This window comes from Clarias gariepinus, chromosome 4 (genome assembly GCF_024256425.1).
Source record: "Clarias gariepinus isolate MV-2021 ecotype Netherlands chromosome 4, CGAR_prim_01v2, whole genome shotgun sequence".
NCBI classification, from domain to species: Eukaryota; Metazoa; Chordata; class Actinopteri; order Siluriformes; family Clariidae; genus Clarias; species Clarias gariepinus.
This window is the reverse complement of record NC_071103.1, coordinates 4620594-4897500: the sequence shown is the minus strand read 5'-3', so window position 1 is coordinate 4897500 and position 276907 is coordinate 4620594. Positions and strand designations below refer to the sequence as shown.

Below are 276907 nucleotides of genomic sequence, written 5' to 3'. Positions count from 1 at the left end.
ACTGAAATGGAAAAGTAAAGCCTAGCCTGGGAAGTCCGAAGGGCAGAGCAGACGGGAGTGGGCGGAGCCACACAGGTTTTTTTTTTTTTTGTCTGTTTGCGTGTGTGTGTGTGCTTTTAGAATAAATGTAACTCTCAACAATATATAAACTAACACCTGATTCTTGTCTCTAGGCCCGAATACAAGGACGCACACACAAAACACACAACAATTTCATTGCTGTTCATGTGAACAACAATTTCAGCGATTGCGGCGATAAACAACACAAAACAGGTATATGTTTGTGGTGTCTATGTATGTGTGTGTGTTTATATGTGAAAGAACATACACACAATTTAAGGAGAACATTTTCCTGGAGCAGCGTTCCACACCCAACCACCTTGTGTGTTTTGAAAGTAAACACAGAAACAACACGTCTATTCAGAGGAAATGGGGAGGGAAAGGAGAGAGAGAGAGAGAGTGTGTGTGTGTGTGTGTGTGTGTGTGTGTGTGTGTGTGTGTGTGTGTGTGAGAGAGAGAGAGAGAGAGAAGTCGGAAGTAAGGGGGGGAAAGTAAACTTGTAGTAAAGGTGCAGCTCTGTTCAAACCATCGTTCCACTATATTTATGACCATGCTGGTGAGTCCACCAGCCCCGCCCCCGCCCCCCTCCCGCCACAAGCCAAACACACACACGCGTGCTAGTCCATAAACAGAACAGAAACTTGGGATTAATGATTCAGACACTCAAGATGGACAAAATAGGAATCTTTTTTTATTTTTTTGAGGAAAAGGTTAAAATGTTGTAAGGATGGCTGACTGATAGTTTTCTCCAGACGTATTTGCATTAGAAAAGTTTCTCGCATTCGAGAGTCGAGTTCGACACCTTTCTTAAGTTATTTTCAATCAGGTTTTGATAAAATCACCTTTCCTTAATTAACACATCCACAATTTTTCTCTGGTAAAAGCATCTAGACCTCTGCCTTTAAACAACCCCGCCCCACACACACACACAAAAAAAAAATAGGGATTGAAATTACAGACCAAAAACACTATTTTTCATTGCCCTTAAATGCAAATTTTAAAACGAGTAATAATGATGATCAATTTTTTGATCCATGCCCATAAGCATATCAGGCAAATACTCTTACTGGGATGAGTGGCTAGCTCTACACCTTATTGTATCTGAGCAGTTGAGGATGAACCTTTGGGGCTCGAACTGGGGACCCGGCGACACACAGCATTCCAACACCTTAACCACCATTCTTATTAGCAGAAGTTCACAAAATAACACGTGATCCACCTTAACCACCTCTGTTATTTTACACTTTATATATATATATATATATATATATATATATATATAATTTTTTTTTATCTATATTGCGCTTATATAGAGCTACTTATACGAACGTAAAAGAAGCCAAAAAAAATAACTCAAGGGCATGAAATACAGTATTAATGTGTTTGCGGATGGAGCCTATTTTAGGACACCTTTATTTAGCTGCATTATGAAGACAATTTCAGTGTTAACACCTCATTACTCTTGCATATGTCAAATCTAAAAAACAAAGCAAAAAAAAGCACTGAATAAAAGTAGCATGTTTAAATGTGAATTGTCAATATTGGTAAATATTCAATAAATAAACCTAGCATATTTAAACGTGGATCATCACACTACATAAATATTTAAGCTAGCTGTTTTTTTCCAAGCTTTAGCGGATGAAAGAACCAGTTTGTTATTTATTGTTAGTATTGCGGCTTACTTGTTGCATTTTTTTATTTTTTCCGAAATGTCCTTTGGCTTTGGAAACGTGTTGTGAAAACTGAGACTGTACAAAATAAGAAGGTTAACGCGAGTGAAACGGCTGTGGGCGTTAAGTGATACGTGGTAACAGGATTTTCTGTTTCTGCCAACAAAGCACGAAAGAAAAAACAAAACAAAACCGCAAGACGGAGATGAAATGTCATTTACAACGCAAAGCATTCTTCAGGAACGTAAATGCAGCTGAGCAGACAGAAACGTGACTCAACGGAATGAACAAATGAATCGCTTTTCTAACTGCCATGTCCTTCACCTCGGAGAGGGAGATATTTATAGACATACGTACGAGCTGATGTGTTAATTCTTCTTAACTCATGTGGTAGGACTGAGTCACTGTTGATGTATGACACGCACCGGCAGGTGGCACTGATACCACAGTGGAATTTCTCCAAAACAAATAAGATAAGAAGTGAAAGATTGTGTGTTTTTTGGAGGTGGAATGCGACGAACACGAGGCTTATTTGAGTCAGGATATGCATTATACTGTAAGCTTGAAAAATCCTATCCTAGTAACTTTTAAACCCTAAATGCATGGTATTGATGATTTAAAGCCCAGCAGGCAGAGAAGCACAAAGTCATTAAACCTAACACGGCCCTGTCTTCACTTTCCTAAATAACGAACACTAGGAATAAAAGAGCTGGGCATGCGGTATAAGATTTTATTGATGCAAAGCTTTAACTGCTGAAAGATTTTGTGCCCCGGTGCACTCTGTTTTCAAAACCTGTCCAAAAACTGAAGCCGGTGTCTCGGCTGTATCACATATTTACATTCTAAAGAAAAAAAATATATATATATATATCTTAATAAAACATTAAGACTGAGATTTTTCTCTGATCAGCTTCCTTAGGCAAGCTGGAGAATGAATTCCCAAGATAAAACTCAACAGAAAATGCGCAGGAATGTCAGATATTCTGAGCGCCGAGCGTAATAACAGATGTGTCTGTCCAATACAAACAGAGAGAATGAGAGAAGAATGGAGAAAGATTGGTAGTGAGGATGAATGACGGAGTGAGTATACCCACAATTTGTGTGTGGCTTACCTCATCGTATTCCTCGGCCACCCCGTTGGCATCCCCTGAAGTGAGCTGTAGCTTGTAGAGATCTGGGTCAGATCCTGAGCAAAAGATGCAAAGAGAGAGAGAAAGATAGAGAAAGAGGAAATTTAGTAAAGGTAATCACTCAACATGTCTATATTCACAGCTATATGTTTTTCTTGCTTCACTTATCTGTCTATCTAAGTATCTATGTAAAAAATTCTGGAGCCCTGTATAAAACATTACAATACACCAAAACATAACTCCCTACTATGTACCTAAACACTTAATGTATGTACGCACAGTCCACTCCAAAAAATACTGGAACATGTGGAACACGATTCTTTTCAAAGGTAAAGTGTGCAGGTTCATTATTTGTTGTTTTTTTTGTTGTTGTTGTTTTTTTACTTTACAGCAGTGATTCCGTTAGTATGCGCTCACGCAAGTGTGACTAGCGATGTTCCTTGCTAATTTTCCTGATAAAACAGTCTCTCCGTTAATGTGGTGTGTGTGTGTGTGCACGCACATTACACACACATACACACACACACACATCGCCTGCATGCACAAACGGAAACACTTCTGTCAGGATTTATTTTAACTTTTTTTTAAGGTAAAGTGCAGGTTAATTTGTTTTATTTTTACATTATATTTTGTATTAATTATGTTTATGTATTTATTTTTTGGGCTGTAGAACGAATAATTTGAGTTTCCATTATTTCTTATGGGAAAATTTAATTTGGTTTACGAGTGTTTTGGAACACTGGGCAATGCTCATAATCCAAGGTTCCACTGCATAAAAAAGAAGACAGAAATATTAAATGATTTAGTAAAATTTTAGCCTTCTGTATATATTTACTAGATAAATTATTAATCTACTTATTTTCCCTTATCTTCTATGATACCTCTTAATTAAATAAAATCCACGTTAAAAAATTACCCAGCAATATTCATGGTTGTAACTTTCACAAGAGTCAAGATTCATTTTTCCAGTTCGTTTTTTTTCTTTAGCATGTAATAAGGCGGTGATCCCTTTAATTAGTGTCACTGTTCAGTAAGAGTGGAACTCCGTGCTTACAGAGACAGCAGATGACGGACTGAGTAATTCTGACAGTTAACAAGGACACTGCTTGTTACTCATTCTGTCCAAGTCATCAACTCTCAAAAAAGTGGAGCAGTGGATAGCTTGTCACTGTGACAGGGAATGGTGTCTTTTATTACACACACCACACACACACACACACACACACTAGGTTTGATTAAAAAAGCCCCCAGCGAGTTCAGATTGAGTTAGAACTCGTAAGAGACGTGATATCTGTTCTGATGATGTACTTAAGCAGAGTAGTGTACGGGCCGAGCTGCAGCCTCAGCTTTACTGATGTTAAGTAAGAAAATACAGTTGTGATGAAACAGTGTGAAACAATGCATCAAGCTTCAGGACAAAAAAAATAGCTGGGCAATCTTTTTGTTTATATCTCTGTCTGTCTGTCTGGATGAAAATGTCCATATACCTACCCTCTTACCTACCTCTCTGTCTATGTGTCTGTTTATGTACCTATCGGCATGTCTGACTATTGACTTTCCAGTCTGTCTGCTTACGCGTCTGTTTGAGTGTCTATGTTCTGTCTATGTTTCTGTCTGTCGGTTTCTGTGTATCTACCCACCCTTCTACCTAAGGCAATGTCTATCAGAAATTCAAGGCATCTGATAACGTTACTGTATTTCTACATATCGCAACATATATCGCAAATATATTGCAAAGATAGTGCAATGTCAGTTTTTTCCAATACTGTGCAGCCTACTATGGAACTCGGTTCTTTTCCTGTGTGCATGTTTTGTGTGTGTGTGTGTGTATGTGTGTGTGTGTATACATGTGTACCTCCATTGCTGATGGCTGTGATGCCTCTGTGAAAATCCTCAAAGCTGATGACTCCCAGGCCACTCGGGTCGAGAAAGCGAGTCAGGTCCTTCACCTGAAACACACACAAGCGCAGATACAAAATGTTTGGAACACATCACGCTTCCTCTTAACAGACTAGAAACTTTGAATATTATAAACACTAAAAATAAACTGTCCTTACACCCCAACACAGACTGCATCATGTAGCAATAAATGAACCTGCTGGTGTTTGCATTTATACACATTCATTTAGTTAAATTCAAAAGTGTCCTCCTCCACACACACACACTAATATATATATATATATATATATATATATATATATATATACACAAAGTACACACAATTTATATATAAACAGACACGCACACACTCTCTCCCTCTCGCGTTTAACTTAAGCTGTTCTGTGCTGAGTAGATACAATCAGGTTATCCTGTAGCCTAGCAACAAGAGATCAGGTTTCCAGGGAGACAGAGTGGGGTTTCAGAGTCAGGACAGTCCACACACACACACACACACACAGATAAAAGAGCTCGGAATCCAGCACAGCGGCATTTCAAACACTGCAGCAATGGTGTGTGTGTGATGGAAAAGTTTTGACCCCGTCTCCAGAGACGGAAGTGTGTGGTGTTTAATTATGCAGCAAGGGAACGCTGTAAGAAAACACACAAGCACACACACACGCACGCACGGAATACACTCAAGTCTGAATGAAAGCATGGTGCAAAACATCACACTCTGGAGTAAAGAATGTTTCGAGTTGTCAAATTACTAGAACTCTGACTTTGACCTCAATTAGTGTCATTGATACTTTGGCCAAAAATGTCAATTAAATATGGAAACACACACACACACACACACACACACACACACAGAACAGTGCTAGTTCTCAAATATATATCTATCCTAAGGTTCAATTAAACAAGCAAGTAATAAAAATTTCATTAATATAAAGTTTCATAAAGTTTCATTTTTGATTGAAGACTCGCGTATTGGGGACATGAAGTGCTGACCAATCAGAACAGAGTTAGATCTGAAAAAGCGTTAACCTGGTCATAAGATTTAATTGTTTGGTGCGTTTATCACCGATTCTGGTTAAAATACAAATTATTCAACAAATTACTTTGTAAAAAGTGCACAGAAGACTCATTTGTGACGTCGAACTGCAATATCGCTACAAGTCAATGATTAAGCAATAAAACATGGGGCATAGCAAAAGAGTTTCTTAAAGTAATTTAAATAGAAATTTAAATATATTTTATTCTTTAATATTTGATTATATTGCAATATTAAATACACAGGATGATTCATTTGAAAGAGGCCCCAAATATTCTGTAATAACTCTAAGATGAAGCAATCTTAGTAAATTAACGTACAGCGTGCTCCTCAGTATGTGGAGCTTTAAACACACCTGGATGCCCCCGAGTCAGATTAATAACGAAAGCGCCTGGCAGCCATAATGCTTCATGATCATGGAGTGTTGTGTCGAAACGTGTCCGGTAGAAAACACATATATTAGTATACTATGTGTATAGTGTATTTATTTTTTGGTGCAGATTGTTTCATTATAACGACAGTTAAGCCCAATCCCAATTCTATTTTATACCCCTTCCCCTACCCCTCGCCCCTTGAAACGAAGTGGAAAAGGGGAAGGGTTAAAAAATTTCCCCTAAAAAATGGGACACCACTACAACACTGTTATATGTCATCATACGTATCCGTTCATTTACATGTACACATACAGTATGGCCGTAAGCAAAACAAACAATGCGTTATCAAATGCTCGGCAAACTGCCGTGCTACTGAACTTTTATATTTGTTTGTAGCATGCAGTAAAGTGTATATGACATAAAAATATATTTTTGTAATATCGCGCAATCTGTGCTATCCGCTAGCAAACTTTAGCAATTTTTTTGCAAACGTTTCTTTACAGAACACCACCACAAACACAAACACGAGACTAAAGGTAATATACATATAACGAAAACTTGTCATAAAAATCCTTATTAATGGCAAAAATTACTTAGATTTATGGGTCTGCTTGCTCGAGTGAGCAGCCATGTTAAAAAATTTTGCTTAGCCCTTTGTTTGAAGTGAGGTCCCGAAAAATCTTCGTTTGGAGGGCTATCTGGCCCTTCCCCTTACCCCTACCCCTCCAACCAAAAGAGAAATGACACACCCCTACCCCTTCACGTGAAAGCGCCAAACGGAGGGGTAGGGCTAAGTGTAGGGGTAAGGGGTAGAATTGGAATTGGGCTTTATTGTAGAATATTAGGGGCCTCTTTCCAGTGAATCACCAAGTGTATTGAACTATCTACCTACAAACACATACACACATTTTTGTTAAACTGTCGTTATGGGTACCACCAACTTACAATTACTAATGCAGCTAATCAGTGCTACATCTACAGTTCATAAATGCTAAACCTAACCTTAGCCTGAATAAATGAAAAATTTTCAAGGTTAAAAAAGCTGTAAAAAAAAAAAAAAAAACTAGGAACAAACAGGAAGCAGTTTTCTTTCCAAAAGGTCCCCACAAAGTTAAAACAGTTATATATTCCTAATATATATCATACCATATGACCCACGCTTCACACACACACAAAAGGCTGCGTTTTCATGCTGACCATATCTACACTTCTCTATCCTCTGGTCATGAAAAGTGAGAGAGAAAATTGAAAAGATATTTCTCAGGTGTGACATTTCAGAAGCGAGAGGAAAGTATGCAAGCTGGAGCAATAGCTCTGGGCAACTATGTGTGTGTCATTTCCTGTTTGTTGGTCGGAAAGATTTACCACCACAGACCACAGCAACAAAAGAAAAATGAGACAACAAAACAAAGGGTGTTAACTTGAGTTATAAGTTTAACTAGTGAATTTGTGTTTGGTTGTACCAATATCTTTGATCATCCTATTTTATTAGCAAACAAATTTAGTGCAAATGTTAACAATTCTTAACTGAGTGTTTGAGCAATATAACAAGAAACACATTAAACCCTGATATCTTGATGTCATAAACAATGAGCTAATCAGCTAAATCGATCACACTGCTTTTCACACTTGAATTCATAAGCTAATTCGTAAGGAATAGTTAATCTATAAAACAGCATTGTTTTCAATCCTTCACACGTTCTATCCTGTACCTCATGTTAACTTCCTGGTAGGGATTTGCATACAGAGCAAAATGGAAATGAGAGGAAACGGCCGGTTTTGCATTGGTACGTTGTTTAAGTGATGGTGCACTCCCCTGTTTATGCTCAGTTGCCTGTTAAGATTTGGTTTTTTTTCATTTTTTTTATCCCCTCTGTACTGAACCTTTCCAAAACTGTAGGCGGTTCTCTGATAATGGCAACAAGCAGAGATGGAGAAGAAAGGAACACATGGTCCAACAATACAGGAGTCCAGAAATCTGTCACAATTAGTAGTCCATCCTTGCATTTGTTTTGCTTTCTGTTAGTTTGTGTTCACAGAGTTTACTTGCCAGGAAAGGAAATTTACCCTCACCGCTTTTAACAGAACAAAATTTAGGATTTGGAGTGACTCTTTCATCTCAGGTACAATTTGTACAGTTTTGTAAGGAAAAAGTAACTAAGTCTTACGGAGCCTCCTGCAGAACTACATGCAGTTCTTCTGAGGATTTTGACTGTTGCACCTGCTTCTTTTTCTTTGCAAAACCCAGCAGCTTTCATTTAGTTTTTTGTCTAAAAAGTGGTTGCTTATATGACATGCTGCATACAAATATTTGGTGTGGTAAAACACAGGTGTTTGAACAATCAGAAAAAGTTATTGTACTGACTCTATATTTGAATAATTAAAAAAATCTAATCGTTTTAAAAAAACAAAAAAGCTTTAACTTTTTTTGAGCTTTGCACAGTACTGTACATCTGACCAATTGTGGGTTAAGGGCCTCGCTCAAGAGTCCAAAAATGACTTTTGGTCTGGGGTTTGAACCCCGACCTTATGATTAGTTGTACATTTACATTACGGCACTTGGCAGACGCCTTTATTCAGAGCTTATTTTCTTTATCTTATTATACATGTGAGGAGTTGAGGGTTAAGGGCCTTGCTTAAGGGCCCAACAGTATCGATGCGGTGATTGCGGGGCTTGAATCTGGGACCTTCTGAGCGTTAGGCTATTGCCTTAACCACTGAGCTACCCCTGTATGACGTCTTTAAAAAATTTATGTTCTTCCATTTAAACAAGCTTGTTTAAGGAATAAAAATAAATAATAGTTATAAAAGACTGCTATTAGACTGTAAACCTTAAAGCCCACTTGTAAGACTAGAGTTACAAGAAAACAAAAAAAAGTCCAGACCTGCTAGAAAGTACAGACAGATTCGCTGACGCACAAAATCATCGCTTTATAGCGTTTAAAGCAATCAATTGAGGGTTAGGAGGCATTCTGTGTACAAGTCGGACTGTAAAGTGCAGTGTTTAATGTGTTACTGTTAACGTGTTAATGTTAAAACTGATCATCCTGCAGTCATGTGTTCTTTACAACCTGCACTATAGAGCAGGAACCAGCATCAGCGGATTTAACACACTTCTTCAGAGACTTGCTTTTGCACGCATAAGCAGAATGTGTGTGTGAATGATGTATTAGAATACGAATAATGTGAGGTAACTCAAAAAATGTACTTGCATAGTATTTTGCTCATTGGATTGGGTTAAGGGTCTTCTCCAATAACCCAATTGATAGGGCAGCACGATTTAAACTTGCAACCTTCTGATAAATGGTTCAAAGCCGTACCACTGGGTCACCAATTTCACATACCTAATGTGTTACTGAGCTTTAGTTGCACTGATTATTTAGTCCTGCTATTTTGGTTCAACCTGCGAAACAAGACAGTGCTGGAGGCCAAACTGAGGTTATACTGAAACCCCAAACAATGAAGAACAACATATCCACACCTCGCTCCAAGCTCTCCATTCACTCTCGGCCTCGCTCATTCCGCCAATCTAATCTTTACTATGTTCACATCAGCGTTTTCAGTTGACCAAAAAAAAAAAAACCTGCCAGACTTCCTGTACCAAATCCTCCCGTCGATCCAATTCAAAAACACACAAAAACAAAAGTTGGACAGCACTCTGAGAGCTGGGAGGATATTTAAAGCTACATAAAATACATTTAAGCTGTATTTGTAACAGCTCTGAGAAGAAAACATTCAGATGCAATAAATCCAAAGTAGTAAAAAATTATACTAATAAAAATAAAACTCAGCTGTTGAGCTTGTGAGAGGCTTGATGATTAACGCGGTCAACGAGTCGAATCAGCTGTTACAGGTAGCGTCATAAAGTTAGAGACTGCTGGACAAGAGGTTTTCAGTTTGGAATAAAAAAAAAAAGTGCAATGTTAACAAAAAAAAAAAAGCCATAAAATCAAACACGCACCAATACCAAATAGATGTATTAGCCTGGCAAAAAAGTCATCAGCATGTCAAGCACGTTAATACAGACTAACAGAAGGAGGACTCGCCAAGACATCAACAAGTCCTTGATCAACGTGCCTGGCTAGATATTTTCACGTTTCACCACGAGATAGCCAAAAGAGTTACACAGGGTATATCCAAATATACATGGTTAAGACGCGGTGTTATACAATCTGTTTATTGGAACTCAAGGGTGCAATCATTGTGTTCCAGCACAATGATGCCTTGTAAACAAAGGGAGCTCTATGAGGTTGTAGCAGAAGAATTTGCGTGACTTTCTGATCATGACCTTCTGACCTTTTCTCTGGTATTAATTGGTTTAACTCGCTAGCTAACATGGTACATCTTAATTTTGTTGTGTGAATCAACCAGGTTTGCTTATGATGTCTGAATAACTGGATTGCGCTAGATGTAGGAACTAAAGTAGATTTAGGATTTGTCTATGCTTGGGACTTGACCAAAGTGAAGAATTCAAGCCTGACCTAACGCTGAGGTTATAGGCATTAAGACTAAGACTCATGAATGACTTGGGGGGGCAAAAAAAAAAAAACACTTTCTCAGCTCCAAGTGAGCCACATTCTACAATTTATCAAACCCCTATAAATCTGTCCTGAACTGCTGCAAAGAGAACACCAGGACAAATTACGTCCTTCTTCTGGACACCTCTATTACTAAGGCTAATGTTTCGACTGGAGGACGGGTTAGGTTAGATGTTTGGACGCAGCATCAGTTCATATAGAAAACGATCTTGTAACACTACCCACCAGATGATACTGATATCTGCAGTTGAAACAACTGATTCTCTATGAAGAGCTGCCATGTTTGCATTTGTTTGTTTGCCTAAATCGACATGGTGTAATGTTCTAAATGATAGATATGTAGCAATGTTGTAAATATGAAGGACATGAAAGAAGATATGTAAATATATTATTATTATATCTATCAAACTAGCACCAAACGGCTTCTGGGAAAGAAACTGAAGTGGCACTGATATACACACAGGGGCTAACAAGGCTTAATAATCCAAGCAACTAATTAACACAGTGTATAAGTAACAATTAACAATCGAGGTCAAGGAACAGTGAAACTAAATACATGTGTGTGTGTGTGTGTGTGTGTAAGAGAGAGACAAAAAGAGACAGAGAACCAGTGAAAGAACCAATGATTTGATACTTTAAGCGAGTAAATAATAAATTAGATCTTCTTTAGTGTCTCTGACCTCAGGTTTCATCGGACGTGTATTGTGACGGGAGGAAACGAAAAAAAGCCAAAACACAAAACAACCTTTCTATATGAAACCTTTCACAGGCTGGAAATTAGTTAACCAAAACAGTCCTCCCGTTGTGCTGCATTAGCATAAAACTTAAATCAGATGGCATGTGTGGGAGTGAGAGGAACTGCTGTTCCAACCTTTTTACTTTGTGTTTGTTTAAGAAAAACCACACACTCACGCTTGCTGGCTTTTCTAATCTGTTTAACCCAAAGCCCTTTAAGTTTATCTAAAGATACAAAGACACCATTTAAACCGAACAGTACAGAACGTACCTTGGAGGACAATAATGCAGGCTTTTTCATGTGCAAATATTTATATGCCTTACCTGCTCGACTCCATACGCTGTAGCAAACTCCATAAATTCCTCGATGCGCACGAACCCGTCTCCATCCTGATCGAGAGCTTGAAAAACAGCCCGCAGTGCCGACCCTTCCTCCTCCTGCGGCCCGGGTGCTGGAAGCGCACCTGCACCTACACTCCCGTCCTGAATCGTATCTGCGCTCACACATAACTCCAGAGGCATTTCGGCATCGTCAAGACCGTCAGGAAAAATGACGTTGTCCTCCATCAGAGGTGGACATGTTTCTCTGCAGGGAGACTCATCAGTAAGCGAGTTCAGTTGTGGCTCTGCTACCTGAGACAGGTCTGCTTGGTCAGGTAGATTGGTTTCCTCGTCTACCCTCACATCAGGTGACGACCCGAGTGTTGATGTCGCCTCTCCCCTTTCCTGCTCCAGTGCCATGCCCACTTGGCTTACTGGACTATCTGCACCTGAGAGGAGGGTGGAGTCTAAAATGCCAGAAACACTCTCAAAAGCTTCTTTCACCTCCCGTATACACATGACTTCAGCTTTTGGGCTTCCTGGGGCAGATAATGTTGCACTCACGCTGCCATCAAATGTTTCAATCAGAGTGTGTTTTTCCTGAAGTTCATCATTAATGTCACTTCGAGGTACTGATTTTTTAGATATATAGTTATGGGCACCTAAGCAATGGTTCTCTGAGTCATCCTGCGTGTTTGGCTGCTGGTTAATCCCAGCCATACAGTCATTTGAGTTCTGGCAGTGTTGAGCTGTACCGTTCACTGACGTGTGAACAGATGCCACCTCCTGAACGTGCGCATCCACAGCAGCTTGAGTATGTGTAATTTTCTCTAATATGTCCACATTGGACAAGTTGATTGTCTGTTCTTTGCTTGTTTCCTCTAAAAGATCATGTTCTAATAAGTAGTGTGTTTGGAATTCAGAGTCAAGTGAGGTTGTTTCCATCTTTGCATTTCCATCAAGGTTTAAACAAACCAAAGGAGAAATCAGAGTTAATTCTTCTTCCAAGGCGGTAAGTGTATCTGTTATAATCTGTTGCTCAGAGGCAAGTGGTTTTGGGTTATGGGTGTCACTAGAATGAAAGTCGGATATTACGGAATGGTCTAAGTTTACGGAATGGTCTAATTCACTTGATGTTTTAGATGAAGTGTAAGTACAATGTACTGTGGCACTCTCAGAACCATGCGTATTCACAGGAAGCTCATCGTTACTGTATGAAGGCAAGACGTCAGGAGAAAGTGCGTTGTTAGAGGTGAATGTGGACTCTACTGGTGCCATTTGCTCAAATTCGAATGTGGGTGATGACAACAAAACTGCTGCACTGAAATCATATTTAAGCTCCCGCACCTCAGAGTCATTAGGTGTTACGTCGCTCTTCACTACGTCTTTCATTTCTACACTCATTTCATAATCACATGAAGGAGGACCATTGGTCGCTATTGACTTTGGTGCTGTCCCAGGGTTGACCTCAGAGTCTGATCCTGCAAAAGTTCTTTCTTGTACAGATGGTTTCCTCGATGCTGACATTCCCGAAGGTGACTGTGGCCTGGACAAAACCTCAGGCATTTCATTAGATATCGTGTTATTAATTAATGGTATATCACTCTCCTGTTCTAAAAACAATCCTGTGATTGTAGTCTCTGCTGTCTGGAGGATATCATCACATGGTTGTACAGGTAACTCCAAAAACAGCGTTGGTATGAATGCATCTGAGATGTCAGGGTGGGAAACCAAACATTGTGATGAGGAAGACAAATCGTTGATAAGGGGCAAAGTTATAAAATTACTGGATGCAGTCCTAGTTGAGCTTTCCTCAGCAACATCCGTCAATTTCTCTGGTGTGGTTTGTGAGGAGGTCAAATCTGTTGTCCAGTGTGAGGCTGGACTCTCACTAGTCCTATGATCAGCCAGGGTTTCCGAGAGTGTCTGGTCCAGCAAGGGGTCCAGCGGAAGCTGGCCTATGAGGCCATCTAAAGGGCACTCGGAATTAATCTCTACTACGGGTCCCAAAACGTCCACAGCCTGCATAGAGGTGCAAGTGTGTGTAGGACTGGGTGCAGTAGAATTAAAACTGATGAGATCTGGTGTGTCCACATCATGTGACGTTTCACCGCAGTCCCCTTCAGCCAGTTGCTCTTGAACAGACTGCTGTTTATCCCATGACGGAATGACACAGTCGGAACCTCGCTCCCATGGATACGCCTGATCTAATCCAGAATACCGAGACGCCCGGAATAATTCATCCAGATTCAAAGAGTTGTCCTGAAATATCTCATCAAAGCTCAGAGAGACAATACCACCATCTCGCCTGTGATGTCTCTCAGCGTTTTCGTGGCCTCCATCAGTGGCGGCAGCTTCGTCGTCATTATCCAAAAGAAGAAACCCGAGCGAATTCTGATCAGATTCCCAGTCGGAATGACCTCGTGGGCTGGAGAGAACCTGCTCCATTTAGGAGCGCCGTTCCTCTCCGGCAGCGTCGATGCTCCAGGAGGTATCCTTTTTTTTATAAAACTCCTTTTTTTATAATAATGTTTGAAATTGCGAGTTAACTGGCGTCCGCTGCAGAAATGCGGCTGAGCGCCATGGGCAAGTGTGTTTGAAGGTAAATAATTAACCGCCTCAGCTTAACTCCAGGATAGCGACTGTGTTTGTTTCACTACAGTATCGCCAAGTTTTAGCTCGGGTTCATTTATTTATTCAGGCATGAAAGGTTGCTCTGTTTCATGTTTTTTTTCCCCCTTCAATTCTAACTTTAATAACGTCCCCTGATCCACGATGCAGTCTAAAAATTATAAAATAGCATCACATTGACTTTTCTGTTTTGGAATAAATGGAAATCTTTTTGATAAACCTTTTGATAAAAGAAATGAAATGAACGAATGATATTTAACATTTACTTGTGGTTAGTTCTCACCTGAGTGACTTAGTTGAACATTAGTTAGTTTTAAAAATGTAAACGTATCTAACACTGTAAAGCAACATGATATCCGTCTAGACGACATGAAGTATACTCTATGTGTTTAATATCTCCTCAGGTTTAACTAGAGATAATGAATTACACAACTGTTACACAAACTCACACCTACATCTGGTTCTTCTCACAGCTGCCTAAAACCACCTAGAAGAAAAACAAAACATAACTGCTGTTAATAACCTTGAACGGCATTTTAAGACCTAAATAATTATGATTTTCATACTATTTAGGTCTGCCTGATGGTTTTCACCCACCATTACAACATCACATCTCATTCCCAGTCAGAATAGCACCTAGCTTCTAGTGGCCTAAAATCATTCCTCTGTCGATTTTTTTACTTCATAATACCTCATAATATGCTTTCATATGAAACATTAGACGGATTTACGCGCTTATCTACAGCTTTGTGAGAAACATAAATCCGTAAAGTACAGAGATTTAAGGATTTAAAGTGCTAACGCTGAGGAAGGCTAACTGGTTAGCTGAGGACGCTAGCTAACAGCATCCCTTCCTCCCTGACAGAAAAAAAAAATGAAACAAGAACACAGCACACACGGAGAAATTAATCTTAACTTAAGACAAAAAAAATATTTTAAATATATATCAATAAAAATGTCGGCAGATGTTTTATTTTCCTCCGGGCCAGATGCGCGAGAAGCCGTGCGCGCGCAGAGTACGTTAATCCACCTGTGCTGATGCTAGCACGGTTAGCATGTATAAATGTCGAACCAAATCCCGTTATTCCTTCATATTCAACTCGTTTTCTCAGAAATTCCACGATATTCCCAGACAAATCCTCATTTCATATTTTTTAATACAAAAAAGTCTTTGAGCGTCCATATCCGCAAAAGAAATCAGTATTTTATTTTCGTTTCAAATAAGAAAACAGTCCTGTCGTTTTCCACCAAGGATTGATAGCAACTCGCATCAGCAGCAATAACACACACTCTCACACACTCACAAGCCGCAACAGACACCAACGCAAGCACTCGCGCATGCGTAGAAGCGCCCCCTGCAGTCCGCCGGTACCAACCGCAAGGCGCCGAGCATCTTTTTTTTTCTAATCAGCGTTTCTCTGCGCATTGCTGCTGCTGCTGCTGCTGATGATGATGATGATGATTTATCACTTCAGAAACATTATATCGAATGAAACAACCAACATGTATGATTATGTTAAACATTTTAACATCACCCCTCCTTCGTCTTTCAGTTATAATAATGAACCGGACCACGGGCCGAATCCCAAATCACTCCCTGACACCTACAGGAGTGCACACTTTACCAGGTGTGGATCTGTGGGTACTGGGGGCTACACACATTACATAGTGGGCCAGCGTGTCCAGAACCAGAGCTGTTCCGGATTCAACCCATGTCTTGAATTATTTAAAGGGGTAGATCAGTGAAAAGGGGCAGATTTATACACACACATGCCTCTGGCTGTAGAATTCATTTTTAATTAACTTACACAATATGCTTACAATAACTTTACAACAATATGAAGACAGCGTGGGCAGATGTATGCGGACATGCATCATCACGCAAGATCACGACGTCCTCGTCCTTTAGCTCTTCAATAAGTGCCTCACTGTAACGAGCACTGTTGATTGTCCAACCTTTTTCCCGATAATGTCCCAATACTGGCCCTTGAGAATCCTAGAAAACTGTAAACATTGATGAATATTTCCAGTGATGGTTGACTTTTGAAAATTTTCTTCTATCTTCAATTGAGGATGGTTCCGCTCCATACGCTTTCAGAAACTTTAGTTTTTGGTTTGCAAATATCCAAACGCTTCTGTTTGTGCTCTTCTGTTAGTTGTTTCAGCACCAGGTACACCCTCAGACCACAAAAATAAGAAAACACTGCACGTTGCTCTTCTTTCATGCAGATTACAAGTTAAGCGTCCATTTTTACTCACACTGCAGTTACAAACAAAAAACAGATGTAACATGTTCACACCTGCACAGCAGTGACTGGGGACACAGTAGCCTTGAACGGAAAGCACTGATAAGACAGTGTGGCCAACAAAGTGTGAATAATTTTTGACATCCCCTTATCATATATATATATATACTGTATATGACGGGGTACGACCCCTTGTCCCTGCAGGTGGAACCCTCAGCGTTGCCTTTGTGTCTACTTTCCAAATACTGGTATTTGGAAATACCAGTTGGCCTACAACATATCTGAACAGTAGAATAAAACCAAGCTCTTGCGTGGAAACCCCCGGCCCTGGAGGATATGAGTGCTAACCACTAAGCCACCACGAGTGTACAGTACCTTTTTAAAGGTACTCTACGTGCAAGTGAAACATGCACATTGAAGGGTACCATGATATCATGGATAACATGCTTTGCCACCTCACTGCTCCAGGGTGTATGGTGTAATTCTTGGGATTCTTACATTCTGTGTGGAGAACACCTAACACACTGTTTACACATCCTTACAATCATGTTAATCACTTGCCATCATGGCAACAAAGTGACCTTTGCTCTTAGACATAGAATGTTTTTATGTCTCCCTTTTTTGTTGCTATTATTGCTTAATCTTTACTGTTTTACTAATTTAATACTTTGTAAAAAAAAAAAAAAAAAAGGAAAAAGAAAAAGAGCCTTTGCGCCCTCTAGTGGCGATATCAAAATAGTACAGACAAACAAGGCACCATGAAGTAGCAAGAATTCTGTTTTATTATGGAAATCTCGTCAGTAGAACTAGAATAGAGAACATCCAATTTAACTTCATATTTTTAAACGTTATAATAACAATGTTAAATCAACAGTGGGATTCAAGGGAAAAGAACCAAAGAATTCTCTCTCTCTCTTATATGTATTTGTTACAGTGGTATAAACAAAGCCTAACCTTTCCTGGAATGTTAGGATAAGATGATAATAAATGGGTTATATGGGTGGAAATTATAGTAATTATATTTTTATGCAGCTCCAGTGAATATCAGTGTTCTATTACTTAAGTGTCTTTTTCTTGAATAAATCTTCAGGATAAATCTTTAGAAATCTTTATTTCACTTCTCCAGTCATTAACTCCAGTCATTATTTCACAGACCAGTGTCAAGCCTACCACATGATACATACTGATGAAAACAGTTGAGCGTGTGCGGTATCTTACATTATCTACTGTAGTTTAGTGATTAGAATCTACGTGAGTGTTTTTGTCGCCTCCCAGATCAGGGTTATTATTTGTCTCTCCTTTTCTCTTGTGACCAAAGATCTAAAAAAACAAAGACAAAAAAAATGAGAGCTATTAAAAGGGGAAAAAGACAGGTCAAACAAAATGCCTGTCAGCATGAGTGAAGGTGATGCCTGTAGACCGATCAGTCTTGATAAAGTAGGAGGCGTGGGTTATGCACCTGTTGGTAGGCGAGGTTTCTATGCATGTCAGTCCCAGTAGAGAAAGAGGCGTGGCCGGTGTGCAAAACAAGTACCTGTCAGGGAAGTAGAAGTGGCCACTATGCTACTCAGTCCCAGTAAAGGAGGAGGTGTGGTCTCTGTTCACATCAGTCCCCGTAAACGTTCAGTAAAGTAGGCGTGGCTATTGTATATATCAGTCCCAGTAAAAAGATGGAGAAGGGGCCTGTGTTCTTATTGTCAGAATAATACAATTGAAACGTTCACAAATTTGGCCAATTTCTTCTGCAAATTGAAATATTAGAATACATATTAATTTCATTAGTACTTAGTTAATCAAAATGCGCATAATGTCAGATGAGATCATTTCAAATCATACTTGTTTGCATCGAATTAATAATTTGTGTATGCATAGTGGATTTTGGTAAATTATACATAATGGTTGGTAAAGTATGTGTGTTATTGAAAGTGAAAAGCAAAGAGAAGAGCAGCACCACACCCAGCATGTAATCAGTCAATCAAGTAAATTAGTCCAATTTAGCCAGCGCTCGTATTTGCTTACAATTAATTTCACACAGTAGCTTTGCCCACTGCAATTTTCACACTCACTAAAGACACACACACAAACACACACACACACACACACACACCTGTGTGCAGTGCTGCCCCTCAGAGTTTAGCAGAGCGAGATGAGTGTATACCCAGCAGGCGCTCCACATCATTGGCCGAGGTAAGCCACGCCCCTCCGTCAGCCACCACGGTGGCACCGGTGACATATGACGCCGCGCGGCTCGCTAGAAAAAGAACAGCATGCGCCATTTCCGTTTTATTTCCCGCCCTCTGCAGAGGGATAGTCCGGAAAATTCCTGCGCTTTCCGCCTGCGAGCCGCCTGAACCAGAATGAAAGAGAGCAAAACATAAACAGGAAGGAACGAATCATCTAAAAATAGTCCTGAAACTCACGATGTCAAAACACAAACTCGTACCAAGCCTGCGGTAACCCTCAGTGCCTGAGATCGGACCCGGGGCCACGGTGTTCACCCTCACGCCGCTGGGACCCCACTCTACTGCCAAGTGTTTCGTCATGGCATCTACACACATACACGTTTATGGTACTTATTATTCAATTCATGTGCAAAAGTTTGAGGAGATGAAGCAAACCACAATATGGAGCAAAGAAAAATATTTATATCACATTCAGAAAGTGATGTTAGGTGTGGTGATAAAGTGACATCTGTGACACTAATGCCTAGTTTCATCGACCACTCTCAGGTAGCTTGTTTTGCCCAAAGAAAAGACTGGTTAAACAGATAATGTGGGACTCTGTCATCACCTGAAAACTGGTCAGGCCACGCCCACAAACAAATGCTCACCGTTGGCAGCTTTAGCCGACCCAGCATGCACCTGGAGCGCTTGACCTTTGTATCCGAGCGTGGCCGAGATGTTTACTATGGAGCCACCGTGATCCTAACACATATGTGCACAAAAAACCCACACAAAGTCAAGAAGTGGTTTTCTTTACTGCGGAATTATGCATTATAATAATAAACATAAGATAAAATAATATAATATAATTATGCGTTTATTACTTTGAACCATTTTTCATAGACAACTTTGCTGGTGTTAAACGTCCCCATAGTGTCAATCTCCATAACCGTCTTAAAAGCGTTAAAGGACAGAGCCGAGGCAGGACACAGGAAGTTCCCCGCCGCGTCTGTACAGGCACAGACAGACAGAGGAGAATCTGTAGCTGTGGAATCTGACTTTTTAGACTATAAAAGCTACGTTTACATGGACGATGTTTCTTCAATCTGATTAAAGGCATTCTGATTAGAGAGGAATAGTCACATGGCCGTGTACGTGCATAAAGCATTTAATCAAAACAGAACATTTGTGACATGCGCAAAGTGGTGCTGTCCAATGTGATGCATTTAATCTGCCGCAAATATAACAGAGGATTATATAACTCTGAAGGATTCAAATCTTTTCCAATAAATCCCGCTTGCTTAGTAGTCATCTGTGATTGGTTAGATGCTTTACAAGATTTTGTAAGTATCATGATTTTTATACGTCTCCTGATTTGATATTACATTTTCCCAGATTTTGTTACAATTTTTAAAATGTTTAATGAGTAACTAAATGTAGCCTGTTTTGGCAAAAAAATCTAAATTTAACTGAGCAGCACATATCCCGCCATCCTCTATCCTCTGTCACCTGCCATAATTATTAGTTCTTAACAAATAATAATATATATATTATATAAAAATAATAATAATAATAAGCAAAAAATTTACTCCTATTGCACGGGATAAAAAATAGTAGAGAACGCCACATGAAGTGCACCAAAGTCTTAAAACTCAACTTCACAATGAGCACCAGTTGCGGGCACGCGGGCACACGCGGCATCTAACGCACACGTTATTGGTCTTTCGGCTGCTCCTGGTTTGAGTGTGTGTAATGAGTGTGTGAGGCTAAGTCGCTCACAGAGTTTGGAGAAAAAGGCAGATCTGAGCATTTTTGCACTCTGGACAAAATCGTTTTTATCTGAGGCTGATCAGCTGATCACCGGTTACGGCCAATCAAACTGAAAACCAGCCAATTAAATCACTATCTAATCGACCGGTTCATCTTTTATAAATGTAAAAATTGTTTTAACAAAATATATTTTGTGTGGCGATACGTGAGTCACCACACAAAAGAATCGCGATTCATAACTCAGTCTATTTTTTTCTCTCATCTCTATTTACTACATGGGAAATGCGAGCCAATCAGTGCTCCTGATTAAGTTATTATTAGCAGAATATATATATATATATTTTTTTTTATAAATTTAGTCTTGTCCAATTCTTTTTTCCCCGATTTTCTCCCCAATCCAGTCGTGACCAATTACTCCCCGTCACTAGGGGGCTCCCACACACATCAAGGCTACTACAACCACTCATTCGGGAGGACGAAAGCTATCCCGTGTTTCCTCCGAACCACGTGACGCGAGCCGACCGCATCTTTTTCGAACTGCTCGCTCACGCACCGTTAGGGGCGGAGTAACACACTCAGAGGAAAGCGCTAGCCCCTCCTTCCGTGTGCGCGAGCTCACAGACGCCCCTGATTGGCTGTAGCGCCGTGATTAATGTGGGAGCACAAGTACCTCTCACCCCCCCCCCCCCCCGAGAGAGCTCGGACAATCAGCTCTCTCTGTGCCTCCGGCTGTGAGAGGAAAACAGCATCACCCGGGGTTCGAACCAGCGATCTCCGGATGATAGGGCGAGCACTTTACCACTGCGCCACTCGGAGGCCCTCATTAGCAGAATATTAAGGTCCATGTAAACACGCTTTATATAAAACAGTACAATTACAAAAGGAGACTTTCAGAATTTCTTTACACTGTGGCTAGACATGAATACATCATCGTCATGGTCACAACTTGTGTATCTAACAGCTTGCTCATGCTTATTTCAGCACATACGCTAGAGGCATACAAGAATCCATACACCGAAGAACCCAACGTACTATTGATGAGAATATCGACGCGTCCAAACTCTTTTAGCGTCTCGTCTACGGCGTTAGAGATGGTGTCTGGCTGACGCACGTCCACCTGCAGGGGCAGGCAGTGTCGTCCTGTCGCGCTGGTCAGCTTCTTAGCCGCCTAGAAAAACACCCAAATTAAATGACAATGACACATGATGTTTGTCGCTTGTAATGTCGTGCCTTAGAACAGTCGGTACCTCAGTGAGCTTCTCCAGGTTCCTGCTGGCAATCACCGTGTCACAGCCGTGCCTGAAAGACATGTGCCTTATCTGTTGGTTGAATATTAATTAAAGACAACAGAGGAGGTGGAACAGAAGGTGACACCCTGCTGAGGTTTGAGTGAGTTTGGTCACCTGAGAAACAGTGTGTAGTGAAACAAGCAGTACCTCATTAGGACCTCAGCGATACGGAAGCCGATGCCGGAACCGCCACCTGTTACGAAGGCCACTTGATCCCTGCAAAACAATATTCATTTATATGGAGATCAAAGATAGGGAGCAATTTATGCTGTGTAATAACCTGACACTTGACCTGAGAAGGAGGACATCAGGGGTATGGGGCGAAGAAAGAGGAGGAAGAACAAGAACTGATGAGAAAGAAAAAGGAATAAGAAATAATAGATAAGGAGAGATACAGGATATGAATGAGGAGTAAGGGATAAGGATTAAGCAAAAAGGATAAGGGACAATGAATATACAGTGAAGAATAATATTTAAGGATTGGGAAGTAAGTAAAGAGGAATAAGGTATAATGAGTTGTAAATTAGAGATGCAGCATCAGAAATACGGAGTTATAAGGAATACGGGATAAGCGATAATAAACAAATAATAAAGAATGATAAAATATTAAGTATAGACTAAAGAATTATCAGGAATATGGAATAAAGTACAGTGGGGCAAAAAAGTATTTAGTCAGCCACCAATTGTGCAACTTCTCCCACTTAAGAAGATGAGAGAGGCCTGTGTGGGCGCGAAAAGGTATTCAGTCGGCCACCTAACCAACTCCCTCCAAAGATTTTTTATGGGGTTGAGATCTGGAGACTGGTTAGGCCACTCCAGGACCTTGAAATGCTTCCTACAAAGCCACTCCCTCGTTGCCCGGGTGGTGTGTTTGGGATTATTGTCATGCTGAAAGACCCAGCCAGGTTTTATCTTTAATGCCCCTGCTGATGGAAGGAGGGTGTCTCTCAAAATCTCATGATACATGGCTCCATTCATTCTTTCCTGTACACAGATCAGTCGTCCTGGTCTCTTTGCAGAAAAACAGCCCCAAAGCATGATGTTTCCACCCCCATGCTTCACAGTGGGTGGTGTTTTTTGGATGCAACTCAGCATTCTTCCTCCTCCAAACACAACAAGTTAAGTTTTTACCAAAAAGTTATATTTTGGTTTTATCTGACCATATGACATTCTTCCAGTTCTCTTCTGGATCATCCAAATGCTTACTAGCAAACTTTAGACGGGCCTGGACATGTACTGGCTTAAGCAGGGGGACACGTCTGGCACTGCAGAATGAGTCCCTGGTGGCGCAGTGTGTTACCGATGGTAGCCTTTATTACTTTGGTCCCAGCTCTCTGCAGGTCATTCACTAGGTCCCCCCGTGTGGTTCTGGGATTTTTGCTCACAGTTCTTGTGATCTTGACCCCACGGGGTGAGATCTTGCGTGAAACCCCAGATCGAGGGAGATTATCAGTGGTCTTGTATGTCTTCTATTTTCTAAAAGTTGCCCCCACAGTTGAGCAAGGCCTCTCTCATCAGGCCTCTCTCATCTTTTTAAGTGGGAGAACTTGCACAATTAGTGGCTGACCAAATACTTTTTTGCCCCACTGTATAAGAGAATAAGGAAAAATAAAGCATAAGGAGAAAGTAAGAATGCAGGAACCTGAACAACAATGTAAAATGAATAAACAAGAAGCGTCAAATGATACGGGATGAAAGACAAGGAATGGGAAAAACTAATTTTTAATAAAAAATTATTTTAATGAATAAATAAATAACAAGGAATAAAAAATTATTAATCAGGATTACTGTGTGCAGATTAAGAAATAATCGTGGATATGGAAAAAGATGATAAAAAATGAACAAGGAATTTGGTATTTGGAAAAGTAAATAAAAAAACAGGGGCTAAAGAATTAAGAATAATAAGCAAAAAATAAGGGACTGGGAATCAGGAATAAGGTATACTGAAAAAGATATATGGAATAATGATTATAAAGTAAAGGCGTGGACAGACTAACAAGAAGTGGGTAAAGAGGAATAATAAATGATTATCAGGAATAATAAATGAAAAAAAATGAAGTAGGAGTAAAGAATAAAAGATAAAAAAGAGGGGAATAATAAGGCATGATTAATAAGCAATAATAATTAAGGACTAAGTAACATGGGGTAAGAAGTGGGAATGAGATATGAAAATACAGAATAAGGGATAAGGATTGAGCAGTGAGGGGTCATAAATAATAATTATATAACGAAAAAGAAAAAAAAAGAGGAATCAGGAATAATGAATCAGGAATTATGAATGAGGAATAATAAAGGTGGAATAAGAGAGAGGGGATAAGAAATGAAGCATGCACATGAAGAAATGATGAGTAAATATTAGGATATAATGGAAGATTTATTAGGAATACTAGATAAAGAAGAAGGGAGAAAGATGAAGCAGTGCGGATAATAAGTTACCGCATAAAGGATAAAGAATAATGAATGAGGATGTGAAACAATATGGAAAAAAGAAGTAAGGAATAAAAGAAATAATGATAATAAGTAAGGACTATGCTGCACTAGTGATCTGTGTGTGTATGTGTGTGTGTGTGTGTGTGTGTGCATGGAGTTTGCATGTTCTCTCCATGCTTGGTAGGTTTCCTCCAGGTACTCCGGTTTCCTCCCACAGTCCAAAGACATGCAGATTAGGCTAACTGACGTCCCCAAATTGCCCTTATAGTGTGAATGAAGGTGTGAGTGTGTGTGCCATGCTCCAGGGTGTACCCCGTCTCGTGCTCTAAGTCTCCTGGGATAGGTTCCAGGCCCCCGCGACCCAGTACACAGGATTAAGCGGTACAGACGATGAGTGAGTGAGTGAATGCGGAGTGAGAAGGAAGTGAGAAGCAGGAATAAGGGAAGCCGTGTGCGGAACGGCGGCGACTCCAGGGTCGAGGGTTCGATTCCCGCCTCAGGTCTGTGAATGTGTCGAGTTCGCACAGAACAGAGACATGCAGAGTTGGCTATGGATATGCCAAAATATGCAGAAAGGAAAATATAGATTTAATAAGGAACATAGAGTGGACTATAGGGACTGAAAAATTAGAAAAGGTGATTAAAAAAGGAATAAGAGGGGGGGGAGGAATAATAAGTAAGGGAATAAAGGAACACGTTGTAAGTGCTGGTGTGTGTGTGTGTGTTTTTTTACTTGAGCAGGTCCTGGCAGTAGATGTGTGTGTATGAGCTGAGACACTCATCCGTGTGCACGTCCTCCGGAGCTTCCGCCATTCTCTCAGACTACACGATAAAAAAAATATAGATATATATCAACACAAACAAACGTTTATTTAAGTAAATGTGTGTTTTATTCTAACGTGAGTAACAGAACAGAGAGACTGAGCGCAGAAGGAAGCCGTTAGTGTTTAAGCAGAAAGTGCAGTTCAGAATCACACTGGAACTTTACCTGAGGTTTAAAAACACCGACAGCGCGTGCACCAGAACAAAAGGGTTAAACAAATCACACTTGGCGCAAATTATACAACAAAACACACACACACACACTACAATAAAAACAACAACACGACCGAGTTACGGTCTACACCGGACCTTGGACCGACCCGCGGGTGACGTGTTGTTCTCGCGGTGCATGATGGGACTCGTAGTCTGTACTCTGTGGAGCTTCTGTCTCAGTTCATTTTTTTTTAAAGCATTTAATAAGCAGCTTAAAAAGTTATAAAAAAGAGCTAAGCAAAAAGGACATAAATACTGTTTTCAATTTATACTTTTAATACACAAAAAGCACAAATGGTTTGTAAAAAGACTTTTATTTTTGATATTACACTGTCGTTACTTGTGCGACCTCCGAAAATGATAAACTGTTTAAACGATAAATCAATCAGTCGTAGCAGCGATTTCCAGGTCCATAATGTGTACCGTCCTCTTTAAAGTCATGTTGCCTGGGTTGTCATGGTAACAACAGGCTCGGAGGGGCATGCACCAGTCTGCTCAGGCAGAGTTTGCGTTACAGTCCCCGGAGAAGGAGAAGAGGTTGGGACTGAAACAGAGGTCTCTAAACCAACTAAAGACGCGCTGATGTCCCAGAGTTTGACTGCCACTTCCTGGTCCAGAGCTTGAGAAGCGGGCTCTTTTTCTTTTATGACGTCATAGTAACGCCCGCTGACGTTCGCCAGCTCTTCGGCGACGGCCAGGTACACGCTGGGCTGGGCACCGAGCTCGGGCGACTTTATCAGCAGGTAGAAGACTGGACCTTGAGTAAAAAAACAAGAGGGAAAAAAACACATTCTAGCATTTTTTCTTACAAAGTAAAGGTCAAAAGATGTTGATTCATTTACTTTAACTTACTAAGTACAGAGCTGGAGAACATGGACTGGTGCATGCCTGTGTGTCTGCCCAGATCTGTGGCGACGACTCCAGGGTGCACAGCGTTTACCGTCACCCCAGTACCTAGAACACACACAAACATTATAATTCCTACTAGATCAAATAGACCAGGGTTTTCCTGATCACACTCCTTACACCGTAAGAAGATACCTGCAACAACACACAGTCCTTCTCTCTCTCTTTTAAACACACACACACACACATATATACACACTGACCGTCGAGTCTGCGTGCGAGCTCTCGTGTGAACAGGACGATGGCGAGTTTGCTCTGACAATATGCCTTCTTCGTGTTAAACTTCTTTCTGTCCCAGTTCAGGTCCTCAAAGTCGATCTCACCAACGATGTGCGCTAAAGACGACAGGTTGATCACTCTACTGGGGACGGAGTCTCGCAGCTTATCCAGCAGCAGATTTGTCAAGAGGAAATGTCCTAGAAACAGTGAGACGGACCTTTATCGGTATTGCACGCATATTGTACCATTTCAATGTTTTACTGCAGCTAAGAGTCTCATCACCGTACTGTGCCTGAAGTCTTCTTTAAATGTCAATCACTTTTACAACTTTGTTAATGAGAAATTTAATCGTTTGACTTGAACACCTTTCATATGCGATCTTTAATTTATTTTATCCCACTATACATCTGAGCAGTTGAGTGTTAAGGTGTGCTATCAAAAGAGATCAGACCGCTGTGTTAGAGGTGAGTCTAATTTCTCATCACTGAGTTGCTGCTGCGCCGTACTGAAATGCAACGGCTATTCGATCACAGCAGCACTGAACTCAACGTAATCCTCAGACTCCTTTGATGCTACGTTCTCACCCAGGTAGTTGACTCCGAGCTGCATATCAAATCCATCTTCTGTCTTCCCGGGAGGACACCTCATCACCGCAGCGTTATTGATCAGAACGTCCACTCTTTCCTCTTCTAACGGAAAAAAAAACCCCACACTTATATACAGAGAGATACAGAGATCTCCACAAACATTTAATAATAAACAATAAATACTTTTTAAAACTGCGGAAATAACCACCTATTTATCATCGCCATCTTTACAGTTATCATGAGACTGATTGTTCACTGGCTAATTAACTGTGTGTGTGTTTGTTTGTGTGGGTGTGTTCTACCCTGGTTGATCCTCTTAGCAAAGCTCCGTATGGATTTTATCGAAGCCAGGTCGATGTGCCTGGCGTAAACATGAGGGTTCAGGGTGCAACCTCGGATCTCACGTGCTGCTTCTTCACACTTCTCCATGTCCCGACATCCCATAATAATCCGTCCTCCTGCACAAGGATATGAGTTTTTTTTCATATGCAAATTGCTGTGATGACACATGGATTATGGAAATTAGTTTATGATCTCACCCAGTGACATTCAAGAGCCATTGATTAAGCCTTTTTTTTTTTTTTTTTAAAGAGAGAGCCTGCAATAGACGGTAATGTGAGAGAGTAGAAGGCAATGATAAGATTATTTTAAAATGTGTGTGTGTGTGGGTTTGGGGGGAGGGGCCGTTAATGTTGTTTTTGAGAAAGAATTAATTGGAAAGTAGCATTTACAGGTGGAGGTGATGAAGCTTACAGAACTTCAACTAGATGGTGAGTGGTACTGAAATGTAAACGTGTCGAGAAGAAAAAGTGCGTGGAAATGTCGGATTAAGCAACAAAGTAGAAGAACAACCCTACTGGATTCCAACCAACATTAACCAACAAAAAAGAAAATGAAAAAGAAGAAAAAGGTCCAGTTCCTGCATAGGGAGAGGGTCAGAACCGGGTCGTACCTCTTCGGGCCAGCTCTCGGGCCGTCTCTTTTCCGATCCCGGTGTTGGCCCCGGTTATAACTACTGTCTTTCCAGGGATCCTGGCTTTACTTGGGCAGGGGCCTCCTGTCAAATGGTTCCTGCAGGAGGGAGGAAGACGCTGTGAAATAAACTTTACAAAGCAAATGAAATTCCAAATGGTTTCCTATTACACAGCTAGAGCACTACATATGATTATAAAATGACAGTATATATATTTTAGCCTTATTTAAATCTGAACTCCCGTGTAACTCCTAAAAGTTTCTCCAAACAAGATCCAAGCCACCACAGTGGTTTAGTGTGTCTTTCCCTACACACTACATACTACACGCCCCATAATATTATTGAGACTCAGCCACAGCTAGCAAACCAGCCGGCTAATTTAGCAGCACTTACTTTAGCAACACAGCACAGCCAAAAACAGTCCCGAATACAGACGCAGGGAGGATATACCTACTCATTGTAATAGCTTATACCAAAATAAATACTCAGGAGAGAAAAAACACTAAACCATATTAGCTAAAGACATCACCAAGGTGACTAGCATGACACCTTGAACCTTCAAGTGTTCGTTATTTTGCTTCCTACCCGTATTATTTCAAAGTCCCGCCTTCTCATTCATGATTTGTTAGAAATTATAACGAAGAGATTGAGGGCGTTGGAAAACCAACCAATCATAGGACAAGAGGACGGATTTGTCGAATACGGGTGGGACAAAAAGCAAAGCAGGTCAATATGGAAAACAACGCCTCCTGTAAAACAGAAGGAAATATTGGAATTTTTTTTGTTGTTGTTGTTGGTTTGTTTAAAAAAATAAAATACTTAAATTTTCTATCTGTAAAACTTTCTGGCTGTAATTCCTAGATTTTGCTGATACCATCAATAATTTTTAGAGTTACCTGGATTAAAAGATGTCCATATTTTATAGCCAGATTGTATAGTATACATTTATACTGTTAGTATTTGTTATTTTATTTTATTTCCCCTATTTTTATTTTATTTTACTTTATTCTGATTCTTAATTTTTAACTTTGTACTATCCACTTGCTGCCGTGGCAAAACTAATTTCCCACTTGTGGGACTAATAAAGGTTTATCTTATCTTATCTTAAAATGTATCTTACACAGTGTAATTTCTTATGGTTTTTACATTCCAAATAATATATTTAACATGACAGGTCCTTTGTTTTAAAATGTAATTATCTCCCTGGTTTCCTCCTGCTGCTCCGGTTTCCTCCCACAATCTAAAGACATGCGGATTAGGTTAACTTGCGTTCCCAGATTGGCCATGACTATTAGCCTCCAGGGTCCTAATTGGACTACACAGATTCCTGGATGGAAATTACCAATTAATTTATCCACATTTCACCAGCAGTGTCTTCTTTCCTGGAAACTATATCTGTTTCTCTCCCAGATGGTATTACCATAACATATCTAGTGATGGGTCGTTCATGAACGATTCGTTCGTTTTGACTCAGATGAACGAGTAGTCTCGGAGAGTGATTCGTTTCTTTTCTTTTAGGCGCGCATGCGCAAAACATAGCAAAACCTCCGTATGTTATACAGTATAAAGGAAACAGAATTGAACGATTCTCAGCAATGAGTCTTCAAGTCTCGAGTCGTTCCTTCTTTTGTCACGTCACTCCCATAGACGCTATGCAGTGCAATAGATTTAAAAGAACGAACGACTCAGATTGGAAGATATAAGAGGTGAGCTGCTCATTCTGTTTATTATAAAATGTCCTTAGTTGCACTGTAATATTTTCATAACTGGAACTATAGCCAAAATTTGTGTATGTAGACGTATTGGGGGTATTTTTGATTGAAAATGCAACATTTTAATTTATTTCTGATTAAATTTCCGAAATGACTCAAAAAAAAAAAAATCCCACGGAGGAAACCCACCAAACACAGGGAAAACATACTCCATGTAACAGAAATGAGGTAGGAATCAAATCCGGACCCTAGAGGTGCACCATGCTGCCCCATTAGTATTAAAGACATAATTTTTTATTATAATTTTTTTTTTAAATAAACCCCTCAAACATATAGTTATTTATTTTGTTTAAGATGAAAAGATTTAAAAAGACGAAACTTTTTGTCTTTTTCACTATTTATTATGGAAATGAAGTTTTTAAGTTGTTAATACCTCCTCCAACGTGTCTATCTCATAGCTATCCTCTCGTGTCCTTTTCCTTTACTCTCACACTTGTATTTCTCTATTGTACTGTTTTAAGTTATTACAATGGGAAAATAGGAGAAAATATAAAATGCTTTAATAAATGAAAAAAAAATCTAAATATACACAAAAAGTACAAACTTTTTATAAACAGTTAGTTGAAATTTGATAGTCATTTATATTCTAGTGGGAATGTTTAGATGGTGTGAAAACCTCTCTTCTCTCTCTCTCTAGACTTTCACATATTTCAGATTCATTACACACAACTGAAGTAGTTCAAGCCTTTTAATTGTTTTAATATTGATGATTTTGGCATACAGCTCATGAAAACCCAAAATTCCTATCTGAAAAAATTAGCATATTTCATCCGACCAATAAAAGAAAAGTGTTTTTAATACAAAAAAAGTCAACCTTCAAATAATTATGTTCAGTTATGCACTTAATACTTGGTCGTGAATCCTTTTGCAGAAATGACTGCTTCAATGCGGCGTGGCATGGAGGCAATCAGCCTGTGGCACTGCTGAGGTGTTATGGAGGCCCAGGATGCTTCGATAGCGGCCTTAAGCTTATTCAGAGTGCTGGGTCTTGCGTCTCTCAACTTTCTCTTCACAATATCCCACAGATTCTCTATGGGGTTCAGGTCAGGAGAGTTGGCAGGCCAACTGAGCACAGTAATACCATGGTCAGTAAACCATTTACCAGTGGTTTTGGCACTGTGAGCAGGTGCCAGGTCATGCTGAAAAATGAAATCTTCATCTCCATAAAGCTTTTCAGCAGATGGAAGCATGAAGTGCTCCAAAATCTCCTGATAGCTAGCTGCATTGACCCTGCCTTGATAAAACACAGTGGACCAACACCAGCAGCTGACATGGCACCTCAGACCATCACTGACTGTGGGTACTTGACACTTTGACATTTCCCTCTCCCCAGTCTTCCTCCAGACTCTGGCACCTTGATTTCCAAATGACATGCAAAAGTTGCTTTCATCCGAAAAAAGTACTTTGGACCACTGAGCAACAGTCCAGTGCTGCTTCTCTGTAGCCCAGGTCAGGCGCTTCTGCCGCTGTTTCTGGTTCAAAAGTGGCTTGACCTGGGGAATGCGGCACCTGTAGCCCATTTCCTGCACACGCCTGTACACGGTGGCTCTGGATGTTTCTACTCCAGACTCAGTCCACTGCTTCCGCAGGTCCCCCAAGGTCTGGAATCGGTCCTTCTTCACAATCTTCCTCAGGGTCCAGTCACCTCTTCTCGTTGTGCAGCGTTTTCTGCCACACTTTTCCCACAGACTTCTTACTGAGGTGCCTTGATACAGCACTCTGGGAACAGCCTATTCGTTCAGAAATTTCTTTCTGTGTCTTACCCTCTTGCTTGAGGGTGTCAATGATGGCCTTCTGGACAGCAGTCAGGTCGGCAGTCTTACCCATGATTGCGGTTTTGAGTAATGAACCAGGCTGGGAGTTTTTAAAAGCCTCAGGAATCTTTTGCAGGTGTTTAGAGTTAATTAGTTGATTTAGATGATTAGGTTAATAGCTCGTTTAGAGAACCTTTTTATGATATGCTAATTTTTTGAGATAGGAATTTTGGGTTTTCATGAGCTGTATGCAAAAATCATCAATATTAAAATAATTAAAAGGTTTGAACTACTTCAGGTGTGTGTAATGAATCTAAAATATATGAAAGTCTAATGTTTATCTGTACATTACAGAAAATAATGAACTTTATCACAGTATGCTATTTTTTGGAGAAGGACCTGTATATATATACATACACACACACACACACACACACACACTACTCACAATAAGTTTGGAATATTGTAAGAGACTTAGTGGATGTCATACATGCGGTGTTTGTTTCACTTTAGACATTTTTGGGATAGGGAGGCAATTGTATTGGGGTGATTGACACACACACCTCATTTAGTGTATTCCATGTAATGGTCTCGTTGTGTACAGGTGTGTCTTATATTGGGGCCAATCCCAAAAGACAACCTTTGTCAATGTGCCATCGATTTCAACATTTTGTGGGTATAAAAAGCTGGTATTGTCAGCAAGTTCATCATTCAAACAGCCATGAACACACGACGTCACTTAACGGACGAGCGGCGCCACCTGGCCATGGCGCGCCTTCGGGTCGGTGGCAGGCGGTCAGATGTCGCTCGTGAACTTTGTGTGTCTCAAAATGTCATCAGCAAACTTGCATTAAGACACAGAACCATATCAGAATCCACAATAACAGGGGCTATGCCTGTTATTGTCTGAATTTTGGGGTAATAAATATTAAACTAATGAAAATGGTGTTTCTTCTCATACATTATTAGTAATATCAAAGGAAACTTTTATTTATTTCATTCAAATTCAGAGCAAATAGGAAAAGCACTCATGTCAATAACTATATGCCTAACTTATTGTGAGTAGTGTGTATGTTTTTATATATATATATATATATATATATACTGTACACACACAGTACTGTGCAAAAGTCCATATTATATGCTGTACCAATTATGTTATATATGCTTATCATGTCTGCATAATTATGTACAAAATCATTTAGTATTTCCATATATAACTTAAAAATTAATAAATACATAACATTACAGGAGAATATATGCATGGCTGTAAAGAAAAAAATATAGTAAAGGACAAAAAACTAAAAACCTAATGTAAAAACATTTCTACATAAAGGAAACTTCTATAAAGAGCAATAAAGAGTAATAAAATAAACAGTCAATATTTGGAGTGAAAACTCATTGCTCACAATCAGGAGTTTTATAAGTTAACATATTAGGTTTTACTAAGCATGCTGGAGAATACAAGTTCTTCTGGTAACTTTGTCACACGCGCTCCTTTCTATTTTTATGCAAATCCCATAATTTACTTGTACCATATTTCTTTCTTTACAGCCATGCATATATTCTCCTATAATCTTATTTTGTATTTGTATTGTATTATGTACTGAATATGGAAGTACCGTATAATTTTGTACATAATTATGCAGACATGATAAATATTAGAAAATAATAATAATAATAAGTTACTTCCTCTTGGATGAGCTGCAGGGGTTTTTATTAAATTAATCATTTTATTAAATGATTAAATGATATTTGTTGCATAAAAAATTAACATGAGAATGAGTACACAGAAATGTTTAACAGCACAATTATTACAAATAAATGCAAAATCTAAAGTCTTTATTTAAAAAGGCATTTTTCTGTCATACATATTTACAAGCTCATGTGTTTTCTGTCCACTTCCTCAGTCCATCATACTGAAAGATATCAGGCGTATTGAAGAGGAGCACATTTTGGAGGATGATGAAAGGATTCTGTCCTTTTTTTTCCCCTCAGCATGCTCAAGAGAGAATCTGAATGACTTCTCTAGCACGCTGTGTCTTCTTCTGTGCGTCTGTAGTCCCGCCTTCCTCTTCTCCCCCTGGGCCTGCCCCAAATCGGACCAAAGCCTCCGCTTTCTGCACCGTGAGATCCCGAGCCATACCCCGCAGCCCTTCCAGGTACGATAAGAGAATGGAGAAATGAGCGTCTGGCACCTGAGACAAAAAGAAAGAGAAAATGTGAAACACGGAGGCGTGGTCTGTGTGCATCATTTTCAGTGAAGGGTATCAGTTACTGGTGAAGAATGCATGGCTTGTGTATCAATCACAGTATAGGATGTGAGGCTTTTATACATCAATATCAGGTGAAGAAAGATGGTATTTTTTTTTTACGTCAGTCCCAGTGAAGGAGGCGTGGCCTCTGTGTGTCAGGCTTAGGTGAATTTTTCGTGACCATCATAGTTGTTGAAAAATAAATCGGACTCATCGTACCTTCTCGCTGTCGTACATATGCTGCAGGAGCCACACTTGCCTCGTCTTCTGAAACTTCCACTCATCTCGCTTCTCGGACCAGCTAAACACACACACACACACACACGAATTATATCAAATCAGAAACACTATCACCCATGTAAGGATACATTATGTGTATACACACACACGCGTGTGTGTGTTTCTCACCAAGTCAGATACTCCAACGCCTGCGTCTGCGCGATGTAGCTTTTGCTGTCCTCCTTCTCAGACTTCTCTTTTTCTTTTTGCTTTTTTTTCTCCTCCTTTTTCAGAATCTTCTTCAGCTTCCTCTCCAGCACTCGTCTTTCCTCCGGACTCAGCTCCTCCTCATTCTCATCCGCATCCTCATCCTCTACGCCTTCCTCCTCATTTATTTCATCCTTCTCGGGTATTACAGGTGGCTTGAATTAAGAGAACAATAATATGTGATGTTAATGAAGGCTCCAGTGATTAGACGCGGGTATAAATAAGGACGCTCTACTGTCGTACTGAACCTTGTTTTTGTGTCTCTTTTTCTTCTTGCCATTAAGCTCTTCATTCTCACGATCAGTTGACTCTGCAGTGTCTACGTAGACAGATTTCTCCTTTTTCGTCTTCTTCTTCACCTCTGTAACAACTTCAGAAACCTCAGATTTCTGCAAATGAGAAACATTCACGTTATTGGAGCAGTTTGAAAGCTCTGACTGGGAAGCTGAGAGTGAGCAGCATGGACGCTTGTCTTCATTTAAAAAAAAAAGAAGAAGAAGAAGAAGCAGCTGTGTTCATAGGTTAATGATCGTTTTTTCTTAATGGAGGGATGCTATATCTACAGCAGTGTCTAAGAGGTTTCCTCCAGACTGATAAACTTACTGAGAATACACACCTATTATTTCTATTTCGCTTCAGGATTTCCTTCTCATGATGTCTCAGGGAGTTTTTCAGTAATAATAATAATAGTACAATAATATATATGTACATATACATACGTACATATGCATAAATATACATTTAAGCGCACACACCTCTGTCTTTTTTCTCTTCATTTTCTTGGCGGGTTTAAAATCCACAGCAGGTCTAGTTTTCCAAATTCTTGTCTTTCAGGACAAGAGGATAATTCTGTTTAAACACACAATACACTCAGTCAGATATGTACAACATTTCAGATGAAATTGTGAGTCATGTTATATGTGCTAAGATCACAGATCAACTTACGATTAAAGAATAATTTTACAATACATGGCAGAAAAATGTAGGGTTGTGACTTTAAACACAGATTATTTTAATCAGTCCCAATGGATAGGGCATGAGAAAACCTTTTCCGTAATATAAATTGTTAAAACATAAAACAAAATATATTCAGTGGTATACAGCGTTGTGCTTACTTTCTTTACAGTCAGGCAAATATTCTCCTGCGATGTTATTTACCTATTAATTGTCAAGTTATGTTTTGAAATAGTGAATAATTTTTTTTTTACATAAGAATGCAGTCATATACAGATAAGATGGTGCCCAAGACTTTTGCACAGTACTGTAGATGTGTTGCTTTAGTGCATACAGTAAATAATCTATAGCCTTTTGCATCAGCAGAAACCAGAAAAGAGTTTCATAGCTTCGCAAATTATCTCATCGCAAGTCCAACCTTACACTTGACAGGACTGGAAATGCTGTAAATGTCACATATATGTTGATGTTGACACTTTTTAAGTTGAGAAGAGTAAGGTTTTATAATATAATAAGAATATGATTCTATAATAATACTCATCCTGACTCCTTATGTGGGAAGACTTCCTATAGCCTGTATCCAGACGAAACAGCTTGTGTCTTCCAGAAAACGTGAATGTATTTTCAATTGTCTGTCTGTCTCAGAGTCTCTCTATGACTTACATGTTAATGACTGGTTCTTTTGATGTATAGGATGTAATAGACACAGGGCACCTGGCCAAAAGCTTAAATATTCTCTTGTGGCTGATAATACATTTGTCCATCTCTTCTGATTGTCCGGGCCTGGCCGGTAAGTATAGCAAATTGTGGTGAACACAACAAACAATAATTATACTTTTAAGTCGTCCTATAACATACGCATTTGGACACTCTTCTTCTTAAACCTAACAAGGAGGCTTATCAAAATATTTAAAATGAAAAAAATCCACATGGACCAAGAACCTGACCATGTAAAAACCAGACAAAAAAAAAAATAAAATAATGATGTGCAAAAACAATTTTGCCATAAACCTATTTAGCCAAAATCATCAGAACATGTACAAAACCTTTAAACCTGGATCAGAAAGAATCACCTCAGGCTTAAAAATAGCAGATTACAACCTAAATGAGTTTTAAACTGCGATGCTGTACCACAAGTCTGTCCTCTGGGGCCATACTTCATTTCTGTATTTCTTAATTATGAATGCAGTTTATCCTGTTGTGAATAATGAACTATAACTAATAGTGCATAAGGTGCAAGGTAAACATTTCTGATATTCATCCTGTACTTTTACTAATTTACATTCATAATCTAAGTCATAACCTTATAAACCATACACTTATAGCAAGTCAACAAGAAATCAATAGACTAAAACATTAAAAGCCCTAAACAATTTTAATTGATTAACGAAAATTGGAATTAAAACTGGCATTTAATTACAATTAAAACGATATGATCCTGTGTTTAAGGCTGTTTACATTACCCTGCGCGTGCTCCTCGTGCGGCAGCGTGTCCGGACGTTTCTACGGTTACACACAGCCGCGGATTCTGATTGGTTGCCGTTACTTCCGTATCATTTTAGAGAGTTGACGAATTTTATTATACATTTTATTATCGTCACTGCAAACATCATCGCGCGCTATTAGTTATATTTATTAGTATTAATCTTGTTTTATAATTCAAAATAATAATAATAAAATTAAACGGGAACGCTAGTGTTAGACAGTTCTCTCCGGACGCATTTTAGAGTGGCACAGCATGTGTTTGTTGCCCGGTCACCTGCTCAATGTGAAAGAGAGAGACAGACAGAGACATGTCCACATCAGGACGGTGTGTGTTTAAGCACCTACTGCACTATTCTTTAAGTCCTGGACTGTTCAAATCGGATGTTGTGAGGTGAGTGAAGCTTTAATTAGTAATCTAATCATTGACATAGCTTTTATATTAAAAAAAAAAAATGATAAAGATTTAGCTCAGTAAGATCACTGCATCCCAAATGCCTTTCAGTAGTGATGGTGAGGTGAAGGTGGTGAACTCTCTTTTCAGCCAAGAGTTTCACCAAACGGTTCATTTCATGAAGCTTCATTTAAGAACTCATTATACTGACCTCTAGTGGACAAACTATGTGTAGCAAATATATGCGCAAGCAGTACAGTTAATAAATATAGACATGCAGCTGCAGTAATGTTGCACTCATCAGTGACAATCGTGTGTGTGTGTGTGTGTGTGTGTGTGTGTGAGAGAGAGAAAGAGAGAGAGAGAGAGGGAGAAAATTCACTGTTCAATGGAAATCTTTATGCACATAACCAGCATCTCCAAACAGTTAAAAATTAAGTGAAGAACGAGAACACATTCGGCCAAAACATATTGTTGGTGCTAAAAAGTGTCTGATCTCTTGAAAAAGTGAATTTTTAGGTAGGATTATATAACACCATTTTTCATAGTAAATAACGCTTCTTATCTCCCGATCCATGCCTCGTTTTTTGTAAACATACCTACACTATTATATTTTTATCAGATAAAAAGAAATACAGTACAATGTCCTTTTATGTCTGTATTTTTTCGTAACATTTTTAAATTCAAATCTTTAACGATCTTAACTGTCATTCAGATTAAACTTGGTCAATTTAGATTTCACATGAGAAGCCATGAATTTGACATGGTTACGGACACTACAGTTGTTGTTGGTGGTGTTTTTTTTTTTTAATATTGAATTTTGTACAGAATGCATTTAGCAACGGTTTTACAGGTCATATGCTACTAGAAGCTTACACCAATTTTATTGTCAATATGAATAAAGAAATATGAATAACCAGCATTTTAAAAGATTATTGTTTAAAGCGAGACAATATAACACTGAAAAAAAATGGCCATTTTGCAGCACATATAAAATAATACCTTTAAAACGCTAAAAGTTAGCAACTTAAAATTTTGGGGGAAGCAAGATTGGTCTCTTCCATATTCCATAAACCTCAGAAGAAGGTTTTTTGGCATACACACATTTTCTGTATTATATTTATAACTTTAAAAAAAAAAGCCTATAATCAGCACCAATACTGTTGTATTGGCCAAAAGGAAAAGTGAAGAGCAAATACAGAAGCTAATGTTGTTTTCCTTCTGTATTTTCAATGGATTGTTAGATGTATTCATGTTTAGATTTATAATTATAATTCTGAACATGAATACATCTAACAATCCATCGTTTGGAGTCTTTGAACAGAATCTATAAATTCACTAGTCGGTGTTCAGGATTCAAAACACAAATCAGTAATTAAAACCTCCAACAATGATGATAAGGGAAGGAAAAGAGAAATAAAAAACTATATACAATAATGCTAGAGAGTGTGTGTGTGTGTGCATTTTTTTTGTGCATTTTCCTTCGTCGTGTCTTGGAAAAGAGTAAATGTAAAGTACAGATTTGTCTGCCTGGATCATTCTACAAAAATAGTGAAAGTGCTGTCACTTAGTTGATGCCAAAATCATTTAAATGAACATTTATAAATGTCACTTTTATCATACATGGCAGTGAGACTTGTCATCTAAACATTTCAGGAGATTTTTATCACCAAAATTCCACCTTTGCTGTAAAAGGCTCTTCCACAATAAACCTCTTTGCACACTGATGATGATGATGATGATGATGATGAGTTTATTCTTTCCTCCCCCTCAGGCCATGCGCTACACGATCTTTGTCTCTCACGTCACACCTCTGCGCCAAATCTCGTGACGCTCCAGGCAGCGGTGATGGCGAGGAGAGCGTCTCTCAGCCCATCAAGTTCTCTACGAGTAAAGCCAGCCACCGGACATGGAAGGTGGAGCGCTCGATGGGCAGCAGGTTTCAGCGGCCGTGGTGGCAGGTCCTGCCCCTCAGCGTCCTCACTGTCGGCTTCCTGCTCTGGTGCGTCTTCCGGCAGGAGTCTGACATCGACCGCACTCTGGAGAAACAGCTGTATGAACATTTACCCGGGTTACTGAGCACGGACGAGGAGGAGGCCGAGGAACTCGAGAAAGAACCTGATGGTGGTTCGAAGTGAACACGAGTTAATATTATGTGGACGTTTATTTTATACATGTTATGATTGTATTGTCATTGCTTTAGCATCTCGGTCATGAGATTGTGGAACCTGTCTTACACCAATACACCATTTTTTATATTGGCTGAATGTTGCAACTCCCAGTGTAACACGGTGCAAGCTACATGTCTTCATCACACACTCACCAAAAACTGCCATGCTGTTCAGTATGTGGTTTCTGACACTGTATGAATTTATAGAAATAAACAAATGGACCTTACAGAGCAAAAAGAAACGTCAAGTCATGTGCTAACAATGGTGTGAACTTTTAAAGATGTACCTTTTGAGATAGGAATAGTTCTGATAATAATTCCGTTATGTTTATTTAAAATTTAGTTACGGAACTGAGTTCCAGTATTGGGTTTAATAGACGTTCCACAAAATTGTATGTAAATATAAATAGCTAGAAAAAAAAGTGGTGTTTGTTCCCGCCTCTGTGTGTTCTCCCCGTGCTGGGTGGGTAACCTCCGTGTACTTGGGTTTCATCCTAAAGTTTACCCAGATTAGGCTGACGTTTCCAAGTTGAGGGTGTGTGTGTGTGTGTGTGTGTGTGTGCGCATCCTCCATACCTCCTGTGACCCTGTACAAGATAAGTGCTATAGGTAATAAGTGAATGAGTAAGTGGTGTTTGTTAATATATGTAAGATTAAAAGGATTGCCAATCTGCATGGTGTAAAAGCAATGAAGCACTGTCGGGTCATGCTGGTATTAGAAAATAATCAACGTCTGAGATGTTACGGTATCGCCCCTTCGCATAAAGGATTATTCCGTACGTACAGTGTGGTATATTTGTACTATAACTTCAGTCATCACTTAGTTTTCGGCAAGTGAGAACACGACCACCGAGCCACCAATGGCCCCGTGTAACGATGGGTTAATAATATATAAAATATTTATACAGACTGAAAAGAAATTGAGGTAACTCGTCATTTTAATACGTCCACGTCATAAACACTACCTGGATCAAAAGTATGGATTCATACACAAAAATGATTTTAAAAAGCGATCGTTCCACAAGACGTGCAAATTTTTGTAATAAATTTTGACTTGATAAACGAGTGAGTCTTGATTTACGATCATCGAGTATCATGTAACACATGCGCTTCTTGTTTTGACCGAGGCGCCACGTGATCACAACTGAGGCCTAGAGAGAGCTGATTGGCCTTAGTGTTGTACTTAGTGCTCCCACATTAATAACGGCTCTACCGCCAATCAGGGGTGTCTGTGAGCTCACGCAACCTGAAGGAGAGGATAGCGCTGTCCTGAGTGTGTTACGCGGCCTCCTAACGAGTGAGTGAGCAGTTGCGAAAAAATGCGGTCGGCTGGTGTCTCATGGTTTGGAGGAAACTATTCGGCGGATAGTCTTCAGCCCTCCTGACTGAGCGGTAGTGGTGGCCTTAATGTGGAAGCCCCCTATTGATCGGGAAGAATTAAACACGACTAAATTAGGGAGAAAATCTAGGAAAAAAAAAAAAAATACATCCTCTGAATCTGACACAATAGTCTGCAACACTGATGCCCCGCAGGGATCGGTCCTGGCTCCGTTCATCTTTACTGTGGACTTCGTGGACTGAAACTGCCTCCAAATAAGAACTGGTGGTGGACTTCCACAGGCACAAACACATCTATCACCAGTGAACATTCAGGGAAAGTACATTGAAAGAGTGGACTGGAGCACTGCTGAAGACCTTTTTGGACTCTGGTTTCCTCAGCCATCTTCTATAAAGTGGTTTGCTGCTGCAGCAGCGTCTCTACTGCAGACAGGAAGAGACTGGACAATCTGATGAAGACAGCGCAGTTCTGGGGATTCCCCTGGACACTGTATAGGAGGAGGCAGATGGTAGCTAAGCCGTCATCATTGCTGGAGAATGACCCTCACACCATGTACAAAACTGTTTCATCTCTGAGCAGCTCCTTCAGTGACAGACTGCTACAACCTAAGTGTGTGAAGGAGCAATAACAAAGGTCTTTTCTCCCTGCTGCTATTAGACTGTACAGTACAATCACAACTGCTCCCAGTGAACCACTCACTGCACAGTCATTAGTACCGTGATATACTTTGGTGCACTATACTGTTGTTACAATATAGTTATATCCTAAATATAGCTACATTACCTCATGATATAGTTACAATATCTTACATTTTTGTGCAAAAGTAACTGCAACATCTGGGGTAATTTAATTGAAGGTTTAATTACTGTAAATATTCAATGTTTATTTCTGTAGTATTTAAACATGGTACTACTTTGTTTGCACCTTGTTCTTTGCTGCTGTAACAGAACGTTTCCCACTGTGGAACATATAAAAGGTCTCTTATACATCTTATGAAGTAACTAAACCAAGTTACTTGGGGAACAAAACATCAAAATTTTGGTCCATGGCCAGAGAACCCCCGACCTTAATTCCATATTAGGATGAGGTTTTAATCAGGATGTGGCCCACGAGTTGATCAACAGGTATGCCAGGGTGAATTCCAGGTCTTTAAAAAAAAAAAAAAAAAAAACTGCAAATATTGACTAACATCTGATAAAAAGAACCAAAAACAAAGATGACTTCATGAAAATTAATTTGTCACTCAACCTGGTAATTGCTGTACATAGTTTAACTAACATATTGGGAAATTGTTCTACTTGTTGCTGTATCAGGAGGAAAATAGGGAACAATCTAGACCAGCAGTGGATCCGACAGCACCAGGTATGCAAGCATGATTAGGATGAGCCACATGTCATCCTCTTTAAAGGTAAAAACTGCATGTCAGAACATTCTTACCGAAATTTACATTCATCACATTTTAACTAACATCCACCACAATCAAGTGGACTTAAGGTTGAGTAAATAAAATTATTGCGTGTATATACACATTCAAAAAAAATTGTAGTTTGTCAACAAAAAAAAAAATAATAATAAAATCTCATCTTTAAACCTTAGTGAACCAGCTGTTTGACCTGCAGGAACTTAATGTGGCTAAGTTTGCACAAGGACAAACACACAATGAGGTAGTGGAAAGTTTATTTACAACCAGATGGCCACAATGAAGGAAGAGAAAGAAAAGGAAAAAAAAAAGCTACGGGGAGGAAAAAAAAAAAAAGAAAAGAAAAAGAAAAAAAAAAAAAGCACACATCCTAATAAATCACTATGTAGCATGCATACTAGAGCGCACAGGTAGAGGTATACTAAAGTCTAAAATACAAACTTTAAAACCCTGAGAGGAGCTCCCGGAATGTTCTGACACCACCCCCTACTGCAACGCCCAAGAATTACAAGACCACCCCTCCCCTACGATCACTACTTTTATATTTAAAAAAAAAAAAAAAAAAAAAAAAAAACACCACACAAATAGAACAGTACAAAATTAAGCTTAAAAACTAGAACAAGCATGTAGTCGAGTGTAAGAACCCTGCCCTACCCTCCCACCCTCCCCCAAAAAAACAAACATTAAAAAAAATACACAAACAGAACAATTTTAAGCACGCTCGCCACGGATTCTCCGGGCCAGCTGGATGTCTTTGGGCATGATGGTGACACGCTTGGCGTGGATCGCACACAGGTTTGTGTCCTCAAAAAGACCCACCAGGTATGCCTCGCTTGCCTCCTGTAAGGAAAAGAGAATGTTTGCCAAGTCAAAAAAAAAAGTTAGCTGTTAAAAAATTGCCACATCTTTGTAAAAAAAGGTAGAGAGGATGCACATCAAGATTACTGGTTAGCATCTCAAAACAGCAAGTGATTTTAAGTAAGGATTTATAGTTCAGATCAAACTGTTTTGTTTAACCTACATGGCCACCATGAATATTTACAGACGATTATATAATCTGGTCAAATGCTGATCTGTGATGTGATCAAATTACTTGACCACATGTACATTACCATTTCACATCCATGTCCAAATGCATACAAAGTAAGGGGGAGGGGGGGAGAAATAAAAAAGTTATTACTCCGGAACTGACCTGCAGAGCTCCGATGGCAGCACTCTGGAACCGGAGATCCGTTTTGAAGTCCTGGGCGATTTCCCTCACCAGGCGCTGGAAGGGCAGCTTGCGGATCAGCAGCTCGGTGGACTTCTGGTACCGACGGATCTCTCGCAGAGCCACAGTACCAGGACTGGAGAAACATGAATCAGTTGTAAGAATCAACACTTTAGCACATACACAAACCATCCTTGGGCTGATTAGTTAAATCAGGAAGCCACAAGCTTTGAGGCTTACCGGTATCTGTGAGGCTTCTTCACTCCACCAGTAGAGGGCGCACTTTTACGGGCAGCTTTGGTGGCCAGCTGCTTCCTTGGGGCTTTGCCTCCGGTGGATTTACGTGCGGTCTGCTTGGTACGTGCCATTGCACTTGTACAGTTTTCCTCTCAACTGTATACACAAGAAAGTTCATAATTATACACCTCACTTTATATATAAAAAAAAAAAGGAACAGCTTTTACATAAACTCTGACATCGATCGAGACAATCATTTTATTTTAACAGGGGACATCATGACAATTATATATACATATATACACATACATAGAGCTCTGTTTTAGATTCAAAATAAACCCGCGTTTTCCGTTCCTTCATCTGCATCCAATAAACCCCGCCCAAAAAACAGCACGAACCAAGTGAACTGACAGCTGAACTAACCAATCAAAGCGCTAGATTCAGAATCAGGCAACCAATCAGAGTTAAGAAGGCGTGCGCTAGGGAATACTACTAGATGAAGAGTGTGAAAGTAGCGCGCGCGCGATGTGTAATAACGGATCATTTCCCCCCCTCGTGTTTAACGTAATGGTTTTATAATCTGCTTAAGACACTTGACAGTGCCAATAATTCTAAATAAATCGATCATAAAACACAACGTTTAATTTTTTTTTAAGTGTACATGGTCATTTCGGTAAAATAAGATTAAAATCCACCGTGGCCACCATTACGCGATGTTCAGCACACACGTCTGTAACCAACATGGCGTCTACTCATAACAACTACAGCCGCCTTCCTTTGTTCAATTTAAAAGAAGCGGTAAAAAAAACCCGCCAACCAAAAAAACCTCACTCACATTCAGTAGTAACTGAATTAGATTTAATGAATAAAGATTAAAAACGTCTAATAAGTGACCTATACCGTCTAATAAGTGACGCAAACACTCAACCTAAATCGGCTTGTTGCTAGCGCCGTCTCGCGCAGCCAAATCCCCGCTCAGAAACACCGCCGCTTCTCCACAACAATCCCAATCTGTAGTGCTGAAACCATCTGTAACAACGATCCAGAATATTCAAATTTTCCCTTCAAAACGCAAAGTTCAACATGAGCGCTTCACCTTCACGAAAACAGCTTAAAACATGACTTACATGTATGTTTCAAAACCACGGTCGACCCAAAACACGGAACGTCGCTTAGGAAAGCAATTGTGTCCACCCCCCCTTATTTATAGTACTAAATGACGTAATGCGGAGCACGCTCCGCCTCCCAGCTCTCTGATTGGACAGATCTGAACGATTGCTGCGCAGAATACCGAATCAAATGAGTTCAGTGTCTAAATCGACTTTACCTGAGTAAACGAGTCGCGGCCAGATGTGTGTGGTTCATTTTCTTTTCTTGTCACCTGTCCAGAAGCAAAAAGAGTCACTCAGGTTGTGAATCATAAACTCATGTTCTAATCTTTTCATCACCATTACTTTTCAGTCTTGTGTAATTTCCTGAAATCTGCCGAAATTCCTAAAAATAATAATGATTAAAATGTGATCAGGATTTCGGTTCAAAGAATACTAAAAACAAATGTTGTATTTATTTATTTAAAATCTGGTTATTTAATTTCAGCATTGAGTTCCTTCATATGTATTCAAATAAAAGAAAGGTTTTGTCTGTACACTGGTCAGAACTCACTTTTTCAATTATATATTGGAGGACAAAACCAGTCTCTGAAAAATATTTTGTATGTCTGTTGAGCCAGATTTGTCAAAGCATCACGCAAAACTATTACTAGAAGGGAAGTTATGAGCGGTTATGTGCCAGATTATGTGCCCCACCCCAATTTAGTGCTTTTGCCTTCAAGGTGGGCGTGGCTACACATCACTACGCGTCACTCAATAGAGCTAACCAATGCCATAGTTTACTGTGAAAACTGAACCTGCAAAGATGAATGGACAGATCAATGTTGCTTTATTTTTCTTGCGGAAAGTTTAAAACTAGTTTGTCTCATATGTTTTTAAAACCATAGCGCTAGAGATATCTGCCCGAAGTTTAACCTGCACCACACGTGAAATGAAAATGTTGAGTAAAAGTGATGTTATAAATGTCATGTGCCGGATTTACTTTAAATTAACTTTACTTGCCTGCACCAATAGATATTAATTACAAAAGCTGAACTGATTATTTTTTACTGGGATTAGTTAATATTTTTAGCACTGAAGTGGTATAAGTGAATTTTAATGTGCTGGAGTCGTTTTAATACAAAAACTTAATCTTTATCCGATTTATTTTTCCCTCATCTGTGACTCGCTCTCCGATTACTGCACAGGGAATGTATTTGGCTGACGACAGAAAAAAATTCAACTTTGCGTAAACAAGAAGTAAGATACTCAACCTTACAAATTTTTTTCTTTGTGTTAATAAATTAGAGAGTTCTTTGACATACAGAAAGACAGGCAGACATTTACGTAGGCTTTAACCTGAAATATTAATATAAATAATATCACTAATTACATTGAAGCAGATTAGCTTGTTTTTAGATTTAACCTTTTAAGTCTTTCTACAAACGTTTTTCCCTTCAACAACGTGCACTAACGCTAGTCTCCTTTATAACATTGGAACCATTTGAGCTGAACACGCGTTTCCGCACGAACAGCGAATATTGCGGCACCATCTTCACCATGAGTAGCTATTACAGTATTTTCTACAAATAATTTAGTTTTACTTAACCAATCTGTCTAATTGATGTGTTATTTTAAAAGATTATATGTACGTTATGCATTTAACCATATATAATGAAACATGGTTTGTTTAAATTATACACACACGTGAAACAGATACAACAATACGCAAGTTAAGATGAGCCCGAGTGCCAAACGGCTTTATGTTTACTTTCTAGGTGCACTACATAGGGTCTGACGTCACGATGTTAAACGGTTCCTTTAGTGTACTCTGAGTGGCAAAGGGAGTGATTTGGGACCCGACAAGGGGTTCGCGCTTGCTTGGTATTTCGAATGCATCAAGGTTCCCTGCATGGTACGTTGGCTTTTTACAGTGAATTTAGGAGAGATAAATAATAAAAATTATGATTTGTAATGAAAGGAGAGTAGAATAAATGAAATAAAAAAGTTAAGTTCAATTGATACAATAGACGACGGATGAGAGGTAAATAAAATAGTAAAATCAAGATTCCTTTTTTCTGGATGTTGAATGTAATAAGCTTTTCACTGAGGGAAGAGACACTTATGTCTGAGACATACAATTCAGAAGTATTCAGACTGCTCTCTTTAAAAAAAGACTGTTTTTAAAAGAGAGAGACATTTGAAAGATTAGCTTGGACGAGAGACAGACAGTTCAGTCTCATTCGCACAGGTGAGGGAGTTCCTGGAGAGACAGACAGAGTTTACTGAGAATTAAAAGACAGCTCAGACCTAATTATATACACAAATGCTCTTGTATATACCTTTTTATATATGTTTGTTTTTGTTTGTGTGACAGCGATGCAGCACAGTGGTACTCCAGCTCCGTTTCACTGGCAGCGCAGCGACAACTCATTTGCCTTTAACTTCTCTCCAGATCCCACGCCTGTCTCGTCCCAGGGCGTCATGAACCCTAATGAGGCACCCACAGGACAAGCCACGGATTTAGAAGTTGGCTCGGGTTTTGCTTTCAACTTCCAGATCCCTGTGAAAACGGAGCGGGAGAGTGACCCGGGACCTGACACAGGGAAATCAGCAAAGAGCGAAGTGGCTCGGGATTTGGGGGAGAGTGCGGATTTAAAACCTAAAGCCAAGAACAAAAAGAAAAAGAAACCAGCAGCAGGTGGAGGAGAGAAAGCTGTACAGGAGAAGGGGAGTAATCTAAGAGAAGAAGCGCCCAAGCAGGAGAAAACTGAACTGGTCAGTGAGAGAGAGAGAGACACTTTCTGATTCACCCTCTCAGATTCAAAGCTAATCCTTAAAAATAATAAAGTTGTTTTTTTTTAAGTACTGGTAAGTCCAGGCCACTTTTGCACAAACGTATGTATGGGGTGTTTGTGTGTGTGTCAGACTCCAGAGGAGCAGCTGAGGCGAGAGCTGGACTGGTGTATTGAGCAGCTGGAATTGGGACTGAGGATGCAAAAATCTTCCACCAAACAAAGCAAGTCTTTCTTATACACACACACACACTTACATTCACATTACTAATTCGCTTCTAGACAGCCTAAACAGCTCTGTGTGTGTGTGTGAAATAGAAGAGGAAGCCTGCCGTGCTTTAAAGACTCTGCGCAGCTCCAAAGCACCAATGGTGAAGAAGAGGCAGGTGATGAGAGCTGTGTCTGGAGATTACCGCAAAAAGATGGAACAGGAAAGAGAGAGACAGTTCAAACTCATCCATTCAGGTGAGAGACGTAACGTTCAGACCCTTTCACTCTTTGTGAGACAGACTGGTCTGTCTCATTTGCTCAGGTAAAAGACAGCTCTGTGAGAGGCTAAAAGATAGTTAAAACTCCTTCTCCTAGATGCAACACTGTGTTTTTAACTGTTGCTCTGTAATGGGTTTCTGTAGCGATGTCCTCAGCGAAGGTGACTCAAGTGTCAGAGCCTCGCTGTAAAGCAGTGTACCACCGGCGTTCCGAGCCTCACACACCTCCAGCACACAGCACAGCCTCGACCGAGGTGTCACTTCCTACTCAGCAGTCAGGAGGGGACGGGGACGGGGTCGGGGACAGATTTGTGTTCAAACCATCAGGAGGAGAGTTTCGCTTCAACTTCAGCATCTGATCATTGTCTCTGAGGGGAGAAAACCCAAACACACACACACTGTGTGACTGTACAAAGGAGTATTTTTTATAACATGAGGTGGACATTGTTCAATAAAGTTTCAATAAAAATCCTGTTGCTGTTCTGCTGTCTCGTTAACAATGTCTCCCTATGATGTCGGAGTGACGCACAACCACTAACTTCACCTCAAAATTGTTTTAATCTGTAAATCCGACTAATGACGGCACATGTTACAAACACACACAGTCCAGTTAATTACAGTACATCATAACATCCAAATATTTCTATCTATCTCTCTCTCTCTCTCTCTCTCTCTCTCTCTATATATATATATATATATATATATATATATATATATACCCACACAGGGTGGGTGAAAAGTAGCTAGGTATTAAAAAAATTGGTAATAAAGTTTATCTTTCTAATACAAACTTATTTAAAAAAATTGTACATGTACTTTAGGAAAATGAAAGCAAATCTTTAAATTTCAACGTAGGCACTTCTTGCATCATTCCCCGAGCCTGTGGTCATCAGCTTTGCATGACAATTTTTTAATCATCTCCGTTATTCAAGATCCTGTCACGTAAAAAAAAGGTCTCAAAACACAGCATCAAAACATCATTACTGCTTCGGTGGCCAAGATGGGGTTGAAGTGGGGTGGGGTGGGGTGGGGTGTAGGGGAGACCTACTCAATATTAGGCGGGTGGTCATAATGTTATGCCTTATTATTGTATATCAAATTCAAATTTTATTAGTCTCATACACGGTACGACATGCAGTGAAATCCTTAAATGACCACCTGTGACTTTAAAAATGTAAAAACAGTTAACAAGAAACAAATAGAACAAAATATAAAAAATATATAATATATATATACAATGAGAAAAAAAAATATAAAGATGATTTTAAATGGAAATAAGTGGAAATTCCCAGGAAGTGTGTAGATGTCTATGGTCCATAAATGTCCATAATCTGCAATGTCCATAAGTGTCCGGGGGTATGTGCAACTGTGCAGTGTGCAAAAATGCAGGGAGGATTAGTCCTGCATATTTCTAAAAAATATTAATCAGTGTTTTATACAGAATTATTATTATTTTGTTGTTGTTGTTGTTGTTGTTTAACCATGCAAACGTGCAGCGCGTGCGGATTAGCGTCACCATGGCGATTTGGGTGTCTAATTATCCATTTCATTTTTGAATCTCATTTCATTTTTTTCAGCTTCGTAACACACTCGTTTTATACAATAACATCCTTCCACACTGTTAATTTTACATTACATTATAAAAATAGACAACAAAAACATTTTATCCCGTTTAACATCATTTTCGACTGATTCAGTTACTTCACACGCTCATGGGATTTGTAGTCTTCACTTCCTCGTGAAAACGCTTACAACGACACAAGGGGGAGCCTTAAAGGACTACATTTCCCATGATTTATTTTGTATCGTTGTTTTTTAAGTAGACGCTCTTCGCTGGATCACTGTAGTAAGTACGGGTAGTTATTTTCTAGTTAACGCGGTTTAGTAATAATTTAAAACAACTCTCTTATAACTGCAGACTCGTTTGCTGACTTAATCTAGTTGAATTCCACATCACCAAGGTGGCATCCTTATTGCATATGGCCTTAATATAGTCAGATACTGTAGATAGATAGGAATGAGACTAAGCCTCATCATTAACAGACAGTCAGGTCGGAATTTAAGGACTGCACATTACGGTGCATTAATTAGGTGATGTATTGCATAATAAGACTATTCTGTTCTAATGTACATGATGATTGTATGGACAGGTGGATATTTAACTGTACATACTGTGCACCAAGGTATGGATTAATAATGAGTTAAATAAAAATGAAAATACATGTGCAGCTTCAGGGTCCATGTTCGATTCTTGCATGGAGTTTGCATGTTCTCTCCGTGTTTGGTGGGTTTCCTCCAGGTGCTCCGGTTTCCTCCCACAGTCCAGAGACATACTGTACAGATTAGGTTTATTGATGTTCTGAAATCGCTGGTAGTGTGTATGTGCGTTGACTCGGCGATAGATTGGCACAATGTGCAGGGTGTACCCCACTTTATGCTTCATGCCAACCACTATGCCACCGTTCTGCCTATATTTCGTTCATCCCTTTATTTTAATTAATATATCGGTACCTCAGCATAAAAGTGTATTCCGTTCCAAAGGTGAGTTCTTCAGGCGAAATTTTGTATTCTGTAACGCAAAATAATGTAAAATGCAGATAATCTGTTACAGCCACCGAAAAATATGACCAATATTACCAATTTTCAACACTATAATCATGTTTTTGCGTATGAAAACAATCAAAATATTTAGAAAAGATATGTAAATAAAGTAAAATATGAAATAAATAGACATTAAACCTCACTTAATAAACCTTAATTTATGATTCCTCTAGGCACCAGCTGCTTTAAAAACCAAACTGAAAGTGGCTCTGTTTTCTTCTTGCACAAAATGCAAAACATGTACAACTCTCTTGGCTTGGCTTTCCAGGTTTTGAACGACTCCTGGACATGCGCCACTTAATGCAACACGCAATGTAGGTGTAAGCCAGCTTCCGGTTCAGTTGCTCGTATGACGGGGCAAAATTTTCTTCTTTTAAAATTTCATTTCTTAAGGCTAAAACTCTTAAGGCAGGGTGTTCGTATCCTGGGTTATCACTGTATTATAACTGATCCATACCGAGTGATCATAGGGTTTATCACTGCAGTCAGGTGGCTTATCTAAGAGACTGTATGTAGATTAAGGTGCGTTAATGGGATCTTCACTGATTAACAGTATGGTTATTAATTAAAGAAAAAATTTTTTCCTTGTTTATAGTGATGATGTCCCTCACACTGACACAGAGCAGAATTACTGTAAAATCTAATGATAGTTGACAGAAAAAAGAAAAGATTTCCTGGACACACACACTCTTGCTGAAAATGTGCCGTTGCTTAGCCAATATGTTATGGAGGGGTGTGAGGTGTGACTTTAAACAGTTTGTGTATTAGGGATGGAAATCACCAGTCACCGCCTGGTACAATATTATCACAATACTTAGGTGATGATTCGATTAATATTGCGATTCTGTAATTATCACGGTTTTATAAATATCCTGATTCGATTCGATTTTTTCACAACTGAACTGAACAGTCATAAATTTAAATGTCGCCCTTCCTTATAATGTTAGTTCCTTACTTACACAACCCAGTATCTCATTTAAACAATACAAACTAACTTAAACTTGAGTTTAACCAATTAAATTAAACAAAAAGTCACATTGTTACTAAGTAGCACCAATCTCTCGCCATAATTGTTATTTCTAAATGAAGTTAGCAAATAATTCGCTCCTATCACACAGGATGCCAGCGTATAACTTGTTTAAATAGCGCTACCTGCAGGATCATAAAGATATGATGACGTTTCACCTCCTCTAATGTTTTCAAAGTCTTGAGCATGTGTTAAGCAGTTGTGGCGATAGTAAAGGGCACCTCCATGTTACTGGACAAGGTGAAAGACGTGCGCGGGGGTGGTGATGGGGCCAGCGTGGGGGTTTGGGTGTAAAGATGTGCCTTGCTATTGTTAGTCACTGAGGAGGTGTGAGAGCGAAGCAGGGGTGAAGACTGTAAGGACTATTAGGGAGGGAAGGTGTGATATTTGAGGGGGTGGATGAGGGAGCAGATGAGAATCCTTTACTAAACCAGTTGAAGGAAAGGTTCAGCTCATGGTTGAACCGCTCAGGTGATATTCTTCATACCATACCACACATCCCTCATATTGTGTGCCTGGAGCTCATACTCCAGCTTCCTCCTGTATGAATCTTTGTATTCCCCCGGAGTCGCTTTCAGTTCCTTCTGCAATCTGTTCAGTTCCTGGTAAACAACACTTTTAGATCACAGGGCTTGTTGTTCTGGAGACTCACTGGTCTCCCCATGACACTCACACAGTGCATTCAAAACAGCCCTGTAGTGTCTCATTAGCTTCCTGTGTCCACCTCTGTACGTTTCTTGTGCTCACAGGCTGCTGCAGGATGATGGGTGTGTAGGTGGAGGTGAGAAGTATGTTGTGGTCTGAAGTAGGGGTAGGTCACTGGATGTGTATGCATTCTTCACGTTTACATAAAATGGATCCAAAGTTTTATTTACTCAGGTCAGACAGTTAAAGAAAGAGGAGCATAATGAAGTAACGGAGTGACACACACAGGACATTAGAAGTATCCGTAGTCTATGTGAAAAATTCAGACCAGAGAGAGTGTAAAAAATAAACAAAACACCATGATGGACTGCAACAGGCAGCCACTAGTTCGGCACCATCTTGGTTTCCCTACATAGTTAACCAATGAAAAAGTGAATCAATCGACATTAACAGCTATGGCAGCACAAATGCATCTCGAACATTAGAATACCATGGGAAATTGATTTAGTAATTGATATTTCCACTATCTTGTAGCTCATGAAAATTATATATCCAGTATCTCAAAATATTAGAATATTTCATTTTAAGTTTACTGTTCATACAGTATAAATACTGTATATCCCTCAGTCTCAGGTCAGTAACCGGAACCATAATCATGGGGAAGACTGCTGACTTGACATCCAATCAGAAGACGATCATCGACACCCTTCACAAGGAGGGTAAGCCCCAAAAGGTCATCGCTATAAAGGCATGCTGCTCACAAAGCGCTGTATCGAGGCATATTCGTGGAAAGATGACTGGAAGGGAAAAATGTGGTAGGAAAAGATGCACAAGTAACATAGATGACCGCAGCCTCAAGAAGATTGTCATGCAAAGCCAATATAAGAACTTGTTAGAGTTTCACAAGGAGTGGAGTGAGGCTGGAGTCAAGGCATCAAGAGCCACCACGTACAGACGTCTTCAGGAAATGGGCTACGCTTATTGCATTCCCAGTACAGAGGAGTTGAGTGAAAATATTGAACTTAAAGTTAAGAACAAAAAGAAAGTAGAAGCAGATGAAGGAGAGGAAGCTGTACAGGAGAATGTGAATCATCCAGGAGAAGAAGCAGCGGTCAAGGAGGAGAGCATTGAACTGGTCAGTGAGAAAAATTACTCTTAGACTTAGACACTAATCCTTAAAAAACGCTGAAACTTTTTAAAGACCACTTTCTTTGCACAAACTGTATATAAGGTGTGTGTGTATGTGTGTGTCAGACTTCGGAACAGCACCTAAGTCAAGAGCTGGACTGGTGTATTGAGCAGCTTCAACTGCGAATTAAAGTTCAAAAATCCTCCGCCAAGCAAAGCAAGTCTCTCTCTCACACACACTCACTGACCTCCACATTACTAACCTGCCTCTAAACAGCCCTCACAACTCTCTCTCTCTTTGTGTGTGTGTGTCTAATAGGAAAGGAAGCCTGTCGTGCTCTTAAGACTCTGCGCAGCTCTAAAGCACCGATGGAGAAGAAGAGGCAAGTGATGAGAGCCGTGTCTGAAGATTACTACAAAAAGATGGCGGAGGAAAAAGAGACACAGGTCTGTAATGTGTTTCGCTAGCAATGTCCTCCGAGTGGCGCAGTGCTAAAGTGCTCGACCTATCATCCGGTGATCGCGAGTTTAATTCCCGGCAGATGCTGTAACCTCCCGCAGCCGGAGGTCTAGAGAGAGCTGATTGGCCGAGCTCTCTCAGAGGGGAGGGACGAGAGGGGGCAGATAGCGCTGTCCTTCGAGTGTGTTACGCCTCCCCATTGGTGTCTTGACACATGATAGTCTTTGGCCCTCACGACTGAGTGGTAGTAGCCTTAATGTGGGAGCCCAATAGACGGGGAGGAATTCGACATGAGAAAATCTGGGGGGAAAAAAAAGCAATGTGCTCAGCCAATGTACTCAGAGTGTTAGTTGTAGAGCAGTGTACCACCAACAAGCTGAGCCTCACGCACCTTCAGCAGGCAACCTGTCAAGCAGACCTCTGAATCAAAGCCTTTGATCGCCATCTATGAGGGTGGATTTTTATAAAATGAGTGGGACATTTTTCAATCAGTGTTCAATAAATATAATATCTCACTGTTAGTGGAGAGCAACACTAAGGCTGGTTACACACTACACGGCTTTCACAATCCTAAAAGAATCTGAAAAGACGTATACACTAACCGATTGGCTTCAAAGCCGGTGTCAAAAATCATACACCTAAAGACCGTGCCAGATGAGGGATCGTAGGGTACACAAATTGTCATGCCAGCTGAGGCCAACTGAACACACCAAAACATCATCTCTTAACCACATTTTTCATGAGAGCAAGAGTTTGTTCTCAGTTTTGAATTTTGTACAAAATCCCGCCTAAAGTCACGTAGCCTTGCAAGAAGGAACACTGCGAGCATTTATATTTGCACTGGTGTGTTTGTGTCTGTCAATCTGCAATTCATTTACAGTAACACTAATTTTAAAGCAAGTCATCTATTAGGCCTAATGGTTTATTCGCCATTGCTTGTAGTACACCACAAAATTCTCTTCAGAGTGGCAAACAAATTCAGCAAAGCAGCACTAAAACCTCACCACCGAATAGCATCGTGGCAGTGTAATTTCAGAGCGACACAGACACACCTGCGCACAAGTTTAAATGCTCACGAAGTCTTATGCTTGTGTCAAGTCTATGGTGTACGTCTCATGTAGCTGTGTAAACTGTTGTGCACCTCCTCAAAAATATAACTACACATCATGGTGAGGCAGGTCACAACAACCAGATAGCATTTACAGCTCCTCTACACCATTTCTGTCCTGAAGTTAAAAGTTAAATAAATTTGGACCAAATCGAGGAACGATTAACTGAAGCCATTTATAAATATGTAAGGTTACGTTTGTACGCTTCATCATTAATACACTGACAGATGCAAACAAATTCTTGGCGAGAGAGAGGCCATCTCTTCCAACATCATTTCTCTTTTCTCCATTGCAGTAATTTTAGTAAAGGAACTGTTGTGCAAGTTCTATTAGCTCCACCTCCAACAAGATCATGATGTCGCTCCTAAAGCTTTGTGCGATCCCGACCAAACCTACCGTACGGGTGTGTCTGACTCATCCTGGTGACCCACTTTTGGTTGGAGATCTCGTCAGATGGAGACCTTGTGTGTTGGCAGTCACTCAATAGTTCAGGACTGAAATTCCCAAATAGTTTTCCTCCAATAATGGAAGAGGATGTAATTATAAGTGGTAATTATAATTTATACATATCTACTCCATTTTCCATTGTTTCCTGTTGTCAATTCTGTTTTGTGGCAATGCCCACTGTTTAAAGTGCTATTTGAATAAAATTTAATTGAATCATTTTCGTCTGCCTAAGAGCTGTCATGAGGAGGAAAATGTATGAACCGAAAGCATGGATTACTTAATTTATGCTCTAGGTTTAATACTAATAATAACTGTGCGCATGGATTATTAAATGGTGCATAATGTACATTGTTCATCTTTCTGTCAGTCCTTTTCTCTCTCTTTTAAACAAAGGGATTTGTTTGATTTATTACAGGTTTAGTTTGTATTTGGAACTGAGATATTGGACGACTGAGGCTGAGTTTGCAGGACGGAGGACGACTGAGGATGGGGTGGTGTGGAAGAATGGCTGCCAATGTGCTTCAGTAAATTTGCCAGAGTTAACACAGTCAATGAACAATGGCAGCAGTGAAAGTGGGATTTTGCCAGACATTTCAAACTGCATTTTATGATGATGAAATCTAAAATAAAAACAAAACAAAAACAATAGTCATTACTATATATTTGTAGATAATTGCCTATACTAAACTTAATTTGTCTTTCACTCTGGCCTGTGGACAGTCAAATAACAAGCAAATTTATTTGCGATTAAATGAAAGGTCCTTGATCAATGAAGTAGGGCTGCACCAATCATCGGCCAATATAATGCCTTAAAATAAAACAAACACTCCATTACAAATTCAGACATACATAATCATGCACAGAGCATTACTGCCAGGTTTGGTACCATAGTAAACAAACTAAAGTGACAAAAACAAAATTGTTTAACTCACCATCATGGTGCACTGCCAACTGGAAATGGTTTTTTATTTGGTAGTACACCAACTGTGGCATACTAGTGTATGGGCAGAAAGGGCAATTGGTGCAGCAGTCTTTTAAATACTGCTCACACTGCCCTTTGCTTAACACTGTTTTATGCATGTTTGCGAAAAAAATGGATCTTAAAAGAGCCCTTGGGTTATGTAAACAAAACAGAGAGAATTGAGGGGTAGTGTAGTATCTTTTCTTTGTCTTTCGGCTGTTCCCTTTCAGGGGTCGCCACAGCGAATCATTTGCCTCCATCTAACCCTATCCTCTGCATCCTCTTCTCTTACACCAACTAACTTCATGTCCTCTCTCACTGCATCCATAAATCTCCTCTTTGGTCTTCTCTAGACCTCCTGCCTGGCTGTTCCAACCTCAGCATCCTTCTACTGATATACTCACAATCTTTCCTCTGAACATGTCCAAACCACCTCAATCTGGCCTCTCTGACTGTATCTCCAAAACATCTAACGTTAGTTGTCCCTCTGATAAACTCATTCTTGATCCTATCCATCCTTGTCACTCCCAAAATGAACCTCAACATCTTCAGCTCTGCTACCTCCAACTCTGCCCCCTGTCTTTTCTTCAGCGCCACTGTCTCTAAGCCGTAGAGCATTGCTGGTCTCACCACTGTCCTGTACACCTTTCCTTTAATTCTCGCTGATACTCTTTTATCGCACAACACACCTGACACTTTTCTCCACCCATTCCAACCTGCCTGAACCCGCCTCTTCACCTCCTTTGAACACTCTCCGTTGCTCTGTACCGTTGACCCTAAGTACTTAAAATCCTTCACCTTCTTTACCTCTGCTCCCTGTAGCCTCACCGATCCTCCTGGGACACATGTATTCCGTCTTGCTGCGGCTAACCTTCATTCCTCTGCTTTCCAGAGCATACCTCCACCTCTCCAAATTTTCCTCCACCTGTTCCCTGCTCTCGCTACAGAGCACAATGTCATCTGCAAACATCATAGTCCATGGGGACTCCTGTCTTACCTCATCTGTCATCCTGTCCATCACCAGAGCAAACAAAAAGGGGCTTAGAGCCGATCCTTGATGCAGACCCACCTCCACCTTGAACTCTTCTGTCACACCTACAGCACATCTTACCACTGTCTTACAGCTCTCATACATGTCCTGCACCACTCTAACATACTTCTCTGCCACTCCAGACCTTCTCATACAATATCACAGCTCCTCTCTTGGCACCCTGTCATACACTTTCTCTAAATCTAAAAAGACACAATACAACTCCCTGTTACCTTCTCTGTACTTCTCCGCCAGCATCCTCAAAGCAAATACTGCATCTGATGTACTCTTTCTAGGCATAAAACCATATTGCTGCTCACAAATGCTCACCTCTGCCCTTAACCTAGCTTACACTACTCTTTCCCACAGCTTCATTGTCTGGCTCATTAGCTTTATACCTCTATAATTGCCACAGCTTTGCACATCTCCCTTGTTCTTAAAAATTGGCACCAATACACTTCTCCTCCATTCCTCTGGAATCCTCTCACTCTTTAAGATCTTGTTAAACAAACTTGTCAGAAACTCTACTGCCACCTCCCCTAAGCACTTCCAAGAAAGTGAGAACTTTCAAAGTGGACTATGAAAACAGAACTTTTAAAGATGTATGGACAGATTAATATATATTAATTCTTCCTGCTGGAAGTTTAAAGCCAGTTTGTCTCATATGTTCCGAAACCATGGCGCTAATAAAAAGCAGCAATGTAAAGTCACTAAAAAATAAAACCCTGGTCATTAAAGCAAACATATCCGCAGGACTCCGAGGTGAGGTCATGTAAAATACCCAAACTGAGAGCCCAGTAATATGCGTGAAATGACCACCCCCTCTTCACACACACACTATAAAAATACTAATACAACAAAATTTCATTATGCAAAACTGACTGGACAGAATTAAATTAAACTTTTGCAGTACTTAGAGATCTGCCAGAAGTTTAACTTGCACAATAAGTGGCGATGTTATGAACAGTTATGTGCCAGATTTAATAATCTACTTTAAAATAGGATACTAATAAGCTCCTTGCTCAATGTAAACAAACACCTGAATCATTGGATATTAATTAAAAAAGCTAAACTGAATAGTTTTACTCAGATTAGTTCACATTTTCAAGTGTTTATTAGTTCAAGTGGTCTAAGGTAATTTTAACGTGCTAGACTTCGTTATCCAATCTATTTTTTTTTTCGATTTTTTTATTATCTAGGATTCACTTTCCTATTACAGAACAGGGAGTGTATTGACGAAAGATACTCATCCCTCCTAAGATACTCAACCTTACAAGATTTGATTTCTTTGTATTTTTCGTTTAGGCAGAGTGTTTTACCGTACAAAAAGACAGACAGACATGTACGTGGGCTTCAATCTGAAATAATAATAATAATAATATCACTGATTACATTAAAGCTGATCAGATTATTGTTTCGATTTAACCTTTAAACTCTTTCTACAAACTGTTTAACCGTCAACGACGGGCACTTCCGCTAGTAATGACTAACGGATAAATGTGGAACACATTACAGTTTATTAAATACATTTTAATCATCGTTTTTACACAGATTTATTCTATTTTTGTTGTGAAGAACTGTAATTATGCACCGCTATCTGATCGTGTCGCGCGTGCAGTTTAGCGTTGCCATGGCAATATAGCGTAACGCTCTATAAATTATCTATTCCATTTTTAAGAAATAGTTTTTCCAGTAAAAAAACAAAACAAAATTTAAACAATAAAACAGTGTACCACTTGGGTAAAATAATTTAATAATTGAAGCACCGTTTTATTCTGATTCAAGTAGGTCACGACTGCACTTGTAGGGATTTGTAGTCTTCTTATGCTTTCGCAATCTCTTACAAAGGCACAAGTGAGGCCTTGAAAAGACTACAATTCCCAGGATTCCTGTCTAACAGAGGCGTTTCTCTCCCTGTGTTGTTACGAAGATCATCAGCAGCTGGCGAAGTTGTGTTCAGATCAGCAAATGCTCGCGCTGTAATTTAATTAAGTACACGTTTTTTTTGGTTAAATTTGTTTTAAAACTCTTTCGAAATATACGGTGAGTTTAAATCAAATTATTTGTCCTCTCATTCCCGAGTTCGCCCGATAAAACACCAGACTCGCTTGCTAAATTAGTGTAGCTAAGGCTATTAACAAACAAACACTTACCGTTTTATTTATAAAACCGACAAAAACTGTTTAAACATTTATTCTTATTATTAACATCAATGACACGCCAGGAATTTCCAAACGTCTAGCGTTAAATATCCTTGGAACGTCGTTCCAGATCAGTTAGATTGCGTCACAAATCAATACGCACATCATATATAAGTGCACTACATAGGGAGCAAACGTGTGTGTTTTAACAGCTGAGGAAGTGCACTAGGCGTGAACAGGAGACCCGCATAACGGAATCCTAAGGTAAATCGAGTCATTGATTTGATACTAATGAGTCGAATCTTTATTTAATTGAAGTATTAACAGATACAAGAAGGTGGGGTTTGTCATCAAAAACAATGTCAAAGATACACAAATACAGGATGCACTTTTTTTTTTAAAGAGAAGAAAAAAGAAAAAAGGTACAAACTCTTACTGGAAGCCTTGGTATTAAATCTGTAAAACTGTTTAATTTTTCATTTGGGATTTACGTACGATTTTTGGAAATGCATAAATTTCCATATTTATTTTAGTTTCAGACATTAAATATTCATGGACATTACTGTTTTGCTGGTGGAAATGCCTTCGAGTATTATGATAAGATTTTTTTGGTAATTTATTTTTAAAAAGTGATATTTCAGCTTTTTTTGTTTTCATTTTAATGACTACTATCTTGTAGTTCATAAAAAATTATATATCCAGTATCTCAAAATATTAGAATATTTTATTTTAAGTTTACTGTTCATACAGTATAATTACTGTGTACCCCCCAGTCTAGGTCAGTAACCACAACCACAATCATGGGGAAGACTGCTGACTTAACGGTAGATCAGAAGACAATCATCGACACCCTCCACAAGGAGGGTAAGCCCCAGAAGTACATCGCTAAAAAGGCATGCTGCTCGCAGAGTGCTGTATCGAAGCATATTCGTGGAAAGATGACTGGAAGGGAAAAATGTGGTAGGAAAAGATGCACAAGTAACAAAGATGACCGCAGCCTCGAGAAGATTGTCATGCAAAGCCGATATAAGAACTTGTTAGAGCTTCACAAGGAGTGGAGTGAGGCTGGAGTCAAGGCATCAAGAGCCACCACGTACAGACGTCTTCAGGAAATGGGCTACGCTTATTGCATTCCCAGTACAGAGGAGTTGAGTGAAGATATAAAACTTAAAGTTGAGAACATAAAGAAAGTAGAAGCAGATGAAGGAGAGGAAGCTGTACAGGAGAATGTGAATCATCCAGGAGAAGAAGCAGCGGTCAAGGAGGAGAGCATTGAACTGGTCAGTGAGAAATGCCAGTTACTTTCAGACTTTAAGCTAATCCTTAAAAAAACACTGAAACTTTATTATGGACCACTCTCTTTGCACAAAACGTATATAAGGTGTGTGTGTGTGTGTGTGTCAGTCTCCAGAGCAGCACCAGAGTCAAGAGCTGGACTGGTGTGTTGAGCAGCTTCAACTGCGAATGAAAGTTCAAAAAAACTCCACGAAGCAAAGCAAGTCTCTCTCTATCTCTCTCTCTCTCTCACACACGCGCGCGCACACACACACACACACACACACTACTAATCTGCCTCTAAACAGCCTACCCTACTCTCTTTCTCTCTCTCTTTGTGTGTGTTTGTAATAGGAAAGGAAGCCTGTCGTGCTCTAAAGACTCTGCGCAGCTCTAAAGCACCGATGGAGAAGAAGAGGCAAGTGATGAGAGCCGTGTCTGAAGATTACTACAAAAAGATGGAGGAGGAAAAAGAGAAACAGGACAAACTCATCCATTTAGGTAAGACACAGACGGCTCTCTGAGAGAAAGACAGTTCAGACGCAACAGAGTGTAATTAACTGTAGCTTTGTAATGTGTTTTCCTAGCGATATCCTCAGCGAAGGTACTGAGAGTGTTAGTGCCTTGTTGTAGAGCAGTCTACAACCAACAAGCTAAGCCTCACGCACCTCCAGCACGCAGCACAGACACGGACAAGGCGTCACTTCCTGTCAAGCTGACAGACGGGGATGCCATCGGTAACAGACCCTTTGCTTCAACTTCAACGTCTGATTGTTGTTTATAAGGGGAAAAACGCAACAGATATGCTGTGTGACTGTATAAAGGTGGAGTTTAAAGATGAATGAACATGAACCAAACAGACAGATGTGACTCATCCTGGTGATCCCATCGCAAGGAGGCCCTGTTTGGTCTGCGTGTGAGAACGGTTCCAATTGATCATGAAGATGGTCCTTGATTCAGCTGATGCGGACAGCTGTTAAACACATTGCATGAGTTTTGGGATGCTTTAAATGTGTTTAATATTCACTGGATATTCAAAGTTTCTAATGTCAGTAAAAACAAATTTAATTTTAAAAAGTCTGAAGATGTTTATTTTACATTTTAATGTAAAATGTAATATAACAGTGTTTCTTAAAGGAAAAAGTACAGGAAAAAAAAACATGTTTATTGTTTTGTTTTAGAGAATATAACGTTAATAAAGTTTAGGAAGTTCTCTCTCCACCAGCAAGTGGGGAAGAGACTAATCACAGTGGTACAAAAACCTCACCGCCATCTAGCGGTTCGGCTGTGTAATTGCAGAGCGACACAGACATGACATGCTTTTTATTCATGTAAAGCCGTGCCAAAAGTTTTACGAAACCCCAACAGATTACCGAAGAGTGAGTGTATTTGGCTGATAAAGAAAGAAGCACAGAACCTTACAAAAAGTATGTCTTTGTATTAAGTTAGGCACAGAGTTCTTCCGTACAGAAAGACAGGCAGACAACCTGAAATAATAGTATCACTGATTACATTAAAGATGATCAGATTATATTTGGATTAAGACCTTTTAACTCATTCTACAAAGTATTTTTCCCGTGTAAAACTGACTAATGCATGATGTTACGAGCACACATTCCTGTTTAGTTGAAGTTAAATAATATATTTTCCCTAAATACAAATTTATGTTTGCTGTGAAGAACTGTAATCATGCACAGCCCTCTCTGAACGTGTCGCGCGTGCGGTTTAGCGTTGCCATGGCAATGAGGCGTGAGGCGCTATAAAATGACATTTAAAAATTACATTTTTAGTAGGGTTTTTTGTTGTTGTAAAAATTAATAAATAAATAAAGATAAACAATTAGTTAAACTAAGTGGCGAATAACTTTATCATTAAACAATTTCAATAAAAACATTTTACTGAAGCATCTTTTTTTATTCTGATTCACGTAGGTCACGAATGCAGCGCGCACAGCGCACTCATGGGATTTGTAGTCTTCTTATCTGTGTGTATACTCTTACAAAGGCACAAGCGATGCCTTGAAAAGACTACAATTCCCAGGATGCTGTCTAACAGAGGCGTTTCTCTCCGTGTTGTTACGAAGATCATCAGCACCCGGCGGAGTTGTGTGTTCAGCTCAGCAAAGGCTCGCGCTGTCGTTTTGTTAAGTACAAGAAGTTATTTTATGGTTAAATTTGTTTTCAAACTCTTTCGAAATATACGGTAGGTTTAAATTAAACTATTCTCTCTCATTCCCGAGTCCGCCCGATAAAACTGCAGACTCGCTTGCTAACTTAGTGTAGCTAAGGCTATTAACAAACAAACGCTTACAGTTTTATTTATAAAACCGAGAAAAATGCTAAGAATTGTATTTTATATTATTAATAGCAAGGACACGCCAGGAATTTCCAATCGTTTAGCGTTAATTGTCTTTAAAACCGTCATTCCAGACCCCTAAGGTGGCGTCCCAAATACATATGCACTTCTTGTTTAAGTACACTACGTATAGAGCGAGCCTGTGTGCTGCAACAGCTGAGGTAGTACACTTGGTGTGGATTGCACACAGGACCCGCGCATAACGGGATTTTAAAGTTGATTCAAATGAGTCGAATCTTTAATGAATCTTTTTATTATTTGTACTTTTTTTATTTATTATATTAAATGACTAATGAATGAAGATTTTACGAACACCCACAATTCAGTTCATTAAATAAATTATTAATATATATATATATATATATATAAAGTTAAGCCTTTATTTGTCACACATACTGTACATTACTGCACAGTGAAATTCTTTATTCTTCACATATCCCTGCTTCTTGTTAGTAGGCAGGGGTCAGAGCGCAGGGTCAGCCATTCTTACGGCGCCCCTGGAGCAGACAGGGTTAAGGGCCTTGCTCAAGGGCCCAACAGCGGCAACCTGGCGGAGCTGGGGCTCGAACCGCAGATCTTCCGATCCGTAACTTAGAGCCTTAACACACTGAGCCACCACATATATATATATATATATATATATATATATATATACACACACACACACACACACACACACACACACACACACACACACACACAGACAGAGCTCTATAAATTTTTTGTTGTGATGAACTGTAATTATGCACAGCCATCTGAAGTGTCGCGCGTGCTGTTTAGCGTTGCCTGTCAATGTGGCATGAGGGCTATAAAATGATCAATTTCGTTTATTAGTCTTTTTTAAATCTCAGAAAATGTTAAATGTAAAAGACTACATGTAAACGAAAAAATTGTCCTGCAACACTTTGTTTGAAAATTACAGGCACTACAGGAAAACTCCTCAATAAAACAAGTAGTCGTCCCCTACTTATAAATGAGTCCCGTTTCTGGGAGCACGTTCGTAAGTCGAATACGTTTGTGAGTCTGACAAAGTGAGTCTTACACCCCTGTCTCACCTACGCGGAATCAGCACGGTTTTGCACAGTGGCTGTAAGAATGGTTTATTGCGATTCACCGCAAGTTTGTGCAGTTTTGGCGTAGTGATTACGTTTCCCACCTTTCTGTGTGAAAAATTAAACGTTTAATTTTTTTGGTGGTCCTCATGGACACTTGCAGACTCTGTGGAACCCCGTTTAAAGGGAGCCCAGGAAGACAACACTACATTGCACAAAAGAAGAGCAGCGTGCAGTGATTCATGATTTGTGCAAATGGGTACATTTTCATCTGTCAGACGCTCTTATCCAGAGCGACTTAAAAAAAAGTGCTTTGAAGTTTCCGTCACTGGATAGATACTTACACTGGGTTACTAAGTTACTGACTAAGTGCCATCAGTCAAACATAGTTGGAAATGTTTTTTTTTTTTTTTTTTTTGGAAATGGGTGAGTGGGATTAGTCCAAGTATTGAAGAAACAACACAAAGAGCATTAGCAGAAGTGTTCAGATATCTGTAAAAGAAATTTGGAGCAATACTCAAAGGAAGGTGAAAGTTTTTAAAAAAAGAATTATTACATTCTCAACTGCAGACCAAGAAAAAGTTTAAATCCACCCGTGCTTACAGTTTCCTGGGATTCTCAAGGGTCAGTATTGAAATATTATTAGGAAAAAGGTTCAACAATCAACAGTGCTCATTATGATAAGATGCTTATTGAAGAGCTGAAGGACTGCGCTGTGATATCACGTGACGACGCAGATCCACACACTTCTGCCCACGCTGTCGACTTCGTTTTGAGGTGTTAAAGCTTCCTACTTATAATCGCTTCATCAGACTTTTACCTGGACTTGGTTCCCTGAAAGCAGCTTAATCATTCTGCTGATGAAGAAGTGAAGACAGCGGTGCATTCGTGGCTCGCAGTTTAGAATAAAAAAATTTTAAATGAGGGAATACGAATGCTTGTTGACAGATGGCCAAAATGTTTTGAAAAATATAAAAAATTATATTTTTGTCTTTTGTAATAGTTTAAAACATTTAAAATAAATTCTACAGCAGGAGTGCTGATACCTTTTGACTAAACCTCATATGTTGTTTATGGTTTGGTTCTAGCCATCGTGTATTACAAGTTTTACGAATGTGTGCCAGGAGGCACAGCGATATGACGTGTTTAAAACAGACAAAGGGTTTTTCAGTGGAGTCCACATGCACTGTGTGGAGAAATTGCGGTTGCTGTAGGTGAAGAGCGAGGCCTGATATTTTCTTTTTTGTTTGTTCTCTTATTTTTAAAGATCTGTATTTAAGATTGTATATAAAAAAAAACCTTTTTCTATTTAATCTCCAGCCTAGTGGAGGATGTCAGAACTTAGCGATGAAGCGAGCGAGTCGGATCAGCTGGGCTCGAGTCTGTCTGTGTGGCTGGCCGACAGTGGGAGTGGCCTGGAGGAGCTTGACGTGCCACTGGACCTCCATACGGCTTGCTCTATCGGCCAGTACGACGTGGTGGCGGAGTCCATTCGCAGGTAAGCCTTGTTGTTATTATTATTATTATTATTATTATTATAAATTCTATCCTATGGGTGTAATAATGTTTGTGCTTGGATTGAAATTTTTTCTAAGACGTAAATCTTGGTACATGATGTTATCCATCTTTCTCTCCAGAGGTAAAGTAGACGTGAACGGAAGGAACCTCGGCGGCTGGACGCCCCTCATGTACGCGTCGTATATCGGTCACGACAATGTCGTTAACCTGCTTCTGGAATCTGGGGTTTGCGTGAACGCTAGCACAACAAAGGGGCTAACCCCGCTGATGCTAGCTGCGAGCTGCGGAAATGAGAGCATTGCTTACTTCCTCCTCCAGGTAGTCTTTAGTGGATTTACACAGTAACCATCTTTACAAAGTCTTAAGTTTTTCAAGCTTCTGATTGGCTGTAACCATCTCTCTATCCATCTGTAAAGCAAGGGGCGGAGCTCGAGCGTAAAGACGGACGCGGTTGGACAGCCCTCCTGCACAGCACGAGCACCGGACACCAACAGATGGTCAAGTTTCTCCTGGACAACAATGCAAACGCCAACATCAAGTAATATAGAGAGACACACAAATCTCAAACACAAAGCTTAGCATGACCTTTGACCTTTACCCTTTTTAAAAAAAAATTTTTTAGAGAGCCCGTGTTTGGGTTCACCCCACTGATGGAAGCTGCAGCATCAGGCCATGAGATCATTGTCCAGTACCTTCTTGACCATGTGAGTGTCTGTGTGTGTGTGGCTGCATATTCAGGTTTCAGTAGCATCCTCTGAATACTTGTGCCTACGTGTGTATGTGTCGTGTCAGGATGCACGAGTGGAGGAGAGGAACTTCAAAGGCGAGACGGCGAGAGTTTTAGCCATGATGTACGGCCACACCAAGATCGCCAGCCTAATAGACATGCACTGCCTGAGGGCAAAAACAGGTCAAACACCCCTCTAAGGTTTAAGATCTACATTTTGCGAGCATCACGACCGACGTAACGAAGTGTTGCTCTTTTTTTCAGGCGTGTACGAGGAGCTGAGCTCATCGGAGGAAGACAGCGCAGCGCCGAGAGCCAGGTCAAGCCGCAGCAGAACCAGAGGCCCGAGCATACACGACGGCCCACAGGCCATAGCTCGCTTTAGAGTCACCCCCAAACATGGTACACACACACACACACACACCTCAGACACAAGACCCAGGCTGTAACCATTTCTTGGCTCAGAGAGAACTAATTTCAGCGTTCCTTATTATGCCTAGATGTATTATCAAAAATTCCACAAATTATTATTTTAGAAAGAATATCCATCTCTCCATCTAAAAATGTTAATTCTGTTGGATCCGCAGATCCACAGTTGGCTCCACCCGGGTACATGACGTTCCGAGACGTGGGCGAACAAAACGAGGGCATCTGCAACCGCGACGTCACGTCCCCCATTAACGAACTGGATGGCCAGAGCAACAGCAGTCGAGGTAGATCTCTAAATCTAAACCAAGAAGGTTACTGGTGTATACTGTAGATCAGGGCTCCTCTGCGTTCACATTACATCTCTTTTGTGAGGAGGGTGTCACGATCCAAATGTGCAAAGAGATAAGTGTGTCCAGTTACAGACCACAACTTTTTGTGCAGGTTTAGGCAGCTGATGAAGTCAGTGAAAATGGAGACACACATCAAGCGCACTCACGTTAGAGAACGTCACCATCCTGACGCTCATGCGGTTTCCATGCACGTCCATACATTTTTTTGTAATTTTTTTTTACAAATGCCGCAAGAGCACCGCAAGTCATGTGACAAGAACCAACTGCATTCCATCTGTCTTCCTGGATCAGCAGTTTTCTTTGTGCTTGAAGTATCGGAAGCACCCAAGCACATTGCCCCCCCACCCACGTCCACAAACAAATTTAGCACTAGAGCTATTTTCGGTGCTGGAAATCCAATTGCAATTTCGTCATAGAGAGCGCTGGTCAAGGTTGCTTAGCAATGGCAGACACCACACCGTTTTGGAATTGATATAATGTTCTTTTTCCACACGTTTTCAGACGTTTTGTTGTCCTTTTAGGTCAGTTTGTTTAATGGGTTTATTCCAGCATCAGAGCAAATATACTTTGCTTATTTAGTTTGTTTCGGCATGAAAATCACACAATGAAGATTTTTCTCTCATGAATCTTTTTTTTTTTTTTCCTAAAACACCTGGGACCATATTTGTTTACTTTTTTTTTTGTTTTACTTTTTGCGTCTTAAGCCCTATTCGGACGGGACTAGTTTTCCAAATGACGTTTGAATGAGTTTGAATTTTTTGTGGGCGTTGCACAAGATCACATGTCCACATCTATAACCATTATTGGTAAGCAAACTTGAATACCGGCGTGCTAGAGATAGTACGGTAGTTCACGTTGATTAAAACACAAAAGAAAACGCGTTTTGGAAAAAAAAAAAAAACGGTAATCACAGACATTCGCATTCGGACGGGATTAGATTTCTCAGAGAACCTCCGAGTTTGCTGAAAAACAGTAGGTAATTTGCTTTGGAATTTTTTCAGAGGTCATGTGAGCGAAAGACAGACATGGCAGATTCGGACGGGATAAAAATCACAAAATACGTCTGTGAAACAGGAATTTCTCTAACGACCCCCTGTAAAACTAGTCCCGTCTGAATCGGGCTTTAGAGTAGGATATCACTCGTAAGTGGTCAAAAAAGTCTCAGAGTGAAGCAGTTTTGGTCCCAGTTTTAGTAGAGCTATTAAACGAAGAACGAATAAACGAAGAGCTATTTCTCAGCATTCTTAAAATAAGAAATCACTCCTACATTAAATCTCCCACTAAAATGGAGGAGAGCTCCAGAGGTGTCCTAACCGATAAGGAGTAGTGAGGAAATAGCGTTCAGTAGAGACGTTTTAGTAACATTGAGTGACACGGAGCTTAAAAAAAGATACGTTTTGACAAAAATTTTATACTTTTTTTTTTTTTTTTGCATACGATATGTCCCTAGTTTTTTAACGAACATTCCGTATGCTGTCTCCGCAGGTGACTGATACTGTACAGGTTTTTAGTAACAGAGAAGATGCAGCTTTGAAAAAGTGACGCAGCGAACAATGTCAAAAATAATAAATCAAATTTTGCTCTTACAACACTGCATATCGTGCAGGTTAATAAAAGTTCCCACCACGCAGCGTGGACTCATGGAAAAACAAGCTGGATTCATGGAATTTTTAATCATCCATGGCACACACATTAAAATAATCATATTTATGTATATACATTCTATATATTTATATTAAATTCTTTTTTTTGGTGAAATTAAACCAAAATTAAAACGGTGTATCCCCATTTTTCACACTTCTCAGCTGCACGTACAGCAAACTGACCTTCACAAATTGCCGTCCACTCTGTTTTTATCCTTAGCCGTACTCCTCGCTGAAGAAAGGAAGTAAGAAGCTTCTTAAACAACTTTTATGTCCTACTCTGAGATAGGAATATTTTCAGACCACTAAGCGCAATTCCTAGGAGTGATTCTGAGACACTTACATACAGGCCCTAATTTTAAAAGTTGGAGCTGTTTGGGATCACAAGCAACAATTTTTTAGGTAAGCAGTATCATTACTGAACTTCCAGCAGCTTAACACACATGATGTCGTTATATTATTCCTGCTATCTGTTATGACCCAAATGAGGATGGGTTCCCTGTTGAGTCTGGTTCCTCTCACTGTTTCTTCCTACTGACGTCACACCCTTGGCTTGCTCATCAGGGACAATCTCATTATTACTAAACTCATTTTTTCTCACTCATACACACTTCCATATCTTTTTTTTTCATTTTGTGAAGCTGCTTTGAGACAATGACCATTGTTAAAAGCGCTATATAAATAAAGTTGAATTGAATTACTTTTACCTTTTTTTTTTTTTTTTTTTGTAATTTGCCTGTATTTTGAATCTGACACTTGAGTTGTTTTGGTTTAAGCAGCTGATTGAAGTAAAACAGTGGCATTGAATCTGTTTTGTCTCGGTCCTTCTTAAACATGCCTGTACACTGCTTGTAAATTATAAGCAAGTTCATATGATAAAGGTTATTTGCTAATCACTGATCGCTCCGGCCCTTTGACCTTGAGTAAAAATCAGATGTGGATATCTGAATATAACGTTTGAGAAGCTCTCTGGTAGATTTTATGGTGCGTTTTTTACGTCCAGATCGATGGATTGTAAAAGTGAGTGTGGTAATAAGAGATAATGTAGTTCTGTGTGGGTGGACGAATTATTGACTGTGTGTGTGTGTGTGTGTGTGTGTGTGTAGACGAGCTGTTCTTTGACAACGACATGCCCACGATACGGAGCAGCAGCAGCAGCAGCGAAGGTCTGCCCCGACTCCTCGGCCTCAGCAGGGAAGCGTCGCTCGAGAGCAACGAGGTAACCACGGCAACAAACCCCACCCACATCAGCGTCACACCCTGCACCTGGGTACATACACGCAAAGACTAATACATGATTAAAACCCCTTTCAATTTTCTCTCCAAGGACTCGGACCAGGCAAAGAGAAGCTGCCCCCGACGACCCAACAAGCCCCATCACTCCAAGGGCAAGAGTCGTCATAGTAACAGTGACTCTGCTGGGAATTTTGGGATAGCTCCTACATCCGGACCTACCCCTTCTTACACAGGTCCCAAGGTAAATATACGGGTGTTTTTTTTTTTTTTTTTAAGTATTCAAAACTTAGCATACATGTTTGTGTGTGTGTGTGTGTGTGTGTGTGTCAGGACCTGGCGGAATTCCTGGAGCAGATAGGCTTTAGCAAGTATCTCCCATTGCTAGAGGAGCAGGATATCGACCTGAGAATCTTCCTCACGCTGACCGAGAACGATCTCAAAGAAGTGGGCATCACGTGAGTCACTGACCACACTTTCTCTCCACACACACACACACACACACACACACACAGAGATGCTTCTATACCTAAAACCTTCTGTTTTAACTTCCCTTCAGGTTGTTTGGCCCCAAGAGAAAGATGACATCAGCGATAGCCCGTTGGCATAGCAACGCCCGGCCACCGAGTGACGCGTTAGAGCAGGCGTACGCTGACAAACTCGAGGCTGAGATGCAGGAGATGGCTATTCAGCTGCATAAGGTGGCCAGTGCTACAGTATAACTCTTATATTTAATCAGTGTAATAAGCTTTTTAAGTTTTTTTTTTGTGTGTGTGTACCCAGCGCTGTGTCGAGGTGGAGTCTCTACAGGGCCAGGTCTCCCAGGAGAAGGAGCTGCGCACCGTCATGGAGGGCTGCCTGATGGAGGAGAAGATGGCATGGAGGGGCGTGCAGGCGGAGCTACGTGAAAGCGTCAAGCAAATCCATGCCCTGAACAGCACGCTACACACGCTGCGGAACACACACACGCAACTCACACAGGCTATGGGGAAAGGTCAGCATGCTACATCGCTCTCATTCACACACCCAGCCCTTATTTAGCACTTTTGAATCCATCAGTTACTCAACCGTCCTTAAACTAGCACCTCATTACGGTCATTACTGTTATTCACCCCACAAAAGCCAATTGCTTTGTTAGGGCGACACTTTGCCGCTATTACAGCTGCAAGTCTCTTGGGGTATGTCTCAATTAGCTTAGCAGATCCACCCACTGGGATTTTCCCCCTGTTCTACTATACAAAATCCACTCCAGCTCTTTCAAGTCAGCTGGGTTGTGTTGGTCTACAGCAATCTGTATCAGTTCTGAAAAGTTATGACGCAGGCTCTCGGTAGGATTTAGGTCTGGGATCGTATTTATGAAGCGTCTCAAAGTAGGAAAATCGCTCCTACGTGGCCAAACATTCTGGGCCTACTTTTAGAAGTAGGAGTAAGAGCTATTTATCAAAATTCCTGAAATAGGAAATCACTTCTACCTTCACCAAAACTTAGGAGAGCTCCAGAGGTCTCCTAACTGTGTAGAAGTAGCGAGGAAAGGGTGTTTGTGCAAAGGAGAAACATTTTAGTAACGTTCATAACAGGCAAGTTTGGACAAAAATTGAATATTTTTTGTGATGGATCGCGTGCGGTATGTAACTGGTCCATTAATGAACATTCCGTATGCTGCCTCCGGGGGCGAGCGTTGCTTTACGTTTTTTTTTAGTAACACTGAACATGCAGCTTTAAAAACAGTTATGATTTGGGGTTGACACAGACGACGATGTCAGAAATAATAAATAAAATTTTGCTCTGGATCTCCATGGCACACACACACTAAAACAATCGTCCTGACACACAGACGAGGAGGTTTATGTGAACCAAAAACATTATTACAGCATGAAAACTCAAGTGGTCATGGATACAACATGATGAGTGATTTAATATAAACTGTACATACACAATTATATTTAAATATAATTACATTTTATTTATATATACACAGTATCTACATTTAATAATTTGTTTAAATAGCACTTCATTACTGCATTAACATGTCGTATTCCTCGGTGGGTTGTGTGGCAAACTGACAGGTTTTATGCTTTTAATACTTTCGTAAATTTTCGTCCAGTCCGTTTTTATCTCTAGAGGTAAGAATAGGGCAGAATTTTTTTTCTTAATTTATTTCTTTACGTTTAACTCTCCCCACCGCAAGCAAAACGCTCTCATCCTCTTTCCAGTTTGGGTTTCATTTAAAAATGATTTGGACCAGATGATGACAGTCCTACTATATACTGTAGGAGCTTTAAACTGTTGTGATAGGAACAGTCCGGTTAGGATAACGTCATGCAGCGAGTCCACACATCTCAAAGTGTTGGCTATATGCATAAAGCTTTCACACAACTGCTGCTGATTTTACCATTTCGCTTTTCCATCGTTTAAAACTACTCAGTGCCGTAAAAAATCATGTGACGCGCTTTCCTAGGAGCAGTCCTACTCCGGCTAAAAGTAAAAGTAGGAAGCTTCATAAACAACTTATGTCCTACTCTAAACTACATCCTATATTAACTTTCCTGGGAGTCATTCTGAGACGCTTAGTAGATACGGGACTAGGGCAAGTCATTTAAATGTTTTTCTTTAAACTACTCCAGTGTAGCTTTAGCAGTATGTTTAGGGACATTATCTAAAAAAAAAAAAAAAAGACAAATCCAACCTTTAATTTAAGTAAAATTATTTAGTGGAGAAAAAAAATCCCACATTAAGATTTTTTTTTTCTTTTTTTTTTTTACATGAAATCATATGTGCTAGAATTATTGGCACCCCTTATGTTAATACTTTGTACAACCCTCTTTTGCCAACAAAACAGCACTTTATCTCCTCCTATAACATTTCACAAAACTGGAAAATATAAATGGGGATCTTTAACCATTCCTCTTTTGCAAAGTCTTGGGTCCTCTCTTATGCCCTCTTGTCTTCCTCTCACCCCACAGGTTTTCAACTGGGTTGAGGTCTGGGGATTGAGATGGCCGTGAGAGGAGCTTGATTTTGCATCTGCTGAACCATTTTTGTTTAGATTTTGCCACGTTTTGGGTCATTATCCTGCTGAAAGACCCAGTGATGACCCATTTTCAGCTTTCTAACAGACTTAAGAAAAAAAGTCACCATGACTTTATATATATATATATATATATATATATATATATATTTTTTTTTTTTTTTTTATTATTATTATTATTATTTTTTACTTATAAAAGGTTAAATTTTTCTACAATCTGTCAGTGTGAGATTATGCTTCTGCAAAAAAAATAAAATAAATTATTGTTAAAACAAGAACACATCTGAACTAGAAATGCTAATAATTGTGTTGAGTGCTGTAATTATAGAACTACTGAACCAAATATTATTTAGCAAAGGGGATGAATACTTATGCACCTCCGGATTTTTCTTTGCTCGTCTTTATTATTGTTTGTGACGAATAAAAAAATATTTCAATGTCTTAAGAGTGTCAGGTTCAAACCCCTAAGCCCCACCCCCACCCCCCCAAAAAACTGTTTAATTCCAGATTTTAAAAAGCAGCGACATGGGACAGACTCCAAAAAGGAGTGAATAGTTTTGCAAGGCACTTTTATATTCGCAAATTTAAACTAGCATTATCTCGCTCTCTCTCTCTCCGCCTTCCCTGCTCTAGATGGCGCAATGCACTCTGAGATGCTCTCCAAGATGGAGTCGTGTGAGGAGAAACTAGGTATGGATAAATGTTCGGGTCAAAGAATAAATAATGTAGTAGAGGATAAAAAGTACATGATATTATTTAATTGCAACATTTAAATTGTGTGTGTGTGTGTTTGTAGGTGACAGCCTAAAATCACTCTGCCAGAGTCTACAGCATCTCTGTGCTCCAGAGAAAAGCTCCAACAGCTGGCAGGGAGAATCTTAGCACCTGCATGTGAGTCTCTCTCTTTTACACACACACACACCCCAACAAACAAAAAATGTAAAAATGTGAATGCAAAAATTCCAAGCTTGGTTTATTAAACCTGTAGTGTGTGTGTGTGTTATAGCTTTTTAATTTATTCTGACAAAATACATTTATTTATGCAGTTTCCCCCCACCCCAACAGTAACTGTAGAGTTTCACTGACGGAGGGTGAACACACCACCCTGAACACGCGAACACGCCGACCTGCCTGAGCTGACCGAGGAATGGAGAGAAGAGAGGGACAAGAAAAAAAAAAGAGAGAAATGCTGAAAAACGATCAGTCAGGAAAGAGCCACGAGTTAAGCAGGGCAGTAAATCGACAAGCAGGCGACTCACGTCTGCGCTCGACTGACCCGACGGTGTGTAACGCAGAAATAAAGATGAAGACAATCAAGTCTGTACACACGGAGAGAATGCAAAAAAGTGGAAAACATTCCTCATACGTGACAGAAGAGCAGACTCAAGCACACTGTACTACAAATCAAACCTCGGAGAGCAAACAACGTGTAGGAGATAGTTACCAGGGTGAGCGCCGCGGAGGCGCTGGACTACATTACCCATCAGTCACTTACATGTCCTTTATCACGTGCACCTGGTTTGCGTTTGTTCCTCATTAGTCTGAGTATTTAAAAGATGGTTTGGTCTTTGTCTTGCATCTGTTATATTCCCAAGTTCATGTTTCTAATTAATGTTCTTAATTAATGGAGTTTTGCTTAATTGGTATTTCACCAATGTTGTTGATTAAAGATGAGTTTGCAACTGCGTCCTGTCCATGTGTCTCATTTGTGACAGCTGAGCGCCATGAATGACAGAACTTGTATCGTTCATCTCAGGTTTCTAAGCAACCAGCCGAGTGTTAAAACCTGATACAACTGCAACCTCAGACAACACATACATCTACGTAACTCAGTACGTAAGTAAAATCTAACATTTATTTAACGTCCCAAATATTACCGCAGTATACACTGTTTGATTTGCACAATTCCGTTGAACACAAGAGTGTCTTTTCTTTGACTCAGCTCTTTTAAACCCTCTCGCTGAACCCAGTTCACTCAGCAGCTGAAAATGGCTAGACATGAGAGACCGAGGGAGAGAGACCTTTTGCCTTCTCCTTAATCGCTTGCAGAATGTAAAGCACACCCTGATGAGCCCTCTGTCCAACATAAAACAGGACGTTTTGGCAGCGAAAAACTTGAAGCTACTCTTTTCAAATTGCTCGTCCAGCACCACAGTCTCCATCTGGAGTCCTTCGAAAGATAAAAACGTCCTCAGAGAGTAACAGCTAGCGCTAACCTTTGTTGCAGATTGTGCATTTTTAAAGCTGGCACAATTATTAAAGCAATCATTAAATTTATCTTTTTTTTTATCATGCTAAAGAAACGAGGCTGGTTTTCACAAGGACAGGTCATACTAGTCATTCAATTTGGACACAAAGGGAGGAAGGTTAGTGCATGTCCTTGGTACTGGCCGCAGTACTTAGGGGGTACTAAGGGGGTCTTTCCACTGATTAGTCACAGTTTGTGTCATTTTGTGAGTTATGGAGTTATGTGCGAGTTCTACAAAACAGACGCGGTTATTTCCCTGGTGGTCTAGTGCCTAGGGTTCAGCGCTATCGCCAGGTTTGAGCTCCGCTTGTTAAGGCTAATCAGAAGGTTGGCGGTTCAAAACCCACCTCTAACAACCTGTCGATGTTAGGCACTTGAGCCTGTCTGCTAAAGAAGGGATGACCCATATTATGGCTGACCCTGCGCTCTAAACCCGGCTTCCTTAACTAAGATTTTTTTTCCCCTTTATTTTACCAAAATCCCATTGAGATCCACATCTCTTTTACCGGGGAGTCCTGGGCAAGATGGCAGCACATTAAGTTTCACATAAAACATTTTTGAAAAGATACATAAAACCTAAAACACACACACATCCACTAAAACTATACAAACATATAGTACATCTTTCCTTCACATAAAACTCGATTTTTTGAAAATTCGAAAAAGAGATTTGAGAATATTTAGAGAGGGAAGTACGTCTAATGTCGAAGTGTTCTGCATTTCGTTCCATAAACTAGACGCAAGAAAAGAGAGACATTTTTCTGTATGTTCATTTTTTTGTACATAGATTTGCATGCATATAGATCACATCACCATAATCCAGCACAGATAAACAACTCTGAAACCCCAATTTAGGTCTAAGCTTTTTTTAAAAGATGTTCAGTATGAACGTTAAAACCCATCCTTTCATCAAGCCATATGCCTAAGTATTTATTTAGCTGTCTACTCTTTCTATATAGTCTCCTCCTAATGTTAAAATAGGTGGGACAACTACTTTTAGTTGTGCTTTACGTAATTGTACTTTAATATTATCAGAAGAAAAGAATTTCACTCTGCTGTAATGTACTGTATATGTGGCAAATAAAGGGTTAACCCAACTGTTACCACATGATTGGCACTTAACAACACAGAATTATTGTGCCTTTTAGTTCAGTTTGGCCGCTGAAAACTCTGTGTGATGAAAACTCCTGGCGTGTGCTTGTTGATTTAGAAATTAACTAATATCCTATTCGCACGGGATTAGTATTAACTGGGGAGCTCGTGTGATTTTAAGTTTCGTGTGCCGCATACACACAGGATAAGCGAAGCCTGCAAATTTACTCAATTTTACTGACTTATCTCCTGGATATGATGTTTTTTGTACAAATATGTATGTTTGTATTTATATTACATTTCATACAAATAAAGATCCATATTCGCGTTTTTTCTCTTTCTGCACTCTGTATTGTTCTATAGTGATATGACCCAGCACCCAAAATACTTTCAGAACACTCCAACGCAGCCTCTATTCTATGCGAAATATGGATAAAGAGGCGCACAGGAAACAAAATGTAAATATAGAAAAAAATATTTACGACCTCTCCAAATGCTGGCCAAATTACAGACATGCTGATCCTCACAGGACTAATAACGGTCAAAGACCTCAGTGTTCAGCGAAATATCGTAGATCATTTGCGGGGGAATTTTTCACTTTACAAATTACCAGATATGGCTGATTTGCACAGGATTAAAATCACGGACAACCTCCGCCATTGTTACAAATCACACAAGGTCCTTAGGTAATACTACAATACATGACAATCATAAAATGAGCGTGGTGTGATTATTTATTTATTTCTTGCAGCGCTTGATTTGATATATTTTGATAGTGGAGCTGTGGATTGCGAGTAACTTGGTTTGTAACCGTTTTGCTAAACAAGCAAAGTTGAAAAAAAAAAAAAATCAACTTAATAAATGAGTGAGGGCTTGATATACGAGTATTACACATGCGCTTTGCCTGCTGAGTGTTACGTGATTGTGATGGTGGGTAACCGTCTCCCAGGCTCAGTGCACGTGTGTCACTCGGATAGTCAACATCCGTGTGCGCACGTGTACTGTTTATTATAACATTGTTACTATGTGTGTGTGTGCGCGAGTAAGGCAAAAGCAAGTGTCATCACAGAGGCTCCTTAAAGATGTTCCCTGACAGAGCAGTGTTTCCATTAGCGTGTGTGTGTGTGTGTGTGTGTGTGTGTGTGTGTGTGTGTGTGAAAGTCGTCCCACACAGTGGCCCCATCCTCCTCTCATCTTATTTCAGCTTCACACACAAATACACATATACACTAACAGAAACAGTGCAGGATTCTTTTCAAAGGTAAAGTTCAAGTAATTTTGTTTTATTTTTACTTTACAGTTTGTCTAAATCATTTTTATATGACTATTTCTGTATTTGTTTGACAACGTTTCATCAATCCTTATCTGAAAATTCAAATCAGTCCATTACGTGACTGGAACACCAGACTCGAGCCTCTTTCTGCTTTTATTGTATCTTTTTAAGGCTTATACACTGACGTGATGAACGTGCTGTACAGTGTCGTGTTGTTGCATCAACATCAGAGGCTCTGAAGAGTCATAAACCGTCCTCGATCTCACATCCCGCTTCATGAATTCCACTTGTGCTCGGATTTACAGTGGTTTCTGCGTACAGCTCATAGACGAGAGTGGGCACGGCCTGCATGTCGAACTTATATCAAGACGGAAAGAGAAGGAACGCAGTTTTATTGCTGCAGGCTGTGTTTCATTAACAACAGAAATGATGGAGTTAAGACTATTTACAACTCAGATCTATATTTGATTTGACAATGCAGCATTTTAAAGTTTCAAGTGTAACAAAAGTGCTTCTGTTGAAGAGCGGAATCTTACAGAGATACATTCCGTGGCTGGTTTTCGGTCTTTGTTTGTGTGTGTGTGGTTGAGAGAGAGTCTTATTCATTGTCCGTAGCAGCACTTTCATTAATTCACACACACGCACCACACACACATACTCAAATATACATTTTAGAATGTCAGCATGTGTTTGTGTGTGTCAGGCATATTCACACAGGTGTCCACACCCGGCAGGACAGTGATTGGAGCTCTTGAGCCACTCCATGACGTGCTCCAGATGTCCGCCGTGGCTGCAGCCCTGACACCACACGAACAGACCTTTCACAACGTGGTGACACACCGCGCACACACTCGCACACTGGTGGCACCTGCAGAACAAAAATAAACACAAGAGGAGAGAGAGAGAGAGAGAGAGAGAGAGAGAGAGGACAAAAAGTTGAGGAGGCGTGGCCAGGAAAGCCGGCTGCAACATGATTGGCTGACTGGAGGATATCTGCATGTGTTCCAATGAAGTGCATATCTCTCAAACTATTAGTGTGTGTGTGTGTGTGAGATGAGAGCATACCGGTCACATATCCAGCCCTTGTTGCTCATGGGTCGTTTGCAGTTGCTGCAGTTGATGTGCAGTGTGGTGGATGCCTGGTTCAGACAGGTGATGGCGCCGCACGTGCTCAGTTTAATCACCTCGTTGCTGACGTTCCACAGCTCGAACCTCTGCAGCAGGTCGATGTAGGACATGTACCAGTGTTCCTGTGAGACACACACACACACTCTGATTACACATCTACGTCTAACTCGTTCGCCCTAGATGAACGAAACGGAAAGGTTTAAAAGTAAAACCTGTGTGAGCTCGTCGATCTCCTTGCGGATTCGTTCCCCGAGCACGATGAGGGCAGAGACGGCCATCTGGACATCACCCTGCTCGGCGTAGTAGGCCAGCGTGGCCTTGACGATGGCGTTGAAGAAGCCGTGAGGCAGGCGTGGCTGGAAAAGCAGCTGAGACACCGAGATCAGGCTGAAAGACTCCATGGGAGTCAGGCACACGCTCTCCGTCTCGCCCCCGCTCGCCTGTGGGGACTCGGCGTTCTCGGCCAGCAGCTCGGGCGCCGTGGCGTGCTCCACGATCTCGTGCCGCAGCGGGAATGCTTCCTGGGGCAGGGAAAACTCCGCCTCCTCTGCTGCAAAGAAAGCGAGAAGGCGGTAATCCTTATACCAAACCCAGATTGAAAAAGCTGTAAGGTTCGAGTGGTTATAAGATTTAATTGCGCTCGTGTTTTTGTGTATCTGACCTGCCTGATTGTCATGCTCCATGCTGTACAGATCGTCGTCGTCCAGCTCGGCCTCTCCGAACAGGTACTCGGCCTGACCGTCACTGCCCTCCGTCTCTTCGTTTTCTGGAAGGTGAGTGCACCGAGTATAGAGGTTTGTTAAACTAAATGATACGCCTTCAAGCTTTGGACAATATTTATCACCTAAACCGTAACTTTAAGATCAACCTACATCAATTTATGCTGACTTAAACTGCGTGGTCTCAAAAAAAAAAAAAAGGAAAAAATGTATTCAATCAATCATTTTGGATTTTTTTACACCGCCAATTCATGTGTGAAAATGACTCCACATTTTAAAATTTAGTACATTCAGGTGGTCAGCTGACTTAATTTTATTTCCAACAGTAACGTTGCTGAGTCTCGACCTGAGCAACTGAAGCAACCCCAGATTATAACACTGTCTCCAGAGGCTTGTACAGTGGACACTGTGCATGATGAGTTCATCACTTCATGCGCTTCCCTTCTTACCCTGACACGCCAATCACTCAATCTGGAGTAGGTTCAATTTGAACTCATCAGAGCACATGACCTTTTTCCACTGCTCCAAAATCCAGTCTTTAAGCTCCCTAGCAAACTGAAACCTTTTTTTTTTGACAAGTCTTATGTTTTCTTATGGACAGACAGCTGTTTTGTCCTAATCCTGCAAGTTCTCATTTATTACTATGCAACTTCACCATGTGTTCAAGTTGTTTTTTCGCACAAAGCTGACGGTTCAGCACTATCCTTCCAGGTTTTGATATTGTGTTGATGGGATTTTAACCTAGTTTCAGTCATTTCTTTTATCAACCAAGTTCTTTGCTTGATACAGCCATATAATTTGAAAAACCCTTCTAAAAAGGTGACCTTTTTTTGGCCAGGCAGTGTAGTTTGTAATTCTTGCAGGTCAGTTTTTTGCACTAGATGTGGTTGCGTGCCACAAAAGGGAATAAAGTCTCACTGTCAGTGAAAAGAAATGTGTGAAAAGTGAAAAATGAATAAGTAAATCATAGATAAAACTGGTGAATAAATGGCATATGTAAATGTAACATGTAATGTAAAAAGTTAAACTTAATGCATTCTTGTAACCCAAAGCACTCGTGTATATATATAAGTGAATTTTCCCATAAGAAATTATAGAAACTCAGATGATTCGTTCCACAAACCAAAAATATTTATATAAAAATTATTAATAGAAAATATAAAAGTATAAATAAAAAACAAATTAACCTGCACTTTACCTTTGAATATATTCATGGCTGGTGTGAGTGAGTCAAGAGAAGAAGAAGAAGGAGGGGCTACTTTCTCTCTCACACACACACACACACACACACTAATGTAATCACTGCTCTCTGCTAAAATCTTTTTTCTTTTTTTTTGTGCGACTTTAATAGTGAACCCCTTTAATGTCACTTGTTTCTGCCTCCTTTTGAGGTTTGTGCGGAAATGTGACATTGCAACAGATTGATCTCCCGCACTGCTACAGCCTTTTAAAACCTTTCTTTCCCTCACAAGAGCCACTGTTACAGTACGGTAACTGAAGAACACACTTCAGTAAACATTATACCATGGTGACTATACCAGTGACGCACGCGCACTGAGACTGAGCATGCGAGACGACTACCCACAATCCCAGAGAGAGAGAGAGAGAGAGAGAGAGAGAGAGCGTATGAGAGAGAGAAGAACCAACGGCTCAGTTGTGATCATGTGACGCTGGGTGGACAAAGCATATACGTACTACTCGTATTGCAAAACCTTGCTCGTTTATTGAGTTAAAATTTATTAGAAAATTTAGCTTATCTTGCAAAGCACTTCCAGACCAAGTTACTCACAATCCAAGTTTTTACTGTATAAGTATAAGGAAATTTTTCAGTGTGGACCGTTTTAAACACTGTTGTCAGATGTGTGTGTGTCTCACCATCGTTATTGAGGTTAGTCTCCAGGTTGTGCAGGTTGTCCTGTCTATTCTCTTTGTTTCTCTCGTTTAAAGCAGCACTCATATCCTTCAAACTGAAACTTAAAACAAAATCACGTCACACATGCCATCACGTTTACTCCAACGCCCTAAAATGGCTGTTGACCAGCACAAGTCCACCCGTACCTGTTCATGAGGGGTGCATTTCCCATTTTGCTCATATTGTGATTGGCTGGAGGTGTTGGGTGACCCGGGTCAGAATACATTATCCGCAGCATGGTCCATGTGGTTGACACCTAGACATGAACACAAGTGTTAACGTGTAACATACAGTGATGTTAGACAGCCGTCAGAGACGCCACGTCAAGTCTGCGCACCTGAGGTCTGTTGAGCTCTTTGGCGACCTTGGCATTGTGGTCACAGAGCTCGGCGAAGGGTCTCCCGCTCAGCTGGTACCTGCGCGCCGTCTCGATGAACCAGTCCATCCTGGATCCGCCATCCGGATCGCACTCGAAAACGCTGAGCACGCTGGAGACCTGTGCGAAGCGCTCCATCACGTCATGCTTCTTGAAGAAGAAGATGGGGTAGCGGCGGTCTCCGCCCGGGCACGGCTTGAGCCCACCCTCGGCCGCCATCAGGCTCTCCTTGGCGGCAAAGGCGAGGTCTCCGAACAGGCCGAAGCTGAGGCCTTCGGGGTTGGCGCGCACCTCCGGGCGACTGGCGTCGTTAAACATGTGCTGGTACAGAGTGCTGTCCTTGGAGCCGGAGAGCAGGACGTCAGGGTCGTGCTGGTTGCGCCACACGATGCCCGTGGCAACATCCTTGTGCTCCTCGAAGGTGGCGAAAGGGATGTAGGGCCGACGCACGTCCCAGACGTAGATGTTATGGTCCACCATCATGGAGCATGTGGCGAGATGCCAGCGACGCTCTGGACGCCACTTGACCCGCGCCACCGACGCGATGGTCTGGACGCAGTAGATCTCTTTGGCACGGTTGGTCGTCATGTCCCACACTTTTACCATCTTGTCACGACCACCTGTCGCTAGCCACCCTCTGGAAAGAGATGGAGAGAGAGAGAGAGAGCGCGAGAGAGAGAGAGAGGGGAAGACCTTAACATTAACAGACAAATGCAACATAAACATGCAGAGTTTCAGAATTAATACTAAAACACAATACAAATATTATAAAAAATACTACAATTTATGGCAGGATTTTTATCAGCAAACCTACCTGTCCTCAGGATGCCAGTCACAGCAGAACACCGGGCCTGTGTGTGCAGTGAACATCCTCTCATAGCGGTCAGGTCTGCGGATGTCCCACAGCTGCACATTCCCGTTCTCGAATGACGCGGCAAACGTGAAAAAGTCCTTTGTGCTGAACTGCACGTCTCGGACACTCTCCGACTGACCTGAGCGCGCACGAACAAACACGATTAATTACTGTTTCTCATACCGGTCACACTGAAGTAGGGCTGAAACGATTCCTTGAGTAAATCGAGTATATCGATTACAAAAAATGATTGAGGCAAAATCAAAAAACAAATTAATCTTTGTTTCTCTTATATGTTTTACATTGCTGTTTAATTAAGCAAAAGTACATTTTATTAATTTCTTGATTAATCAATTACATTTTTGGATAATTTTGATAGCTACAGCCCTACACTGTTCTGATTTTTGTGAACCTTTATCTGTCCCTCTGTCTATACATATTCATACTCTTCGTTTACCGGAGAAGGTGCTGACGCTTTCCTTCTTGCGCAGATCGAAATACTTCATGAAGCCGTCCTGAGAGCCGGAGAGCAGCATGTGCGCCTCACTGGGATGGAAACACACTTTGTTGACGGTGCGTTTGTGCTCGGCGAAAAGGTGCTCCTGTTTGTTACGGCACGGCCGCGACAGGTTCCAAGTCACCACCGCGCCGTTAGTGGCCGCCGTAGCCAAGAGGCTGTCGTCGGCCTGGTGCCACATGACGTCAGCGCAGCTGAAGTTCAGCGACGGCTTGCGACCCACGCGCAGGTTCAGACGCTCCACGAAGCCTTCCTCTTCAATCGCAAAGATCTTGAAGATGTTGCGCCCAGCCACCACCACCTGTAAAAAGGAGAGGGCGGGAAAGCACGGATCAGCACAATACTATATACTGGACTTTTAATGACACAGAATTTTAGCTGTGGTCAGAGGCGTGGCCACTGTGTCTGTCAGTCCGAATATGATAGGTATGGCCTCTGTGTCTATCGGTCCCACTGTCGTAGGCGTGGCCTCTATGTCAGTCCCACTGTCGTAGGCGTGGCCTCTATATCTGTCAGTCCCACTGTTAGAGGCGTGACCTCTGTGTGCATCAGTCCAAATGTTGAAGGTGTGGCCTTTATTTCTGTCAGTCTCAATATTGTATGCGTGGCCTCTGTATCTGTCAGTCCCAATAATGTAGGCGTGGCCTCTATATCGATCAGTCCCACTGGAAGGCAAAACAGTTAACAAGCTAGCAACTGTTTTACTAGTAACAGTTAGTAAGTAAGGAAGAGGAAAGAAATGTCCAAACCTGCGTGGCATCCCGGCACACACTGATGGCGTTGGCTGGAGCATCCAGAAGGCAGAACATTGTTCTGCCACTGATGGTCCCAACAGACGTCATCTTTTCCATCTCAGCCTGAAAGAGAGACAAAGAGAACATCAAGAGTGATACCAGAGGTCTTGCTAAAGGTACTTTTGACTTTGGACATGTGTGTTTGAGCAGATTTAAGGAAAAGGTCATGGTCATATCCTGAATCATGTGTGTTAGATCAGAAAGTTTTACTAGAATATGTTGAATAAAACCATATGCGAAAAAAAGTTTTTGCAGTCCTGAGTTATTCACTGTTACACACTTACGTTTCAGGCTAAAAGCCGCTCCACAGTGAGAAACAACAGCTCAGTTCCCGTCTTAAGCTTCGTCTTCTTTTTCGGCTCCTTCTTCACCCCAACACATGGGCATCCTTGTGTGGTGGTGGCACTACTCACATTAACAGGTCTGTAGCTCAGAACATAAGTAAGGAATCACAGGATCGTTTATCAGAGCTGGTAATTTGTGTGGTGAGACTTTGTCATCAAACGACGTGGCGCCATCACATGGCACAAAGTCTCACTGCAGCCATCACCTCTTACGGGATAACATTTCTGAGACAAAAGACATGACAAATGTAAGGAATAAATCAAATAATCAACAACGATGTGCATTAGTGTTAGAACCAATACACATTTGTGTGAGATGTGAAGTATAATAAATTCAAACAATAATATAATCCTTGAAGTAGTAAATATCATCTAAGGTGAAGTTGAACTGAAGACGAATCAACGGCTTTTGACCAATCAGTATCGAGAATTCGACAGCACTGGGATGCAACATGATACAATAAACATTTATTTACAAAATGTTTAAATAATATTTTATTATATTTCATGCACATCGTTTCAAAAAAGCTGATAAAAATAACAAAAAATAAAAACAGTATTAGATATGGGGGAAAAATTGATTCTATTATGAATATTTTTTTCATGTGGCAATTCGGGTAAAAAATTTTAATAATAGAGATAAATCGGTCGATCGGCTGGTTTTTAGATTGACTGCCCGTGACCGGTGATCAGTTAATCAGCCTTGGATATAAACAATTCTGTACTGAAAGCAGACGCTTCTGACTGACGCAACAGAAACACATTGCGAGATAAAATTCTCGGATCTGCCTTTTTCTCCAAACTCTGTGAGTGAATTGGACTCAAACACACACTTCACACCAGTCTCAAAACACCATGAGACACACATTTGCATTTTCATCCCGTGTGGTAAGAGTGAATTACTTATGAATAAGTGAAAAACTTATTTGTAAGTTTGTTTTAGAAAGAATCATTATGGCGGAGGACAGAGACACGCGCTGCTCAGTTAATTCAACTCTTGTATTTGAAGTTAGTTTGCATTGTTTAAATGCTGCGCTTGGTTTTCAAGTGAGAAAAATATTGTTATAAGGAATTACATTCAGTTACCCACTAAAGGTTTAAGATTGTAACAAAACCGGGTGGAGATGTAATATCGCATAGTGATATTTTTACTTTTATTGTCATTTTAATCGAATCAACACAGAGGTATCGTGATAATATCGTATCGCGTGCTCCCTGGTGATTCACATCATGACTACTTACTGCTGTTCTCACACAAGCCGCAGTTACGATTATAACATTTTTAAATAACGTATCTGATTGGTCCACCGTCAACAAAACGCACCAATCATCACGCGGCTCTCAGTCAACGTTTAACGGTCTGTAATCAATTATTTTCCCCCGTTAGGCGTTAATTAGCTAACAAGCTAACAGCAAAACAAAACCAAAAGTTAGCACACGGCTAAGTGTGGCTGTGAGAACAAACCACCGCGTTGTTTTTGGTCTTTCGAAAACAAGAATATCCGTATTTTTTCCACACAGTTTTAATGATTTGTAAGCGAGGGAAGTTTAATAACTCGAACTAATACTGACCTTTTCAAAACAAACGTGAAGCAGTGTAAAGGCAGAACTGACTCTGGGAAGAGCACGCGGACACGGACATGCCAAAATAAAGGACCGAGACAAATATTATTATAAATAATAATAAAAATATATATTAGTATTAGTGGTGGTGTTCGCGCAAGGTTTTAAAATATATTTTTTTAATTATTATTATTTTTTAAAAAAGAAAGAAAAGAAAACGAGAGGGCACCGGAAGTGTATCCACGGTAGCAGTCTTCAACTTCCGCGTTTGAAAACCTCATGCACTGAGACACTGATCCGGGACCTGCTTTAAACTTTTGCTCTACTTCAGTGAAGAGGTGAAGCACTTTCATGCAATAAGTTTTTACCTGCACAGCATTTATATTCTTTTTTTTATGCACCTTAAAGTGTGAAAAAAGTGTTAATTAAGAGTGTTAAGAATGATCTGACATTGTCACACTAAATTATTTGATTTAACTTTGCATGATAACTTTGAGTGATGCTTCAGTCTTTTCGTCCGTCCTTCTCTCTGGACTTCCTATCTTTATTCCCTGTTCAAGTACACTATGTGAACAAAAGTATTTGGCTAAACCTGTTAGTTATTGAATTCAGGTGTTTCAATCAGGCTCCTTATCCCCAGTGAAGTGCAATCCTAAAGCTTCAGCATACCAAAACATCTTGGACAATGTTATGCATCTTTGCAACTTTATAGCAACAGTTTGTTGAAGGCCCTTTTCTATTCCAACGTGACCATGTCCCAGTGCATAGAGCAAGGACTATAAATTTATGGTTTAATGAGTTTGGTGCGGAAGAACTTGACTGGCCCTAACACAGAGCCCTGACCTCAACCCCATCAAGCACCTTTATGATGAAATGGAAGAGATTGTGAGCCAGACCTTCTCGTCCAACATCAGTGCCTGACCTCATAAACGCTCTACAGAATGATTGGGAATGAATTTCCACAAAAACACTCCAAAATCTTGTGGACAGCCTTCCAAGAAAAGTGAAAGCTGTTATAGCTGCAAAAGGGTTACAGAGATATTGAAGTATATGTATTTAAATACAATTTCATTGCAGGTTTGGACAAATACTTTTGTCCATATAGTGAAGATCAGCTTCCAAAGCTTGACATTTAATGCAAATACTGCTGTCTGATCGTAAAGTTTGATTCTTGCAAGCTGCACCTGGTCCCTATAAATGCATTAAAGCATCAAAACTTAGCTGCTGCTTCTCTGAACTCTTGCTCATTAGCTATAATAATTAGTTTACATGCAGATTTCTGTAAATCTGATTTATCGTTAAAAGTGCCTTACAAACAGAATGCAGTTAAATATCAGTGAACTGTATTCCCTTTTTTTCCTCAGTCTGTCAGCATGTCCGGAGGAGAACGTCTGTTCCACTCCGAGGACCCGGCCGTATGGAGAGGCATTTATGCGAAATACTGGGTTGTGGTGGAAGCAAAGACAGCTGGGAAAAAGGGATCAGGGAAACTATTAGAACTAGAGAAGTGGTAACTGATAACTAAACTACATCATTACCCAAAAGCCTTCTTATAAACCATGCATACATATACTGTAAATATATAGAAAAAAATACAATATAGTAATGCTTTATCAAACACATGACATAATTCAGGTATCAGGATGAGCTCCCGGCGGCCATTTTAGCTCGGACAGAGCGTTCTTTGACCCAACCTGAACTGGTCAAACTCATGGAGTGGAAATTAACTGTAAGTACACCTTGAAAACCAAACTCGTATTCATTTACTTTCTAACAGATAAAAATTTAAAGAACTTATTCTGCAAGACAAAACCAAAAAAACTTTAAAACAGTTTTTGCAAAAGTGCACCTAAAAAACTTGTGTAAAATTTTGTTCTTCTGGTCAAGGCAATTGTGATATTTATTTATTATTTTTCCTCCACCCTTTTAATCCCTTACATTACACAGTGAGGTCAATAAGTATTTGATCACCCTGTGATCTTGCAAGTTCTCTTACTTAGAAATCATGGAGGGGTCTACAATTTTCAGCATAGGTGCATTTCCCCTGTGAGAGACAAAAATATCCGGAAATCACATTGTATGATTTTTTTAACCATTTATTCGTGAATTACTGTGTCAAAAAAGTATTTGATCACTTGAGTAAAAACATTTGACTATTTGATAAAGAAGCCTTTATTACAAATTACAGAGGTCAAACTGTTCCTGTAGTTCCTCACCAGGTTTGCACACACTGCAATCTGTCAGGTTTCGGGGCTGTCGCTGAGCAACACGAAATTTCAGCTCCCTACAAAGATTTTCTATTGGATTTAGGTCTGGAGACTGGCTAGGCCACTCCAGAATCTTGATAATCTTCTTACGGAGCCACTCCTTGGTTTTCCTGGCTGTGTGCTTTGGGTCATTGTCATGTTGGAAGACCCAGCCACGACCCATCTTTAATGCTCTGACCAAGGAAAGGAGATTTTTGCCCAATATGTCACAATAAAAGGCCCCGTTCATCCTCTCCTTAATACAGTGCAGTCGTCCTGTCCCCTGTGCAGAAAAACACCCCCAGAGCATGATGCTTCCAGCCCCATGCGTGACTGTAAGTATGGTATTATTGGGTTATACTTATCATTCTTCTTCCTCCAAACACGGCGAATAGAGTTAAGACCAAAAAGTTCTACTTCGGTCTCATCTGACCACAGGACTTTCTCCCATGACTCCTTCAGATGGGCCTGAACCTGGATTTGAACGTGAGGTCTTAGTGTATAACTGATAGTAGGCTTGGAAACGATGGTCCCAGCTCTCTTCACGGCATTGACCAGCTCCTCCCGTGTAGTTCTGGGCTGATTCTTCACCATTCTTAGCATCATTGATACCCCACGAGAAGAGATCTTCCGTGGGGCCCCAGTCCGCGGGATATTGACAGTCATCATTAACCTCTTCCATTTTCTGACAATTGCTCCAACAGTTGTTCGTTTTTTACCAAGCTGCTTGGCATTTGTCCTGTAGCCCCTTCCAGCTTTGTGAAGGTTTACAATTTTGTCTCTTGTGTCTTTTGACAGCTCTTTGGTTTTGCCCTTGTTGCTACTTAGACTTTGGCTGATTGTGGGGTGCACAGGTGTCTTTATGACCGCTAACGACCTCAAACAGGTGCTACTAATTTAGAATCATGAGCAGAGTGTAGCTGGACTATTTAAAAGCAAAATAACAGGTCTTTGAGGGTCAGAAATTTGGCTGATAAGCAAGTGATCAAATACTTATTTGACACAGTAATTCACAATTAAATTGTTATTCATACAATGTGATTTCCGGATTTTTCTTTTTAGATTCTGTCTCTCACTGTGAAAATGCACCTACGCTGAGAATTGTAGACCCTTCCATGATTTATAAGTAAAAGAACTTGCAAAATCACAGAGTGATTAAATACTTTTTGACCTTACTGTATCTCACTCACTCATCATCTATGCCACTTTATCCTGTAATCAGGGTCACGGGGCAGACTTAGGGCACAAGGCAGGGTACACTCTGGACAGGGTGCCAATCCATCTCAGGGCATACACACACTACGGGCAATTTGGGAATGCCAATTAGCCTAACCTGCATATCTTTGGACTGTGGGAGGAAACCCACCAAGCACGGGGAGAACATGCAAACTCCATGCACACAGAGATGGTAATCGAGCCTGGCCAGGAATCAAACCTGGACCTTGGAGGTACAAGGCGACAGTGCTAATCACTAGACCACCGTGCTCTTACATTATATCTATAACATAATATTATATTGGTTCGTATGTTTAATATGTATCTGCCATGAAATAGCCTGTAATATGGCAATAAACCCAAATACAAACAAACAAAACAAATAAAATAGCTTCTATTGAACAAAACAAGACACTATTTTCTTCTTAGTACATATTTTTGTATCCGTGACTTTTTTCAGGGTTTAAATGTGAGTGTTTGTGTATAAAGGAAGTGGTCTAGATGTTGGTGAACTTAGGGCACTTTCACACTAGGCTCGATTGATTAGTAAAACAACTGTACCCCATTCACACTTCCCCACTGGCTGGCATTCACATTAGCTGCGCTCCATTCCAAAGTGTACTTCACAGAGTGCTCCCTACTCCCTCATCCGTTTGCAGGGAATGTCGGTAAATGCAACTTCCCTCGACAAAACTCCACTATTCGGAACACTCTGCAAAGTTGTTGCTGCTGTTGTGAAAATTTCACATTACGGACATTAAATTAAATACTTATTGAAACAAAAACTGTTACCCTTATAAAACATACTATAGAATCATGTTTAAATTGTAAATAAAGTATTGATTAATAATAATAATAATAATAATTGATTCAAGATGTACAGGGTTTTAATTTTTTTTACAGATTCTTAGCCTATACAGTGGAACCTCGGATTACGAGTAAGGCGGTTCACGAGTGTTCCGCAAGACGAGCAAAGATTTTTAATCATTTTCAACTTGAAAAACGAGCATGGTCTTGGTTTAAGAGCACCGAGTATTATGTATCACGCATGCACTTCTTGTTTTGACGCCGAGCGTCACATGATCACAACTGAGCCAACGTTTTTTCTCTCTTTCGCGCTGCGGAATTGTAGGTTATCGTCTCCCCTGCTGGGTCTTAGTGCTCGTCTCTTACTGTTTACTATAACACTGTGACCATGTGTGAAAATCAAATCAGCCTGTCGTTTTTCATTTTACCTTTGAAAAGAATTGCGACAGAGCAGTTTCTGTGTAAGGCTGAGTGTGAGTGTGTTTGTGTGGGAAGCCGAGAGGAGGAGGGGGTGGTAGGGGGCTGTAAAGGTGTGTGTGTGTGTGCGCGTAATTTGACACCGAGCTCCTTCACTTACAAAAACAACACACACACACTCTCTCGCCTTTACACACCCCCTCCTCCTCTTGGCTTTCCACACACAGCGCCAGACACACACTCTGCTCTGTCGCGATTCTTTTCAAAAGTAATGTGCCGGTTCATTTATTTTAAATTTTTTTACTTTACAGCAGTGATTCCGTTAATATGCGCTCACTGGAGTCCGACTAGCGTTTTGTTAATGTGTGTGTGTAATGTGCATGGACATTAACGGAGTGACTGTTTTATCTAAAAAATTTGCAGGGAACATCGCTAGTCACACTTACGTGAGCGCATACTAACGAAATCACTGCTGTAAAGTAAAAAAAAACAAAAAAAAACAAATGAACCGGCACATAATCGCGACAGAGCAGAGTTTTTGTGTAAAGCAGACACGCGCACACACACACACACAGCGTCTGCGTGCACAAATGAAAACACTTATCTGTCGGGATTAATTTGTTTTATCTTTACCTCATATTTTGTATTAATAATTTTTTGTGCTGTAGAACGAATAATTTAAGTTTCCATTATTTCTTATGGGAAAATTAAATTTGGTTTACAAGTGTTTTGTAATACGAGCCCGCTTCCGGAACGAATTATGAGGTTTCACTGTATAATACTAAGGATTTCTTGATTAAATTAAATGTAAATTTTTGTGTCCTTTTAATATGATGTCATCCTTGATAATAGTAATAAATATATAAATCCTTTATCAAGCTAAATTTTTTATCGAGCTCCAGCGAGATGCAGACTTTTTCATTTCCTTTTCCGGTGAAGTGAAGAACTGTTGTTCACTACTTCCCTACATAGTTCGCAGTTCCCTTTGAACTGAACATTTTTGCTCCCTGCGGTTTTGGAATCACATTTAACATGGCCGAACTCCCTGTGAAGTATACTTTGCAGGGTACTTCGGGCCGATCGAAACGCACCTATTATTATTTTTCTCTGTACCTGGATACACATCCGTATTTTCACCCTCCAATAGAGCAGGTGGCAGTTTGCACCTTGTTGGTTTGCGAGCCACCATTAAACACAAAGAGAAGAAGAGTCAATCTTTAACCCATGCCTAATATTATATTAGTGATATTTTGAAAAAAAAAAAAAAGCTGTTAAGAACAACAATCTTGTGTGCCTTCCAACTTTATCAGCTATGGACAAATTGTCTAATTCCCTGTTCAGGTACGATTGGCTTCCATATCTGATTTGATCCATGCCCGAATATGCCATATAATTCCCGAGACCACTTTTTCCAGCGGACCCGGGCTCAGTTACCAAGCAAAGAATAATTGTTTTTACACTGATCAAAATTAAGTGTCCTTGGAATTGATCCCGGGGCCGTAATGTGAAAACATCCTTAAAGAAGATCCTTTAAAAAAAGTCAACTTAAGCACACATGCGCAACTCAAATCTAATAGGAGCAACTTTTCCTTACACAAACAATGACGCAACTATAAATACAGCCCAAAGTGACTTTTCCTCTGTCACTCTTTCACAGAGGGGGAAGTTCCGTCCCCGGCTCAAGCAGCTGATTGGCTCCAACAGCGAGGAGGCGGTGCTTCGTTGCACTAAGAAGGCCTTCGCTCTCCTGCCTGACGTCCAATCGGCAATCGCAGAACTGAGCACGCTTAAAGGGCTTGGACCTGCGACAGCATCAGGCAAGTATGCAAAGGTAGACTATGAAACAAAATGATCCCAATATAAAATTTATCCTTTGATTTTTCTTCATTGTTCTCTTGTAGCTGTTTTAGCAGCAGGAGCTCCTGAAGAAGTCGCCTTCATGGCTGATGAGGTTGTAGAAAGCATCGCCGAGCTGAGACCTGTTCGATACACGGCTAAGCACTTCTCTCTCTTTTTGGAAAAAATACTGCAGAAAACACACCACCTCAACAAAGGTAATGTGTTAATATCAGTAATGAATACTTAATAGAGGTTTTATCAAATGTGACTCCTATGGTGCTTTTCATCACTATGTCCTCTTGGAGAATCTGAATAGATGTTTATAGATATTAATTCTTGTCTCTCAGCGGACACTCAGCGTGATTGGACCCCTCATAAGGTGGAGTTGTGCTTATGGGCGTGTGCTATAGCCAGTAAGATTCAGCCAACCCTGCTGGAGGAGTTTCCCCTGAGTTACAGCACCAACACAGAGACCCAATCGGATCCCAAAGTGGACGAGACCCAAAAGCGGCCATCTAAGAGACGCAAAACAGACTAGTGTAATGCATCGAAGCTCAATGCTTTAAATAAGATGCTGCATGACAGATAATAATTCTAAACTACCTAACTTGTTAAACTGCTCTTTTTTAAACAAGCAATTAAAAATGACCTTTAAATGTGAAGCTCGGAATCTAGGCATCAATATTATCAAAATTAGTGTCCCTAAAATACAGGGCGGTAAAAACATATTTAATTCTGTTCCAGCTGAAGATCCAGCAGAATTTCATTATCACATAAATGTGCTTTATGTTAATGTGATATGACTTCAGGCTCACTCTGTCTGACTCTAGAAATTAAATAATACATCCATCTTTTTTTTTTCACCTATAATTTGCATATCTGTAATTGACTATGATTTAGTTCGAGGGGTGTTCAAGTCAAACCAAGACTTGCTCGTTTTCCAAATCAAAATTTATTAAAAATCTTTGCTCGTCTTGCAGAACACTCGAAAACAGCGTTACTCGTAATCCGAGGTTTTACAGTAGTTTACCCTATAGTCAGCATAAAGTAGAAGCTAAAGCCAATATTACATTTGTGAATTACCCGATTGGATAACAGGTTGTATTTGAAAAAATCTCAGGTTTAGTAGGCATGTTTGTGCAGATTTGTTTCCTTAAATTTTGTATTAAAATAATTACATTGTTCTATTAGTTTAATAATGGCCTGTTCTTACCTGTGTCTCTCATCAATAATTTCATTCCCCTCATGTTTCACAAGAAGTGCCTATCTCTACGTACCATTTAAGAGAAAGCTGAGAACATTAACAGATTGCAGCTATCTACAGAGATTGCTTACTAGCTTGGATGTAGTCCAGCTTAGCAGGCTGGTTTACATTAGTGTCACTTACTTAATATGCAGTGTGTCAATATTTAGTTGTTTAATTTCTAGCAAAATATTACTTTGTCACCCATCATGGACACAAAGTACTGCTAAAGAGTACGTAGGTGCAGATGCATAATCGTATTAGCTACAAAATCCTATTAGCTAACCTCCTTGCTGATGTACTAAATAAGCTTCCTAATTTCTAGCTGCTCAGACTAGCTGATGTGGGTAATTGGGCTTAATGGGTTAAAATGAGTTTCGAAAAATTGTAGACTGGTTCTGGATGGTCAGGCTGACTAGACTCCTTGGTCAGGATGATTCTAGCTAAGCTGGCTAGTTGGGTTTGAAGGTTTAAGATGGGATAAATTAGGATTTATACCTCACCATACCTCACCAAGGAGTAGAATGTGTGTTTGCAATGTACAGCTGTCGTTTTCTCAGCACACAGATTCAGTTCACAGCTTGTTTTTTTTTTTATTCCTCACAGCTGGAAAATGAAAGCAGATACAATGAAAAACGGTACAAAGGAAGGAAAAAATGAACAGAAAAAAAACAGCAATAGAAAATGCCTCAGCTTCAGACATTTAAAAAGTACATCATGTAAATCATAATGAATTTCATATAAACTACATATATATATATATATATTTATATACATCTCTTTTCATCTTTAATCCCACTGGAATAAAATAGACGCTTAGCAATCCTTTTTTTTTTTTTTCGTTCCAAAGCTTCAGTCTGTAAACTGTTGTTTTTTTTTTTAATTCGTTGAAACGAGTCGTCGTTTCTTGGCACCATTTGGAAGTTGTTTGAAATACAAATTGGCGTATGGACTACAGGTAAGATGGCAGCACAGAGAGGAGCAGAGTGATGAGCTCATAGCAACATGCATCTTTGTAATCAACAACTACAGCAGCGCCAACGGCATCAGTCCGTTTGGGAGATCTGGCTCAGACAAACAACGGCAGTTACTGGTTGTGGTGTGATGTAGATGAAGCTTCCGGATAAAACGGAGGCCTGAATGTTGCGTCCCAGAATTCCACAGGAGACAGCAGTACAGTTGAGACTCCATTAAAGATTGATGTGTTAATATGCACCCTTGTCAACTTCTACTCTCGATTTGAAAAACACTTCGGAACTAGTAGGTATAACATCCTGCTGCGTAGCTGATGTGCTAGTTCCATGTAGAACTCTTAACGAGCTCCTGCTTTCACAAGAATGGACATGGTGAAGTTTTATTAGTGTTCATAAATATGCTATTAAATATTGGGGCAGATATTCCTGGTGTTATCTATTTAGGGAAGTGTTTGAGTAAGATAGCTTTCTATTAACTGTTAGCTACATTTAGTTACGAAAATACCAACTACAACGAAAATACACATTCGACTTTGGCAGAAATGTTGCTGATATTTACCTTAAAAAAGCTTGCTAACGTGCCCTTACGCTAGTTAGCTAGTCTCCTATGTTGTAGACCACAAAATAAAGCACGTACATTTCACAAACCTTTCACAGAAGTCTGGAAATGTAGCATTTGAATAATTGTATGTATAATAAAATAAAGTGTAAAGCTAAATAAAGTAACAAAGTTACAGATCATATTTGTTTAGAGTAATGGCATTTTGTCAGGCTTTCTGTCTCACTAGTTAGCCTGTAAGCTATCAGATTATTAGCTAGTCATGGCTTTTGATTTTATTTTTTTACTGACTCTTCCATTTGTGTTGCTATATTTTTGTTAACCAAACAACATTTAGATTTAGTTTTTTCTCCTAAGTTCTAATAAGATCTAATATTAAACAAATGTGTTGATTATTATAAGGATCCTCTGTCTTCTAAATGGGTTCTCACTGATAAAGAAATCCTCTGTTGTACAGTTCCACATAAAAAAAATTGAGGATATTCCCAGTGGGATAAACTGATAAATCTTTATAGGCTTCACCATTACTTATAATAGTGTTGACCCTGTTATTAAAATCATATACATTTTATTGCTCCTGATTACCTTTAGAAACAGTATTGGTTGGTATTTTTAGGGAAATCAGATTTCCATTCTTGGGTCTGCTCCTGATGTTTATAGCCATGCTGCTTCAAACTTCAGTTGTGCTGACTCAGCTGTAACATTAATGCATGATTCCTGGGTTTTAAGGGGGAAGAATACCTGGGAAAGTCAACAAGGGCATGTTAAAAATGATACTGGAATGCACTCCTGATTTTGTCTTTTTTTTGCCTCTTGTATCATCTTTCCTAAACCTTTTTCTAACACCTCTCAGCGCAAGGAAAAATTGCAAAGGGGAGATGATAAGTGGGAGTTAAACCAGTATTGGAACACAGGGTTCGACTGACAGTACTTTACAGCCTCTAACACAGACACTTACACACCTTTCCTTAAGAAATAAGGAACAGTCTGACATAACAGTCTGATGTGCTACTCTGATTTCTCTCAGAACTAATTAACACATCTTTTTTTTTTTTAAATATACTGTTTTTATAGTATTTACCACCTTCATCTTCTTCCTTACCTTTTTGCAGTTAATCATGCTCCCACTTCCCGGTCCTTCTTCGTCCCTCATTTCCCAATCTTTCACTTTCGTCTTCCTTATGGGCCTTTCATGCACTCTGATGAAGATTCATGATCCTTTTACCTCCTAACTCTCCACACAGCACCCTACAATAAATTCACAGCCACACAGTGTTCCAACTACACACTCCAACTCCAGCAATAAGCAGATCAACAGATCAGATAGAAGCCTCGGGTTTGGTGTCTCCAGGGCTTTGATAAACAGGAAATCAATTGCAATGAATATTGAGCCCAGCTTGTTGAAATTGAGAGCATTTTGGGGTCAGAATTGGCTAGGTGGTCTATCACCAAGGAGAAATTCAACCTGATACTTAAATGCTAAGCTTGCTTACGGGTGTAAAGAAAAATAATGGTAAGATAAACATATGGCCAAATATCACACTTCACATTTACCACAGGCCTTAACATTTTGTGTGCTTTTTAGGAAATGGTGTTTGTTATTATCATGGCCTACTATAATTCTAGGGTTGTCCTTTCCGACATCAATAATGGGTCACTGGTCATCAAAAAGGGTCAGGGGTAGCTTAGTGGTTAAGGCATAGAACTATGGTTCATAAGGTCCTAGGTTTAAACCCCATGACAACCAAGTTGCCACTTTTGGGCCCTTGAGCAAGGGCCTTAATTCTCAACCGCTCAGATGTGTATGAGATAAAAATTTAAGTCACTCTGGATAAGGATATCTGCCAAATGCTGTAATGTAACTGTCTTCCCAGACATCAGTGATAGTCCTATTTGCCATCAATATTGCCTCCATTGAAGAGTGGTCCTCCCATTAATCAAGAGTGGTCACCCCTTACATTAAGTCTCATCCTCCCTTAAATCAAGAGAAGTCATCCTTTAAATCAAGAGAGGTCATCCATAGCATCAAAGCTTATCCTCCCTTAAATTAATAGTAGTCCTTCCTTAAATCAAGGAAGGTTCTCCCTTAAATCACAGGTGGTCCTGCCTTAAATGAAGGGAGGCCCTCCATAACATCAAGGCACATCCTCCTTAAATCAAAAGTTTATGACTGGTCCTTTCTAAAATCAAGACTCATCCTCCATTAACTCATGAGTGGTCCTCCCTCAAATCAAGAAGGGTCCAAATCAATAGATCTCCTCTCTGAAATGTCAGATGGTCCTCTCTTAAATTAAGAGAGGTCCTCCCTTAAATTTTAAGTGGTCCTTCCATAAATCAAAGGTGCTCATCCCTTAAATCAGAGTATTTCTCCTTTTCCCCTTCCATGTTTGTGCTCACTGTAGTGTTGTCCCAAATCAACCTCCGGTATTTCAACTTGGCTAGCAACTTTCCCTTACACAGAGAATAGTGAAGATGACTTAAGGCCTTTTCTTTAAACACAGCCAGATCAACCAATGTTCATTGCAATTGACCCTTTGTGTCGTCCACAAGGACCCTGACAATAATGTGAGTGTGAGGTGCTGTGTTGTTTTCAAGCACATCTCGCATCATCATCACGCAGCTCGACGCACAGAAGCCGCTAGCATAGAACGGTGACTGGAATAAATAGCGGTACAAATACTGTAGAAGTATACAACTTATGGCACAAATGTTCACAACAACACACACCTGCAACGTTGTCGTGCTTTTCAAAAAGGTCAACATCCCCCCTACCACCCAACCCTTCCCTGGTCCTGCGCCTGTCTCATATAACAACCCCACAACCCCCCAACCCCCCAACCCCCACTCCACAGCAAAGTTAACAACGTAAACAAAAATAAAGGTATTCAATAGTGTTGAATATACAATTTGACATTAGCAGCTTAGCGAATGGTAACTTGGCACTGCAGAATTGAGTACTTTGTAGTGTAAGGCCTTTAGAAATCCTCACACAGATGAGATTTCCTGATATCTGGCAACCTTAGAGTGAAAAATGCCCATGTAGGGTCTGTCCCAAACGCTAGCATTCTGACTTTAACATCAGCCATAAAACAAAATAAAACAAAACAAATAAACAAACGAAAACGCAGGAAAACCAAATTAATTTTCCCAAGCTTTGCAGTTGCCACAACGTTTTTCTCAGTAGTGGCATGAAGACTTGTGTAAACCATTTACAGATAACGGTGTTCTGTCAGGCTTTAGCTAAGGGGGGGGATTTATGAAGCTTGAGTTCTGTTTCGCTAGTCAACCACGAGCTAGCAGACTGTTAGCCAGCTACAACAACTGTATCTTTTCATTTTTAGGGACCATTCATTGTTCTGAGGTATTTTTGTGTAGTAAACAATGTCTATTGTTATGTTTTCTCAACAGTGGTAACTAGCAAACTCTAGCGTCTGGGACTTCACCTCAATGTTTTTGAAGGCAGAACACTGGTTCGGGAGAATGTTCTCATAATTGCAGGTGGCTATGAAAAATTATATATTTTGGGGTATTTTTTTTTTTTACTTACAGTATGATTTCAGTTAAAGACCCCTCTGAATGTTATGATATACTTGCCATCAGTTGCCTTAACACTGACTTTAAAATGAGAAGACACCTTGATAATGGCTACCATCGCGATTGCCTGACAGTTACCAAGGCAACGGTTACCAAGCGATTCACAAAGGCTGAAATCAAGGACTTTACCCTCTGAGCTTATGAAGTGTGAAGGATGTTAAAGGGCAAGAGCTGCACAAGAAAGGCTGGGCTTTAGATTGTGTGTGTGTGTGTGTGTGTGTGTGTGTCAGGAATTATTTTAAACTGCATTTCCATTCAGCTTCCCAAAGACACTGAACAACAGACAGTGTATCAGCAATAAAAATAAAAATGCACCATTTTAAAATCATGAAATAAAATAATGCAAAATAAAACATTTAAAATGTAAAGAAAATGTGGACGTATTTCGAAACCTGGCAATGAAAACTGGGCAAAAATAAAACAAAGTTCATTCATATCCCCTCCTGGCTTTAAAATTGGTCAAGTGGGAGTGTGTAAATATAGAGTCTAAGTAGTAACACCTTAGGAAAAGTCCTGAAATGAAAATCACTGTAAGAATTTCCAATCTTCCTGTTCGGACCATCCGTCCACTGTTGGTCAAAAAGGGCTGGAGCTGTAACAAAAAAGGGGAGGCCATCGAGATATCCAGTTTTTGAAGGTTGTGTGGCCTTCTGCAGCCAGAGTGAGAAAACAGTCGGGGGCGTGTCATCAGGGGGGAGGCGGAATCTGGACTCCCAGCAGCTCGTAAGCGAAGATGTTCCAGAAGATGGCGAAGAGTAGAAAGGTAACAAAGGAAAAGACGAGGACCCACCATGAGCACTGCTTGTGCAACGACTCCTCGTAGCTGCGCAGGATGAGCAGGCCCATGCTGATACCCACCACGGCACCCGACAGATGGGCCATGAAGCTCGGCTGCGGCCCTGACGACGGCAGCGGCGGCGAGAAGCGCAGCCACACGGCTCGGCCCACTTCTGAACTCACTACAGCAGAGAAAGTGAATTTATTAGTTATTAGTTAATTCCTTATTTTTTTTTATACAATCAGTGAGGCTTGTGCACATCACCTGTAAGAAAAATGGATAATAGAGTTCCGGAGGTTTCCTGAATAAAGCTTCTATCAACTTCATAGCCAAGACGTCAGTGACACTTGGGTGTAACCATATTTGTACAATGTCCTGCGGGCAGTTGGTTCTCTTTAAGACATGATTACATATTTTGTGGGGGAAAAAATGTCAGCTTAAATAAGTTTAATACAACTATATGTTGTTCCGGCACCAGCCTAGTTTTTCAGTTTTATTTTTGTGAAATAAGTCCTTCAAAATAAGTAAATGAATAAAATAAAATACACAGCGTGTCATGTGGCGGCTAAGTGGATCTCCAGGGTCCTGATTCCATTCCCTCCTCATCTCTGTGTTTGTGTAGGGATTAGCATGTTCTCCCTGTGTTTGGTGTGTTTCCTCCATGCGCTCCGGTGTTCTCCCACAATTCAAAGACATGCAGATTGTGCTGATTAGCATTTACAAATTGCCAATTGCGCGTGTGTGTGTGTGTGTCCAGCGATGGATTAGCACCCCATCCAGGGTGTAGTCTGCCTCGTGCCCCAAGTCTCCTGGGCTAGGCTCCAGATCCCAAAGACCTTGTTCACAAGATAAAATGGTGGCTAGAATATAGTTTCAACTGAAAACTTTTCCCTGACTTTTACTGTTGTAAAGTACTGGCACTCTATACTTCTTCAATGAATAGGAAATGAATATCTTGTCTTTAAATAATAAAAGCACACAAAATTACAATAATTAAATACACAATCATACAACAGTTAGTTCAGACTGAGCAATCTGATTGGACGAGAGGCATTCAACGAGTGGTGATAATAGACAGGAAAAATCCTGGGTTGTTTAACTATATGTATTACTTCACGTCACAGGTGTTCTAACAATCAGTAACTACACTAACTGTCAGTCACAGCATGGGTAAAAGTAGTCAGTACGTTCCACAGTACTGAGGAGAGAGCAGCTGCCTGCCAATACCAACATTTAAAACCAGTCACAGAAGCTTTTTCACCAGAAAAAACACATGACAGCGTTATGCCAGGGTTAGGGTTACATTTAAAATGTTGTTTTCTTAATAATTGCTTTCTAAGTCATTCTGAATCCCCTCTGAACCATCAGTGTTCTTTTATTTACTGCCACACTGGCTTCTAACACAAGGCTGAATCCCAGATAGCTCTCCAACCCCTGATCAAGGGCTCTCCTTGGTGTGTGGAACAAGGGATTTTACACCCTTGCACACTTGCTTTATCATTCATTTAACGATATTTGGGATTCAACCCGAACCTAGAAGTTAACGGAGCTGATATTTTAATAACTAGAAATATAAAAAAAACTTACAAGATTTACAGAACTGCTCACCACCTCCATGATTTATACATAGTACCGGTAAAAATCTAAAACCATTTTCACCGGTTAATTACACTGGTTAATTACAGTTACAGATTTGCGTCTTGTGGTTAGTTAATTCCGCCAGTCATTAAGGGATATGTGTTGTTAGAGCAATATTACTGGTTAAATAAACAAAAAATTATAATCTGCTGATAAAAAATACTGTTTGTGGAACCGTTGTATAAAAGCAACATCACACTCGAGGTTGTGCTGAATATTAGCATGGCTTTGATGGCTTTGGCACTACGGCTGCACCCTCGGACATACAACCACATCACAAACATGCTGATATTCATCACAACAGCAGTCCCTTTTGAGTGATATTGCTTAATAAATGTCCAAAGACAGAAACCATAATGAACTCTTTATTAACCAATAAAGAACCTAAAGAAGCATGGCAGTGGCTACGTCATGCTGTGGTGCTGCTTCTGTTCAGCAGGGACCAGGACCGTAGGTGGATCCATATACAGAGTTATTTTACAGAAAAATCTGCAGGGCTTCCAGCACAATAATGACTCAAAAGCACGAATCCAAGTGAACTAAGTCAACTAAGAAACAGAGTCAGGGCTCTCAAAACAAGATGTATTGTAGAGTTGCGACACTCTTTTCTTATAGACACAGACATACGCTATATGTACAATAGTGTTTGGCTAAACCAGCAATGACATTTTATCCAAATACATATTCTTCAATATGGAGTCAGTCCCCCTTTTGCAGCTACAACAGCTTCCACTCTTCATGGAAGGCCACAACTTTTTGGAGTGTTTCTGTGGGAATTCGTGCCCATTCATTCTGTAGAGCATTTATAAGGTCAGGCACTGATGTTGGGCGAGAAGGCCTGGCTCGCAATCTCCATTCCAGTTCATTCCAAAGGTGCGTGATGGTGTTAAGGTCAGGGGTCTGTGTTAGGGCCGGTGAAGTTCTTCCACACTGACCTTATCAAACCATGTCTTTAAAGTCCTTGCTTTGTGCACTGGGGCTCAGTCATATTAAAATAGAAAAACTGTTGCCACAAAGTTGCATAGAAGCATAACATTGTCCAAGATATCCAAACAAAAGATATCCAAAAAAATTTGTTAGCCAAACAAAAGGTTCTTAAGTATTATTTAAATCATTTCTATAGTTTTTGTCTAATTTTTAATTGGTTGCTCGATCACATTAAAGGTGGATATATTTAGTATAAAAAAAGATTTATACAAAAAACCCCACAATTTTAACAGGAGTGTGTTGATATTTGTCGTACAAGATGTGGTGTCAGTACTCAAAACACTTCCCACATAAGCTCATGATAACAGAGAGAGAGAGATAAAGGAGACAGAAAAAGTTGATTCCAGAGGATGCGCTATTGTAAAAGCTAATTATAAGCTACTAAAGTATGTAATTACTCCCATGACAGTACTATTAAGGCATTATAATCTTTCATTAAGGATCAATACCGATCATTATATCAATCCTTACATGTCTTTATGCAATAAATAATACAGACCTGTGAAAACTGTCAGAACTGTCAGAACACATTTCAACTAATCAGATTTAAAAAGGACAGAACAGCGCTGTTGTATAATACACCACGGCCTAGCGAATGACTGGCAGGGAACGCCGAGGACATCCGGGACACGTCTCCACTGTGTAGAAATACGGATACTGGCGGCACACGGTGACCTCTGACTCACGATAACTCGAGCTGAAAAAGTGCTACGGCTTGTAATCTCCACTGGAATCTGCTGAGAGGGTTAGAGGATATCTGATGGACCGAAAGTAGCATTTTTAATCTGTACCGATTCAACGTTTTTGGGGTCAGGGAAACAGGAGAGGGGGGGAAATCCTCCTGCTCCAGTGGAGGATATGCAGACAGCAGGGGGGAGATAAATAAAAATAAAAAGAAAGATAATCCCATTCAAGGGCACAATGGTGGTGGGCACAAGGGGGAGTTTTCTGTGGTTATAATTAGCACACGCTTCAAATGCTGTAGTTGCATCCGCAGGTTGGTGTGAGGGATGTGATTACCATACAGTAGGTGCAACGTCACGCCTTTACTGTCTCCCTTTAAGTCACACTGTTTCTGGAATTCAGCAACAATTTTGCTAAACACACAAACATCTTTTCTGTTCTTACGAAAACAAATATAAATCCATAATGATGAACCGATCCTTACATCTTGTAACTTTTTCCTAAAATTTATTTCACATGAAATATCCAGTAAGTGACACTTACTGCAAACCAGCGCCAGGATCATCCGCAGTAACTTGTACGGACACTTCATCCCAGCCCAGTTCTGAAACACACACACACACACACACACACACACACACTTTATTAAGGAAAGTGCACACCCATCCATGTGTTTGTGTATAAAAATTGATGCCGAGATAAAAAGCTATTTATGATTCATGATGGAATAAAATAAATACACACACACACACACACTAAGCATATGGGACTAAAGTGACTCACTCTGCTACACTCTCCAGCCTTATTTGGCACAATAAGTGTTACATTTTAATTACCAAGCACACACACACACACACACCGTTGTGTATTGTGCTTTTCATCCGCGCTGCTCACACCTGGTCCTAGATCAATGTCTTGTTATGTCCCATTGTGTATTTATCCATCCCGAACACTTGAAATCTAAATCCTTTGTCTTGTGGGTTTTAGCTATCTTGTCTAATTTAATCCCATTATTCTTCAGTCCCCTCGTTTTCTCTGCTTGTTTCTTGGTGAAATAGCTGCGGAGTCTGTAGTGTAGCTCTGGCTCGGATCTGTGATGTAATATTGACTGAAGACTGTCCTATACAGTAGTTCTTACCCAAGCATGCTCAGGTCTGCAATGTAGCGCTGACTCAATTCTGTCATATAGCTTTGACTTAAGTCTCCAATGTAGCGCTGACTCAAGTCTGTAGCGCTGATTTAAATCATATACTGTAGCTCTGACTCGAGTCTATCATATAGCTCTGACTCAAGCCTGTCATCTACTGTAGCTCTGACTAGAGGCTATCACACAGCATTGACTCAAGTCTGTCATATATCACTGACTCAAGTATCCAATGTCGCACTGACTCAAGTCTCCAATGTAACACTGACTCAAATCTATTATATACTGTAGCTCTGACTCAAGTTTGTCATATAGCTCTCACTCAAGTCTGCAATGTAGTGCAGCCTCACTTGTGTTATACAGCCCTGACTCAAGTCTGTCATATAGCACTGACTCAAGTCTGTCATGTAGCACTGACTCAAGTCTGTCATATACAGTAGCACTGACTCAAGTCTGTCATTTAGCACTGACTCAAATCTGTCATATACAGTAGCACTGACTCAAGTCTGTCATATAGCACTGACTCAAATCTGTCATATAGCACTGACTCAAGTCTATCATATACTGTAGCTCTGACTCGAGTCTGTGATTCAGTTCTAGACAGACTAGAATCTGTCGAATACTTTGGACTCAAGTCTCTTATATACCTCTAGCTCAAATCTGAACTATGCGGAGCTTTGACTAGAGTCTTTGATTTAACTCTGTCTGAAGTCTGTCAAGCCTATCAAAGTTGCACACTTTTATTGGTCTGCCTTTTGCTTTGATTACGACAGTGTGGCAGGGTTTTTGATAAGCTTGTGCAATGACACAACATTTATTTCCATCCAGAGTCGCATTAATTTCTTTCCAAGATTTTGTATTGATTATGGCAGTGTCGAATCACTGCATCAAGTCTTTTCCAGCACACCTCTAAGATTCTTAATAGCGGTAAGGTCTGGACTTATCTTGGCATTGTCATCTTGGAACATGACATTGTCATCATGGATCAGAGCACATAACATTGCTGAGCCTGGACCTCACCAACAGAAGCAACCCCAGATCTTATTACTGCCCCCACAGGCTTAGGCACAAGGGCGCATGACTCTAGAACAGGGTAAATCTGGACTCATCAGACCACGTGACCTTTTCCAAACACTCCACATGCCATTCTTTATGCTCCCTAGCAAATTAAAGACCTTTTTCTGAGTAGACTCACTAAAATGTGGTTACACAACTGTTTGGTCCCAATCCCTCGAGTTGTCTTCCCAAAGTGCTTGCGCTTACTTTCAATACTAAACTGTGAGCTCTATTGTTTCTTTGTTTTTGTTTTTTTAAAGTATTTGATTTCACTAAGCATTTAGGTGATTTCCTATCATGCTAATTCAGGATGTTTTTTCTTTCTTGAAGCGATCCAATTTGATATCTTTTGTAATATCTTTGCCACGGCCATGGGATATGTCTTCTGGCATAGAAATGAGAAGCTGCTCACTGCATCAGTTAGGGTTACATGACTTGTTGCAGCTGAACCATATTAATCACTGCAGGAACTATTTGCTTATTTAAATCCAGGTGGTGACTTTGTTTTTTGGTCGGGCAGTGTAGTTCTAACTCATATTCATGATATAGCTCTGACTCGAGTCTTTTATGTATTTCTGAGTCCAGCCCGTGATATAGCTCCAAGTTGTGTCTGAGATATATGGAGTTCAAATTTGCACTATAGCTCTTAGTTGAGTCAGTGCTAGTTGTTTGGCTTCATCATCTTATTTCTTTCTTCCCCATGTTTTTGCTTCGGGTGTTTTATTGTTTGTGACCTCAGCCCGTCTGTAAGATGGATATGAGCTGCCGGTACGGCGATATTGCTACGGATTATAGCCATGACTCTTGAATGAGCCTTAATATTTCTGCTGTTTCTGTGAACTTGGCACTCCATGTGATCGCAGAAGAATGAAGGAATTAATATTTGATTTGCCGGATTGATTTTTTTTAATAAACACAAAGTCGATCCATTAGAATATTGTAAAAAAAAAAATTGAGACAAAGGAAGGAAAGCAGGCAGGAGCTAAAGTGTGTCACAAAGTGTGTCCCCGGTATTGTGTGTGTAAGTGTTGGAGAGGTGACAGAGTCATTTGGTCTCCAGGGAAACGGGTTGAAAGCAAACAAAATGCACCTATTTCGTCCCTCTTTCTCTCTCTCTCTCTCTTTTCTCTCGCTCTCTTATTCATTCAGTGATATACGCCATAGTTGGTACAGCGGCTAGGCTTGGTTACCATGACGACATTGGCGAGATGGGCAGAGCAGAGTGCGTAGACTCCTCCAGAACCACCGACCACTGGAGCACGCATATCGGTAATGGACACGGTGAGAGATCCTGCAGTAAGAGAGAGGAACAGAGGGAGAGAGATCATGAAAAAAATAAAAGAAAGAATAAAAAAGGGTGACAAAGATAGAGAAGTAAGAAAGCGATATTGGGAAAGATAGGGAGTGTTTATGTGTGTGTGTAATGTCAGAATAGCTGAAGTATTTTACTCTCCGCCCTATAATTCGAACAACCCATGCAACCAAAGCTGATCAACCGTTACCATGGCAACAAATACCTCCATTATTGAACAGTGAGCATGATTCTGATGCCTTCAGTACATTAATGCAGATTTTTAGCCATGATCAGAGATCTCACGAAACATCAACTGCACGCCCAGATGTGGGGCAGAACACACACACTCACATGTTCCTTTCATCCATTCTCATCAAAAGTGCATCAGAATATCAGCACGTGCCGATAAAATGTTCAATCTGTCTTTATCAGCCGAGCTTCTCTCTCGCTCTCACTTTTCTTCCTTACACCCCGTGTCTTCTTCCTTTTTTCCCCTCACTCTCTCTGTCCCTGCGTTGTCAGTGTAACATTCTTTACTGGTATGATTATGTACGAAACCAAAATGAGTAGATTCTTTTTCATTACTGTAGCAAGAGGTCGAAGAAGCAGAAATATTGGCACCTCACGACAGGTGAAAAAGCAATCTCAGTAAATAACTGTGTACAAAAATACATAATCATCAGCAGTGATAATTACATATTGACCTAGAATGCACTCTGTACACACTCTGTGTGTGTGTATGTGTGTGTGTGCGTGCATGTGTGTGACAGATTGTCTATAACCACCATGCTGTGTTGTGCTGTGCTGCAGATGCAGGGCTCAGCGCTGACACTCTCTCCGTCCTTCTGTCTCTCCTCTATCTGTGTCTCTATCTGACTCTACATCTCTATCACCTGCGTCTTGTTCCTCTTCCCCTCCTCGGAGGGGGCACTTAGCGCTGAGATTAGTGTGTAAACGGTTTTGTATTGTTTGGACGAGTGTGTGTTTGTGTGTTTATTGAGTTGAAGATGACCTTGTCTGCAGCTCGATTATGGATTCACTGTACTCTCTCTGATTTCAACACACACACGCACACGTACACACTCCCCGTACTCATTCATTGCAGCAGCACATGCCAGTGTTTATGTGTGTGTGTGTGGGTGTGTATGTGTGTGTGTGTATTGGGAGACAGTGAACATTATTGACTGTCTCGGTGATCTATGGGGCATAAATATGATGCTGAATTTAGTCAAACTGCAGCCACAGCACAACCAACACACACACACAAGCACACACTCTCTCTCTCTCTTACACACACTTGTGAGTTCATACTCATATTAATCAAAAATACATACACACACACTTACCTGCCACCACTCCTGCCATATAAAGAAGGCTGATTCTTAGAATTCCATGCACCATCTCTAGAGGAACGCCGATCATCAACTGGAGTAAAGCGTTAAAGCCCAGCTGCTCCAACCTGCATGCACACACACACACACACACACACACACACACAAAGAGCACATGCCGATTCATAGCAAGATTCAGGCTAATAATCGTACAAATACGGTATATGTGCAGGCATGGACTAATCATAACTCATTAACTAGCCCTCCTGATGAGTGAGTGGTCCGATGTGCTGAACACCATTAGCGCTCTTTTACGCTAAATCAGCCGAACCGTCCTCAGCGTTGATCCTCCTAGACCCCTTTGTAGCTTCAAAACATTTATGCACGGGCTCAGCACAGCGGCAGTGGCGCGCTCTCATTACACATCAGCACAATATAGACTCTTCACTGGCGTCCCTCAAGGATCAGTACTTAGGTCTTAAAAGATTTACTGCTGTACTGGAAATTACATAGCTTTTTAACTAGTTTTAACTAGTTTAACTACTCAATAAGCACTTTGTAGGACACAGGGGGCACAGCAAAAAGTGCTGCATCTTTTCCCAGTTCCTGATGCCCAGTTATGAGTTTCCTCTAGGTTCTTTGCTTTCTTCTTACTTACCACATAAACACACTGTGCTAATGGGCAGATACACTGACCCATTCAGGGACTTCCTTAGGCCCTGGGCCCTGGAGCAGCCATGACTGATAATGACTGGAGGAATGCATTACTCTTTATTTTTGGTTATGTATTTATTTCTATCCTTATTACTTGCAGTGCCTGAGCTTGTTGGTATTTATAGACTTGGGCAGAGCTGTGTTAGCATATGGATATTTTTTTTCCAAGTAGGGAACAGAGCACAGAGCCAACTATTTTCTTCTTCTTCTTTTAGCTGCTTGCATTATGGGTTGTAATAGAGGATTGACAGATACTCAATGTGGCACAGAGTCTAGACCGCATCCCACTCTTGAGGCAGCCGTTCTGAACTGGGACCAGTGCTAAGAGTGCACTAAAATGTAAAACCTCTAGTGGCTGTGGTAGTAGAATAGACCATTGACCAACAATGGGGAAAGTCTATTAAGCTAAGCCTTAATTTGTCACATGAATGAGGGTAAGTCAAAAAAAACATCAGCAATCTGGCTGTAAAATTTTGTAAAACTACTGTAGAAATCTATTTTGAGATAATATTCTTATTTTTTTGATGCCCTTTGTCTATCTGTCAACCAGCTTTTGTATTGCCTCATCAAAAAACGTTTTAGGCTGAGCTGCGAGCCATAAATGGCTTTCCTGTCTTTACTTCTTCTAAACAGGAGAAATTCCGATGGAGCAAGATCGAGACTATAAGGAGGAGGCTTTAATACCGAGTGTCGACAGTGTGGGCAGAAATGTGCGGACGTACATCGCCCTTGGATAGCAGTCCTCTTCAGCTTCACCTCTTCAATAAGCGTCTCACTGTAACAAGCACTGTTAATTGTAAAACCCTTTTTCTGATTATGTACCAATACTGGGCCTCGAGAATCCCAGAAAACTGATTAATAAATATTTAGTAATTTTCCAGCTGATGGTTGACTTATTTTTGCCCCTAATTCTCCCTAATTTTATTCGTGTCCAATTCCTCCACTTCACTAGGAGGCTCCCACATTAGCACTACTACTACCACTCAGTCAGGAGGGCCGAAGGATATCACATGTTTCCTCCGAACTACATGACCAGTCGACCGCATCTTTTCTAACTGCTCGTTCACGCACCATTGGGGCTCCTTCCGCTTGTGTGACCTTAAAGACGCTCCTGATTGGCTGAAGAGCAGAGATTAATGTGGGAGCACTAAGTACCTCTCATCCCTCCCTCTGAGAGAGCTCGGCCAATCAGCTCTCTTTAGACCTCCAGCTGCGAGAGGTTACAGCATCACCCGGGAATCAAATTCGTGATCTCCAGATGATACTGATGGTTAACTTTTTCTCAGTCTGCGATTGAGGATGATACTGTTCCATACTCACAGTTCCATACTCCATACTCATTTAAGTTCCATACTCTGCCGTTTACTCTCAGGCTCATAGTGATGAATCCATGTCTCATCGATAAATTCTCTTTAAGTAGCTTTCACGCTTTCTTCATCATAGTATCCGTGCACATGTTATTTGCTGATATACAAACGCTCCTGTGTGTTGGTTTAGAACCTGGTACACCCTGTAGACCACAAAAAACAAATGACTGCACGCTGCTCTTCTTTTGTGAAAATCACAAGCGGGGTAACTGATTTAACACATTCACACCTGAACAGCAGTGACTGGGGAGACAGTGCTGATAAGACAGCGCGGCCAACAGACGTTTCAATCTAACCGGAGTGTGAATCATTTTTGACTGACCAGCTCTTATTACTGCGCAGTGAAATTATTTTCTTTGCACATTCCAGTTGGTTAGGAAGTTGGGGTCAGAGTACAGGGTCAGCCATGATAGGGGGCGACTTGAACTAACGGGGTTTAGGGCCTTGCTCAAGCGCCTGGCTTTGTAGAGCTGGCGTTTGAACTGCCAAACTTCTTCTCAGTAACCTAGAGCCTCAATCCTCCGAGCAGCTACTAAAATATTTCCATCAGATAATGTGGAGACCAGAATCTGACATTGGAAAAAATTGTACGTTTTGCGTATTAGTTCAAGTAAAAGTCTGCGGTGCATTGAGCAGTATGATTAAGCAAAAGAGTAGCCAGCTACAGGTACATCATTAAGGCACAATGAAAATCCAGCAAGTTTAATAGTATTTGATTTGTTTGATAAAACGCTTGTCATTGCCTCAAATCCACTGGGAAATCCTGAGAAAAAAAAAAAAAAACCTAAACAAGCCAGGAAGGTTGGCAAATGGTTCCAGATACCCAGGATTTAGATTTGTCAGAAAGAACTCAGGACGTCTCATCCATACCGTTCGAGCACGAGGCGGGAGAGTACAGATATCAATGTCCGTGTAGAAATGTGCATTCCTGATCCAAATCCAAATTGGCAACCATGCTAGACTAGTCTGTGCGCACACTTTGTTTAAAACTGTTCCACCAGGGTTTAAATCTCCATCTGTGTGTTTGCATGGTTGTGTTCCAACTCTGCTGGCTCGAATTGGGCTGTGTGTGTGTGTGTGTGTGTATGTAAAAGGGTGTGCAATACACTACTAGTGAGAATAAAGTCAGAGAATTCCTTCTTGGTCTCCTGTAGGATCCTATTTCTCTGTAATTTACACCATGCTGCGGTTTTCTGTAATGATCCTTATATAAAATATGAATTCATAATAAATCACACGAAACACGTTGTTGACGTTGCTGGGATTAAAACACAGGCACAAGGGTTGCAAAAGAGTAATCAGTAATGGCGCTGTGACAACAGGGTAGAAATAATTTAAGGTGTGACATGCAGAGGTAGAAGGTAAGTAAGTACTTTTACTTCTTTACTTTATATTTTTTAAATGTAGTTTTCATGCATCTATACTTTACTTGAGTAGTTTCACTGCTGGTTACTTTTTACTTTTCATTCCATTACATTCAACAACAAATATCTGTACTTTCTACTTCACTACATTTGTTCATGGTGTTTCGTTACACGACGACGGTGGTGTGTAGATTTTGAAGCAGTAATATTGCCAGCTGACTGGTAGACTATTAGATGTCTGTGAATCGCACAATCGTCTGGCAGGTGTTTGAAATTAGCAGACAATAACGACACAGCATGTTCACAGTCGGGAAGTTGGAGAATCATTTGCGTGTTAAGATTAAATGTGCGATTTAAGATAAAGTTAATATTTTTGATACTTCAGTACATTTATAGGTAAATAATTTTGGACTTTTACTCAAGTACAAATGTAAAGGGAGGACTTCTACTTTTACCTAGTAGATCATTACTTTTACTCAAGTGCACAATTTGTTTGTTATGATTTGGTCACCACTGATGACACGCACAGGTGGAACAGGAGAACACATTAGAGTAATCAATCAGTTGCAAGAATCAGGACTGGGTCCATGAGACAGGCGATGGGACAAAAAAAAAAACTAAAACACAAGCATGTGGAAAAACTACACTAGGGCATGGCATCGTACCAGGATATCCACCAAAAATGGATTGGAAATGGGCAAGTTGTGACTCTGAAACACAATATTCTCATGGATGCTACCTTGGGAGGCTTTTTTGACCAGTTTGTTGGATTTGGAAGGCAGCACATGAGCAGCCATGCTTCATTTTACTAGCAGTTTGAATCAGCCATGCTGAGTAAATAACGTTTTTGCAATAAAAGGTTTGGTATTTGAGATTGAGAATGAAAGGTTAATCAATTATCATAGTTAACGGCTTAAAACAACAGCTGGTGGTGACTCATTCTCAAGGATCAGGATCAGGTTGTTGAGATGTTTAGCTTTTCTTTTTTTCCATCCACATTTCTTTTTTTGCCTCGTTTCAGACGTGACAGTAATTTCCGAGCACAAACCCACACAGCCACAAAACCGCTCCTGTCAGCTCACTACTACGACAAGCTGAGCTTCTTTTACACCCGAGCACAGAGCAGTTTGTGCTTTCTAACACTAGCGAGAATGTGCAAGGCCGACAATGAACCTGACTGTGACAACACACTTGCAGTCTGACAGCCCTGTTAGCATACACACATTTTTTCGTAACCCACGACATGGCTCTGTCTGCTTTTCCCAGCAGTCGGCTGTTAATAACTGGTTATTCCGAGTATTGTGTTACACTTGATACGGCGAAACACCAGTTTTTTCGAAAGCAGCAAACCTTTTTTCTGTGAAAGTAAACCTATGGTTGAGTGCAGAAAGCACCACTTTGGGTAAATAATAAATTAAAAAAATAATCTCCTGTGGCTTTTTTAATCACTTATCACTTTTAAGTCCATTGTAATGCTTTGATGCTCAGTAAGTCCAAATTCCATTCAAGAGCCAAAAATCTGTCCATATTGCACCCACTTTATGCACACTACATTGGTTCCAACCCTCCGGACTTGCTTGATTGATCATGATGTTCCATTTTCCTGCTCTTCTAGTCTGAAGGATTCTGCACTTAATACTTGGATATCTGACGTATTCCGAAAAATTAAGACTTCAATGCTTCTTAAAGGACTATTCATAAAAAAAGTGCATATTGAATATTCTTTCAACACATCTATATGTACAATTTTCCTATTTACAGGATGGCTTTTTAGAGTAGCAATCAAAACGCCTATGAATTGAGGTCCACCAGAAGAGGACGGGTTGAGTCTGGTTCTTGTCAAGGTTTATTCCACACATCATCCACTAACAGTATCCATCTTGATCATGTTGGAATTGATCTTTCAGTGCATACAGAATTCCTTAGATCCACAGTCTTCACAGTGGTCTGTTTTTAATGTCACCAATCCGACAACAAGTCTCACATCAACCACAGAGATTTTCCTTCAAGCCTGAAAAAATAAATCAGGGATAAAAAATAAGGAACTGATGAGGCTTGTGGCCGTTCTTTCTCCCTTTATCTTTCATGCAAAAGAATCGTGAATCAATTAAATATAAATAAATAAATTAATCCATTCAAGGTTGTCAATCCTGAACAACCTGTCAATCCTGAAAGCCAATGTGATATCAGAGCTCTAAATACAAATGTGCAAAGTTTCAGTATTAATTCCATATTGCACCCTGTCCAGGGTGCCTCGTGCCCTAAGCCTCCTGGGATAGGCTCCAGGTCTCCGCGACCCTGAATACAGGATAAAGCGGTATAGAAGATGAAGAAGATTTCATATTGCTCATCCAAACTGTAACAAAACCAATATCATTACATAATGTTTGTGTGGTCGTCAAATACTGTAGTTTTGGCTATTTGGCTACGCGTCTTAATTAGGCGTTAAGCTAACTTGCTAGCCAGAATATTATAGCTAGTATGGATTAGACGATCATCGATTGTTTATTTCCTGTGCATTTCAAGTCCTCTATTATGAAAACTAGCAATCGATTTTAATCGTTAAATAGTCCTATAAAATGCCATGTTGTGAGTTTTTTTTTATGCACTCCCAAGTAACTGCTGTGTAACAGAAACGTGTGTATATGACATACATAATGTTCACAGAACTAGCCATAAAATAAGCTGTATGGCTAAGTGGGAAAAAAAAGAGTTAAACTTGCTCTAAATACCCACTGGAATTTTGAAATATCCTAACTGAGTTTAGCTTTGTGGCACTGTCGAAGCATCATATAAGTCTCAGCTGTACTTGCATTTTAATGCATTTTTGCACGGAATGACGGTTGTGAAGTTTGGCCTTGATTACTTAATGTTACACTGTATTTGCTTTTATGTTGACTCCACAGACTCTTGGTGTGCAGAGTGTGAAAAAAAGGTGACGACTAAGACCTACAATTTTGTACTTATATGCACTTCAATTTTATTATGTTTTGATTGACATACTTTAAAAAAAACTATAAAAGACGCCTTATACTTTGCGATCAAACTGTATTTATTATTAATCGATCATTTTTTGGTTTACTCCAATGATCGATTATGGAATGGTTACGATTCCCATCACTAATAGCTAGCTTGCTACTGTACATTATTTACCTTGGTCTCTCTATAACTAAACATCATCACATTCACTTGGTTGAGTGCAAACCAGTTTTGTTTGGCACTTACAAATAGGTCAACTTATGGCCAAAAATCAAGCATGCAGTGTGGAGATAACGCAGTGAAGTAAAGGAAGAACAAAAAAGGTTGTGCTGTGACGTTTTTTGAAATGATAAAAAAATTCTGCCAAAGTACCTCACTCACACCGCAGATGCAAAGCCGACACGGTATTTTCCTGACTTAAGGCACTATTGCTGTTGTTTATTAGACACCTCATAAGCTTGTGCGTTGCTTTTGCACTTGCTTCAGGATTATACTCAAATTTCGCAGGAAATCTTGTTAAACAAGCATTGTTTGCATAAGAATCAGAGTGTACAGGGACAATAAAAGATAATCAAAACTAATACAGTGAAAATATTCCAAACTGTCAAGGGTTCTTAGGACGTGCACATGTTTAACAGCGGCCAAAAAATCGAGAAAGCAGCAACACTGACGATATTTATTCTGCTTAACTTCTGTGACTCTGGCTTGGCAGTTAAGGCTCAAGTCGTCATTTCTTAGACCTCCCGCTGACAGCAGGAACAGCTCTGCGGATGATGCCACCTCTCTTCCTCCCTCGCACGAACATTTCGCAACGCCTTTAAACATATGTACAAGCATAACGCTCGCAGCATGTCCTTTTTGTATGTGCTGCTTTCTTGACTATGGCTCCTGCTTCACAGTACTGTCAATCCTGAAAGCACGCCCTTGGGGGAGCCAGGAGCTTGGCTTGCTCGATTATTGTTCTGCAAACAGATGCTGGATTTCCTGGCTGCTTTCGCTCAAAATAGAGCTCTCCGGCTTATAGGAAAACCCTGTTTTAATGGAAAAACCGTTCCAAATGTTGTGATTCATACATCATCTCTTGTGCCTTGGCAGAACTTGTTGGAAGGATATCAAAACCCTGAAGGTTTCGTTCTTTTCTTTTTTTTTTTTATTCTACTTTAACCTGATTTCTTCTTTTACAGGTCTCTCCCTGTGAGATTACCAACCGCCCAACACTGTCAGTAAGCCTGACACATTTGGAGAGCACAGGCTGCTCGATTGTAGGTAGGTGATATAGCAAATGATCCAAAAGGGCTTTAAATTTAACTTGAACACAGGCAGAGGTACTTTTCCCAGCAGTCCCCTTGAGATGACAAGTGGTTTCTTACTGTAAAATTAAATTTATTTTTTAAGCATCAAGGGACCTATCAGAACTGCCTTTCTTTTGATAGACATACTAAAGTTACCTTCAAAAAGTACTTCGTTTTTTTACTTATCTTTTTTTCATAGTTTCTCATCTTTTTGTTTAAATATGACCAGTGATTTGTCGCTTTTTGTAGCTTATTCTGATGCTGATTTTGCAAGATTCACTTTGCATAATTGCCATAATTCATCAACAACACGCCTACTATGTTTTTTTACAACTCATCCCCTTGCACAAATAAATTAGCAGCCATTATAGTAAATCTTAGTAAATCAGAGCCCAAAGCTGTACATTCAATCATTAACAATTGCTTTGGAATCAAATGATGAATAATGAATCACGAACCAAATTGGTTCGCTCTTAATCCAACGCTTTTTAAACCCCTGATTGGACTACATTACATAGAGAATATGTGCTATACACATGCTATATGCATTCATGTTGATAGATTTTTTTAATCATTTATCACTTTTGAGTCCATTGTAATGCTTTGCTGCTAGGTAAGTCCAAATTACATTCAAGAGCCAGAAATCTGTCCATATTGCACCTACTTTATGCACACTACATTGGTTCCTCGGGACTTGCTTGATTGATCATGTTGCTCTTTTTTTCCTGCTCATCTCGTCTAAAGCAGTCTGCACTTAATACTTGGATATTCTACGTATTCTGAAAAATTAAAAGACTGCAATCTAACATCAGATCTGGTTGACTACAGTCACGGTTGGATTCCAAGCTCCAAGTTTAACCCTTTTGCACCACCAGTATCTTAGTTATGAAGATAAGTGGCCTCTGAACCTGCTTGAAGGTTTTGAAGTTCTGATGAACCAATAAAATCTTTTTGGTTGACAGGTCAAACACCTTCAAAGATTTTGAGCAAGTCCAGATCCCACTGAATAGCACATTTTGGATAGCACAAGGTCAACAAAAAGAAAGAGCTCCTTAGTCACTGGTGCCGCCACAGAACAAGAACATCCATCCATTATTTCTTTAAATTTCTGGGCTTGCATCTAATCGCAGGAAACTTGGGGCACAAGGCATGGGACACCCTGGATGGAGTACAATTGTGAGATCAAACAACAACATGTCTTTGGACTGTAGGACAAACCCAGAGTACCCAGAGGAAACCCATCACACAAACTGGAGGCAAGAATTGAACCAACAGATGCGAGGTGACAATTCTAACCCATAAATCATGTGCTTCCTAGAAAGAGAACAGCACTGGTAAATTATGAGAAGGCAACAATATCTGCAAAATCACCTCGGTGTTCTAGTATGCCTCAACTGTAGACAAGGAAAGGTTGTTAGGGCTAATCTGTCTTCTGAATCATTCATCTACCATACAGTATATCGTTATAGTTTTTGTTCTTGATGTTTCCAATTTTCTCTATATTTGTGTAAGGGTTTCCTTAAGGTTCTTTAGGTTCTTCCCAACAACATGGATGTAGGTGGAATGGTCATTTGATTTCCCAAAGGACTGAATTGAGGTCTTTTTGAGGGTAGACCCTCATCATAGATCCAGTGTTCTCTGGCTCCAATGTAACCCTGACTAAAGTTAGGGCTAATGAGGTTGAATTATGCTTTCTCCAGGGCAGTGTCTTAAGCAAATTTCCAAGCCTAAGGACTTGACTCAGACTATTCCTTCATTTTCGCATATACATTAAGAACTGTAGACTGCGCATTTCTCCAGCACAGGAATTGAAACAGGTTTCTAATTTCAGGACTTTGTAATCAATAATATCGACTTTGCTCAGTGCATCGGTGTAAAAGGTGTAAACAAGTGCGCCCAAAAGTGATAGACTTTACATCAAGATAAAGAGTGTGTGCATTTATATATTAAATTTATTTATGTGACAGTCACAGCAACAAAACAAAGTAACAACAAAAAATGCAGTATATGTGTGTATAGTCTTTGGTTGCACTGATGTCACTTTGATTCTGTGCGAGTACTGTAATTTGCATTGTTACCCGACATGCATGAACATGTAGCTGAAGAATCTCCAGACTTGGGCTCGGTGTCCTGGATGATACACCAGCGGGCTCTTCATGAAGTCCGGCTGATAGGTCTGCAGAACCCACTTGTTGAGCCTCACCCCATAACACATAAACACCACAATCTGACACACAAAGAATTAAAGTCTGACAAGTGCAATACAAAACAACAATACAAAAAAAAATTATATCTCAAATGTAAGACAAAGATAAGAAAGAGGGAAAAAAGAAAGAAAGAAAGAAAGCAGTGCACCTGCACTATGGTGACGATGGCCATGAAGACAGGCGGAGGACAGAGCCTGTTCTGATGAAAGTACCAGCGCCTGTCTGTTTCACAAGGGAGGATCTCGTATGCCACATAGCGCACAAAGCGCTTGTACACACCCAGGCCCGTCTCGTCCAATAGGATCTCACGCTGCAGAGTGCGCCGCCCATTAGCAATGGCACGCCGGAAACTACTGGAGCGCTTACTGCTTAGCTAAAGAAGACAGAAGAAGCGATGGAGATGGAGAGGAACAGTGAGAGACCTGTTGTCTGTATGGTAATAAGTTGGTGTAATCGATCTGAGATAAATTGTCCATTTACCCAAAACAGCACACACACACACACACACACACACACACACATGTACACTAGTCTAAATCTGGACTTTTTTGGTCAAGCTTTCTCCCCCTGGAGTCAAGAGAGCAGTGCATGATGTGGTTGGTGTGTGTGTTAACAAGTGTTTGTGTGTGTGTGTCTGGAAAGCTGTGATAAACCAGCAGTTTCATGCTGCTCTGCATTTATTAGTCCATTATCCTTTTAAATATCTTAAACAGACACACACAGGGACACACACACACAGCCCTGAGGCACATGGAATCTCCGAGCTATGGGTATATTTATCTGCGTGCTACACATTTTATTACATATTATTCCACTCTCTGATGATAGAGACTTCCTTAAAGAAAGAAAGAAAAAAAGAAGCAAAGAAAGAAAGAAAAAGAAAACATTTGTGACAGAATAATTAGAGAAAGTAAAAATGGAGGGAGGAAAGAAAAAAGGAAAAATGGAAGAAAAATATGGCTAGAGAAAATAGCACAAAAGAAAGAAAGAAAGAAAGGAAGAAAAAAATTGGGACATCAAAAAAACGAAACTGAAAATGGACAGAAATAGATGTGAGAATGGAAATAGAAAGTTACATTAAAACAGAAAGAAAGAAATCAATCGATTAATCATCAGGTCATCTCCATTCATGGTTTATTTGGACCTCATTTCTTCCACAAATTTGACGGCTCAGCACTATCCTTCCGAGTTTTGATAATGATAAAGTTGTACAAATCTCCTTAGTAGTTGTCTTTGCTTGACACAGCCCAATAATCAGATCAATAATTTGACCCTTCTGAAATGTTGACTTTTTTGGCCAGGCAGTGCGTAAACAATATACAAACAAAAAATGTAAAAAGACCAAAAAAGAAAGAAATACTTCAAATCAGAGCATATAAATATATATATATATGTGTGTGTGTGTGTGTGTGTGTGTGTGTGTGTGTGCGCATCTTACCAGCTCGATGAGTTCCTGGTAGCAGACGTGGCCGTGCTGGTCGCTCTGAACAAGGGCCAGCAGCATGTCCAGCTTGTTGGGGTCCAGCTGCAGCTCATGCTGCTCCGCCAGACTGGTGAAGTTCTCCACCGCAATAAAACCAGTCTGCTCGGGGTCCAGCTACAAACACACACACACACACACACACACACACACACACACACACACACACATTTATATAGAGAAGATAAATTAGATCAAGAAACAGATAGTGGATCAAAGTAGCTAAAGCTGCTACGTAACTACGGCCAAATTACCTTTCAAATTAAGTAGCTAGCTAGCTAAACGTAAACTACTTTATCAAGCTTAGGAAAAAAGGAAACTGTACATTTTTATTTTATTACTTTTGTAAGTAATGATTTTATTAATTTTGTAAGTAACAAAAGCCACATAGTGTTTTACAATAACAAAAATCTACCTTTCTTTCTTTATCTAGCTAACTAGTTCAGCTATGTCCTGTCTGCTTCTTTAGTTTAAACAGTACCCAGTGTCAGCTGGTTCAGTCCGGTTCTAGCTGGTACTAACTCCTCTCTAACTGACTCTCTCAACTCCTCTGAGGTAAACTGCTGCGCGAACTAGCATAAAACCTAACAGCAGCTACACCAAGCCAGGATCTTAGTGGAATCAGCCTAAACCAGTACTTGTTGGAGGAGAAAACAGAAGAAAAGAACACAGGAGCTTATCACACACAAAAAGAATAAATTATATTCTTTTGAAAGAACACAAAATAAGCCAGCTAAGCTACGAGCATCACTACTGTACTACTATCCCTAATCACATAGATCTATTAGAGGAGATTGGAATAAAAACAGAAAACATGCACTAGTGCATCACAAGAAAGAAAGAAAGAAAGAAAGAAAGAAAGAAAGACTATCCATAGAATTAATGGATAGAGGAACATAAAGTGTAAAAATGAATGAATATCTATAAAAATGAATGGATAAAGGAACATAAAGTGGAAAGAGAAAGAAAGAAAGAAAAAAAGTGGGAAAAAATGTAAATAACAGAGAATAAATGTAGGAAGGTAAAAATGGACAGAAAAACTGGGAGGGAGGGGAGGAAGGAAGGAAGAAGGGACACAATAAATGAAAGTGAGAATGGACAAAGAAACTAACATGAACAGAAAGAAATAAGTAAAGAAAGAAAGAAAGAAAAAGAATGGAGAAACATAAAATGTAAGGTATAAAGAAAAAAAACTAGTGCAGGCTCAAATGCTCACACACACATACACACACACTTATAATACATACATTATATAGGCTATTTATATAATTCCAGTCCAATCTCTCTCTCTTTATACACACCCAACTAAAATGGCTGTGTTGTAATGCAACACCAGTAACCTATGATTTAATTGTCTTGTTTATTCTTTAAATTCATAAAGTGTGTGTGTGTGTGTGTGTGTGTGTATGAGAGAGAGAAAGGCAGAGAAAGAGAGAGAGAGAGAGAATCTGGAGCAGTTTAACTGTGCATAAGCTGAGTTTTAATTCTCCCAGTCTCCTCCACCACACTGAACGCTTACGAATGTTTGTTTACAAGAGTCAGACAGACGCAGGCAGATCCAACCACACACACACACACACACACACACACACACACAAAGAAAGACAAGCATGTGTGTGTGCGAGGCAGTGATGTTCGCACACATTATGAGGTAAGGATGTGTCTGCCTCCACGCTGCGCTCCCAGTTCTGGTGTCTGGCGTGAGCTTGCTGTGTTACTGGGAGAAGTAAAACGGATGGTCAGACTGGTTCGAGCTGACAGTGACTCAAGCAAGCACTCTTTACACCCGAGGTGAGCAGAAAAGTATTTCGAAACACACAATATTCAAACCTTCATTCCTAAATGCTTGGGGCTCTTCCTGAGAAGGTATTTATTCTTCCTTCCCGTGTGTGTATGAGAGCGAGAGAGAGCGAGAGAGAGAGAGAGCACAAGAGAAAGAGAGAGAGAAAGAGAGACGCTTTCACCATGAGGTTGTGAACTGAGACCAAAATAGAGGGGAGGGGCTACAAAGAGTCAGATGGATGGGTGGAGGAGACGTGCACAAAGTGCCACCGAAAAGAAATAAAGGAAATCTGAGCGAAAGAGAAAGAGCTCGAGGCCACGGAGGTGATGGAGTGTACCAGATGAGAGCAGAGGGCGATGGCGGAAAGAAAGAGGAGTGAAAAAAAAAAATTACCGATTCGACGCAGACATGCTGCAGTGTCGCCATGGTTACAGGCGACCAACGTGTCACCCATTAAGGTAGAGCCTGAATGAGAGAAAGAGAAAGAAAAAAAGAGGTGGATGGGTTAAAAAAATGAGCAACAAAAGAAACGGTTCGAGTAAAATGGGATCGGATGACTCACGGCAGGTGACTGAAGACAGTCTGATTGTAGAGAAGAACGAGGGACGGCTCAAGCCAGAGAATGAATGAATGAATCAGAGGAAGAAGGGACTGATGATAACTCTTTTAAACCCCCCGGTTCTTGCTGACACTCACCTCAACCACCATGACAGAACGCTGCCGAAGACGCCGAGACACGACCGACCGCTTCGGCTCGAATACCCCTAAACTATTTGCTGTTTCCATGGTTGCGCTTAACACTAGGGGAGATCTGCGAGCACGGTACGGACTTGCGCTGGCTTTCTTACAGGATGGAATCCCCTGCGCGGATTTTAAGAGCTAGCTCGGGTGTAGTTTAACATGAGACGTACTGTAGAGATAGAGAAGGCAGAAGGGATGACTGCACAGGACAGTTTAACAACTAAGCGGGAGTAGTACAAATAAATAGTAATACAGTATATAAACACCTGTCACTAATATTAAGTTTAAGTACTAATGATTACTAGCTAATTACTTCTCCTGAATGCGCTATCCGCCCTCTTTTACATAAGGGATGCATGCTTGGATATTGTTATGCTGATTGAGCAAAGCAATTTTTCTCTTGACTTTCTTCATGAATTAAATGCAATTTAATTATTATTATCAGCATTATATGCAACCAATTCGTTAGTCATTTTTTACCGTCACTTTTGTTAGCTAGTTAGTCAGGTAAGCTAGCAAGGCAATATGAAATAGTAATCATGTAATGTAAAAATGAATAAATAAATAAATAAATATCTTAAGAAAAAAAATAAGATTTAAAATATATAGTAAAAAAAAAAAAATTTTGGAGCATTATATGGCAATATAAGACCAGCCTAAGCAGGAGAAACTGTGGGATAAAGCATATTAGCGCAATGTGTTTAGGGAAGTCGTGGCGCCGTTTAATTAGTCGCGCCGTGGACTCGCGCTTCGTCATCAGAGACTTTTCACTTCTCTGGCAAAGAATTCTGGGTCAAGAGATGGCTCTTTTTCCTTCATAACACCTTCTCTGCACAGATGGTGGGTGCGTGCTCACATACCAGCACAAACGCTCCTACACTCTCACACGTGCTTACACGCAAATTAGATCAAAGGTGCCTTATCAGCTCATAATGTCAAACACGCGGTGTAGGTTAGACGACAAGCGCCTCGCCGATTTAAGATGAACTCGGTTATGAATCTGCTGACTACAGCAACACTTTAGCTAATTAGCCGCTGTAGGCAGGGAAGGATGAATCTGGGAATATTTACTTGCATTAAACATGATAATAAACAGTAAAAGCTAGTGGGAAGTAGTTAGAGATGCGCCGGAGGTCTTAACTGCTCCCCGGTAGCTTTTTAAAATATGTAATTTGCAATTCATTTCTATGAATAACTATGACACAGTGAAAATAAAAGCGGTTCCAGGGCTGATATTTTGTTGGCTGGAATTCATTGCACATTTTACTACTGAACCAGTAAACGGGAGCATTAGCGTCGAAGGATAAACTTGATGTGTGAGTCGAGGACGTAGCAGCTACCTTTTGTCCACTAGGGGGAGATGAGAATCGAAACACTTCTCAGACGGCTTTTCGTGACCGATTTCTCTGATTTTTACCAAGACAAAGCAAACCCCATATAGATGGAGCGAGTTAATGTGTATGTTGGGAAAAAAGTCCGTATGATGAATATTAGGCCATCGTGCAAATCATGTTGCATGTTGTGGGCTCTCTGAGATCAGTCTCGACCAAGCTAACGCGACTTGGCAGTAAAGAAAACCGCATGTGAATCGTCAAGGAAACTCTTTAAAACTACACCGTGCTTGTTGCCAGGGTCGAGTGTGTTCTTGTCGAAATATCTGGCCCGTATTACACACTCTCCCTACCAGCGCTGTGAGTGGGACTTGCCTGACACAGACGATGTGGAGTTCAGAGTCGTGAGGAGAAGTCAACAGCGATCTGGAACACAGCCGAGAGAGAACTCTGTAGTTTAACTGCTTCAGCCTTTTCATTAACAGACCGATGGATTCTTCATTGATGGCCCTGATGTTACACGCAGACACCCTCCAGCATGTAAACACACTATGGGCTCTGGCGCTGTTAACATTAATGATTTTGGATAGCAGGATTTTGGTGCATTTAGCACTGTGTATATGAGACACTCTCTTTTTTTTTTACCATGGAAATGAATTAACATTAAAGAAAGACAGTCTTTCTTTCCTTAATCGATATAATGGATGAGTATCTAATTTACACACGACACTGATTATAGTTATGGTGATTGCTGTGTTCCACTCACACACACTTTATTAGGAACACCTGTACCCTGGCTGTTATCTAATCAGCTGATCATATACTGCATCAGCGGCACATAAAACATAAAATCCTCCAGATACAGTTCATGCACTTCAACACGCTTTACAGCCGTACTGAACAGAAAAGCATCTCATAATGTTCAACCTGTCTACCATCAGCCCAAAACAGGTGTATTATCCTATACAATCCCAGCTTCTTGCCAAAGTGTCAAGCTCGATGCACACATACAGTATACAAGTTCTGGATTAATGATATTACATTCAAAAATATGTAAGACAAATGTTTAATACATTTCAATGTCGAACATTTTTACAAGGTTTGAAAAAAATATTTTATAAGAGACGTTCAAGTTAAACTGGGACTTTTGATTGTGCAGAATAACACAATACAGAGTAAAAACTCCCTTTATTTCTCAGTCCCCTGCATTTATCCCAGTGTTTCACTAATGCTTGGAAACTATCAAGGTATAAAGTTTTCTCAGTAAACCAGAGCCATGATTAGACTGCCTGATTTGTGGATGGAACGTTGGCCTCCCAGGAACTCCTCTAATGACCTAAACATGCGAAAATGGCTTGTAGCGAGACCAAGACTGTACAGGTGATGTCCTGGCAATAACTGTATTGAGTAAGTGGTGTTGGTGAATGAGTGTGTGTACGGTTCCCACAGACAGATGTGTGCCTTCCGCAAACTTACAAGTTATCTGTTTTCTTGGATCAGCCGTTGAATGTTCACAAGAACGAGTGCAGCGGGCTCTGAGCCACCTCAGCCGGGATCGGACGTACCGTCTTCTATAAAACTCATCATCGTACTGTGCTTGAAGTCTTCTGTAAATGTTAATCGCTTTTTTACACCCACAGAAATTTCACTCAGTGTCTTGATTTGACTTGAATGCACCTCTTCACAAGGATGGTGTAGTGGTTAGCACTGTCACCTTTCACCTCCAGGGTCCGGGTTCAATTCTGTGCTGGGTGGGTTTTCTCCCATAGTTCAAAGACATGCAGAATAGGCAAATTGGTGTTCCAAAATTGCCTGTGGTGTATGTGTGTGTGCCCTGTGATGGATTGGCACCCAATCTGAGGTGTACCCTCAACCACCCAATACAGGACTAATATCATCTCTTTTACATCCAACAGTGGGCATTCATGGACACTATGGACACATTCATGCACAATTTTTGCACTATATACTTATACTTTCATTATGGACCACTGCACAAATCACTTTAATAATAAGACACTTTACGAAGTCAGTCACTTTATGCATATTTGCACACCTCAGCCATTTTTTACACTACTTATGGACAAATTTCTATTTTCTTCTTTAATATTTCTATATTATATATATTTTGTTCTTATTTGTACAGTATATTTTTATTCTTATTTTATTTTAGGTAGCACAGTATATTTTTACTTTTACTAGTTAATTTCATTTTTCTGCAATATTTCTTTTACTGCAATATGTCTTTATTTTTACTTGTACAGTATATTTTACCAGTTAACTTTATTTTCTACCATATTACCTTTTTATTTATATTTATTTCTTATGTTTAAGTTTTTATTTTAAGGTCACTGGTAGTCGAAAAAGCATTTCACTGCATATCGTACTGTGTATGACTGTGTACGTGACAAATAAAATTTGAATTTAAATTTACCCCACCTTGTGCCCTAAGTCTCCTGAAATAGGCTCCAGGCCCCCCGCGACCCTAAATACACGATAAAACAGTATAGATGATGAGTAAGTGAGCACCTCTTTACTTGTGTAGTTCACTTGTCAGATTCACCCCATGAAAAGTCACATGTTCAACAAAATGCTGCATCACCTAAATGTCCAGATTTTCAAGAGGGGAAAAAATGTGATATTGTGGGAGATTAAGTCAATTTGAAAGGTTTTGGTGACAAAACTGTCACCAATATAATTACTTTTTAAAAATCATTAGAATAAGCTTAATGTCCAATGCTAATAAACAACATTTGGCACGTTTGATTTTTAGCTTACGTCTGGAACTAATTTAAGCGCTAAATGATGAGCAAAGAGGTAAAAAAAAAAACCTTTTTCATGTAGTTTGCTTTTGTTATATTAGGGCTTTTCTGGCTTTTCAGTTCTCTCAGTTCTCAGCCCTTGGCGTGTGGATTTGTCAGGTATGGAACATCTACTGCCTTAGATTTATTACTGGCTTTTTAGATTATTATACTCTTTTTTTAAAAAAACTTCTTAACAAAATGTCCGCCAGTGATAAAAAGCTTTTCTATAGACCTACTACTATTATTTATGGAAAGGTCTAAAGAAGAAGAAGACCTGCTTCTGGATTATTAACTAAGAAACATTTTAGTGTTAGAACTTAAATCATAAACTGCTACTTCTCACGATTAACTCCGAAAGGATCATATATAATAAGTGGTGCAAAAAAAAAAGTAATTTCTCAATATTTTTTCCATAGGTTGCATAGTTTATTATTTATTTTACAAGTTACTATGCAAAAGTGTGTGTTAATGCGGCAGATGAAAAACTTTTCAGATAGTGGACATTTTCATACAGAAAACTTGCTTTAATTTCCCTTCTGTTTAAATGTCTCATGTCTATGTACATGTGCTACTGCTGAGCTACACCCCTCCAGGGAATAGCAGAGATGAGCAATAAGCTGAGAGATATGAAGACACATGGGGGGGATTTATGGCGGCGGTATAACCCAGAACAAACGAAAAATGGCAAAGTAAGAGAAAAAGCAGGGAATGTTTTTTCGTTCCTCATGTTTTGTGTCGGTACACTGGAGACCTGTCTAAATGACTAAAAATGAGTAAAGAAGTGAATTTTGCCTAATGGGTTTCCTTTAAAGCCAGATACAGACTGTGTGATTTTTGCAGCCTTTTAAAATGATTATTTGATATATTGCCACGATTAAACAATGCACATCCTCTAACGCTAGACCGATGATTAATGATAAAGACTAAACTTGGCTCACATTGCCAAATCAGCACCATTTGGGCTTGTGTAAACAGAAACACTTTTTTAAAAGTCCGTCCGTATTAATCTTAACTGCACATTTAGTTTTTAATTACACCATACTTAACGTGACGAGACCGTGATTTTGCTTCGTACTGCTGCTTATTATACCAATGCTTTCTTTTGTTTTCCAGTAAGATAACCCACATTGTGAGTGATTAAATCATCCTAGTGGCCCAACATGTTTCCATCGTGTTTCTATTGTGGCCTGTTTTTTTTTTTTTGCATGCTTACTTAAATTATTTCACAATTTGAGGCGTTTCTGCTTCTGCATGTAATACATGCCAGAGTAAAGCAAACTCATTAATCTAGCCCCTGTTGTATGATTTACCTCAGCGTGAAAGTCTCTTCGGCAACACCGATTGTACGGTTAAATTAATACAACTGAAGGGCAGATATTACATCCTGCAGAAGTCCATTTCTTTCAGGTTAAGACTAAATTAAACCTTTGGGTTCCTGGACATAATGAGAACAGGTGTTTTATACAGTATGTATTAGATTTGTTACAAATTCATATCTCAAACAAGATACAAACTGCTTTCGAAGAGCCTGTGGAAAAGTGTTTCATTTCATTTACCTTATGAAAGAAACAGTCACGTTAAAACGCTTTCATCGCACGGTGGCGTTTCAGCACCTTTAATCATCATTATACCTGCCACACAATTATGCAGATGTGTTTGACAGGATTCAGTTTGAATGTCCTCCCCGGAAGGCTGGAACACGACACGCTGTGCAGTTAAAGAAAAATAATTAACGATGTCTGTGATATGACGCTATTTTCACATCAAAGCCCATGATTTTCCCATAACCGCACATCCCAAAGTGGTTTAATCCTCTGATTCCAAAGTGCCAACAAGTTTTCACTTATTAAAGAAAGGCATGCATTTTATCTGTGTAGCAAGGAAAGTAGTTTTTTATGTTAAGGAATGTCTATAAAACAAGTTCACTATGTTACAGCTGCAATAATCCGCCGATCCCGTTCCAGCCTTTAAACCCGTCTCTCCTAAAGAGTTTTTCCTAAAGGCTTAAAAAAAAAATCATAAATAAATGGCACCTCTTAGGCAATAGTTATCAATTGCATATATTTCTGAAATCGATTATGTGGCGAAGTTGTTATTATTATAGAAAGGACGACATTTTGGAAACAAAGTTTTGTCGAATCGAGTCGAATGGAAAGGCGAAGGGAACGATGAGGCACCTATGTGCAAAATAATAAGCGCAAAATGAATTGCCGTCCCTTTGTATATTAACACAGCACATATGGTGTTCAAGTCAAACCGGGACTTGAAGGTGGGAATGAAGGCCTAAAAGGTGATTACCATTTCCAGAAGATTTCAAGCATGAAGAGAGTAAAGAGACTCTTAGCTGCAGTAAAACATTTGTGAATGGTGCAAACGTTTTAAAGAAGGCATAACACTGATTCCTCTCGGCACCGGCTGCTTTAAAAGTTCAACTGAAAGTGGCGCTCTTTTCTTCTTGCTTAATAAAAACAAAACACAAATATAACATTTAAACATGCTTCGCTTGGCTTTTCAATGATTCAAACTAATTTTGAACGCCTTCCAGACATACTCGCAACTTAGCTGGTGTTCGGTTCAGCTCATCATACGGTCACTTGTATGCTAGGAGGTAAATCCCTTTGCTAAATTTCAATTAAGGAGAAAAAATTTGTGGGGCGGGGCGTCTGTATGCCCAAGTAACACTGTTCAGGTTTTAGACAATACCCTGTCCATTTCAAACGGAAGATGAAAAGAAACATAAAATAAAAAAAGAGTTTTTCACTTTAGCTGATTAGCCAAAATGTCTGAAGTTTGCTTCATTCACTTTGCCCTGAAGCAATGAGGCTGATGTGGCTAGCACATAATGAAAGTATTTCCTGTGAAAATATGCCGAAATTTTTTCCTACTAACCTTAAAAGCTCAGCTTTCTCCTGTGTGAATCAGGGGCAATAGTGACTCGCAAAGCAACATGGCCGCCCCATGAGGTTACACCGTTCAGGTCAGTTTATAGGTTACAGTAAATCAGACTCTGTCCCAAATTATACTAGCAGGTGTTTTGTGTGTGTGTGTGTGTGTGTGTGTGTAATTGTTCACTGAAGAACTGAGGGAGATTTACACAAAAGATTTCAGACGAGACCACGTGTTAGCAACATTAGCGTTAGCAAAACTAGCGAGCTCAGGAGCAGCAAGGCCATCTTGGCTAATGAAATACATTGCCTCGTGAGGAAAATCATGCACATTTAATTTCTCCACAGAATCATCTCTTTAATTTGTTACTAAATTAGTCTTCACCTCACTGGTAAGGTCTGAGAAATGAGCGATAGTAAAACATTGGCGGCAAAGCGCTTTCCGAAGCAAAGAAACGAGCACGTGTCATCACATTTTACTCGCTGAAATATCCGGAGACGTATGTTTCTGCGTTTGGGTGTGTAGGGAGTCATACGGCAGCAAGAAACCATGCCACTGCATTTGACACTTGGTCCCTATCTAGTGAGCCGTGTGTGTGTGTGTGTGTGTGTGTGTGTGTGTGTTGTGTTTTACAGCCAGAAATAGCCTGAGCTCAGCACTCCTCCCTGTAACAGAAAACTCATCAACTCAATGAAACAGCAGTCGCCAAAACCGCCAAAACACACACACACACACATACACACACACACTCGCACACATCCTTATGTGCCATGCTCGACGGCGTGCGCGTGGACACACACCCACGACATCACAGCAAAATTACCAGTCTTTGCTCAAATCGCACATACACACAAACGCATATGGCATGCACCCACACTGTCAGCAACAGTCTGCTCTAGTTCCTCTCACACACACACACACACACACACATCCTTAATTGGTGAGGCTCATGCGATCGTTCGGCTCAGGAGCAGCAGATAAATCTCGACTCCTCAGAATGACTGACATGTCAAAGTGCTCGTCATTCAGCACGTTGTCTGGAAATCAAAACACACACACTCACACACACTCACACACACACACCATCCTAATCAAAGTCATTGCTCGTGTCTAGTGTTAACAACTCTATACAAATGAAATCTGCATGAACTGAGATACAGACATTCAGGTGAAGATTCAGATGTCAGTGAAGATTTCCCATCATGCCTTTCAGCATCCAGAGGTAAAAAGCAATATTGGTTCATGTCTCATTCTTCTTCTTATTATTATTATAATTACAGTGTTCATGTTAAGCAGTGATTTGTTTGCATTATTAACACAGCCTACACATGTCCCTGTAAAAGTATGAGCACCCTTCATTAAAGTAGATCCAGCTATTTTTATTTATTTTTTATAAACAAAAAGCACCAATAGGTCTGTAGCAATCAGTTTTTTCCATCATCTATATACATCATTGTTCCATATTTCATAACTACTGAGTGGACTTTAGACTTTGCTAAGCTTGGAAAGATCTTAATTCCTTTTAATTGTACAAATCTCCCACTTTTGCATACTGGATTCAGTAGCACTGGTCTTCACTTTATATTCACTGAACTGTAACTAAAAATAAAACCTAACCCCGACCTTAACGTTACCATCAATCTCAGCACCACCACTGCCACCACCCCCTCACGCGAATGTTCCAAAGTGCTCTGATGTGAAGATGGATAAGCTGACCAAACACTGAGAGCTCACTTTAAGTTCATCCCCCCAAAATAAAAAATTCCATCGAGATAAGTGAAGTGCTCCATCTCTCCCACTGTCCTCTATCAGGAAATAAAGACAAAACCTTGTCTTGCACTTTACAGCAAGTAGTTCACAAGGTACGGCTGAGATCTGAATATAGTGACGTACCTGATTCCAGTGTTAAGTCCTCAATGTACTTGTTAAACTGGACTCAAAGTGCGGCTCTTGATCTTCAGAAAGCATTAACTACCTGTTCTGTACACATACACGATCTATAAACGTGGCTGTCACATGTCTACTGAAATCTTTCCCTATCTATATACAGTATGAGCTCATTATGTATTCTGTAATATACTGGAAAGTAAAGAGACTTGGGAGGTTTGATCAGCACTTGGGATTCCGAGGTCGATCTGTCCTGAAATGTTATGAAATTACTATGACATTAAAAAGTTCTAACCAGTTCTTGACAATAAACTCGATACAGAATATGAGTTAATTTAGGATAATAATGATTGATGACTAATTAGATTTTTTTTTATCTTAGGAATCTCCTAACGAACGTGTCAAGCGCCCTCATGAACTCACACACAATAACCTCACCATTAGGTCAGCGTCCTTGTCATGTACCTTACATGGCAGGGAAAACCCAACACCCAGATGGGAAGGATCTCAAAGGTTTCATCGTTCAAAGGTCATGACCTGATATTAAACGGCACAGAGGCAAAAGAAGGAGTGAATCATGTGACCAAGATGCCCAGATGCTGCCGGTGATGATAACGAGATCTACTTCCAGGCATTGTGCCTGGTGCACTGGGTTCCCTGAGGCCACGCTGCAGTGATCACAAGCCCTCTGTGTATGTGTGTGTGTGTGTGTGAGAGAGAGCGAGAGAGAGGGGTGTGTGCAACCGCTCTCGTGCGCGTACGTGTGTAGAGACGTATAGTAACGCCACTACCCTCACTGAGCCCGACGTGACACTGTGTTCTGCTTTCACATGGGCGCCAAGCTGACTGGGGCAGGTCAGAGCAGATTTTCCAGACCAGCATGGATGCTGCGTTTTTGCCACCACACACACACACACACACATAGACACGCGCGCGCATCATTCTCGCTCGTCTCAGCCTTTCTTCCCTCTCTGCATGCCCTCGTCTGCTGCGTCCCTCCATCTCCACAAACACACTCACACAGACGCGTACGCACAGACATATGCATGCACATGCACGGAGGAAGGAGACGGTCGTCATGGCAACCGCGCCGTTGCTTGCTTACCTGCTCCTGAATGAGCTGAAACAGTGAGCTCCTATCCATATACCGGGCCCTGCTTCACCAACCGCCGCAACAAGATACACACTCAGACACACATGCTCACACGCCTGCACCCAGCGGGGCGCCACACACCCCCCTTCACACCCCTCTCTCTCCTCTGAAACACACAGGGGCTGCGGAGGATGGAGGACGATCCAGAGGGTCCCCTCCGGTCAGGTAGGAGGAAAGGGCTGCGTCCTTAAGTGGAAAGGAGGGAATCCGGGGCAGATCTGTTTGTCTGTCTGTCTGCCTGCCTCTGCAGATGCACTTGCCTCCTTCGTCTCTCTCTCTCTCTCTCTCTCCTTCCTTCTCCTTCTCTCTCTTCCTTTCCCCTCGTCTTGCCGTATACTCCGCGCCTCCTTCTACCTATATGTAAATCTCTCTCTGTCACTCCCTCTCTCTGCCCTTCTTACAAGCAGCACAGCCTGAATGCTAAGAAGGAAAGGGAGGGAAGAGGCGTCCGCCAGCCAATGGATTGCCAGTGAGGCGTGTCTGACAGGCTGCAGCTTTGCTTCACACACACACACACACACACACTCATGCATTTATAGTACGATTGTGCCCAGCCTTTTACAATAACCAAGCCCCACAAATAAAACCATGGTGATGTCACAGTCAAGCACAGTATAATTGTAGGGATGAATGTAAATACACTAAATAACCTAAAGTAAATCTGTAACAGTACCCTTGTTTTATATGGAATAAAACACATTGGGAGTGTTCTGTTACAATGCTTACAGTATACTCCTCTCATATGCCTCTTCTCACGAATCTTTGAACAGGTAATATTGAGATGTGTCTTAATATGTGTCTTTGTCTCTGTAAAGCCTTCATGACAGCTCTAATCTGAGGTCGTACTTTCCTGGAATGGTCTTAATGCGAGCTAGTTTTATCATGGTGATTGATGGGTTTTGCAAATGCATTTAACATCATGTTCTTATAAACTAATATATTCAGTATACACACACACACACACACACACACACACACACACACAGAGTGATTCTTAGCGATTCTTATCAAATTTGCATCACATCTGAGGGAAATGTTGACATTCCAAATAGTTTATTCATATTTACACTGTTAATCCACCTTTCGATTGTACATATAAAAGACATAAGCCCGTTAAATTGCCTCAGTAACCAAGTAACTAGTGATACCTAGCATTTCTAAACAGTTCCATAATGACTAGTATTCTAATCCTTTTACCAGTTGATAATGATATTTACCTTTACCAGTATTTAGGACAGTAAATTATACATTTATATAATTTAACAATTTATTACCACAGAGAAGTAGTGCATAGTTTCTTTTTTCTAAAGTTTTCAGGGGGTGATTTGATTCTTTAAAGCTGCAGTTAGGATACTTCTACCTTAGAATGTGTACATTGCATAGTCTGTCTCTCATCTGACACACTATCGACTTCAGTGGCGTTAGAGAAAGAGAATGTGGCTTGGGAAATGCAAAGCATTGCACTGTGGGCATATTGATTTGGCTATTTATCACCCTTCCTCTCCGTCTTCACTCCATAGGGTGTAAAAAAGGAAATAATTGGGGCAGGATTATGAAACCCTTCCCTAACACAAACCAACAGAAGTGAATGAATATTATTGTGATTTTGTGAGGATTTAGGTTTCTATTGCCTGTTTTGTTGATTTTCCCCCTCACTAATTAAATGCTAACTCGTCCAGAGAGACCAGAGTCCCACCTTCTTGCACACAAAGTTCCCACAAACCTACAAGTCAAAGTACTCTATAGCAAACATGGATTACTCTAGGAGCAGTAATGGCTAACGAATGCGTCTTTTACATCCTGCAGCCTTTATGATTCAGGTGAATTTTAAATAGAAAGGGGAAGTCGTAGACCTCTTGTACTGCTGGAGCAACAGATATTTGGATTGACAGAAGGACAAATATATAAATAGACTAACGGAAAGACCATAGATTAGATACACAAACAAACAGGAACACAAAAAGATAAACAGATACCCTGTTTGGATGGATGGATGGATGGATGGATAGATAGATAGATAGATAGATAGATAGATAGATAGATAGATAGATAGATAGATAGATAGATAGATAGATGGATGGATGGATAGATAGACAGAGTGAAAAACTGACCTCAAATAAGTTTGGATTCTGTCAGAAGTCTTTGGAAATTAAACATGAGCTTATATACACCATAACATTATGACCACCTATCTAATATTGAGAAGGTGCAATGTTCACAACCAAAGCACTAATGCAATGTGTGTTATGTCACCTTTCTATTGGAACCAGCATTAACCTTTTTAGCATTTTGAGCTACAGAAGCTCTTCTATTGGACCAGACTATACAGGCCAGCCTTCACTCCCCAAATGCATCAGTAAGCCTTGGTCACCCATGACCCTGCCGCCGGTTCACCAGTGCAGACCAGAAACATCTTTGAAGTTGACCCAGTTGACTCTGACCCAGTCCTCTACCCATCACAATTTGGTGCTTTTCAAAGTCGATCAAATCCTTATCCTTGCCTCTTTTTTCTTGCTTCCAACACATCAATTTCAGAGACAAAATGTTCACTTGCTGCTTAATATATCCCACTCATTCAGAGGCGCTATTGTAACAAGATATTACAATTGTAGATATTACGACAAGGGCCAGTTTGTGAAGATTGGACAACTGGCTCAGCGCAACTCTTGACTCTTTAACTCTTGACTGATGTTCTCAGTCTGCAGTGGTCAGGACATACCAAAAGTTTTCCAAGGAAGGAACTGGTGACAGTGTAATAGGCAGCCAGGGCTCACTGATGCACATGAGGAACAAAGGTTGTGATCCAATAGAAGAGCTACTGTTCTCAGATTTCTTAAAAAGTTAATGTTGGTTCCCATAGAAAATTGTCAGAACACACAGAGCATAACTGTTTTGATTGCAGAAAGGGGAACCAATTCAATATTAGATTTGTTCGTCTTAATGTTATGGCTCGTGTATATAGAGGACCTCAGATTGAGCAGATGGAAGCCACATTCTTTGGCAGTTCATATGTTAGAGAACTCATCTTTTTCCGCACTCTAAAAACACATTCCTCATAATAACTCCTCATTACCAGTGAGCATTTCACTGTCTTACGGCTAAAACAACTGCCATCGTGTCCCGACTAACTGCCAGTTTCAAAAAGAATGGACCTCAGAGGGTCTTGCTATTAGCGCTGAGACATAAACTCCTGTCAGCCTGCATTAGATCTACAGTGATCTTATCCTGCTGCTACCCAGAACTAAATTGGGGCAACTTCAAACTTTAATGGATTCATCCAGACAAAGAGTGAGAAAAGGCACACTACAGAAGCACACAGGCCCAATTATTCACTCCAGCACTTTATTTAAACACTCAGTCAGAGCTGAAAAGCATAGAAAAGAGCAGTAGATGAAAATGAGAAAAAGAAACTGTAGAGACAGATGTAAATAGACAGACAGGTACTTAGACAGAAAGACAGATAAAATGATCGCATGATTGATTGACTGATTATTTGTTTACAACTGATGTGAAAAGATAAATATCCGGATACATAGATGGCTTTACTGACTGACTGACTGAAACACAAATAAATAGCCAGACAGGCAGAAAGACACATGGATGGATGGATGGATGGATGGATGGATAGATAGATAGATGGATAGATAGATAGATAGATAGATAGATAGATAGATAGATAGATAGATAGTAAAAAAATGCAAGCAGGAAAACCATCAGATACATAGATTACATAGGCTGACAAAAAAGACAAATCTATAAATATAGACAGAAAGATCGACAGACACATATATAGATAAACAGAGGGACAGACAGACATTGGTAGGTTTTGCTCAAAGTGCAGGGTCAGCCATTATACAGCACCCCTGGACCAGACAGATTTAAGAGCCTGGCTCAAGGGCCCAACAGCAGCAACCTGGCAGGGCTGACCTTCCAATTAGTAACGCAGAGCTTTAACACCCAGAGCCACCACCGCCTCTGTATTAGAGATCGCAGTGTTACTGTACTCCATGTTGTATCATCTCCACATTAAACATCCCTAAACACTGGATTTAATAATTCTATAAACTCTGAATATGGATGAGAACGATGTTACAGAGTGATCTATAAAGATAAGGGAATTGAACAGTCTGAAATCTGAAGAAGAGTGTGTGTGTGTGTGTGTGTAATGTGTAATGTGTGTACATACACGATGGAGAGGGGAAATCATTCAAAGTTGGCTAAATAAAGAGCTGAATGCTCCCAGACTGGAGGATGATTTTGGAATTTTGCCCTTTGTAGTAAAAAACAGTGACTACAGCTACAGACTACAGCTATTTTTATAACATTTTTAGAACTGTGAGAGTCATTGCTGCTAGGGCGCATGCAGAGAGAATTCAGGGCTGTCTTCCAAATAGCATAAAGCATGTAATAACAACAACAACAATAATAAGAAGAACGCAAAAAAAGAACGCAAATTAGGATGTTTTCCAATTATTGATGGATTTGAGAATATAATCAAATGTTACTGTTTACTCATTATTACAGACAGAGGTGGACAAAGTAGACAAATCCTGTTCTTAAGTAAAAATAGAGATACCCTAGGTAAAATATTACTTTACCCGCAACTTAAGTAAAAGTAGAAATCCTCATTTATAATTCTACTCGAGTAAAAGTACAAAATGACTTACCCTAAAATTTACCTAAGCATCAAATGTACCTAACTTGTATTAGGTTATATAAGGTTATGTCTTCTCTCTCTCTCTCTCTTTCTCTCACTATGTGTCTCCCGACTGTAAAAGTGCTGTTTTCATCACAGGTTTTAACCGTCTCCATGTCAGATTTCCAACACCTGCTACATGATTGAGCGTTTCACAGAGAGAAGGCAATTTACACAATTACGTATAATAGTCAGCAGGTGGTGTTATTACTGCTTCAAAAGCTACACACCACTCTGGTTATGTAATTCAATGCCATGCAGAAATATGGTGAAGTAGAAAGTACAGATATTTGTTGTAGGACGTAGTGGAATAAAAGGTAGTAATAAAGTATTCAGTAATAAAACAAAACTATTTGAAAAACATACATCTGATAGTAGCAGGTTGTAGTATTATGCAAATACAACCACCTAGTGGGAGCACATGATCTAAACCATAGATCTATTTCACCAAATGTAAGTGTCTTTAAGAAACAGTAGTTTCTTATCTATCCCCATCTCATGAACTTAACAGCTGGTTAACGATACGAATTCCACAGATACCGTCTAGAATCACTGTGATTTTTTTTTTTGTGGGATCTCATAATCCTTTTGTACACATCGACCCCACTGAATCAACAGTCTTTATCGAGTATAAACACTGATTTGTATGCTCAAGAGTCCTAGTCCCAAACCTATAATAACACACAACACAATTACTGTTGGATTCAAAGATGCATCAATACTTCAACCATTAATGTGACATGTGGTCCATTTTCATTCTACTGACTTGGCCAGAGAATCTGAGATTAAATTACACAGACACAAAAGCTTCTGTCTGACAAAACTGGTTAGTCTATGACTGAGCTCAATTAATATATATCTAAACTTAATTATATAAAAGACTCTAAGAGCAAAGTTAAAAAGACAGGTTCAGTTTTCAGGCAGGTCATGCTTAGGACATGTCCTTTTCGACCGCCTGGCGTTTTAATTTTGTTAATATATAAGGGGTTTTTATAGCCAGCAGGTCGGCACTGTGTCTAAATAACATTGCAAAACACCTTCTGAACATCTTACAACTGTTTAAGGTGAACGTGTCGTGGTGTAGATGTGCTAACATGCTAGGTGTAAGTGTTCCTGACTTATTAGCTTGATATAGCTGCAAAACTAAAGACGCCTATATTGGACACCAAACATATTTCTCCTACTCTGGGTGAAATCACACTCCAAAAGATGTTCCTTTGTTTTAGAAGTTGGTTCTGGTTTGATGGTTTAAAAGGAGTTCTAGATAGTTCTAGTTGCTCTAGACCTAAAACCCCCTTCAGTCTAGCAAGCAAACTCTAAACAACCAAGATCAACCTAACATCATGCTAGACCAAACTATGAGATTAGCTAAAAAAAAAAAAAACTAACCCTGAATTATTATTATTATTATTATTCAGAGACATTGACTTAGTATAAGTGTGGATCTCAGACAAGACTGATGAATTAAGTTGTTTCTCATGGTAAACAATAGCAGTAAAATAATTATTTAAATTATTTGCTATTGCTAAAGTTTGTAGCCAACTGTAGCTGATAGCTAGTAATTTAGCAAGCAAGCTAATGAGAATGCAATCCAGCTAGTGATCAAGCTAAGTAAGGTAATTTAAAATATCAGTAAAAAGATTGTGTTATTAATTTTCTTAGTGATTTAAACCTTTGCATTATTAGAAATACTTTGTTTAGAAACTTTAGTAGGTTGTTCGGTAGGTCGGTCAGCTAATTCTTTTTTCAAACCATTATTTGCAGCAAGTGGATATTAGCAAAAGGTCACCATTACTAGCATACTATTATTTAGGCTAAATATTACTTAAGTGGCAAGAATTATCACATAAAAGAACCTTTAAAAAGAAACAATGTGATCTCTTATAACTTGAAATTTTTAATAAAGATTTTTAGAATTAAAAATAAGAGAAAAAAAAGTGTTTGTCAGAAGTGGGATTTGAACCCACGCCTCCATGTGGAGACCAGAATCCTCATTACAGGAAGGTGTACACCTTGAGTCTGGCGCCTTAGACCGCTCGGCCATCCTGACATACTACAAACTGCCGACACAATACTATATAAGCCGGATTGTAACATGATTTTTTTTTAAGGAGCTTTAACCGACGATTAAATAAGCGGCTCATTTCAGAAATATGTGATATTAAACAGAAAAACCGTGCCAATGAAATAATGAGGAAACTCTACTGAAACACTGTTGTCGCTGTAATAGCCGCCAATTAATGCATTATCTCCCCCTGCTGGACAAACACCATAAATACACGTTGCATAAATAAAGCATTTGTGTTTCACAAAGCGCGCGCGTCCGTCTTTGATAACGGCGCATCTCGAAAATTTCGAATATCGTGAAGAAAAAAAAAAGACATTTTCTTCAGTTAATTTAAAAACTGAAACTCTTATATATTTTTGATTAATTACATGGAAAACGAAACATTTCAAGCATTTTTTGTTTTAATTTCGATTATTATGGTTTACAAATCATGAATACCCCCAAATTCAGTATTTCGAAATATTCGAATATTTTCATTATCAATAACAGAAATTCTGTATTGAAAATCTCAATACTGAATGTATGGACTTAAAACATGTCTGGCATCTTTTAACACTAATTACTGCATCAGAGCAGCATGGCATCACCTCGATCAGTCTGTGGCCCTTCTGAGACGTTATTCAAGACTAGGTTGCTTTGATAGCAGTCTTCACCTCCTCTGTTTGGTTTCTCTGTTTCTCTTGACAAAACCCAGAGATTCTATAAAGTGTTCCAGGTAAGGGAAATTGTCTGGCCAATTAAGTGCTCTTAAATCCCCTGGTAAATGGCTGCATTGACTTTGGCCTTGATAAAACATAGTGGATCAACATCAGTAGATGACATGGCACTACAAATCATCTTTGGCTGTGGAAACTCCATACTGGACGTGCAACTTGGATTCTGTGCCTTTCCACTCTTCCTTCAGACTCTGGGCCATTGATTTTCAAATTAAATGCAAAATTTACTTTCATCAGAAGAAGAGGACTTTGGTCCACTGAACAACTGTCCAGTTCTTTTTCTCCTTAGCACAGGTAAGACACTTCTGATGTGGCTTGATACTTGGAACAGTTGTAGCTCATTAGCTATAGACATCCTAATTACCTGATTCCAGCCTTACTCCGCTTCTTGTAAAGCTTTCCAAAGTTCTTCTTAAGGCGGTGGTTATCCCTGTTGTTTGTGTAGCTTTTCCTATCCCACTTTTTCCTTTCCAGGGAACGTGTCATAAACATGCTCCAATACAGAACGTTCTGTAACTTATCCTTTGTGGAGGGTGTCCATTATCATCTTCTAGACAACAGTCAGTTCAGCAGTCCTCCCCATGTGTGTACTGAACTAAACAAGAATTATTTACTTTGTATAAGTTATGACAGACTTAAAATGAAATATTCTAATATTTTGAGATACTTGATTTTCATGAGCTATAAATATTTATTTTACAACATTAAAACAAACAAACAACCATAAAAAAATGTTTTTAATATTTTACTTTACATTTAATGAGGGGCTCTAAAATTTAATTACAAACAGAAATGTACTTTTTCAGGATATAATTTTTTTTAATGCACTGTATTTTCTACACATCATTTAACCATAATAACCAAAAGAAAAAAGCAACACAGGCAAACTAAAAATAAAATTGTTTTGACACAGCTGTTTTTATATTGAAGTACCAATCTACTAGATAATATTGTTATATCATATTATTTACAGATTATATTGTTGTTGTATACAGCTGTTTGTATAGAAATAGTTGTTTTAGGTAAAAATACAAAATATTTTATTGTTGTCGTGAGCGGGTGTCTGTATAAAATAATTAGTTGAATGTACGCCAGAGTGCAAAATATTTTGTTTTTGGTGTATGCAGGTGTTTAAAATATTTTGTTTTATTGTTGTATGCAGATGTTAAAACCAAATATTTTGTTTTGTTATTGCATACATGTATTTAAACTAAATGTTCTGTTTTTATTGTTGTGTGCAGGTGTTTAAACCAAATATTGTGTTTTGTTATTGCATGCATGCATTTAAACTAAATGTTCTGTTTTTATTGTTGTATGCAGGTGTTTAAACCAAATATTGTGTTTTGTTATTTAAACAAAATATTTAGTTTATTGTTGTATGTTGATGTTTAAACCAAATATTTTGTTTTGTTATTGTATGCATGTATTTAACTAAATGTTTTGTTTTATTGTTGTATGCAGGTGTCTAAATTAAATATTTTGTTTTGTTATTGCATGCATATGTTTAAACAAAACATTTTATTTTACTGTTGTATGCAGGTGTTTAAACAAAATATTTAGTTTTTGTTTTATTTGGGTATTTGAATAATTTTTTTGTTGCTGTTGTATGAAAGCAAGGGTTCCGGTGAAAATATTTTGTTGTATTTCACAGAGTTGTGAATTACAGAAGCTTGCGAGCAGAGGAGTTGTATGTTCTGGATTATTTGTACCACAACACAGTGTTCTTTTTGTTTTATTGACTTTAAGATTAAAAATACAAAAAATAAAAATAAAACAAGAAAAACTGGTGAGAAAATTACTGATATATAACTGCAATAAAGCAAGTGATAACAGGAACTTGTTATCCAGCATTAAATGTAACTACACCGTGATTAAAAATTTCAATGATTTATAAAATATTTTTTCCAGCCTCATCATATTTTATTGCTTAGTAATTGTTTTTTTATCAGTAAGCAGTGTATTTCCACTCATTCTCCCTTGTGGCGGGTTGTTTGATTATGTTATACAGCCACTGGAAATGGAAAATAAGGAATATATCGGTCTTTTGTATTTATGCCCTGAGAGTTAAATTCACATGAATTTCTGCTCATGCAAAATTCATAGCTTTTGTTATGAACCAGAGTGAGTTTATCCAAAAGCTGTAATGGTGAAAACCTGCCACTGTACTGAAACATTAGTTCTTTTATATTAGTTGGAAATTTTTTCTTTGATTCCATGTGAATAACTTGATGTTGAGCTCTAAGATCTTTTGTTAGGGTCTTTGACTCAAATTAAAATGCTGGATTGTAATCAGGTTATAAAGCTTTTATAAATAATCCGACATATATAACCATGCAAATGCGGTACTGTTAGATTTTTAAGTTTATTCAGGTACACAGTAAATGTATGAAAAGACGTAACCTTAAGGCTACCACTGTGTGATTACAGTGTTGATTACTGCATGGAATGTGTTTCTGCACACTTTCTCCAGGAGTGTGAACTTATTTACAAGCAATCAATCATCACTAATCAATAATAAAATTAATTCATAAGAAATTAATACATTAACTCATCAGATGTGACAGGGCATGGATGGGCACACCTTCTCCCAGGAGTGCACGCACTGATTAAACAGTTATTATAAATTCACATGACACGAAAATTTTTTTTTTTTTTAAAGATGCACTATATAATGCTGGTCATTGCAGGGGTGATTAATGAAAAAGAGGGTGAACCCGTAAGGGAGTGAGTGAAGTAGTAACTGCAGCTGTACACACACACACGCATACACACACAGAGCCAAGATGGCGTTTTGCAGCTCATAAACATGAGCATTGAGCACGGAGAGGGGAATAAACACCCCGCTTGAAAGTTCAAAGTGTAAATAAATAAAGTATTTTACTAAACTGATATAAAAGTGATGACGTGTTGCGGTCGGGTGAAGTGCACGCGCTGAGATCGTTGTGCACGGTGGAGATGTGGGCTCGCGCAGGTTTGTGGGCAGGATGAAGAACAAAAGAATGCGCGAGTCCCGGAGCGCGAGCGCGAAATGTCCTCGTGAATCACTTTACTCTCTGATTAATCACATTAACACGAAGTGAGCGCGTGCTGCTCAGAGTTCTTGCCGGTACCGGGGGAGAAGGAATCACTGCTCGGTCCGAACTAAGCTTCTGGCAACTTTCCTGAAGCACACTCAGAGAGCATGGGCATACTAAAGCATCATGGTTTTAATACCCGAAATGAAGCGTTTTGCACAAAAATCAGACGCGTGCGTGCATTTTTACAGCACCCCCGTTGCACGCGCGTGCCCCCGGCGTGATTTCGACCCCACTTTAATTCACGCCCGTTTAATTTATAGCAGGTTTAAGGGTAAATAAGAGCAACAACGTCACGCGGTCTCGCGGTGAGGACTGTGTTAGTTGGACAAATCCGTCAGCCGATTAAAAGCCTAAACAACGTTTTGCACGAGCCGAACCCGCCTCATGAAGCTCAGAGATGATCTGGCTTTCTGGTGCACGCGGTGTCGCGACGGAGCCTCGCGCGGTTTCGGGTCAATTTGGGCCGAATCCGGGAAAATGCGTGGCGGCGCGCGCCACTCCGAGTCGGTTTTCTGGGAAAAAAAGTTTATCGCGCGCGTCTCTCGGACCGGACGCTCGTCTAAGCACGCAGCCTGAAGTGTCCTCTCTCGGACCGGGCGCGTGCCGGGGCTCGCGGCGGAGCGGCGCGCGCGAATTCGGCGCGAGTTCGAGCGGCAAGAAACACAAACCGGAGCGCGCGCGTTCCATGGAGGCGCGCTCGCTCAGCTTGCTGGCCGTTGGTGTTTTCAATCACGTCCGCGCCGAGGCTTCATTAGACTTCCTACCGTCAGCGTAACACACTCGTACACTCTCTCACATACACACGGACCGCGTCACACGTTCACAGGACTTTAATAACGGGACTGTCGTGACGTGATTTGCATTATTATTATTGATTATTATTATTGTTATTATTAGTGATTGATTGATAAAAAGTTCTTAATTTCCGCGCGGTTTTCACTCTGTGAGTTTTGACAGCGCGAGACGCGGTTTTGTTTGTTTATTTATTTATTTATTAATTATTTTAATTAACGCCATGGCGGAAACGGCGGCGGCACCAGCAGCAGCCGCGAAAGCCAAGAAGACGAAATCGCCGAAAAAGGCGAAGTCGCACCCGAAGTACTCGGACATGATCCAGGCGGCTGTGCTGGCGGATAAGAGCCGCGGCGGCGCGTCGCGTCAGTCCATCCAGAAGTACGTGAAGAGCCACTACAAAGTGGGCGAGAACGCCGACGCGCAGATCAAACTCGCGCTCAAGCGACTCGTCGCCGGCGGCGTCCTGCGCCAGACCAAGGGCATCGGAGCGTCGGGCTCGTTCAAGCTCGCCAAAGCCGAGGAGCCAGCGGTCAAGAAAAAGAAGCAGCCGGCGTCCACAGCAACCGCGGCGAAGAAGAAGAAACCCAAAGCCGCCGTTAAAGCCAAGAAGCCCAAAGCCGCCGCCGCAGCCAAGCCCAAGAGAGCTCCCAAACCCAAGAAAGTGGCTGTTAAATCTCCGGCCAAGAAAGCAAAGAAGAGCAAACCCGCTGCGAGCGAGAAGAAAGTGAATAAAAAGGCGGCGGCGGAGAAGAAAAAGAAGGCGACTCCTGTGAAGGTGAAAAAGGCGGTGAGGAAACCGAAAACAGCCGCCAAGCCGAAGAAGGTGAAAACAGCAGCGGCGAAGAAGAAGAAGGCCAGCGCCAAGACCGCGAGCAAGAAAGCGGCGAAGAAGAAGTGACTCTATAGCAACAAAGTTAGCTTAACGACACGGACTCATTATTAAACACAAACAAACACTTGTAAATATTTTTTTGAGGATATGTTTCTTTGAACGATTTATTATTATTATCATTATTATTAGTGGTTATGTAAGGTCTGACCTTTTACACTTCCTCCCGTCACCTATTGCACTATTGGAGCTAAAACTACCCTCAAATGCCTCAATTGAATAAATCTTTCTTTTGTGTAGCTCGTTGACACCTCGAGCATTATCCTGGCTATATGGGGACTTTATTTTTTTTGTTTGTTTGTTTTGGACACTGATGTATCAGAGGTCTTAACGCTAATCATCATGTTGTTGTAAACTACATTAGCATTTACTTGTCATAACCTGTTCGGACACATTTATACTGTACAATAATAAACTTTTTTCTCCTCTTTTAAACCTGTGTGTGTGTGTGTTGTACTATATTAGAAGCTAGAAGTAGGATGCTGCGTGTCGCTTAGTGACAGAGAGAGAGAGAGAACCGGATACGGCCTACAAATAACTGAGTTATTTATTTATTTATATAATCATTCATAATGCACGAGACTGAGTGGCGCAGGCTGCGTCCCAAACCGCTCCTCACTTTTTGAGGGAGTGCACTACCCAGGGGCCGGGAGAACAAAGTACCACGTAGTGCACTTCCGTCCAATAGGAAGCCTTTTTTTGATTCAACCGGTTTAGATGGTTGCTGGGCAGGTTGCCATAACTACAGACCTCGCTTGCCACGCCCACATCACTAGAGATAATCAATAATACTAGGGGAAGTGTCGGTCATTGACGGTTAAAGAGTGTGTAAAAATAGTTAAAAGATTAAAGCTAAACATAATCTGATGGGCTTCAATGTGATCAGTGATATTATTTGAAGGTTGAAGCCAGAGAGTAAATCACAGATGAAAAATCGAAAAAGTAGATTAGATAAAGATAAAGTTTATTCTTAAAACGACTCCGGTACATTAAAATTCACTTATACCACTTCAGTGCTGTTATTTCAGCGGTGAAAATATAAACTAATAATTGGTGCAGGTGTTTGTTTACACTGAGCAAGTAGCTTATTAGCAGTTTATTTTTAAGTAGATTATTAAATTTGGCACATAACTGTTTATAAAATCGCTTTTACTCAACATTTAGTTTTTACTTTTAGTGCAAATTCTGGCAGATATCTAAGCAGTGCAAAAAATGTCATTAAATTCTGTCCAGCCAGTTTTGCGTGATGCCGTAACAAAATCTGGCTGGACAGACATACAGACATACAGACATAATATCTTCTGAGACTGAGATTAGATCCTGCAATGTATGAAAGGTTGCTACTGAAAAAACAAGTTCTGATCAATGTACAAATAAAACCTTCCTTTAATAATATAAAATTTATATTAATATAAAATTTCATACGATTTTTAATATATATTTTTTACCCTATTAAAGTGCAATTACACGTGAATAATCACACACGATACCTATTCACACATTAGGTCAGCACACATTTCACACGCAACTCCCATAAGACGTTAATTTAAGTTCACTTGTGAAATTATTATTATTATTTAAACCATACAAATTCTTTTACTTCATTTATCTTCTGTAATGCTTTATCCTGTATACAGGGTCACTGGGTCTGGAGCCTATCCCAGGTGACTTAGGGCATCGCAGGACATGTGTACACACACACACACACACACACACACACACGCTACAGGCAATTTGGGACCAGCAATTAGCCTAATCTGCATGTCTTTAGACTGTGGGACCCACCAAACACAGGGAGAACATGGAAACTTCATGCACACAGATTCTGAGGCGGGAATCAAACCCTCAACCCGGGAGGTGCAAGAAGACCACTACTTAATACATTTGTTGTTAAATTAGATTTGTTTATTAATCACTAATACTTACTAGCTTCTGCATTTTTACATTGCATTTTCAATGGGTTTTTTTTGTAACGTTTATGTAAATGATTTTTTCCCCATGATTTATTTACCAACACATGTCCTATTTTTTAAAGTATCTGATTACAATTGCGTCTGTGAAGTAATGGAATATATACAGTATTTGGCAGCAAATGATGCTGATGTCCATTTTTTCCCTGCATCTAACACAAGTGTAAAAGTCTGAGTGACTTTAACAAGGACCAAATTGTCATGGGTACGACTGGGTCAGAAACAGAAGTTCTTGAGGGATGATCCCTGGATGAAATAATTAGTATCCACCAAAAGTGCCCCAAGATAAAGACAACTGGTGAACTGGTGACGTGAGGCCCAAGGCTCACTGATGCATGTACGACGTGAAAGCTAGCCTGTCTAGGCAACGCAAACTGATGAAAAAGTTAGTGCTAATTCTGATAGAAATGCGTCGGATCATAGTTTGTTACGTATGGGGTTGCATAGCTGCAGACTGGTCAGGGTGACCATGCTGACAACCGAATCGCCCCAAATCAATGGGCAAGTGAGCGTCAGGATAGGACCCTGGAAGAAGGTGACCTGGTCTGAGGAATTTTTTCTTGGATAAAGCCAGGTGTGTCCAAGATGGCACCATTGTCCCACCTACCTAAACACTGTTACTGACCAAGTACACCCCTCCAAGGTGCTCAAGAACTTTTACTTCTGCACCATAGAGAGCATCCTGACGAGAAACATCACAACCTGGTTTGGGAACAGCACCATGCAGGACAGACGAGCTCTACAGTGGGTGGTGCGATCAGCTGAGCGCATCATTCGCTTTGAGCTCCCTGACCTGCACTCAATCTACAGCAAGCGGTGCTGGACCAAGGCCAGGAAGATAATAAAGAACCTTAGCCACCCTGAGGTTTAGGTAGCTAAATTTAATTTTTTATTTAATTTTATTTTCTACTGTATTTCTTTTTTATTCATATTCATTTCTTATAAATAAGCTTTTACTTTTAAGGTCACTGGCGGTCGTGTAAGCATTTTACTGCATATCGTACTGTGTATGTGACAAATAAAATTGGAATTTGATTTGATTAATGAAGAGGTGTCCCCTGATGGCAGTGGCTTCTTTCAGCAGCAGAATGACCCTGACACACCGCATAACTGTTCAAGAACGGTTTGCGGAACACGGCAAGGTTTGAGGTGTTGACTCGCCCTCAAAGATCTCAATCCAGTTGAGCATTTGTGGGATGTCCTGGACAAACAAGTCCAGAAGCTCCAGCTTGCAGCTTACAGGACTTACACAATCCGCTAGTGACAGCATGTGGAGTCCATGCCTCGATGAATCAGACTTATTTGTTATAAAAATATGAACCTTATTAAACAAGAAGTAAAACAGAGTGAGATGACAAGCTTGCTTTTTTTTTTTTTAGTGTCACATGATTTAAAAAAAAAAAGAATTTAAAAATAGGTTATTTTTTATTTCCAAGTAATTTTTACGGAAATCTTTTATTTCCTTATTTTTATCTTCATGCCTTTGAATCATGTATTTGCATGTTTGACCACATTTGATTCTTTTTTTGGATATAATTTAATCAATTATTTGTATATTTAAATATAGCATAATTTTGTCTTTTTTTCTAAATACTCTACTCTAATTCTACTTTAATAATCTAACTATATATATATATAAAAAAATCTTCTAATTGATTTTAACAACTTTTCCCCCTATAAACACGTGATCACTTATGGTTCACGTCAGGTCATGTGAATACCATGGGTTCACAAGTTAGAAATACAGCTTTTTCACGGCAGCAGTTAGAAGCCTAAAGCAGATTCCTTGAAATTTGACATTTGTCTAAAAAATTGTAAAAAAAAAAAATAATAATAAAAAAGTACACACAAGAGATTCTGTAATTCATTTCCTGTTTGGGTTTCTATCCCGGCTTCACTGCCAGGCAGATTTTTCTTGATTCCTTGGGGTGCCAGCTGTCTGCCATTTGTTTTTGGGGTGCGCGCGTGTGTGTGCATGTGGCATGACCACGACAAACAGTTGCTCTGTTTGAATTTTGTTCGCTGATGCGGATGTAAATAAAAAAACATGTTCCATGCTCACGTGGTGAAGAGGGGAAAAAATGTTTATTACAAAATATACTTGATGCATCTTAATTAACAAATTAACAAGTTCATAACAGGGCATGTGTATGAAGTAAAAAAACTGCAGTTGGACCACTCCAAATGTGTGTGTGTGTGTGTGTAGAATTCCAGCATATATGATGATTATTATTATTATATATATATATATATATATATATATATATATATATATATATATATATATATATATATATCTTCTTGTATGTATAATCTGTATCAGCACACTGTAATGGAATTCTTTAGGTTTTGAAAGCAAAAATATGAACAAGACTCATAAAAAAAAATAAACTAAGTAGTTTTGACTTATTCATGATATGGAAATACTTTTTAGTGCTGCTCATCATGACATAGTAACCACCTGCTAACTATAAATAAATGGCAAATAAAACACTCTCTAGCTCTCGGTTACACACACATGATTGGCACTGAGGTGTGTGTCATGGGTGTCTCAGGTCAAAATGTCAAACACAAACTGGTAAAAAGGACAAAGTTCCATGTGATCAGTTGGGAGGGTCATTCTCCCGCTGCACATGTTTGACTGACAGCAAGGAAACTGTCCATGTGTGTGTGTGTGTGTGTGAGAGACTGAAAAGGAGCAGCTGAACACAGTCAGTTGGTAGGAGAACGCTGGCGGAGTGTGTGTGTGTGTGTGTGTGTTATTTGTGCCTGCTGACAGCTCTGTAGACGGCGAATCCCAGCAGGCTGGCGCTGATGGCTCCGAGTGTCACACGCAGCCAAAAGGACGCGCTGTTCAGGTCCGAACCGTTCAGGTGCCTGGGGACAGGAAGTGACATTACAAGACACGTCAATCACAAGTCGAAAAAATATAAATAAATATTGGTGTGAATTTAAACACAAGGAGTCTCGTGAAGCTTGACCGACTGCCTTCGAATTGTTTAACGGGCAACGCTCCATTAGGACTAATGTAATGGCACCCCAGGAGTTTGTGGTTATGACGTTGGACTCACTGTTTATTGTTTTTCTCACTTGTACTTTGTGCACATCACCGATACAAAAACATAACATGAATATTAAATATGAAGGGAAAAACATTTATTCAGTATAGACATATCACAATTTATTTGTGTGGCAATACTCCACCACAGGATAGCCACCCTGACTCTGAATTCTATTTTTTTTAAAATATTTTTATTAATTAATTTATTTTAAAAAAAAAATTTGCCCTATAGGGGGTGCTTACTAAACTATTAACATCCTGGCAGGAGGAAGCACAGCATCCTGTGTGGGACGAGGAAATGATTTATTACATTTGATTAAATATTTAATACAAATTTTTAATGATATGATAAATGAAAGATATTTTTAAAACCGTGATACTTGGAATTGATAATTGGAATACAAAGGTATTGAGATAATATCGTATCGGCTGCACCCCGGTGATTCCTGTCCCTAGTGGTGGTTCATATGGTTAAGACTCTGGGTTACTTGAATCGGAAGGTCATTGGTTCAAAGCAAAAACTGTCGAATCCTTGAACAAGGCACATAACCCTATCTGCTCCAGGGGGCGCTGTAACCTGGCTGATACTGCGCTCGGACACCGGCTTCCAAACAGCTTGCTTTTTTCGTGTCACGTGATTTTGTGATTTATTTTTTTTTAAAGAATCTACAAAATTTTTTTAATTTTATTTTTATTAGTCATTTTCACATGAATCTTTTATTTCCTAATTTTAATCTTTATGTTTTTGAATCATGTATTTGCATGTTTGACCACATTAGATTCTTGAAGTAATTTTTCCAAATTTGATTCATTTTTATATGTTTTTATGGCATAATTTAAGGTTAAGATAAGGTTCTGTACATGTACACACAGCGTCTTTGTGCCAGGTATGAAACACACTGCGTCTTTGCAGGCAGGAATGCTGGTCTTGTGATTCTTCGCTTTTTTGCTATTTGATACAGAAGAGGGTTTTTCCTTGGCATACAAACGACACCTAGTCAAAGTGTGTGTGTGTGAATAATAGAGAGAGAGAAGTGAGATAGAAAGAGAACATACGGATACATGGCGGCCCAGGCGAGCTTGCTGTAGATGTGTGTGTTGCTGTGTGTGTTGAGCGCGCTGAAGCGGAGCGGCTTCGGGAGTCGGTGTTTGTAGCAGAACTCAGCCGGGCTCATTCCGTGGTGCTGCTTTACTTCGGGCTGGTCGGCTTTGGATCCCACGACCACGCACGGCACGCCGCTCGACATGTAGTGCTGCTGCACACGGAATAACACACACACTTTTACAGGTCGTGCTTTATTTATCTTAGAATTTAGATTTGATATTGATTTATTTTCTATGATGTTAATGATTGCTAACTGAAAAGAAGGTTGATATTAATGCACTTGTTTTAAGTGCTGTTTCCATAGCAACAGCTCACTCAAATGGAAATGTGCAAAGGCTTTTAATGAACGAACTTTAAAAGTCAAGTATGTTAATAATAATAATGATAAAACACTACAGGTGTGCGTATGTATACCTTGTATATACTGGCGCAGTAGTTGAACGAGTCCGGGTCGCTGACGTCATACATCAGACAGGCGACGTCGCATGCCGCGTCCGCCGCTTTCAGGAACTCCACTTCAACGTCCACTTCCTCCAGCTACGGGGAAAAAAGAAGGAAGCGCTACGTTATTACCTAAACCTAAGCTTCTTATAAGCAGACAAGCGTACAAGCGTCACTCACGATGAGATATTTCTCCTGGTTGGAGACGAAGACGGTGTTGATGGTGTGCAGAGAGAAGGCACCGGGGGGGCGCTCGTCATCCTAAAACGTAGTATAACGTTTTGTTTTTTAATTTTAAAAAAGATTGACACCAGAGAAAATCACACGTTGCTAAAATAACGGTAGTGCTCCCTTACCACGAGGCTCCGACCAAGAAAGGCTTTCAGGAAGGCGGTCTTTCCTGTCCCGCGCGGTCCGATCACCTTGCAGAGGAACACCGAGCGCTGCGTTTGTCCTTTTTCCAGGTCTAGTGACTTCTCTCTGCTTACTGAGACAAGACAGAGATAACAGGGTGTTACTCAATCAAATATCACTTAATAGGAGGGTGATACAAACATGATCCGCACTCAATCAAATTCAAGTGAACAGTTCAGAAAAGATGTGGCTGGCAGATGTCACTTGGCTCGGAGGAAACACGTTAAGAGTCTTCAGCCCTGCCTGACTGGTAGTAGTATGACCCTTGATGGGAGAACGCACCAATGATGAATACTAGATACGACTAAATTAGGGGCCAAAAAAAATCAGGGGTAAAAAAAAAAGTGTGAAGAAAAAAAAAGTTTTAATATAATCGGAGTGCTGATCATTTTTTTAATCACCTTCGTATATATTTTTAAAAATAAAATTAGGGTTCTGTGCAGTGTTGTGAGAGTGTGTGTACCTGTGATGGCTGATGTCTGAGAGTCCTGCTCCATCAGGATGGGATAACCGAGGTACCCCAGGTGCTCAAGACATCTGTGGACACCTAGGTACGCCGACAACCTTAACAAAACAAACACAAATAAAAAGATGGCGATTTATTAGAGATGGATTAACAGGGAAACAAGTTTTTCAATTGGAATTTGGTGTTCCACAGGATTCGACTTTAGGCCCACTGCTTTTTTCTCTTTACATGCTTAATAAAGCAGCTTAATGAAGTTTAGCAGAAGTTCTAGTCATCTAGTCAGTAACTTTAAATAGCCTTTCTGTTCCATCAAGTGCAACAGTAAAAGAATGTAAAAGTGTGATTATATATTCCAGTCTTTTATTTGAAGCTCATGTGTATAATATTACCAGGATAGCATTATTTCACCTTAGAAATATTGTCAAGATAAGAAATATATTGTCACTAAATGATGCGGAAAAACTAGTTTATGCTTGTATCACCTCTAGGTTGGACTATTGTAACACATTACTGTCTGGCTATTTAACTAGGTGAATAAACAAGCTTCAGTTAGTCCAGAATGCAGCGCAGGTCCTGCCTAGAACCAGAAGATACGAGCACATCACACCTACCTTATCTTCACTTCATTGGCCCCCTGTGAAATTTCGCATCGATTTTAAAATACTCCTCTTGCCATTTAAAGCATTAAATAGTCTTGCGCCGCAGTATCTGAGTGAACTGCTAGTGTCTTACGACCCGCCACGCCTACTTCGATCAAAGGATGCAGGCTGCTTGTCAGTATCACGTATTATAAAAACTACAGCAGGGGGCAGAGCTTTTTCTTACAAAGCCCCAAGATTATGGAATAGTCTTCCAAATAATGTTAGGGACTCAGACACAGTCTCAGTGTTAAAGTCCAGGCTAAAAACCTAATTAATTAATCAAGCATTTTTGTAAATAGATTTTACAAAATTTGCCTTAGGTAAAGGAGGGAGCAGATCTGGGGGACTCATGGACGTAGAGTATTATGGTGAACTGGTATGTTTAGATGCTGTCTTCCCCACTCTCATTGATCACTCAGGTTTGTTGAAGGTGAGGTAATTGTTTGCTTTACATCTCAGTTCCCCCTCAAGTCTGTGTTTCCTTCTGGCTCTCCCTTTTAGTTATGATGTCATAGTTAGTCCTGCAGGAGTCCCTGCTTGCAATCTGCACTAAATATAAATTTACCTTATACGTTGTGTGACTTCAACTATACCTAACCATTATTTCTCCTTCTCTTCTGCTCTCTCCTGTTCTCTCTCCCTCTCTCCCTTTCCCTCTCTCTCTGTCGAGCTATACATGTCACTCCTAAGCTGCCAGTGATCCAGAACTTCTCTGCCCTCTGGACCTGTCTGACTTGTCCTGGTGTCTCGCTTCTGGTTAAAGATCTCGTCACATGAATGCCCCGTGTTGTCTGTCTGGAATGTGTGTGGTGTCTCGGAACGGTTCCACTTTACCATGAGGACGGTCCTGTCCTCGGCTGATGCAGACAGCTGTTCTCTGAGAACTTGTGACAGGAGTCGCTCGATAGTTCAGTACTGGAATTTCCTACAGTCTAGCTGAGTTTCCAATTACAAACTGGACTCCATATTAACTTAAATACATCCAGCCTCCTAACACACAGTATGACTGCAGATCAATCCCTGCTGTCTGTTATTACCCAAATGAGGATGGGTTCCTTGTTGAGGATGGGTTCCTCTCAAGGTTTCTTCCCACTGCCATCTCAGAGAGTTTTTCCTTGCCACTGTCGTCCTCGGTTTGCTCATCAGGGACAATCTGACCATTTTGATTTATACACGTTCACATTTTATACAAACTTCCAGAATGTCTTTTAATTGTGTAAAGCTGCTTTGCGACAATGACGGTTGTTAATCGCGCTTACGAATGAAACTGAAAAACAACATAATGGCAGATGTGTCCTTAGTGCTACGGTACAACACTCCGGCTTCACTCACGTCCACTGGCAGAGGTAGCCGCGTAGAGAGATGTAGTTGTCCTCTGTAGTCGGGACGCTACTGTACACCGACTCGGGCCAGGGCGTGTAGGGAAACACGGAGAACAGGTTCTTCAGCTCGGCTGGGGACAGAGCACAATCCTTATCCTACAAAGAACATGACATTGTTAGCCAAACACCTGCGTAGACTAAGGTATAAAAGTGCAGCTCGTTTTATATCTTTACCTCGTCGTACTTCTCGAAGAGCCGCTGGAGGAACTGATACCCGAGATTGTTCAGCTCTGTGGTGCAGCCCACAGGCACACGCAGCCTGGGAACAAGGACGCAAAGACAAACGATCATTCGGAAGGAACGGTTCGCTGATAAGCCGTGAGACGCAGATGACACGGAACTCACGGTGGATAGAGGTAGTCGTCGGTAAGCTCGAGCGAGTCGTCGTAGCCGAACTTGCGCAGGATGGTCCACGTGGTCTCATGACGTCCTCTCTGAATGAACAGCGTGTTCAGGAAAAGGAAACCTGGACAAGAATGCACAAACACATCAATCAGACTGGATTGAGAGTGTGTAGTCTCATATGAGTTTAAACGACGAATGTTTGTGTGTGTGTTCGTGTGAGTTTCACCATTAAGAGTCAGGCCGTTGTCCTGGACGCCGTCGCTGGTGTTTTTCCATACGACTGTCTTCACGTCCTCTAGAGCCTGAGGAGCCAACGGGTTCCCAAAACAGGATTTCTACCACACGCAGGAGAGGAGAATTCAATCACCTTGCTAAAGCAGGTGTGTAAGACACCAACCACAACAGGCAGGCACACAACTCTTTTGAAAAAAGTTTTGAAAAAAGTTTTTGAATTTTACAGACTGATTAAAAAAAAATAAAAACACTGCAAACTCTTTCCATTTTTATTATATCTGTTCTGATTATTAATTAAAACGCTTTTAATAAACTGCCTTTGTGATCGTTCTTGAATAGCGTCAGGCCAAAAATTATCGCCATCGCTCTTACCTGAAAGCAGTTGAGTTCTGCGTCGCTGAGGATTCGATCGTTGTCTTGATCGGATATTCTGAAGATTCGACTGAGGGCGCGGACGCACTGCGGTTTCAACTACACACACACGATGTGACATAACATCAACGTATTGCACAGCAGCTTTACAGTATTCTGAGTCAGAGTTATTCATTTCCTACCTGCTTATCCTCGGGATCGTAGAGCGGCGCTGTCGGGTGCAGCACAGCTTTCTGAGCGTAGTAGAAAAGCTCAGAGATGTTTTTCAGGTTCTTAGCCGAGCACTAGAGCGGAAAAGTGAAAATTTTAAAGCGTTAATTTCACGGGCCAGATATATTCACGGTTAAAAGGTAAGCGTGTGTTTTTATTTGCTCTCACCTCTACACACGTCTCGATCTCTGAAAACTGGTTCATGATTGGCAGGATGGTTTCCATGGAGCTCCCGGAGCGTAGGTCAGATTTGTTGCCCACGAGGATGATGGGGATCCTGCGTACACGCGAGAGAAAAGATTCCCGCCGAAATGTGAGAACGTTATCTGAGGGTTTTTTTTCAGTGGGTGGAGTCAGAGATAATTTCATTTTATTTGTATTGCACTTTTAACGATCGTCATTGCCGCAAAGCAGCTTCACACAATCAAAAGAAGAAGATGTTAAGCCCAAATCGAGTCATACATAGTGAATTTAAGGCTCCAGCTTGTAGGAGGAATTAATCTGACTACACCCCTTGGATTTTTTTGTTGTTCTGATCAGTGATATCTTAGATGCTGTGTTCGAGTACAGCTACTCGGACAAAAATGTGAAATTCAGGTGTGTGAATTACTTGCTGCCTTTCTCTGCCTCGCCGTTCACCAGCGGAATCCATTTTGTCCGTATCTAATAAAAATAAAACAGGGCATGTAGGTGAGTGTAAAATCTACAAAAAAACTACATAAAAAAAAAGACAAACGAGGAAGCATAACTCACCTTGTCGATGGTTTCCTCTTGAGTGACGTCATAAACCACACACACCACGTTTGCCTAAAAGGAAGATAAATCGTGTAAGTTAAGCCTGGTGTAAACAACGTGCTGCGATAAAACAAAGACAGAGCGCCGCTCACCTTTATTATCTCGTTGCGCAGCACCTCCTCCGTCTGCTCGCTCTCTGCGCACAAGACGACACATAATTACTTCATTGTTCCACTCTGTACTGCTCAACACACTGTCAACAGGTAATAACACACACGCTTACCCGAGTAGTCCACTATGTGCGTCGGCACTTTCTCGGGTGTGACGTCAGCAGGGATGGTGATCTCCTCCGCCCGGAGAGGAACCTAACCAGATACACCGAGATTCAGAGTCACGCCAGAGCCAGAAATCATTCTCATGATTAGTAGTGCACCTGTCAGTCAATATCATCCATCAACGGACTGAGGACACGACACTGAATAATGTCAGGGTGAGTGGTCGCTGCTCACCTGTTCAGGGAACTCCTCTCCTACCAGGGTCATGATGAGGGACGTCTTCCCCACTTTGGCTGGAGGGAACAGAAATAAACAAAGTGAACGAGTGATCGTTTCTGAGGGTGGGTCAAAAACAATCTGCACTCTGGCTGTAGAATTCATTTTAATTAACTTGTAGAAAACAAAAGACAAATACATCTTTTTCTTTCGACATAACCTCCTTGTTTTTCGATACTTTGTCCATCAGTCAACAAGCGTTTGTGTTCCCTCATTAATAAAAAAATATTTTATTCTAAACTGCCAGCCACAAATGGACCGCTGTCTTCATTTCTTCATCAGAAGTTAATTTTTGTCCTCGTAGGGCTGATTTCAGGGCGCCAGACAGATGAAAGTCTGACAAAGTGAGATCAGGACTATAGGGAGGACGCTTCAACACTTTAAAATGAAGCCAGCTAAAAGCGAGACGCCGTCTTCCAAAAGAATTCGGCCGGCAGACTCTCCTGAAACGGCATCGCCGACAGGGAAAAGTTTTACTGACATCTTGGATTCAATCGACAAGCGGTTGTCCAGCTTCGACGCGAGGTTGTCCCTGGTCGAGATCCTGCACCGTGAATTCCAGGCCCTGAAAGAATCACTGGAATTCAGCCAGCAGCAGGTTTCTACACTCGCTGCTGAAAACGCACTGCTGCGGGACTCGGTCAAGTCTCTAACTGATAATGTAACCCATCTGAACGAGGAAAATAAAAAAATAAAAGAGACCGTCATAAATCTTCAATCTCGCAGCATGAGAGAAAACTTGGTGTTTTCCGGTATCCCGGAATCTGCCGAAGAAAACGCAGAGGCTACGATTAAAACCTTCATGAAAACGTATCTGAAGCTTCCGGAAGACACCGTGGAAAACATCACCCTCGAAAGAGTCCATCGGCTGGGTGCGAAGAGACCTGGAGCTCCGAGGCCGCGTCCTATCGTGGCCAAATTTGGATTCTTCAAACAGAAAGAGCAGGTGAAAAGTCGCGGCAGGGAGCTAAAAGGAACGGACTTTAGCGTAAACGACCAGTTTCCCAAAGAGATCCTGGAACGGCGCAAAATTCTGTTTCCAATTCGACGCTCTCTAATCCAGAAGGGCTCCCGAGCGGTCATCGCCGTGGATCGTCTCTACGTGAACGGCCAGCTCTACCGCGACTCCAGTACAACTCCCTGGCTTTACTAACACCATTCCAGATAAGAATCCGCTTTATTTCTTATATTTCTTCGTTTTTCTTCTAGTAATCGAATTTGATATGTTACCACGATACCGTCAGTCTCTACAGCGTTTAAATGTGGTTATATAAATGTTTTTCTTTCTGTCAAGTTTCTTATTCTTTTTATTTATTTTTTTTTTTAATTTATTTTTTTTTTTTAGTATTTTTCATGCATCCCCTCCTGTTTTCTTCTTTCCCTCTTCTGCTGTCTTTCTTAATACTAACCTCTCTCACTGTACTGATCACCCGCCTTATTTACACACACACGCACACACAGCACTTTATATCTTTACACATCAGCGCGGCACGACCAAATATACATTCACTCAGCGTCAATACTACCACACCGTACTCTTAGCGCACACAGACATACAGGACATACTGTATTCACACACACACACACACACACACACACACACACACACACACGCTCGCTCATATTTCATTCATCTAAGCTTCACACACAGCAGGCAATACTAGCTACACACACACATCCATGGGTGCACTAAGGCTTGTCACATGGAATGTGAATGGAGCTGGCTCCAGAGAGAAGAGATTAAAAATACTCTACCAACTTAAAAGACTACAAGCAGACGTTGTTTTATTACAAGAGACTCATAGACCTGCCACAGCTATAGATGAACTTAAAACAGCTGAGTTCCCTAATGTGTTCGCAGCCTGCTATAACTCTAGGCAAAGGGGGGTAGCAATTTTATTACATAAAAATGTTACATTTACAGTACTCAACACAGTTATAGACCCAGAGGGTAGATATCTAATCACTAAATTATCTATATTTAATAAAAAGTTTTGTATTGCCAGTATATATGGTCCAAATGTTGATGACCCCTCCTTTTTCCACACTTTTTTTACTGCACTTTCTGAACATCTAGACTGTACACTGATTCTTGGTGGAGACTTCAACTTTGGACTAAATAAAGAAAGGGACAGGCTCAGCACAGCTGGAACTCAGCGTAATTGGGAATCCACTAATATAGTTAAACAGTACATGAGCGACTACGGACTTTGCGATGCATGGCGATCTCTTCACCCCAACTGTAGAGAATATACTTTTTTTTCAAAAGTCCATCACAGTCACTCTCGTCTGGATTATTTTTTAGTCAGCAGCTCACTGCTGAGTGACATTTCAGACACAGAAATACACACCATAGCTGTCAGCGACCATGCTCCTGTATCTTTAACTTTAAAAAACAAGAAGGACACTCCACCAAGTAAAAACTGGAGATTTAATACATCATTGCTTAAAGATGAAGATTTTATTAATTATTTTAAGAAAGAATGGGCTTTATATCTAGACTATAACGACCAGCCTGGAACTTCAGCATCTGTTCTCTGGGAAGCAGGCAAAGCTGTGATGAGAGGTAGAATAATCTCATTCTCATCACATAAAAAGAAAAGGGAGAATAAATATATTCAGGAATTAGAAGAAACAATCAAATCTCTAGAAGAAGCTTATGTATCCTCTCAAGAGAAGGAAATATTGAAGAAAATATGTAAAGCAAAACTAGAATTAAATGAAATTATTGATAAAAATACTCAGTTCTTAGCACAAAGACTCCGCTGGCAAAACTTTGAATATGGTAACAAATCTGGTAAATTCCTAGCTAACCAGTTAAAAATAAATAAAGAAAAAACAACTATATATGCTGTTAAAAACTCAACTGGGGACACAGTATATGACCCTGAAAGAATAAACAATACTTTCAGGGACTTTTATGAATCTCTTTATTCACCACAGATGAACCCGTCTAAAGAAGAAGTTGACCAGTTTCTTGATCATATAACTCTTCCGAAATTATCAGACAACCAAGCGATGGCATTGGATTCTCCACTGACATCAGATGAACTCCAGGAAGCCTTGAACAGTATGCCCAATAAAAAGGCTCCAGGTCCAGACGGCTTCCCAGCGGAATTCTATAAAGAATTCTGGACAATTCTGGCACCAACATTCAACAGAATGTTGCAGGAATCTAAGGAAAATGGTAGACTCCCGCCAAATATGAATTCTGCTAACATTAGTCTCTTACTAAAACCAGGTAAAGATCCGGTACTGCCTAACAGCTACCGTCCAATATCACTTATTAATGTTGACATTAAAATAATCTGCAAAGCGCTCTCAAAAAGAATAGAGAAGGTAACCCCTCTCATAATCCATCCAGACCAAACTGGTTTCATAAAAGGAAGGCACTCCTCAACAAATACGCGCAGATTACTTAACCTGATAGACTATTCATGTAATAAAAACCTTCAAATTACAATATTGTCTCTAGATGCAGAAAAGGCTTTTGATAGGGTTAATTGGAATTTTTTATTTGCAACCTTACACAAATTTGGTTTTGGAAACTCCTTCATAAACTGGTTAAAAATATTATATAATTCTCCAACAGCATGTGTCAGGACAAATGACCAAACATCCTCCAGCTTCCATCTTAAGAGGGGCACCAGGCAGGGATGCCCTCTCTCCCCTTCACTTTTTGCAATTTTTATTGAACCATTAGCAGCAGCTATTAGACAGACTATAGCGATTAAAGGCATTAAATGCAAGAATATAGAACATAAAGTTAGTCTTTACGCAGATGATGTGTTACTTTTTCTCCAGCATTCACAAACCACTCTCTCTGAGGTAATTACATTAATAAACTCTTTCTCAAGAATCTCAGATTATTCAATAAACTGGTTAAAATCTACTGTTCTTCCGATTAACTGCTCCTTTCAGTCCTCCTCCTCCACTCCACTACAATCTGGAAATATTAAGTATTTAGGTATTAATGTCTCACCTAGGCTCGCAGATTTAACAAAATTAAACCACATCCCACTGTTAAAGACGATAGAAGATGATCTAACCAGATGGAAGTCTCTACCCATATCACTCATGGGAAGGGTAGCTTCAATAAAAATGATGGTTTTGCCAAGAATTAATTACCTATTTGCAATGATCCCAAGCAAACCGTCAACTGACTGGTTTAGATCTCTAGACTCCTCCATCTCTAAATTCCTTTGGAAAGGTAAACCCCCGCGTATTAGCTTAAAAACACTACAAAAGACCAAGGACAAAGGAGGTCTAGATCTGCCGAACTTTCACCACTATTTCTTAGCCAACAGGCTTCAACACATATCAGGGTGGTTAAAACACACCCTTTTAGATGAGTCTTGGCTAGATGTAGAACAGGCACTATGCAATAATATAGAGATTTCAGATCTACCATTCATTAGCTCAAACATTAAACGACATGTTTGCTTCAAAAGTATCAGTATCAGCTCCTCTCTGACAGCATGGTGGGAGTTTCTTAAAATGACTGAGTCTTCACTAATCCCATGCAAACGCACTCCCATATGGAACAACCCTGACATAGTACAAAACAATAATATGATAAACTTCAGGGACTGGGGTGGTAAAGGTATTAAATATTTGGAACATATATTCGAAGGGTCAGATTTTATTCCTTTTGATATATTGGTCAATCAATATGGGATTAACAAGAATAGATTTTTAGAATATCAACAAGTTAAATCTATAATAAGAAAGAAATTTAATTCCGATCATATCAAATTACAAATGCCACCAAGAGTGGCAGAATTCCTTGACCTCAGGACCCCCAAATTATTATCTAAAATATACAGGACACTATCCAAAATAGATGAATCAGTATCGATTCCTATTGCAAAATGGGAGGCAGATTTATCAGTCAGCTGGGACCACAATTTCTGGTCTCAGATATGTTTAAAACCTTTTGAACTGATTAGAAATCCCAGTTTACAATTAATACAATACAAAATTCTGCATAGAGTGCACTACACAGGTCATCGGATGTTCCGGATGGGTCTTACAGCTTCTAACAACTGCTCATACTGCCAAAACAACACACCTGACAATTACATACATGCTCTATGGTTCTGTCCACCTGTTCAGAAATTCTGGTATGAGATTTGTGAAGACTTATCAAAGTGTCTTAAATGTTCCATTCTAGCCTCTCCTTCAGTTTGCTTGTTGGGTGACCTAGAGGGTGTCACTACAGAGGACAACACAATCCACATGGCTTTCACCGCCTTATGCATTGCTAAGAAGACTGTCCTCATGAACTGGAAAAATAGAAATAATCTTAATATCAACCAATATAGAGATCGTTTGTTAGACTATATTAGTCTTGACACGGCGTCTGCTGCCACATTAGGTCAATCTCTCTGGGCTCCTTTGATCGGCTCCATTACCTAGTGTGGCTGGGGGCCGCAGTTCTGTCCGGTTTGGTCCTGGTTGCTGGTGCGGCGGGGGGCATGCTGGCCTGGGGCGTCTAGGCGTTCTTGCGGGGTGGGTTTCTTGGGGGGTCCGGCGCTGGGGCTGCGGTCCTGGCCTGGAGGGGGCGCGGGTGGCTCCTGGGCGGTGTTTTTTTTTTTTTTTTTTTTTTAAATTTATTTATTTATTTACGATAATTTTATTTTTATTTCTTTTTTGTCTTCCCCCCCCTACCGTCTGCACGCGGCGCTGCTGGGGAGGGCCGTGTCGGCGGACGTAGGTTGCCGGCCTGGCGGCCATACTGCTCCGAGATAGGTCCGGGGGGGGTTTGGGGTCCTGGGTGCGCTCTTCCTCTGGGCTGGGGTTCCGGCTGGGCCTGGGGGGCCTGGGTCCTGGCTGGTGTGCTGCCGTGGTGTGGGTTGGTGCTTGCCCTGGTGCCCGGCCCTGGGCGGGAACCTTCGACGCATCGGTGGAGCTGGGGGGCCTCTTCAGCTGGTGGGTGTGTTTTTACCATCTGCAAGTGTCCTCTTTGCAGGGGGGGTCCATTACAGGAGGAGGACGGGCCTAACTTGGGTGTCTATTGTTCTATGTAGTCTGGGAGTCGACTGAATGTGGGGGTGGGAGTAATTTTTTTTTTTTTATTTTTTTTTATTTTTTATTTTTATTTTTTTTTTTATTTATTAATTAATTTTTTTTTTTGTTTGTTTCCTTCTTCTTCCCCTCTGTTGTGGGGCCTGGTGGGCTCCCCCGGGCTCTGCGGTGGCCGGTGGGGCCGCTGCCATGGGCCCTGGTTTGGATGGGCCTGGGCCCCCGCCCCGGGGCGGTGGTTTTTTTTTTTTTTTTTTTTTTTTTTTTGGGGCAACGGGGGTGCCTATGGGGGTCAGTAGGGGAGCTGGTCCCAAAGGGGGGGTACTTGCCTCCTCTGATTATTTTCTCCCCATCCCCGATGCTTCCCTCTTCCCGCTCCATCATAACACCATACAGGTAGGGCTTTGGGGTGCGGGGGTGTTGCTGGGATGCAGGGGAGGTTTTCCTTTCCTGTCTCCTTGTGACCACCTTCATCTCAATTTTATATCACATTTTAGACACTCTCATTACTTACTGTCATGTTACACATACATATAGGGCCTTGGGGGTGGGCACACTGAATGGCGTCCAGAGGGCGGGCTGTTTAATCAGCCTTACCTCTGGTGCCAGTGCCCACTTCCCAATTTTAAGTGACACGTAGACATTTAGGGTTCTTGTGAGGGGCAGAGCTGACACGAGCTGCCGGAGGGTGGTTAGTGTCTTGCCCCTCCCTTGTTTTAAAGCACTTTAGAACAACACACACCAACACTACATTAGAGCGGGAGGAGCGAAGCAGGGGTCTTCCTTTTTTCTACACCCCCGTTCTCTATCCGCGGTCCAGGGCCGGGGGCTGAGAGGAGGAGCTGGCCGTTCGGTCGGGGTCTGGGCTGGTGGTCCTTTCCGCTGCTGCGGGGACCGGGGGGGTCTTTCTGTCCCCACGGCGGAGGGAAGTGGGTATATGGGGAGTGTGAGTGTGTATATTGTCTATTTTTGTGTGTCTACATGTGTGAGTGTGTGAATATTTGTTTGTATGTATGAGGGTGGGAATATATGTTTGTGTATGTGTGTGTCTGGCTGTCTACGTTTAGGTGTCAGGTCAGGTCCTAGACTCCACCTCTCTCAACATCCCAGGCCCCCCCTGCTCTGCCACCACACACAGCTGTGGGGTGCCCCCGGCCGCTGGTGGGTTGTTGGTTTCTCGCTTCGGGGCGGGGCGCCCGGGTGAGCGCTGGCTCACTCGCGGCGGTCGCTGGGCGGGATCTGGCTCTCCTGGCTTGGCGAGGCACCAGCTTGTGGATGGGGGGGGCCCTGGGAGCTCTGAACCCAGGAACCGGACTGCCTCGGAGTGGATGACCACCGGCGGAGCCTGCGGTCCTGTCACCACGGCACCCTGGGGCGTCTGCACTGGGGCTGCTAGATGACCCCCCTCTGGGCTCTCCGCTGCCCCTTTCGGGGTGGGGGGGGCTGTCCCTGCGGTGGTTCTCCTGAGACTCCTGTGCTCTGGGGGGCCTCTGGATGTCTGGGACCCGTGTCTCCGCCGTATCTGCTCCATGCCTCGCGGGATGGGACTGTGGTCCCCCACACACACTATTAAACATTTACATGGAGGAACCCTATGAAAACAAGCGCGCTCACACACACAGGTGTGCACACAAACGTTCACACTGGTGTACAAACAGGTGCTCACACACACACTGTCTTTGCTGTTGCTTCAAAACAAAATGTTTATTTCAAAATATTTTATGTGCTCAACAGATTTAGGGACTTGTGGTTTGCCGCGAGTCGTGCAGGTGTTGGTTGTGGCTGCGGTTTTTCTGCTGTTGTTTTTTCTCTTTTTCTTCGGCAGGTGCGGAAGCGAGTTTTGACTATATTCTCTCCCCCCTCTCACCCCCCCCCCTTTCTTTTTTTTTTTTTTTTTTCTCTCCTTCCCCCCCCCTTTCTTTTTTTTTTTTTTTTTTCTCTCCTTCCCCCCCCCTTTTTTTTTTTTTTTTTTTTTTAACTCTCTCTTCTCTTTTTTTGGTCCCCGGTCTTGTCTGTTATAATATGGGAAACAAACTAAATAAATAAATAAATAAATAAATATTTAAAAAAAAAAAAAAAAAAAAAAAAATGGCTGTGAATGATGATAGAACAGCTACACATACTCTCTGCTATGTGTTATCTGTGATACTGACAGGCCGGAAAAAAAAAAAAAAAAAAAAAAAAAAAAAAAAAAAAAAAAAATGAAGTCAACAGCGTAGGCAGAAGTTTGCGAACGTGCATTGTCACGCGAGATCACGACGCCCTTGGATAGCGGTGTTCTGCATTTAATCCGAAGTTTAGTTCTTCAATAAGCGTCTCACTGTAACGAGCACTGTTGATTGTTGAACCTTTTTCCTGAGAATATTCCAATACTGGTCCTTGAGAATCCCTAAAAACTTGATGGATTTTCCAGGTGATGGTGGACTTCCTAACTTTTCCCGGCTTTAAATTTTGTTTGCAGATATCCAAACGCTTCTGTTTATGCTCTTCTGATAGCTGCTTTGGCACCGGATACACCCTCAAACAACAACAAATGAAATATGAATCACTGCACGCTGCTCTTCCTTCTCGCAAATCACAAGTACGGCCATTTTCGTTGGCATCGCAGTTACAAATGAATTAATGTAACATGTTCACACCTGCACAGCAGTGACTGCACTGATAAGACAGAATCAAATGTTCAGCAACACAGTTATACCTTGATTTTTAATCATTAAGTAACTCTGCTGAGTTTCTTAATAAGCTCTTGTGGTGAATCAAGAACTCTTGAGCAAACATTTCAGAACAAATTACACCCTGTAGGGAGTGTTTTCTGTCAACACTGCCAAGGCAAACGCCTCAGGTGGGGAGCAACCCAAACCTCTTTCAGTTCCCTAGGTAGTACACTACACGTGCTTGGGAACTAACGGCGGCTGTTCACTAGATTAAACGCTAGTTGGCACAAAGCGCGCGGATTGGAAGACGCCCAATAGTTCGCGCAGAAATCCTTGAGAACAGTACAGTACAGTTTAACGGTTAGCATCTTAGCCTTGAGCTGAGGCGAAAAAAAGAAGAAAACAAAAAGGCAAAATAAAAAAGAGGGAGGGTAGATGGGTAAATAAATAGATAGATAAATAAATGAAAGATACAATAAAAGCAGGTGTATTGTTTTGACACTTTTATGACAGACTTAGTCTGTTAGCTAGTTAGAGGTTAACCTAAAATAAACCCTCCTGCAAATTATTTGTCACGCAAAATGTAATCAAATAAATGATTAAAATAAATGTACGATTTTACCCCCAAAGAAAACAAACAACGACAAATCTAACTCTTCATCCACGCCCAAATCTGAAATATTTGAATTTGAAGTGCGCTACGTAGGGCGCTAAAAGCATACAGGATTTCTAGTGCACTTACATACGAGACAGGGAAGTATTCGAGATCGAGCCAATAAGTTGAATTCATGCACGCGCATTTTAACGGCTTATAAAATGAACGCGAGGAAACTGAAACTCAAACCGATTCACATAATATACACTGCTCCATGGTTACATCTAATCATGTTAAATATATACCTATTATACACATAAAAATATATATAAATAGCTAGATAGCTAAAAAGTCAAGGTGTTAACGCCCCAGGTTAGCGAATAACACTACTTACGTTCCCCTAACAGCAGAATCCGCACGTCGCGTTTCATTTTTATTCATTTGTTTATTGATGGATTACTTGTAAATGGATTAAACATTGATTATGTGTTTAAATTGCACGTCGGCTTCCTGTCTGACCCATTTCCATCACGTCCAAGGAGACACACACACAGAGCTGCACATACAACGAGAAACTGCATCTCCACTTCCGGTTCCGGTTGAAACACAGCGCCAACTTCCGGTCTCCGAGATGTATCGCTCATTCAAGCACAGGATTTATATTGGTTATACTTTACATAGTGTTTTAAATCATAGATAAAATAATTTATTTAATTAAAAAATCGTTTTAAAAATGACTAAATGGGTCATTCTACAGAAAAGGTGGAATTTGGGTGATAAAAATCTCCCGAAATGTATTTTTCTTTCACATCTGGAACTTCTTTAACAGCAATAATATTTTTTTTAACTTCACAAATCCACAAAAAGTCAAGATAATGCATTAATTTTTTTTAAATAACTGTTGTTACTTCTCTTCCTGTTAAAACCAATGACAATAACACTGATGACAATTTAGAGAAATTTTACCTATTTACAAAATTGCTTGCATGTGTAAGACCACATGGTTTTCATTTATGTCAAAAGCTTCGCATAAAATTGCCAAATATGTTGACATTTCTAAGCAAATGAAGAGAGACGTCTGACATGCTCTTTACATTTGTCACTTCATCCAGTGACCTTTTAAACAATTTCAATTTCAAATTGTCGAATGTATTTCTAAATAAAAAAAAAATCTGTGTAACAGTAACACCAAAGACATGGTTTGGGGTGACTAATATTTATTTAATATTATTAATTATAAAAAATTAATAACCTGTTTCATGATTTTACATTGTTTTACTTATTTTCTAAGATGTTGATGTTATCGTGAATCAGATCTAGTTCATGAAAAAATATCTTTAGATAAAAAGTAAACAGTCCCAATTCCATGTATGATCAAAGTGACAAGACATTTCCTTGTACTTGGCCTTTAAAAAAAAAAAAAAAAAAAAAAAAAAAAACTTTACAATTAAATATTAAGTAGAAAATATAAAATTGAAAAATGTATTTTATGATTGAAAGTACATACTATATTTTCTAAACCTGTACAAGTAATGCGTCTGTTATTTTCATTTAAATGATTTTCTGACTGTAGTTTACACCATTTTTGTGGGATGACCCACCGTGTGTCCGGGCCCCTAATAATCAGAACATTTTATCCATTTTTTACATTATTACGTTGTTACGGCATGGTGGCTTACTGGTTAGTACCGTTGCCTCACACCCCCAGGGTCTGGGTATAATACAGTGGAACCTTGGATTGCGAGTAACTTGGTCTGCAAACGTTTTTGCAAGACAAGTCAATTTTTTTTATACATTTTAAATAAACGAGGTCTTGATATGCGAGTACTGTAATACGCATGTGCTTTGTTTGCCGAGCGTCGCATGATCACAACTGAGCCAGTGGTTCTTTTCTCTCATGCTGTGAGATTGCTTGGTCTCGGTGCGCGTGACTGTGGGTGTTTGCTTAAAAGGGATAAGGAAAAGTAGGTGATAAGTTTAAGGCACATGAGCAGGTTTTTGTTTTCTAAACGTAGATAGAAATAACTACAAAAATGACAGACCATTCTTTTTTCAGACATTTATTTAAAAACATATTAAAGTGTTCGAACATTCTGTGAAGTTAAAACCTCAACTAAACTGCCTCAGAACGCGATCACAAAACACGCACGCTGAGAGGAACAGAATTGGATTTGGTGGATAAAAAGGAATAAAACTAGGAATTAAAAGTTCAGTCTGGGTGAAGTCATGTACTGAGTCTACAATATGTGTTTGTATGTAGTGAGTAAAGATGCAAATGCACTATAATAAATACCATATGTGTGTGTATGTGTGTGTGTTAGCGTTGACCTTTTGTAGTTCAGAAAACACCATTCAGAAGATACCATTGCTGTGTGTGTGTGTGTGTGTGTGTGTCCGTCAGAGGTCTCTAAGGCTCCACAGGAAAACTTCCCCATGCGCTGTAGTAAACAGCTGAGTTCCTGACTGACTGAAGCTGCAGTGCTGAACCGAGTCGCTGTGCCCCGTGAAATCCTGAAAGCGTCCGCTGGAGGAGTCGATCAGCTTTAGGACGCGCTCTGCAACACAAGCACACGTCAAGCGAGGTTACTCAGAGAAGAGACTAGCACTATCATTTAGCAATTCTTTTTTTGATACTGCTGACACTCACGGTTTGATCCGACAGCGAGCAGCTTTCCTCTACAACTCAGACTGAGACACAGAGCCCAGTCAGTGAGAGACACTGTCCTAATCACCTAGCACAAATCGAGACGTACAGTGGTTGGTGCTGAAGACAAAAATCAATCCAAAACTAGCTCTGTATCTCTTTATCTGTGTGTGTGTGTGTGTGTGTGTGTGTGTGTGTGTATACCTGCTTCTTTTTCAGGCAGTAGAAGGTAAGCTCCCTCTGAGCAGCATATCCCGTGTAAACCACTACTCCCCTCTCGGTGGGGCTGAACGCTGCCAGACTGGGCAGCAAGCTTGCTGCGTCCTGATTGGTCAAGGCAGAAAAAACATCAAGTCCGTTTATTGGATGGAAGAACTCACAAACGTCTCAAATCTCCTATCCTGCTATTTAAAAATATTATTATTAATCTGAGAATAAAGACTTGGAAAAGAAGGCGTGGTGGTGACCTGAGGAGGGGCGGGAGCTGGAAACGTCAGCCAGTCCAGGAGCTCGCATTTGTCCTTTGCCCAATCAGATGCCCAGATGCTGACGCGGCGGTCGGCGCTGACGGCCAGCCAGAGCTCGCTGCCCTCCAGACCGTACTCCTTATACTGCAAGACGTGTTTATTGCTCTTTATTAAGTGATCTGTAAACGACTCAGGAAAAATACTTTGTCTCCTAAATATATAAAACTATATCTTCTGTTTATCGTGGTTATCCTGTGAGACTTCTCTCCTCTCTAACCTGTTTGCCAGTGCACTGTATAGTGCTGATCAGCGCCCCCTTGTGGTCATTGATGATGCGTAAGGAGGCTCCTGTCGACGGGTTGCTCACTACAATGACACCGTCTCGTCCTCCTGAAAGCATCACCTGACCTGCAAACAAGCCAAAGGATCAACACACAGGCACACCCACGCACACTCATACACACACTACTCTGTTCTATTTTAAGTTGCTACTACTAAATTAAAATAAGTTTATGTGTATAAACGTCCTGTATTTATATTAGCACTAGCCTGTTGCTGTGGACCTGAGCTCACCGTGGTGTGAGTACTGCAGCGCACTCACGGCGTTGTGGTGAGGCTGCAGTTTGAGCTCCATCTCAGCCGAAGCTACGCTGAAGATCCGCACGGAGCCGTCGCTGTAGCCTCCAGCCACGCGGCCGACTGTGCCGAGCTCGTTCAGTCCTGCTGCTGGGCTCCAGCACACACACTCGCAGCTCTGAAGAAAAACACACTTCACTGTTATAAATGCTCAATCATCGATTCATCAGCAATGTTTCATGAATGATCCATCGGTAGATCTCGCCGATCACAGTTGTGTTCACATTGGCCGATACTGAAAGCCGTGTTTTGATTGGCCAATTATGACAAATGTGTTCTGATTGGTCAGTAACGATAGCTGCTTTCTGATTGGTCAATATTGCCAGCCGTGTTCTAATTGGTCAATAATGACAGCAGTGTTCTGCTTGGTCGACAATGACAACTGTGTTCTGAGTTGTCGATCATGACAGTTGTGTTCTGATTGGCCAATACTGAGAGTTGTGTTTTGATTGGACAATTATGACAATTGTGTTTTGATAGGTCAGTAACGATAGCTGCCTTCTGATTGGTGAATAATGATAGCAGTGTTTTGATTGATCAATAATAAGAGACATGTTTTGATTGGATAATAATAAGAGGCATTTTTGATTGGATAATAATGAGACATGTTTTAATTGGATAATAATGAGAGCTGTGTTTCGATAGGACAATAATGAGAGACGTTTCGATTGGACAATAATGAGAGCTGTGTTTTTATTGGACAATAATGAGAGACATGTTTCGATTGGACAATAATGAGAGCTGTGTTTTTATTGGACAATAATGAGAGCTGTGTTTTTATTGGACAAAAATGAGAGCTGTGTTTTTATTGGACAATTATGACAATTGTGTTTTGATTGGTCAGTAACAATAGCTGCCTTCTGATTGGTGAATAATGATAGCAGTGTTTTGATTGATCAATAATAAGAGATGTTTTGATTGGATAATAATAAGAGGCATTTTTAATTGGATAATAATGAGACATGTTTTGATTGGATAATAATAAGAGCTGTGTTTCGATAGGACAATAATGAGAGACGTTTCGATTGAACAATAATGAGAGCTGTGTTTTGATTGGACAATAATGAGAGACATGTTTTGATTGAACAATAATAAAAGCTGTGTCTTAATTGGACATTAATGAGAGAGATGTTTTGATTGGACAATAATGAGAGATGTTTGGATTGGACAATAATGAAAGCTGTGCTTTGATTGGACAATAATGAGAGCTGTGTTTTTATTGGACAATAATGAGAGCTGTGTTTTGATTCGACAATAATGAGAGACAAATTTTGATTGGACAATAATGAGAGACATGTTTTGATTGAACAATAATAAAAACTGTTTTAATTGGACAATAATGAGAGACATGTTTTGATTGGACAATTATGACAACTGTGTTTTGATTGGACAATAATGAGAGCTGTGTTTTGATTGGACAATAATGAGAGCTGTGTTTTTATTGGACAATAATGAGAGACATGTTTTGATTGGACAATAATGAAAGCTGTGTTTTGATTGGACAGTAATGAGAGCTGTGTTTTTATTGGACAATAATGAGAGACATGTTTTGATTGGACAATAATGAAAGCTGTGTTTTAATTGGACAATAATGAGAGACATGTTTTGATTGGACAATTATGACAACTGTGTTTTGATTGGACAATAATAAAAGCTGTGTTTTAATTGGACAATAATGAGAGCTGTGTTTTGTTTGGACAATAATAACAACTGATAATGAGAGTTTGATGAAAAGCGCTAGGTTTCAATTGGTCTGTAACGACAGGTGTGCCTTGATGGGAGATAATGAGAGCTGTGTTTTTATTGGACAATAATGAGAGCTGTGTTTTGATTCGACAATAATGAGAGACAAATTTTGATTGGACAATAATGAGAGACATGTTTTGATTGAACAATAATAAAAACTGTTTTAATTGGACAATAATGAGAGACATGTTTTGATTGGACAATTATGACAACTGTGTTTTGATTGGACAATAATGAGAGCTGTGTTTTTATTGGACAATAATGAGAGACATGTTTTGATTGGACAATAATGAAAGCTGTGTTTTGATTGGACAGTAATGAGAGCTGTGTTTTTATTGGACAATAATGAGAGACATGTTTTGATTGGACAATTATGACAACTGTGTTTTGATTGGACAATAATAAAAGCTGTGTTTTAATTGGACAATAATGAGAGCTGTGTTTTGTTTGGACAATAATAACAACTGATAATGAGAGTTTGATGAAAAGCGCTAGGTTTCAATTGGTCTGTAACGACAGGTGTGATGGTCGTTGATGGGAGATAATGAGAGCTGTGTTTTGATTGGCTGCATGTTACCTGGTTGAGCACCTGAAACTGGACCAGTAGCTCGTTGCTAGGCAGCGCCCACACTCTCACGCTGCCATCCGCCCCACAGGTGACAAAGTGATGCTCGTCCGGACTGCATACCACACCGTTTACCTACACACACACGTACCCCATCACATCTACATATTGTGTGTGTATGTGACTAAAAAGACAGGTCAACAATACCGATGCACTGCCTATTTTATAAGTTACTTACTTATATAAGTAATTTTTTTAAACTCTATGTGTTTGTATGAATGTGTGTGTGTGTGTGTGTGTGTGTGTGTGTGTGTGTGTGTATATATACCTTGCTCTTGTGGCCACTGATTAAGCGTATACTGGTGTTGTCTGTCCAGTTAATGTACCACAGTGTTCCTGCAGTCGTACCCACAATTCCCATATCCATGACATCATCAAACGCTGCGCTCACCACCGTGCCGTCCAGCACCATCTCCTGCTCCAGGAGCACCTGAGCGTCGCTGATCATCCAATGTGGACAAACAAACAAACCAAAAAAAAAAAAAGGTCAGACATGCTAGCTGTGCTCATATTGTAAACTTTATACTGAATTGAATCAGAATTAAACTTGAGTTAAATTATTATTATTTTTTGCAGTATTTGTCACATATCATTTTTGAATGTTTTAATTTTTACCGGTCCTGGCTTCTTGTTTCAGCGTTCGAAGGTCTGAAATTCTGCGCCGCAGCCACTGACCAGAGTTTCAGCTTCTTACTGTTACTGCCAGTGAGCAGCCGGTCACCGCGACACAGCAGCACACCTTCACATGGAAAACAAACACACAGCAGCAAGGTTTGAGCAAGCAAGGTTCTTACTTCTGTAGTTAAAAAAAGTAAAAAAAACAAAACATCTAGAGATTGTGTGAAAACACGCTGGACCACGTCCAGACCCTGAGACGCTTCTCTAACCGATTTCACCATCGTCAGCCTCCCAGGTCATGAAGCAGCGGCGTGTGCTGCAGTCCCAGACACACACACGCCCACCGTTCGTCCCTGTATACAGGATAAAGTTAGAGCTGTAACAAAGTGACGTGACCTCCGCTTCGCCGATCTCCTTAGGCAAATCCACGGGATGGACCTAAAACACGAAGAACTGAGGTTAGTGTTCCACAGTGTCAGGAGACGTGTGTGGGTGTCAGTGTGTGTGCGTACCTGTAGCTCTGCTTCACGGCCTTGTGTGTGTATGTTGCAGAAAAAGACGACGCCGGAGCCGACGTACGCCAGCTGGCCGGCACTGGCGGGGCAGAACGCTGCCTCGTGCAGTGGGACGCTCGCTCGGATGGAGCTCAACAGCTCAAACGAGCGCGTGCTCCACAGTGCCACCGTCGACTCCTCGAAATCACCTGCACACACCCGATATAATCTCACCAGAGCCCAAGTAGACGCATCACTAACTGTAATTTGAAGATTGTTTTTAATAAATATTAAACGTATACAAATGAGTAGGGCAAGAAGCGATAACATTCGACCCACCTACGGACAGAAAGTACAGGTCGTCTCTGGAGAAAGCCAGACTCTGCACCGAGCCCTTGTGATACAACATGCTGTTTCGGCGTAACCCGTCTTGAACGTTCCAAATACAAATGAGGCTCCTGGACGATGCCCCGCCTCCAGACGCAGAGGCCACTGTCTGGATTAGCATTGTCCACGAATGTTCATGATTACCATTAAGTGTTTATCATATTTATTACACCTAAATGACTCAGATCATTAAATTAGTTTTAATATTATACAAAGATAACCAAAGTAAATAGAAAATGCAGGTTTTAAATAATGATTTAATTTATTAAGAGAAAAAAAAGCTGCCCAAATCTACCTGGCACCCATGTGATTGGAGCTTGAAGCTTTTTTAAAAAAAAACTATTTCTCTTGCCATACAACGGTCTGATTACTGCATGACATGTTGAATCAAGGCTGACAAAGTAAAGCACGCTAAAATACCTAAGAAAGCAACATAATCGGAAGAAAATCAAGAACAGATGAGAAACAAAGCACACCTTTGTGAATGGCACAAAAAAAAAATTAAGGGTTTGTAGCGGCCTAGTCAAAGTCCAGACTTAAATCCGATTGAGATTCTTAAACAGGTTGTTCATGCTTAAAAACCCTCCAGTGTGTCTGAATTAAAAGAATCCTGCATAGAGGGCGTATTCCTAAACAGCAATGTCAAAGACTCATTGGCAGTTTTGACAAAAGCTAGATTGCAGTTGTTGGCACTAAGGGTGGCACAACCAGTCATTAGATTTATGGGGGCAATCACTTTTTTCCATAGGGCCAGGAAGGTTTAGACAGCTTTCTTTTACCTTAATGAATACATTTATTACACTGGAGCCTTGGATTATAAGCATAATTTGTTCAGCAAGTGGGCTTGTATTCCAAAACACTCGTAAACCCAATTTAATTTTCCCATAAGAAATAATGGAAACTCAAAATATTTGTTCCACAGCCCAAAAAAATAAATACATAAAAATAATTATATAAAATAATATAAATATTTAAGTATATTTATATTATTATATTATTATATAAATATATAAATATTATTATACTAATATAAAGTAGAATATAAAATATACGAAATATAAAGTAAAAAAAAAAAAAAATTAACCTGCACTTTACCTTTAAATTAAAGTAAAAATAAGATAAGTGTTTCCGTTTGTGCGCGCAGGCGCTGTGTGTATGTGTGTGTGTGTGTGTGTGTGTGTGTGTGTGAATCTAAAGTAAGTTCCCCTCTTTCTCTTCTCGTCTTACACAGTTACCCTACCTTCACTCTTTTCACACACACACAACAGAAACACTGTTTTATCGTAAAAGTAAATAAGACATTTCTCTAATGACACTCGACTGAGCGACACACTAACGGAATCACTGCTGTAAAGTAAAAATAAAACTAATTAACCTGCACTTTACCTTTAAAAAGAATCGCGACAGAGCAGTGTTTCTGTGTAGAGCAGAGGGCAAGAGTGTGTGTGTGTGTCTGTGAAGGCAAATGGAGGAGGGGTCTGTGTGTGTGTGCGTGTGTGCATGTGGCACGGTGTCCAGTGATGCGCGCACAAAGACACAAAGAGCGAGCTGAGCCTTGAGCAGACAAAATGGATCTTTAACCTGTCTAATTAGACTTGCTTTTGCTTTACACGCACGCTGTACACACACGCATACAGACACAAAATAAAATATGTTTTACACACACACATGTGGTCACAGTGTTATAGTGAACAGTACACGCACGCACGGATGTTGATTATACCAGTAAGAGACGCGCACTAAGAGCGGGAGAGACGATTACCCACAATTCCGCAGAGCAAGAGAGAGACAAACCGTTGACTCAGTTGTGATCACTTGACGTGGGCAGCAAAACAAGAAGCGCATGCGTGATACATGATATTCGTAAACCAAGACTTGTTCGTTTTCCAAGTAAAAATTTATAAATAAATTTTTTGCTTGTCTTGCGGAACACTTGCAAACCGAGGTTTTACTGTATTTAAAAACTGCATTTTGTTTAGACTCTGGTTATCTTTGTGTAATATTAAAATTTGTTTAATGATCTGAATCATGTATGACAAAAAAAAAACTAAAACAGAAAGGCGGCAGTGTATTTTGGCCTGTGAAGAGCAGTACCTGTGCATCGTGTGTCACAGCGAGGGTTGAGATCTCCTCGCTGTGGCCGAGCCAGTGTTTCTGAGAACCATTGCGGAGATTCTCCACCACAACCACACACCCACAGGAATACGCAAACAGACCTGGAGGAGCACAAACACACAGTGTTCTGCTCAAATGCAGCTTAAACAAGCTTCAGGAAAGTTTTTTTTTTTTTTTTTTGCAAAAAAAGGTTATATTGCGTTATCATGCTCACAAGACATATTCAAGGTGGTGGATGTTGCATCTCGTTGTTCTGGGTAGGTTTTAAGTTATATCTTAAGCCCAAGTAAAACACGGTAAATTCAAATGTAAAGAAAATAATTCTGTAGCGTGTTAGCTGAATTAGTGCCACTGTCTATTAAAGCTTAAAATTGATCCTTGCAGCACATTCACATGGTATGATCAGATACTCAGTCTTCACCTGTGTCTGGGTTCCAGACTATGTTGCTTCGCCCATTGCCATTGTAACCAATCACAGCTTTGAGGCGAAGACCTTCCTGTCCTGGAGGTGGAGTTACAGCATTCTAAAAAAAAGACAAGAAAGTGATTGTGTCAGTCACTGGGTGATTCACTGAATCAGTGAGTCAGACACTTAGTTATTAATATATATACTATTTTCTAGAACACTGTGACCACGTGTGTGTGTGTGTGTAAAACATATTTTATTTTGTGTCCGTATGCGCGTATACAGTGCGCGTGATAAATAAAGCAAAAGCAAGTCTTATTAGAGAAGTTAAAGATCCATTTTCTCTCTCTGGTCAAGGCTCAGCCTGCTCTTTGTGTCTGTGTGCATGCGCGTCATTGGACACCATGCCCCACACACACACAAATAGAGAAATTTCTTGTTTATTTTTCCGATAGAACAGTGTTTTTATTGCGTGCACGCGTGTGTGTAAAAAGAGTGGCAGAAGGGTAACTGTGTAAGTCAAGAAGGGGGAAAGGGGCGCTTACTTCAGATTTACACACACACAGCGCCTGCGCACACAAATGAACACTTATCTGTTGGGATTTTTTACTTTTTTTTAAAGGTAAAGTGGCGGTTAATTTGTTTTACTTTTTACTTAATATTGTGTGTTAATTATTTTTATGTATTTATTTTTTTGGGCTGTGGAACGGATAATTTGAGTTTCCATTATTTCTTATGGGGAAATTTGAATTTGGAATACGAGCCCACTTCCAGAACAAATTATGCTCGTAATCCAAGGTTCCACTGTACTTCTTTTATGTTCTGATGTTATTTCATTAACACTTAATGAATATTTGATTACATTTTATTATTTTATAGTCAAAAAGATTAAGATAATGAAAATTTTAAAAATGTGTACCAGGTCAAGTGCAGACGTTTTGTAACAAGTCGTAAAGTGTTTGTAACAGTCTGGACGGATCGGCTTGTCCTGCTCTCCATTCTCCTCCCCTGTGATCTGACTAAATGCAGCAGTAACAGATTTTGTAGCCCCGCCCCTTTCCGTGACTCGCAGGAATGAAACTTGTCTAGGAGCAGGGGAACGGCCAAGGCCGGTTTGCACCTCCGCAGTGTGATCAGTGACCGACAGGAAAGATGAATCTGACCCAGAAAAAAGACAAGTGCCCCAATAAATACATGTATAACATGACTCATAAACACAGCTAATGTGGAGAAAAGCAGCCCACTTACCCTCAGGCCTCGTCTTCTCTCTGGAGATCATATCTAAAACGGGCGGAGGCGAAGAGGGAAGAGGCGCTGCCTTTCGAGGAATCCCACCGGACAAAAACTCTCCGTTAAACTCCAAATCGTTGTGTTTCACAGCCACTAAAGGAGAATGAGACACCGAGTTATGTAAGTGTGAGTGAATCTGAAAGAGTCAGGTGACTGAGTCATGTTAGTGTCAGCGAGCTGTATGAGGAGTCGAGTAAGTGAGTCACAGGAGTGCGAGTCAATCAGGTCAGTGTGACCGAGTCCGGAAAAGCATTTTATTAGGTCAGTGATTGTGTCGTTTCTTTAACTTTCTTGTCTTGTTCGTTACTCAGTAGAGAAGGGTTTAATAATGAACACATGGTAAAGCTTGCTCTTATAGGAAAACTAGATGTGCCTGCAATTAAAAAAAAAAAAGGAAAAAAAAATTTTACATTGCCGTCTGTTTAATTTTGAGAAGAACTAACGATTTTTTCAAGTTTAATTGTTTTGTGATATGAGGGCGTTTTCCTGTGGCACGGTGGCTTAGTGGTTAGCCTTGCACGCTCAGGGTCCGATTTCGATTCCTGGCCAGGTTCGATTACCACCTCTGTGTGCATGGAGTTTGCATGTTCTCTTTATGTTTGGTGGGTACACTGGTTTCTCTCCAATCCAAAGACATGCAGTCTTTTTTGGCATTTCCAAATAGCCCGTGGTCTGTAAATGAGTGTCCCATCAAATGAGAGTCACCCAACAAATGTTTTTCTTTCATTCTTACTTGCATTGTAAAAACTTTAAACAGCTATCCCGTCACTATCCTTGCTGAATATTTACCTGATTTGGGAGGAGAGCTTCGTGGGTTTATCCCGGCTCTAGGAGGAGAGATGGCGCATACTGGTGATCTGAGGCGGATAAATAAAGAGAAAGAGAGAGAGAGAGATAAATTAAGATGGAAAAAAACAACAAAATGATACAAGAAAAATAACAAGATCATACATATTTTAATAGTGGAGGGAGCGTACCTGGAGGAAGGCACTACCTGTGAATGAGCCAGAAAGTCCCAGAAAAAAATGGCGTCGCCCACGGAAACCACGCTCATCTGGTCAGGAGTGAAGCTCACCTGTCTAATGGGCTCAGAGTGACCGATGAATACCTGTTACATACACACACGCACACTTTACCTCTTCTACCAGGTGCTGCAGGATATACCACAATTATTATTATTGGCAACACACACACACACACACACACACACACACACACACACACACAGAGCCACACACCTGCGACTTGATGTCAAGCTTCATGTTGTAGTCCCAGACCTTGACCGTGTTGTGTCCAGCAGTGAGCAGGTAGCGTCCGTCTTCACTGACAGACAAAGACGAGCACTGATCCTTGTGCACTTCAGATACCTATACACATATATACATATACATGGATATTCTCTAGGCATGATAATGGCGTACTGAGAGAGGAAAAAAAATCAAAGAAAGAAAAATACAAGCACTGTGAAGCATCTCTTACCTCTCTGAGCAGCCTTCCCGTGTTACTGTTGAGCCACAGGATTTTATTGGCCGAAGTGGTGACGAGCAGGTGGGACAGGGAGGACGCGGAGAAACACACCTTTAACGCCGAATCCAGCGTCGTGCTCTCAACATCTGATACGCTCACATCGACACGGAGTAACTGGAATACATAATATTATACATAACACTATATTAGTTACACCCCGAAAAAATTGGGGACGTTTTTTAAAAACTTAATTTTTTTTATTTGAATAAAATTATAACTAAAAGACTTTCAAATCATGTGAGCCAATATTTTATTCACAACAGAACACAGAAAACATAAATGTTTAAACTGAGAAATTTTTAACTCTTATTCACAAAATGAGCTCATTTTAAAGTTGGAACGGGCAGCAAAGGATTGAAAAAGCAAAGAATTTTGTAAAGATTCAGCCAAGTTAATTGACACCAGGTCTGTAACATGATTAAATATAAAAAGAATGTCCTAGAAAGGGAAAGCCTCTTAAAAGTAAAGATGGGCAGAGGCTCTCCAATCTGGAAGAGTGTGTAAAAAGATTGTGTAATACTTTAAAAACCACGTTCCTTAATGTCAACTTGCGAAGGCTTTGTAAACCTCAGGAAGATCTATAGTGCATACAGTAACATCATCAAAAGATTCAAAGCAACTGGAGAAATCTCTGTGCGTAAGAGACAAGGCCAAAGACCTTTGCCATCTCCTCAGACGACACAGCATCACTCATCGGCGTGATTGTGTCGTTGACATTACTAAATGGGCCCAGGAATACTTCCAGAAACCACCATGCCATCTGCAGATTCCAACTAAAGCTCTATCATGCAAAAGGGAGCCATTCATAAACATGGTCCAGATGACCTGTCGTGTCCTCTGGGCCAAGGCTCATTTAAAATGGACTGTTTAAAGTAGAAAAGTTTCTATGGTCAGACTAGTCATGCAGCTATTACAACAGTATGGCCTCATAGCAGAAGAGTCCGGGTGTGAATTGATCTTTCACCTATAGAAAAAAATTTGACCACAAACCCTTCAGCAACTGGAAGAGCAAGAATGGGACCAAATTCCAACACCAAAACTCCAGAAACTCATAACCTCTATGCCCAGATTCCTTCAAACTGTTTTTTTTTTTTTTTTTTTAAAAAAGATGCTATACCATGGTAAACATCCCAACTTTTCTAAAACCCGTGGCAGGCATCAAATTTGAAATAAGCTCATTTCGTGCATAAAATTGTAAAATTTCTCAGTTTAAACATTTGTTATGTTCTCTGTGTTCTACGGAGGAAATATTGGCTCATGTGTTTTGAAAGTCTTTTAGTTATCATTTTATTTAAATGTTAAAAACTTTACAACTTTTCCAGAATTCGGGTTGTAAAACAAAGGATAATAAACACCGCCTATGGTGGTTGGACTTGTAAAAAAGGTGCCTCTCAAGGGTAAATGCTATGACCTCCTATTTTTTCAGTTTTGTAATTAATAGTTAGACGTACCTTGTCAAGAGAACGTGCTTCCGTGATGGTTACTATATATTCTGTGGGACCGACAAATGCTAGGCGTTTACTATCTGGACTCACAGCCAAAGCATCCGGGCCACGATCTGTACCTTGCACAATCATGTTACCTTGACAACAGGAAGGAGACAATGAATTTTACTTATATACGTTCACGACCTCATCGAAGGAAATGGCATGCTGGCTGAGGAGGACTAACCTAGCACGCGGAGGACGCCATATTCCGTTTGGGAAGCATTGTAGAGGGCGAGGTATCCCAGAGAGCCGGCGCTATACAGATGCTCACCATCTGGAGAAAACACCAAACCGACCACTGCACCCCGGTGCTGTCTAAAACAATGTAAAACAATGTAAGTTTACTGAGCATAATCAGCAAAAGATTCAGAAAAAGACTGAGGAAAAAAAGATTCACAAGAAACAAAATAATTTAGAAAAAGATTAATAAAAAAAAATCCTACAAAGACACATAGGAATATTCATGAAATTAAAACACAATATGATTCAGAGAATGATTTGAAATACTTATATGAAGATCCATCAGAAGAGCTAAATGAAGATTCATAAGAATATTTATAGGAGAATTTAAAAGGTTCTTAGGGAAGACGTTTTTATAAAAACTTTCATGAAGAGTCAATGAAGATTCACTGGAAAATTAAAAACCTTCATAAGAAGTTTCATAAGGAAAGTTTTTTAAGATTTATAAAAAGTCAACAAAATGTAAAACAGAACTCATAAGCGAATTCAGATGATTCAGAAAAAAAAAAGATTAGTTAAAAGATTTAAAAGAGTGGGTGTACCTGTGTTCAGCTAGTAAGTTGGATGTAGCGATGTCAAACACTCTGACGGTCCCAGAGCTGGAACCACAAGCGAAGATGTGCATGCTGGGATGGAAGGCCACTGAGGTCGGGGCGTCATTATGATCATCAGATACGAAGTCGTACAGCTACACAGAGAAAGACGAAAAAAAAAACTTTGTCATTTTCTTTAACTTGCATTGACTTTCAGGATCAGAGTCAGTGGGTCGCCCAAGTATATTTACCCACCCCCCCCCTTTAAAAAAAGAGAATTCGAGAGAATGATGCAATCTGTGATCGATTAACTAGTAGCGGACAGTTGCCTCTTGCACTACCGCTCCTGCTCTTCTTTAAAAAAAAAAAAAACATCCTTCATGATTAAAACTGCTTATACAGTACGGACGTCCTGCCGGTGTGTTTGGACGAAGGAGGCTCCAGTTATCACACTCTGCATTTGGGTTTTCTGTATTTTCTCAGTTGTAAGTTATTAATACTATTAAAACGCATAAATTGTACTGCTACCTGGATACGAGAATGACGTCAAGAAAATGTAAAACTTTTTCCTCACAAAATGCATTTATCATCATTTTTTTGTCACAGAAACAACCATAAAAACACATGATCTTATGAATCAGTGCTATTTCTTTGCCTTTTAGTCATGTTTGTATAATTGGTTAAAATGAAATAAAATTCAGTTCACCATATTTCCTAGGTTGTACTGAAAAAATAAATGGTGTCACACATTTATTATTACATAGTAATGCAAAAGAAAAATAATAATAGTAATGCGCTGGTCTTTAAGGGCTACGTGCCGTAGACTAACTAAAGCGTGTTTAGTTCTTAATTTTTTCCACTGCGTCTTACTCGTTTTTTGGAAATGTGAAATCAAAAGAAATATCAAATAAATCAAAATATTGCGTTAAAGCTCATGTGTAGTTGTTGTTTGTTGTATGTACAGTAGTAGACCACAATTGTGCTCAATTTCTCCACCGCAAGTATAGTTTCACACACTGTCTATATAACGGAAGGAAGCGGACCTGCTGGGTGGAGTCCACGTCCCAGATACGGACGGTGCCGTCACAGGACGCCGTGGTGATCTGGCGCCGTGTCCCGTCCACGCTGAAGCCCAACACTGTGTCCGTGTGTGACCTCATCAGCGTGCGGTAACCACGACTACTGACGTCCAGATAGCCAAGGTTTCCCGTTTTGGTGGCCGCCAGGACGCTCAGACCGTCGGAAGATACGTGCACCAGACTGACTGGACCTTCATGTTCTACACACAAAACAAATCCTGAAATGTTAATTTTTACGGAAGTTAAATGCGTGTCTACGTAAGAGACGGATAGCTTATACTGACCCGCCTCCAGAAAGACGGAGGAGAAGTCGAGAGGCCAGAGACGCAGGAAGCCGTCCTCTGAGCCTGTCACACAGAACGCGCTGCACACACTGATACTGTTTACTGCAATACCCGGCCCTAAAACACACAACCACACACACACACACATCCTTGTAAGACCTTTCATTGACATTATGTAGGAATTCATACCATAACATACTGTATAACTTATTAAACCTGCGTGACTATCGCACCTGTACTGAAGGTCTGCTTGTCTCTGCTGTGGGTGTGGCTTTGCTGAGAAGGGAGGAGCCTCCTGACGTTCTGAATCGTCACTGAGACGTAGTCAATTTCCAGGATGTGGCCACTTTTACTGCTGACAAACCTGCGTAACAAACACACACTAATCACCACACGCTCGTTCCGATAAAAACAGTGTTGGTGCCTGTGTGATCGTACGTCCTTACAGTGTGCGCTCGTCCGGGTGTCGTCCCGGAGTGTGTGTCTGCTCGAACGCAAGGTCGGTAAACTCCAGGCTGTGGTACTGTCCCAGGTTAACGGGGCACGAGCGCAGAGTGTGGCCGCGCACGCGCCACAAGCGCACGTTACCCGCGCCGCAAGACACCATGCTACAGTACACAACACAAAACGTGAATAGCTCTCTAGACATTTCTCACAGAGTGCGTTTATCTAAAAGTTGTGTGTGTTGAATAGAGAGTGTTTGTACCGTGTGTCATCGAAGAAGGTGATCTTCATGGTCTGGACGTCGACGTCTGTGTGAGCTTTAGCCAGAACCGAGACGACACCTCCTTTCAGAACTCGCTGTGTGTTCCATAACACAACTGTCTACAAGGACACACGCACGAAAACACTCACAAAAACTCAACTGAAAAAAAAAACAGTGTTTATTAGTTTGATGTGAAGTGGCACTTACAGTTTTGTTATGGCTGTCTTTGCCCACTCCGCACAGAACCTCACCACTGGAGGACAAACTAGACACAACAACACGACATGTTCCTGTAAGCTCAAGACAAACAAGATTGTCCAGTGCGAGTGTGTGTGTGTCTGAGTACCTGAGCGAGTGCAGAGAGTGTGTCTGCGGTTTGATAACGGTCAGCGCGTCTCCCTTGTCGTAGCTCCAGAGCCGGACCAGGCTGTGTGTTCCTGTCTGAGCCGACGCCAAGAGAGACGAGCTGGAGTTCAGAGTCAGGGCCGTCACCTGAGACACACAGTGTAAGAATTACCCGCTCACACACATCTGTCTCACACGCAAACACATTTTACACTGTACGTGCGTTTGAGGAGCTGTTACACACTTTATCAGTGTGGCCGATAAAAAAGCGCTGATGACCAGATGAGACCTTCATGCTGACGATGATGGCGTGACACGGATACACGACCTCTTCTCCGTCACAAGCCCACACGGCCTGAGAGAGACAGAGACAGAGAGAGAAAGGGGCAGAAATGAATACAAAGAGTACAAATGTACAAAGTAATCATCACTGCCTAACTATTTATAATGAAACAAATATTACTGCTAATATAAACATCCGAATGTGTCAGTCTAGTGCTCGCCCGATCATCTGGAGATCGCTGGGTCGATTCCCGGGTGATGCTATAGCGTCACCTATATGGAGACTTAGAGTGAGCTGATTCGCCAAGCTCTCTCAGCGTGGTGGGATGGGAGGCAAAACTTCAATCACTGACAAGTACAGTAGTAGCCTTAATGTGGGAGACCCTTAGTGATGAGTGGGAAATAGATGCGACTAAATTAGGGAGAAAATCAGAAAAAAAAAAAAAGACTGTCTGACTTACACATCTCACTGTTGCTCCACCAAAGCCAATGATTCTGTTCAGCTTCAGTATAGGGTCAGGGTGCAGCCTCTGCTTACACACACACACACACACACACACACACACACACACACACACTTATTTTTACTTCAACATCAAAATCAGCCATACATCATTTCATCCAACATTGATACTCCATCATTTATATATATTTAATAAAAAAAGTCTATGCAAATCTTGTATTTAATTATTTTTAAGAATTTCCTCAAAGTGGTGCATCTCACACTTTGCTGCTTGGCTGCTTTGGTTGAAGGCAGAGGAAGAGGACGAGGAACAGCTGCGTTGACCACCTAAACACGAAACACACTCACTTTTTCTTTTTTTGCACTTTCAGTACAAAAACAAAAGGTAACCACAAACATAGACACATTTATGAGGTCTATGAGGTCACTCACTGCCACTTCATCGCTGTCTGACGAACGGGCGCTGATGTCATCGTCCTTATAGTGAGCGTACACGTGCACGCTGTCTCCTTCATCACACACGACCCTGCCGCCCTCCTCCTCCTCCTCTTCCTCGATCCATGACCTATGACCTGTAAGTCTGGGGTTGCCTATTGTCTCGGAAGACGCTGTGGACAGCTCGGGCAGGCTGGAGGTGTGCAACAGTGTGCACTGCGTAGCGCTCTATATAAATACACACAACAGGACACAAACAGCTTCGGTTTTTGCTAGTTTTTTTTATCATATCACATGGCATGGCATGATATAATTAGTTTCTGAGAACCGGTGAAATATCAACAGGAAGTGAAGTCAAGACTGACAGGCTTGGGTGTGGTGATGTGTTGAGTGGGGGAGACGCGGGTCTGCACTGGGTTGCCGACGCCCACACTGCAGCTCTCTTGTCTTTTGTCCTCAAGGGGTTCTTCAGACAGAGAGAGAGAGAGAGTGAGAGAGAGAGAGAGAAACTTAGGTCATAACAGAATATCATAACATAAATACTAATAATATATAATGTATGTATAGACACATCAGAAGTACGTGTGCACATTTAACTCACGTGGTGTTGAGGCTTCAATGCTTTGTCCCTCCTGAATGGAGAAAAATGGTGTCTTTGCACCGTCAGATGGAAATCTAGAAAACATTTATAATGGAATATCTACTTTTCTGTCTGTGTATTTTTTCCCCCTAACATGACATCTTCAAATAAAGAAAGGCTGGAAAGGTAACAACTGCTATATCACGAAGGGACATGAAGAAAGCTGTTCCCTCACATGAAGCATGTGCGGGACAAATACTAACGATCATTAACGCTTCTCGGGGTCTTATTGCTGAGCAAAGGGTGTGCGGCATACCTGATGTAGTCGTACAGCTGGTGCCAGTTGCCGCCTTTCGGCACAGGAAAGCACATGTCTCTGGGCATAGGGGACGTGCCCTCAGGCAGCACCATGCCCATCTGGCGAACTTCCGAAAATGACAGACCTGCATCCACATAGCATGAGAGCATAAGAGTAAAACATTAGGACAAAACTCCATGTAATGTATAGTATTGTGTATTGAATTTAACATGAATATGAACAATGTACCAGGGTCCAGAAGCAGGTCGCTGGTGACCAGATTTTTGACGGTGATGTTGGCGCACAGTTTGACGCTCTTTAAGTGGCTGTGTGTTCTGTTCACGTAGACTGAAAGCACGTAATGCAGGTCTATCATCAGGCATGTCCAGCGCACACCTACTGGGGCTGGACCGACCAGACCTTAAACAAAGACAGCTATGTGAGCTATTGATGTACTATAAGGAGCTATTATCTTCTGGATACATATGAGGCAAGGACCCCGCCGAGAGTACATACCGAACAAGAGCCTAATATGTATAACAAGTGACTTTAAAATAAAAAAAGTGATCCTTGTTTTTGCCTTACAATCAGCCTGTAACATTTTTGGCGAGCCAGCCAGGAGTGTCAGCCCTTTGCTATGATGTTTCGTTAGGCTTCGTTATGAAACCCGCTTAGTCTGTTTCCTGGGAAGTTAAACACCTAGTGTATATATAATGTTATGTTTAGCGTGCGTGTACCGTGTTTGGTGGTCTTTGCTGTGCTCTCGTACAAAGACCCGGGTGCAGCAGCACACAGGAAAGGGAACTGCAGCCATGTCGCTGTGGATTTAAACTCCTTGAACATGCTGGAGAATGACACACGAATCACATGACTCTCCTGATAAATAGATAGAGAGATAGATAGATAGATAGATAGATAGATAGATAGATAGATCATTCTCTGACAATATCTTCAGTCAATTATGATTCTTAAATGTAATTTTAAGATAATATCCATATACTGACGGTAACCACAGCAACACACATTTAAGGTTTGGAAGTATAATTATTATTAAAGTTTAAACAGAAATCAGAAAACGTTCAAACAGATATCTGCATGAAAATCCTCCTCATGTGTCTTACTCTCAAAGCACTTACCTCAGCAGCTACATCCAGGTGCACTATGAAGTGTTTATTGGGACAAGGTCTGAAGAGCAGGTACAGGTAGCGGCCCGTGAGGCCCAGAGACTGGCCGCTGGTTTTGGGAATCAGGATGTAGTTGCTGGCCGGAACTGAACCACGGATGCGGAACACGGTGCACTTGAGTGTTTTGTCCTACCATGACAAGATTTTAAAAAAAAAGGGAATGGAGCTATCAGTGCCCGATATATTTCTTTATTTTCTAAGAACAAATTTTAATTGTTGAGGATGAGGGTTTTTTTTTTTTTACCATACACGTTGTAACATCTCCTTCTTTCCTGGCCTTCCTCCATTCGTCCAGCTTTATATGCTTAAACACGTTTACATAAGGATGCTGCCACACTGGGGCGAAAAATAATACACTATAATAACAATATTTATTTTTCTAAGCATCAGGTAAAAACACAATGCAATCGTGTGGGATTGGGGTGGTTTCACGTAACATATGGTTAAAAGTATTATTTGTACATGTGTGCCTGAGGGCTAAAAAGGTTTAATGATTCATTGAAAGTTCCTTATAAAATACGTTTTATCACTTAAAAACCAAATGCAGCATTTAAAAAACTTCAAATACAAGCGTTTATCATTTAACTTATTAAATTAAGCAAAAAAAAAAAAAAAAAAACCTATATTACTAAACCACAATTATCTCAGTTATGTCAGGTGTTATAATTATTATTTCTAAATAAACTTAGCAAATAATTTACCCCTACCACACGGGTTGAAAATGTGTACATAGTTCAGTGTGCACCACCTGTAAGATTATAAAGAAACGGCAAAGTTTTTCCGCCTCAAATCCTTCACAACTGAATCTATTGTTTCGTCTTATCCGTAGTGCTTAGTCTATCTGCTTTGTGTTAGATCATAGACTAAATAATCCACCATAACTTCGGTGACTTTGGTAGGAAGTTAACAGTCAGCTCAGCAGTTAAAGCATTGGACTACAGTTCGGAAGGTCCCAGGTTCAAATCCCATGATCACCAAGATGTCCCTGTTGGGCCCTTGAGGAAGGCCTTAAACCCTCAACTACTGAGATGTATAATGAGATAAAAAAAAAAAGTCTGAAATGATTCAGTTATGTATAGCGAGTCTTTTGTGTGGTGATTAACATATCGCACCAAAAATAAAGAATTTTTTTTTACATTTATAATAGAGATGAACCGGTCGATCAGCCAGTGACCAGAATTGTCTGGTTTTCAGTTTGATCAGCCCCAGATATAACTGATTTTGTACCGGGTGCAGAGGCTTCCGAGTGCTGCAAACGTATTTTTAAGGTATTACATTATCAAAAATCGTTTTAAAAGCCTCCTATCAGCCTTTTTCTCCAAACTCTGTAAGAAATTAGGGTTAAACACACTCATTACACATGCTTACACCAGTCTCAAAACACTGCCAGCGCAAATAAATCGGCGTTTAAGGGGGTAAAACGTCACCATTTCTTTACAATCCTACAGATAATAGTGAGAAAACTAATGTTATAAGGAACGGGCTACATTTAATTACTCATGAACAAAATCATGAAAAGAATGTAATATCGAATTGGGATATTTGTAAAATCGTGATTATTATATAGAAACGCAACTTTAATCAAATTAGCGCAGAGGTATCGTGATAATACTGTATCAGTTGGTCCCTGGTGAATCCCATTCCCAATCAGAATAGGTGTGTGAGTGGGTGTGTGGTTGGCATGGCAACACATTCAATATCTCTTTTGTGAAGCATTTCGTATATTTAACACTGAAATACTGTTCAGTTATTTAAACCTTAAATCTCTTGATTGGAAAAAACAAACAAGACATTAAAGGGCATGAACTCCAGTGTGTGTGTGTGTGTGTGTGTGTGTGAGAGAGAGAGAGAGAGAGAGAGAGACTTACCTTTAGAAGCCATTATTAATCCCTGACTCACACATCACCTGTTGACCTGCTGCTCTACACTACTAGCCCTCTAGCTAGCTACAGCATCCATTAAAAAACTACTTTACTCCTCAACGACGTCCATTTAAAATCCATAAAGCCCTAACAATCAGTAACTCCCGACTAATAAAACAGAAAGTGCTTGTTTAATAACTTTAAAGCCCGTTAGGTGATGTTCGCGGTTGTCAGGCGCCTGTTGTTGACAAATCAACTTCTCCCGCTGCAGCCGCCGCCGCTCAATGACGTCATGACGTAAAAACGTCAAACCGGAAATGTCCCCCGTAGTAGTGTAGTTTAAAGTAACGGGTAATGTAGTTCAATAGGAATAACGGGCCATAGTAAATTAGAAAATAGTAAAAATAGCTCATAGAGAATAGTGAAATACGGGCGTTAATCAATGTGAACAAATTTAGGATTGGTAGCTGATGAGAAAAAGTAAAAAAAAAAAAAGGAAGTAAAAAAAATTAAGCCCATAAAAGAAAAACATTATTTAATACATACTTTAATTAAAGTCAAGTCTTATAAAAGTTTAAATTGGCTGAGGTATTTTAATTAAATTCACTCGGAGGAAACCCACCAAGCATGAGGAGAACATGTAAACTCCACGCACACAGACCCGAGGCGCAAGTTTACAGTGCCGACCGGCTTAGTAGGAATTCTAAAGATTGTAATATTTGTAATTATAAATCCTCAAGACAAACATTAAAAAAATGACCCCTGGTAATATTAAACCTCTGTTGGCTCTACTGTCTCCCCAGGCACTGCTGTGCTGGTGTGAACGTGTTACATTAGTTCATCTGTAACTGCGGCGTGATTGCTTTAGGGTCTGCGGGTGTACCTGAACCCTAAAGAACTCACAGAAGAGCATAAACAAAAGCATTTGGAATATTTGCAAAAACAATTTGAACCTGGATACTCTAAGGATGATGACAGTTTCTTAAAGAGAATCATTACTGGTTATGAGACACGGACTCGTCACTACAAGCCTGAGAGTAAACGGCAGTTTGGGACAGAAACATCCTCAATCGCTGTCCAAGAAAAAGTTCAAAAGTCAAACATCAGCTAGGAAATTCAACAGACAGATGACAGTTTTCTGGAATTTTTAAGGGCCATTATTGGAACATTATCAGGAAAAAGATTCAACAATCAACAGTGCTTGTTACAGTGAGACGCTTATTGAAGAGCTGAAGACAAAACTTCAGATTAAATGCAGAGGACTGCTATGCAAGGGCGTGGTGATGTCATGCATACACTCCTGCCCACACTCTCGACTTTGTTTTGAGGCGTTAAAGCATTCTCCCTATAGTTCTGATCTCGCTCCGTCAGATTTTGACCTGTTTGGTCCCCTGAAATCAGCCTTACGAGGATAAAAATACACTTCTGATGAAGAAATGAAGACAGCGGTGCATTTGTGGCTCGCAGATCAGAATAATTTTTTTTTAAATTATTAATAAGGGAATACAAATGCTTGTTGGACAAGGACAAAGTGTTTTTTAAAAAAAAAAAAAAAAAAAAGAAGAAGATTACGTCAGGAAAATTTTCTTTTCTGAAACCAGAATGCGGATCATTTTTGCCTTACACTTTGGACGTTAGAACGGATTTGCAAACGCTTTTTTGTTTGTGCGGTTTGTCCCTGTCGGCGTGCCGTAGCTCCGCGGCTGCTATAGTGACGGCTACAGATGCTACAATATGGCGGCGCTGTAACGCTGGCGAACAACAAACCGAAGTTTTTTTTATATATTAATAGAAAAACGACAAATTACCGGCACGTTGTGTAATATATATATATATTTTAGTTATTAGACAAATTTTTGACAAGGTTTAAATAATTAATGTTTGAAACTTAGCTAGCATTTGTAATTCAGTACGTTTCCTGGCTGGATGGTGTAACACTGAAACATTCAAATAATAATAATAATAATAATAATAAACTCTTACTGTTTTAACTTTATTATTTATTCCATAGGGGCCGTTGGATAAAAAGAGGAAGAAAGCAGCCATGTCGTTCAGAGATCTCAGAAGTAAGCAAGTTGCATAAGTATTCGCCCCCCTGTGATTTTTCTCTGTTGTATGATGATGTGTTACATCCTAATGATGAAGTGGAGTCTTTAGGGAGTTTTTGTCAGGAATTTACCCGAAGGAGAAATGTAAAGGAACACATTATATGAGGCGGTATTAAAATGTTTTAAACGCTTGATGCGCTCTGTTGAGCTGTGGACCTCAGTTGTGGAGAAGACCGTTGCTTTGTCTTAGGGTCGTGCCCGTCCAGCCAGGTTTCGTCACCGGTAATGATCCTCGACATGAAGGACGGGTCAGACTTTGTTACGATGTCCCCTTTGCTTCTGGGTCAGCAGTCTGGGTACGACCTTGGCATGTTTAAATCACACGGGAGGATCGTCTGGACTGTTCCGTACGACACACCGACAACGACGGCGATGTTGTGGATTGTTCTCAGACGAGCATCGCGCACAAGTCGCCGAATGGTTTTGACATTTTCGGGGGTTGAGCTCCTTGAAGGTTTTCCTGATCTCTCATCGTCTTCCAGTGGTGTTCTTCCGCTCTTGACACCTCGAATGACACATTGCAGCATCGGAACCGTAAACTTGCCGAATCGTGTCAGACGAAAGTATTTACATTAAAGGGACCTGTATTACCCACTGCTGACTGCAGTCCATTGGGATCGATCCTACTTTCTCTACAGAGAGTTTAACTGCAGCGGCACTTTGATCTTTTTAGTCCATAAGTTTTATTCTTGCACCATGTGATTGTTTGTTTTTGTCGTTTGTAGATTTCACTGAGATGATGCGTGCGCTCGGATACCCTCGACTCATCTCCATGGAGAACTTCCGGACACCAAATTTTCCTCTGGTAGCAGAGATACTCTTGTGGCTTGTCAAGAGGTGACACACGTCTACTGTATATCCCACATACTGTATCCCATATATCCTATGATATACTCCATTTTTTTTCTGTTAGTTTTACATTAAAACAGAAATAAAGAAAAATCCCTGGAAAACCTTGGAAGAGATATTGAAAAAAATGATACTAACATTTTTATCCCACACAGGTACGAACCACAGATGGACATCCCCAGTGACATCGACACAGAGTCGGACAGAGTGTTCTTCATCAAAGCTGTGGCTCAGTTTATGGTATTTTAAGTCACCCTTTGTTCTTGTTTTTTTTTTTTTTTTTTAAATATATAAACTTGTCTACCATCATCAAGAGGGCCAGATTTAAACTGTAACATATTTTATTTCTTACTTGCTACATGGTATAAGAAAGAGAGTAAAGCACATGCTGTAGAGGAGACACATTGGTCATAACTGCGTGTGTGTGTGTGTGTGTGTGTGTGTGTGTGTCCTCGCAGGCAACAAAGGCTCATATCAAAGTGAACCTGAAGCGTCTGTACCAGGCGGACGGCTACGCGGTGAAAGAGTTGCTAAAGATCACCAGCGTCCTCTACAACGCCATGAAGACCAACCAGACGGACACGGACGAGCCCAGCTCTGAGGACGCCAGCAACAAATTCAAATTCAACCTGGCTTCCAAGGTGAGAAATTCCCTTTGGTGTAAAAATATTAGATAAACTTTTAACATTCTGTGTTTCGCTTTTGAGTCATCTATCTACATGAATGTTATCCTTATTGTTTGATTATTTTTTGTGCATGTGTATGTGTTTTATGTGTAGATAGCAGATTTAAAGGCGGCGCGTCAGCTCGGCTCTGAGATCACAGCGAAGGGGGCGTCGCTCTACGACCTCTTGGGACGCGAACAGGACCTGAGAGAGAGCAGGACGGCCGCAATCGCAAGACCCCTAGAGATCGTTGAAGTGGAAAAAGCGCTTCGAGGGGCAGTGAAAGACGTCCTGGTACACATACACACACTTAAAGCGTGATACATAGACACTAGATATGCTTATGTAACAGGCTAATTCTGATTGGTTAATGTAATATAACAGTAATCTAATTGCGTGTGTTTGTAGGAGAACGTGCAGAAGACCAAGGAGATGTTGAGTAACGTGGCAGCTGACGAGGCGAGTCTGGAGGCCAAAATCGAGAAGAAAAAACAAGAGCTGGAGAGAAACCAAAAGCGCTTACAGACACTGCAGAGTGTCCGGTAAAACTCACACACACACACACACACACTCTCACACACACAGAGAGTTACTATAGGCAAACACCATATAAATAAGGCGGTATCTCAACATACAAATTTTATCCGTTCTGGATTTCATGAAATTTTGTGGATTTGTACAAATGTACATAATATATGCATTTTCTCATAGGAAATCATGTAAATCCAGATAATCCGTTTCAGCCATCTACAAATATTAACACTATAATCACAGTTTTGCAAATAAAAACAATCGAAAAACATTTAGACATGTAAATGGAGTAAAATATGAAATAAAAAGACATTAAAACCTCACCCAACCTTAATTTATGATTCCTCTCAACACCAGATGCTTTAAAAATCCCGTTTTCTTCTTGCTACCGTCCTTAATAACATTCTTAGGACCTGTGTTGCATTATGTCTCCACTAAATCTTGCACAAAATGCACAGATGTAAAATATGTAAAATCATTTGCTTGGCTTTCCACTGATGCAAACAAGTTTTTAAAGGCTCTCGGATGTACACAAGGCGTTCGGTTCGGTCGTCCGTATGGCAAAAATGCTTTGAGACAAATTTCTTGCAAAATTTCAGTTTGTAAGTTGAAAATTTACACGGCAGGGCGTCTGTATGCCTGAAGTACCACCGTAGTGTGAACTTGGGCGATGAAGCTGAGGTTGAGGAACTCTCAGAGCCTGAACTAACACACCTGTTGTGTTCAAGTTTAAATCCAGATAGCGCACTAATTACACGGCTCCACCTCTGTACACCTCTGTATGACAATCTGGTCCCGCACGCAGCCCCGCCTTCATGGAGGAGTACGAGAAGATCGAGGAGGAGCTGCAAAAGCAGTACGAGACCTACGTGCAGAAATTCCACTGTCTGTGTTCGCTGGAGCAGCAGCTGGACGAGTATCACCGACTGGAGCAGGAGCGCTTCGAGGTACCACACACACACGCCACTCTTTCTGCTTTATCAATAAACAAAAGCTGTTACTATTGGTACAAAAGGTGCTTTGATTATGCATTATTTTTGTTATTAATAGACGCACACATTAAATCTGTGACACACTTATTTGTATTGTATTGTTTTTGTGCTGTACAGGAAACAGAAAATTCCATGAAAATGATGCAACACAAGCTGCGTGAGGAGGACAGGAGACTCATGACAAGTGGAGGTACAAACACACACACACACACACACACACACACTAGTGTACAGCAAGGGGGATCCTCTGTTTCTGAGAAATGAAGCCGATGCAGAGGTGCCAAAACATGCAGTTCCTTAAATGACCACTAGGCTCTAAAAGTGAGTCAATCTCCATAGAGGTCCATGTTAAAAGTTTAAAACAGAAATTAAAACGTTCACAGCCTGGTACAAACTATGGTAACTATGGTAGTCTCCATAACTATTTTAACTGTACAGGGATGAATTTGTACAAATGTACATGATGTACATGATGTACACTTAGGGGCGTGGCTGATTTAAGTGACCACTACATTGCAGGTGTCAAACCACTGGATGTCTGTACACATCACTTCAGCTAACTGTAACAGTTGTAGTTTAACTTACCACAAGAAGTGTATGAGTTGACACAGGACAAAGTAAAGCATCGTGTCTGTTGGCTGTTGTACAGGCTGGTTTGCTAAACTTGATAAACAAAAACGTAGCGCGGGGCATCTCGTACACCACTGTGAGAGAAATGTGCGTGCCACTTCTCTTGTTGCAGTGCGAGACGAAGACTCGGACATGGAGATCCCAGAAGACGAAGGCTCAGACAGTGATATAGAGGAAGGACGGCCGTCCAAACCATTTCCGCTTCGCCATGCGCAGATACCAGGTACATAAACCTCCAACAGGCACGGTCACATGATTTATTAGCTTCAGTTTGGATTTTGTCTGGTTAGTTTTGCTGTAATTAATTTCCATGAGCTCCTGTAGTTTGCATGAGTTTTTTTTTTTTTTTTTTTTGTATTTTTGCTGTAGGTCGAGCAGGTGGACGTCTCATTGGCAACATGCAGGGTGGAGACTCGGATGAGGTGAGTCAATAACTGTTTTTTGTTATTGTTTTATTCATGCACTTTCGGCAAGACAAATCTTGCTTCATCACTCTTCCTCTTTTGCTCCACGCATGGGTTTGCTCTTTCTTTTATACTTATTGACTTAGCCCAGGGTAAAGGACGCACCGCATCGCCCCGGCGCTGGCCGGATGCGGAGGAAACGACAGGTTTGTGTGTGGGTGTGTGTGTGTGTGTGTGTGTGTATGTGCGTAGCAAGAAGGTAGTAATCATTGTGGTAATAGTCATTGTGGACTAAACGACTAGCGTTAGGGCTTAGTTATTCAAACCTCAAAACCCAACGGCACACTAGCTGTCTCTATTTTTACAGTCTGTGTGTGAATGTGCTCTTGTACCATCTTCCTCCCTTTTTCTTTTCTGCCATAAACACGATGTCATCCGTAATAGTGTTAACCTGGACACTCGAGTCGTCTTAGATAATCCACTGGGAGTTTGTCATCAGGAGGGTTAAATTACTAAAATTAAATAACGTTTTAGCTAGCAGATGTTAACACGTTGCTGTGTTATTCTCATTTTCAATACGAAGAGGTTAAAAAAAAAACTTTATGATGAGCGTTACAACTGCTAACTTGGTAAAGCGTGTTTCTGAAATGTGTCGCGATCTGCAGTCGGACGACAGCGAGATCGACGTCGACGACGATGACGAGGAGGAAGAAGAAGACGAAGGGAACGAAGATCTCGACGAAGAAAACGGCAGCCTGGAAGGCTCCGCCTCCACGCACAACCGACCAACCAGATCACTGCACCCTCAGATACTGGAGGAGAGTGACAATGACTTCTAACCAGTACAGGAGAGGTGGAAGGATACGGACAGATACGACACATAATAGATTTCACACATTTATTCTACTATTATGAAAAAACTGTTTTGAATGTCAGTGTTTATTGAATACACATATATTTTTACATATAAAATAGTACATCATATCATGCAGTCAGAAACAGAACTGGCACTGATGCCCAATAATAAATATCAATCCATATAATTTATAAAATTTAATAAATTGGTATAAATTGTACATCTTTCATTTTGTGACTGTGTGTGTGTGTGTGTGTGTGTGTGTGTGTGTGTGCACTCATCAAATGTCCACCACACACTCCGACGCGTCAGCTCGTATAGCATCCGAAACAACCTTCGCTCCCGACTCGCCAATTCCGTTACCCTGAAGACTGAAAAGGGGACAAATTTAAACAACCATGTAAATGACTCTACACACACACACACACACACACGAACCCCAGACTTCTTATTGCCTTTTAATTAGCTCTAATTAACCTAATTATTAGTGACTATTAGCAAGATCGACATGTAAAGTTGAACTCCAAAGAGTTTTTATTTTATTTTATAGAAAATCTTATAAAAGATCTGGAACTGTATGTTTGATCTAGGTTTGAGATATTTTCTCGCAGCCTGCTTCACTATTCCAACATAATTCAACACAAAGGAAAAAGTGTAACAATCAGGATTGTTCAAAATTAACACCTAATCCAAGTTATACTAGTTTTCCTCAGAATACATTGTTTGTAAGGGGCATATAAACGCCGTGGGATAAACTACAATCATGCAACCTATAAAGCGATTTCTTCACTACTGAAAGAAGTTCAGTTTTGCAATAATTTTTCAGTTAATTAGCAGAACTCTTAAGCTAGAAATAGTTGGTTAAATCACCCATTCTGTGCACAAGGAGAATTATAATACATGGCATATGTTTGTTTTAATACTTTTGGCCACTGCCATATTTAAGACATTAAAATCAATGATCAATCAATATACCATCAATGTCATAGATTTTACTTTGTCATTAAAATATGCATATTTAAAAGCAGAGTGCATTTGCTTCTTGTTGTCTTTTTCGGGGGTTAAGGCATTGGTTTAAAACTCCGAAGATCCCAGGTTCAAACCCCACAACCACCAAGTTGCCACTGTTGGGCCCTTGAGCAAGGCCCTTAACCCTCAACTGCTCAGATGTGTAATAAGATTAAAAAAAAAAAAAAGTAAGTTGCTCTGCTTAAGAGCGTCTGCTAAATGCATAAATGTAAATGTTTTGGTGATTATTATAATTGTGACTTTCTTAACCTACTAACATAGATGAACTTACTTTATATAGGTCAGTTGATGATTTCCTCTGAGTGCCGTAGCGATGAAAATGGCTCCATCCATTCCCAAAGAGTTCTCCTGCAGACTAAATACAATAATTAAAAATGCATTACTGGTTTATACATTATTTTATTTCCTGACCAGGATTACACAGAGGTGACCATCGGGGGTTACAGTGTAGGAGCTTTTGAGCTTTTTGAAAGTTGCGAAACACCTAATCCTAGAAATGGCAAAGAATGTCTGTTGGGTTTGAACAACCTTTAGCTGTTTATGTTAACAGTGCTCGGATACAAAGGAAAATTTCATTATAACATTTCTAGCTTGATATTTTATCAACAGCTAACCTTGAATAAATCTGGAGCTGTGTGGGCGGTAACATGGCAGAATTATTTAACTGATAGTTGCAAAAACAACGAAAATATTGCCACCTGCAAACCTGGTGCTAACTCTCAGCCTTTACATTACACATTACAAAGGCGAGGAAAATACAAAAATGTTAGGTTCTAGCTAGAAATTTAGCGGCTATAGTTTGTGGTTTTGTGCTTTTCTGCCATTTCGTAACAATCGCGTGCTTGCTGAAATTTACGGGAATTTATAGTTATTCTAACTAGATTTTCGTTTAGGTAGCGGTGAACACCGATCATGATGGTCCGCTGGAAATCTCAAGAGAGTTTAGTACAAAGAAAAACAGAAAGGAACTCCTGACCATTCTCGCAATTTAATAAAAGAATAATTTTATATTTTCGAACTTTATTATAAACATAAAGGATATTGTTATTATACTTCAATTAAAATATAAATGATCACACTTACTGTTACTGTTTGTATAATAGTTTGCTTGGTGCAACTCTTTCTTAGGTTTAATTACAAATAAAATCTCATGTAAAAGGTTTGTTGCGTAGCACTGCTACTTACTTCAAACTTCTCAAACTCCGATTGGTCTTCAGCGCACTGGAGAGAGCCTTAGCTCCGCCCATGCCGATGAAGTTACCACGAAGACTGATCAAAAGATGAGAAACATAAAATGGTTAGAATGGCACGTGGCACCAAAGTCAGGAAACAGATTACAGTAGAGATAGGGGTCGACTCACTCGAGTGTGTGGAGGCTTTGGTTGACCGTCAGAGCTTCAGCCAGTGCCACGGCACCTGCCTCGCCCGCCGATACACCCTGGAGACTGCACACACACAAGCAGCACACATACACATTCATATTGTCTTCCAGGAAGACAGGAAATGTAGACCTTTACTGGAACGTGACCTATTTTTCAGGCTTTCTGCCAGACCACATGCTGCACTCTTAGCTGCTGTGTGTATGCGTGTGTTTTTTTTTTTTTTTACTTAGTGGGGACCATAATAGTTAACAGCCATGATGTTTAGTTTGTTCCCACAAAAAATGTTTGCAAAATTGTTTAAAGTAGTTTTATTTGCCAGTCAATAAAAGGTCCCCATAAGAGTAATAAGACAAAATGGTGTGTTTAAACTTACTAGAGCACCATGAGGGAAGAGTTAGCCTTTAGCGAGCCTGCCAGTGCGACAACACCATCATCACCCAGAGCATTTTCCTGGAGACTACATGCACACAAACGCAGAGATTAATGAGTCAGTCAATCAGAAGAAAGGTCAATTATTCGCAGTTGTTTATCTCATGGCAAACCCAACTACTGGGGTTAATTGCACAGGTAAATGTTTTACTTAAGGAATAATATCAGAATTGAGCTTTCAACAGTACAATGGTATAATCTTCATCAAATCAAATGTTCTATCAAAACCCGTTAGTGAGTTCTCTAGCTTTAAAAAAAACTCAAATCATTTTAGACGACTATTGTTGGAGATAAAACTTTACCAGGATAAATTTGGATGTTGTGTTGTGTACATGAGTGTTATGGAGGTGAAGTGCAGTTTTGGACAGAGATGAATTTGTAGCTACTCACTCCAGGAGCTGGATGTACTTGTTATCTTGCAGAGACAGGGCTAGAGCTTTAGCTGCTCCAGCCTTCATAAAGTTCCACTGGAGACTAACACAAACAGATCAGATGAAAACGATGAGTCCGGTTAAACTACGTCTTACGTCTTTGGATGTTGGGATGTGTGTGTGTGTGTGTGTTGCATTTTTGCGACTCACTGCAAAGATGTCAGAGCTCTGTTGACTTTCACTGCTGCTGCGATGGCTTTCACACCTTCATCATGAAGAAGATTGGCCGTGAGACTGTCGCACACAAACACAAAAGTATTTAGAAATTAATGGAACCGTCACGTCAAAGTTGGAATACAGTCCTCCTTAAATAAAGGTGTGTAAGTGTAATAAATATGATAAACCATCACCAGGAGGGGGTGCTGTTGTAGCAGTGTCCAAATAAGCAAATCGCTGTCTTTGTTTACCTTAATTTCATGTACCTGCTCTTTAATGTACTTAATTTGGTTTCTATTTCACCAAAAATCAAGCAAGAGTAAAGTTTTTTGTAGAAAAGAAATGCAAAATCTGAAACGTTAACGATTATGATTAGGTAAAAGAGAAGGAAAGAATGTACTCACTCAAGTTCCCTGAGTGTGTGGTTCTCTTGTAAAGCTCGAGCGATGGCTCGAGCACCTTCAACTCCGATGGAGTTCTCCCTAAGGCTGCACACACACAGGAGTTACACTTACACACAACCTTAAAAGTGAATTACGGGGACCATCAAGAAGCTGCTAAAATGGCAAATCGTATAAGGTTTTTCTTGACATACTGTAACTGTACATGGACACTGAATTCCCATGAGAACTAAAGTACATACAGTATGTACACATAAACAAAATATACTAATAATACTGCTAATATTAATAGTAAAATGAAAAAACAATTAACATTATAGGGGCCTTATAATAACGTCCCCACAATGTTACACAATTTCAGGTTTTCCTTGTTTAAATGCATATGAGTATGTGATTGTTGGAGAATTGGGGCTTTTATCCTTCAGTAGCTACCTATTGATGAAATCGATGTTTGTTTAGTCTGCTTGTGCAGTCATGAACATAAAGACTTGATGTGCTCAAAGAAACTTGTAGGTCACATGATGAATCTCTTGTTTTTTTTTATATATCTCTAAGCATCAATCGTTGTTTTCTTAATGTCCTTTGTTCTTGGCATAATGTAGACATACACCTGAGTGCTCCAGAACACTGCCAAAATATTTCGCTTATATAGAGGTAGCCACACTTCTCGATGATTCCCCTTTTGCGGTTTTAAAAACCTTTACTCTTCTGAGAAGTCCGCTCCATTTTGTGGTGATTTTTGCTCATTCAGCTACAAGATTATTGGTCAGCTCAGGCAGTGACATCAGGCAAGGAGGATGGGATCCAGTCAGTGTTTCAGGTCATTCCAAATGTGGTCAGCGGGGTCCAGGTTAGAGGACACACAATTTTGTGGCAACAGTTTAAACCAATTATGGGTGTGATGGTCTGGTTTCCACTTATATTTGGACATATAGTGTATGCTTGGAGTGTAACAAAATGTCCTGACTGTGTTAGAGTATTTCATGTTTTTCCAAGAACTCAAGTGTGTGTACAATCACACACAGACACACACACACACACACACACACATACTTACTTGAGTTTAGTAAGGGCTTTGTTGTAGCGCAAGGCCTGAGTCAGAGCCTTCATGCCCCTGTCGCTAACAGAGTTACTTCGGAGGCTGATGAAGACATAAATGAAGTGATATGGAGTAAGAATTGACATTTATAATTTTGGAAATTGTGTGTGTGTGTGTGTGTGTGTGTGTGTGCGTGTGTGTATTAATACCTTAGAGTTTGGAGTGTATGGTTGACAGCGAGTGCTTGCGCCAATGCCAGTGCGCCCAAATCTCCCAAATGATTGCCAGAAACACTGGAATAAACACAAACCTTCCATTAGAAACAAGCTCGCATACCAAGACAAAATCTTCTGGCTTTTAATCATAGCATCATTTATGTTCTTAGTTACCGGTGACAAACTATCAAACACTACATTAAGAAACCACAAGTGGTTACCGCCTACATAACTGGAGCTTTCTTGAATGCCAACTGAATACAAAGAACCTTGCAAATATTTAACAGTGTTCTGTTAATCCTTATGACATACTTTTAGTGAAGTTGCATCAAAAGATATTTTAAGCAAATTTTAAAGTAAGCTGAAATGATTTCCATAAAACACATTAAATCATTTCACTTGGAACTAATTTAGACATAGGTTGGACATACAGTATGGTGACTTTCAAGTGATAGAATACAAAGCATATGTCTAATAATTTTCATAAACAAATGATTAAAAATGAAAAAAGGAAATTAACAGTTACCTAGGGTAGTTTTTCTTAGGTACTCTTGCTAGAAATGCTAGTATGTTAAATAGAAACTGAAAGTGTACTTGATTGATTTCCTTTGCTACTTCAAAGATTGTACCTTACTCTGGGAAAACTTGGATAAATATTAAGTTCACTTGAATAATATTTTTCCCATCTGGGTAATTGAATTTCATGCACACCTCATGTGAACTAATGTCTTAATTAATGCACTAGTTTAGTGAGTAGTTTAGTAGAATAACTTATCCAGTAATAAATAAACAGTGGAGAAAATGTTGTTGGTGTTAATGAAGTAAAATTCTCTTAATTTATCTGCGTTATTTATATCTTTCATTAACATTAAACAAACTTGAGTTTCAACATTAATCATAAACAGTTTTAAGGTTATTTTTAAATAATACTGACGTTAAAGGTTGCTTGTTTTAACCTATGTTAAGCAGATTTGGTCTATATTTGACTGAAAATACATGAATGCATTAATAATCGTATAACTTATCATACTGAAAATGTAAAATATAAATATTTGTGCATGCCTTATTTTCTTTAATTTGCCCATTTAACAATTAAGAATGAAGAGCTTCAGTTCCTTATTTTAGTCGTGAATGGAATATACAATAGTCAGAATTTTAAACAAAAATCAGTTTATACAAATGTATTCATATAGAATGCGTTTCGTAATGATCGCTTGATTTGCTTTCTATAAGAACCACATCTATAATGTAGTGGCAGTGCAAATCTTACAGAGGACATTGCTTATATAGGTTCCCAGTTATGTGATAACCTGTTCGTTTTATTTGTACTTATTAGCTTCACAAGATAAAGAAAAGCAGAAGCTAGTCGTGTATAGCAGCAATAAACATAACTGATAACAGGAACTAAATAGATCCACAACATGAAATGCTTTTTACTGTAAATACAGTAAAACAAACACTGTGGTATAAGAGGAATGAAACACTTCTTGGCAAACGGTTATTAGAAACATCTATACAACTACATCGTTGTAAAAATAACTCGGCGTTGGATGGAGCTACATCACATTATGTCATTGTTAATTATTTTCCTCTAACAGCATGCCCACAAGTGCTTAACCCCTTAACTAATCAAAGCTAATCACGAGCACATTTCCTACTTGAGCTCTTGTAATGTCTGATTCTTTTTGAGCGCGTCTGCAATTCTCTTCACCCCCTCTGGGCCTACGTTGTTCTTTTGAACACTGAAACACACACACACACACACACACACACACACACATCAAATACATGATGACATCAAAATAAAATTCTTGAAATTCAAGAAGGGAACATTATAATGTAATTTCAGTGAAAGCGGTGCAACACACATACACAGCTACACACACTTACTTTAGTGTGATGAGTTTCCTGTTTGACTGCAAAACCTCGGCCAGTGCGCGAGCTCCCTCGTCCTCTATCTGATTACTCTGGAGACTATACACACACACAACTCTGTACAGTCACTCACAAGTCCACACACACTATCATCAGAGCTTTATTATTATTATTATTATTATCATTTTTATTATTTTTTTAAGATTTATTTTATTTATACTATTTATTTAATATTTCATCTTAGAAATGTAATACAGTCCATATTTGTAAAATACAATGCGTATATTTGTTTATGCTTCTTACTTGACTGTCACGATAACCTGGTTCATCTTTAGTGCCTCTGCCAATGTTTTGGCTCCTTTGGTGCCAATGTTGTTGCCATGGAGACTGTTAATAAAAAAAGAGCCCGTGTTTAAGGACAAATGAAAGCTGGACAATCCACAAAGTTAGTGTGTTATTCGATTTTTCACACATTTTTAACAATTCAAATCCAATTTGTCGCAAACGTAAAAAATTCCCTTAACTGTTACCTGATATGTGAAAGATTGATTTTACAGAGTATATATGGTATGCACACGACTACACTCTAAACACTTACTCCAGTGCGGTGAGAGTCCGATTGACCAGAAGCGCTCTACTCAGTGGCTTGATCCCTTTACTGCTAATCGAGCTATCTGCCATACTACAACAAGAAAAAGCAAGAAAGAGATCAACGAAATAGTAGACAGGAGAATCATACAGTATATACTTGTATTCTATGTATCGTATGCATACTATACCTTAGTGATTGAATATGACAGTCTTTGGCACTTAGTAAACTTCCCAGGAGCTCCATTGCATCATCCTTAAATTTGTTATTTTCCATTCTAAAAAAAAAAAAATGCAGTCAACACACATGCAATCAAACGCAAAATGTTGGCATCCCTTTAGAGCTAAACAAAGGTGATGAAGACATTACATTTATGACAGCTAATTAGAACAATAAGTAGAACTAGACGCCAGTGCCGTTGATGGGGATGCCTCCCTTTCCTTGTTGTTATGACCTTCATTCTGTTTGGATAAATTCTAAAATCCAATCTTATGGGAACAGTAATAATTCCATATAAATCCTACAAACATTTAATCACTTGTTCTTGAAATATGATAATCCAAGGCTTCCATTCAAAGTAATATTGCTGTTGATTTGGGCTTGAAAAAAACCTTGTTAAATTACCTTCAAATTGCTAGTGATATATTTTTCATCCTAGTTTCGCAATGCATTAATTATAAGAGTTTATTAATAGTTTTGGTGTGAAAACGCATACCCAGTTCAAAGTGTTGCATGGTTTGCAAGAAAAGGTATGTGTGAAAAATTCAATATGCAGGTGAAAACCACTATTCAGCACTGATCAGCTATAACATTCAAACCACTGTTGGTGAAGTGAATAACATTGAATATCTGGTTAGAATGTCGCTTGTCAGGGGCTGACATACAGTATTAGACAGCAAGTGAACAGTGTGGTCAAAAGGGAGGGGTGTTGGAAACAGGAAAAAGGGGCAAGCTTAATAATCTAAGCAACTGTGACGACTTGGTCAGACCATCTTCAAACAGCAGCTCTTACATGATGCTCCTGATATGCAGTGGTTAGTACCCACCAACAGTGATAGGCAGAGGTGGAAAGTAAAGAAATGCATTTAGTCGCATTACTGTTATTGAGTAGATTTTTTTGTGTACTTCTACTTTTTAAAGTAGTTTTTAAAATCTGTAATTTTACTTTTACTTAAGTATGTTTTGTTTAAAGTATTGTACTTAACTACATTTTAAATCATATTCACTACTGAGTAAAAAATAAACGAATGAAAATTAAAAATAAGATAAATAATACAACGAGGAAGGAAAAAAATTGCACCCCGGAAACCACTGCACTGATTGGTTGATGGGCGTGGAGAACAAACGCGCTAAATTCACAAGAACGATTGAGACGGACAAAACAGATGCCAGTGATGCAGACACGGGTGAAAGTGAAATGCCAACAAATTCCTTTGAAGCAAACCCCTGGTCATATTTAAGGGACCACTTTGATTTCAAGCACAATAAAGGGAACAGATTTATTATGCATCCCCCATCCCACCCCGCAAAAAAATGTAAAAAAAAAAAAAAAGTAACTCAGTAACTTTTACTCTGAGTAAATTTTTAATGAACTACTTTTTACTTTTACTTGAGTAGATTTTTATATGGGTAACTTTACTTGTACTTCAGTAAAAGTTCACTAAAGTAACAGTACTTTTACTTAAGTACAAAATTGTATTACTCTTTCCACCTCTGGTGATAGGACAACCAGTGAACCTGCAAAAGATTCATGGGTGGGGAACATTAGGCCATCTAGTCAGGTCCTTGAGCTACTACAGCACAAACTCCTGAACATGTTTATGCTGTCAATGATATACAGGTATCAGAACACATTGGGCATAGTGCACAGTTGCAGACATGATAAAGTGCCCATGCTGTAAGTGAAGTGTTAAAAGTGAGTCACATTTTTTAAACATCATATCAGGGCAGCAGGGTGCACGTTCTGTGTTTATCTGGTAAAGAGACGACACCAGGATGCACTATGTGAAAAAAGTAAGCCGACGGGAACAGTGTAATCACCTAGCTAAATGTTCTACTGGGAAACCTTGGGTCCTGGCATTCATGTGGATCTCACCTTGCCACATTACAAGCAATATACACCCCATCATGGCAACAGTATTCAGTAATTACACCGGCCGCTTTTACCAGGATAATATACCCTGGCACTTGAGGATCCGACCAACTGTTGGATGGGCTGGACAAAAAAATTCTGATCCACCTAGACACTTATTACACTTAAAAGATCAGCTTCAGATCTGCAGTGCTTTGCGTTGCCAGAGTCCTTGCCTTGACGGGTCAAAACTGTTTTGGCGGCACACTGGGAGTCCTACACAATATTAGGCGCGTGGTTTTATTGTTATGCCTGATAATTCTATATGTATGAATTTATGTGGTTAATGTGTTTGTCTCACCTCAAGTTGCTGCAGTATAAAAGCTGTGGGAGAAGTTGCTTGAAGGAGCCAGAATCCAGGCAGTTTGAGAGTTGTGTCTCCTTGGCACATGACTCTGACACCTGCAGCAGATACGCCAGCACTGTGCAAACCCCACCTTTCAGCTTTCCATGTAGTCTGGAGCAGGTCAGATCCTCCTCTACAGAGCGTATCCACTCCATCTGCTGTAACTCTGCCAGGCAAGCGACTGTAGCCACACTACGCATGCTAACCGCCTCACCTCCTGATGCTACCACCGTACTCTGAAGCAGGGTCATTGCCATGGTGCGCTGCGTCACCTGCTCTTCTCGGCTTACTCCCAAAGCCCCGCCCAGCAGAGCCCCGACTGCTGAGGACAACAGGCCAGAGAGGAAGCGCATAAAGAGGTCGAGTTTGCCATTGGATGAGGTGCTAGTTTTCTGGAGTGCAGCACGATAATGGTTTTGGAATCCAATCCGAGGCCATGAAACACTGCTCTCAGAGAACAGATCAAACATTCCTCTGCGTGAGGACACATAATAGAAGAGTGCACCAAGAAACTCCTGCACAGACGTGTGTACAAACCGCCATGAGACTGATTCTGAAGACCAGCTCTGCTCACGTCGAAGGAGCCGATGTCCCAGAGATCCTGGTGCTGGTGGAATGTCAACACCGTAAGTTCGTAATTCAGGCTCAAGAAATGTATGACGTTGGCGCAGCAGACTGTAAAAGGCCAGTCGTCCAAGATTGCCAAGCGGCTTCCGGATGTTTCCACCGGATGGATCTATGGAAGAGAGATGTGGCCAACAGTAGAGGGTGTATACCTCCGTCAGAGTTCGTGGTAGATGTATATCATCCATGTCTCTCCCCACAAGGTGGGACAAGGTGGATGCAACAATACGACAAATGCAAGGCACTGAACAAAGAATGAGCAAGGGTTTCTGGAACTGTAGGTGCTCCCATGCCTGGCAAGATTTGTCCTCTGCTGTTTGTGTTTGAGAGTCTGACAGATTGGACTGCTCGTGTTGTGTGTATGAGTTCTCTGGCAAGTTTTCATACTTGATGTAATCCTGAATCTGAGCATGCAAAAAAGGTGGGACCTCTGTCACACGATCCACCAACCCTGCGGGTACTTTTGCCCCAACTCCAGGCCTTGACAAAAGCCACATTGAAGCCCCAGGTAACAAGTTGCCCCTGATAATGTTTGTAATGAGATCGGACACTGGAAGCTCCCGACGTGGATCTGAAGTTACCGGGGTCTCTGAGAAGTCAAGAGGGGAGCGAAATTCTTCCAATCCATCAACGATCAACAGCACTTTACAGATACGACTGTTCAAAATCACGTCAATGTTATCATATGGAACAACCAATCGAAGCAACCTCTCAAGTGACAATCTATCAAAGCTGCTCAATTCCCAACATGCAATAGGAATTGCTAAGCTCAACTCTGGGAATATCTTTCCTGAGCTCCACTGATGGATGAATTTGTGGACCAGTCGGGTTTTTCCGCTTCCAGCCACACCTATTGTCAGTGTGACACGAGGGGCGGTGCTAACCCTTGTCAGTGGAGCAAAGAGTTTATCCAGTCCCAGCGGACGACTGTGCAAAGGCCCCACTCCTCGGTTGACTGACACTTGAATGAGATCGTGCTCTCTCTGTTGCAGGTCAGACACACCATCGACCAGTAACAGGGCAGGGTCAGATGTTTGATTGGATGATACAATCTCATTGTCCTCTCTGACTTGCCGGAGGAGGCTGTCTTTATGTTGCTGAGCAACGACGTCTAAGAAGAAAGCAGAAAAATTATAAAAGGTTTTACTCAAGCAAGTGCAGAACCTGTCTCTGATTATGCAAGTTGACTTCGCCACACTCACCATGAAAAGTTATGAGGTTATACTCGTCCGGGTGCGAGCTCTTCAGGTATGCCTGGAGGGCGGTGCCCTGCGGATCACCCCTAAAGAGCAGCTCAATCGCTGCATGCACTTTATCCTCCAATGATCCTGCCTCCTTGATAATTCCTGCCCCTTCTGCACTCAGCTCATCCACCTTCCTCATGTGGTTGACTATGTCCGTGAGTAATGGTTCAGTGATGAAACGTTGCAAAGATTTCTGATTCTTGCGTAACCAACTAGCATCTAATCAAAACAAACACAGTACAGAGTGATACATCTATCGTACTACATTTCAATATGTTAAATGTTAATAATAACAACAACAGAACATGACTGAGTGAGTGTGTGTGTGTGTGTGTGCTGGGTTTTACCCTCCATCTTCTTGTGATTTCCTGGTTTTGGTGTGGATTTAAGAACCATGTAGCAGTCGTCCTGCCAAGGAATTTGTGAGCTCCTCTCCATTCCAATGTTTATGCTGTACGTGTTCATGCGACTGTATGTTTATTAGATGTTAAATGCTGATTTTGGTATCAGCATTTTGATCCATGTCTCTGTTTCGAAAATAAAAAAGTTAGTTGAAAATTTTTCTTAGTAGACAAACAGTGCATTATATGTTAGAGTCCTTGATCCTATGTTAGATCACCCTGAAACTAAATTGGTATGGATTTGGGAAATGCTAAAGGGTTAAAATTATTAATGATGCTATGATTACCTACAAGCTGGTTGGTCACTCTCAAGAATTCAACTTTAAACGTTTAAATGTCTCAGTTGATGATTCATTTTATTATTAAAATCTAAGGAAATAAAATAGTGTGCCTGATAAGAACACAAGAAGTGAACTGCTCCTTCACTTCGTTACACTCACTGAGAACACAGTCTGTTCTTGTTACAGGTTTTATTTTGCATACAGACAAAAAAAATTGCTTTATTGCTGTGCACTCTCTGTCTGTGGCTTATTGTGCATCTACAGGCATTGGTCGCTCCAGGATGATAGCACACACACGCAGAGAGAGCATCGCAGCAGTGGAGAGACGTATTCAACGTCAAGCCCGAGACAGACGCTGCCGCATAAACCTCACAAGCCACATGCGTCAGCAAACACTATGTTACTAAGGTAACAGCACGACATTTTTTTAATACACGTCCACACTCATGCAGAGCAAGTAATTATCTATATAGCGATCAGCAACTGGCGTTATAAGCATGACCCTATGACTACTGTCTGACCCGAGGCCACAGTACTGAGCAGATAAAAATACACTGGCGATACTTTTGGTCATCACAGTAATTTGGTCAGTAGCATAAAAAATGTAGTGTCTAGACATCCTATCAATATCGGCAGAGTTGAATAGAACCGACCGTTTGGTTGTTAAACTGTAATATTAGGGTAATGGAGTAAAAAATCGAGCAATTAAGAATTTATTTATTTACCACTATATTATCATATTATGGAACAAAACATTTGAGTTTATCTTTCCTATGCATTATTCTTCTCTTAGTATTTTTCATTTAATAATAAGATATTTCTTGTTGATTTAAAATGAACAAATTGCTGTTTTTTTCTCCTTTTTTAAAAAACATCTAAGAAGTTCTCCCGGAATTTACCATAATTATGACATTGAGACAATCGAAGTTTTCAGCATTATTACAAAAAAATAAAAAAGTTTCACACAACTTCATGAACTGCATTTATAGTAGTACTGTACATGTTGCTGGTACAGGTAAAAATAATTGAATGAACTGAATCAAGTGCTATTTATTAACCTTTAGGTAATTAGTGTAAATAACATGTTAAATTTCCTTACTGAATAACGTGATACTGTTTATTGCTATTCACACAGGAATATATTGGCAACATACTGGAACAATCGAAGCCATCTTCTCATGCACATAATAAATGTCATTGCATAAGGTTTTTTTAATTGCTCAAATTTAAACTGTTTCTTTCTTTCATGGTTACACCATTTTGCACTTGTTAATAAAAATCAATTAATCAATCTGCTTTTTTAAAACCTTTAAACGTGCAGTTCACTGTTGGCCCTTTTATACTCAGCCTCATGTACTGCTGTTTTCCCCCACATATTTATAAAGTCTTGTCAATCTAATAATGTAATCCTTTTCCTGAATCTATTTCTAGCTTCTCTATTTCTAGGTTTCTTGTGTATTGGGTAGTTGTAGATTCAAGTGAAATGTAACCATAAAGGTCACTTCATTATCAGGTGTCAGATGGTCCGGGGCTCACGGCTGTGCTTGTATTTTCCCTCGTCTGCATCTGACCCCCTGCGGTTTCTAAATGGAAAGCTTACTTCTGAGGTACTAAGTAGTTCCAAAATAGTTGGGAGATGCGTTTTGAACTGAACAATTCTTTTGAAAAAAAAAAAAAAAATACACATGCAGTCACTGTCTAAAAGTATTGGAACGCCAAGGCCAATTCTTTTCTTTTTGCTATAAACTGTAGACATTTGGGTTTATGATCGAAAAGGTGAATGTGAGATCAGAATGTGTACTTTTCATTTCCCGATATGAAGATCTTGATTTCCTAAAAACTTTTTTCAGTCATTAATTTTTAGGTGATCAAAAATACTGGAACACGTGATTGACATGTTTTTCTTGTTGCCCAGATGTGCATGTTGTAGTCACTGTTTAAACATTCAATAACCCTGAATGTCTAGACTGCATTTATTATTAAAATGATAAACCCACATGCGGACCGGAGAGTTGTCTATGGGAGAAACAATTCATTTTGAAGCTGAGAATAGAATGGAGGAAAATTTATCAGAACCTTTGCACTAATATTGAGCGTAGCCATTGCAAGTTTGCTGGGGGGAAAAAAAAACTAAGACCTAAGACCCCCAGACATGGAGGACGTGGGCCAAGGAAAAACCCAGCAGCTGATGACAGAAAGATTGTAAGAGCAACATCCAAACGCCCAACAACCTCAGCAGGGGTTGTCACTTTTCACCATTAGAAAGCAGTAAATAGCGTTAATATAGAGGTCATACCACAAGATGCAAACAATTCACCAGCAAGGAGAGTCAGAAAAGCCAGATTGGAATTTGTGTCTGCATGATCTACAAAAGTTGTGGAACTAAGGTTAACCTCTACCAAAATGATGGAAAAGCCAAAGTGCACAAGCAAGAGAATCTCATCAGTTAAGCCTGGTAGAGGTAAAGACTTGCATGGTTTCTTCTGGAACCGACACACGAGGGTAGAAACAGAATGGATTCAGACATCTGCAGAAACATTTTGTCTGGAACTTTAAGTCTAGTTGGGAGGAACTTCATCATGCAGTAAAACATTAACCCAAAACACAAAAAAAGAACTTCATCAGGAAATAAAAGTGAAATGTTTTGGTCAAGTCGGTCACTGTATATTAACCCAATTTGAGCACCATTCACCGCTGAAGACGAGACAGAAAAGAGAAGTCTCAAAATAAAACCAACCACTAAAGGAATCATAGCAAAGAAGAAAGCTACAGTTCAGTGATCTCAATAACCAGCAAAAGATATGCAAAAAAAAAATCTGGTGTTTACTGTAATACCACCTGTTCCAAAACTTTTGGTCAGTTAAACAGCGGGTGTTCTTCCAGCAATGCTGATTAACACATCGAACTCTATACATCAGGTAATGAAAGCTGAAATTTTAACCCTGTTGTCTCATAGTCACCTTTTGGTCTTCCTTTATTGTGATCAGTTATGACTATTGTGTTAGTGACATGAAACAACATCGGTGAAACGTGTGCCAAGAAACACCTGCCTTATTTTCTTCTTTACATTAATATTCAAACTTTATACTGTATTTTGCAAGCTTAGGTCAGGATTTTTTTTTATGAATGAAATTCAATACTTCGCTATCCTGTGGCTATGGTGAAAGTCTCCTTCTGTAATTCTGTAATTTCGCTGAAATATAATAAATGATAAAGTTAAAAAATAAGGTTGTAGCTAAATTTCTGTTACATAGCTAGCTGATGTTATGCTAGCCATCTTTTTGTTTGTGTTATACCACATAGCTGCTGTTTGTACCACATATCTCGATTCTCATTTCTAGTTTTTTGTTTTCACAGTTCAATCAACAGTTACAAATATTTTCTCATAAAATTTATGTTTAGTTTAAATGGAATAGAAAATCTGTTGAAAACATAGAGCAGAACATCGAGATGTAACCACAACCACAACATGAGATGTAATTCTTAATGAACAATGGAAAACTTTTTTGTTTGTTTATGTTTTTTTTGTAAATGTAACTACTGTAAAAGAGCTGGTGTTAACAAGAAAAACGTTAGGCGGATAATATTAACACTTTTTTGCAACATTTATTGTTTTTCTATGACGGACCATGTGTTGTTTGAAATTTCTAAAATTTCAAAAGATTTGGCCAAACTATACCTAACGGACATCATATAGGCACTCACTTGTGTTAATATTCTTGTCTTCTGTTGCTGTACTGAGTCAGGGTCGCTTGAACTAGCAGAAGATGCTACGTTAGGTTCTTGATAGTAAGGAACTATCCTTTTTAACAAAAAAAACAAACAAAAAAAAAACTAAAATCCCGGCTGTGACTTGTTTGAATCTGTAAAACCAACTCTCTCTTACTCAAGTCTGAGAACCGCAACCTTGCATAATTTATGTTAGTGCTGAAAATATATATATATATATATATATATATATATATATATATATATATATATTTTTTTTGTAGGTTATTTGATCATAAATAATATGCAACAATTTTCTTCTCTTTTTCCCCTCTCCCCTCCGTTTGCCCATAATGTGCAGCTGGAAAGGGCATAATGGTGAAATCATGCACTCTAAGCCTACTAATGAATGAACACTGGTGTATACGAACTACTGGCTGCTAGTAGGATCTAAGCTAATTCATGTAAATCTTAATGCCTGGTGTGTTTACCGATGTTTCTTTAAATGCTCTAATGTGCTATTGAATGTAATTGTAGTGGGCACTGTAGTCCGAAAAATGTGGAAACTTAAAGAACCCTGCTTATTGAAGGAACAAAGGCAAAGTGGTTACAACATCATGACCTCACAGTACCCATCAGTTCCCTCTATATACTATATGAACACACATACACACGCATTATTAAAAAAAACAACAACAGGCGGCACACCTCTCACCTTGTTCCCTCGTGTATATCCACTCTTTCCTCCTACTATCCACTACCATTTTTTTGTTGTTGTTTTAGTGCTCGTACTGCATTCCTGAGTGCACATGCACAACACCCGTCTCTTCTGCCTCTTTCGTTTTTTTCTTCCTGTCACACCTCGTCGTCTTCCTGTCACAGATAGAACTTACTCAGACAGCAGCATCTCTGTATCTCTCTCTCACACACACAGTTCGACTTATGTAACTCGTTCTCTGCCTTAACCAGCATCAACTTCCGTTATGCAGGACCCCACACATGCTGTATACACACACTTGTCTACTTTAATATGCAAGCACACATACGTACGAGGATTAACACATGGCTTACACGGGTTTAGGAAAACTTAAGAACTGCGTGCAGAGTTTTGAATAAATTGGCCACGCTTGACAGATGGAGTGCAACAACGCGTGAGAGCGTCTGTCACATAGCAGGAAGTGCTTCTGACAGAACAGGAAAAGAGTGAGGGTCAGAGAGGCAGAATGAAACACCGTCTGAGGTTTTTTTTTGTTTTGTTTTTTTAACATCCTGTATTTACTTTTTGAGAAATTTTAAGTAAAAATAGGTGCAAGCAACCTGAAAAAAGACCAAACACGGATATGGATTATTTAAATCAGCATGCTGGCCAGTTTCATGATGTACACCTGAGACGAGCTGGCAGACAAGTGGCATATGGAGTCTTATAGAGCATGATGCAGAACAGGAACTTTGAGGTCATGTTCAGATCAAATATCAGAATGAACGATCTCTGATTTTCTTAACAGACTGGTTTAAGTACAGTCGTGTTTAAAAGTTAGTACCGCTCTTTTAATTCTGTGTTTTTGTGGGAAAAACATAATAAAAATCATTTGATCGTAGTAGGTGTCAGTATTGGTCAAGTGCAACCCCAGACGATCAACATTATTTAACTTTTTTTTCACCATGCCATTATTAATTTAACAAAAATGGAACCAAAAAAAATTAAAAATACATGCAAGCAATGCTAAGTAACCCCCCTACTGCTTCCACAGGATTTAAGAGGATAAGTTGCAGCCAGGTTCTTCTAATCATCAGCCCTTAATTGACCATCAGCAGGTTTGTAGACCCCTATAAAAGTAGAAGTTTTGGCAATTTGCTGGTCTGGAAAAGAGGAAAAGGCATAAGCAATGGTTTTAGAAAAGTAATTATTGCGGCACATCAATATTAAAAGGGTTATAAAACCATTTTCAAACAATTTAAAGTTTAACAATCTGAAGTGAAAGATTATTTACAAGTGAAAAGCTATTGATGGAAGAGGTTCTCAAAATTCTCAAAACTCCTCATATTCATTGTCAATTGGCACGATGGTGGGGGGGTGATGATGATTTGGGTTTATTTTTGCAGCTCAGAACCTGGCCCAGTACCAGAGTATTCTAGAGACAATTCTAGGGCCATCTGGCCGCCAGCTAAAGTTTGGTTGCAACTGGGTCATACAGGTCAACAGGACAATGATCCAAAGCACACCAGTAAATCTATATCAGAATGGGTGAAAAATAAAAGAATCAAGGTTTTGGGATGGTCCGGTCAAAATCCAGACCTCAACCCAACTGAAATGCTGTGTTGGAGCTGTCCATAAGTGACTGCCCAAAAACCTCAAAGCACTGAAGCAAAGGTGGTTATCTGAGTTACCGTAGTTGTCCTGATCCTAAAATGGATCAGTTTCTGTTTAATGTTGGGCCTGAAGTGACTACAGTGCTACATTTGACTTTAATTCAGTGGGGTCAACATTTTTTGCATGGCAGAAGTAAAAAAAAAACTAACCAGGATTGATAAAATCATGAAAAAGAGGAGAGTGTTTGTGTTTTAATTTGGAACACATACCTTTAATTTTTTTTTAAATGTAAGTACAAAAACATAGAAATAAAAATCAAGAAAAAAAAATCAGTGAGAATGAATTTAGGTTCAGTAAATCAAACACTTACAAACTAGATTTTACTTTATGTGACTTTTCTGCTTTAAACTCTGAACTGCTGAAGTTTGATGAAACAGCAACTATACATATTTATATACAAATGTCTACATTTAATACGACTATATTTCCAAAAATTCCCTTTCCATAGTGTAAAATATGGCATTTGCACCAACAATTAAAAAAAAGTGTCATGAGAAGTGAGCAGTTGTGAGTTGTTTAATGAGGAAATGTGTAAAAAATGCTAATTCAGGAACATGAAGAGAACTATGACCATACATTTTCTAAAATCAATAACACCCATTAGTAGTGGTTTCCCAAAATAATAAAAACACTTTTATAGAAAAATAATAAAGAACAGAAGTGGAGGTAATGCTACCATCCCAAAAGTTGATTATTTTTCAACAACTGTGCAGCCTGAAGTGTTTTCTTCCAAAATGTACCAACAAATACAATTTATTCGTACTTAACATTACATGCATTATGTGGAAACCATAAACACCTTCCACGTATGTACCTTGCATGCAACATCAAAGATTGTCTTTTTTTTAAGGTAAGCAAAAATAAAGATTATAAAATCTTATCTATACAGATCTATAAAAAAAAACTTTTTTTTAACACACTACTGACTAAACCTTTATTATCCTAACCAACTTCAGTTCCCAGATTTAAAGGAACAATAAACAGAATATTCTATTAAAGAGCATAAAAAACGTGTTTTTTTTTCATGTAAACTACAAAATATCTACTGTACCTTTATGTTATCTCAATAAAAAAAAATGAATTACACATCATAAAAATAGACTTCCTTTAAAATCCACAGACAACATACAGCGCACGCCCCCATACACACAAATGCTAAAGATCTACGGGTGAGTCATGTTCATTCAGCTCCATTGAATAGTAGTCTTGAGGCCGTCTGTAGAAACACACACACACACACACACACACACGATCATTCTGGATGTCATATCAAAACAACTCGTACCTCTTTTGAAATGAACATCTTACGAATGCTTACTTTTTTTTGTACAGGTAGAGGAAGATGGCTCCTCCCAGTGCACACAGCAGCACCACCGTTAACACCAGGCCCACCTGCAGCCCCAGCGCAGACTCTGATTGGGTAATCAAGCTGTCAATCACTCAGCTCTAACAATTGATCGTGTACTTCAAATAACATCCTGTTACTACAAGTATACAGAAAATGGTGTGTGTTTAAATGGTGAAAAATATATATTTTAAATGAACTGTTAAAGAAGTTTAAGAGTAAAAATTTTTATAGAAGTAAACTTTATTTTTAACATTGTTTTAAAATGTATGTAATTTATTTTTAAATGTTATTAGGTCACAAGATTAATTAATGTATTACTTTTCAGGAAGAAAACCCTGGAGGGTGAAGAAAATCAACAGAATAAACAACTCTACACTTTTATAAAGAGAGCTTATTTTCTTTCCTGAACTTAAAGTCTACTGTAAAATCATTACCTTGTCGTTACTGAGGTGAAGGTAAAGAGTTTTATTACTTAGAATTTTTTAATTATATACTGTATAACTTGAAAGTTCTTATTATACAGTATATAACAAATTTTTTGCAAGCACTGTGTGTCAAAGAGTCAAAACAACAATTAACATGCGTGTATCAATTTGTGCTAGTACAATAGAATAAGATTCAGTTTTATTTTGTGGGAAATTTCAGGTCTTAACAACCAGATGGTGGCCACACCCTATGATGGATTTTGCTAACTTTCTTACTATTTGATAGTAAAACTATGAGAAGAAAAAGCACCGAATTTTATAAGTAAATTTTTATTTGTTATAAAACAGGAGCCATTTTTAGATTTAGCCCTATGTATTTCCCATTATCATCTAAAATTTGCAGCATGATACACATTGGTAATGATTAATAAAAAAAGGGTTGCTGGGAGTCAAACACATTATTAAAAGGTAAAGCAATTTTTGGGGGGGATTCTACACAAACGATCACAATCTTTATCTTCATTGCATGTATACCTTGAAAGTTGTTAAACTCTTGAAAAAAGGGGAGTCTCATGTTACCATGTATGTCTGGGCCAAATTTTGAAACGACTGAAAAAAATGCCTTAACAAATACCCACAAAATCAGCAAAATCTAAAGAAGACTGGTGAAAAGGTCATTTGCCACTTGGCATAAAAAAAAAAGAAAAAAGCCCATGGTTTTCATCCAGAATTCAGTATTCAGCAAAATCCAGTTTTGCCACACCACCACCACCCACGTATTGTGTATTCTTTATTTTAACGAGAGGTACTGAAAGTTGTGTAGCTGTTTTTACCTGATTTAACATCCTTTATACAAGTTTAAACATTAAAATCTGGAAGTAAACGTCTGACAAGGAAAACTAAAAAGATGTGAGTACTGTTTCCCGAGCTTTATGGTATTTCATTTCATTTCAGTTTAAATTTATGGTTTCATTTTCATTGGCAGTTTTTTTCTTTTGTAGTTTTGTAGTATTATTTGTTAACTGTAATGGTAAGTGTGTACCTTTATTGTACAGTCGTTCCTGGACTACACCGCAGGAGTGTGTGTGTGTTTTCTGCAGTGTCTGGTCCACACGCTCCCTCTGCTGATAGGACAGCGTAAATACAGTACCTTCAGCGTAAATGCTGTCGGATATGCAGGTTAAATTCACACCTAACACACACACACAAGGACAAAAACAGGACAAGGAAGAAAAATGAGGTATGCTTTTTTTTTTTTTTCAAAACAGCAGAATGAAATCTTTAATCATGATACATATTCAGCGAATTTCTTAACTATGTAAAAACCTGTATTGGCAAACTGCATTTGTTGCTAATGTTATCCCTGTAGGGTAGAATGTACAGGTTAATGTACAGTATGCGTATAAGTATGTGTGTCACCTGCAAGATGGGCACCGGAGATTCCACACTGACAGGTACGCTCCAGCAGCTCCGCAAATCCCTCAGCTGAACATGCTAAGAGAGAAGCAGACAGAATCAAGTGTGTTTAATCTCTAGGATACATATTCCTAAATAATAAAGGATAATTATAAAGATGAACAATATATTTTAAAATAACTGAAGTTAGCATACTAATGTGAGAACCAGAATCCGCCTGCAGACATAGGTCCATGTTTACGGTGTAGGACGAGTTTGGGCATAAATTTGAGGTAAGCGGCGTTGAGTTGGAAGCGGTCCAGGTGGAGGATTGGTTTAGTGCACAGCGCGAGAGAGAGTCAAAACTAAACACACAACAATATAAGTACGTAAGTACAAGTTAGGTAAATAAAAAGCGGTGTAGATTACAAAATTACACAAGAATCACACACCTGGCCACTGGGCGCACAACCCGATAGTTAACACCATGAAGGAAAGGTTGCAGGCTTGAACTATTGGAGAGCACTAACAGGTCCTGAACTTTCGATTGATTGCTACATACAGTCGGCAGGCCGTAACACAACCAGACGGCGCCGAGAGACTTTACAGCAGGCAAACTCTGATCTGCAGGAAGAAAGAGCGACACACACATTAGACACATATATGTGTTCACAATGTCTTGCATACTTCATAAGTCAAGCAAAAATAGATGCAGGAAAGCAGAGCTGTTGTAAAGTAATAGATATTTTCTTAGCTCCGCCCACACTCACCAGCTCTAGAATCGTTGCTCATTAGGAAGAAACCATTACTTTTCAGCATTCCTTCTAGCGGAACGACGTGTCTAATGGTGCTGAGCTCCTCTACACTATACAGCACTACGACCAATCCGTCCAAAGAGGTCAAAGGTGGGCCAATCAGTTCGACAAAGAAGGTACCTCTTAAGACTCCGCCCACCTCGTTAATTTTTAGATCTTTAGGGGGGCGGGGACAATCGTTGTCTTTCATGGGTGTCGGAGAGGTGACCTAAAAGAATAAGGTGCATTAAGTATACACTGTAACAAAATAAATAAATTGTATTGGAGCACAGAAAATAGTGTGACCCAACCAGGAAGTGACCTTACCCTAAAAGAGGACAGGTTGAGACGTTTTAGTGCACATCGACTAAGACTTTTATCCTCTTGAAGTGATGTGGTGTTTTCCAGCAGGGGGATCTGTCCTGGCGTCAGGGCTTTGGTCAGAGCGTCCAAGCCTCGGTCAGAACTACGGCCTCGATACACCATGCCATCCAGAAGCCCATTCTTGGGAACAAGGGCTCCCTCGATGGAGGGCGGCGACGTCGAGCGGTAAATGGCTATGGCGTCCGGGCCGTTTTGGATCGTGTTTGCTGGCAGGGCGATGTGCGGTTTGAGCTTCTCGCTGCCGATCTACATAAGTGAGAAAGAACGAACTAAATCTCAAAAACTGCGCAAAAAGAAGATGCGAGGCATGACAGTTCAAACAACTCACTAGGAAGTAGCCTTGATTGTCCGTGTAGTATCCGTCAAGTTCGATTTCGCGGTAAATTTTCCCATCGTTGCCGTTGATCAGCAGGACCCAGATGCCATTGAGTGAAGTCCGGTGACCCGACGGATGCCAGAGTTCTATAAACTCCTCATCTTCCGCTGCACCTGGCAAGTCTGTGTTCACCTCGCTGATCAGGAAGTCGCCATCGACACCTGACCACGGCTCGAACGGTTCCTCTGTCGAGTTGACAGCTGTGGGAAGGGACTAATATTTTAATCTAAATATTTTATATTGTTTTTCTCCTGATCTTAACTTCTCAGCAGCCCAGCAGATCCTCAGCAGCTGACAGAAAGGCGCTTCAAACGGTTCTAAACACTGCGATAGATTTATTGCAATTATTGGCTCCTCTATCATCTTCGGAGGACATTTACAGATTCTGCTGTTACTGTAGGGCCTGTAACATTGCAAGGGATTTTACTCGCCCACTCTATCATCTATTCTCACTGCTACCATCTGGAAGCAGTCTGAGGAGTCGTACTTCCAGATTTAGAAATGGGAACAATTTTTTTTCTAACGGGCATCAGTGAACTGAACTAGAAGAATTAGTAACGATTGTAATTCCAGATGCAGATTTGCACCCCTTTTTCAGCGGTATAGACCATGGGTGAGTGATAACATTTGGGGATGTCCTGGTATAGGAAAACAATCAATGATGTGGTGGTGTGATTGTTGTAGTGCCCTACACAAAACGTGACCAGTATGTCACCAAACGCACTTCCTTGTTTCTTTTTTTCTTTTGAAGATGCAAACGTGCAACACAAACGTCTTGGTTTTACCAAAAAAAAAAAAGACCTTAAAGATCACACAAAAGATTGTGTAAAGCCATTCCTCGGTGTCCTTCACGAAAGCACAAATAAACTGTTTTGCACTTCGTTTAACATGGTAGTGGAATACAAACAAAAGTCATCCACTTATACACTTTTCCATTGCAAAACACATCTGGAATGTGGCTGACACATAGAAGAGGCTGGATGAATTACCCTGATGAGGTTAAGCTGCCTAAATTTTACATGGCATGCATTTACATGGAGGTCTTAATTATTTAACATAATGTTGAAAAGTAAGCAGTTCAGTTTTCTAAAAACATTTATAAGAATATGCGGAGACAATTTGTTTTATTTTGCACTTCATTTACATTGATATTTCATGCACTTTTTTATATTTATATTATTTTACTCCATGTTTTATTTATTTTTAATATTATTATTTTATTTTTAGTCAGTCAGAGACGCTGAAAAGAACAATTTATCATTGTTACTGAGATCTATCTGTGTTGTATGCATTTTGATATTTTGTGGTTTGCAAATAAAGCAGGTTTGGTGCGGAGGACAGCGCTATCCGCTCCTTCTGCTTGCACGAGCTCACAGACGCCCCTGATTTCTGAGAGAGCTCGGCCAATCAGCTCTCTCTAGACCTCCAGCTGCGAGAGGTTACAGCATCACCCGGGAATCAAACCAGCAATCGCTGGATGATAGGGCGAGCACTTCACCACTGCGAAACTCGGAGCCCCCAAGTATTGTTAGAATTTTAGTAAAAACTTTTTGGTAAGATTATTTAAAACACTTAGAGGTGTAGTTCTCACTGGAGAAAGCAACTTGCTGTCAGTTTTCACTTATCTAGTTTTTACTTGATGCCACAATTTTATTGCAAAAACCAAAGCACCTAAATGCAAAATTAAACTCCTTCTGTCCAATCAGAATCAAGAATTCAATAGCACTGTGGTATAAGACTACACTACATATGAACTACGAGACCTCACATTCTGACATCGAAGGTTAGAGGAGACCGTACCAGTGCTGTAAGGGCAGGTGCTATACCAGTTGCAGTGACTGGACTCGCTTGGGCTCTGTATCTGATGCTGAAATACGCCAGGGTCTCTCGCCCAGTGAGCCGTACCACACCGCGTGACATAACCGTTGCCTGCTGAAATCCTGGTGGAAAAAAAAAAATAATAAATTCAGCACAGATTAAACAATAAAACAATTTTAAGATGATTTTGTTCCCTGATCCGGCTGGGGAAATGACCTGCTGTCGAACTTGAAGGCTTTCCTGCCTGGTATGAGAGTCTCGGTGAGAAGTGCGCTTGGTGCGTTAGCAAGTCCGCTGCAGACGAAGGCATCAAGCGGCTCAACTTGAGTGAGTGGGCTGCCTTTTTGGAAATCTTCAACCTTTCCCTGGTACACCGCCAACGCCCAGCTGTCTATATCTGAAAGGTTAAAATGTCAAAAAATGGCTTACCCAAAGGATCGATAGCCAGAATGCTATAACACCATCTAAGTGCATTTAGACATTACCTGACAAAGCGGTTGTGTCCAGAGCTACAGAGACATTCTCAGGTTTGCTGGCTTCAAATCCTACGCTGGTCTTCACGTTGTTCGTCTGCACGTCATACACCACTACAGTCATCGGGCCTCTTTCTGTTCCAACGCTGATGTCTACAGGTCCAGTGAGGACCCTTCCACTCAACTGGATCCTGTTAATCCACAAGTGTCCAGGATTTGCTGGTGGGCAGATATTTGGCTGTCCCGGGGTGGGTGCGGCATTTTGAAAGCTGTAGTAGTTATCAGAAAGCCAACACCTCTGGATTGACTCATCTCCCACTGAAAATTGATCATCCTCAATATACGGGGCAGAACCAGGTGTAAGAATGCGCGACAACGTATCTGCAGTGCCTTGTGCCCGGCGAGACGTGTAGACTACGGCATCCAGCAGGCCGATAGCAGAGACGTTGCCTTTCTCAGCTACAGGAACCCAGGACGGGCCGTACAGGACGATGGCATCGGGGCCATTCTGGACCGAGTTTGAAGGAAGTTGGATGGCCGGCGATGGCTTAAGCCCAGCTGAGCCGATGAGAAAAAATCCTTTTTCGTCCGTGCTGTGCCCGCTCAGGTCCACGACACGGTACGCCACGTTGCCATTGCCATTATAGAAAACGAGGGTGTGGCCATTCAAAGAGGTGGAGCCACCGCTAAGTGCAAACAACTCTACAAATTCGCTGGTGTCAACGCTGGGATTATCGCAATTCACTTCGCTGATTATCAAACACGAGCGTACTGCTGATAGACTCAGTACCAAAATAATACCTGTCACACTCCAGCACATTGTGGCCAAAAGAAATTAAAAAATAAGAAAAAATTAAGCAGTCTAGATGATTTAGAAGAACAAGATGATCTGGAAACAGAGCGGAAACACTGGTTAGATCCGAGGTGCATACAGAACTTTTCCTTGAAAAAAATACAATCTCTATTTTCCTTCCATTTTTTTTGTAAGATGGAAGATGCTAAAATAAGCCAATTAGATTTTCCCCCCTACTGTGACCTCATATAAGAAAATACCCCTCCCCAGGTATGAAGAGTTTGAGGTATAAAAAAATGCATTATCTGATGGGTATTTCAGCTGATAAGGTGAAGTACAGCAATTCTTATATGTCTGGAAATATATAAAATTGTATTAGAATTGTCTTGCTCTTAAAATAATATGTCCCGAAACTTTGCTGTGGGGAAAAACAAGGCACTAACACTCGAGCCTCCATCTCACTTATCACCTTCTTCTGTATACGGGGGGCCTGGAGCCTATCCCAGGAGACTTAGGGTACAAGGTGGGGTACATCCTGGACGAGGTGCCAATCTATCGCAGGGCACACACACTCGTTCACACACACTCGTTCACACACCTAGGGCAAGTTGTGAAAATCAATTAGTCTTATCTGCAGGTCTTTGGACTGTGGGAGGAAACTGGAGTACCCAAAGGAGCACGAAGAGAAGATGCAAACTCCACGTACACACAGATCCGAGGCGGGAATCGACTATATAAGAAAATCCTAAATGAAAATCTCTCAAATTTTTTCTTTATTTAATAATATTTAATGGTTTTATTCATTTATTTATTTTTATTTATTTAATTATTACCAGCTTTAATTACTACCAGCTCGTTACTTTACGTTGACATTTTTATGAATTCACCTGATAAAGAATTGAAAACTGATCAGAGACCAAAATTCTGAGAAATCTGATGTTACTTTAAGCAACTGACATTCATGCAAACTAAACTTTAGTTCTATTATCAACAATTACCTCAAAAAACATGTACATATGATGAATTAAACAAAATAAAACATCAAATGAGAACTGTGTTCTGTTGATATTTATGACATTTGATTTGGGGTATTTAGATTTGCGTTAGGACGCGTTTGTAAGTCAGTCAGCCTGAGCTGAGCTCATCATACGCGTGAGCAGTACGCGTGAGCAGTGCGCGCGAACACCTATGGTTACTATGGCAACGAATGAACGTGTACTATTTCAGCGTACTAATTAGTACACAAGTGCGCTGTTTTAGCGTAGTTTATTTACAGTATATAGTTTTACCTGTCGTACGAAGGCGACAATAGGCCAAAAACATCTGTTTAGTGAGTGTTTTACAAAGAAGACCTGATACCGCGGTGAAGTTTATAAATCACTCATTTCCTGCAACAACATTTCTTCTCCACGTCTGTTTTTTTTCCCCCCGACAAAAAACCCAGATAGAGAGAGCAGAGAGTCAGACTAAACTCAGTCGTGCTCAGAGTCGGATAAATCTGGATATAAACCGAAACAACGTACCGTAACGATCCCGTCAGTCCCACCGAGAGCTTTGGACAAGTTTAGTTGTTGTTGTTTGCGCGGAACTCTCTCTCTCTCTCTCTCTCTCGCGTTTCCCAAAATCTTCCCGACAAAACCCCCACTTCTCTCTCACTCTCCTCCCCCAGAGTCTGCATGCTGAGGCTTCGGTTCTCCCAAACGACTCCTTTAACGGAATCGAATAAATGAATCGATTCTCGAGAATCGAACATTATTCATTCTCTCACTCACTCATCTTTATCCTGAGGGTGGGACTGGAGGGGACTGGAGCCTATCCAAGGAGGCTTAGGGCACGAGGCGGGGTACACCCTGGACAGGGTGCCAATCCATCGCAGGGCACACACACACACACACACACACACACACACAGACTACGGGTCAACCTAACCTACATGTCTTTGGACTGTGGGAGGAAACCGGAGTACCCGGAGGAAACCCACCGAACATTATTCAGCCATCATTAATAATTTGATTTTAAAATGAATAACAATTAATAGCTTTTTTTTTATAAATCAGTGAAACCAAAGACAATTAAACCAGCTCAACACGACTAGTATAACAAGTGACCGCTCCACCATGCCGTACACCCGTGATCCCAACCCCAACAACCACCACAGAATGTCTACTGGCTTAGGAGCGAAGCACTCTCGGTGTCAAATTCTGTAAAGATCAGTGTGAGGATAATTCAGGACTCACTTTAGAATAAGTCCTTGAGAATGTAGTCCCTAGGTTCGCCTCTCCCAATCCCCAAGAGAACATTACTGGAACACAGCACTTGTGGTAATAGCCTCACAATGGGAAGTAGTCCTGTTATTGATATAATATGAAACCAAACTGAAGCAAAATAAAGCCATGTAAGATAGACCTGGATAACTAAACAAAAATGTTCAGGACACACACGCACTTACACATTCATTCGCACACAACAGACAATTTGGGAATGCCAATTAGCAGTTCTTGGACTGCGGGAGGAAACTGGAGTACCCGGAGGAAACCCAGCAAACACAAGGAGAACATGCAAACTCCATGCACACAGAGACAGGAATCGAACCTGGCCGGGAATCGAACACGGACCCTGGAGGTGCAAGGCGACAGTGCTAACCACTACACCACCGTGCCGCCAAAATGTGCCTTCTAAGTTCAGACCAAATTACAATGGTCCTTAAATTGTTGTAGCCTAAAGGGTTAATATAACTTTAAGCTATTGCTGCTGTAGCATCTTCGAATTTCCCTTTCTTAGGTTTACACCTTAGTCTTAGTCGTCTTTTTTTGTCTACAATAATTGCTGGATTACTGTTTTTCAGAAATAAATGCCAATTCAATAGAAAGCAGTCTTAACAAATAGACTACTGTGGGGGTCAGATACTTTCCAATTATGTCTAATCAGCTGTAGTCTGTACATACAACACTTCTACAGGGCACACAGTGCAGGCAAGCAGACTTCTTCTATAATCATCACTTTTGGGTGCCTCAGTCAGCACCTAGAACACACTGATACACTGATTTGCTGTCTTATGTCCATATAGGTGGGATTTTGGAGGCCTCTGGCTGTCCATTCCCCGCTTCATCACATATAGCACAATCTTTAGGATTATATGGGGTCAAGGAGCTCAGATCATTTCTCTCTATGGTTAAAGTTAACGCATGAAACTTTATTGGCCCTTCAGGACTTTCTAATTTATGATTTTTCATGTCGGCAAAATGTTATGTTAAAATCTCAGGGGTTCTTTGTATCTCCATTCTTTAATATTTCTTATCTGTCCCTCATCATACGCAATACACTGGGGTTGATACTTCACTGACCTTACCAACCTTACCGCATCCAAAAATTCCTTTACTTTTCTCCCAGAAATATTATGGGCGCCATCAGCACGAATAGATAATTAAACCATTATTTCAGACACTGTATTATCACTTCCTCTGTGGCCTGTGGTTTTAGTGCAGTTGTCAATAGCGCACAGGAAATACTGATTTTTCCTCGCAGTACTTGGCAGAATAGGGTTTGCAGAATCCATACTATCTTCTTGCGCCTTTTAAAATCACTGACTACATGACTTACAATTCGGTTTTTACAATTATACTTTTTTTTGTAGTTTGTCACATTCAAACCATTATCTTTTAGGTATGCACCCAAGTATTTATTTGTACAATGATAACATTGGGCATCCTGAAACTCTTTTATCAGCTCGCTCTCTTTATCTGTGACTGATACACTTTACGTAGCAATTTTCCTTCCTCTATATTTTACTTCCATATTTCCCTGAGCTGCTGGCGTCATTTAATTTGTACGATTAACTTGAAGCAGCGGCACATTCTGATGTCAACCATGTGTTTAAGATAAATTAGTTAAAATGTCCTATAAATCCTAAGTTTTATGGTTTTTATACCATCTCACGTTTAAATTTTATTTTATTGTCTATTGGTTGTTTTATTGATATTTATTGATTTTTTTCGCCATGCAGATCGCCTATTAAGCCGTCTCAATTCCATCAGCAAGCACTGTTAGCCTGGAAAATCTGCCATGTCTACAGTTTATCTCCACATAAAGCTTTATTATGGAACAACGCTAATATTAACATTTAAAGGAAGTTACTTTTTTTTCCAAATGGTATCTATCTAATCAGTGGTAAACCCTTTAACAAGTAACTTATTACAAATTTGTAAATTTCATCTTAGTTCATGTGAAAAAGTAACTACGTACGACGAACTAACCATTGGAGTTGTGTCTCATCATTGATGAAATATACAGTACAGTAGATCAAACCGTTTTTAACCTAAGAACGTTCCACAAAGTACATAGAATTTTATTGGGCGTCAATAACTGAGCACTTTGGAAATTATATTTTTCATTTGATCCACACATCTTACAATTTCACGTTAAAGGATATAATTATCTTTTTTTCACCTTTCCTCCATTTAATCAATGGACACTGCAATGTTTTTTTGCCCTTTTTTTTGCTATTTATTTATTTATTTATTTATTTTTCTCCTTTTTGTTTTTATTTGTCTGTTTATTTGCTAGTTTACTCTGTCTATTATTACCCATTGGAGTACTATTATTTATTATTTATTTTCATTTTTTTTTTCGTTAATTTTGCTCATATTGTATATCTTCTGTTTACCTGTGGATAGTTACTCACTCACTCACTCGCTCATCTTCTATTTCGCTTAATCATGTATTTAGGGTCTCGTAAACCTGGAGTCTATCCCAGGTGACTTAGGGCACAAGGCGGGGTACATCCTGGATGGGGTGCCAATTCAGGAAACCCACCAAGCACGGGGAAAACATGCAAACTCCATGCACACAGAGACGGGAATCGAGCCTGGCAGGGAATCGAACCCGGACGCTGGAGGTGCAAGGCGACAGTGCTAACTACTTATAAAAATAAAACTTATTATAACATGCGTTGTATGGTTTTTAATCACTCTGTACACAACTCATTATTTATTTATGCTATTTTAAAAATGTAATAATTTTTTGGATAGGATATTTAAAATGTATATTTTATTAAAAGTGGCGTAGTGGTTAGCGCTGTCTGATGATTCAGGTGATTTTGTAACCTACTGAGTTGAAACCACGAACATTAAAGGCAAATGATTTCACATTATTATTATTATTATTATTATTATTATTATTATTGACACATATGGTTTTCCTCTACTTTATTGACAAGACATGTTTAAAAAGAAATATCAGAAATCTCATCCGTATTACTGCTGACTTGTTTCCGGACTACAGGGAAAGTCTGTGCCCTGTGCATGATCACCGTCAGATTTTTTCCTTATATACAGTATTTTCGAAGTAAAGATGTTCTCACGCCTATCAGACTGTTGCTACTGATTTGTTTCCACAAATGAATTAGCTGAATTCTATCCTTCTGAGTATGTTCATACCTTCACCACGTACTTTTTATCTCTTCTATTTATTGGCAAAGGTGGTCTCTCTTCAGCTTGAAACTTAATATTAGGACATAAGGGGTCCTCAGTTCTCCCCCAACATACTATATATGGAATCCAGAGGACTAAACCCTTCTGAAAGTTCTCTAACCTCTCTCTTTTGAACCCCACTCTCATCTTGGGTCCCCTATCTGTTTTTCTCAGGTCTCATCTTCACGCATTTCTGCATTCCCCATCCTGGCATTAAAAAGCATACCCTCAGGCAGTTCAAATCCCTTGGGAATGAGACATTTCACCTCTTTCCCTGCTACTGGGACAAGGTCTGGAACTGGCATGTTGATGAGAAATACTTATTATTGAGACGTACTCAAATAAGTACTGATTTAAGTAGTTAGAAGTAGCCTGTCTGCTGTCTGCACAGTGATACACTGTAATCATCAATCCCAATAGACTGGGTTGCACCTTTACCCATGACTCACAGACCTTTCATGTCCTCAGGTATTGTGTGTGTTAACTCAGCCATTCTGGCTGTAATACACAGGGCCACGCCTCTCTAAAGGCATCCTCAGTGTAGTCACTGCCCACTGGGAGTTCTCCTCTACTCTATTACAGTATGTCTCAGTTGGTTCTCTGTTTCTCAGGCTAGTCCCAGACACTCTCAGTTCTGTGCATGCCTAGAGGAGACCTGAAACCTCGAGGAAAAACCCACCTTTGCAATGGGATGGCAGTTTGATTCCTGGGTTTGCGTGCTGCAATGGCTTTTTTTAAATTATTGAATTATTTATTTTTTATTAGATCAGGCGACTGCAATGGCCACTCTAAGAACCCTCCAGGAGTTTATTTGAAAACAAGCCTTGTGTGTGCCTTTGCGATTTTTTACTGCGAGTCTGCTGTAATTATTAATCAAGGCCATTTGGGTTGAATTTGGAGAACCACTTGTTATATTAGTGGTGTTGAGCTGTTTAAATTGCTCTTGTTTCACTGATTTATTACAAACAGCTGCAAGTTAGTCATTTTGGCCAAAAAACTAATTTTCAATGGGGATTGTGAAGTGCAACTCTAAGTGTTTCATCCATCTAGGATCCTCTGTAGACCAACAAGGTACCATGGAGGCCAATGGTGATTACTATTGTAACTCCACACACACAGACCCAGGACGGGAATCGAACCTGGAGGTGCAAGGCGACAGCGATAACCACTAAACCACCGTGCCACCAATTTTGCATCATTTTAAAATCATAAAAATCATTGCCTAAGAAAAGTTTCTGGTGCCTCTTTAGGTCTCATCTTGGCAGAATCTGTTACTGTATTCTTGCGCCAGGCCCAATTCTTTCTCAAATTTTATACTAAGCCCTAGTCTCCGGACTAGCTACCCCTTTGTGAAACAGGAAATATTTGCATATTTAACATTGTTCCTATTTTTATAATGCATTTATTATAGGGAAATTTCTCATGCTGTATAAATTGTTTTAAATAAATAAATATTTCAATTATCTGTTCATTTACTTTTTGAAATTATATATATATATTTTTTTAATTGTTTGAGGTAACATACAACCTGAGTTCATCTTTAAGGTAAACAATACTTTTGTTCATAAGTTTGAATTATCTTCAGGATTATTGTTTAACAAGAAAACATCCTCCCACATTGACCATATAGATTAGAATTTCTGTAGTTTCTATTATTATAATTATTATTATTATTATTATTATTTAACGGATTTAAAGTATGGAACTTTTGGGTCAGGATGACATGTAATTGAATACATTCATTCATTTTCTTTACCGCTTTTCCTGTACAGGATACACAGGGGCATGGAGCCTGTCCCAGGAGACTTTGGGCACGAGGTGGGATACACACTGGAAAGGGTGCTATTCAATTGCAGGGCGCACACACTGTACAAGCAATTTGGGAACGACCCAATTTGCATGTCTTTGGACTGTACATATATATATTAACTAATATTTAGATATGGATTTAAACCAAGTCCCACTAACTTACCTGTTGTCTCTGGTCAGCAGTCACATGGTGATTTGTGAGCAGGATGGGACGGCGACAGTATGGCTCCGAACTCGACTCACTTGAATCAGATTTGTTTGAAAGAATCGAATCAGTAAATCGAGTTGTAACATGCGTGGGAGGTAAAGCCCAAATTTTTCTTCAATGATCATGTCAATATGTGTGTGTGTGTGTGTGTGTGTGTGTGTAAAGGAGAGAGAGAGAGCGAGAGAGAGAAAGAGATTCACACAAGACCCTATTCTGCTTTTTAAGATCCTCATGTTATGGTGTTGTGAAGAGGTGTTCTTTCATGTGACATCAACGTCCTAGAAAAAGTGGTTTGCTTGTGGTAGCATTTAAGTCGTGTGAAATGATGTAATCATAATCCTGCAGATGTGGTTTTATTTTTAGTCATACTGTCAAACAACAACAACAACAACAACAACAACAGGAAGTAGGCTTGAGTCGAGGTACATAATAATAAGATCAAATGTTTACACACACTTTAAGGTAAAGTTTTTATTTTTTCAAGCTTATAATTCTTTAGTGATTGTTCAATGCCTTTACATAATCAGAACCTTAATTAAAAAGGTTCTCAAGTGTGGAATTTTCTGATTTCTGAGCAGATCTTCATGTCACCAAACCTCACCTTCTCCCCTTCAAACATAGATTTTTACACACTGTAGATACATACAGTAACCACATTCATACATTATTCATTATTCTTATGTTTATGCCACTGTTTTAAGTTACTGTGTGTCTGTGGGAACTGTTACTATAGAAACAATAATATATTAGAACGAGATGCTTAATAAATACTGACATTTGGAAATGACACACTGGATCTCGGACTGAACTGCCATCCTTCTTCTAAACTCGCCTCACTCTCTGTCGGTTTACCGTGAAGATTTTCAATCCGCTCCAACTGGTGTTTGCCAAACTCCTTTAATCAGCGAGCGAGCAGCATTCTCTAATCAAACTGTACACATGGGAATCGAATGGACATCTTCTCGAGGAAAGTTACATGTTTGTCATTCTTACACTCATCACTTTAGTTCTGCGTGCATCTCTGCAAGATTTAGTCCTGAGTCACTGCCACGTTTTCCTTTCAGATGTTGAAATCAGGGAAAAAAAAAAAAAAAACAGAAGCAAAGACGTGAGTCAGAATGTTTGACGCAAAGACGTGGTTACAAAATATAATCATGGGTTAACGGAGCGGTTCCTGAGCAACTGTGATCTTTTTTGATATAAATAACAATTATGTTATATTCCAAACTTTAAGCAAAAAAAAAAGGGTAAAACGCTGCTTTTAAAATTATTGGCACCCTTACCGTATACTGTACAGTATGTACAGTAGTTGGTAGATGTGTACAATAGATAGTTACAGTGTCTTGCAAAAGAATTATACCCACTGAACTTTCCCACATTTTTCATGTTACAGTGTATTTTATTGGGATTTTATGTAATAGACCAACACAAAGTGGTACAATATTGTGAAGTAGAAAGAAAAGTCAATACTTTGTGGAACCACTTTCACTGCAATTACAGCTGCATATCTTCTGTGGTTGTCTCCACCAGCTTAGCCCATCTAAAAAGTGAAATTTTTGTCCATTCTTCTTTGCAAAATAGCTCAAGCTCCGTCAGATTGGATTGAGAGCGTCTTGGAACGGAAATCTTCAAGTCTTGCTACAGATTCTCAATCGTATTTGGGCCTGGACTTTGGCATGGCCATTCTAACCCATGGATATGCTTTGATCAGTAGATAAAAGACTTTTAGGCCGTGAAATGTAAATTATTCCAGCTTTTTATATTTACGCTCCATATAAGGGCACGTCGACTTTCCCCAAGGTTGGTAGATAACTGTGGTGCCAGCTGGTACTCCTCAACATTGCATCAATCCAGCTTTTCTCTTTGCTGAGGGTGACATTAACAGACCTCAGATGGCATGGGAAAGCAGGAGAAAAATCGCAGATGGCATACTCACCCTGCTTGACAATGGAGGTCACACCCTAGGGTGCATGTAGCAGCGTGCGCAGTCTCGCGTAGTGTGATTTGACAGGAATAGTTTGGTTGCAGATGCCCTGTCACGCCTGTTTAACACAGGATGGTGTGTGGGAATCTGGCAAGGAAAGTGGAAGTCCTCTGGAGGAGTCTTGAGAAAGATTATACATGACCGTATTCGGAGGTGTGACGTTTCTTCAGCACAGACGTTGATGCTTGGTGCACTAGGCTTTAGTGTGTATGAGTGTTAGGGTGTGGTTTACCTTAGGGAATCCCAGCAGGTCTGTAGGAAAACAAGACCGGGCTGCGAAAAGACTGTAAAAGCTGTAGGGTTGCTCCTGTAGCAGGTCAGGCTTTAGGAAGGACCCTGGTGATGCTTAGGTGCTTAAATGTGACTGTAATTGAACAGAGTACATTGTATTGTTAATTGGCTAATTCCTTTTTTGTGTTAGAAGCACTCAATATAGGGTGATATAGGGAACTGGTATTTTTCTCAACTTAATTTCCCAGAATTCCCAGCCAAACGACAAACCATAAGCTCAGAGATCTCTTTGAATGTCTAACCACAACCACCTGTTCTCAATCAGCAGATTCAACATAAATAACAAACTTTCAGTCCAACGTTTAATGACAAAATGAGTAAGTGCTTCTAATGAACTGAAAAACGCAAGCAAGTGCACCATTCGGGACAGGGCCACGTCCCTTCCTGACGTAACTTTCTCCGACAACTATCCGAACGTCTGGTGCTGCCTACTGAACAACTCATCCTGGACCTTTTCCAGCACTGCAGGGACTCCATATGACTCAGCGTGCAGAACAAGGTGGACTCGGATTTCTATTTTAGTCCGGTCTCATGTGCAGGGTGCAGTCAAATACGCACCCACACATTTCCCCTTAATTCAACATACACAAATGGAGAGCTTCTGGATGTCTGCCCTGTGGTTTAGAATAAGAGTGTGCTGTGTAAATCGCTGTATCTGATATCTCTGTGGACAAAGTGATGTACAGTGCATCTTGAAAATTTTGAATATTGTAAAAAAAAAAAAAAAAAAAGAAAAGTTATTTATTATTATATATATATTTTCTGTCTCCAAAATCATCAATGTCTCAAGATATTAGAAAATTTTTATCTAGTTTGAGTAAATAACTACTGGTACTGTATAAATACTGTGTAACTGTTGGTTTAGTTCAATAAACACATGCTGACTAAGCAACTGGGATTAGTCCTCTTTTAATACAAGTAAATGCTGACTTTCATTTGTAAATCTGCGTTCCTGAGTCTAGAGCAAATGTGAGAGAGGCACAGGCAAAACTACCACTAACTGCTTTGCTGACCATGTGTTACTGTGCTTGATGGACAAACCAACTCACTTGACCTGAACCCTATAGAGAATCTCTGGGCTACTGACATGAGGAGCTGAAGGCTGCTATAAAAGCAACCTGGCCTTCAATAACTCCCCAATTCTGCCACAAGCTGGTCACCGCCGTGCCATGCAACACTGAAGCAGAAATTCATGCTACCAATCAAGTATTGAGTGCATAAATGAACATGTTTTTTTTTAAACTATTGAACACTTCTGTATTGTAATTTTTTATTATAATGTTTTTTAGATTTTCATGATCTGTAAGTGATAATCATTAAATGAAATTCAAGCAGAAAAGTCTTTTTACATTTACATGTAAAATTAATTTAGAAAATATGAGAGTTTCACTTTTTAGATTGAATTACAAAAGAAAATTTACTTTTTCACAATAAGGAAACACCAACACACATGCTCGTTTCTTACATTTTCCATGCAGTAAGTTTATTCCAGTCTTTAATGACAACGTGGTCTCCTGCTTTTGGAGCCCATTCGCCTTGTGATGTGAGATGCACTCTGAGATGCTTTTCTGCTCAGCATGGTTGTACAGAGTAATTATTTGAGTTACCATAGCCTTGCTGTCAGCTCGAAGCAGCCTGATTACTCAACTTCTGCCTTTTCTGCATTTCCTGCTGCTCAGTGGATGTTTCTTCTTTTTTTTTTTTATTCTTCTCCACTTTGCTCTAGAGACGTTGGGTGAAATCTCATGAGATCAGCTGTTTCTCAAATACTTAAACCACCCCAATTGGTCACTAGCAACCACAAGATCACTTTCTTTTTTCACCATTATTGCCTTGTATCTTTTTCCTCCTGTCTCTTAAACCTTGATGTGGGCCGGAACTTAACTTGTTTCCTAGCAGTGTGTTGGTGGATATACAGAGGAAGTAATAACAGAAGAGAGATTCAGATACACGGAAGATACAGGGTGAAAAAGGAAAATCAAACACCTCACACACACACACACACATATACACAATATGAAGCCGTCAGTATGTGAGTCAGATGTGAGTCAGACAGGTAGAACTTGATATAATAACAATAATACACGTATTAGTAATTAAGGGATCTGGAAAACACACACACACACACACACACACAAACAAAAGGGGTGATATTGTTTGTGTATTGATGTTTTTTAGAAGACATCCTACAATGACAGAAATGACTTTCTCGCCATTAGAGTTGTAAAGACCGGCGCATTTCCATTTCAATAAAAGTCGACCTTTTCCCCGTTACACGCCCCAGACTGCAGCCAGGACTTGTTCGTACATGACCTTGAAGCACCCTTGCGGTCTGCCACAGCAGTTTCCATGGTAATGTCCCAGTTTTCTTCCTGTATTTTTTTCACCTCCTTGCGGTTCCAGTTTTCTGACTAGAGGGGGCAGTAATCAATTAATAATCTGCAGGAACTGAGCTCGGCAGGTAACTTTAATCTGAGATGTGAGCCTGATGAGTCAGGGTTCCGGTTAAAAGAAACTGTTACACTTCTGTAGACACTTACCCAAAATCGCATACTAAGTGTGTGAGTATACAGAACAGAGACAATCACAATCACAATCCTTTGATTTTCCCCAAAAAACATCATCAAAGAAATAAAACCTGTAGGGGAAAGAAGATCATCCAGGAGAATCCAGGAAGTGAAATCAGGGCTACTGGACTTCAACTTGTGTTACATTCTACAACTTTCCCTCTGCCTTTGTAAGCTACATTGGGTTGCTACGACTCAAATTCCTGACACCTAACAGGTTTTGGAACAATAATCAATTATCAATCGAGGAAAACAACTGGGACATGATCAACTTTAGGCTGGAAATGATCACATCATTATTAAAAGTTAAAAACTCCCTTTATTTTTCCATATAATCCCCTGCTACACTAATGCACTTATCCCAGTGTTCCACTAGTGCTTGGACACCATCAAGGTAGAAGGTTTTCTCAGTACATCAGAGCCATGATCGGGCTGCATGCTTCACGACTGAAACGTTGGCCTCCCAGGAACTCCTTTAACTCCTTCTGGAGTGAGTACGGGGGATGTGGCACCACCCCCCAGCTGAGTTCCTGTAACGTACAAGTGGTGTGTCTACAGTTCCCACAGACAGATGTGCAAGACAATGTGCTAAACAGCCTTCTTTAAAATGTTTGCACCGGTCAAATGTTTTATTGCGGCCAAGAGACTCATCACCGTACTGTACTTGACGTCTTCCGTAAATGTCAATCAGGTTTATGCCTCCATTCAGGAGAAATTCCCAGCGTGACTTGAACGAGCCCTTGTAGGGAAGTACTCTACTGTAAAATTAAGTGTTACCATAATCTTAGTAATGATCCTTTAAATGTTATTTAATGTGACTAACGATTGCCAGGGGAAATCTTTAAGCGGTTATCTTTCCACAGTGTTTCACTGTGCTTGTTTAAGTTGCCACCTACAGACACTTCCTAATCCCTCTTTCCTCCACCACATCTCAAACTGAAATCTGCAGCATCAGCACTCCCCTCATGATGGAGGACTTTATTACCGGTAAAGGGGATGCAGCTGGAGGCAAAATTAACAAAGTCGCTCAGTGTCATGGTAAATGTGTGAAAAGCCTCAAACTGTATATATTATACATCTTATGGAATAAATAAAGTAGATACATTTTCAAGAAGGGTTGCAAAGGAAAACAGGATGTTACTTCCCAAGCTTATAAAGCTCATAAAGGTGTTATTGCGACAAATTAATAATTTACCAAACATGACAGAGCTGCCAAGTTCAGCATTTCTCACATTTATAATTTGGCGTTCTAGCTGTTGAATGTTCTCTGTTGTTTAGCTAGTAATGCTAATCATTCAGAAATGATATCACAGTTAGCTCAAAACCTCATAACATAAAAAACAAACAAACAAAAGAAAAAACAAGACATTCTTGACCGTCTTGACGGATTTTGAGATGAATTTTAAAGTTAAAACATGGATATTAAGCAGTTGAATGGTCAAGTCACGAAGAATAGTTGTTGCTAATGCTAATTCTAGTTAGCCAGCTCTACTGAGAATGCTACAATCCAGGAGCTTTGTTTATATATTGGTGTGACATCTTTTTGAATCCCCAGTTTTTTTGTTTGACGAACCCTTATCTAATGTGTCTGTCATAACGTATGATTGTGCAAATTCAACAGGATTATGCAACAGAAGTATAACAGTGCCAGAATTCCCCAAAGCAAAACAGCATGTTGAATTACATGAATTGAAAATAAACTTTTTACAATAAAAAATTTTCTGCATTGCAATTTGATCCGAATTAAAAAAAAATCCTTATAGCACTTACAGCATTTAAATTTTTGGCACTGCAATTTATCGTGTACACTGTGGATCAGACCGCAGCAATCGGGAATCCTTTGCTCTTCCTGTGATATCCTGGATGTGAAAACATGATTTTTTTTCGACCTGAATTTGTGATGTTAAAAAAAATAATATTTTTAAACAGCAATTTAGTAACTTGAATATTTTTGCATTAAATTTTAAATGCTTGAATTACATTTTTATTTAAAATATCCAACCACAATAAATTGCAGTGCCAAAAATGTCAAGCATTGTAAATGCTGTAAGGATTTTTTTTCAATTCAGACCACATTGCAATGCAGAAAAATTCAAACATTTTTATTGCAACAAGTTTTTTGTTCAGTTCATGTAATTCAACATGCTGTTTTGCTTTGCACCTTTACACTTCCATATTATGCAACTATACACGAATCACAGCTGTCTGGTTCTATAGCTGAAGTTTTCAAGCCATGACACTTGTTATCTTCATGAACATACACTAGAACAGTGATAGGTTCAGGCTGTCGGGTCTGCTTTATGTTAATGCAATGCTTACAAAAAAAATTGCAGCATAGAAATATTGCAAAATGTTGTTTTGTTTTTAAAGAATAAATATAAAAGGAATTAAAAGAAAGGAAGAATGACACAATACAAACATTTTCAGTCATTTTAATCATGTTTTTAATACAAATACTGTATTTACTGGCCATCATTTTGTTCATTACTCTATTATGGTATAGGTGGTGTCCTGGGAAAATGAATCAATTTGTCTTTCATTCAATGACGTTCTTGAATAATAGTGAAAGGGGGAGACGTGAGGGATTTCCGTCCCTCCTAGCACAATCCTGCATCCTCTAGTTCCTGCTTCAGTAAATCCCAAATGCTAGTGTTTCAGAAAATGTGACGCAAACGTGTGGGCTTGCAGAAAATTTGCTTGGACGCAGTTTGTGCGCAATTTTTAGAAATAAGCCTTTCTGCCAGGAATTGTATCTACTATAAGGGAGGAACAAAAAACCCACAAGATTTAAGGATTTTAAATTTGGCCAGCTTTAAAATGGCACAGTGGGTGTCAGGTGCACCGTGTCGGCCGACCTTCTACTAAAAAAAGCAACTACGCCTGGTTTCTGTTGATTTGGAAAGCATCTTACTTCTCAAGATGGCAACTCATCATTAGTCCATATCTTTGTGAGCTGGCTGGCAGGGCATATGATGTGGAGATGTGAAACTGTAAAGGCGACAGCACCTATTTTTAGTTTCCTGGCTTCATATAATGCGAGATTAATTAAAATCCGACAGTAACTTAACACTCATTCTCCATTCTTTACTATTCTTTTCTTTTCTGTAGATAATTGTGTTGTAAAAACCTCAGCTAAAATCATCCTTCATCTTTGCCATTTAATATCCTTCATCATAGTCTTGAGTTATTTGTGCTGTATGTTTGAGCTCGCTGTCTGGTTGAAATGTTAAATACCACCCAGGATTAAGCTGCATAAAGTAAAAGTCATAATTTAATAATGTAAGTTAGCCTAAGCTTGGGTAAGAAAGGGTTACCTCTGTCCTAAATTAAAAGTGGACAAGTGCATTATGGGCATTCTGTCCACTCGAGGGTACATTGTAGAGCAGAAAATAGCGCACTATATACTAAATATGGTGCAGTTTGTTCAACATGGAGCGAGGCTTGGGTTTTTGTTTCTTATACTTATACCAGGCACTGTATTTGACACCTCATTACATCATTTAGACCATTGAAATGTTTCAAATTCCTGTGACTGGACTGAAACCAAATCACAGCCAATCTGCTTGAAAATTTGTGATGCTTTTCTGCTAAGGGTGATTGTATAGGGTGGCTATCTGAGTTATCTTTCTTGTCAGCTCGAACCAGTCTGGTCATTCTCTTCAGAATCTCATCAACAAGGTCTTTCCGCCCACATAACTCCCGCTCACACTCACTCAGCCACATAGCACAGACTGAAAAATAGGCATAAACAGTGCAGCCAGTTTTTAGGACAGAGCGTTACAGGAGAAAAACAGGACGCCCTGGATAGAGAAAGAGAGAGAGAGAGAGAGAGATAGAAGATGATAAAGCAAAAGTGGGACACTTAAAAAAAAACAGGCAAAGAGTAGGACAGGAAATTTGGAAGATGTAAATGATAGAAGAAGAAAGAAAACAGGTATATATGCATTAGTGTTAATAAGAGAAAGTAGTAAAGTCCTGAGGACCATCCTGTAGTGGAAAACTGCTCAATGATATACACAGTTTATATAGGTTTGGATTTATTTTCTACATTCTACAACAATACTGGAAATTTCAAAACTATGAAATAACACTTATGGAATTAGGAAATTAAGTAACAACAACAACAACAGTCATTTGTTATTTTAAGACACAAAGGTCAACTGTAATAGTTCTTGCAAGAACATTATTGTTAAGTGCATTTTGCAAAACCCATCAAGCACTATGATGAAACTGGCTCTCATGAAGACCATCCCAGGAGAGCAGGAGCAAAACTTACCTCTGCTGCAGAGAAGTTTATTTACCATCCTCATAAATCACCAATTAACAAACAACACCAAAGACATTATGAAGGCTTTACAGAGCATGAGTAGCAGATACATCTCAATATCAACTGTTCAGATGAGATTATTGTATATTTTGGATAAACGCCTTCAGCATTGTTTTACAGTGTAGAAAGAAAAAATCAGGAAAGACCACGAAATTAGAGGGTGTGTCCAAACTTTGTAGTGTATACAGTACATTATATATGTTATTTAGCGATTTTTCAACACAGGAAAGTCATCATACAGTACACACTCTATATATTAATTTTCATCTTCTATACCGCTTATCCTGTATTAAGGGTCAAGGGGGCCTGAAGCCTGTCCCAGGAGACTTAGGGCAGGAGGCGGGGTACATCCTGGACAGGGTGCCAATCCATAGCAGTGCACATATAGACACACTCTACAGGCAATTTGGGAACACCAATTAATTTGCATGTGCGAGGAGAACATGCAAAATTCATGTGTACAGACCCGGGCCGGGAATATAAACCATTGACCATGGAGGCGTGAGGCCACTGTGCTGGCCCTATATACAGTATGTGTGTGATGTAGGTGTGTGTGTGTGTATATACACACACACACACACACCTACACAGTATATATATATATATATATATATAGGGGCGCTGGTGACTCAGTTGTAGGTGCCATGCAAAAGGTCCAGGTCCAATTCCTAGCCAGTGCCGGTCCCAAACCCAGGAAAAATGGGAGAATATATATAATATTAAACCCCACCTTGTGCCCAAAGTCTCTAGGGATAAGCTCGAGGCCCCTCGCGATATATATATATATATATATAATCATCACAGTTCATATGGTCCCTACAGTATTTCGCATATATTCTCCTCTCATATGTTCGGGCGCTAGGACCATGCTCTCACGTGAGCGCGCACGCGTGCGCCCCGTGTTTTTTTTCCCCCCTTCTTTATTTCTTCATTATTTATTTTTTTTTATACACACCGGGAGCGCGTGCCGCGACGCACTCTGAACTCGACCGCTTTTGCCCCCTCGTCAGGACACATGACGCGCGCGGACGAGTGATGATGGACGCCGTCCTGAGGAGCGCGAGGAACTAGGTCATCCGCGCGCGTGTGCGCGCGCCGAGCAAACAGGCAACAAACACCGGAGAGCCCGCGCGCCGCGCACACAAAGAACACCAAGTCCTCTCCTTCTTCTGCCTTTTATCTTCCGTTACGCACAGGCGCGCGAGGACACCCTGCTGTAGTCTGTTAGAGACAAAATCATATTAAAGAGATTGAGTCAGGGTGAAGTTTTTTATTGTTCTCAAGCAGGAACACGGGTCCCTTTCGGTGCGCTGATTGTTACCGGAGGCGCGTGCGTTCGATCCTAAACGGTGACCCGGTGGCGCGTGGATGCAGGAGCATGGAGCTGAGAGAGAGGGCGCCTGCAGCAGGTGAGACCTTAAAAGACCTCGTTATAATGAAATATGCATTATGGCTCTCGTGCAAAAAAAAAATAATAATAATAATATTAATAATAAACTGAATATATTTTGGCTCACTGGCAGAAATTCAGCCATGTCTTTGTGTATCATAATATATATATATATATATATACAGTATGTACACAAAAAGAATAGAATCACACAACTTTGGTCTTTGTGTGTGTGTAATATATATATATATATATATATATATATATATATATAAATGACACACAAAGACATGGCTGCGTTTCTGCCAGTGAGCCAAAATATATTTAGTTCTTAAAATGTATATTTTTGTATATATAAATAAATGGTATTTCCACTTGTAACTGAAAAAACAGCACATTGTGTTACTTTCACCGTCTTGTGTTCTATAATAAGCTTGTGTACGAGAAAGGATGCCAAAATAAACAAGCAGGTTTTTATGAGGTCAAGGAGCCTTTTTTATTTATTTTTTTTTAGTTTCTAGCACAAAATCTGAATAGAAATAAAATGTTCATCAGGATCAGTACATTATGACATTGAGTTCACCAACAGTGTCACTGGACTGACTGTCTGTCCGCGTGCACAGTTATTGGATATGTTCCTGGTGCGTGCGGCGTCTTACTGAGAATCATGCAGAGGGAAATTCGAAAAACAGTTTTTCATTCCATGTTTGAAACCACTGCTATAGCCATAATGGAATATAAAACAAGAGTGGTGTGTGTGTGTGAAGAGGGAAAAAAATGTTACCAGCGCTCTGCTGCATTAAGAAGGTGGAACACTCTGTCGGTCAAAACAGAGAATAAATATGCAAGGAATCAAACACTTCTGGGAAAGTAATCAACCTCTGGATACCACAGTGTCTATTCGGAGTCATCGGAAACAAGTCTGAGCTGTGATTGGATGAACACCAACTCTGCATGAGTTTCTGCATTCGGCAGTCAAACCTAAACCCTTACAACATCCACTTATTCCCCATTCTTTCAATAAGGCATCTCTATCTTGAATTATTCAGGGAATATACTAGAATTGATTATGATCTAAAGGGTTCAATCAGGAATTAAACAGGATTCTGGTTCCCGAACCCCCTACAGCTGCTCAGGACATTTGAGATCGCAGAGGTTTGAGTGTTTTGTACTTGATAACGCCACTGCAGCAAAGTAGCAGTGATCAAATACATTTTACAATACATTATAATGATTTCTGTAGTTGCATAAACACTCTGATATAGTGCACAATAACACTTTAAGTAGACGTGGCCTAAACAGGGAATATGAACCCTTCCAGCACACCCATGAAACCATGAAACCTCAAGGGATAAAAAACAGATGTCGATATTAATAATGTGCTCTGTTTTTGAGCTTGTTAACTAACATCTCGCTCACACTCAGACCAGAATACACACCTCAAAGTCACAGTCTTTTAAACAAACTTTTAAACACTCCGTCTACTATTTGCCTCTGTTTTGAAAATTCGACATTATCCGTTCATTCTAAACAATGTATTCGGATTCAGTTACATCCCTAGTGCATTACAGTACTGACTCACTGCTGAATCCATAACAAACACCAAAAAGCAGGAAACCACGCATGGCATCAGGTATCACATGTAGGAGCTATATTTTTCCATATTTGCCTGTGTGTATACAGTAAACGATGAGTCTTTGGAAGAGCTGTTTAAGCAAAACAGAGCAATAAGAAAGAGACAGAAAGAGGAAATTGAACCATGTGGAGGCACAGTTAGTGGGTGGTGATATTCCAGCCGGTCAAGCAGAGCTTAGGTAGACATTGCGCACCAGGGCATTTCTTAAGGCTTTAGCACGTCTAAAAAACAAAACCCTGTTTAAAGGTTTAATCTAAACTTACGCTCGTCAGTGCTCTAGTACTGCAGGTGGCGCTGTTACATTTTTATTACAATGAAATCGCATAATCTTGTTTCTTATATCTGTACAATGCACCAAAGCGACATAGATAATGAAAGCAGCCATTGTTTCAGTGCCCAGGTGGGTGTGTCCGTGGTGGCGCGTGGCACTAACGCGGGCACTGCCCCGGTGGAGGACATGCAGGCGCTATCGATCACCACTCTCTCTGCCTCTGAAGTGGAGCAGCAGTATGAGCTGATCGGTCCGTTGGGGAAAGGCACGTATGGCCGAGTAGATCTGGTGGCTCACCGAACACAAGGTGAGTGTGAGAGTGTGTACTGTATGGCAATGTGCAAGAGTGAGAAACAAAACCGTACTGTGAATTACTGTATGTTATACTGTATGTTAATCTAGAATAGCTGAGGCTGAGTATATACTGTATATATTTCTGTACTGTGATCCTGTTGTGTGTAACAGGCGCAAAACTGGCCCTTAAGTACGTCAGTAAGAACAAGACCAAGCTTCGGAGTTTTCTCCGTGAATACAGTCTGACGGCAGCCCTGAGCTGTAGCCCCTTCATCATCAAAGCTCTGGATGTTCTGTTTGAAACCGAGGAGAGTTATGTATTCGGTCAGGAGTATGCGCCTGCAGGAGACCTCTTCGACATCATACCTCCCCAGGTAGAACACACCGACGATGTCATCACTATAATGACTGCTGTTGTCAGTTACATTTAATGCTGTGCAACATCCACACACAGAACAGGAACACAAACCAATGACAAGACAGAGGCGGAGACGGGACTAGAACAACAACAAAACGGCAAGCAGTACTAGCCCTACTCTCCGCCCTGCAAGGAGGTAGAATTCGTGGCAGTGCTCGTTACCCGATTGTGAACAAATCTATCTGAGTTGTTTGAGATTGTCGACTGCAGCAACATGTGGTAACGTTCTTGCTTTGGGTTTTTGTGCTCCGGTGGTTTATTACCCGTTATAGCTTTTTTATTTTTTTATTTTAACCATCGGCACCAATGGTTGGTCACAGGGACCAATGACTTAAAGGCAGCACTCATTGCGGTAAGGGAAGTTACACGGCTGAGGACCTGAATCCCTTACGAATAAATTTTTGAATTCCCAAAAATGTAGGAAATACGCACAAACTACTCCAATCTGAATGTTCTCAAGACGAAAAAAAAAAAGAATTTCATAAAAGAAGGTGCCTGGAAAGTTCCCTTACCTCCATCACTCATTCCTCCTCCACTGATCTCTCGGCACCGAGCCTTGTTTACTCAGCTTATTTGAATATTCTAAAATAGCTGCTGTCTCCGTCTCTGTCTTTCCTCAAAAGCAGTTTTAAAATTTTATAATGATCTCTTATTTTTGTATTTAATATTGAGTTAGTGTGTTGGAAATACTATATACTGTATATATATATTATACTATATGTATAACTCTCTCTCTCTCTCTCTCTATATATATATATATATATACTCTTACTGTATAGACAGAGAGTTCCCAACACGCTAATTTAATATTGAAAACGATATACATAAAATGCGGAGAATTTTATAAAATTTTAATTTTATTTAGGACTATTTTCCTATTACAAATAATGTAAATGTGGATAATCTGTCCCAGCCACCCATAAATATTACCAATACATAAATGAAAAAAAAAAATAATGTACAGTACCTTTTGAACACATATCGCTCATGGCAACATTGGTATTGTGGGTTGACTCTTTTGAAACAGCTTCCTTTGATGAAAAAAATAAAATAAAAAATTCAAATTGCACCCAGGCGTTTGCGGAAATTTCAATTCTAATGGTAAAAATTCCTAAGAAGGGCGTCCGTGTGCCGAGGTTCTGCTGTTGAAATTGAATTTCTTTGGCTCATGGTGTGACTTGTTGCTTTTTGAGATCTTTAAGTATGGTCCAGCTTGTCAGACAGGTTCTGGTTAAGTGACTTTTTTTATTCAACAGGCCTGGCAGTAATCAGGCCTGGGTGTGGCAAGTGAAATTTAACTCAGCTTTCCACAATATGTGGTCAATTATTCATGATTCAGTGGTGAATTGGGATGGGATTACTTTTACACATCGGACTGGGCAGGTTTAGGCTTCTTTCCCTTAATGATCATCATTAAAAAACTTGCATTCTGTATTTACTTGGGGTTAATAAACAATACATTACGATACAACGATACATTAGAACATGTTCTAGAAGAATTCATAAATTAAAGTCTTTAGTCTTTTTATATTCTCATTTCTATATATTTCACTCTGTCGTTTTTCCCCGAGGTCAGGCTGGACCTCCTCACTGAACTGCAGCCTCGGAAATCTTAATTCTTTTTAAATTAAAATCTTTCTCCTAGAGATTTGTAAGCCTTGGTTTGTTTTGTTTTTTTCCTCGACTGATAGTTTGCTCATCTTCAGCTTTTATACTGAGCTCTTTGGAATCTTTTGATTAACCAGCCCCCTCATTTAAATTTCCTTCTCTCTCTCTTTTTCTTTCTTTCTCTCTCTCTCTTCTCCACCCCTCTTTGTTTTTCTCCTTTTCTCTGTCCTTTGCTCAGGCTGGTTTGCCTGAGGACATGGTCAAACGGTGTGTGCAGCAGCTCGGCTTGGCTCTGGACTTCATGCACAGTAAAAGTCTGGTCCATCGAGACGTGAAGCCGGAGAACGTGCTCCTGTTTGACCGCGAGTGCCGGCATGTGAAGCTGGCTGACTTTGGAATGACACGGAGGGCAGGCAGCCGCGTCAAGAGAGTCAGCGGCACCATCCCCTACACGGCAGCCGAGGTGTGCCAGGTCACAGGCTCGGAGGGCATCGTCGTGGCAACGCCGCAGGACGTATGGGCATTCGGCGTGCTCCTTTTCTGCATGCTGACTGGAAATTTCCCGTGGGAAGCTGCGCTGCCCAGTGACAACTTTTACGCAGAGTTTCAGCGCTGGCAGCACGGCGCGTGTCCCCCGGGCACCGTGCCCTCACAGTGGCGCCGCTTCTCTGACGACGCGCTGCGCATGTTCAGCCGGCTCCTAGCCCCTGAGCCTGAGCGTCGCTGCGGTGTTAAAGAGGTTTTTTACTTCCTAAAATACGACCTCCTCAACCATCATCGCAGAAGAGCTTCCTGTAGAGCCTCCAGAGCCACACGAGGCTCCGCCCATAAACACGGAGAACACGCCTCCGTCTCGGGCACTTCCTGTCTTCGGCCCACGCCTCTCAAACGTAGCATCCTGTCAGAGCCGCACTCGTCGAGGGAGGAGCTTTCAAAAAGCCCCTCCCCCAATCGACAGGACAAGAGTAAGATGGTAATGGCCACGCCCATCGAGATCTGCGTATGAAGGCGTACCCTTGCTTCCATATTCGTACAATTAATTAATAGGAATTAGGCCAACCCTGGCGTTGTGTAAGGAAGGGAAATACAGATCGAAAAGGAAATCAGGCCATTTGTGTAGATGTAGCTGAGGATATCGTAGTTTTATTCGAGAATACGCAGACTGCAAAGTCAGTATGTAAAGAATAAAACATAACAGGCCATGCTGTTATGGGAAAATAATCAACGACAGAGTGAGACAACGGTACAATGTTGAATCATCGACAATCCGTCATACTTTTTTTAATCCGTTAAGGTAAAACTTATGACTGTTATAGCGCGCTGAGACTGGAGACTCCTTCCATAAATAAAACATATAAATCAACATCACCTGGCAGAAAATGTTTCGATATTAATGATTATGTAAGTCTTGATTGTAGCTCGGTTGTTATCGCTCTTTTGGTACGAATTTATTGTTTCAAGCAAGAAGAATCCGAGAAGCAGATCTGAATGTACGACCTTCACAACGTCCTTCGCTTCCTCTTTAGTATGAGCAAATTGTGATAAGAGATCAGCTAGCTTTATTAAAGCCTGTAGGTCAATCACGCACTTCTTCTTGTCATTCTTCTTCCTTAATCCTCGATCGTTTAGAGAACACAATGAGAACCTCATCCCCAGACAAACTATTTTGCCCGAGGTGCTCCTCCCCTTTGTCATGTGACTCAACGACCCAGCCTATCAGGGGGCTGATCACCTCAGAGGTTCTTGACCCATATGCATTTCTACAGACTGTAACCAATACGGCTACTTCCTGAATGTGGACATTGTACAGTATGTACACAGGATATGACATCACTCTCCTCGAGGGGGAAAAAGTATCTGTAGATGACAGGGATTCTTTATTATACAGTACGTGTGTGTGTGTGTGGTTGTGATTACTATGTCTGTATAAGCACAAGTTTTTTATAGCTTGTTTAAGAAACTTTTAAGAACTGTTGTTGAACAAAGATCGAGTTTGTGTTCAGGTTGTGCCATCATGTAGCTTTTTTTGTAATTGTAAGAAATTTTTCTAGTGAATATCCTGCGCAGAAGCGAACCATAGTAGCCTGAAGATTAGGACCTGTTCACAAAGGATGTCTGCAAGACTGAGATATTTAATCATTTTAATATTTGGGTCAAATAAGATAGCATTACGAGGTTACTTTTTAACTTTTAAAGCAAAAAAAAAAAAAAAAAAGTAGGGCAAGGTAGGTAGTGTAGCGCTTTGGATAACAGCTGCAGCATTGGATAAAAAGAAAAAGAAAGAGAATAGTATTAAAGCATTTAGCAGGCGGTATGAGACGTGTTTGTTTTATAGAACAATTGTTCTTTGCTAATTGCATCATGTTGAATAAAACAATGTGAACGGGCCAAACTGAACCATGTATAATGAATGTTGGTTTTATTGTGATCCGTCCAAGAAATATTATTAATAATTATCATCCATCACAGACATGTAAGTAATATTAAAGAAAATAATTCACAAGCAAAATGTTAATAGTTGGAAAAGTATAAAACAATCTTATAAACCTGGACAAAAACAAAAAAAAGTTAGTAGTCAAAAATAGTTTTTGAATGTGTTTTTATGCAGCATTCTAAAAACATTCTTTTACAGGAGTCATCTGCTATTCTGTAGGTTATCGTACATTTAATTAGTTAGTTAATTAGTTAGTTTAAATTTATTCAACTCAAAACTTTTCAACCCCTAAAAAGGTTCACTTGCTTAACAAGAAGTAAAAAGCAAATTTTTCAAAAAGCATGGAGATAAGAAAATCAACTCCTAAACACTTTATTTTCAAAGATCTTATAATTTCAAGCAATGATGTCTCTTTGATCGTAGAGCTCTGTTCTCCAAATTAAAGCTTAAAAGAAATTTTAAAATGATTAACACCAAATTTGTTTTTCTTTTTAAATCATTAGAACATCAAAATACAATTAGCATGGCTGTTACAGAATCACAGTAGTATTGAGTGTATTCGCTAATTCCATACGACTATATCATACAATCTGAAATGGATTAACATGTTACATATAAATGGGTAAAGCACACGGTGAAATATCTGCGCCCGTATTCACAAAGCTTCTTAAGCCTAAAAGTTGCTTAGAATTATGACATTTTCTTAGAATTTCCCCTTAAAGTTAGGATTAAATCTTAGTAAAGATGAAAATGATTCACAAAATATCTTAGCACTAAAAACAGCTCTTAAGGTTAAAATTAGTTAAGAGTAGAGAGGAGGACTTAAGGCTTAAGAGTTTCTATAGCAGAGGACAAAATGCTGGAAAGAAGAAATATTCTCTAAACACTGAACATAAAGCTAAAAGTAAACACGGCTCTTCTGTCTACTTCGGATTGTTGACTACATACCATCCAAAAGTGCAACTTACACAGACTGAACAGTAAAATCTGAGCCCATTTTGCTCCCATCAATCTGAAATGGATTACAAGTAATAAAATCAGTATAATAAATAAATTTAAGAACTTAATTATAGTAACTACTGTGTGGGAATTAGATATTTGGAAAATCTAAAGTAGACATTTTCAACATTTGGCTGTTTTAATTATCTTTAACATATTTAGCCTATAACAGAAACTTGGCATAAAGTAGCCTGTAGTCATGATTATACAACTTCTTTATATACAAACATTATGTTTTCACTGTCTGTTCTATTTTCATGTATTCTATTTTCACAAAGAGTGCATTTTAAGACCTTTGCAGAGGTCAGGGGTTGTTTTTTTTATCAACCAATCACAGTCCTTGAATTGTTGCATCATCCCTAGCAATGGAGTCGACCACACATCCTCACTAAGATAAAAGGTTTTTGTACTTTCCTTACTCAGAGTAGCTCTGAGAAGTTTCTTTAATCACTTTTAGTCTAGGACTCCCAGCTAGGACTTTTAAGCTAAGATAGGAGTTTTCTGAGGGAATTCTAAGAAACTTTGTGAATACGGGCCCTGGTGTTTAAAGGGTTCAGTGAAACTGAAAATGCAGTTTCATGTCAGTTTCAAGTCGCTTGGCCTCGATCCCAATCACAGCGGAGTCCCGCGCTGACATCTGCGACGGATTCATTCTTACGTTGGAACCGATTCATTCTCACTCCGAAAAATGTTTTTTATTTTTTTATTTGAAGTCGTATTGAAACAAAATGACGAGTGCTCGTCCTGAATTTTTCTTAGAAACCTCAATAATCTTTAATGAGTAATTCGTTTTTTTTAAAGTAACAATTATTCCTCTGTAATACCCAGACAGTCCAACACACTCTTAGAAACCTGATAATAATAAGCGTAAAATATTCATGCTGTATTTTGTAGTGTGTTTGCGTGATTTAACCAGCATCTGGATGATGTTTTACTTAATAGCTGTAACGCAGCAGCACACTCTTGGCACTATAATGGCGTTGTTATCACTGTCATTCACTTCTAATATCTGTTCATCCAGACCTAAAAGACCTTGAAGTAACACAAGAGATGGGAATTGGATTGCATATAAATAGTGATGAAAAGCATCCAGTCTATCTGATGATACAGGCAGAAATATACCCCCCCCCCGCCATTCAGGCTATATGTATATTTTTATCTCCAGATGAGCAAGGATTGTCATTAAACCCGATGCCCTCCTCTTTTTCTGCATCTTTTTCTTTAAAAAAATAATAAAATAAAAAATGAATTACTTTCTCTTTTTGTTGCCCATTATCTGAAGGTCATTCCAGCAATCAGCGTCTCGAGTGTGCCGGCGCGCGTACCGATTCCTCTGAGTGTGTCACATAGAGTATAGAGCTGCGACCCGATCCATTCATCTTGTCAGATACTATACACACACACAGGTTATTTCTGGCTTGATTTGTTATTCTGCATTTCATGAATGAACAGGCATAATACAAAAACCCATTGGTTTGAGGGTTCTATTGTTCGGATCTTATTTTTCCACATCCAGTGGGATTTGCTGCATGATCCATGATCATATAGTCGCCTTGTGTTTGCACTGTGTACGAGGGAGAATACACAGTAGGTAAAATAAAAAAGGGGGAAGAAATATGGTAAGAGAATAAATAAATAAAGAAATATATTATTCCCATGTAAAATGCTCTTTTAATTAGGATGAAGTGCATGGCACTGAGAGGTGAATCGAGTGCAGAAACAACATCCGAACCTCAGGCTATATCGAGATTTCTGCTTTGCTATGGCAACAACGCAGACAACCGGCCCCACTGACATGGAAAACGCGCTATTCCTCTATTTTTTTAAATAATTTTTAAAAAATTTTATCCACTCTTCATCTATTAATCCTTTCTGCTTCTTTTTATTCATGCTTTTTCTTTCTTTTCTTTCTGTTCTCCGTCCAGCAGAACTCAAGACTAGATCCAATCACATAAAATATAATTACAGTTACTTATAATACAGCTTCCTTCCTCCTGCGATTTATGAGGAAGCTCTTGTTCTAACATGGCTATTTAAATCTTTGCAGTAAAACCCGAATGAGCTTTAACCTAAATGTTCTAATATAAATACGCCGTTCCGGTCCTCAGTTCCTTTTCACCGCATCCTTTCTCTGCAGTCTTGATTAAAAGAGCTGAGAAGCTAGCAAAGGAAATGAGGAGCACCCACTTCTTTTTTTCTTTTTTTTATTAAATCATCGTGAAATATCAGTTGGTTTATATTATACTGTTAATCTTTCATTTTCTGTGTAGTTTTTTAAACATTTAGATTAAATGAAGTGAGTTTATGTTAAACTGAAACGTGTAAAACAAAATATGCATACTTAATCATAATCCCCAGACCATACTTTATGCAAACATAAATTATATCCAGCACACAATTAAAAATGTATATATATATATATATATATATATATATATATATATATATATATACTGCCGAGCCAATAAAAAGTCTAATATATCTTTGGACTTTGATCCTTGATTTTCACTGTAAAGCCTTCTGTGGCACATCACAAAGATTCTACCCTATCCTTTGATCTGTTGTACCCAAATTGTATCAGTTTCTCCTTAGTTGTTTTCTTTGCTTATTGCAGGACAATAATTTTACGCTTCTTTGCCATGACCACACACATGATATGTCTTCTGACAGTCGTGTAAGAAATGAGAAGCTACTCACTGCATCAGTTAGAGTTTAACAACGTGTTGCAGCTGAACCAGATTAATCACTGCAGTAATTATCCAACAAAATTTTGTTCAATGGTTTAAAAGTTCAATGGTGTTTTTTTTGGGGCCAGGCAGTTCTACTAAATGCGTTATTTGCATCCCGCTTTTTTGTAATAAATGAATTTATGGGATCATGTGACTCCCAATGTGCCACTCGAATGTCCGCATAAATGAATTCATTATGAAACACGGGATGCAAAGAAGGCATTTATTTCTAGGTAGGACAAAAGTCTACAGTATATACCTTTTACAGTATATTTGGTTAATTTTTAATAAACCAGATAGGCTGTAATAGAAACCAATAAAATGTATTTCTAACAATTGTTTTATTTTACTGCATTATGTTTTTTTTTTTGGTTACTTTAATTATAGTTTATTAAAATTCCAAAGTGAATTTTAATGCCCTAAAAAAAGCCTGATTAACTGAAGTCAACACGCTGAGTACAGTGCGGTACAGAGAGTGAATCGTACTACTACACAGAAAAACAGGTAGAGAAGAAAGGGTCTGTCTACCTGCCACCAGGCACATTGGGCAACAGATACTTCCCACCCTGGAGTGATATATATACAGTATATATAGTTTCTGTGGCACTTCCTTATTGTGTTAGGTTGGCAGCTCAACGCCCGGTTGTATCCGAGCACTTGGGGGTGAAGGACCTTGCTCAAGGCTCCAGCAGTGGCAGCCCGGCAGCATGGGGGCTCGAATGGGGGAAGATTGATATGAGGACTCGCATCACCACGACGCTATTCACAACCTTATTAAATGAGCTGTTCCTGGAGACAGATAAAAGCTACATGAAAAAAATGTTTTCTAAAAATGACCAGTGTTTTAACATCAAAGAACATCTGTAGGGTTTTTGACGTCCTTGCAGTATCTGCCTTTACGTGTGTGTATTTTACACTAGCATGAATTTAGCATGTGACTTAGCATGAATTAGCAATTAGCAGGATAGATGGTGTTGAAGATTTGGGATTTTATACAGCATATCTTACATCAATTAGCACCTCGAGAAAAAGCTTTGTCACTCATGAAAGAGGAATAATTAGCTCTGAGGTAATTATGACAACTAATGACAACTTTTCAGGAAATAAAACACCTTATTTAATTTCAAAAAGTGCTCTTTTTTTGTGCTTTATTTACAGAATTCTGTACATTCTTGCAGTCCTCGCCCTCACAGCCACGACAACTCGCTTATCAGAGTTCACCCTCTCCACAGAACCGATCCGTTGCCATGACCACAAGCTAATTTTCTTCGGCTGTCTGCTATCACTTCTGATTAGCCTCACTATACTGTACATTCTCTGCCGGATCACTTTCCTCTTAGGTTAGTCTTGGTCTAAGCCATGCTCTCTTTTTATTCATTCTGACACTGGGTTCTTTCTTGTGTACGTTTTTTTTTTTTTTTTTTTTTGATCTCTTGAGCTTCTAATGCATCCGCCATCAACATTGCAGCATAATAACAAGCTGTCGGCTTATTAGAAAAGGCTTGTTATAATGGGTTCGACAGAATCCATCACATTTGGGCCATCACACAGAAATATATCGGATGTACAATCATTCATATGAGCATGTTGCCTATTTCTAAATACGTTTGTTGAGAATTAGATTTTCTTATTCTGGTTAACTTTCGCCTACGTCACATCAATTGAGAAGCACTTCTCAGATGGACAAAACCTCGTTAAAGAAGTTCACAATAACAGCGAAGCTATGGGGAATCAAACAGTCTTTATTTCGCACATGGTGAACAGAAAAGCATCTCACGAAGCATAACACAGTCCAATCCAGTTTTGAGGCAGATAGACCATGCTGGGTTCCGTCAGCAGCGTCCTCATGTCTGCACTTTGTCCACCTTCCTCACCTCCTCAATGATGAGTGCAGATCCACCATCGTGCCATCGGGTGCAAGATATACAAGGGGCGTTTAGCCAAACAGGGAGTTGTCATGAAAACCCTCATAAATGAAGGTGTAAAAGCGATTGACATTTACAGAAGACTTCAAGCATCTTGCAAAGGTTTAAAAGAAAGCCGTATGTTTGTGAATGACGATCCGAGGTGGTTCTGAGCCCCCTGCAGTCGTTCCTGTGAACATTCAGCGACTGGAACGTGTTGATCAGCAGATAACTTCTCGCTGACTTGCAGAGGAGAAACCTCTGTCTGTGGGAACTGTACAGACAACCAGTCACAACAGCACCACTTGCACATTACAGGAACCCAGTTCTGGGTCAGGAGTACTGAGAAAACTTTCTACCTTAATGGTAGCACTGGTGAAACACTGGGGTTTGTGCGTTAGTGTAGCAGGGGACAATATAGAGAGATAACGGGGTTTTTACTCTCAGAACTGCGTTCTGTTATTCTGGGTTGACCTGAACATTCCTGTAGTACCAAATAGAGATTAAATCTGTTCCACTCTTGACATGACATGACATCACTGACATGACATCACCTCAAATGTTACTTACTGTTGCTCCTGTTCAAAAAAAGTTCAAAATAGACAATCCATTAGAAAAAAAATTATCAAAATAAAACTTTATATCAATGTTAGCTTTTTATTTTAGTGGTTTGTTTTTTTATTGCCCCGAAAAAACCTCGCACACAACCCCTGAGTAAACGTTTTATTTGTCCGGTTCATATAAAAATAGATTTAAATCCGATCTCCATCCAAACCGCAAGCGTCCTCCGAACGTTGTTCCAAACATCCAGGAAAAATCAATAACTCCTCTTTCATTTCTACACTTTCAGTCTCTTTGACTGTCTTTCACTCCCCGAGAAAATAGCACACAGCCTTCCCATGAGCCTCTTGGGCCAGACAAAAAGATTTATTACCCAGCATGCTTGGGGGGAGGGTGTGTGCACAATTGATGGGAGGTAGAGAGGACAGTGAATCAGGGGAAGTAGAAAGAGAGAGATATATAGGCGGAGTGCTATTTTGGACTATAGGATGCTCAGATGGGAGAGACAGAGAGCGAGAGAGAGAGAGAGAGAGGACAAAATGACAGTGAAAATTAACCGATGTGAATAGCAGAAGATGAAAATGAGATGTTCAATGGGTTTCGTGTTGATGATAGCATGAGAGAGTAAAGAGTGAGCGTGAGAGTCTCCATCTGGGTCCTCATGAACCCTGGGATTGAAATATACAAGAGAGGTTCTCAGTGTGTATGTGTGCATGTGTGCGTGTGTGTGTGTGCGTGTGCATGTGCCCGTGCATTTGTTCCCACAAACACAGTATTACCAGAACTCGTGTGTGCATGTGTGGATCCTTTTATGCACCCGACTGGTGCATTCATAGTCTTGTTTGACTCTCAGTTGCCATGGTAACTGCAGTCCATGGTGCACCTGACCTAAATATGTGCAGTATGAATGCAAACATGAACACTCCATCTGCTACCACGGACACACACATACATGCATACAATCATACGTACATACATACACATACACGCATATCATATCAGCTCAGCTTGATCCCATTGTCAGGGTTAGATACTGAATTTATCTAAATAAATAAATAAACACACACGCGCGCGCACACACACACACACACACACACACACCGTGAATATAGTCCTTTTTCAAAAATGTTTGATTTCTGAATGAAGTAGCACACACAGACACACTCTCAGACTTAGGAACACACACACAGTGTGTGTGTGTGTGTGTGCATATGCTACCAGCAGTGCAATCTGTGATGTGTTGATGACTCAGTAGCTCAGGCTCAGTAAATGAGTCATTCATCTATCATTCAAAACACAGACAGACACACACACACACACACACACACACGCACATTAAGTTAGATTGTTAAAGGTGGCCACAGGGCTTTTTGTCTGTTTTTTATTCATGTAACCCAATTGTACCAGCACACACACACACACACACACACACATACAAATATCTGTGTTTATAAAAAGCACTTACTGAATTGATGTTAATATTACAACAACTTTTTTCATCTCTTTTACATAATTCATTTCAATACTTTAGTCCAAATAAAGTTTAATATATTTAGAATATTAAAATAATGTGTTTTATTATATTTTCAAGTATATGCCTCATTAATTCGGCTGTCACACCTGCTCACTGAACACTTTGTATGACTATCAAGTCCTACTGCTCCTTCTAAATGTATCGTATACAATCAACTTACTTGTAACTTGGCAGCTTGAAAACACCTGTGATGCTGCCATCGTGTGGCGCTCTTACCGTCCTTTCCATTTTTCATAACACTCATACGGAAAGTACTTATTGTGAGATACAAAAAAAAAGTGTGTGACGAATCAGATTTATGTGTTAATGAATGAATGATTGAAAATATCGATTTTCTTAGACGAAATAACCTGAACATTTAATGCGATGAAACTTATCCCAATTCTGGTTGTGACTGAGAGCTCAAAAACAGCCTAATCCTTCCTGCTCCTACAGAACGTTTCTCCAATACTTAATACCACGGGCGTTGATTTGCTCTGGACATCGGTGAGGACCTGTGACTCCACCCAAACCCTCTCCCCCCTATCCCTTACCCATTCCACCAACCCCCCTTCACTCCAAATCCGTCCACGGGATGCATGTTTTTTTTTTTATATGCTGCAAAATGCAAAATCCCTAATTAATTAATTACATTAATACTAGCAATGCTTCGATTGATATTAATCCACGCGAAATGCAATTCATTAAGTTATTAAGCAATTCATTAAATTATCAGTCCTTACTGCTCCTAGAAAAAAAGTCTGACTAATCCCACATGCTTTATACAAATTATAGACAATTCCACCTAGACCTCACAGCAAACTATGACCGATTGCCCCTGCTCCAAACTTTGGCCAATGCTCCTACACAAAATTTGACCAATCCCACTTGCTCCTGCAGAACGTTTGGTAAATTCTGCATGCTTCCAGTGAAGGTTTTAACCAAGCATTCCTGTTTAATTAGAAATTGACCCTTCATTTCTTTGTAAGTGGGCAAACATCTGTATGGGCATCAAATACTTATTTCCCCCACTGTATCTCCACAAAAAGGTCTATTTTTCTCACTCTGCTACCAGTGTGTTTAACTCTTCCCAAAACCACATTTTATATCTTTCTTTTTAATTAAAGATAAAGATAGTCAGAAAACACTACAGCAATCATCTCTCTCTCTTCTGTCCATCAGAAGTCACAGTCACTTCAACAGAGTACTACCGGGACCTTTGGCACTTGCAAACACTTATTGGTCACTTCCTGGTTCATCACTTACAGTTTATAAGCAGATCGATGCCATGCATAAGTCGTAATGCTTTAGTGATTGCTTAAGTTATGTGCTGTTTCTAGTTTTATCTTTGTTGTTTTTGACCTTGGTCGAGTTTTTTGATTTTGTTGTTTGGATTGGTGTTTTGGACGTGCACCACAGTATATATCAACAAGCTAAGTTTAGCATAGTTTTATCAGTGTAGGAGGAAAATGAATTGTCTATTTATTACCTGCTGTACTATTTGTAATTCTAAACATATATGCTGCAAAATGCAAAATCCCTAATTAATTAATTACATTAATACTAGCAATGCTTCGATTGATATTAATCCACGCGAAATGCAATTCATTAAGTTATTAAGCAATTCATTAAATTATCAGTCCTTACTGCTCCTAGAAAAAAAGTCTGACTAATCCCACATGCTTTATACAAATTATAGACAATTCCACCTAGACCTCACAGCAAACTATGACCGATTGCCCCTGCTCCAAACTTTGGCCAATGCTCCTACACAAAATTTGACCAATCCCACTTGCTCCTGCAGAACGTTTGGTAAATTCTGCATGCTTCCAGTGAAGGTTTTAACCAAGCATTCCTGTTTAATTAGAAATTTTGGCCAATCAACATTGCACAATCTAAAGATTTTTTTGGTATCTCTTCTGCTTCCACAGAAAGTTTGACTAATCCCACTTAGCTCCCAAGTTTTGTTGACCCATCTTACCCAAAAAAATTTGTCCAATCCCCTTCGTCCCCAGAAACTCCTAAAAATATTTGATTAATCCCTCTCATACTTCCAAAGAATGTTTGGTCAATCCCTCTTGTTCAAGCACAAGGTTTAGCCAGGAAGAATCCTTTCCAGTCCTGCAGGAAGTCAGACCTATCCAGCCCAATTCGACAAAAACTCAACAAATCTTACCTTGTATTAATTATTATTTTTATGTATACCATGTACAGTATGCCAGTGATATTTTCTGTTAAACCTGTTGGTTATACAGTGGGGGAAATAAGTATTTGATCCCCTACAGATTTTATAAGTTTGCTCACTTACAAAGAAATGAAGGGTCTATAAATATTATAGGTTTATGGTAAAGGATTGAGACAGAATATCAATTAAAAATCCAGAAAAAGCACATGATACAAATATTATGAATTAAGTTGCATTTCAATGAGGAAAATAAAGTATTTGATGACATGACTTAGTACTTGGTAGAGAAACCCTTGCTGGAAAGCACAGTGTGAAGACCTTTCTTGTAGTTGTTTACCAGATTTGCATACATCTTGGGATGCATTTTGATCCACTATTCCTTATATATTTTCTCTAGATGTTTAAGGTTTCTTGCCTGTTGCTTGGCAACTCGAAGTTACAGCTCTCTCCGTGAATTTTCTATTGGATTAAGGTCTGAAGACTGGCTGGACCACTCCATGACCTTAATGTGCTTGTTCTTGAGCCACTCCTTAGTTGCCTTGGCAGTATGTTTGGGGTCATTTTCATGCTGGAAGAACCATCCACAACCCATCTTCAGGAGGTTCTCATCTCAAATTTTACAACACATGGCCTCATGCATTGGCCCCTCAGTGCAGCAAAGTCAATCTGTACCTTTAGCAGAGAAACAGCTCCAAAGCATAATGTTTCCACCTTCGTGCTTGACTGTAGGGACTGTGGTGTTCTTAGTGTCATAGTCAGCATTTTTCTTCCTCCGAAAACAGCAAGTCGAGTTGATGACAAAGAGCTCTTTTGGTCTCATCTGACCACAGCAGCTTATCCCAATCTTTCTCTGTTCATTGGCAAACCTCAGACGGGTCTGTACATGTGTCTTCTTGAGGAGGGGAAGCCTTGCTGTGCTAAAGGATTTCAATCCATGCAGGAGTATTGTGTTACCAATGGTTTGTTTGGTGACTGTGCTCCCACCTGCTTTGAGATCATTCACAAGCGCCTTCCGTGTAGTCCTGGGCTGGTCCCTCATTTTTCTCATGATTATTCTGACTCCATGAGGTGAAATCTTGCATATAGGGCCACTAATGGTTACTTTGTATTTCTTTCATTTGTAAATAATTGCTCCGGCAGTTGTCTCCTTCTCACCAAGCTTCTAGTTGATGGTCTTGTAGTCCATTCCAGCCTTGTGCAGGTCTAAAATCTTGTTCCTGACTTGCTTTGACAGCTCTTTGGTCTTGCCGATGGTGGTGAGGTTTGAATAGAAGATATTAGTGGACAGGCGGCTTTTATACACATACCACATTGTTGTTAGGAGCACCTTCTTAAATTAATATGTGTACCACAAGAGGACATAACCAGTCTGTGAGAGGCAGAATTATTGTTGGTTGGTAGGGGAGCAAATACTTATTTCCCTTATTGAAATGCAACTTAATTCATAACATTTGTATCATGTGCTTTTTCTGGATTTTTTGGTTGATATTCTGTCTCAATCCTTTAACCTATGATAAAATTATAGACCCTTCATTTCTTTGTAAGTGGGCAAACATCTGTATGGGCATCAAATACTTATTTCCCCCACTGTATCTCCACAAAAAGGTCTATTTTTCTCACTCTGCTACCAGTGTGTTTAACTCTTCCCAAAACCACATTTTATATCTTTCTTTTTAATTAAAGATAAAGATAGTCAGAAAACACTACAGCAATCATCTCTCTCTCTTCTGTCCATCAGAAGTCACAGTCACTTCAACAGAGTACTACCGGGACCTTTGGCACTTGCAAACACTTATTGGTCACTTCCTGGTTCATCACTTACAGTTTATAAGCAGATCGATGCCATGCATAAGTCGTAATGCTTTAGTGATTGCTTAAGTTATGTGCTGTTTCTAGTTTTATCTTTGTTGTTTTTGACCTTGGTCGAGTTTTTTGATTTTGTTGTTTGGATTGGTGTTTTGGACGTGCACCACAGTATATATCAACAAGCTAAGTTTAGCATAGTTTTATCAGTGTAGGAGGAAAATGAATTGTCTATTTATCACCTGCTGTACTATTTGTAATTCTAAACATGAGAACATTTTTACTTTTTTTTTTGTTTAACTAATTTTTAAAAGTTCTCAAACTTGAACACTACAAAACTTTGACAAAAAAGTTTTTATTTTCCCTACGATTGTGAATCCAGTGGAGGTGTGGAAGTTTCAAGTTGGAGAGATCTTTCATGGTGATCTGCTTGATATGCATGAGTAGCACTCTTTCATACTGCCGCATCTTTGAAGGTGTTGACCCGAGTCTCCTGGGGAAATGGTATTTCTAGCTTTGCAGAAAACATCACTCCACCTACTGGTTTCTCTGAAGATGAACCTCTGCATCTTTTTCCCGAAGGGAAAAGTGTAATGCATAGCTTTTGAAAGTGTCAGGTCTCAGGTCTATGTCAAAGGTCATTAGTCAGGATTAAGGTTGATCCATCAAGGTCAGTGGGTATAATGTTTAATCAAATGGATGCACAGTCAGAACTACGGTCCCAGACGTTTAATTTCCCTCAATGTAGATGCTTCAACACCCACATTAACGTAATTGAAGTTATTCTCCACAGTTAGCAAAGGGTAAAAGTAATATTTAAAAACATGCACATCAATAATCTTTCTGTACTATACTATACCTGTATGATATAAAAGACTGGCGCTTTTCATAACTTGCCATGCTTCAATGTTTATATGGAAAAAGCCATGGACTTCAACAGTGATGATTTGGGTTTGTTGAAGTCAACAATGTTGGAAATAATAAATTAAACTTTGCTCTTACAGCACCACAGATTATGCACAGATTCATATGTGCTGGCACTGATTACAGCATTTTGATTATTCACCATTTAAAACTGCTATTACATCACCTTACTATAATGTGTAGCCTACTTTACGGATCTGTGTCATAAATGGTGACATCACATGCTTTCCTACAGTAGGAACTGTCCTACTCCTCACTGAAAGTAAGAGTAGGAAACTTACCACCTTCTGGTGGTGTTAATGTCATGGCTGATCGATGTATGTAGGAATATACATATGCATACACACAGTGCGCCAAGCAACAATGAAGCAGGTGTGACCATACGGCTCAGAAGACAGTTCTTGCCAAACGTCTGGTGCTGTAATGGAATTGTGAAAGTTTTCAGAAAAGGAGTGTAAATTATAGCAGTCCTCTAATAATTCAAATAATCTGTTGTTAATGGTCTCCACCTTGGGTAGTTGATGAAGGCACTAAAATAATGCAAGGAATTTACTTTTAAAAAAGAGCTTTCACATGGAAAAAAATAATCGCAGGTGTTGTGTATATACAGAACAATATTAATGTTTTACTTTTAGAATTAGACAATAATTCAGTTTTGGGGATTGTGAAACGGTAGGTTTTTTTATGTTTAGCTGCATACCAAATAAATAATGACCAAAATACAGTAACTGCCAAAACAGATTGGTGACAAATACAAGCCCAACTTTCAGTCCCAAAATTTTATAGCAACATATCCCTCCCTCAAGTATTCGGATTTGCTCCTTTTTACCATAAAAGTCCCCAAATTTTAAAATCATGACCAGGAAATTATGCACTGCTACAAAAATAGATCCTAAGCACTTTAAACTGTGCTCCATTAAAAATCTTCTCTGCAGTCACTATCCCGAACCTTGGCAAAAAATAATGATCTCCCACTAACAACAATCTGTTAATTAAGATCTGCTCCACGTCATCTCACGTCACCAATGACTTGGCTACACGCAGTATGCCATCGACAGTTCTGTTCAAATCTGTTCACCCATTTGAATGCCATCTGCTCCACTACAACTCCATTACATATTCAGTGACATCAAGACGTACAAGATTCCTCATCTTTCTAGTGGAGCGCATCTCGTGGAAATCATAATCGCACTAAAGATTTTTTTCTATTTGTAACACTTTTCTATCTTTTAAATCTTTAGTAAGTAAATAAAATGGTTTCCATATTTTTTTTGGAAAAAAAATTCTGTATCATTAAATGTATTAGTTTGTATAAAGTAAAGGTATCAAAATAGTTGTAAGCATTTAATTTCATTAAAGTTACAGCATATTGTCCGAAAATGCCACCAATCCACCAGTGTTCTCAAAAGCTGTATTCTTTGGAAGAAATACAGAATTTCATATTCAAAATTGTTAAAGCGCAAATTATATGTTCTTCACACTTGATTCTTATTGGTGATAAAAAAAAAAGTACAAATTAGATTCTGAATGTTGTGGTTATAAACACGACTTTAATGCCAAAGTATTTTGTGATAGGAGATTATATACAGTACTGTGCCTCATGCCTTGGCCTTATTTCTTCATATTTTGTTTCCGAAGAGCTTGACTTTTTTGTATTTTAAATGCACCCTTAAGGATGAGTTCTCCAGGCTTCCTGAAGGACTTTTTTTTTTTTTTTACATTTTTGGCAAGTTTTTGTCTCTCATTTCCAGCCCAGTCCCTCTACCTGCGCAGTTGAATCTGACAGGAACCTACAAATCATTCGAGCAAAAAAAGGCACGAACCAGTGACAAACGGGTCAGATGATGACAGATGAACAGGCCGGTTATTAGTATACTGGTGATGCTGAATGCTGAAGAGAATGGAAATGAGGTTGCTGCTGAGGTTGTTACATAACCAACACATTTTTAAAGTGTATCTTTAGGCACTTTGCAGCCTGTCGCAGTAAAACATGTGCTCCCATTTATCTATTTCATTTATCCTATATCTTTTTAATTTTAATTTACATTACAGCAATACTTTTAGTTGTCAAAACTGCAACACAAACACTGTTATGGTGCCAGGAGGATTGTGAGACCAATGTTCTGATTTCATTGGGAAGCAAATCATTAATGGAATTTATGTATACTTGCGTTGTATGTTGTATAACTTGTGTAAGACAAGTTGGTTTACATTCACATTTACACTATAACAGATAGACGGTGACAATCTATTAAAGTTAACATTCTATTTCTAAAAGCAGCTCCACTTCCTGCCGTCTAAGCTCCAAGCATGATCAGCCGCTGAGTGAAAACTCTATCCTCTCACACTGATGGTGATTTGCGTCAACTTGGGGTGTATGGAGGAGGAACTGGAGGCGTCTTGAGAAACCGTTGTCTTGATCACACCAGTCATTAACCTACTGTAGAATGCTTTTTTCATCATCTTTGACAAAATCCATGTATCTGTCTATTAGCTTTTATGAATGACTATGGTGGAGGGAGGAGAAAATTATCATTTTATACATAAATTACAGTGAATGTATCTACTACGAAAAATGCATTACTGCTTAAATGATTAACACTACAATCCAAAGCACTCAAAGTCTGCTATAATATTTAAAGCTCATGTACTTTTTACAGTATTTCCTCTAATAGAAAAAAATGCCGTTTAGCAGAAATGTACAGTAGGTTTCCGAAATGGGTATTAATGCAGAAACAGGGTCAATGACTGAAGTGTGAAAAATAGGATTATAGACTTTTCTGATACGTAAGACAAACAAACACACAAGCAAATAAAAAAGCATACAGTAGTTTTATTGATTATAGCAACATGATCAATACTTTTCATTAACTTGCAGGCCACAGCGATTTGTGCGTTTGTCTGTCTCCATAAAGCACATTAATAAAAATTTAATAAAGTAACATGAAGGACTTATGATTGTAATGACTTGCAATACTTCTGTTGTACAATTTAATTTTTGGAAAATCTTTAATATTTTCCCATTACTCATGTGCTGTGTCCAAAAACTACTGTACATACAAAACTTCTGTTCCCAAGACTTTGGCGTAATACAGATTACTATTTTATTTAAAAAAATCCACAGTTAACAATATGCACGTTCAAAAATTACATACATTGAACTGGACATTTAAGATTTTTATTTTTTATTGTTTGGATATGTGGATATACAGCATACATAGAAACTTATTCATTCATTTTCTGTAATATTTTATTGCATACAAGCTGTAGTTCAACATTTTCTCTACCTGGTGGCAGCAGAGGTTTGTGGAAGGTTTTTTAGATTTTCAGAGCCTGATACACTCATGTACTGTAGAAGGAATACATCATGTACAGATTTGTGACTTTTTTGTACCTAGTATGCATTTAGGAACTACAGGCCTCCAACTTGACAAACTTGTAGTCTTTGTAAGAATGACAAATAGATGCAAATGGTATGTAATTCTTAATAATTAACAATTAAAACAATAATTATTGCTTTGGTTGAAAATCCACATCTAGCCTGTAGGTCAATGTGCAGGAATACCATACCCTCTCTGGACTTACTGGTGCTAAACTTACTAGTGCTTTTTGCCTGTGCTGATATCAAGCAAGAATTGAGCAGGGTCAGAATCTTGCATAATGGAGACAAACCTCTTCTTGTCCTTTCAGATTTGCCCATCCTTGTTGTCTAAAATTATACAATGAAGAAAAAATATGATGTACATTTAAGTCATTTGGCAGACATCCTTATCCAGAGTGATTCACATTTATCTTATTCATACAACTGAGCAGTTGAGGGTTAAGTGCCTTTCTCAAGGGCCCAACAGTGGCAGGTTGTCCAATGTTTTAACCAGAGCTACCCCTGCCCACTTGCACTTGGAATTTTTTTTGCCTGTATCTGTTTAGATCTTACATGAGATGGTTTGCTCATGGTTAGCTAGCTTTGTCTGGTTTAGCTAGGACAGCAGCAAATCCAGACCAGCTACAAGTAGTTTGACCAGTGAAAGTGTCCAAAATCCCATCTAGAACCTGTAATTTGACAATGGGCACAGCTTATTTTTCTCATACTACCCTCAATCTATCTCTGTTTATATACATTTATCAGCCATAACATTAAATCCATTTAAAGGTGAAGTGACATTAATTATCTTATAACAACGGCACCTGTCAATGAGTGATATATATTAGGCAGCAAGTGAATAGTCAGTTCTCAAAGGTCATGAGGTCTCAAGTTAGACCCATGAACAAGCTTTGATGAGTGCCAAATTGTTATGGTTAGATAATTGGGTCAGTGGATCGCTAATGTATGTGGGAAGTAAAGGCTCTGGTCCAATCCCACAGAGAACTAATGAAGCACAAACTGCTGAAAAGGTGTGAGAGTCTATCGCCATCAGAACTAGACCATAAAGAAATGGAGGAAGGTACTGTAGCCTGGTCTGATGAGTGATCTTTGCATCATATGGACAGCTGTGTGTGTGTCGCTTACCTCTAGAAAAGATGGCACCAAGATGCACTATGGGGAGATAGCAAGCGAACAGCAGCAATTTATTGCTCTGTGCAATGCTGATGGGAAACCTTAGGTCTTGGTATTCATGTGTGTATTACTTTCCACCCATTGCACCTACCTTACCATCGCTGCAGACCAAGAATACCCCTTCATGGGAATGGTATGCCTTAATGATAGTGTTATGTTTCAAACATTGTTTAAGGATGATTGGATGAAAAAGGTTCATGTTCAAGCTGTTGCCTGCAAATTTCCCAGATCTCAATTCAATTACAATCATCTAAAGTCCAATTTCTCTCATGTCCTTAGGAATGGCCAGCTTTTACATTGACAGTCTTGTGCGACGCTTCACATGATTTTCAGGTTATATGGCCTGCAAACACAGAGATTTCGAGGGACACCGACGGCACTGATGACGCCACGTCTAAACAGCAATCTGCTTCCATTCTCTGGTACTATTGGCTTCCATATGTGATTCAGTTCGCGCATCAAGAAATCCATATCGTTCTGAGACCACCTTGTCTAGGGGATTCAGGCATGGTTCCTGAGCGTGGTACAACTGTGTTCTCACAGATCATAATGAACCAGACCTGGGGGTCAAGCGTTCTCAGAAATGATCCAGGGGCCCGGATGTGAAAATGTGAAACGTGAAAATGAGTGCACCGCACTGTGTTTGAGACAAATTCCTGCAATTAAACAAGTGTCTTGCTGATCCGGATGGTACAGAATGTTCACACTACTTAAACGTACAGGAGTATTGAAGTCTATAGTGTGGAGAGGGAGAGAGAGAGAGAGAGAGAGATGGGCGATCAAAACACCATTTCAGACAGGGGGGCCAACCAGCGCGCGCGTGTGTGTAAGATTGAGAGAGAGAGAGAGAGAGAGATAGTGTGTGTGTGTGTGTGTGTGCGCGCGCGCGCGTGTGAGTATGTGCGTGTGCGCGTGTGTGTAGCGTCTGTCTGCCTCTCCACATCTTCACCGAGGCATGGGAGGTGGATTTTTTTTTTTAAAAAGCAGGGATTATAGTCGTATCGCAATAAGGAGGAGGAAGGAGAATCACTAAACAAATCGAGGATAAAAACATGGCAGTATTATAGCACGAAGAAGGTGTGTCAGCGATTAGCGATAGCATCATCAGTGTCGCGAAAAAAAAGCAAAAAAAAAATCCATCTCTACATCTCTTCATCTTCATCATTCCCATGGGTTGATCGATCCTATGGTATCGAAAAAAGACCGCATTCATAAACATCCACGGATTAAATATCGGACGATATTTTTCCATTGAAAAAAAAAAAAAAAAAGCAAAAAGAAACAGAAAACGTCGGTTGGGGCTCACGACGTTTGGGTTAAATTTCGAGCCGAGCTCGAACCCGAAGCCAGTGAGTATTTCACCCTGACTGTTCGTGGTGTGTCGTCTGTGTTTTTTTTGTGTGTGCGTGTTTTTATTACATATATATTTTATTCTCCGTGCCTTTTAACTGTTCACTGACACAAAATGAAATTTCCTTAAACACCTTTTAATATTCAACAAGTATCTCTTTCTCCTCTCTCTCACTCTCTCTTTAATCTTTTTATAATCCCGGCACGAGCGTTGGTAACATACTGTATTTTTCGCGCCAGAATAGTGTCTCGTGCTCCTTCAGGTGAACCACCACTGCACCAAATTAGCCTAGTTAGCCTCATGTCATGTCGTATGTCGGGTTAAAACACAAGAAAACACCTAGAACATGACTGGAATTCTGTCAGAAATAAAAAAAAAAAAAAGTTCATATTCTGGAGGTTACATTGCCTCATTGAGATTTATATAAAAAAAAATATATATATATACATATATATATATATACATATTTCCATATAGAAAATTTCTTTATAGTGTCAACTAGTGCCATTTCTGGCAGGCTGAGGGATGAGTAAGCCAGGGGAAGAAGGGAGGGGGGTGGTTGGGGGGTAATGGGAGACGACAGAATCAAAAATATGAACGATCGAGACTATAAGGCAAACGTATCGAAAGCTAGTGACTTGTCATTACATGAGATGGGAAGCAAGGAGTCGTCTGGTCTTATATTTTAAGGTCAGGTGAATAATTTAAAAGATGAACGCTCTTCAAAAGAGGGTTTTATCTTCAGCCTCCTATCTGCTTTTCACACAGAATTTTTTGTCTCTTCGTTTTAATTATTATTTTTATATTCATATATAATGGATACTGGTGTACAATCAAATACTGCGCTCACACTAAGATACCAACATATGATACCACCTGACACCGTGTGACGCAAACGGAGTGTACGCCGTCGCACTAACAAACAGACAATACAGAACAAGAGTGATCTTTTCACAGCTCATGATAACAAATGGCAATAATCAAAACGAAGCTAGAAGAGGAGCTAAATCATCTAAAGCAATCTACATAACCGGTTACAAAATAATATATCTTAAAAATAAAACTCAACATGAGGAAACAGTTGTTAGAAGCAAAATGAAAAAGAAAGATGTCTACGAACAAGCTGAGTTCAGAAAAATCTTACCTGTTATGTTATTGATGATCCCCATATTTGACCGGTCCTGCACCGTTTTTGCCATTGCACTGGTTTGATAAGATAATAATTTACTTCATTTGGAAATTGCCGTTCAATATGGCGGATAAGAAAATTGATGGCGCTCAATGGAACTGTCTTCCATGGTTAGGTAAGCTCCTGTCGTTTCAGGAATTTAGACCAAGGACCATCGGGTTAAACGAAAGGCCTTACCGCTGCCAGTCAAATGGAAAACATGTACAAACCACACTTTTCACTTAGAACTTCTAAGACAAGCTGAACTAGGTCTGACAATGAGTGATTTTGATGCACTGAAACAATTAAACATATTTTACTCAGAGGTCTTCAGACATGCATTACTAAATTAAAACAAACAACAAAAAAGTGTCTTTTCTCTCCTACAGCCATGGTCAAAAGTTTTGAGAATGACACAAATATTAATTTGCAATTAAAGTCTGCTGCTTCAGTGTTTTATATCTTTTTGTCAGATGTTATTATGGTATACTAAAGTATACTTACATGCATTTCATAAGAAACAAAGTTTTTAATTGATAAGTACATTAAGTTCATGCAAAGAGTCAATATTTGCAGTGCTGATCCTTCTTTTTTTAAGACCTCTGCAGTTCGCCCTAGCATACCGTCAATCAACATCCTGACTGATGGCCGCTCATTCTCGCATAATCACGAAGTTTCTTGAAAAACAAAACATAAATTTTGAGTCCATGGCCAAGACACTCATCATTAATTCCATTGAGACCTTGTGGTCAATCCACAAGATGCTTGTGAACTAAAAAAACCCCACAAATTCTTACAAACTTCAAGCACGAATGCAAGAATGGGCTTCTATCAGTGAAGCAGCAGACTTTGTGAAAATTAATATTTGAGTAATTCTCTAAACCTTTTGACACAGCTACCGATGATTTTTTTTTTTTTACAATTCTAAACAAACAAATAGTTCACTACAACTATAGTTGATAGCACCGCCTGCAGGATTATAGCAGAACAGCAACATTTTGCCACCTTAAATACAAACATATATAAATTTAAAACTTATTTTGGAGTCAGTTTGGCGATACATCCCCTGGATTGATTTTTTCCCCCATGTCTACTATCAAGTACCAGAAAACATGTTTTTGTACTTGGTCTGAAACTTACAATGTGGATTTGCAAGCACACAAAAATTTTACCATCCAACTCACCTATTTGTCCCTCATTTAAAACTGCCTCCAGTATAAACAGGTCTTTCAAATACTGGTACTTTAAAGTATATTAATTCATACATTTGCAAAACTGTATTTTCAAGAAAGGTCTCCTGTGACATGTCAGAAAAGCAGTCAGAGAAGGTCATGTCATGTTTGAAATACGACTAGCTGATCGTTACCTTGGGGCGGCACAGTGAGGGTGGTAGCGTTGCTGCCTCACAACTCCAGGGCCAGCGGTTCAAGCCTGAGTTCAGGTTACTAAGATTTGCAAGATTTCCTCCCACATCCCCAAAACATCCCAGTGATCTGTGAACTGGGTAAATTACCCCTAGGTGTGAATGCCAATGTTTATGAGTGCCCTAATATCCAACCTAGTATACTGTATATACAACCTAGTGTGCCTCAAGCCCAGTGTTCACAGGATAGGCTGTGGATTCACAGCAACCCTGACCAGGACAGAAGCTTTGCAAAGATGAATGTAGGACTGGTTGTTACCCTGGACCTACAAGTGATGTGGTTGCTTGTGGAATTTCATGTTGGATGCAGTTAACCAATTGCATAATTAGCGAGTAGCTGTAGTAAGTATTTAGTAAGTATTTTCCTTATCAAGAAAAGCTACAACCCTGAACTTCAGAAGTCACAGTAAGTCACATGTGCAAAGAAGAAACATCACAACAGAGCATTTTATTTAAAAAATAAAATTTAAGTTAAAGCTTCTATGACACAAACACAACATTGCAAATGCATCCTCAAAACAACAAAATTGTTACCTTTAATTTGAGCGTTTATGGTGATTATCTTGCATTAGCACCGTGTCAGACAACATCCACGGTTGCTTTTCTAACACGATTGAGAATTCAGATCAGAGACACAACAGCATTCCACACACAGCATGTGTATTTTATGCCACACAACTCTTAGTATTGTAATGTTTCTGTCCCTGTTCTGTTCAGAAATATTACCCCAAGATGCATCTTAGCTCCCAAATTACGCTACTGTTATTTGGTGTTTGCACAGTGTCCAAACCGATTTCACAGAACAGACCTCAGATGTTAAGTGCTTTATTTATTTATTTTTTATTAAATACCCATTCCCTAGCCTCTACAACATGTTCCCTAGTGGTCATGCGGTAACCATGTGATTCTCTCACTGCAGTCACCAAAGTTAAAGAGACATTTTTTTTATATACTGTATATTGTTTTGAGGTCATTTTTGCAACATTGCATTAGGGCTAGGCCTCAACAGTAAAACCATATCTATGCTTAATATGCAATGTAAGAACATTTCCATACACACACAATGTGATGAGAACTCACAGAATTGGGCTATAAGAACTAAACACCTGTGTGGCTATAAGAAAACCACCAGTTTATGAGATTTGTCAGAACAAAGGCTTAAATTTGCTAGGGAGCATAAAGATTTGACTTTGGAGCAATGAAACAAGGTCATGTGGTCCAGATTGAGGCTATTCCAGAGTGACGGGCGCATCAGGGTAAGAACGGAAACACATGAAGCGATGCACCCATCATAGCGTACTGGCCACTGTACAAGCCTCTAGAGGCAGTGTTATGATCTGAAGTTGCTTCACTTTCTCAGGTCTAGGCTCAGGAACTTCATGTGGCAATGAAATTAAGTCAGCTGACACCCTGAACGTACTGAATGACCAGGTTATCACATCTATAAAGTTTTTCCTCCCTAATGGCACGGGGCATGTTCCAGGACTCAGAGTGTGAAAGAGTGCTTCTGGGAGCATGAGGAATCATTTTCACACATGACCTGGACACCACACCTGGACACTCTTATAATCAAAGATAAGAGTGATTTAATGAAATCTTAGAGGGTAATTCTTTTTGGCCAAGCGGTGTACAGTACTGTACAAGAAGTTCTGTAGTTACTAATATGAATATTTTCCAAAAAATATGTAGCCTAAGAGAAAAAAAAGAAAAGCAGTGCAATATTATACTCTTTCCTGTTTTAGACCTTGTTCCTTCCGTCCTCTGTTCATCCTTCAAGCAGTGACTTGCTTCACAGAGACCACATTTACACCACTTGAGATTTCTCCACAATTTAAATAACTTAAAGCTCTGGCTGAAGGCCTAGTGTGAGTGAATCAGCCTTATTTAAACTATAAAGTGTTCTACATATAACTCCTCACATCAGACATGGATATTGTTATTTAGTTGAAAACAAATGTATAGACATTTATATTATTTATGTACATTTTTATGGTAGATAGTGTCACAACATACTATATCCCGGCCCTTGATCTTGCCTCACCTTTGGCATTTTGTTGGGTCTTTCCACAGGATCCTCTAGTGGACTGGCAGACTGCCACATTGTGCCAGTCCTTGGGGAACGTCCTTCCTTAATAGAGTTAAGATCCTCTGATAATTCTATAAGAGACATGCTGAGCTTGTATTTTTTCTTGATAGCATGATTTCTTCGACAGGCTGAGTAAATCCCAACACTGATTCGTAGCGTTTGCCCTCGGTCCTTGCCCGTTCTAATATTATTTATGATACAGTGGTATCCAAAGGTATTGAGACAAATGTGAAATTCAATGTTGAAATAACAATAAAAAAAAAAAAAAATTAAATAGTGACAATAAAGATAATAGGAATAACTTGTTATTGTGTGGAGTGAAATTGCTCTACAATAATCAGTATTTAGTATGATTAGTTATTCTTGAGAACGTGCTAGATCCAGCTGTGCATGGAGTCAAAAAGACGTCTGCAGTATTACTTTGGTGTCACTCACTGAGTCTCCTTGAATGCTTCCTGAAGATCATGTATAGTAAAGAAGGCGGTTTCTTGCCTGCTGCTGGCTTCTTCACCATTGTTCAACAGTTATCTATTAGGCCTTGTTCACACGGGTGTTAAATTTTTGGATAAACGAACGTGTTCTGAACGTCCTAGACATTTCTGTTGTGTTTTGTAGTGGCGCTTGATTGACTTCTACACCGGCGTTCATTTGTCTCTGTCTAACGTCAGCCTGCAGCCCAAATTGTAGTTTGTGAGTTAACCTGTGGGGGCAGTGTGTTGGGAACTGGATATGAAAGCCCGCCGCTACCGGGTTCACTCTCTGACTGCACAACGTCGGATTAAAAGAAGTTTGTTTTTTTTTGGCTTATGAAGAAATGCGAAAATTTTCGCGTAAATTTTTCAACAATTATGTTTTTTTATTTTGCCCTTTTCCACATTTCCTTATGTATAGCATGTAGGATCATGGGATATATCCGGTCCTCTGAAGCGTAAAATGAACGTGAAGAAAACGCATTAGAAGCGGGTTCCTTGCATTCGTTGGGTTTTGAACGCCAAGAAAAAGCTGCATGCAATGTTTTCTTGATGCCGTATAAAGGTGCAGATGGACAAACGCACGTCACCAAAGCCCGTGTGAACACTCTCATTGACTCCTACGTGTAGAAAACACTTGCCGCTTGATCCACGCTCACCGGACGCTACGAACGCAAGAAAAACGCCCGATTTTAACGCCCGTGTGAACAAGGCCTTAGGCTTAGGTTTGGAGAGGACCCATGTACCACTGTTACGAAGTTTTCACTAGTTTTTTTTAGTTTGTTGCAAATACATCCTTGCTGTGCACAGGATGGAGGTGTGTTTAGTGAAGAATAATTAGTGGTGGTATTGAAAAACACGTTGGAAGATTCCGGGAAAATTAAGCATCTCAAATCTTGGTTGGTCTGCAGGAAAATAATATTCTTTCCTTGAAAATAATGCAATAACTCTATTAGAATAGGCACGAGGTGCTATTTGGATTATTCATTCATTTCAACAGTAATAAAATGTTAAATAATTTCAGGTAGCCATGTTAACAAGAATCCAAATTACCTGTAGTGTACGACTGAGTGTGTGCTTGTGTCCTGCAAAGGGTTGGCTTCCCATCCAGTGGCCGTGTTAACAAGCCAAGGGTTGGCTCCCAACCCAAGGGCTGTATGCTTGTGTCCTGCAAAGGGTTGGCTCCCCATCCAGTGTGTTCCCTGCCTTGTGTCTTGACAGCATCCAGTGTGTCCCTTGCCTCCAGGCACCACGAGGACAACCTTTATTCTGTAACAAAGCTCTGAAATTGAGTCCTTTCAAAAGTGCCACTGTATCCACAATTAAATCAAATTTTGAATAGAACATCCACCACCAAGTCTTCATGTAATATCTTGCTTTTATAAAATTACAATTATCTTTGGGAATTCAGTAATGCTGTTGTACGAACTGTGTAATAAAACAACTAAAGTTTTCTCAGAAAGACAAAAGACCATAGATTCCCGTCTCTTACTTTTTTACCATTGATACCCACCATGTCCACATTTAATGACGGCTACCCTAAGCTCTTTAGCCAGCCTAACTTTCTTGCACAAAGCAGAATTATCCTGAATTCAAAGAGTTTCATAGTACGTCTGTCACTCTCTGTAGCATTTAGCTAAAGCTTTGGTCCGAACTGGTACTTTAGTCTTCACAAAATAAACCTGTGGATACATTAAATGGCCAAAGGTAGTGTGGAAACCTATCCATCACTACTATATGAAAGGATTTTTTAAAGTGAGGTCACAAAGTGAGGTCCTTGACTTGATCTGACTTGAAGACCTGGTTTGCCACGATTAGAGTGAAGTGGAAGCACACTCAGGTGGGCAGCACAGAACTCTGATAACTCTTCATCCTGACTAACCACCTTTGGGATGATTTGGAATGCCAACTTAACACCAAATCTTGTGTGGCACTTTTGTGATAGAACGTTCTGGGTGACCAACGGTCAGATGTCATCATACTTTTGGCAAAAACTAGCGTCTCAAAATCTATGGTCCCATGGTAAATTCTCTGCCCGAAACATTCCTTATTACACCATGGAGCAGCTTTCCCCCTCTTTTCAAACTATACTCCTGTCTAGATCCTTCAGGAGGCTATTAATAGATTGAAACCCAAAATTATTTTCCCTGTAATGAAGCACAAGCTGCAAGTGATCAATATTTTATTCCATTTAGTTTTATGGAAAAATGTCAACAAGCACATACTCTAAATGGTGCTTTAAGTTCTGTTCGTGCTTTTGACATCTGGCATGTCCCCATGAGGGACAAGGAACGAGGAAAGATATGTCATGAGAACCTGAGCATGTTAAACTATTGCCTGCACCTTCAGGGTCACAAGGTTACTTGGTGTCACTGGCAGGGAAGTCGTGTTTAATAAAGATTTTCTGCCATTTTTAACTAACTTTACAGCCTAATTCATGTCTATATTATTAACAGATGAAGAAAAGTTTATGCTTCAAGAGACAAGATAAAAATGAAAAAACGCGGCACTTGCTGCTGTTTTGATGCTCGGGAATGATGCTGTGGTTTTCCACATGTGTGTTTGTTTGGCAGAATGAAATAATAGCTGACATGATTTCAGTATAATGAGAACGGACTCACACACATACATGCACACACACGTACATACCTACACAGTGTAAAGACACTCCCGCCCCCTTCTCTCTACTGGCTCAGTCCCTCTGTGCTGCAGACGAGTGACGTCATATTGGAGGATTTTTTTCCTCATAATGTAACACTTTACACTAATGGAGCACTGATTTAGTCTAGTCTTGTCTTTTATTTTAAATTTTATTTTCAAAATCCTCTCATCTCTTCATTTATTTTTCTCCTCACTTATGTTCTAGTTAGTTTTTTGTTGTTGTTTATATTCTGTATTCCATTGTGTTCTTCTGATTTATTCTATAGCATTTGGGTCTAGTGTGTGTAGTCCTAAAAAACCTAAAAAAAAAAAAAAGCTCAAAAAGACCTGTTTTTAGCCCTTTTTTGCATTACTATGTTTTATATATATATATATATATATATATATATATATATATAGCACTTTTTTAGCACAACCAAGGTAACATGATGAATTTAATTTCATTTTAACCAACTATAAAAACATGACAGGTAAAAAAATAAATATAAATATAAATAATAATATATAAATATATGTAAAAAAATTCAAAGAATTAGCTCAGCTACATACAATATAATCGCACGTTTTTATGGTTGTTTCCAGTTCCGGTAATACGAGCGTATGGTCAGTGAGACATCAAAGACGTCATTCCTGTATTCCAATAGCGGTGAAATTGACATGTTTATAAATAATTATAACTTTGGTTCTACCTGCCACATCCAAAAAACCCAAATGTGCCATTCGATCTAAAGGTCAAAAGCCTCCCCTGTTATAACACACAGCCAGGACGCCCATAAAAGCTATTGTTCTTTTGTTTTTGTTTTTTAAATCAGTCATTGATCAATGTTGTGTTTTAAGAGTTAATTCTGTTTTTTCTTTTTGTTTTTAAACCCACTCTTTTTCATCTTCCATCCTATTCTGTTTTGTTCTCTTCTTTTTGTTATTTTTTTTCCCATTATGTTCTATTGTTTTCTGTTCTGTTCTGTTTTATTTGTCTTTTTAAAAAAATCAACACTTATCCTCTTTTATGGTCTAATCAATTCAATTCTATTGATCTTTTTTCTGTTCTATTGTATTCTTTTTTGCGCTATTGTGTTACAGTCTGTTCCTTTTTTTCTTTCTTCTTTGTTCTGTTCTAACCGTTTTTTTTATTTTCCTTAAAGTTACATTTTTTCCTCATCTGTTTGATAATGTTCTGGTTTGTTTTTATAATAAAATATTATAATTGTTTTAATTCCGTCTTATTCTATGGTTTCTGTTTTTGGTTCATTATCACTAGTTTATAGATGGCACCAGGGAGGGGCTTCGAGGTTCTGTCGATACAGCAATATATCTATGGTTTATTTAGAATGTTTCATTTTGCATTACACTGTCCGGCCAACAAAAAAAAAAAAGAAAAATAAGTCACCATCTGGATTTAACTAAGCAAACATAATGTATAGGATTCTTGCTTGTGATAATTACTGCAGTGTTTAATCTGGCTGAGCTGGGAACAAGTTATGTAACCCTACCTGATGCAAAGCTTCTCATTTCTAAATGTCCTGTTTCAGAAGGCTTAAATCACTTTCTTGCATCAAGCAAAAAAACAACAACAAATAAGAATACTAAAACTACTAAAATTGGAATAAGTTTTAAAAAATAAATAAAACCTGAATAGATAGTTTCGAACCATCATCTTGAGAAAGAAACATGGTCAGGAAAAAAATGCTGAATGAGTGTGATGGGAGATCAATCAAATCGTTAAAAAAAAATAGCAACAGTAGAACTAATGGCCATGTTTAATAGTAAAAGTAAGAACATTTGCAAAGAGACTGACGGGATTGGGACTAAACAGCTGTGTAGCCTCACATATCAGTGGGACTAATCGGGGGAAAACAGGCTTCAGTTTTACTAGGGAGCATGAAGAATGGACTGTGCAGCATTGGAAAATACCAAGTGGTGTAATGAGTCCAGATTTACCCTGTTCCAGAGTGAGCGGCGCAGGGTGTACCCCAACTCGTGCCCGAAGTCTCCTGGGGTAGTCTCCAGGCTTCCCAAGACCTTGTACAGGATAAGTGGTATAATTTTATTTTTATGTTATTTTCTTGTGCCATATCTCTAAGCTTCGGCAAAATGAATGTAAATAATTGTCATGACAATAAAGCGCCTTTGAATCTTTAATCTTAAATGGATGAAAAATCTATTATTATGTTAATAATAAAAATGAAAACTAAAAACATTTAAGCCAACACTGGGCGGGCTGAAACAGCATTAACGAAGCATTAACGATGTTGGATCATAAATGTTTCGTTTAGATTTGATAGTAATAGTTTGATTTTTCTCCTCGTTTGGCAGTTGAGTATCAAATTCTGACAGTTATCTCTGTGTCAAGCTCACTCGTACAGTATAGCTTTAGGTCCCAGAACCCTGTTGCAGGGTGAATGCATGCTCATGCCGGATGACCTCCGCATCACAGGTTCGCAGACGATTGGCTAGTGTAACTGTGATCGAGAGGGAAGAGAAGTTATGCCCCACCTACCCAGAAAGTGCAGCCAGTTTGACTCTCTCGACTCCCTGTGACATGGCCATGATCTCTGAATCACAGAGCAGACACTTTTCCGGTGCCCCATTTGAGAGCCCTGCCTCCTATCCCGCTTTATTCTTCTCTAAAACGTTATGCTGCACTGAGCACATTCAGCGAGAAAGGGAGAGAGGAATCTGGAGCTTGTGGGGAGATGATCATGGAGGATCATGAAGGAACGTATCAGAGAGATTGTGTGTGTGTGTGGGGGGGGGGGCGCAATGTTGTCACTGCATGGAAGTGGGAGGGGACTGCAGTACTCTGCACGCCTGCAACACCGCCTTCGTCCTGCGGGTGGCGCCTCTAGAGGACGAAAAAGAGAGAAAGGTAGAGGGCATGCAGGGGGAGGGAGATGCGGAACAAGTGCGAGTTTGAGCCTGAGGCGTTCTCTATAGTGCAGCGGTGAAACACTGCTGTGGGCGAAAAAAACAAAACAAAAAAACCTCTCCCTCTCGTATGGTTTTTACCTCCTTACACTATTGCGTTCTTTCCTTCTCTAACGCCCTCTTTTCCGCTGCTCTTCTTTCGCTCTCCACCTATATTACCTTTACTGCTCTCTCACACTCTCTTTGTAACTCCCTCTCATTCGTCCCTTTCTCCTTCCACACTTCCTGTCTTCTCCATACCCGAGTCCATTCTTTCCTGCTTTCATCCGTTATTCTGCTCCTCTTTTTTTCAGGTTTCCCTTCCATATTCCATTTCCTCATGTTTATGTTCTGACTCATCTGTCCGTCAATTTCTCTATTCATCTGTTCATCCCGCAGTCTCTCCCTCTACACCTCCATTGCTTTTCATATCTCTTTATCTCGTTTCTTCTTTCCCTCCACCAGTTATCTTTCAATTTTCATTTTTCCCCATTTTTATTCCAATCTACCTCTCAGAATCTCTCTCTTTGTCTTTCTCCCCATTCACCTCTGTCTCTCTCTCGCTGTCTATTTCTCTACACACCTTTCACAGACATCTCTCCCTTCATCATTCTCTCTCTCGCTTCTCTTTCTCAGTGTTGGTGTGATCGCACCCCTTATTTACTCTCTCTGTTTTTCCCCCCATTTTTTTTTCCTGTTTGATATTCTCTTGCTCCCACATCCTTCACACCGTACATGTAAATTCTTGCCTTTTTGCTCTTCCTCGTTGGTCCTTCTCTCTCCTCCACGTCCTCCTCCTTCTCACGTCATCTATCTGCGCTATTCTCGCTCTTCCCCTCCTCCCTCCATCCTGCTCCCCTTTAATCCCCCCTGTCTCTCTTGGTTTTGCATTTTTGACATCATTCAGTCTCTCTGTAATTCTTTTTCTTTCTCTCTTTCTTTCCTTTTCTTCATTTTGCTTATCCCTCTCTCTCTTTTTATTCTCCCAGTTTTCCCTCCTCCCACTAGCTGCAGTGTTCACTAATGTAAATTCTGTCGAGACCCCTCTCTCTCTCTCTCTCTTTCTCTGTCGATCTATCATTTTCTTGGACTTCACTGATAACTAGTGTTTGCCTCCCTTTTTACTCACACACACACACACACACACACACACAGTAGTGCAGTGGTAGAGGACATGGTGAATGTCATCTCTGTTGTAAATGCTTGCTAATGAAACTCCTTCCTCTGTCTCTCATACACACACACACACACACACACACACACACTTTTTCTCTCTCTCTTTCCTCGTCTCCTATCCTATCGGTTCCTTTTTTATTCTTCTCTTGATTCCTTTCACAACAACCTCTGCCGCACATCCCAGTGGTCTGTTTAGTCATCTATTCAGACGATCCATCATAAAGAGGTACAGTTAGAGACTAACACTCATCTTATTCCACGTGCATTTACTTAGTCATCTTTTACACTTCATCTAGGTCTGGATTTCTGCAAGGTGATCACTATAACACCTTCCATAAGGTGTTTACTCTAAAATCCAACAGTGGCGCGTGACCACACATTTTGTCAGTGACATAAACAACACCACCAACAAATAATAATAATAATATAATAATAAAAATATTTGCACATTTTTTCTTTGATGTTGTAACATAGAAATTCCTCCACTGTGGGACGAACA

At 39.9% G+C, this 276907-nt stretch overlaps 21 protein-coding genes and 1 non-coding gene across 39 annotated transcripts in view; 10 read left to right on the top strand and 12 right to left on the bottom strand.

The window, feature by feature from the left end:
* Positions 1 to 14589, bottom strand: part of rab11fip3 (RAB11 family interacting protein 3 (class II)) — a 24913-nt gene extending 10324 nt beyond the window's left edge. For 2 of the 3 annotated variants that reach the window (XM_053494334.1, XM_053494335.1), the window contains exons 1-3: positions 11764 to 14589; positions 4716 to 4809; positions 2843 to 2916 (exon numbers count right to left, since the gene is read on the bottom strand). In XM_053494334.1, coding sequence (XP_053350309.1) covers positions 2843 to 2916; positions 4716 to 4809; positions 11764 to 14208 — 2613 coding nt within the window. In that variant the 5' untranslated portion in view covers positions 14209 to 14589. Of the gene's footprint in view, positions 20 to 2842; positions 2917 to 4715; positions 4810 to 11763 lie in introns of those variants that run through there. The other variant, XM_053494336.1, reaches the window with a different exon arrangement.
* A 2722-nt stretch (positions 14590 to 17311) lies between these two features.
* On the bottom strand, positions 17312 to 25427 carry decr2 (2,4-dienoyl CoA reductase 2, peroxisomal). Of its 2 annotated transcripts, none has more exons than XM_053494686.1 (10): positions 25277 to 25427; positions 25022 to 25110; positions 22006 to 22074; positions 21817 to 21868; positions 21602 to 21737; positions 19684 to 19808; positions 19468 to 19561; positions 19081 to 19185; positions 18796 to 18984; positions 17312 to 17957 (listed from the first exon to the last, which is right to left on the bottom strand). In XM_053494686.1, the coding sequence occupies exons 2-10, from the start codon at positions 25099 to 25101 to the stop codon at positions 17923 to 17925; spliced, it is 885 nt and encodes a 294-aa protein (XP_053350661.1). In that variant the 5' UTR covers positions 25102 to 25110; positions 25277 to 25427; the 3' UTR covers positions 17312 to 17922. The 2 variants fall into 2 exon arrangements, with proteins under 2 accessions (XP_053350661.1, XP_053350662.1); XM_053494687.1 differs by having other exon boundaries at positions 18745 to 18984; positions 25277 to 25426.
* Positions 25428 to 25618: 191 nt separating this feature from the next.
* LOC128520974 (retinol dehydrogenase 13-like) lies at positions 25619 to 28587 on the bottom strand. Its single transcript, XM_053495453.1, has 7 exons — positions 28402 to 28587; positions 27988 to 28106; positions 27338 to 27493; positions 27033 to 27137; positions 26433 to 26645; positions 26176 to 26277; positions 25619 to 26080 (listed from the first exon to the last, which is right to left on the bottom strand). Exons 1-7 carry the CDS (start codon positions 28464 to 28466, stop codon positions 25761 to 25763), a joined length of 1080 nt encoding a protein of 359 aa, XP_053351428.1. The 5' UTR covers positions 28467 to 28587; the 3' UTR covers positions 25619 to 25760.
* A 4772-nt stretch (positions 28588 to 33359) lies between these two features.
* LOC128520619 (uncharacterized protein C7orf50 homolog) lies at positions 33360 to 36771 on the bottom strand. The gene is made up of 6 exons (XM_053494939.1): positions 36693 to 36771; positions 35031 to 35124; positions 34524 to 34664; positions 34198 to 34430; positions 34009 to 34090; positions 33360 to 33732 (listed from the first exon to the last, which is right to left on the bottom strand). The coding sequence occupies exons 2-6, from the start codon at positions 35049 to 35051 to the stop codon at positions 33538 to 33540; spliced, it is 672 nt and encodes a 223-aa protein (XP_053350914.1). The 5' UTR covers positions 35052 to 35124; positions 36693 to 36771; the 3' UTR covers positions 33360 to 33537.
* Positions 36772 to 36952: 181 nt separating this feature from the next.
* Positions 36953 to 39523, top strand: LOC128520797 (protein CCSMST1). Its single transcript, XM_053495194.1, has 2 exons — positions 36953 to 37105; positions 38880 to 39523. Exons 1-2 carry the CDS (start codon positions 37023 to 37025, stop codon positions 39241 to 39243), a joined length of 447 nt encoding a protein of 148 aa, XP_053351169.1. The 5' UTR covers positions 36953 to 37022; the 3' UTR covers positions 39244 to 39523.
* A 2751-nt stretch (positions 39524 to 42274) lies between these two features.
* On the bottom strand, positions 42275 to 44681 carry h3f3d (H3 histone, family 3D). The gene is made up of 4 exons (XM_053494617.1): positions 44609 to 44681; positions 43485 to 43637; positions 43227 to 43380; positions 42275 to 42874 (listed from the first exon to the last, which is right to left on the bottom strand). Exons 2-4 carry the CDS (start codon positions 43610 to 43612, stop codon positions 42746 to 42748), a joined length of 411 nt encoding a protein of 136 aa, XP_053350592.1. The 5' UTR covers positions 43613 to 43637; positions 44609 to 44681; the 3' UTR covers positions 42275 to 42745.
* A 1404-nt stretch (positions 44682 to 46085) lies between these two features.
* LOC128520698 (UPF0488 protein C8orf33 homolog) lies at positions 46086 to 48324 on the top strand. Its single transcript, XM_053495054.1, has 6 exons — positions 46086 to 46133; positions 46348 to 46484; positions 46947 to 47347; positions 47498 to 47588; positions 47683 to 47829; positions 47997 to 48324. Exons 2-6 carry the CDS (start codon positions 46463 to 46465, stop codon positions 48209 to 48211), a joined length of 876 nt encoding a protein of 291 aa, XP_053351029.1. The 5' UTR covers positions 46086 to 46133; positions 46348 to 46462; the 3' UTR covers positions 48212 to 48324.
* Positions 48325 to 49613: 1289 nt separating this feature from the next.
* LOC128520848 (uncharacterized) lies at positions 49614 to 55917 on the top strand. The gene is made up of 5 exons (XM_053495268.1): positions 49614 to 49698; positions 52753 to 53260; positions 53380 to 53470; positions 53573 to 53700; positions 55685 to 55917. The coding sequence occupies exons 2-5, from the start codon at positions 52781 to 52783 to the stop codon at positions 55688 to 55690; spliced, it is 705 nt and encodes a 234-aa protein (XP_053351243.1). The 5' UTR covers positions 49614 to 49698; positions 52753 to 52780; the 3' UTR covers positions 55691 to 55917.
* A 3231-nt stretch (positions 55918 to 59148) lies between these two features.
* LOC128520541 (UPF0488 protein C8orf33 homolog) lies at positions 59149 to 61753 on the top strand. Of its 3 annotated transcripts, none has more exons than XM_053494820.1 (5): positions 59149 to 59303; positions 60175 to 60681; positions 60806 to 60896; positions 61031 to 61177; positions 61264 to 61753. In XM_053494820.1, the coding sequence occupies exons 2-5, from the start codon at positions 60202 to 60204 to the stop codon at positions 61458 to 61460; spliced, it is 915 nt and encodes a 304-aa protein (XP_053350795.1). In that variant the 5' UTR covers positions 59149 to 59303; positions 60175 to 60201; the 3' UTR covers positions 61461 to 61753. The 3 variants fall into 3 exon arrangements, with proteins under 3 accessions (XP_053350795.1, XP_053350797.1, XP_053350796.1); XM_053494822.1 differs by having other exon boundaries at positions 59159 to 59303; positions 60180 to 60681; XM_053494821.1 differs by lacking the exon at positions 59149 to 59303 and adding an exon at positions 59317 to 59665.
* Positions 61754 to 62700: 947 nt separating this feature from the next.
* anks3 (ankyrin repeat and sterile alpha motif domain containing 3) lies at positions 62701 to 74702 on the top strand. Of its 4 annotated transcripts, none has more exons than XM_053494928.1 (16): positions 62701 to 62878; positions 65404 to 65581; positions 65721 to 65919; positions 66018 to 66139; positions 66224 to 66305; positions 66394 to 66511; positions 66593 to 66730; positions 66916 to 67041; positions 69857 to 69969; positions 70078 to 70227; positions 70317 to 70441; positions 70543 to 70684; positions 70767 to 70977; positions 73645 to 73701; positions 73808 to 73902; positions 74077 to 74701. In XM_053494928.1, the coding sequence occupies exons 2-15, from the start codon at positions 65415 to 65417 to the stop codon at positions 73891 to 73893; spliced, it is 1836 nt and encodes a 611-aa protein (XP_053350903.1). In that variant the 5' UTR covers positions 62701 to 62878; positions 65404 to 65414; the 3' UTR covers positions 73894 to 73902; positions 74077 to 74701. The 4 variants fall into 4 exon arrangements, with proteins under 4 accessions (XP_053350903.1, XP_053350901.1, XP_053350905.1 ...); XM_053494926.1 differs by having other exon boundaries at positions 74058 to 74701; XM_053494930.1 differs by lacking the exon at positions 62701 to 62878 and adding an exon at positions 63777 to 65293 and having other exon boundaries at positions 74058 to 74702.
* Positions 74703 to 77759: 3057 nt separating this feature from the next.
* Positions 77760 to 85960, bottom strand: wdr24 (WD repeat domain 24). Of its 3 annotated transcripts, none has more exons than XM_053495274.1 (12): positions 85840 to 85960; positions 84208 to 84492; positions 83879 to 83986; positions 83070 to 83430; positions 82574 to 82751; positions 81721 to 82396; positions 81530 to 81639; positions 81347 to 81444; positions 79414 to 79518; positions 78965 to 79302; positions 78690 to 78874; positions 77760 to 78492 (listed from the first exon to the last, which is right to left on the bottom strand). In XM_053495274.1, exons 3-12 carry the CDS (start codon positions 83978 to 83980, stop codon positions 78324 to 78326), a joined length of 2322 nt encoding a protein of 773 aa, XP_053351249.1. In that variant the 5' UTR covers positions 83981 to 83986; positions 84208 to 84492; positions 85840 to 85960; the 3' UTR covers positions 77760 to 78323. The 3 variants fall into 3 exon arrangements, with proteins under 3 accessions (XP_053351249.1, XP_053351250.1, XP_053351251.1); XM_053495275.1 differs by having other exon boundaries at positions 78965 to 79299; XM_053495276.1 differs by having other exon boundaries at positions 81347 to 81438.
* zgc:112496 (uncharacterized protein LOC541336 homolog) lies at positions 85590 to 93541 on the top strand. Its single transcript, XM_053495277.1, has 7 exons — positions 85590 to 85625; positions 86036 to 86168; positions 87195 to 87340; positions 87466 to 87559; positions 92173 to 92332; positions 92417 to 92569; positions 92702 to 93541. The coding sequence occupies exons 3-7, from the start codon at positions 87204 to 87206 to the stop codon at positions 92890 to 92892; spliced, it is 735 nt and encodes a 244-aa protein (XP_053351252.1). The 5' UTR covers positions 85590 to 85625; positions 86036 to 86168; positions 87195 to 87203; the 3' UTR covers positions 92893 to 93541.
* A 4456-nt stretch (positions 93542 to 97997) lies between these two features.
* Positions 97998 to 131926, bottom strand: rhbdl1 (rhomboid, veinlet-like 1 (Drosophila)). Its single transcript, XM_053495050.1, has 8 exons — positions 131577 to 131926; positions 118998 to 119156; positions 117708 to 117932; positions 117431 to 117579; positions 107652 to 107764; positions 106202 to 106302; positions 103355 to 103415; positions 97998 to 99683 (listed from the first exon to the last, which is right to left on the bottom strand). The coding sequence occupies exons 1-8, from the start codon at positions 131613 to 131615 to the stop codon at positions 99412 to 99414; spliced, it is 1119 nt and encodes a 372-aa protein (XP_053351025.1). The 5' UTR covers positions 131616 to 131926; the 3' UTR covers positions 97998 to 99411.
* Positions 131927 to 138262: 6336 nt separating this feature from the next.
* On the bottom strand, positions 138263 to 138370 carry trnal-caa (transfer RNA leucine (anticodon CAA)). The gene is made up of 2 exons: positions 138333 to 138370; positions 138263 to 138308 (listed from the first exon to the last, which is right to left on the bottom strand). It is a non-coding gene; the product is annotated as a tRNA-Leu (tRNA).
* A 4578-nt stretch (positions 138371 to 142948) lies between these two features.
* Positions 142949 to 144300, top strand: LOC128519801 (histone H1.0). Its single transcript, XM_053493674.1, has one exon. It carries the CDS (start codon positions 143197 to 143199, stop codon positions 143872 to 143874), a length of 678 nt encoding a protein of 225 aa, XP_053349649.1. The 5' UTR covers positions 142949 to 143196; the 3' UTR covers positions 143875 to 144300.
* A 3793-nt stretch (positions 144301 to 148093) lies between these two features.
* rhot2 (ras homolog family member T2) lies at positions 148094 to 165635 on the bottom strand. Of its 2 annotated transcripts, none has more exons than XM_053494332.1 (19): positions 165460 to 165635; positions 155751 to 155809; positions 155525 to 155606; positions 155394 to 155437; positions 155260 to 155313; positions 155117 to 155169; positions 154675 to 154783; positions 154479 to 154580; positions 154297 to 154395; positions 153917 to 154025; positions 153691 to 153811; positions 153520 to 153604; positions 153296 to 153441; positions 151320 to 151420; positions 150799 to 150929; positions 150623 to 150703; positions 150416 to 150538; positions 149953 to 150152; positions 148094 to 148712 (listed from the first exon to the last, which is right to left on the bottom strand). In XM_053494332.1, exons 1-19 carry the CDS (start codon positions 165494 to 165496, stop codon positions 148595 to 148597), a joined length of 1854 nt encoding a protein of 617 aa, XP_053350307.1. In that variant the 5' UTR covers positions 165497 to 165635; the 3' UTR covers positions 148094 to 148594. The 2 variants fall into 2 exon arrangements, with proteins under 2 accessions (XP_053350307.1, XP_053350308.1); XM_053494333.1 differs by having other exon boundaries at positions 149953 to 150149.
* A 1484-nt stretch (positions 165636 to 167119) lies between these two features.
* wdr90 (WD repeat domain 90) lies at positions 167120 to 188055 on the bottom strand. Of its 2 annotated transcripts, XM_053495420.1 has the most exons (42): positions 187805 to 188055; positions 186181 to 186272; positions 185889 to 186065; positions 185490 to 185628; positions 185002 to 185172; positions 184771 to 184897; positions 184476 to 184549; positions 184240 to 184340; positions 183872 to 184102; positions 183701 to 183766; positions 183438 to 183506; positions 182939 to 183049; positions 182696 to 182841; positions 182557 to 182614; positions 182350 to 182468; positions 182090 to 182251; positions 181877 to 182007; positions 181644 to 181760; positions 181324 to 181559; positions 180290 to 180435; positions 179692 to 179822; positions 179472 to 179602; positions 177973 to 178134; positions 177732 to 177860; positions 177471 to 177601; positions 177283 to 177350; positions 176452 to 176586; positions 176123 to 176361; positions 175219 to 175321; positions 174777 to 174898; positions 172635 to 172791; positions 172314 to 172504; positions 172071 to 172239; positions 171799 to 171922; positions 171452 to 171623; positions 171136 to 171258; positions 168750 to 168930; positions 168454 to 168584; positions 168177 to 168320; positions 167914 to 168033; positions 167713 to 167797; positions 167120 to 167620 (listed from the first exon to the last, which is right to left on the bottom strand). In XM_053495420.1, the coding sequence occupies exons 1-42, from the start codon at positions 187815 to 187817 to the stop codon at positions 167463 to 167465; spliced, it is 5592 nt and encodes a 1863-aa protein (XP_053351395.1). In that variant the 5' UTR covers positions 187818 to 188055; the 3' UTR covers positions 167120 to 167462. The 2 variants fall into 2 exon arrangements, with proteins under 2 accessions (XP_053351395.1, XP_053351396.1); XM_053495421.1 differs by lacking the exons at positions 167120 to 167620; positions 167713 to 167797; positions 167914 to 168033; positions 168177 to 168320 and having other exon boundaries at positions 168511 to 168584; positions 168778 to 168930.
* A 1464-nt stretch (positions 188056 to 189519) lies between these two features.
* On the top strand, positions 189520 to 195074 carry cluap1 (clusterin associated protein 1). 2 transcript variants are annotated; one of them, XM_053494677.1, is made up of 12 exons: positions 189520 to 189608; positions 189810 to 189864; positions 190632 to 190743; positions 190911 to 190995; positions 191214 to 191396; positions 191535 to 191714; positions 191829 to 191962; positions 192757 to 192898; positions 193061 to 193133; positions 193686 to 193796; positions 193943 to 193995; positions 194643 to 195074. In XM_053494677.1, the coding sequence occupies exons 2-12, from the start codon at positions 189843 to 189845 to the stop codon at positions 194814 to 194816; spliced, it is 1269 nt and encodes a 422-aa protein (XP_053350652.1). In that variant the 5' UTR covers positions 189520 to 189608; positions 189810 to 189842; the 3' UTR covers positions 194817 to 195074. The 2 variants fall into 2 exon arrangements, with proteins under 2 accessions (XP_053350652.1, XP_053350653.1); XM_053494678.1 differs by having other exon boundaries at positions 189537 to 189617.
* A 5-nt stretch (positions 195075 to 195079) lies between these two features.
* Positions 195080 to 212213, bottom strand: nlrc3 (NLR family, CARD domain containing 3). Of its 2 annotated transcripts, none has more exons than XM_053494676.1 (19): positions 211823 to 212213; positions 207072 to 207251; positions 206683 to 206943; positions 204812 to 206591; positions 202570 to 202656; positions 202389 to 202472; positions 202094 to 202177; positions 201806 to 201889; positions 201574 to 201657; positions 199910 to 199993; positions 199719 to 199802; positions 198665 to 198748; positions 198255 to 198338; positions 198064 to 198147; positions 197618 to 197701; positions 197224 to 197307; positions 197048 to 197131; positions 196134 to 196217; positions 195080 to 195204 (listed from the first exon to the last, which is right to left on the bottom strand). In XM_053494676.1, exons 2-19 carry the CDS (start codon positions 207187 to 207189, stop codon positions 195114 to 195116), a joined length of 3429 nt encoding a protein of 1142 aa, XP_053350651.1. In that variant the 5' UTR covers positions 207190 to 207251; positions 211823 to 212213; the 3' UTR covers positions 195080 to 195113. The 2 variants fall into 2 exon arrangements, with proteins under 2 accessions (XP_053350651.1, XP_053350650.1); XM_053494675.1 differs by having other exon boundaries at positions 211830 to 212213.
* Positions 212214 to 213696: 1483 nt separating this feature from the next.
* On the bottom strand, positions 213697 to 222945 carry si:ch211-183d21.1 (uncharacterized). Its single transcript, XM_053495377.1, has 13 exons — positions 222815 to 222945; positions 220511 to 221387; positions 220242 to 220422; positions 220008 to 220147; positions 218160 to 218407; positions 217775 to 218077; positions 217424 to 217676; positions 217106 to 217277; positions 216870 to 217018; positions 216678 to 216752; positions 216301 to 216450; positions 214804 to 214897; positions 213697 to 214701 (listed from the first exon to the last, which is right to left on the bottom strand). Exons 2-13 carry the CDS (start codon positions 221316 to 221318, stop codon positions 214641 to 214643), a joined length of 2634 nt encoding a protein of 877 aa, XP_053351352.1. The 5' UTR covers positions 221319 to 221387; positions 222815 to 222945; the 3' UTR covers positions 213697 to 214640.
* A 15974-nt stretch (positions 222946 to 238919) lies between these two features.
* On the top strand, positions 238920 to 245762 carry sbk1 (SH3 domain binding kinase 1). Its single transcript, XM_053494867.1, has 4 exons — positions 238920 to 239354; positions 241365 to 241549; positions 241708 to 241910; positions 243801 to 245762. Exons 1-4 carry the CDS (start codon positions 239314 to 239316, stop codon positions 244566 to 244568), a joined length of 1197 nt encoding a protein of 398 aa, XP_053350842.1. The 5' UTR covers positions 238920 to 239313; the 3' UTR covers positions 244569 to 245762.
* Positions 245763 to 264162: 18400 nt separating this feature from the next.
* The window catches only part of kcnc3b (potassium voltage-gated channel, Shaw-related subfamily, member 3b), a 61092-nt gene continuing 48347 nt past the window's right edge, over positions 264163 to 276907 (top strand). For all 4 annotated transcript variants that reach the window (XM_053495281.1, XM_053495279.1, XM_053495278.1 and 1 more), the window contains exon 1: positions 264163 to 264518. The gene's annotated coding sequence lies outside the window, so the exon portion shown is untranslated. The remainder of the gene's footprint in view (positions 264519 to 276907) is intronic.

Coding starts and splice junctions, on each gene's coding strand:
- cluap1 (XM_053494677.1), top strand. CDS start 189,843: ATGTCGTTCAGAGATCTCAGAA. Junction 191,397..191,534: donor AATTCAACCTGGCTTCCAAG/GTGAGAAATTCC, acceptor TTTTATGTGTAG/ATAGCAGATTTAAAGGCGGC. Junction 193,996..194,642: donor AGGGTGGAGACTCGGATGAG/GTGAGTCAATAA, acceptor CGCGATCTGCAG/TCGGACGACAGCGAGATCGA.
- LOC128519801 (XM_053493674.1), top strand. CDS start 143,197: ATGGCGGAAACGGCGGCGGCACCAGCAGCAGCCGCGAAAGCCAAGAAG.
- sbk1 (XM_053494867.1), top strand. CDS start 239,314: ATGCAGGAGCATGGAGCTGAGAGAGAGGGCGCCTGCAGCAG. Junction 239,355..241,364: donor AGAGAGGGCGCCTGCAGCAG/GTGAGACCTTAA, acceptor CCATTGTTTCAG/TGCCCAGGTGGGTGTGTCCG. Junction 241,911..243,800: donor TCGACATCATACCTCCCCAG/GTAGAACACACC, acceptor TCCTTTGCTCAG/GCTGGTTTGCCTGAGGACAT.
- LOC128520619 (XM_053494939.1), bottom strand. CDS start 35,051: ATGAAGAGAAAAAAGACAGAG. Junction 34,665..35,030: donor TGAAGAGAAAAAAGACAGAG/GTGTGTGCGCTT, acceptor TCTCATTTGCAG/AAATCTGAGGTTTCTGAAGT. Junction 33,733..34,008: donor ATATGTACGACAGCGAGAAG/GTACGATGAGTC, acceptor TTTTTGTCTCAG/GTGCCAGACGCTCATTTCTC.
- wdr24 (XM_053495274.1), bottom strand. CDS start 83,980: ATGGAAAAGATGACGTCTGTTGGGACCATCAGTGGCAGAACAATGTTC. Junction 79,519..81,346: donor GACTAACCTCAATAACGATG/GTGAGACACACA, acceptor CTCACCTTCCAG/AAAACGAAGAGACGGAGGGC. Junction 78,493..78,689: donor AAGGGCTGGATATGTGACCG/GTATGCTCTCAT, acceptor TTTGTTCTGCAG/GTGCCACCAGTGTGCGAGTG.
- wdr90 (XM_053495420.1), bottom strand. Junction 182,842..182,938: donor TTATCGGCCACACTGATAAA/GTGTGTAACAGC, acceptor TGTGTGTCTCAG/GTGACGGCCCTGACTCTGAA. Junction 175,322..176,122: donor AAACGTCTGCACTTGACCTG/GTACACATTTTT, acceptor TCTTTTTTTTAG/AATGCTGTAACTCCACCTCC.
- nlrc3 (XM_053494676.1), bottom strand. CDS start 207,189: ATGAACACGTACAGCATAAACATTGGAATGGAGAGGAGCTCACAAATT. Junction 199,803..199,909: donor CATACACTCCAAACTCTAAG/GTATTAATACAC, acceptor TGTCTTCATCAG/CCTCCGAAGTAACTCTGTTA. Junction 198,148..198,254: donor AGAGCTCTGACATCTTTGCA/GTGAGTCGCAAA, acceptor TGTTTGTGTTAG/TCTCCAGTGGAACTTTATGA.
- LOC128520698 (XM_053495054.1), top strand. CDS start 46,463: ATGCATCAAGGTTCCCTGCATG. Junction 47,589..47,682: donor AAAATCTTCCACCAAACAAA/GCAAGTCTTTCT, acceptor TGTGTGAAATAG/AAGAGGAAGCCTGCCGTGCT. Junction 47,830..47,996: donor GTTCAAACTCATCCATTCAG/GTGAGAGACGTA, acceptor GGGTTTCTGTAG/CGATGTCCTCAGCGAAGGTG.
- LOC128520848 (XM_053495268.1), top strand. CDS start 52,781: ATGGGGAAGACTGCTGACTTGACATCCAATCAGAAGACGATCATCGAC. Junction 53,261..53,379: donor AGGAGGAGAGCATTGAACTG/GTCAGTGAGAAA, acceptor TGTGTGTGTCAG/ACTTCGGAACAGCACCTAAG. Junction 53,471..53,572: donor AAAATCCTCCGCCAAGCAAA/GCAAGTCTCTCT, acceptor TGTGTCTAATAG/GAAAGGAAGCCTGTCGTGCT.
- rhot2 (XM_053494332.1), bottom strand. CDS start 165,496: ATGAAACGCGACGTGCGGATTCTGCTGTTAGGGGAAC. Junction 153,812..153,916: donor CAACGGCCTGACTCTTAATG/GTGAAACTCACA, acceptor ATTCTTGTCCAG/GTTTCCTTTTCCTGAACACG. Junction 151,421..153,295: donor GGCTACCTCTGCCAGTGGAC/GTGAGTGAAGCC, acceptor TGTTTTGTTAAG/GTTGTCGGCGTACCTAGGTG.
- LOC128520974 (XM_053495453.1), bottom strand. CDS start 28,466: ATGAGTAGGTATATCCTCCCTGCGTCTGTATTCGGGACTGTTTTTGGC. Junction 28,107..28,401: donor GGCTGTGCTGTGTTGCTAAA/GTAAGTGCTGCT, acceptor TCCCTCCTGCAG/GAACCATTTGACAGGAGGCC. Junction 26,646..27,032: donor GCTCGGAGTCAACTACCTGG/GTGAGAACGTAG, acceptor CACTGTTTCTAG/GACATTTCCTCTTGACAAAT.
- LOC128520797 (XM_053495194.1), top strand. CDS start 37,023: ATGTCCACATCAGGACGGTGTGTGTTTAAGCACCTACTGCACTATTCT. Junction 37,106..38,879: donor TTCAAATCGGATGTTGTGAG/GTGAGTGAAGCT, acceptor CCTCCCCCTCAG/GCCATGCGCTACACGATCTT.
- zgc:112496 (XM_053495277.1), top strand. CDS start 87,204: ATGTCCGGAGGAGAACGTCTGTTCCACTCCGAGGACCCGGCCGTATGG. Junction 87,560..92,172: donor TCATGGAGTGGAAATTAACT/GTAAGTACACCT, acceptor ACTCTTTCACAG/AGGGGGAAGTTCCGTCCCCG. Junction 92,333..92,416: donor TGGACCTGCGACAGCATCAG/GCAAGTATGCAA, acceptor GTTCTCTTGTAG/CTGTTTTAGCAGCAGGAGCT.
- decr2 (XM_053494686.1), bottom strand. CDS start 25,101: ATGGCGGAAGCTCCGGAGGACGTGCACACGGATGAGTGTCTCAGCTCA. Junction 18,985..19,080: donor TGAGGGTTACCGCAGGCTTG/GTACGAGTTTGT, acceptor ATTCTGGTTCAG/GCGGCTCGCAGGCGGAAAGC. Junction 17,958..18,795: donor TGATGTGGAGCGCCTGCTGG/GTATACACTCAT, acceptor TTGTTTTTTTAG/ATCTTTGGTCACAAGAGAAA.
- h3f3d (XM_053494617.1), bottom strand. CDS start 43,612: ATGGCACGTACCAAGCAGACCGCACGTAAATCCACCGGAGGCAAAGCC. Junction 43,381..43,484: donor AAGAAGCCTCACAGATACCG/GTAAGCCTCAAA, acceptor ATGTTTCTCCAG/TCCTGGTACTGTGGCTCTGC. Junction 42,875..43,226: donor CTGCCATCGGAGCTCTGCAG/GTCAGTTCCGGA, acceptor TTTTCCTTACAG/GAGGCAAGCGAGGCATACCT.
- si:ch211-183d21.1 (XM_053495377.1), bottom strand. CDS start 221,318: ATGTGCTGGAGTGTGACAGGTATTATTTTGGTACTGAGTCTATCAGCA. Junction 220,423..220,510: donor GGACACAACCGCTTTGTCAG/GTAATGTCTAAA, acceptor TTAACCTTTCAG/ATATAGACAGCTGGGCGTTG. Junction 220,148..220,241: donor GCCTTCAAGTTCGACAGCAG/GTCATTTCCCCA, acceptor TTTTTCCACCAG/GATTTCAGCAGGCAACGGTT.
- LOC128520541 (XM_053494820.1), top strand. CDS start 60,202: ATGGGGAAGACTGCTGACTTAACGGTAGATCAGAAGACAATCATCGAC. Junction 60,897..61,030: donor AAAAAACTCCACGAAGCAAA/GCAAGTCTCTCT, acceptor TGTTTGTAATAG/GAAAGGAAGCCTGTCGTGCT. Junction 61,178..61,263: donor GGACAAACTCATCCATTTAG/GTAAGACACAGA, acceptor GTGTTTTCCTAG/CGATATCCTCAGCGAAGGTA.
- anks3 (XM_053494930.1), top strand. CDS start 65,415: ATGTCAGAACTTAGCGATGAAGCGAGCGAGTCGGATCAGCTGGGCTCG. Junction 70,442..70,542: donor CTCAAAGAAGTGGGCATCAC/GTGAGTCACTGA, acceptor ACTTCCCTTCAG/GTTGTTTGGCCCCAAGAGAA. Junction 70,685..70,766: donor TGGCTATTCAGCTGCATAAG/GTGGCCAGTGCT, acceptor GTGTGTACCCAG/CGCTGTGTCGAGGTGGAGTC.
- rhbdl1 (XM_053495050.1), bottom strand. CDS start 131,615: ATGGATAGGAGCTCACTGTTTCAGCTCATTCAGGAGCAG. Junction 119,157..131,576: donor TTCAGCTCATTCAGGAGCAG/GTAAGCAAGCAA, acceptor GTGTGTTTGTAG/CTGGACCCCGAGCAGACTGG. Junction 99,684..103,354: donor GATCCTGGCGCTGGTTTGCA/GTAAGTGTCACT, acceptor TCTCTGCTGTAG/TGAGTTCAGAAGTGGGCCGA.